General features: G+C 33.7%; 16 protein-coding genes and 5 long non-coding RNA genes across 36 annotated transcripts; 13 read left to right on the top strand and 8 right to left on the bottom strand.

Moving 5' to 3' along the window:
* Positions 1-26559: 26559 nt before the first annotated feature.
* LOC145735512 (cuticle protein 19-like) lies at positions 26560-27207 on the top strand. Its single transcript, XM_081989442.1, has 3 exons — positions 26560-26705; positions 26756-26830; positions 26885-27207. The coding sequence occupies exons 1-3, from the start codon at positions 26691-26693 to the stop codon at positions 27146-27148; spliced, it is 354 nt and encodes a 117-aa protein (XP_081845568.1). The 5' UTR covers positions 26560-26690; the 3' UTR covers positions 27149-27207.
* Positions 27208-30267: 3060 nt separating this feature from the next.
* LOC145736098 (uncharacterized) lies at positions 30268-38009 on the top strand. Its single transcript, XM_081990349.1, has 6 exons — positions 30268-30394; positions 30445-30546; positions 30595-30857; positions 36780-36801; positions 36882-36998; positions 37055-38009. Exons 1-6 carry the CDS (start codon positions 30380-30382, stop codon positions 37946-37948), a joined length of 1413 nt encoding a protein of 470 aa, XP_081846475.1. The 5' UTR covers positions 30268-30379; the 3' UTR covers positions 37949-38009.
* Positions 33626-34292, bottom strand: LOC145735510 (cuticle protein 19-like). The gene is made up of 3 exons (XM_081989440.1): positions 34234-34292; positions 34084-34179; positions 33626-34029 (listed from the first exon to the last, which is right to left on the bottom strand). Exons 1-3 carry the CDS (start codon positions 34246-34248, stop codon positions 33712-33714), a joined length of 429 nt encoding a protein of 142 aa, XP_081845566.1. The 5' UTR covers positions 34249-34292; the 3' UTR covers positions 33626-33711.
* An 812-nt stretch (positions 38010-38821) lies between the features above and the next one.
* LOC145735509 (uncharacterized) lies at positions 38822-41621 on the bottom strand. Its single transcript, XM_081989439.1, has 3 exons — positions 40071-41621; positions 39938-40015; positions 38822-39206 (listed from the first exon to the last, which is right to left on the bottom strand). Exons 1-3 carry the CDS (start codon positions 40230-40232, stop codon positions 38910-38912), a joined length of 537 nt encoding a protein of 178 aa, XP_081845565.1. The 5' UTR covers positions 40233-41621; the 3' UTR covers positions 38822-38909.
* LOC145735511 (protein atonal-like) lies at positions 41180-41569 on the top strand. Its single transcript, XM_081989441.1, has one exon. It carries the CDS (start codon positions 41180-41182, stop codon positions 41567-41569), a length of 390 nt encoding a protein of 129 aa, XP_081845567.1.
* A 1639-nt stretch (positions 41622-43260) lies between the features above and the next one.
* On the top strand, positions 43261-48834 carry IntS10 (integrator complex subunit 10). 2 transcript variants are annotated; one of them, XM_081989425.1, is made up of 11 exons: positions 43261-43498; positions 44892-44959; positions 45008-45257; positions 45312-45640; positions 45695-45894; positions 45950-46135; positions 47477-47664; positions 47721-47891; positions 47945-48094; positions 48151-48245; positions 48298-48834. In XM_081989425.1, exons 1-11 carry the CDS (start codon positions 43352-43354, stop codon positions 48458-48460), a joined length of 1947 nt encoding a protein of 648 aa, XP_081845551.1. In that variant the 5' UTR covers positions 43261-43351; the 3' UTR covers positions 48461-48834. The 2 variants fall into 2 exon arrangements, with proteins under 2 accessions (XP_081845551.1, XP_081845552.1); XM_081989426.1 differs by lacking the exons at positions 45695-45894; positions 45950-46135 and having other exon boundaries at positions 45312-45507.
* Positions 48835-49070: 236 nt separating this feature from the next.
* On the bottom strand, positions 49071-54340 carry LOC145735515 (uncharacterized). The gene is made up of 3 exons (XR_014179696.1): positions 54200-54340; positions 53758-54039; positions 49071-52249 (listed from the first exon to the last, which is right to left on the bottom strand). It is a non-coding gene; the product is annotated as an uncharacterized LOC145735515 (long non-coding RNA).
* Positions 53851-95027, bottom strand: Tsp26A (Tetraspanin 26A). Of its 4 annotated transcripts, none has more exons than XR_014179695.1 (10): positions 94585-95025; positions 92424-92544; positions 92161-92234; positions 92033-92107; positions 91876-91974; positions 91696-91824; positions 91593-91643; positions 91108-91224; positions 54188-54492; positions 53851-54127 (listed from the first exon to the last, which is right to left on the bottom strand). XR_014179695.1 is itself a non-coding variant. In XM_081989437.1 (10 exons), exons 1-10 carry the CDS (start codon positions 94699-94701, stop codon positions 89733-89735), a joined length of 966 nt encoding a protein of 321 aa, XP_081845563.1. In that variant the 5' UTR covers positions 94702-95027; the 3' UTR covers positions 88986-89732. The 4 variants fall into 4 exon arrangements, 3 of the variants coding, with proteins under 3 accessions (XP_081845563.1, XP_081845562.1, XP_081845560.1); XM_081989437.1 differs by lacking the exons at positions 53851-54127; positions 54188-54492 and adding exons at positions 88986-89801; positions 91419-91532 and having other exon boundaries at positions 94585-95027; XM_081989436.1 differs by lacking the exons at positions 53851-54127; positions 54188-54492; positions 91108-91224 and adding exons at positions 88986-89801; positions 91419-91532 and having other exon boundaries at positions 94585-95027.
* LOC145735501 (uncharacterized) lies at positions 56632-75966 on the top strand. Of its 2 annotated transcripts, none has more exons than XM_081989423.1 (13): positions 56632-56915; positions 70628-70685; positions 70739-72225; positions 72278-72507; positions 72564-72750; positions 72800-72967; positions 73024-73263; positions 74610-74747; positions 74806-74934; positions 75110-75253; positions 75306-75387; positions 75440-75579; positions 75638-75966. In XM_081989423.1, the coding sequence occupies exons 2-13, from the start codon at positions 70658-70660 to the stop codon at positions 75689-75691; spliced, it is 3027 nt and encodes a 1008-aa protein (XP_081845549.1). In that variant the 5' UTR covers positions 56632-56915; positions 70628-70657; the 3' UTR covers positions 75692-75966. The 2 variants fall into 2 exon arrangements, with proteins under 2 accessions (XP_081845549.1, XP_081845550.1); XM_081989424.1 differs by lacking the exon at positions 56632-56915 and adding an exon at positions 69366-69489.
* Positions 78953-88729, top strand: NKCC (sodium potassium chloride cotransporter). Of its 3 annotated transcripts, XM_081989422.1 has the most exons (20): positions 78953-79247; positions 79605-79746; positions 81418-81628; positions 81830-82070; positions 83530-83692; positions 84611-84706; positions 85013-85204; positions 85265-85441; positions 85495-85634; positions 85778-85975; positions 86041-86272; positions 86325-86446; positions 86502-86637; positions 86691-86902; positions 86956-87197; positions 87252-87665; positions 87723-87872; positions 87923-88068; positions 88126-88243; positions 88297-88729. In XM_081989422.1, exons 4-20 carry the CDS (start codon positions 81837-81839, stop codon positions 88430-88432), a joined length of 3108 nt encoding a protein of 1035 aa, XP_081845548.1. In that variant the 5' UTR covers positions 78953-79247; positions 79605-79746; positions 81418-81628; positions 81830-81836; the 3' UTR covers positions 88433-88729. The 3 variants fall into 3 exon arrangements, with proteins under 3 accessions (XP_081845548.1, XP_081845547.1, XP_081845546.1); XM_081989421.1 differs by lacking the exon at positions 81418-81628; XM_081989420.1 differs by lacking the exons at positions 79605-79746; positions 81418-81628.
* A 142-nt stretch (positions 95028-95169) lies between the features above and the next one.
* Dop1R2 (dopamine receptor 2) lies at positions 95170-147951 on the top strand. 2 transcript variants are annotated; one of them, XM_081989432.1, is made up of 5 exons: positions 95170-96155; positions 119868-121038; positions 145832-145916; positions 146179-146262; positions 146609-147951. In XM_081989432.1, the coding sequence occupies exons 2-4, from the start codon at positions 119882-119884 to the stop codon at positions 146245-146247; spliced, it is 1311 nt and encodes a 436-aa protein (XP_081845558.1). In that variant the 5' UTR covers positions 95170-96155; positions 119868-119881; the 3' UTR covers positions 146248-146262; positions 146609-147951. The 2 variants fall into 2 exon arrangements, with proteins under 2 accessions (XP_081845558.1, XP_081845557.1); XM_081989431.1 differs by lacking the exon at positions 146179-146262.
* A 152-nt stretch (positions 147952-148103) lies between these two features.
* LOC145735514 (centromere protein S-like) lies at positions 148104-150505 on the bottom strand. The gene is made up of 4 exons (XM_081989443.1): positions 150360-150505; positions 148489-148646; positions 148355-148421; positions 148104-148304 (listed from the first exon to the last, which is right to left on the bottom strand). The coding sequence occupies exons 1-4, from the start codon at positions 150372-150374 to the stop codon at positions 148194-148196; spliced, it is 351 nt and encodes a 116-aa protein (XP_081845569.1). The 5' UTR covers positions 150375-150505; the 3' UTR covers positions 148104-148193.
* Positions 150506-151327: 822 nt separating this feature from the next.
* LOC145735508 (uncharacterized) lies at positions 151328-160557 on the bottom strand. The gene is made up of 6 exons (XM_081989438.1): positions 160438-160557; positions 160171-160380; positions 159949-160119; positions 151778-151904; positions 151558-151727; positions 151328-151475 (listed from the first exon to the last, which is right to left on the bottom strand). The coding sequence occupies exons 1-6, from the start codon at positions 160487-160489 to the stop codon at positions 151372-151374; spliced, it is 834 nt and encodes a 277-aa protein (XP_081845564.1). The 5' UTR covers positions 160490-160557; the 3' UTR covers positions 151328-151371.
* Positions 152249-159920, top strand: oys (lysophospholipid acyltransferase 6). 3 transcript variants are annotated; one of them, XM_081989427.1, is made up of 5 exons: positions 152249-152560; positions 154277-154543; positions 154596-154731; positions 154785-155053; positions 156865-159920. In XM_081989427.1, exons 2-5 carry the CDS (start codon positions 154410-154412, stop codon positions 157802-157804), a joined length of 1479 nt encoding a protein of 492 aa, XP_081845553.1. In that variant the 5' UTR covers positions 152249-152560; positions 154277-154409; the 3' UTR covers positions 157805-159920. The 3 variants fall into 3 exon arrangements, with proteins under 3 accessions (XP_081845553.1, XP_081845554.1, XP_081845555.1); XM_081989428.1 differs by lacking the exon at positions 152249-152560 and adding an exon at positions 152839-153249; XM_081989429.1 differs by lacking the exon at positions 152249-152560 and adding an exon at positions 153643-154121.
* On the top strand, positions 155060-156460 carry LOC145735516 (uncharacterized). The gene is made up of 2 exons (XR_014179697.1): positions 155060-155797; positions 155869-156460. It is a non-coding gene; the product is annotated as an uncharacterized LOC145735516 (long non-coding RNA).
* Positions 160558-165423: 4866 nt separating the features above from the next.
* Positions 165424-169570, top strand: LOC145735506 (uncharacterized). The gene is made up of 5 exons (XM_081989433.1): positions 165424-165657; positions 165715-168116; positions 168181-168344; positions 168400-168645; positions 168704-169570. The coding sequence occupies exons 2-5, from the start codon at positions 167943-167945 to the stop codon at positions 169422-169424; spliced, it is 1305 nt and encodes a 434-aa protein (XP_081845559.1). The 5' UTR covers positions 165424-165657; positions 165715-167942; the 3' UTR covers positions 169425-169570.
* A 2984-nt stretch (positions 169571-172554) lies between these two features.
* On the top strand, positions 172555-173251 carry LOC145735075 (uncharacterized). Its single transcript, XM_081988795.1, has 3 exons — positions 172555-172715; positions 172867-172991; positions 173050-173251. The coding sequence occupies exons 1-3, from the start codon at positions 172677-172679 to the stop codon at positions 173210-173212; spliced, it is 327 nt and encodes a 108-aa protein (XP_081844921.1). The 5' UTR covers positions 172555-172676; the 3' UTR covers positions 173213-173251.
* mRpL16 (mitochondrial ribosomal protein L16) lies at positions 173246-174509 on the bottom strand. Its single transcript, XM_081988794.1, has 5 exons — positions 174189-174509; positions 174074-174139; positions 173851-174008; positions 173602-173800; positions 173246-173547 (listed from the first exon to the last, which is right to left on the bottom strand). Exons 1-5 carry the CDS (start codon positions 174217-174219, stop codon positions 173288-173290), a joined length of 714 nt encoding a protein of 237 aa, XP_081844920.1. The 5' UTR covers positions 174220-174509; the 3' UTR covers positions 173246-173287.
* Positions 174510-178280: 3771 nt separating this feature from the next.
* LOC145735276 (uncharacterized) lies at positions 178281-179070 on the top strand. 2 transcript variants are annotated; one of them, XR_014179632.1, is made up of 3 exons: positions 178281-178587; positions 178650-178871; positions 178934-179070. It is a non-coding gene; the product is annotated as an uncharacterized LOC145735276 (long non-coding RNA). The 2 variants fall into 2 exon arrangements; XR_014179631.1 differs by having other exon boundaries at positions 178281-178591.
* Positions 179071-179461: 391 nt separating this feature from the next.
* On the bottom strand, positions 179462-181041 carry LOC145735275 (uncharacterized). Of its 5 annotated transcripts, none has more exons than XR_014179630.1 (4): positions 181024-181041; positions 180100-180134; positions 179737-180041; positions 179462-179688 (listed from the first exon to the last, which is right to left on the bottom strand). It is a non-coding gene; the product is annotated as an uncharacterized LOC145735275 (long non-coding RNA). The 5 variants fall into 5 exon arrangements; XR_014179629.1 differs by lacking the exon at positions 181024-181041 and adding an exon at positions 180199-181017; XR_014179627.1 differs by lacking the exon at positions 181024-181041 and having other exon boundaries at positions 180100-181017.
* A 38026-nt stretch (positions 181042-219067) lies between these two features.
* On the top strand, positions 219068-220094 carry LOC145735920 (uncharacterized). Its single transcript, XR_014179801.1, has 2 exons — positions 219068-219345; positions 219402-220094. It is a non-coding gene; the product is annotated as an uncharacterized LOC145735920 (long non-coding RNA).
* Positions 220095-243421: the final 23327 nt, after the last annotated feature.

Here is a 243421-nt window from a genome sequence, read left to right as displayed (position 1 = left end):
TTAATATGGAACACTATTGTTTAGCGTGACTAAACCTCTTATGGACTAAATACTGTCTGCCACACAACACCTCATCAAAAATTGAAGATCAAAATCAATCATTTAGCACCCTTTTTTAATTTAATGATTACAATGCCTTGAAGGTGCAATCTTCAACTAATCACTAAAATAGAAAATGGATTATTTATCAATTTTCAATACCCTGAAGCAAGCACGCGATATACTTTTTTTACATATCAAAACTTCAATAATGTAGAGTCAATTCTTTTGTATCCTGCCTTTGTTTATTCAATTACTTTGAAGAACCCTTGGTACAATAGGAAATCCCTTAATTGGTTGATTGTCCCTTGTTTGATGGTTTATTATGATTTTATTTGCAACCACTTGAAGAGAAATCCCCTTTTTTAACGGTTGACATCCTGGACCAATACACCAAACCACTTTCATTTTAGAGATATTTTATTGTGGTATTTTTTTCGATCACGCACTTGCGTGCGGTACAATTCCGCCAAACCGGCCGCAAAAGGACCTTTCAATGCAGCCTCTATTATGCAGTCCCTATATAAAAATGTTCAAAAGCCTTTTAATAACAATTTTTTACAAGGTTGCGGCTTTGGCCCCTGTGGGAACCGGATATCGGTAAAATTGGAAACCGAGCAGTTTGTTTTTTTACCTGGTTATTAAAAATTACCGCCCTTATTGCTGCTGATGGTTACGTTGGGACCGCACTAACGAGATCATAACAACGACGCAGAGATTCAAGTTCATATTTTCGGGTGGTTTTGCGTGACTAACCTTTGATTTACTCGAAATGGGGTTTAAATATTGAATAAGGGATGTTAAGGACCGAGGTGCCTAACCCTTTGAGGCGAGAATTATTAGGCATATTTCAAAGAAAAATTATGCCTATCTTCAGCAATTTTTCACGCCCTGAAATCTAATCAATCAGAGCTTGTTAAAAACTCACCCTTTTCTAATACCTGTAAATTTTAAATCGATTTTTTAGACACACTCAATTTCCATATCCCTGATTATGATTGAATTTTATTTTGTTATTCTGGTAACAAAATGTTGTACACGTTTTTCTTTATGTAGTAGAACTACCACTAAAATTTCTCGAGGAAAATGCTTGGAATTTTTGACTTGGTAACTGTGTTTGGACTAGTTAGAAGGTAAACATATCAAAAGTCCTCTACCGTAGCCCTTAAGTCGGAGGAAAGAAAGGGTTTTGAGTATCATTTACCAGTTTTTTGTTTATATCTCGGAAACTGTGTGTTCTACCGACATGACCACTCTGTAATACTGTCAGTATTATTGATGGTGTGAGTGCCGCTTTACTAGTAAAATCCAGAGACGTACTATAGTTATTTCGTAAACAAACCATACTTTACTAGAACTATGACCATTACCATCAAAAATAAAAGAATGTCAGTTAAAATGCAATGAAACACAATTTCAGTCAGTATTTTCGAAATCTGGGGGTTCTGACAATAAAATTGGCTGTGTAACCAGTAAATTAACTTTAAAATCCAGAGGCGTAGTTTTTCCATAAACAAACCATCATCTTCTGGAACCATTACCATCAAAAATGAAAAATGTCAGTTAAAATGCAATGAAACACAATTTCAGTCAGTATTTTCGAAATCTGTGGGTTACAGCTTTGAAATTTGCTACAAAGGCAGTAAACTAATCTTAAAATCTGAGGACCAGTTGCACTTTTTCCATAAATAACCTTAACTTCACTCAAACTGTGATAAATACCATCAAAAAGTTAGTTAAAACGCAATGAAACACAATTTTAGTCAGTATTTTCCAAATTTTGTGGGTTACGGTCATGAAATTTGCTGTGTAACCAGTATATTGACTATAAAATCCAGGGACGTATAGAATTTTTTTTATGAACAACTAACTTAACTCAAACTGCGATAAATCATTTTGAAAATGAAGGACAGTCAAAAATGCAATAAAACCTCATTTCAATCAATATTTTTTTATGGGAAAATAGTAGGTACAAACAGATTGTCTTAAAACTAATTAAAACTTAAAGCATTTTATTTAGTTTATATAAAAATCCCAGATAAATCTGATTTGAAATTAATTAAAAATTTACTATAATCTAATTAGTAAATTGCAAATAAAATCCAGAAACGTACTGTATTTTTCCCATAAACAAATTTTATTTTACTGAAACTGTAATATTAAAGACATTTTTCCTTGATTGGATAAAGTGGCAAACACTTTGAAAGATTTATAAAACAAATTTAAAGTTAAATTTAGGATCTGAGGAAACAAAAACTAGTTTTTAAAACGTTGACAAGCTATCGTGTCTTAATTCCACAAATTTCCAAAAAAGTTTACATTACTTATTAAACACCTTGAAGAAACTGGATTAGGCTAACTAATATTATTAAGCTTACGCTAATCATGATATTTGCCCTTCTTACGGTAAAATGTAATAAACTTACATCTTAAATAATTTCTAAATTACATGAAGATCATAATTTTACGTTGGAAATCTTCAGATAATAACATAGTGGCGGTCGGAAAGAAAGGAAGTCATTAATATGGACCAAAACGATACTTTCGTGGCCGTTTTTGCCCCGTTTTTTCCCATACAACCCAAAATACTCCCATTAACATAAAAAATAATTAATTCAACAGGAAGGTCCATACGACAACGTGAATAAGACGATGAAATAGATGACGGAGGCTTTCCTAGGACACATATGGCGACGCTGGGCCGTCATACTACAACCCCTTCCGGCCTTTTTTTCTTTTAAGCAATTTATTATTAACAAACCTGAAACTACAAAATGTGGAAGTTTTCTCCACGGATCCCTTTAAAGGTGTAAAAGCAGCCCGCACAATGACAAAAGGCGGTTCCTTTCACCGATCAGGTAAAACATATCGACACGTGTAATCTTTTATCCACTTCGTTGATCTTTTTGTGCAAATGCAAATGATATTGCAGGTGCATTTGTGCAACTTTGCTGTTTTAAGCAGTAGAATATTCTCACACCTACCTGACGTGTTCCATTCGATCAAAAAAGATTTTCAATTCCTTTTAATTACACTAGGAATAACGCCCCTTAATAAGGTAGTTTTGGACCCACCGCATCCAAAAACTAGAAACATTTATAGGAAATAATTTAGATGTTGGTTTTGCCTAGATTGGTTACACCCCTTCGTCAAGGTCGTAAACTTACTGGAAATTACTTTTCTCTTTTAGGGATCCTGATTAATTACTGTCTAGGCTAAACACTTGCGTTTTTTTTAATTGAAGTACATAAACTCACGTGACCGAAACAAACCAGGAGCTAACAAGTTTCTAATGAGTACACTAGGGGAGTTTGAATGGGTCACGTGTCCACGATCCATGAAGCCCAGAATAGTCACGTGCCGTGGTATGCGATACGTATAGACGTAGGGTAAAGTGAGTATTATTTTATGTGGTGGAAACTAAACGGGTGTTTACTTTGAGTGGTTATTATAATGCAATTTTAAATCCACTTGTTACTGTGAACGTAAAAGTTTCACACGGGATTTTATTTAGACGGTTGTTTTTTAAGTGAGAAAATGTCAGGAAGAAATAACTAAAATATGACAAATAGAATAATAACATTAAAGAAAACAATTTTTGAAGATGATGGAAACCTCGGAAACTCTAAAAATATTTTTGAAAATGCTGTGGATGTACGTGGAGATATCCTGTTCAGTATTACAAGTTGAGGTTTGAAATCAAAATTTGACTTTAAACTTAACAGAACTCTTGAAAAACATCGTTTTTCTCATGTCGTGTGTAATAGTTATTTATACAACACGTGACTTAGTTCTTCGAGTGAATAAACAGATTAAATCACGTGTTTTATACAATATTTTATTACATTTTGACGTCTTATATTTAAAAAAAAGTTCTATTAAATTTGACTAGTGAATTCATTGATTAAATCGCTGGTAGTGTTGAATAATTGACTAATACAACGAAATTTAATAAAATAATTTAAAACGTGGGTAATAAGCATATTATTAAAGTTATAGAAAAACAATTGCACTGATCTACTTATACAGGGTGGTCCAGTTTTAAGTGTCAATAATTCACCATTTGATAGCTAATCAAAAAATAAGTTGACTTGCATTATGTCATTTTTCTGAAAAACGTTTCCTAAGGAAGATACAGTCATCCAAATATATCAATTTAAAAAATCGTTTCATAATTTAAAACTGAACATCCAAGACTTGTGAAAGTCCAAATTTGTACTGAATAGTCTAAAAACTTTTTTACTACTAGGAATGGTCTTATGATTCGCTTTCTCAGACTGCCATCCTGGTTGAGTGTCTGAAACTGACATTCAAGAACTAAAAAAAGTCCGGAAATCAAGACAAAGATTGTATTGTGCATGAAACTCATTTTTTACTACTAAAAATAATATAAAAGTTGACTTTTAATGCTAGAACTGACTTTACTAGGACTAAAGAGAGTCCAGAAGCATATTTTCAAGACTTTAATTGGTGTACCACTCAATTTTCTGGACTGGACTACAAGTCTAGAAGTCAATTAAATTTTCGGACATTTTATTTATATAAAAATTACTTATACTTTTATTACTGAAGAAACTTGACTTTTGGAAATAGTCTTAAACTCGATTTTTCAGTCTTAAAAAGCACTAAAAACAGTCTGAATTTCTTAGAGATGCTACAATTTATTGCACCTATGAGTGTAGAAGTCAATTTAATAGTGAAGAAGCTTGAAATAACATTTTCAAGACTATGGTCAGTGGACACACTGGATTTTAGGCCTGATAAGTCAAAAACTTTGTAAAGATAATCTTTAAACTCGATTTGAGGCACTGAAAACAGCCTTAAAACACTAAAAACAGTCTAGTTTATTAAGAAATACCCGAATTTTTAGCACTGAGGTGTCTAGAAGTCGATTTAATAGTGACAAAGGTTGGAATGCCATTTTAAGTCTATGAAGAATGTAAAAGTTGTTTTTTAAGTTTGCTATGTCAATAACTTGGTGAAGATAGTCTTGAAACTCGATTTTCCAAGCTGAAAGCAGTTTTGAAGCACTAAAATTAGTCCAGAATTCGAAGAAAATGAAAAGCAAAGTAAAAAGCACGAAAAGTTAGTTTTCAAGACAATTTTCATGAATCTAATGTCAATGTCCTGCATCTAAGACTATTTTCAAGATTAAAATATTGAAATTTGTCTTCAAATTATGAAAACTTACTTCAAATGCAAATTTTAAGCTTCTGATGTCACTTTTCATTAGTTCAGTCACATTTTGGGGTTCAAGTCAATTTTGAAGGTATAAATGTATGATTTTGTGGTAACAAATTCTTAAAAAAGTAGTTTTTATGTCTACAAGTCAATTTTCAGTATTAAAGTCTGTCGATTTGCATGAAAACTGGTTACAAACACAATTTTTAAGCTTCCGAATTTTTTATCTTTTCTAATTCAATTTTCAAAACTAAAGTTTTTTAGTTTGTCTGGAAACTATGAAAACTGGCTACAATAATATTTTTTAAACTTCTTAAGTGAATTTTCCGTTTCCAAGACAATTTTTAAGTTGGGTTGGGTTAGTTTTGGGTCTTTAACTGTAATAAAGTGCTTGTGCCAAATTTGATCAATATTGCTCCAACGGTCTGACAGTTATGACAAAAAAAAACGATTTTTTAAACAGAAATTTGGCGGACTGTATTTTCCTTAAGAAGCACTTTTCAGGAAAATGACATAATGAATGTCAACTTATTTTTTAATTGGCTATGGATTGGTGAATTATTGACATTTAAAACTGGACCACCCTGTAGAATTCATTTGTAGTTTAACAATTTTATGCTTGGGTACTGTGTCCAGTTATTATAAATTACAGATGATCAAAAATGCCAAAATTAATTCTGTAGAATGTAACATAAACCCGTAATTATTGTACGTACTCTATTTTACAGAAAACTTTTTTAACTGATCGACTGAATACATTTTGCTATCACTTGAAAACAGATAACATCTGATATGAATGTCATTGCCACTAAAATTACCGAAAACTTAAGTAAATCGTAAAAATGCAAAAACGTCATGCAGAATGGTAATTTTGCGGTTTCGTAACCCGAAGTCACAAAAACAAAAGTGACTCGTATCAGTCATTATTAAAAGACATTGACTCCCTGGTACACATGTTGTCCGAGCACGAATGCCTCGCAATTTGTGGTCTAACGCTGTTTCGTTCTAAGAAAGTTTTTGGGCGCTTAATTAAAAACTTACACGTGTTAGAAGCAGGTAATCAATTTTGTCGTTGAATTCCGTCCAACCCCTTTGACCTAAACGAGGCACCCAACAAATTGGCAAGTCAGGGCGACGTCTGCCCCCAGGGGGGCACCCACGATAGGCGTGACGCAAAATTTCGCCAAAAACATAAAGGAATTTCGAATTGATCTAGTGCCAATCAATTATTTTGGTGTTTCAACTGCCAACTATGAGAACATTTTCACTTTTACCTGGGGATGTCTAGTAAAACGAGTTTTGAGATTCTGAACAACAAAAATGATCAGTTTTCGGCACAGGGTCTAACTAGGGCTCAATAATCACAGATGACGACATCAAAGCCTTATATAGCCCGACAAAAGCCATAAAGTGTGGCTATCGAAATTCACGATCGGAAATTAACGTCGATAATTTCGAGAATTCCGATCATTTTCCTGGCAACCTTTTTTTTGCTACCCCAATAGAAGAAGACCGTTAGTGACAAGCCAGTTGCTAATGGACCTCAATCGATTTTTAGATATGTGGGTTATTTGAAGCAGTTTCGAAAATTGGAGTTATCAATCAAATTTTACTAGCCCGTTTATCAATGTATAGTAGCTTTTTTCCAATACGTTTTCAGTAAATCATCCCGGAAGCTGCTAAATGACGTTATCAAACGATCTAGTAACTCTAAAAAAAGGCACTAACCAATTAATAAACCGTCTCGGCAAAATTTAAGACCCGTCAAAATGGATACGTACTTCAGACATACCGGGGATGTTTCTGTGAATAAAAAGAATAACAGCACGATGCCACCGAACGATAAAAAGCATTTTCCAACCAAATATAAATATTTATTTCGGAAGGCCCAAACCGTAAAATTCTGAAAAGAAGGCCCTGGTACCCGTATAGGTGCTCATTAGAACCTTTTCAGTTCGACCTGATCCTCTATCATTACGAGTGCTTCCTATAAAGGCCAAAAGTACTACTTGCATTGTACGGGTTTTTTCAATACTTTTTTATTAATTATAATAATATGGAGTGATGTGTATTTATTGGTCTCGGAATAACCCATTCTTTAGTATTGTATTGTTAATAGTTTATTGATAGATGTTTTGTTGTAATTATATAGACCCTGGAACCTGGAAGGATGGAATGGTTTGTTTGGTTAAACCGCCAAGGTTTTTACCTGTACGTTTTTTTTGCATCTTTTAGCAAGATCATCTTCTAACCATATTTTTGTTATCTCGGTTCACAAAATGATTGACGTTATATTATCATTTAAAATACACACAAAACTGCTGCTGCAAAACAAACCTAGTTAATTCACGTAATCCTTTATTTAAACCCTTAAGGTAGATTAGCGGATTATCAAACGGAAAACATTAACCGACCACCGGATATCGAATTTAATCGTCACAATTAATCCCGGGAGAGGATTCGAATTAAAAAATCAGCGTTTGTTTGTCCATACCAACGATGGAGATCGACATATGTTCGACAACAGATTGTGACTCTGGGCACTCGCTACATAATAATAACAAAAGCCGGAATCAACCCTTTTTGTATTGGAATATTACTGAAGTATCAGTGGTGGCACCATACAAGGAAATTTACTCCATTTTTCAAGTTTAAATTTTGTATGTTTCGCCTACACCACTGAAAGAATTATCTAGCTCTAGCATTACAATTATATTTTTTTCAACGCTAACCCTTCCGATTTATGAATGAACGTAAACTACCTGTGGCTTTGAGTTTTCTCGAACAATTAAAGCTAGATAATACTAACCGTTAGGCGGTACCGTTGCATTAACAGTACCATTTTAATGGTGGTTGTGTTAAAAAAGTAAAAAATTGCACCCCGGTCCCAGCCAAAGGGCGAAATTAGTACCGTGAAAACTGTAATAAACCCCAAAGTACTAAATTAATATCGCCCTCCAGATACACGACTAATGGCTTCAGAAATAACCCTTAAAGCTGGTGAGAAAGTACATTAAGAAATTAGCAACGGTCATTTTAGTCTGGCACCCTCTAAAACTAGACGCATCTAGGTCTACGACAACCCTATCTAGTTTCATCTATCGAAGCTACTGGAGAAGGGTTGAACCAAATAAAGTATCGTATTTTCGACACTTTCTGTCTGATTGTGATGTCACGCCCGAGACATAAACAAAACTCAAAAAGGCATAAAGTGGATTTTTCGGATATTCGTCGAACCTTTAATGTTCGATGATCGGCTTGAATTACGTCGGGCCGATGCCGGCGGTCTGTCCTATCAAGAAATTCGATCGATAGTTACATTTTTTGGTTATACACCAACGTAAAAGTGTATCTTACACGTAGTTTTAGGGAAAAATTTCAAGTTAATTTTGCTTGAAAAGTACAAAAATGTGATTGAAAAAGTGAATTGATTCTTATTCGATAGGCAAATACATAGTTTCCAAAAGAAGACTAGAGTGAGAGTAGACTTATTATAATTTTTTATCAGTTTGTAATACAGGAAAATTTCTCCATGTATTTGGTAGATTCCGAAATATCGTAAACAGCCCAAACCAAAATCAATACTAATAAACCATCAACCAATAAAAATGTCACTAGTGAAGAATAGAAAAACCTAAAAACAGAATTTGAGATTGGGATTATACAGGGTGGTCCAGTTTTAAGTGTCAATAATTCACCATTTGATAGCTAATCAAAAAATAAGTTGACTTGCATTATGTCATTTTTCTGAAAAACGTTTCCTAAGGAAGATACAGTCCTTCAAATTTCAATTTAAAAAATTGTTTTATAGTTTAAAACTGAACATCCAAGACTTGTGAAAGTCCAAATTTGTACTGAATAGTCTAAAAACATTTTTACTACTAGGAATGATTCGCTTTCTCAGACTGCCATCCTGGTTGAGTGTCTGAAACTGGCATTCAAGAACTAAAAAAAGTCCGGAAATCAAGACAAAGATTGTATTGTGCATGAAACTCATTTTTTACTACTAAAAATAATATAAAAGTTGACTTTTAATTCTAGAACGGACCTTACTAGGACTAAAGAGAGTCCAAAAGTATATTTTCAAGACTTTAATTGGTGTACAACTCAATTTTCTTCAACTTTCAACAAGTCAAGAAGTAAATTAAATTTTCGGACTATTTTATTTCTAAAAATTAGTTCTCAAGACTATTATTGTAGCATTTGGTACCAACATTTTTTACTTTCATTACTGAAGAAACTTGACTTTTGAAAATAGTCTTAAACTCGATTTTTCAGTCTTAAAAAGCATTAAAAACACTCTGAATTTCTTAGAGATGCTACAATTTATTGCACCTATGAGTGTAGTCAATTTAATAGTGAAGAAGCTTGAAATAACATTTTCAAGACTATGGTCAGTGGACACACTGGCTTTTAGGCCTGATAAGTCAAAAACTTTGTAAAGATAGTCTTGAAACTCGATTTGAGGCACTGAAAACAGCCTTAAAACACTAAAAACCGTCTAGTTTATTAAGAAATACCCGAATTTTTAGCACTGAGGTGTCTAGAAGTCGATTTAATAGTGACAAAGCTTGGAATGCCATTTTAGGTCTATGAAGAATGTAAAAATTGTTTTTTATGTTTGCTATGTCAATAACTTGGTGAAGATAGTCTTGAAACTCGATTTTCCAAGCTGAAAGCAGTTTTGAAGCACTAAAAATAGTCCAGAATTCGAAGAAAACGAAAAGCAAAGTAGAAAGCATGAAAAGTTCGTTTTCAAGACAATTTTCATGAATCTAATGTTAATGTCCTGCATCTAAGAGTATTTTCAAGACTAAAATATTAAAATTTGTCTTCAAATTATGAAAACTTACTTCAAATGCAAATTTTAAGCTTCTGATGTCACTTTTCATTAGTTCAGTTACATTTTGGGGTTCAAGTCAATTTTTAAGGTTTAAATGTATGAATTTGTAGTAACAAATTCTTGAAAAAGTAGTTTTTATGTCTACAAGTCAATTTTTAGTATTAAAGTCTCTCGATTTGCATGAAAACTGGTTACAAACACAACTTTTAAGCTTCTGAAATTTTTATCTTTTCTAGTTCAATTTTCAAAACTAAAGTCTTTTAGTTTGTCTGGAAACTATGAAAACTGGTTAAAATAATATTTTTTAAACTTCTTAAGTGAATTTTCTCTCTTTCTCTTTGAGGCCGAAACCAAATGGTTTTAAGCCAATTTATGCATGTTTAACTTTACAGGAAAGTTGTACTAACTCACTATTATAAAAACATGTTATGACCAAACTTTTGACATGTTGCTCTGCTAGAAATTGCAACTCGTCACTTTTCTTAGTTTTCTCAAAAAGTTACTACATGTTACTATGTTATCAAAGATATGAGATAATAAAGATATTTTATTAAATTTCGTTCCATTATTAGTCAATTTTTAAACAATAATATTGATTGATAATCTTGATCACAGTAAGAAGACTTAAAGCATCAATTTTAACAATCCCTAGTTTTGCAGTGTTATACCGATTTACCCTTAAAACGTTGGAGTATGCAAAAACTAGAAATAAAGTTCCCTGACTGAGTACATGGGCAAGATTATCAATTTTTTACATGATCCAACGTTGAAAGACTTGGAAGCATTTAAGTGCATATTCAAGTATTGTCCACTTAAGCTTAACTATACTACTACTAATATTTGTTGTTTTATTAAAATAGTAAAAAACGGTGATATTCCCTTTTCTAATTTCAAAATTGCAGATAAAACTACTCGTAACTGATACTAAATACCTATAAACGACAAGGGTCAACATAAAAGGCTTCCTAGGCACTTCCTGTTATATTAATTTGCACATCCTGGACTGACAAATTGTGCAGCATTTTAGTCTCGTTATTATCCATTTATTGATTTTTCGAACACGATTTATGATTGCCGATAAATCAGTTCGACAATAAAGTCATCAGCCCATCGAAAAGCAAATAGAAGCTGATCTAGACGTATCATTATTGCAAATTACCGAAAATTATTCGCTAATATAAATGGTAATGTTTGCCTTTGGGCCATACTCAGCAAAAATTGACTTTAAATCGCTCGGTAATTGAGTTTTGGGACGTTTAATTTTGACGGCTTTATTTACGAGATTTTTTTAAAGTATTTTGCATGATTTTGGCACTGATTAAGGTGTGAAATTTTCCTTGGAGGCTTTATATTTAAAATCACATTTGAGTGGCCTAACCATTTGTGTCAGAAAACTGCACCGGATACGATCTTCACAAGATTCGTCACAGAAGATTTGATTGTCAATGGCTTAAGGGGGGTGCGGTGATTATTTCAAATTAAATGCACCATAACAATGTCAGATTCCGTTTTTCTAATGAATTTTTAAAAATGATGTTTTGTCATTATGTTGTAATCTTGAAAACCGACTTTTTTGTCTGTCTTTCGGGGTCGTTTTCTTAATTGAATTACTGGAATTGTTACGAAATAAAAAATTACTGTTATTTGTAGTAGGTTGGGTTAATTGTTGGCACAGATGTTCTGTAGATCTAGGCCAAACTTACCCAGAATAAGCAGTGAGTGTGACTTAACTTAAGCTCCCCAAAATATACATGATCAACCACCCAAGTAGCAAACACAAGCAAATGCAAGTTTGTAATTTAACACCTTTAAATTTAGCAGCAAACTAAAAAAAAAACATCAATAATAATTTAATCGATGTATCCGGACAGAGTGGTCTTTTAACCTTAAGCGGTTAACTGTAATACTTGACTTATGTCACCCTGTATGTGGTAAAGGCCATTTGTAACTAAACACCGTGGCTTTTTTAACCCGAATAGATTAAATTTCGGTCTTTCGATACAACATTTTGTTTTCGTGGAAGCAACGATTTAACGCCAAATCGACTGAAAACTGCTTTTAACGTCTTAGTCTATGAAGGCGACGAAAATCTAATTTACTACCTGCAATTTTTCTAATTTTATAGCCCCTTTTGAAAGTCGAAAATAGCGAAATTAGGTAATTTAAGTCACCCAGTGCCAACTTTACGACTTGAGAGTACGATAAATCTCAAAAAGGGCCAGAGTAACGCAATTTTGACGCTCACTCAGGCTCCTACTTAACACTTTATGAGATCTGATCTTATCAGAATAAAACAAACGACTGGTTAATAGACGATTAGATGGAGCTTTGACACGAGCTACCGTACCTCTTTAGTCTACCTGCCTGTTTACAGGACACTATTGTTTGAATTTACCAACTGACCAAGTTGATTAGCCTGAAATAGAAAAGATCATAGAATTTCTTGAATAATCCTAAAATAACCACCGACATCAGAAGGGTCGAAACGACTACCTCGGCTAATGACATGTCAAAATACTAATAATTTCTAGACCGATTGTCGGCTTTTTTGTGAAACCGAACATAACTGGGCCAGGGAGTAATTATTTTCGAATTTTCGCATTGTCACTGTCCAGTTATAAAATTATAAGTGATTAGACGCTTGTTAGGGTCTGAGATAGAATGATTAATTTTTGTCTACTACTATCCAAATAAATTAAACAACCTAAAATCTAATCGAGAATTAAAATTTAAAATCGCAACAATGAGGCGGAAACTTCTATCTTATCTGAAAACTAACAGAAAATGAGTTTTCCAGATTTTTTCGTTCTAAAAACCACAGTATTTTTAGTAATATAAATTCAGAAAGCTTTATTTTTAAATAACATGATAACTACTTTGCTTGCAGTAACATCTATAGTATAGTATTACAATCAGATAATACCATAAAGGAAATGCTTTGAAAGATCCATTTTGGATTCATTGAACATTGCAGAAACATTCACATTCAGTTTTAATATGATTCATCATGTCTGACATACAAAATTAACTAGTGATGGGTAAATTACCAGTAAATTACTAGTACAAATACTGTGTTTCTTTCAGTTCAAATTTTGACACCGTTTTTCTCTTTGACCGTACCAAATTGTGTAGTGTTTTTTTAGGTTATTGGATAGGACATTTAACGAGGATTCCAAAAATGTGATTAAAACAGTCATTTTGTCACTCCAAGTCGCTTTTACAGGCAATTTTGTCCCCGACTGTCTTTTCAAACTGTGTTTCTTTCAGTTCAAATTTTGACACCGTCTTTCTCTTTGACTGTACCAAATAGTGTAGTGGTTGTTTTAGGTTATTGGATAGGAAATTTAATGAGGATTCCAAAAATGTGATTAAAACAGTCATTTTGTCACTCCAAGTCGCTTTTACAGGCAATTTTGTCCCCGACTGTCTTTTCAAACTGTGTTTTTTCAGTTCAAATTTTGACACCGTTTTTCTCTTTGACTGTACCAAATAGTGTAGTGGGTTTTTTAGGTTATTGGATAGGAAATTTAATGAGGATTCCAAAAATGTGATTAAAACAGTCATTTTGTCACTCCAAGTCGCTTTTACAGGCGATTTTGTCCCTGGTTGTCTTTTCAAACTGTGTTTCTTTCAGTTCAAATTTTGACAACGTTTTGATCCCTGACTGTACAAAACCATGTAGTGTTTTATCAGGTTGTTGGATAGGAAATTTAACAAGGATTCCAAAAATGTGACTAAAACAGTCATTTGTTACTCCAAGTCGCTTTTACAGGCAATTTTGTCCTCGACTGTCTTTTCAAACTGTGTTTCTTTCAGTTCAAATTTTGACACCGTCTTTCTCTTTGACTGTACCAAATAGTGTAGTGGTTTTTTTAGGTTATTGGATAGGAAATTTAATGAGGATTCCAAAAATGTGATTAAAACAGTCATTTTGTCACTCCAAGTCGCTTTTACAGGCAATTTTGTCCCCGACTGTCTTTTCAAACTGTGTTTTTTTCAGTTCATAATTTGACAACGTTTTTCTCCCTGACTGTACAAAACCATGTAGTGTATTTTCAGGTTGTTGGACAGGAAATTTAATGAGGATTCCAAAAATGTGATTAAAACAGTCATTTTGTAACTCTTAGTCGCTTTTACAGGCGATTTTGTCCCTGACTGTCTTTTCAAACTGTCTTTCTTTCAGTTCAAATTTTGACACCGTTTTTCTCTTTGACTGTACCAAATAGAGTAGTGTTTTTTCTGGTTATTGGATAGGAAATTTAATGAGGATTCCAAAAATGTAATTGAAACAGTAATTTTCTAACTCCAAGTGGATTTGACAAGTAATTTTGTCTCACTGTGCTCAAAAGTGGCAAATATCAGGGTTAAGAAAAGTTTTTTTGCAGTACTCGGTACAGAACCGAGACAGTAATCACGTGACTGTTAATGCAGACACACAACGTGTTATCTGTTACTAATGTCTTAAATATTAATATATGCAGATATGCGTCATTTTTATCATTTCAAAAACATATTATTTGTCATAATTTAATTTTATCTGGTACAAGAAATAAAACACCATATTACTATTATTGAGAACCAATCCTTAGTACTTATTCAGTTATAGGAAACTATAAAATGTGAATTTATATTCTGATTTGATTAGTTGAAAGCTTTTTTGTGCTAAATAAGCTGAAATGACTGAAATACTAGGTCAAAATCTAAATTTGTTTAGCACTCGTTGATTTGACTGACATAATTCTTATATACTTTTGAAACAACAAATTACCAAGAACAGTAAAGAAGTTCTACTGACTGATGACAAAGTTCAGAAGTTGAGTTTCTTCTCTCTTTTAAATTTTTTTTTTAATCTGATGACAAAAATCGTATTGCCTTAATTTTTTAGTGCAGCTTATAACTGTACTGTTTTAGCTAATTCACATCTGTCTTGATATAATACAAATACACCTTTTCCCCCATTATTAAATAATATGAATACCGTCTCTAAAAAAAATTAAGCTAAACTGACTATTATTTTAATCGTTAAATAACAGTAAACAGGTATACAAATCGTTGCGACCCTATAAAATGTAGTTAAAATATCAAGTTACTTAATAAGGGATGTAAAACATGTTTACAGAAATTTGTATTAAAAATGATATTTAACTAAAAGTATGAATTTTTCAATCTAGAAACAAGATAGTCACTACTCTCATCAATTTTTTTGTATTTACTTATGTAATTACCACCGTGTAACCTGCTGATTAACTATTGTCATCATTTGCTTAGGTTTTGGTCACACATTAACACCCCATATAATTGAACTTTCTAATTGGATGCACCTGAAATGCACTAAGCCAGTGCATTTTCAAATTTTTAAGTCGTAAATGAATTACATTATAATTTTGGTTATACGTTGTAAAGAAGGGTGGAAGTCAGTAGTCAATTCCACCTAAAGTTTTTCTCGATACTAAGTTTAGAAAGTTTCAAGTTGATACATAAATTTGTGTTGTAGTGTTGGGATTTTTGGTTGATTTGGATTTAGTGGTTGAGGTTTTTATTACATGGAAGTGTGTTTAGGGGTGGTGGAATGATCAAGACCAGTTGACAGTAAAGGGCCACCCTTCCACCTTCTGTTGGGCTGTCGATGAGCCCGAAAATCTTATTTCAGGTTCCGGTGAACGATTCGCACGCTTGCCAACTGTTTGCGCGGAAGTGTGCCTTCGACACGCGCCCAATTCCCCCATTTCTACCTTTGGTACTTCGTACCTTCAATATCCCATATCAAACTTTAATTTTTGTCTTCTAGAACCTTGCTATAACATTCTAAACCAAGTAGGGGAATTAAAACAAACTCAAAAGCACCGACGTTCAATCTAACCAAACAAGGACAAGTCAAAACCAGCAATTATCAAATTAGCCTTAAACAAGCAAACTTATGACCAGAGAGACATTTAAGTTACTATGATCTAAGCTAATGGCGCCAGATCAGGGGCGGTCACCGGTCAAGTGATCACCTTTTTGTTTCCGACTGTCAGTAGCTTCCGCACGGAAACAATAGACCACAAATCTGGTCGTCCTGGAGGGCGGTGCATTTCAAAGACGGAGCTTGTTTTGTCGGTGATGTTGATGACAAGAGCCCGTGTGAGGTAATTAAGGTTTCGGTAACCAATTTATTAATATCAAAAGTCATTGGGGGTAGGTATGAAGAAGGCCCCCCCATGTCGACCTGATCGACTACCGAAATCAGTAGCTGGAGGCTCTACCATTCTACCTCAACAAAGATTTCCAATATATCACGTGAATGATAGCAATTCGAGCACAATTTTCGGCGAAAAAAAACAATATAAATGGCTAGAATACCACAAAAGTTCGGGACGCAAAATGCGTCCACCCCATGCAGGGTACGGGCAAAAGGTATACAAAAGCCACCCCTAAAAAACTGAATCGGATTCCAATAAAAGAAACTCGATTTGATACCAATTGTTTGCACACAGGGTGATACTTTTATTTTTTAATTCGGTGTTAAAGCCAGAAATGTACAGGATGTTCGCGAATTTCGGTTGATGAGGGTCCAAAATTAATTTCCATTTTTTTCACCTTAATTTTTAGGAATACGTTAATCATTGTCATAAAAATGTGCAAGTGTGTGTTGATATGATAATCATTATTATGATAACAGGAAATTTAAACTTTTTCCAAAACTCCAGTATACCAATTTGAGGCATGTAAATTTAACTTCAGGTAAGTTAGCAAACCCTTAATGTTGTGGTATACAAATTTGGACCGTCGATTTATCTCTGCGGACACCCTTAATAATTCAAGGGTGTTGATTTTTTCCACTTGTCATTTAAAAGAAACACCGGCAAATTTTCAGCAAACCGCAAGAACAAAAACTAAAGGGTAGGCCGCGCCGCTGGTGACCACAGTTTTTAATACACCCCGTAGGTGGCGGGCTCAAATTTGAGGGATAAACGTTTGATATTAGAGAAATTAGTTTTATATTACAACGGGTGGTATTAGAGAGACCACCCTAACGTCTGTCAGGAAAATAGTTTTGTTTAAGTGTTATTGCTTATACAGGGTGAAACTTATAAGATGAGTTGAACTGAAAAAACGACCATCATAAAAGAAAAGAAAGCTATCATTATTTTATTCTGGTCATTTGTCCAAATTTTGGCTAATTTACCTAAATTAAGGCATCATGTTTATCAGTCATTTAATTCAACCGAATTACATTTGGGTGGTCCAAATCACGTTGATTTTGGTAAACTGTAATTTATTATACGTTAGTGATATTTTTTGTTCCCAAGTGCATATTTTCAACTTGTCATCCCGTCATCATCATAGGATTAATAAAAGATACCCTTAAGGCCATCGAAAATTTCAATTTAACAATTTGGTTCTGCAAACGTTGGACTGTATTTACCCAACAAATTACCCCAGCTTTAAGCCCTTGCATACAGTTCACCAAACAATAATTCATATTCAGTTAATCTTTTGTGCTTAGTGGATGCATCCCTTATAATTTGTGTACACACATTCTTTTTCATTAAAACAGTAATACATTTTCAACATCAAAATTTGACATTCTGAAAGATGTAAGAAAACTTAAAGTATGAGTTTTGACAATCTAATGGCACTAGAAAATAACAAAACGATTAACGAAACTAGAGGTAAAATGGAAAAATCACCCCCACAACTGGACAATAATAAACCCCCTCTTCCTCACATATGGCACTAGAAAGTGTGCCAAAGCAGCCATGAAACATCAAGAACAATTATGACAATTATAATATCTGTCGAGACCGTAAGAGAACTTCAGAATTAATTTTTGTTAATCTTGACCACCCTAAAAATACTTATAACACCAATTTTGACAATTTACAAACTGCAAGAATGTGTCAAGGCAGGAAGATATCAAATATTGACAATCTGCTGCAGTAAGAGAGTGTCAAAACAGTAATAAGCTTTCAACATCAAAATTTGACATTCTGAATGATGTAAGAAAGCTTAAAGTATGAATTTTGACTACCTAAAGGCACTAGAAAGTATGTCAAAGCAGCCATAAAACATCAATAACAATTTTGACAATTACAATACTTGTCGAGACTGGAAGAAAACTTCAGGATTAATTTTTGATAATCTTGAACATCCTAAAAAGACTTATAACATTAATTTTGACAACTTACAAACTGCAAGAATGTGTCAAGGCAGGAAGATATCAAATATTGACAATCTGCTGCAGTAAGAGAGTGTCATAACTGTATTAAGCTTTCAACATCAACATGTGATATTCTGAATGATGTAAGAAAACTTAAAGTATGAATTTTGACAATCTAATGGCACTAGAAAATAACAAAACGATTAGCGAAACTAGAGGTAAAATGGAAAAATCACCCCCACAACTGGACAATAATAAATCCCCTCTTCCTCACATATGGCAATAGAAAGTGTGCCAAAGCAGCCATGAAACATCAAGAACAATTTTGACAATTATATCTGTCGAGACCGTAAGAGAATTTCAGGATTAAGTTTAGTTAATCTTCAACACCCTTAAAAGACTTAATATCACATCATCAAGAGAGTGTCAAAACAGTAATAAGCTTTCAACATCAACCAACATTTGACATTCTGAAAGATGTAAGATAGCTTAAAGTATGAATGTATTGTATTTTGCATACAGTTCGCCGGACAATAATTCATATTCAGTTAATCTTTTGTGCTTATTGTGATGTATCCCTTGAAATTTGTATACAAAACTGAAAACTTTAAGAAGGGTGACTTTAAGTGACATTTTTGCTGCTTTTACTGTAACTTGTAGTAAAATAAGTATGTCAAACCGTAAGAATCGCATATGGTCCGATTTCCTTCAACCACCTGTATATCATTACAAAAGTGAGGGCACGCGCTGCACGGAGGGGAGGCGGAGCCCCAACAGTTGGCAAACGACACGACGTTATGCCAACCCCTGTTTTTGTGTATAGGATTGGGAGACACCCTCCTGTATTATTCGTCATGTAATTCAGGTTTTTACTCAAGTTTTTCTGGTGAAGTCCTTCATTGTTGTTTAACAAAAAATACTCGAAAAAATAATGAATGGAGCAGCCTAAAGTTGACTTTTTGGTAGCGGTTTCAACCAGCCCAATTTCAGACCAATTATGAAAATTTTAGTAGAAACACACTCATTTTATATGAAAACTTCAACTATCACCTCTCATCATCTGAATGAGAGCTTTTCAGCTTTCTTTGGGTTTGTTCAAGTTTTTTCAATGACAGATTTGTTCGATCTACAAAAAGGTCATCCACAGATGTTTAGTAGCACATTTGTGACTTCTGCAAGTCTGTTCAGAAGGTTTAAAGGCTCTAAATTTGCTTCCAAAACAAAACCCTGTTTCTCTGTTAAGTACCGTTGTTGCATGACAGAATGAAAAGAACCTACAAATAATCACCCTTTAATAACATTGTGCGCGTGTCTGGCCTCCAAAATGTCAGAGACCTGAAATTTGGGCACCACTTTGCAAGAAAGTCAGACTTAACTATCTCCCACGTACCCATCGAAGCTGATTTTAATTTCACGGCGTAATTATTCACGATTAAAGTAATTTCAGGGTGTTCAATAATTCGGGTAAATCACCGTTTCGACTGCAAAAAAGGCGGATTTTGTAAGGTTACCGTTATTTTTAGCAGTAGAACGTTTAATTACTACCTCCAGTTTGAATGTGATAGATTTGGTTTTTTTTGCTTTAATTGCGGCCCTTCGTCCTAATATGAAGTGTAGTCCACCCATGTTTAGGATAAAACCGCAAGCCCATATATTTTAGTTCTCGTTTTTCTGCTAAAAAGCATCCTTTCGGAAGGATTAGGGTGGTTCTAGGCGTCCGACCCTTGAAACTCTACTCTATCATATCTAGTAAGGGCGCAGTTAATTATAGGGAGCAAAAACGGTTTTGCTAAAAAATTCCAAACTGAACGCTTAATTGATAGTTCTAAATGAAGTTATCAGGGGATTTTTTAACGGATTTGCATTTTGGGGGTGGAATTTGGTTAAAAAACCATCGATTAATTAAAGCCATTATCTCCATGTCAGTCTAGCTGAAATTAAGTGTTCACGTCACTTTTTTGCACCATCACCACCCAAATTCGCATATGCACATCTTCATGTGAGTTCCCACTTATAATGAGAATCTAAACATCCTTCTGTGTGAATGAATGAAGAGTTTTGGCCGAAAATCATCTTAGAAAAGCGTTGTTGTGCTTCGTCCTGTGGGGTGGTGGCCGTGAAGAATAGAAAACGATTAAGTCAAGAGGTTAAGCACAATGGGACGTATTGATGGGGTAGTTTTCTCTAAGGTTGGATAATTAAATTTTATATTCATGGGAAATTGATCTATTTTGTCAATAGCCGGTCCCGTGAAGGGATTAATGGATTTTTTCGAATAAGGGTTATTGCCCAATAATTTAGAACAGAAGGTTTCTCTATACGGGGCGAGCACGAAAACCGTTTATTTTTAATTCATATTGAAGTGTAGTACACACAGGATTACTGGCAAAAATCAGCCATTTTCTAGTTAAAAAAAACAAATTGTCATTGATAGTAAACTAGTAGTATTACGAGTGGTTAAAATCATCCACTTTAAAGCAAAAAAAACACTCAAATTCTACCTTAAAAACAATCCCAACCATCAAATTTACATACATAGGATGCTGTCTTTTCCCATGCCCGAAGCCAATTTTAAGATATTCATCTAGAAATGGATTTATTGCTCAAACGGTGCTCCCCTGGGCAGGTGATGACGATTCCAGTTCACCTGGTATAACGCACCCACAATTCCAACCATGTTGCCAGTTTCCTATAAAAAGAACTACTTGAAATGCAAAGAAATGGGGGTGTGCAGCCCCAAAAAAGCTACGTGGCAACGTTGAAACATTCTACAACCTGCTAACGGTTGCAAAGAATTATTGCCGGGACCAAACTTAAAAGTTACTAATTACACATTGTCATAGTTGTCAACGGAGGCAAAATTACCATAAATGGTACCGTGGTAGATTTTTATCCAAAAGCGGCAGAAATGCAGGTGAACTGGACGGTCGTAAATTTTTCCCGATTTATGACGACGTTTTGGGTGTATTGTTATAGCTTTTAGAAAGTATCAAATTCGGTTTTATAACGTTCACTCCCTCGCGATTTGATTTAGATAGGGTTTCGTTTTTTAAAAGAAAAAACTCGATTCTTAACAGCAGCTGTAGCTAATGTCTTCATTAAAAACCACAAAAGGAAGCGAGCACTTTCATTACTTTGCCAAAGACTTCCACTGATTAAATTATAGAGCAGCGAAATTTATGGGAAATTGGAGACCCATATTGCACGTTGGCTGAGCAAACAACCCATTATGGGCGTGCGAGGGAGTCGGTCGCTTCCTTTTTTTATGGCGCTAAACTTGTTGCTTGCACCTTATAATTTGCATAAAAACCCATTACTCAAAAGATTTGTTTACAATCTTGCCTTTACTTTTATTTTCTGAAGGTGGCGCTGGTAACTTGATAACCCAGCAAAGAGGCAAAACAATCAAAAGTCTGCGAACAAAGTGTCTTCCCAGGCGCCTACTAAAAGCCGTTACAGGTCGGCTCAAAAAAAAAAACAAAACTCTTACCCCGTTATTAGGAAGTGCTTAATTGGTACGTGGAGTATATTGCCAGCGATTTAAGTAAACAATGGGCGGCCGGCCCCTGTTTGGTAATTTCAGATTTATCCCTCCAAAAATTGGAGAATTATCGATTGATTTATCGCTGCTGATTCTTCAATGATTTTCTGCAATCTCTTCAGTCTAATTCAAGGATATTTACTAAAATGGAAAACAACCCACGCCTAATTGTGTATAAACGATTATTGTCTCCCACAAAATGACTTAATTCCTAAATTTGGGGGTTGCTGTTAAACAAATAAAACTGCCCGTGATTTAAGACTCTTAAAGGGGTAGTTTAGATCTTAATCACTTTATAAATGATACAAAGCATTTTTTTATAATCGACCGTTTGCCTAAAATGATAGGGTTGATATCAGATTGTTGAACTGGAAAAAATATAAGTTTAACCACCATATTTTTTTGTACCTTGCTCTAACGATCGAAAAAATCTAATTAATATTCTAATTTTGAACACTCTGTACCTAATTAACATCAAGCAGGATGTTCCTGGCTTACTTGACTGTTGAACTCTCTTGAAGGCGATATAAAACACAATTATTCTATAAATTTAAAAAACTTTATTTTTTTGAATCTTCGTGATTAATAGCCTAAAATTACATGTTCCTTGAATAATATACTATTATCTATGAAATATGTTAACTCAATGATTTTGAATTTTCTTCAGAATCTAAAAAGATGTTCAACAAGTATCAATTTCTGACTATAGTAAAGGAAGAAACTTGTTTATCCCATTAGTATATAGGGTGTTCCAAATTTGAGCAAGAAACCAAACTTATTAATTTCTTAAATGGGATGACCCATTTTTTATTTGATTTTTGGGATCTACCTCAAATCGTAGGCCTACTCCATGTAAAATGTCTGCTTTAGCAGTCTTAATTGACCGCACCTCAAATCGAACAAAAATTCCTAATTTGAGCAAAATTTTACTAAGCTACGAATAACTGGCTTATTTGAACCATACTGTATATACGAGCCATATAACAAAAGAAAGCTAATGAATGGTGCTCTAATGTGACGTTGAGTGAACACGGCTAAGTTTTCCGGTTCAACCGCTAGAGAGTGTCAAACTTAACCTTGCTTTTTTGTAGTTTTTGCTAAATATCTCAGAAACGCTTCAAGTTAAACCTTTGAATTTATTTAGAGAAAAATTTTGAATGTTTAAAATAAACTTCCACTGCCTAAATTCCTTTCAGGTTGATGATATAAAAATGACGTAAAGTGTCATTTGTAAAAATGTCATTTTTTAAGGGTGCCACGCACTGAAAACAGTTAAAATTAACATAATTTACAGGTCATCCCCAAAACCGTGACAGTTGAAGCAAAATGGATGTTAGGGTGGTACAGGGTGTCTCAGATTAGCGGTTGTGTACAAAAAAGTGAAAAACAATTTTTAGTTTCCGAAAAATATCTGAAAAACTGTGTAAAAAGCAAAAATGCTCAAAAAGTTTGACTTTGACGCCCTCTAGCGGTCAAACTATCACACCAATAACCTTTTTTGAATACACCGTTAAAAAGCCTTTGGTCTGGACTATATTTTACCTTCAGTGACCTTTTGTCGCAACTGTTCAAATAACTGAATTATTTTAGGTTAAAGCAAAAGTGGTTAAATCACTTTGAAGGTTTGTGAAGCTTGACTTTGACGTCCTCTAGCGGCCAAACGATGCAACCTGTTGACTTAATTGAGCATATTTTTGGAAAGCTTACCACCTGAGCTATCTTTTCGCTTCAATCACTTTTGGTGGTCTGTCTGTCAAATACTATCAAAAAACAAACTGTCAAATAAGCAAGTTAAGAAAAATTAGTAATAACAAATTAGTAATTTAATGTAATAGTAAAAGAACAAATTAATTTTTACTTTATTTAATTTAATTTATTATTATTGAACACTATTTTCAGTAAAATATGCAACTGAATATCCACATAGGATATGCTACATGAAAAACACCCAGAACTTTACGTAGAAACCATAATTGCAACAAAAAATTCTCATTTGAAAATGTCAACTCGAACGTCATATCTCAATTATGGGACAGCCTGTATATCAAATTTTTTCATGAAAAAATGCGCTTTTAAAATTCCATACCCTATGGACACACTGTATACGATCTTTATTTTCATAGGAAAAAGGTGTGTCCAACAGGGTGGATGCGGTAAAGAAGTATCGGGATTGTCTAGTTGGTCTTGTTAAGCAAAGTGGAGTAATTATAGTCCAGTTGTATGGATTGTTTTGGAGTTGTAGGAGTCATTCGTGGAAGAAACTTATATTTTCCATGTTGCACCATTCAATTAGTATCAAATTAATGCATTTTTTGTCTTAAGTATCACAATAATTAAAACATCCCCTCTTAGCACATTTCAATGCATTTTTGTTAGAATGTTAGTTACGCTTTCTTGGTAAATAATGAAACAATCGTAGTAATAAATATATCCTCGACAACGACAAGCCAGTTTTTACTGTATTACTATTACACCTTCTGGTGTTTTATTGTTAATGGTTACGTTTTTATGACAATTGTTTAAATAACGCGTGTTTCTTTTGTACCAACGTAACGGTTAACAAAAAAAAATTAAATACCATGAATAAACATTTTTTACTTTTTAGGATGTTGATTAAGTAACTTGCGGAAGAAAGACAATAAGCAATTTTTAGGTTTTGTAGTCCAGCTACTTAGGTCTATTATTGAAAGCACAAAATATCAAACACACTCTGCGTTTTAATGATCAGGATTTGATGTCTCAATGAAACCATCCAAAGACACAAAAAATTGACACAACGGAACCGAAACGGAAGCAAAGTTCATTAATTAACTCGATCCGAGACGAATTCGACCAAAACAGATGAAACAAAAGAAATAGATAAATTACAATCAAGTTGACACATCTCTAGTTTTATTATCAGTTTTTTGAGAAATATTTCGCTAAGTGGGCGGGACGGGCGGCCCGTTAGAAAACAAACGAATTCGTAGACCACCCGCCTTGATTAGGTCATTGATAAAAAACGATGATTAAATATTAACCCTTGCCTTTGTGGTTTATGCCATTTTGTAACAGAAACCACCCTTATTTAGTAACTTAATCAGTTTAGAATATCAAAAAGTTATACTGTGATTTTTCCAGTCTCATGATTTTTGTTCTGTCTGGCGTCAAAAGCATCAGTTCAGGGCGTTAGTTCCGGCTTGTTTAAACTTCAAACAAAAAAACACCGAAAACGTGTTAAAAAATAAATAAAAACAAAATTGGAGTCGTCGCCCAAACAAGTGGGCGGAGTGACGATTCGTTTTACCTTATTGATCATAAGCATAACCTTTCAATAAACCAGGAACCAATCGGAAAATTACTTTTTACGATACTCAGGTAAATGTAAACTCACTTGAAACTTGAAACACACAATCATATACACACTTGAAACCTTTCTAGTTGGCAACATATTTGGGTGGTCGCTGACAACTCCATCTTTTTAAAAAAAATGGGCAATTAAGCTTCACACCTAAAATCGCAAAGCACTTTCTCACAATAGAAAGTCTCGTGAGGGTGCAAATAATTCTTTCACAGAAGAAGGGTGTTTAATAATTTTATTAGCTGTGCCTGACAGGGGTATCTTAAGAGCCCTTGTCCTTCGCTGATTACTCATTACTCCCAGTCGAGGTAAACCATAAAGTAGCAATAAAAATTTTGAAAATCAAAAATCGATTAGAGGGTTGTCCTATCAAGCATTAGCGCCCTCTAATTAAAGCTAATCTCCACGTCGTAAAGTAAAAGCGAAAATACGAATCCCACCCTCAGGAGAATTCAATTTCTAGAAGATATTTATAACTTATTTTCGGCAAGGGTGGGCGCGGCACCCGGGGCTTATAAAGGGCCTTTGAATAGGTCACGGTTCATTTTGCAATTTTTATTTTAGGTCCTATATTGTTTAATCGCGTTTTGGCGGTTCTCGAACACAAAATTTCAGATCATTCAAAATGCCAATGAAAATATGTCAAACTGTAAATACAATTTTGAAACTTTGATTCATCACTTAAGTTTATTCATAAACTTGGCTTCTGTAAGATTTTTAAACTGAGTATTTCAGCAGAACGCTGATATTTATGTAGTAAACAAACCTAGTTTTCTTGCCTCAAAATAAAACATTATAAATTTTTATTTTCAAGTATTAATTACACACTTTAGTGACATTACACAGGATAAACTTTGGTAATTAAAAGTGGTTAGAATCTAACGTTTACATAAACTAGCCTATTTTATAAACCAATTGTTTTTCTAACGAACCACTAACCTAAATATTCGCTTGCATTTTGAAAGCCATGTTTAGTTAACAGCCGAAAGAAAAACGTTGTAAAATTCAACCACAGTCCAGCCTGTGGTCATGCGTAAAATTATCAAACAATTACAAACTGATTAGGCAAACATAGTGTTTTATCGAGTGTTATGATGCAGGTCTTGTTTTGCTGTTTGTCATTATAATACGAAAATTTAGTAACGTTGTAAATTTGTAAATTGCATAGCAGCAGCTGAAACGAATGGGATTAGTTTATGCTTCAGAAAACTGCATTAAAAATCGAATTCCAAAAAGGCTCGAACTGATATGTGCTATGAATAACATAATAAATCTAGATTTTTCTATTAAAATAGTGGAGACGAAAAAGTGAATGCTTGGTGAGGCGAATAGTTAAACAGGTGAACCACTATAACCAGAAACCGTGTAATTATTTGGCTAAAGTAACTAATCAGAGAATAATGCAGTTACCGAAATATGGTCCACAAGTATCGGTTTTTTTTTTGCTCAAAATCTTTATTAACGCGTTATTGACCAATTGCACACTACAGTAGTAACACTTTTTTCACTCATTAGTGGAATATAAAAGTTTACAGCTGCTACATGCAAATCACAGTTCACAGCTTCACGTCTTCGAACAAACATTCAATCTACCAATCCTACAATGAACAGCCTTTTGGTAAGAAAACCACCCCTAAACCCTTTAAATCTCTAATTTGTGTAATTTAGGTCTTGGCGTGCCTCGCTGTGGCTATCAGCGCAGTCATGGCAGGTCACCACCATGACCACCACCATCATCATCAGGTAAGTCATACCCTTGACCACCCCCAACCAATAAGTAAAAAAAAATCTAACCAGGTGCCCCACTACCACTTTAAATATGGGGTGCACGACCCCCATACCCACGATCATAAGCATCAAGACGAAGAGCGGCACCACGACCATGTCAAAGGATCCTACTCCCTCCATGAACCTGATGGTACCAAGAGGATTGTGCACTACACTTCCGACAAACATGACGGGTTCAAGGCTGAAGTGCACCGTGAAGGACACGCCAAACATCCTCATGGAGCTCACAGTTATGTTGGAGTCACCCATTGGGGACATGGTTCCGGACGATGAGGTGTTTAATAAGACTGTTTAAAGTGGATTGCAAATATATTATTTTGATTTTTTTGTAACTTTTGTTGTTTTTTTATGGTTTGATTTTTGAGACAATTGATAGATTCCAGACTACAACAATTTTCCAGTAGTACTTGTGTAGATAAAGAAATTATTTACTTGAGCACATGACCGAAAATATGGTTAAATAATATATTTATTATTTTCAGTCTTGTGACCACTCGTGTGAGCATAAAAATTTCATTTAAAAATTGATAAATTAAAAGTCAAAATTTTGATGGTGGTTAAAATGGTCACATGACCTGAGTCAACCAATTCCGACACTAAAAATACCACAAATTAACATTCAATCCAAAAAAAAATGTTTTCGTTCACGTGACTTTGATAGTTTAATTCAAAATTTGACAAAGAAACAACTAATGCCAATTCTTAAAAGTATCTCAGACTAATAGGTACTTATTTAAAATTATCTAAGCAATTTTCTGTTACATGATCTGACATGTTAAAATTCCAGACTTTAGCTAATGTTAAAATGGTCACGTCATCAACCAAACACGATAAAAGCTGCCAATTTGACGTGACAGTTCAACAATAAACAAAATTTATCAATAAAAATTTGACAAATTAAAATTTAAAACTGACATCAGTGGGTTACAATGGTCACGTGATCATCATTCTTAAATCCGAAAAGAGCGGATTAACAGTTAGAATTGAGTATTCAAGTATTCGGTCACGTTACCTTAAATATTTAATTTGAAATTTGACAAGCTAAAATGCAATATTTTGACGGTTGTTAAAATGGTCTCGTGATCTTATTCAACCAATCCCAATTTTAAAATTTACCTTAGAGTGACGTTTAAAACAAATAAATCAAGTTTTTGGTGAAATGACCTCAAATATTTAATTTGAAATTTGCCAAGCTAAAATTCAATATTTTGACAGTTGTTAAATTGGTCACGTGACATTATTCAGCCAATCCCAATTTAGAATTTACCTTACAGTGACGTTTAAAACAGTTCGATAATATCATCAGTTTCGTTTCACTTCTTGGCCAAAAAGGGTTCACAATTTAAATATGACAATGTTTGATAATACATTACCTGATCTATACATTTTTTTGCTAAATTATCGAGACAAACAGAGATATGAACAACTACCTTTTTGCTAGCTTCCTGAGGATAAAAAATGAAACTTTGTTTTGTGATTTCAAATAAGCAGCTGCAACTGCTCCACTGATGAGATTTACTGCTAATTCTCTTGCTGTTCAAATGTGTTATATTCAGCAACCAATTTTTAGGAAAATCCTATGAATTCCTTGAAACTGTTTCAGTAGCACTAGAACTATCTTTCTAGCTACGAAAAATTGTTAACTTACTTTTGATGCAAATTGCGATTTACTTTGTTGAGGAAATAGCACATTGTAATAGATCATTCCTCCCTCAGAAAAGGAAAATATGTACTAAGTTGAGCTTTAACTACTATGATGGGTGTAGACCGTATTTTAGTAAACTTCTAATATTTGGTGTAAAAAAAGTAACGCATTATTATTAATTGTTATTATAACAAACAACTACCAAAGTTCTTACCTGAATATTTCGGTTTTCTAAAAACCTGGTTGGTAAAGACTCACGTTTTGCATTCAGATCTGTTCTATTGTGTATGTTTACGTGTGGTGTGGGGTCTTTTAGCATGCACCAATTGGTTTGAGCTCGAATTTGACCTTTCAGTTGCTTTTTACACGCAATGGAAAGAAGATATCTTACATGATTATTAGTCATAAAAACATTACATACATTTGACAAAATATAAATACTCTTGAAAAATAAGTTTACGCAATCCAGGACATTCTTGTGGCCAACAGAACTCAGAACTAGTTTCGACTGATTCCAAAAATTTTCCTAAACACCCTTTTTTCAGATTTAACTTCAAACAACCTAAGTTACGCGGATGACATCGCCTTGATAACAGAAAGAAGAACTGACAAAATTGCTGGAAGAAAAGGATACGCCAAAACTAAAACCATGACAAACACCGATAAAAATATCACGATCAGAAAAGAGCAAAAAAATAGATTATGAATGATCTGGAACAAAATGATAATATTAAACTCAACAAAGAAAACCAAACAGCAAAAATCAAAAGACGAGTTAGATTGAGTTAGGCAGCATTAGGCAAATTGAGCTACATCTTATCCGCAATACCTCAAAAGCAAAGTATATAACCAATGTGTCCTCACCTATGGACACACAAATATAGACACTTACACAGAAAAACATGGATAAAGTAACAAAAGCACAAATATCAATGGAAAGGCATATGTTACATAAACTGATAGATAGAAGGAGAAACGAATGGATAAGGAATACAACAAAAGTAAGAGATTTTAGAAGTGGTAGCAAAGTCACAATGCCAGACAAAAATGACCGATGGAACAAATGTTGATGACCCTGAGGAAACACACTGGAACTGAATTGATGAACAAAGGGGCAGACAGGGAATAGTGGAAAAGGCTGTGGAAGGTCTATGTCCAAGGACGGACCGAAAAAAACACAAAACAAGTTAATCCAAAAACAGTTTAATAACTAACTTTCTACACTATTACCGGCCAGAAAAAGATGCAAAGTGAAAACGGTAATCATTCAGAAAATTTATATTTTCTTCATTCTGCTAACGTGGAGATATATTATGAGGAATTGTCTTTATGAGACTATTTATTTTATCATTGAAACTCTACTAACCCTAACCCTATTTGAGTAAAAATTGGCTATAAACGTAGAAGAATCACTTTCTTCTTTTGGCTGCAAACATTCAAAATTTGCTCAACCTCATTATAATACCCAGTTTATGCAACGTTTTGGTTTCTTCAAGAGCAGAGAACAATACGCTATTAACAATGGATTTGTGGTTTAAATTCCATTCTAAACTGTTAGTTAATATCTCATCAATAAAAAGATCATTTCGGGGACCGAGTACTGTCTCCGAAAACCGCATTGTTGGTAATTGACTGCTAAACCAATAATAATGCACGTATACTTATGTGCCTAGTTACCGTGCTATTTTTAAAGCCTAATTTATTTCTTTTTGACCGTATTATACCTTGGCGATTTTTTAAGGGCGACTGCCAAACGAGCAGAACATTTCGACTTTTGTATATAAGCTTCGGTTGGCCAACAAGAAGTCACTCAGTTTTCGTTGCTTGCACCATCAACAACCCTTAAAGAAGTTTACAAAATGAACTCCTGCATTGTAAGCATGTCAGTTATCTGAAATAATTTAAATAAAAGTATTGTTTTCAGGTCATCTTGGTCTTTTTGGCAACCTTGATGGTGGCTACCACTGCTTACCCACATGACGATCATCATCATCATCACGATCATCATCATCACGAACATCATCAGGTAAGTATTACAAATTTACTTTCAGCCTTCCTAACCCATTTGCTTTAGGTGCCTCACTACCACTACAAATATGGTGTTCATGACCCTCACACCCACGATCATAAGCACCAAGACGAGGAGCGTCACCACGACCATGTCAAAGGTTCCTATTCTCTGGACGAACCTGACGGTACCAAAAGAATCGTGCACTACACCTCAGACAAACACGAAGGATTCAAAGCTGAAGTGCACCGTGAAGGACACGCCAAACATCCTCATGGCGCTCACAGTTATGTTGGAGTCACCCATTGGGGTCATGGTTCTGGCAAATAAGCGGGTTTAGTGCCATTATAGTTATTACTTTTTGTTAAATAAATCAGTAATTATTGTCATATTGATGTTTTAATTAAAACAACTCAAAATATCGTTATTACGGTCCTGTTTAAAACTTATAAACACATACAATTCTGGCTGGTTCAATGAATGTCCCCTACGGGGACGTATTTCGAGTATTTGAAATTCTTGAACCTTTTTCAGTTCAAATTAGCGGCCATTGGACCGACTGATATACACCTTTTTTGGGCCTTAAAAAAACATTTTCCAGTGAAATTGTCATAATTTAGGTATAATTTAGAGCGGTCGTAATGCCTCGGCATTTGCTATTTAGTCGAATTGCATGTAAATATTTCGTGTTTGCCGAAAAAAAGATATACCCCTGCGGATTGCTTCTTGCTTTTCCTTCAAAAACCTGATCTAGAGGCTGAATGTTAATTATCGCAGAAATTGCGTAAAGCAACCGAAAAATTGACGGCAGCTAATGCTTAGAAGATTCAGTGGGCTTTAGAAGATTGGAAATGAGGGTTGCATGACTGTGCTTTTCAGTAACTTGTTGGAAATAGATCAGCCAAACGGATGTGTGAATTTTTTCACCTACTTTTTTACACTCAAACGGAAGTTTGACAAAAAAAAGCATAGAGCGAATTTGCGACAAGACAGAAAATTGAAACAGTTACCTGCTCCCCAAAAATCGTCCTTTTCGTACCTAAGATTGACAAGCCGTACCCAAAAGGCATAAGTTGCGTGTTAGGTAGCCACTTCAGCAAACTAGAACTACCCTAAAGCCTAAAGGTACACAGACAAATTCTGAACCAGATAATTGCAATCTGATTTTGGCTACCATAGTTACGAAAAGGATTGCCTAGAGGACATTCTTAGGCTTCAATGGAATTGAAGTCAGTCATGCAATAAGTTACGGTCATTCTTGTGTCCGAACAAGTGCATGTTATGACCTTATAGTATGTGACATACGCAATTTTGAGCTTTTAGTATGAATGGGAGTTTTCAATGAATGAAATATTAAGGTTTGATGATTTGCGACATTTGTCTATTATACCTCCATAAACTAAATAAAATTGAAAGTCAGTTATATGAAAGTTTTGCTAAGAGTTTTCATGGTGAATGAAAGGTTGGATAAAGTATGGTTTTAGAGGGGTACCACTATTATATTTCTATGAGTATCTCAGAAACACTTACACTATCTAGAGCTCGAATCAGCTAAGAAAAGGCCACAGGCGTCATCAAACGATGATGTCACGATCTCTGTACGTCTCGCTTTAAATATTGCTGCTCTCGTTACTTTCCAAGTTGTTGCAGCCAGTCAGTGGCGTGCTATTATTTTATCAGTAAAATGAAACATTTTCGTCGTTTTTAATAAAGAAAATAAAAGACAACAAGTTTTTCAAAGGAATGGAAACTCCTTCTGCTTCTTTCTTCATAAATTGTAAGACGTTACTGACGATTTCACGGCCTTGGCTGTATATGATAACACCTTTCTTTCCAACCTTTTTGAAAGACATTTTGACAAAATAACGTTTTTTATTCATAACACTATGTGAACTTCAACTGCGACCATCAACAATACAACCAAAACACCAGACTAAAACGGAACCTAACCTAACCCCCTAAGTCTCCCTGTCCGCCACTACATTTTTTTAAACTTGGCAACACCGTTTAGAGTGCCGGCTAGTAAAAGCATATAAAAAGGTCCAAATGTCCCTGGCCGCTGCCGCATCTGTTTTAATTGTGTCCAAGTAAAAACCGTACTACGTTGCCAAGTGGCTTTTTGACCGCTTAACAATATATTTTCGGGAATATTTTAATAGGACGCCTCTGATTATATCTAATGCGACGGCAACTGTAGAAGGAGAAAGAAATAGTTTTAAAAACTGCGTCATTGATGATGCGGTGGCCTTTTCTCATCTGATTCGAGCTCTACTTTAATAAGCAATAAGCAATAAAAAAGCATTTTGCAGCAATATATTAAAAAAAATTTAATGTGAATTTTTGTTTGTCATAAATTCCACGTTGATTTTCCGTTTAATTTCAATTTTTGAAACAATTTTATGCCACTTTTATAGATAATTGGCCGTTACAATAACCATATTTGCAATCAGGACACAGTTATTAAACAATATAGAACGGTTATTCAATTATTGCCTATTATTTGACACCACTTTATTGAATTTGTATTTTTTCACGCATTGGAGTATTATCAAATTCTTAATTTAGTGAAATGAAAACCATTAAGTTTGGCAAAGGTTAACTGCTGACACTTCTCACTTATTAGCTTGGAATTTTTCCAAAAATATCAAATGTGACTGCCGTCTTGAGTTGGTAATAAAATTATAGCCAAAAGTATAAGGGCGTGCCCCCAAATTACCAAAATCCGAGATTGCAATAAACGCCTTGGCGTGAGAAAAAAACGCCTCAAACCCTTAACGAGCTAAAAATGACACCAAGCTCGTGTTGGACAAGGGGAAGGATTAAACACATCTAAGTAGAAACAAATGACTGTAGAATAGTGATGATGGAAACAACTGTAAACCGAAACAGTGGCGCCATACCCGAAAATAGCCAACTTTTTAGTAGTTAGCTGCAAACCAGCACGACACTGATTGTCGGCAGTAAAATATCACAAAGACTAAAAATTTTTTTATATAAAAATGGGTGTCGCGATTTAATGGCCAGACCATTTGGGTTAATAGTGTGAAAATTAGAGTTAACGGTCTCCGAACTAACCAGGAGGGAAAAAAAGTCAAAATCAAATCCAATGCAATTTTATTTCAAATTATACAAAATCAGACAAAACACAACAAACTTAAACTAAATCTTTGGTATTCTGCTGCTTTATCTTCCGGAACCGTGACCCCAGTGGGTGACTCCCACATAACTGGTACCACCATGACCAGCATGACCACCATGTCCATGATGGTGCCCGTCTTTACCGTAAATAGCAGGATGTTGGGCTTTTCCTTCACGTCTCACCACAGCTTGGAATCCAGTTTTCTTTCCTGCTGTATATTCTACGATCCTCTTGGTACCGTCGGGTTCGTGCACTGTGTAGCTGCCTTTAACGTCGTCGTGGTGTCGGTGCTCCTCTTGGGATTTGTGGTCTTTGGAATGGGGGTCGTGCACTCCGTATTCAAAGTGGTAGTTTGCCGGCGCCTAAATATTATCCAAAGTTCGAAAAAATATTTACGAAACCAAGAAAGTACTTACGAAGGTGTCACCCTCGTGGTGGCCCCCATGCCCATGCCCATGTCCATCTGGGAAGGCCAAAGCAGCAGCGATTGCAAGGGATACATAGAAGAAGACCTAAAAATTATAATTTTTGAAATTTCAAAGGGTTGTTGATAGTTAATTACTCACGGTAAAGGTGTTCATGTTTACTTGATAAAACTGGACTGATTTCTGTAGCGGTATTGACGGCTTTTATATCAAAAAGTTTAATAAGCAGCAAATGTGGTTAAGTAACCAAGTTTGTAGCAAGTAGGCATGAAAAAGTGCATTTGCATCATAAAATTCGGCAGGACTTTGAAATTTTTCTTTTGTTCCGTTTACTCTGTCTAGTGTTCTTAGCCAACCAATTTTACGATTGGTTTTTTTCAATTTTTTAACTCAGATTGTTAAACTTGACATTGGCGTTGCAAGCATTCTTAGCATACTTTCGCAAGTTTCTTATTTTTACATTTCAAAATCTGATTCAGTTCGAGTCGGGTTTTACAAAGGAGACACTGGTAAAACTGTCGCAAGACGGTAATTGCATTAACAATAGCCATTAGTAACAGTCAGGTTCAAGATTATTAATTGTATAAATAGTAGTAATTAATACATTTTTTAGGTAAATTCATTATTTTACAGTTATGATACTTAAAATACTATTACAGATTCTTTATTGTCAAAGAAATCATAAAAATCCGGGTTTTATAATGTTGCACGATAGTATTTTAAAAGAGAGTTCAACAGTCGAGTAAGCCAGCAACGTTTAAGCTGATTTGTTTGGAAAATTGTTTAGTATACTTACTGTACTATTTGATTTTTACATTTTAGAAAAAGTTTTCTAGCCAGATTGAGTACTTTCCATTACCCAAAAAAAATCTTGAGCAAAAATTGTATGAACATTATTTTAAACTACTTGTCAAACGCGATTAATACCGAACCAGTTGTTTCTACATAACTCGAAAAAAGTTACAAAAAAATAAAAGAAACCAAAAATGTTCATAATTAACTCCTTAACCCAACACCGTAAGTGTGCAGGACCGTTTTTGCTTCCAGTATACAAGGTGTGCAAGAAAAGTTTTGTGGTTCACTATTTTTGTCACCCTGTACGCAATTTTTAGGATAGATTTCAAGCAATTTTTTACTATACACCACTGGAAAGAAGAGCTCAAAACGATTCTTTTAAGTGGTTGAACCACCTTGAACTCCCACCCTGTTCAAATTTTAAATCACAATTTTAACTGATTTGAAAATTTGTTGCATCAAACCAGTTTTTGAAAAGGAACTCAAAAACGGTGAAAGTTACGAAAAATTTGAAAGAGACCAAAAATGATCCTAATCATCTCTTTAACTCAACACCGTATGTGTGCAGGACCGTTTTTGTTTCCAGTATACAAGGTGTGCAAGAAAATTTTGTGGTTCACTATTTTTGTCACCCTGTAAAAACTTTTTCAGTTAGATCTTTTTGCTCACCAATATTCGAAAATAGAGCTCAAAATGGTTAATTTGAGTGGTTCAACCTCCCTAAACTCACAAAAATAACCGGGTTACAAGGTGTTCAAATTTTAAACCACAATTTCAACTGATTTGAAAATTTCTTGCATCAAACCAGTTTTTGCTAAATAATTCGGAAACGGTGGAGACTACGAAAAATTTAAAATAGAGCAAAAATGTTCGTAAATACTTGCTAAACTCATCCCTGAAAGTTTCACAGTCCGCCAGTACCGCTACTATACAGGGGGTGTATAAAAAGTGTAATAATTAAGATTTGTGACTTTTCAAATTAATGACAGTCATTACAAGAAAATTATATCTTTCAAGTAAATTTCAATTACACCCATAAAATTTAAATAAAATAAAATAGTGAAGAAAACAGTTTTGCTTGAAAGCTCCTTTACAAAACTGGCAATAGAAATTATGTGACATTAATGTAATGTAATAATAAAACACCCCCTTTGCTAATAAAAAAATAATGGCTGGTAAAAATGTTGACAAGCATCAAGTACAGATTTTACCAATCAAATGTGATCACTTCCTTACAGTTTAATACAATTAACATATTAAACAGATAAAAATCTTTTACCACAAAACTGCAATCTGATTTAAGTCTACGAAATCCAATGCAAGGGTAATTTTTACGGTAATACTACTTTACTACACGGAAGGTCATTTTCTGCAGAAATGATACAGATCAAGGTAACGAGGTTCCGGAAAAGACCTACAAAATTACGTGGGCGTAATAATTACGTTATTCTTATAGATCCGGCAAATATTTGTTTAATAATTTGATTTTAAAAGAAAATGAAGAGAAGAGAACTTTGGAAAGATGTTAATGAACCGATGGTTGAATGAAAACGTCTCAGTGTCACGGGCAATTAGTCGACCTAAAAACCGCAGCAATGTCAACGAATCCCAAGATTTGATAAAGCCGGACTTAATTAAAATAAGGTAAAATTGGGACCCACGCCCAAAATTTAGTGCACGCATTGAAAATACTGAGTCACTTTACGAATTTGTCTTAAATTCTTCATCCGGTTGCCGAAGTTCTGAAGGACTTTACTATCAAATTGGTGGTGATACTTTTTGATTAATTATTGTTCTGACAAAGTCGATATATAAACCGAGAAAGGCTCGGTTTAAGTAACATTTCACCTCTTTGCACAATACCGTGAAAATTACTTTAGTGGTTGAGTTAGTGGTGCAATGTCGATATCGTTGGTTAGTATGTCGTTATGTGGTTGTTTTTTAGTGTTGCAGATATAGTGGGTGTAGTGTTTAATTGTTTATGGTTCTTTTAGGTTATTTGTCTCCTTTTTGGAGCACTCACTCATGGATCAGTGCTAGTACCAGGCTATGAAACCGGTAATCTTTATGCTGGATATAATGGAGAGTATGCTCACAAATATGACGACTATGTAAGTCTTCCCTAACCATTGAATTTAATTTTTACAAATTTTCAATACTATTGCAGAAAAAAGCTTACGCTTTTGAGTATGGTGTATCAGACCCACACACTGGTGATCATAAAAGCCAATGGGAAACCAAAGACAAAGATGGTACAGTACGTGGAAGCTACAGTCTCCTAGAACCTGATGGCTCTACCAGAATTGTAGACTACATCGCTGATGAACATGGTTTTAGAGCTGTAGTTAAAAAAGTTAGTGATCACGGAGTTAGCGTTGAAACTCATGGAGGAGCTGAACATGATATTGGCAAAGTAGCTGTAGCTCCAACTCCTTTAGCTCACGTAGAGCCCACCCATCAAGTTGCTCTTGAAGAACCTTTATCGTACAAAAGCTACGATGGTGGTTATGAAGACTACACTGACTTAAAACCCATCTTACCTAATGTTTACGCTAAACCAGTAGAGTTTTTAGACTCAAAAATTGCACCAGAATTAGTTCTTAACTCTTATCCAGAGCAGGAAAGTTGGGGACCTCAAGAATACTGGAATTCTGAGTACACTGTACCTCTTAAAGTTCAGGAGTATATTTTGGCTCAAAAAACTCCAGAGTACCTCATCCCCCAAAAACCTCAAGAATACATCTTGCCTCAAAAAACTCACGAATACCTCATCCCCCAAAAACCTCAAGAATACGTCTTGCCCCAAAAAACTCACGAATACCTCATCCCACAAAAACCTCAAGAATACGTCTTGCCTCAATCAGTGCCATCAGAATACAAAATACCTCAACTACCAGTTTTTAAAGAGTATTTGCCTGCATTGGAATCTACTGGAGGAGCTCATTCCTACGTTCAAGAACAGCGTTATAACACCCCCAAAGGTAAAGCAGTTCTAGTTGGCAGTCCTTATACTCAGTCATGGGAACCCCAGCTTCAGTACAACCTAAATGTAGCTTATTAAGCTGACTGAATTGTTCTTGTCATTTCTAGTGTTATAATAATAATTTATTTGTTTAACTGCCGCTTGTTGCTTCATTTTTGTTTAAGTGTTAAAAGACTAACTATAATTAAAAATGAAGACTTTAGGTAGATTGTTCGTGGCAGTCACAACTAAAATTACCTTGGCTTTCTTGTCCATTCTATGTTTGTCTTAAATCAGCTCGTTAATAGTGCATAAATTACCGAAATCGGGTCAGAAAGTGTAACCGGCCTAACCAAAAAATTAGACTGGTTATTCTAATAGGAAACATGTAAACGTGACAATTACCAAAATTTGCTTGGCATTGAACGATTTGTAATTTATTATGGTACTCAACTGGAAAATCAGAGAAGGAAAATCTTTCAGTCCAACTAATGCCAGTTAATTGATTATTGTTTACATGCAGTGTAAAAAAATTGAATTGTTTAATTATTATACAGTGACTATTGTTCTTATTTCGTTAAAGGCTGATGAAGTTAGAATGAGTCGACAATCTTTAATATCGAACTGTTTTTGCTATCCAGTCACTGACTTTAACAGTTTTTCTTTATTATTGTAGTTTAATGACATTGAAACAATAATACAAATTCAAAGTGTTTGACCAAATTTGTGTCTCAAGCTGTATAAATTTAGTAGGTCAATAGTCAAATATTGAAAAAAATGCTTACTCATAAATAAACAATAGTCGCAAATTTACTTAATTACAATTAATATTGATCTAGTTAATTTTTTTTGCTAAAACCCGTAAGTTAGTTTATTGAAATGGTGACTAGCACTAGTAACTAGGCTAACTAAAACTTTGTTATTGTATAAAATACACAAAGTAAGTGAAATGGTTGAAATACAACAAAAATATTATAAATTTGAAGTTTGCTTTTATTATACACTTTTCACACAAATTCCACAACAATATACAAAATTAATAAAAATATTATGAAGCTTTCTATCGGCCGGAACCATGACCCCAATGGGTAACTCCTACATAGCTGGTACCACCAATTCCACCATAACCATGTTTACCATAATGGGCTGGATGCTGGGCATGTCCAATCCTCCTCACCACAGCTTGAAATCCTGAATGAGGTCCTGCCACGTATTCTACCACTCTTTGGGTACCATCAGCCTCTTTGAGGGTGTAACCACCTTGGACGTGGTCGTGTTCCCTACCTTCGTGCTGGGCTTTTACGTCATGGGTGTGAGGATCGTGCACTCCGTACTCGAAATGGTAGTGAGGTATTGTCTACGAGCAAAACACTTAGTAGTTTACCTTTAAAACTATTGTTTCTTTGGGTTTTACGTCAATTTAACGCATTTTTTAAAACCCTTATAATATGCAGTAAAAATTTATCTTTGCTTATAATTCTTCAATTCTGTGAGACTTAAAGCAAGCTATTAAAATCGAAAAATTAGTTTTTAATATATCCTACAGTCTAATAATATGATAAACATAATAGAACTGTATAAATAACCTCATGAAAAGGTTGTTAGCCTAACGCAATGTCGTTCTTTAACGGAGATCAACAGTCAAGTAAGCCACAAACCCTTTTTTAGCTTGCATTATTAATTTGCCCTACAATTTAACTTATTAAACAGATATAAAAGCTGTGGATACACAACAAATTATGGGACATTTCACTCCAGGAACTTTTAAACCCCCTTCCCTCTTTGATTCCCTGAGATTAGTAGAAAATGTAAATTTTGAGGATTGGAGATGTTTTGAATGGGTGTTTTCAGTAAAAAAAATGTGTCTACATTATACAGAGTTTGTAGAAATTTAACAGTAAAATATTTCTATAATAAATGTGTTCAATGTTCAAATTATTTATGTAAAGTTTCACAGTTTTACCAGCAAATCAAGCGTAACAACAGTCTCAGTTAAAAGTTACTTTACAATTCCCAGAAAATACTGATATTTTCAACAAACTACATTTACCTGAACACTATGATTGCTTAATTGTTTTCAGTACTTACGTGTTGGTCTTCTCCATGATCATGTCCGTAGTAATGGGCTAGGACTGCATTAGTAGCGATGCAAACCAAGAAGATTGTCTAGAAATTCATTATAAAGTATTTTTTGACTATTTTTGGTTCTTTGAATACTTACGTAAAAAGGGCTCATGTTGCTTTGTGTCAGATTGTATCGATCAACTGATACAAACATACGCAAATCGCCTGACTTTATACCTGAAAATGTCTCTTGCCAAATCTCATGTGTATTTGAGCAAAAAACGTCTAACACAATATCGAATTGGTTACATAAGTACATGTGTACCAACAATTATTATTTCGGGTTTCCAACCTAAAAAGTTTACGCACTGGTGATCCAATCATTAAACCCATAAGCCTAAAATGATCTGTGTTTGACGAATGTCAATCAAACCAGCGTGGTTTGCCTGATTTTCAATTACAAACTTAGCGGAACAATCGGGCTGCTAAAAAAGAAAATTGCATCGGAATGTGTTAGGTTTTTAGACCTGAATGACCGGTACAAACTGTTTACAATGAAAGTGTTTTGTTAGTAATAGGTTTTCTTTAAATAACTTTACAAATTTTGCTACTTAAAAAAATTGTAGTAAGAGTGATTTAGCAGTAATTTTAATAAAAAATAGTAAATTAGCAGTAATACCCTCAACAGTTGGTCCATGTCCGAATATCACTTCCCTGCAAATTATCTTTGCATATGTCAACCCCTTCAGCGCCTAAACAATTAACTCACACATAATCAAGTCAGTGATTCTTATATAAGTCTTGAAAAAATTATAATAAATGCATTAACTTTGTTAATCCAGAAACAATATTAATTCTACTATGTTTGCAAAAAATGGAATTCTTTTGAATACTATCAACAGTTGGCTTATGTACACTTGTCCGAATATCACTTCCCCACAAATTACTATCGCATATGTCAAACCCCTTGAGCGCCGAAACAATCAACTTACACATATTCCGGTCCATCCCCAAAAAATAACCAAGGCATACACCCCAACGTCAATTACCCACGAACGATTGGCTAAGTGCCTCCCAAAAGAGCCTTGCTTTGATTGGTCCACGGGCACGCGCTACCCAGGGCGTAACACCCTGTTTTAGGGGCCCCTATAAAACCCAGACACCGGCCTACGGACCTTTAGACTACAGTTGTACTCCCTTTAGTGCGCATCTTTGCCGTTGTTTTAAGATCGTGTGAATCTTACGTGATTTGAGTGCCCTTTGATCATGGAAAACCCAGAACATTATTCTGCTTACCTGTACTTTCCCGCTGCCACTCCTGATTTGATTCCTCAGGACTGCTGGGGTAATTCACCAACTCCAAGCTACGACAGCCTTAGTGATGAAGGTTTTATCAATCAAGCTGGAAGTCCTTCGGAAAGACCTGGAAGTAGAGGGAAAGTGTCACCTCAAGTGTTGAGAAGACGAAGATTAGCAGCCAATGCTAGAGAACGTAGGAGAATGCAGAACTTGAACCAAGCATTTGATCGTTTGAGGACCTTTTTACCTCAACTTGGACAAGACAGACAGCTGAGTAAGTTTGAGACCCTCCAGATGGCCCAGACCTATATTGCAGCACTTTATGACCTTTTGGACCAAACACCAACCTCCAGATAAGTTTCCCATGCTAAACTATTAGAATTGTTAGAAGCCAAAGAATTTATTCAGTATTTTTTTGTATATGTTCCGTCCTTTTTTCGCGTAATGTAAATAATTTAAAACTTAATTAGTAATTGTTATTGTAAGTAGTTATTTTTCTAGTAGATAAGTGTTACCTATTTTTAACTAAATTTAGAATTAAGCAGTCGAATCTGGGACAGCCTTGTTATTGTAATATTATTACTTGCCATCGATTTACATAATAGCTCAAGCAGTATTACTAAAAAAGTATTACGTACTTAGTATTAATTCTTTAGCTGTAGCTAATTTATATAATTTGTAAATAAGTCGCAGCGTGTAGTGCCAAATTTTTTGTGTCATATCAAAGCGTATTAGTGAGATAAGTTAATTCAATAAAGAATATGAATATTGCTAACTTTTGAGTTTTTTATTTAAAATTTTTAATTAATACTCGGTCAATAGAAAGTACAATAACCGGACAATAATAATAATAATTTTAATCAGCCACTATCAAAAATACAATAGGTTACTACGAAGTTGTTAAATAATCTTACTTTCTTATACATTCAAGTACAATTATTAATTGATAATTTACTTAGTGATTACTTCCATAAAATTGGGAATTATGAATGTGCTGAAGTTTTCGTGGTTAAAAATTTAAAAAATAAGAATAATAAAACTTATTTTTATTAAACAAATAAATCCCAACTTACGTGAGTTTAATAATTTGGAAACCACAATTCCTGTTAAATTATAATTGTGTCTCTTATTGTGTATGTTTTCAAATAATTTAAAGAGTAAATGGTTTGTGTAATAATTATTTACAATACTAGTGTGGTATGAACAATTTTATAGTCAGGAGTGGAAAGTATTGTCATTATCAGCATTATCGCACTAGTTTGATAAAATCGTTCATTACGTAACTCAAAATGAGCTTTGTAATGATTCATTATCATGCTAGAAGTAGATAAAAGTATTAATTTTTTGATTCAGATCAAAGTTGTACTAAATTAAAGTTAAACAGTTTCCCAAGTGTTATTAACTTTATTCAAAAGGAGTATTGAGTTGAGCATAAATTTAGAGCATTATTAACTCGCTAACAGAAAAACAAAGAAAATTTTAATAAGACTATTTTACCATAAGTAACATATCTAATAATGTAAATCAAAACTTTAGGCATATTTTATACCAGTAATCTTAGTATCTCGTAAACTTTCAGAAATAAAAATCAGAGTTATATTTGCTTATACAGCATATAATAAAAAAAAATAACTAATCTAATTCTGCTTGATTTTAATCAACAACTGGATTATTTGCTTATTAGCTCTTGCATTTTTAATTTTTTATGAAAGCGGAATTATTTATTTAATTGTGCGCCTAACTTTGTTACAGATTGCAACCAACCGAACAAGATGTTGTTTTGTGGGTTGCCTACCACCTAAACATATCTAAATACACTTGAATTTGTTTTTACATTTTAGTTGCTTCTTAAAATTGATTTTGATTTCCTCAATTACTAATATGTGTTGTATATAACATTGATTTTCACTATTTACATAAAGCAAAGTCCTATTTTAACTAATAATTACGTAAAAAAAACCTTAGCGCCCTCTACGTGCAGCTATGGTAAACATCAAAATTTAAGAATTATTGACAGTTACCATATGATGTTCGTGTCTAACCTCACAAAATAATACATTTTAAAAAGTCAACAAACCACTTAAAAGTGTTAAAAGTTAGACAAATTCCTACTAGTACTTTTCCAGTTTAAAAATACTGATGATAAACATGGAAATAGACCTGGAACAGTCCGACGAAGAATACGTAATTCAAAGGGCTAAGGAAGCCCTTAAGGACAATCCGTACTCTGCTAAAGCATGGATGCTCACAGCCAAATCACTATATCCTAACAATTTTACTGTTCAAGTAAGTCTGAGATTGTTTTGTTAGTGTTTTTCCCAATTAATAGAGAGTCTGGACATGTATTATGCAAGTTCTAGAATTTGATAACATCCCTATAAACACCCAAGACTGGGGAAAGAGTTTTGTAAATAGACAACAGAGTTGTTAGGAAGCTCATTACTGCTTTAAGGGTGTTTGCAGGGCATTGGGGTAGTCAATAACATTAGCTTTTCTGTATTAATCTTCATATTTTGTGTGAGCCAATAAATGACTAACCATAGTAGTCTAGTAGTAGAATTTAGTCTAGTAAAGTAATTATATGTAAAATTTTCTTGAGTTAAGTGTAAATATACTATGTTAGTTATTTCAGGTTCTGTAAGGGAGTTTACTGATACTTTATTTGTAATTGGTTGCATGGTAAAACATGTTGTCAGTCCTGAAACACATACAACTGAAGAAACTAGTTCTTAGAGTCATTTAGTGGTATTTTATTCTTGTAACTGTTTCTGTGATTTAATAAAATTTGTCCACATTTTTTTAATAACTGTTATTGGTGCTCTTGTTTAATCAAAATAGGTTTGATGTTTGAATTTTTGCTTTACCTAAATACAAGCTTAAGAGAAGTTATTAATAATTATAATATAACATTATAGAAATAATTATAATATAACAGAAAAAACCCTCAGGTAACTATTAACAAGGAAAGACCCAAACAAGGTCTGGAAGGGGCCCAAACATACTGGTTGGACTTACTTTTTTGTAGTGTCTGCAAAATTATTTGATTGTTTTAGAGTCATGCCAAGCTCTATTGTTTAAAATGCTTTTCCAAAGAGTAAAAAAGCGTAAGATGTTATTGGTACAAATTAGGGGGTTCTCTTCAAACAACACTTTCAAATCTCAATGAACTACTTTCATATCTGATGAAAAAATAATATTAAAGTGCAATCTTGGTGCTGGACCTGAGTGCTAAATATATTTGTCAGTTATTAGATTCTTGCACCTTTGGTTTAGTTGAAAATTATTTGCTTTCTACCTAGATGACGTTAGGTAATCTTTCAGTAATTGTTCCAACAAGAGAGCATTTAAAAGGTCAAGAAAAACAAATACTTTATTTGGAAGTAGAAGTCCATAATCTCTCAGTGGGTGTAAAAATAAAAATAAAAAAAATGTATTTTCTACTACAAAACTACTTGTTTAATTCTATTTAAAACATTTTTTCAGCCCAGAACACCTTATTTTTCTCATAATTATTGGCAGTTAATCTTCTTAAAATGTTTGATTTATAATTTCCATACACTATCATCAAACTCCACAGTCTCTTATTTTCTCTTCTATACCAAAAACAATATCAAACTTTTCTTTGACTATTTGGTTTATTCCCTGACATCATTATCTTTTTTTTAAATCTCACTTTCAGTTTGAAGCTTATCTCATAGAAAAAACAGCTGGTAATGTAAAAGAGGCTGCAAAATACTTCAGTGACATGTAAGTCTAAACCTCTCAATAAACCAAACCTAATACTTAACATTGAAGGATTGGAAAGTTTCAACAAACTCCAGAATTGTGGAAGGAAATTGAAAAAGTGACAATGGCTTTACGGTGTGAAACTGACAACGACGATCCAGAGAAACAGTTCCTCTGTGAAATGTTCAAACACATTTCCTCTGAAGTGCAGCATAAGTTGCTTGTATTTACGGCGGATCATTGTGAAGACACCATGGAGCATTGCAGACTTTTGCTTCTACTTTTACAACGTTTTCCTACTGCTATTTCTAGTTATGGTGTAAGTTGAGTGGTTTTTTGTAGTGTGAATTTTCAGCAAAAATTTTAATTGCAGCCAAAATTAGTGGACACCCTTATGTCAGCTGAAAAGCATAGTGTTGATGGGCATTATCCCATTAATCCTTATCGGAAGTTGTTAGTGTGTGAGCTACTTCCTCTACTGGCAAAACAGGAGATTAAACTGGACTTAAACCCTAAATTATTGCTCAAACTACTAAACAAAGCACTAGAGTATTACTTGTGTATTTTAGGCAAGTCTAATAATGTAGTGCAGGATAGTGACTGCAGTATAGAGAACACTTGGTCTAAGATGTTTTCAGTTTTGGAGTTTATAGGAAAACAACTGAGTTGGGAAACTGCTTTACTTAATTTTACAGTTAATTGGTGAGATTTTTAATTGTCAACAAAAAGGGTGTGAAAAAAACATAATGATTTTAGGTCTAAAGAAAGTTATTGGCAAAAAATCATCAGTTACTTTCAGATGAGAAGTAAAAACTTGTCTTACGATGATAAACAATTAACTTTTTGTGTTTCAATATTTTTCTTGTATTGTTTGCACGAATATAGCGCTAGTCTAGCTCCTGATCAGTTTCCAGGTCAGACTCCAACTCAGTATTTGCTTGTTGAAGCTTTTGTAGGTGCGTAACAGTTGTTACAGTACAAAACTCGAATTTTACGTGTTAAAAATTGCAGACTCTTCACTGCCAAATCCTCTTACTGAACCCAAAAGTAAAAAGCGCAAAAACGACTCTGAAATTATCCACTCTACTGCTCCGTACATTTCGGTAGAAAAATCAGAGTTAAAAGTAATGCAAACCAATTTTTTGATTTGTGGAAATTGTTGGGAGTTTATTTATTCCTCTGATGTTCTAAACCGTGGTAACTACTTAATTAAATACACGTGAAATAATTTCTCAAATAGTCTGTTCAGTGACTTCTGACTGTTGCGTCACAATCACCAGCAAAAAAACGTATGTCGGTGATTAAATGTCAAATTGTCAAAATGATTATAGTTTTAGGTTATAACTTGAGGCAGGGGCTACAATAAATTATTACATTAATTAAAATTTATATACCAACAATTCTTAGAAGGTGTAGAACACTTGCAGAGGCTTCTGGCAATTTTTAGAAGGTTTTCAGTAGCATTTAGAGGCCACTGGCACCTTCTTAATGGATATTTTTTGACAATTTAAAACGAGTCTGGGTAGCTGGGAAAGTGTAAGACAGTTGTAAAGGGCTCTGGAACTTTTCAGAAAGTTCTCGGTAGCATTTAAAAGTCTTTAACACTTTTACTAAATTTAAAACAACTCTTATACAAGGTTTACAACACTTGTAGAAGCCTCTGGCATTTTCTAGAAGGTTTGCAGTATTATTTAGAAAGCTCTGGCACTTCCACAATGGTTCTAGAGGCTAAAGTTCTAGGTTTACGACAATTGTAGATTGTAGAGGCCTCTGGTACTGTTTAGAAGATTGTCAGTAGCACTTAGAAGTCTTTGGCACATTCAAAACGGCCCTCTTCTTTTGGTGCCGTATCAGGTCCTCCTGATGTTCGCAATCCCAATGGCGAGTTGTGCTCTGTCTTCGGCACGTCTAAAGAGTTGTTCTGCGTTTCGAATTCCGATCCATTCTCTAAGATTCCTTAACCACGAGGCTTGTCTTCTACCGACTCCTCTACGGCCTTCTATCTTGCCCTCATCTTGCATTTCACTGGTATTTGTAGTTCGCGGACGACGCTTGCTCTATTTAAAACCGCTTCATTTGTCTGCATGGCTACCCATGGGATTCGGAGCATACGTCAATGTAGCCACATTTCAAATGCTTCAAGACGATTAAGGGTTGCTGCTTTTAGGGTCCAAATCTCTACCACAGTATAGACCATATGTACCACTTGATCATTCTCTGGCGGAGTTTTAAATTTAGATTATAAAAACGGTCCTAGAGACCTTTTTTAAAAACAACTCTGGGAAGGTTTAAGACACTTGTAGAGGCCTCTGGTAGTTTTTAGAAGATTCTCAATAGCATTCAGAGGTCTATCGAACTTTCAAAATGATCCTAGACACCTCTGACAATTTAAAACAATTCTGGATAAAGTTTCCAATAGCATCACTTTTGAAATGGCCCTAGAGGTATTCGATCTTTGTCCAATTAAATGAGAAGAGACGTGACGCAACAGTCAGTAGTCATTGAACAAACTTTGGTTGATATAACGTATTTTTGTAGAGTTTCTAAAGATATACGGCCTCTTAAAAGTGGACCCATGGTTATCTTCCTTTACCATTGACTATGCAATTTACAAAGGACGTTACGATGAGGCACTGATTTTTACTCAGAAAGTGACGGACATCAGTTTGGTTTTGCAGAAGTACATTCGAATAGTTAACTTGAATTACATCTTAAAAAATTACAGTGTGAGTAATTTTTATTTTTAAAATGATTTCCATTATAAAATCTGTAACCATTTCAGTTGTGTTTGGACCCAATTGTACTGGCTTTACCATTGCTAAATGCTAGTAACCCTGGAAGTCTGAGTACCAGCTTAATTGTAGGAGGCAATCAACGACACCTTCACTATTTACCACTCAATAAACTAGCTGTCTTACAGTATTTAGTTAAAGTACTTTTAAGGTGTATTAAGGTTGGTTTTGTTAAAGTGCTGAAGCAACTGGGGATGACTTAAGATTTTTGTAGGAAAACATGGGAAAGCACGACTACAGCGAGCTGTCTATTGGGCACATTTTCGTGTTGGCGCAACTGGATTGGCCTCAAGAAGAAGACTGTATTCCTCCCCTTTTGGAGGAAATTAAGCAACATCGATCATTTCAGTATCATCTTTTTCAGGTAGTTTTTCTGAGCATGTTACAGCAAAAAATGTATAATATAATTATTGTTCACAGAACTACATAATCAATGTAGACATCATGGAAGAGTTAACCTACTTATGGACTCCTCAGGGTGGTCAAATTATGCTAGAAATTTTACCAAATCTTGGGTATGTTTCTCTAGTATTTAAGTTAAACAAATACATTTAATGGTACATTTAGGAGTCAAAGACGAATCGGAACTAGAGGAGCAGACAAAGGTGCTAAAGAAGAACTAAAACAAGCAATCCGAAGACAGGTGGCTAGAAGCAACGAAAAACTCGACGATTTATTAATTACTTTTCTACGAAACGAAAGAGCACTGATAGTGCAAGCTCTGGTATGATGGAGGCACGACTTAGTTGTAATGCCCGTCCAACCCTGAGATAAAAGAAGAACCAGGAAATTTCAAAAACCTAGAGGAATAAGGGATTTCGTGGTGTTTCCTGTACAGCCTAGTTTTCGCGTTAATAAGGTCAGGACAGATTTAAAGAAGCCTACTTTGCGTACAAGTGATCTGGAGATATTTCCTGTAAATGTTCAAAGAGTGGATCAAAGTCGTAACAACGAAAAAGTTGGAATTAGTGGCGATTTACAAATAATTCCATTATGAAATAGTGTATGATAATTGTAGTTTTGTTGACAGATATTAAGTAGAAAGAAATATGATTGTGTATAATATGTCTTATGTAAATAGGTATTTTTGTAATGTATCATAAACTTGTATTTTTATTTTTGACCAAAACCTATTATGGACTGAAAATTTAAACTCCCAAACATGTCCTGAAATATAAACCAAACCCATATATATGACACAAAAAAAATTTCAAAAAAGTATCCATGCACTGGGTTGAAATTCCAGAAATCTGCAGCACCTTTTTTTCTACCCTGTATATCGGTGAATAAATCACTGTAAGTATAATAGAATTTCTGGCTCTAATTCTACAAAAATGGTCTTTTAAAACCTTTATTATATATTTCTTATTCATTCAATTCGGCTGAGGCATTTGGTAGATACACTCCGTTAAAAATTGCTAAAAAGTATGCTGTATTGCTCTTTTCCGTGATTAAATTGGAGTTTTATTGCTGAACCTATTTTTGTGTATTGTTCAAAAGGACACTTTGCAATGCTACTTTGTGGTATTGTAAAGAAAGCTAAGAAAGAAAGATATTTAGCTGATCACGCGGTATAAATGGTATGGCACATTTCTCTACAGAGTGTCAGAATCAAATCATAAATTTGTCGCTTATTTTAGCATCTTTTGCAGTTTTTGTGTAACCAAACAGCTTTTTGATAGTGTATAATACACATCAGTGGTCAAAATTTCAAGTGATTTTTTTTTTAGGACTACTCTCTAAGAATAATTCATGTCTGATGGTTTTCAAAATACATATACAGGATGATCAAATAACACTTCCTGGTCCGTTTCGAAGATTCTGAGTTCTTATGAATTTGGAGCTGTTCGGCTCTCCATAAGTGTTGTTCAAAGTTGTATCTAATTCTCCATATATGCCATCCTCCTTTGTTGTACCATATAAAATCTTCCGTAGCATCTTTCTCCTAAAGGTGTTCAGAGTCTTTGCGGTCTTTTGAGATATTGTCCAGGTTTAGCTTTCTATACGATATTATTGGGCGAATTAGTCTTACTTTGGTGTTACTGTTGACATCTTTGGATTTCTCGATTGGTAGCAGCGAATTATAGTAGGCCCGGTTTGCTTCAATTAATTGCTTCTGGACCTCTGTTTCATTGTTGTTCCAACAATGATAATGATGTACTTCTTGTCTGCAGCATAAGGTTGGTTTTACTTTGGTTGACTTGTAGGCCGATTTCTCATGCAGTTGTTTCCAGTTCCACCCATGTTTTGTCGAAACCTTAATATGTTCAAGTCATCTGCATATCTTATAATTTGTCGCGACTTATTTAGGATTGTTGAGTTGGTGTCACATGTGCCTCTGACTACATGCTCAAGAGCTAAATTGAAAAAGCATTCACCGTTGTTTTAGGCGCTGCGTAAAGTTGTCCCTTCACCCTGACCTGACAGAGAATGCTTTGCATATTTAGTTTGGACAGCCTGACTAGTTTCGGTAGAATGTTGAAGTCCAGCATGATCTTGTAGATTTTTTCACGGTTAATACTGTCGGACGCTTGTTTGTTATTACAAACGGCTGGTATACGTCCACGTCATGCTCCCAATAGTTTTCTGGGACCTGGAATATAGTTGGTCTGTCCTGGACCTGTTTAGCCTAAAACTCCCTTGATATTCACCAACGGTGTCATCTGCGTATATGGGGTAGGTTAGGTAGGTATATCCTGCTGTTCTGCCACTCTTTTGGTATAGTTTCAGAGTTTTTGTTTTTAGATAGTCCATTATTTTCGTCCATGAGCACCCTCTGTATACTCCGTAAATAAACGGTTTAGTTTACAGCACAGTTAAATGAATTGTCATTAAGTGTTCTTCTAAAGTACAAAAATCAAGTGCATATCATACATTGATACATTATGACAGTTAATAATAACATTGTATTTCACTGTGAAGAAGTCAAATAAGCATTATGGGGCGGTAAGTCGTGGTGCATCAACCGTTATTAGAACATTTAATGCCAAAGTTTTTAAGAATATAATAAATAATATGAAATTAACAATCATAGACACCACGAGTCTCAATCATTAAACCCCTCTTATAGGCACCATTTTGCGTAAAACCTGGTAGAACATCATTGCTGAGCCAAATATCGGATAACTAGTGGTATTTTTGACAACTTGGCATCACTGCACCCGATGCATGAGCCCGAGCCACTAAACGAACGCTTGCATCGAATATCCTCATGTTGGTCTGTTCTCCTGATAAAAGCAGGGAAGATGGTCGCGAGAACTCGCGGTTTCCCACTTCTTCGCAGCATCCGAGGTCGCTTATATTCCATAGCTCTCCTGGACCGGACTGTTACGTTGCCAAATCTAGTCTAAAAACTGTTTTCTGTCAAATAATCTATGTAGGTGTGATTCCCTAGGAATACGGGGTTTTAGCGCTGCTTGGCAACGTAGCGATCACTTGTCCACTTTAAAAGACCACTGATAAGTGCCAGGAAAATCCCTCCCCCCCGCCAATTTCTCACGAAACCGATAATTGAAGGCTACGACACCTGTCAGCCGTCTATCATCCGTGGCAGCGTTACGTCACAAGATCGCGAAATGTAGCAGGAGCACAGAACACTATCAAAGGTTGGTTGATGTTGGTTTTTGGTGTGAGAGAGATGAATGTTGGCATTGGAAGGAGAAGAAGACACGTGGGAGCGGGGCTCGGGGATCTTCGAGGTGCCTCGTGTGGGAGTGGGGAAACTACGTAGGGTGTCCTTTGGCGCCACTTTTAAACAGGGATGCAGCATCACCGAGGAGATATAAGTGTGTTAAGGCCATTTGTGCCGTCAGATCATTGAAATGTAGTTATGTACTTGAAGTAAGGATGAGGCTAGTCTATATGATCATGATAACTTTTAAGCTGCTTATTATTTTGCTTATTAGCCCTTATGTAATGTAGAATGCTGAATAAAATTATTTGTTTGTGGCCCACTCTGTTACCCTCCTCTGAACCGCATTCTAAATTATATACATATCTAATACTACAAAAAGCTGTAATTAAACGAATGTAATGTAAACGAATCCATCAATTGGATATTTATTTTAATTTCAGTGATCATTAAAACCCATCAAGTACACAAAAGTTGTTCCATTATCTCCACTGACCTTCCATAACTTATCATCAAGTGGCTTCATCTCCATGTTAAAAGACTTTTACAGAACTAATAAGAATCATAATCCGGTATCCTGTTAAGTGCTCATGTTTACAGCTTACCGCAGATAATCTGCACAATACTGCTATTCTCCTGCTACATATTCACGTAATAATTCCGAGGGATTACTTTTAAACGTAATCCGCTTTTATTCTGTTTTTAAGGCGTTAAGCCCAATGGTGTGTTTGACTCTACAGAAAGTACTTATTATCGATAATGTGGCTATTATTAAATAGGCATTTTCCTGAGAGGATATAATAAAAGACGCTACAGCGAATAACATGGTGTGTGTGTATTCACTTGAAACTTCTCAGGCAAACCAATTTGACCGCCAAAATGCTGAAACTGAAAGCATCCGGGTTTTATTTTATATAAATTCAAACAAATTAACATAAAATAAAATAAACAAATCAATTTTGCTAAAACAAATATGGATATATGCAAATTTAGAACAGTTTTGAATAGGACAGCAGAAAGTTCGAGTTACGCCATAAACTCGGTTGCTCACTAGCTTTTTTTTAAATTTCCAATGCCTCTAAAAATGTGGTCCTTTGAGCCGCTTTAAATCAATGTTGACGAGGATTTAAAAATTATTAGTCCGTCTGGTTTAAGTTGGCTTTAATTTGGCCCGCTAACTGGTGTTTACATGATTAATGATTACACTCATTTATTAGTCTTACGTTGTGTATATTAAAATACTACTTAGTCATTACGCGTATTGTTTTTATGTGGGATTTAAATCAGACGTTGCTTGATCGCCGGTTTATCGTAATCGGATTCAAATTTTTTGAATTGAATTTTTAGGGTTTTCTTAACTAAATACACTATTTTCCCACGGGCTAGAGCGGATTATAGATAAAATTCGCTACGTGGTACGTCACGTCCTGGTGTATTCTGTGTTCCTGGTCCGTTATATAAAAATTTTCTCGAAAAAGCCCCAAAACTGAAATGCCGATTTGTGGAAACGAGCTATAGTAATTTTAATAAAATAACTAATAAATTCCGCCCGCCTTTTTTCCCCGAACTAGCTCGCCTTTCATGTTTCGTGACCCCGTATACAAAACAAAAGCTGTATGGAATGTGTATGTTCAATAATCACGTAGAGGGGGATAGAATACGAACGTTGCTCGTTTTGTGACAGAGATAGAAAGAGAAGGAGAATCGTATACAGGTACGGATTGAAAAGATTCAATTTTTGTTTTAAGTCTTAAAAATCTCAGCACCCAAATCTGCCAAAACATAAAAAAAATATAGTGTGTGTTATTTCTGGTATTCCTACACTTCCACTGTGAAATAAACCGGACTTTTTTACATAAAATTAATACAAAATCAGAAGTGTACCAAGACAATAAGATTTTTCCTGCATTTTGGCAACACTCTAAACTGGCTGTGGCAACATTGACCATGCAGCTGTGGATATAATAAGGTAAATGGCACCACGTTGCCATTTTACAATAAGTTAACCTGCTTAAAGTGGCCAGTTGGATAGTGTTTAGCACTAGACGACTCCTGCTCTCCTGCTGCTTGAGCTCGAGTTTTAGCAACCATGTGTAACCGTGATTACGTCATACGTGAAGGATCCACATATGTTTTATCTACCATATATCATTCCAAACTTCTCACTGGAATATTGCTTATAAAAGTAGTTTGCTATCCTCTATGCTGCATTGCTAGGTTATGTTTTACTGTGGTGCTACAATTTTCTGCAGTTGTTTTTAAAAAGTTTCACTTAACAAACCTTTTCATTTTAAGCGAGACTTCTCTGTACTAAAAGTATTTTCAACTCACAATACCTTCACCTCAACTCAATTATGACGACCGGAAGAAAAATTAATATCAATTTTAATAAATACCTTTTGATCTTATGTTCTAGAACCAAATTGGTGTCAAGCGAGCAGAAAAAGCGAAAGCTTCCGTTTGAGCAACGCAGCAACCGAGTGCTGTTCCACCTCCTGCAGTTTCTGCGATCCTGGCGGTAATGGAGTCCCTCTGTGCGCGAAAACTGACAGCTCTCGAGGGCAAGGAGTTCTCGCCTTGATGGGTTGGACTGAGGAGGGCTGAATATGGTGGGCAGGCCTGCATTTGTGTTGGCATTGCCAATATCACAGCCGGATAAGTGGGAGGATTGCACTTATCTGGTGTAGGAGAATGTGCATTTTTGTTTTCAAGCACGAATGTAGTCCAAATTCAATGTGTGCAAAAAATACAACAAGGATAGGTAACCTGAGTGATGCAAGTTTTTTGCACTTTAGTGTAATTTGATTACTATTTTATTCAACCAACTTACATACTTACCAATTTCTTCATTTGTAGTAAATTGACTTGGCATAGTTACTTAATTAGTAAACTGAACAACAACAGTCTGAAAGATGTTGATATCTCGAGCACTAAACAATAGCAATTTCTCAGTGTCGTGACTCACATGGTCTGTTTCTTTCACTTTCAAAGCTCGGATGACGAAAATCTCTGCATAACCCCCAGATTTGTTCTGCAGTCCTAATCGTTTGGAGGCTCTAAAGGCGGTCCTAGGGGGTTGGACGAGGCGTAGCCCCAAATACTGTGTGGGTCGCGACACAGCACTCCTTCGACTGCAAGTTCACAGATAAAGGCGGTGTTTACATTACAAATTCCACTTTCAATTTCATTGTTCAGCAATTATCTATGATACAGTTTAGGGTGCCTGTTGAACGCCCCCAAAGGGGCTTTTTATAACCTAAATTCAGACTCACAATTAGTTCTGTCTGCTTCTCAGTAATTTGAAGATAAAGTAAGTCTATAGTTGCGAACTAACAAGTATCCCCAGTCGACATGTGCAACATTTGCGTACACCACAGCATTGTTTGTAGTTTATGATTGGTCAAGAAAAAGCAACAAGCTGAAAGCTGCTTTTTCGCCAACTATCCACTGTGCTGTGGTATAACTTCTATTTATGCTTTTACTGGTAAGCTCACATGTGCAGCATTTGCGTGAATCACACAGCACAGTAGGGTTGGTCAAAAAAAGCAGCTTTTTTTACCAATCATCTGTGTACATGTGGACTTACCAAAAAAAGCTTAATATGAGGTAAATGAGGATTTAAGCAAACAAACTTTGGACCTGAGTTTGAAGGTATTTTTTGTATCTGAAATAGTGGAATTATCTACAAAATTCATTAACTGACCAGACTCATTAGGACAAGTAGTACCTACTGCGATAACTTTTATTTACCTCTTCTTTCCTTCTTAGAATATTTAATCTTAATGACTGCTTAGGTTGTTTTGAAGCTTTTTGTGTTTGTATTAACAGTAAAGATTTTAAACCAGAACATGACAACTATTAAATATTTACTAGCAAGGATATAATATTTGAAAATAGTTCCATGGACATTATACAGATATCGAAATATATTTAAAAATCTGCTTTATTATGACTAACGTTTCATAAATTCTTTTAATCACACTTTGATATAAAATTAGTGAAATCATCAGTGTAATTTGAGAATCATTTGTAGTTTTTGATATCTACTGGATGATGAATTGGTCACAAAATAACACTCATGCTCAGGCATTTTTTAAGTAATTTCACAGTGATTTTAATGAAATTAATACATACATCTTTCCTAACTGTTGTGGATTATTGATATCTCTGCAATTTTAACCAGTTTTTACTATATCAATCAGAACAGTACACACTCCCACGTATTAAATTTGCTTTACGCCCATATCAATTTTAAATAGTAGCATGATGATGACTCAAATGTCTGTCTCTTGCATCCACTATCATCAAATTTTGTTTTCTGGCTTTAATATTGCAATATAAATTATATCTAAAATCAAATCTAGTTGTTTAAAAAACTTGTCGTTTGATGCGGGTTTGACCTTCTAGACATAGGAAGTATATACAAATAGATTGTAAAAAATAATAAATTAACGCTTATGACCAAGAAAGGTCACATTTAACAAAGAAGTACGTTTATTTTATTATATAATTTTATTAAGGATACATAATTTTTATATTAATAATGAGTACATAAAAACATGATTAAATTAATTGGTTGTTATAATAATTAGTCTAAGAGATTAAATCTAAGCTATTTATACAACAGTATAGTAAATAATTAGTATTTTCTTAAACCTGAAAATTCAGTCAAATTTTGAAACAATATTTAGTTTCCAACCTATTTTTAATCAGAATAAGTAATTACATAACAATGCAATTTATACCCCATAATTAATTTAATTAGTTATTTATTTGACGACTGTTGTAACTTTAAATTCTCGAAACAAGAATCTATTTATTTAGAGTATTGCATCAAAGCTACACTGAATTAATTAAAAGTGCGGTGAATTGGTTTGAGTAATTTAATTGTGTACTTGGTATTGTGCGTGACATTTATCAGTAACTTTATAAATGCTCAGTATAATTTTTTTTAAGTTACTTACACGAATTTAGTTTTGTTGATTTTGATTTTAGTAATTTCTCAGTGCATTCTCTAGCTGTATGAGCAAGTAATTTAATTACTTAGTAAGATTTTGTAGTAATTTTTTTATAGCTTATTATTTCTTGCTCCTGACCTGTATTTTCAAATATCGATAAATCCGTCTCCTAGGCAACGTACAGTTTGGTATGTCAACAATAAGCAACCGATACCTGAGAGTGGTTCGCCTTATTTCCTCGGTATACTGCTAATGTGCTAATCAGTTGCACTGTAGTAGTGGTACCCGAGGTACTGCGGACCACGACACCAGAGTACCGGCTTATAACTTTCCACTCGTGGTACTGTGTGTTGGTATTCGATTGTTTCGTGACGTAGTTTAGCGTTTTAGTACATCCGCGTGCCACATACGTGGTGTTGCAAAATTTTTGGGTTCGATCGCGTATCGATATCGACACATTATTCATTCAGTTCAGTAGAAAATTCAACTTTTTGTTTATCTTGTGGTGTAGTGAATTAAAAGCGGTTTTAGGTTCTGGTTCACCTTCGACAATATTGGGTTGGTTTTGTTTGCTGAACTTGCTGATATAAATAATGGTGAGCTTAATTACTGCTAATTTCTATTAATCTGCTGATTATTAGCTCGTCAAAATGTTGCTTTTTCTCTTAAACGAGCGTAATTGGTGATAATAAACTAAATCAATGTTTTTCCTATCAAAGACGTCATAAATAACAATCAAACCAGGAAAGTTTCACTTTTTCACTATAGAGAATGTGACACTTTTTTCTTTTGGTTAGCTAGGCCGTATTTGGTATAGAGAAAAGGTAAAATAATTTCCGGTACAATGTTCCTGATCATAAAAACGCCAATGCTGATGATGACATGCAACTATAGTCAAAACGTGTTTAAAAAACTATACGGAAGTGATTTGTTTGGTATTTAATGATTAAAAAAAATTATGTACTTTTGCACTGCGGCGATAAAATTCTTGAATATCAACCATCTGTAGAAACTGATAATCTCTATAGTTATATAGAATAATGAGTTTTTAATACAGTTTATCTCTTTTTGATTAAAAAGCGTCAGTTATCTCTGTAATGTAAGAATACTTATAGCAAAATAATGATAATTGCTCTAGTTATTTTCTGTCGACGAATCTCTAAAGAAAAGTGACAATGGTAGTGGAAGTCTCAACCAAAAACACTTTGTTCCTAAAGTGGTAATTCTTTAAGTATTAACAATTCTTGTCAAGTTCGAAAATCATTTAAATGCAAAAGCCCACTGTTTGAAAGTGTTAATCAAGGGCAGACGAGATTTGGTCACCAAATGCTTTCAAAAGTATGATGAATCATAAATCAATGAATAATTTCTTCAAGGCAACTGGAAACGTACATTCACCACGAAAAGACCATGCTCAGCTCAAGAAACATTTTTTTATCATAAAAAGTAAAAAAGTTTATTGCATCTCTAAAACTACATTTTAAGCAGTGTGCTGAAAACTATAATGCTGGTAAAATCAAAATTCAAAATAATTCTTGAAAAAACAAAAACAAACATCATATAGAAGGAATCTGTTTTCTGTTTGAGTTAAACAGGAATAATTCTAAGTTTTCAAACTTTGTAATGTATTTTAATCACAAACTATATTTCAAATACTAAATCCATTAAACGTTTTTTCTAATTATGAAAGGTTTCAAAATAAATAAAAGAAGAAATGTTTTTGGTTAAAAATACTGAACAATACTGATTATTTTCAATATGAAACCACTATTAGACTATATTATAGTGGTACACAAATTGTTTAAAAATGTATGTATATAAAAGTTGTAACACTTGAGTAATTACCTGAAATTACAATGTATACACTTGTTCACATTGTCTTTGTAGTAGTTAAATGGAAATTTTATGCATGGTTTATATCAAATTAAATGGCTCAAAGCAATTTTATTTGATTTGCCCCTACATAACCTCGATAATCCATAGTTGTATAATACCAAACCATAACATTAATAATTTTTTGAAGCATTTTAATTTCTTGAACCAACACTTTTGTGATATTCATCTGTTTCTTGTTTAAGTTAACAATATAAATTAAATGAATAGTAACAAAGGTCTTGTTGAACGTTTCTTTATCAATTTTAAACCACAATAAGACGCACTTTATGAATTTGGGTTTTTCCCTAAATAACCCACTAAATTTACTACGGAATCATTGTTGCGTTTGTGGTTAAATGCAACTTTCAGTTTTCTTGTGATATTTGATGTTATCGTTTTTTGTGGTTTTCCCAAAAAAATCGGATAACTAAATAAATAATTTTATCTTAAAACATTAAGACATTTTTGAAGTATGCATATACAATCGAAACCAAAATGCGGTTAGATAGAACATCAAGTGACCGATTATAATTCAGTGTAACAGGAAAATTTACTAATTTTACCAGTAAATTCCAATTTATGGGTCTAATTGAAATTTGCTTGAAATATATCATTTTCCTGTCATGGCTGTCATTAATTTCATTTTCTGACAAAGTGATTCTTGTTCCAAATGAGTTCTTATAACTTAAACCTTTTTTAAAAATATTTTCTAAAAAAATAGCATTTCCATGTTTAAACTATGACAAATAATATGTTTTTGAGATAAGAAAAATGACGCACATCTTAAGATATTTTTTAAACAATTTGTAATTTACCAGTAATTTACTGACAGTCAAAATAACTGTCAAAAATTTCAGATCCACGTCTTGTTTCGAAAACTGTAAGAAAACTGTGTTAAACTGTAATTCTTACAAATTCTAGGCAAATTTTGACATTAGTCACAGCTATCACGGTATTTAGAGGATAATTTTAGTTAAGCAGTCACGTGATCACTGTCAAAATAACTGTCATAAATCTCAGAAACAAGTTTTGTATCGAATCATACAAGAAAAATTTTCTAAACCCAGATTTTTGCAAAATTTGAGCACAATTTGACATTCAGGGTCAAAATCGCCTGTAAATCCCACTTGGAGTAAGAATATGACAGTTATAAGCACATTTTTGGAATCCTCATTAAATTTCCTGTCCAATAACCTGAAAAAACACTACAAATTTACACCACAGCATTTGTAATTTACCCATCACTACTTTTAGGTGTTTTGGTATTTGCTATTATCAATTTGAAGAAGTTATCTGTCTAAATGTCTATGGCTTTTATAAAAATTTGATGACAACAAAGTTGGAAGACACCTCTAAAAGATTTTTAAACGGCGCTGCTTTCAAATTCAGTTGAAACTGTTCTTCTTTTAAATAATACGTGTTTCTTCTGCAACAAGTTCTTCTTCAATATGATATAAATTTACTTAAAATGCCCTATTTTGGTTTCTGTTCGACGTATCTCTAGGCAAAAAGCGTTTCAGTTTGTATTAAACTTTTGAGTTGTTAAAAACTTGTACCTTACAAGTATTAACGTTTATAGTCAGTGTCAGGTGATAACCGAGCATTTTTATAGAATTATAGAGAAACAGTTAATACTTAAACTTATGTTTTATTTCTTCTTTGGCTCTAATCTGGCAGGAGAACAAAAGCATTTGTCCTTTTAATGTCTTAAAGATTGATGGTTATGGTTGTAAATTCATACATGACCATGATTTCACTAGAAATGTCATGTGGATTAACCTTATCTACAACCATTTTAAAGAGTTAAAAAGTCATTAAGAGTGTATAAGATTAATAATGGTTCTTCTGAACTTCTCGCAATCTTACATATTCAAATAAGCTATTATAATGCAATTTTGCATATGCTATGTCTTGGACAAAGTACTCCAGGATAATTACTTAGACAAACATTGTGCAGACATCTCTCGTTCACATGCTTTGTTGCATAAAATATGGAATTGCGTAACAATCGAGTCTATGAAGTGTTGGAAAATTAATTCCAAAGCCATACACACAATTCAGTTATTACGATGACACAGTAATTATCGTGGGATTTTTGTGTTTTGAATTTAAAGATCGGCATTGTGGTGGTATCAGTTGTTTGTTTGGGAACTTTTTGATGATGAGGTCAAGTTCAATTAAAATTGGGACACCAAAGATAACCTAAGCATCAAAAATTGCGTCTCAGTCTCAGCCAAGTTAATTTAAATACTGAACCCACTTTGATCTCCATATCCGGAGTCAACCGACCCATAAACACCGAAAATTACCCATTTAAAATGCATAATCCAACCTGATTCATTATTTTATATGTCAACAAGTCCATTTTTGATGTCGGGCAATTGTAACATTGCTTCGACCTTTTTTGCTACATAATTTTATTATTGGCTCAATGTTAATGGCGACAATTGCAACGAATACAACTTCTTTTATGTGACAATTGCTTAGTAGATAAAAGTTTTATAAAGTGGCTACTTATGTTGATACGCACTTTATTGTGAATTTGCTTTGACATAAAGACAATTAAAAAAATTGTCCTTAAAACCTGAAAGAATGACTCACGTAGTATCATTAGAACTTTCTCTTCCTATTTTCTGTTCGGTTTGCGTGCGGTTTATAGACGTCCATTATGTATTCATTAGTTTACACATTTCCTGTGATATTTTCACCCGATTTTTACCACAAAAATGATTACACAAAAATTCAATATTTGCCAATTTTTTTCAGTTATAAATTCGCTAACCTCAAAACAATTAACGTAAACGCATCGCAAGATCGTTGCCTAATTCACTAAAAAGGTGTGTCAAGTCGCGGTTAGCCTAAAAGCTTACAGACTTTAATTCGATTGTACAACGAAGCTGTCTAATGTGATATGTGCTAACGTTAAGAGTCGAATTTAAATGAAGTGGAAGCTTGCAAAATTACAGTTTCAAGGTGTACGTATCTCGAAATCGACTTCCTTACTGCAGTGAAACAGAGCAAGAAAGCCAAGTTAATGAGGCATTTAAAGCCTTATTGTTCGCACGAAAGTTTGAGGCATAAACGTTCAATTTGGAATATCAGATCCGTTTTTGTTTCGGTTTTCATTAAAGCACAAAAGCGTAAAATGCGTAAGTTTGAAATAATTTATAAATTGAAAACGATGACTAGTAGGTTAGTTTGAGACAAGCACAATGCAAATCATTTTTGACAATCTGTAGACAGTAAGAAAGCTTGTAGTATTCATTTTGACAACCTCTAAACAGGAAAACAGCTAAAGCATCGAATTGGATTACATAAAAACAGTCAAACAAACAAACTTTGGAAAATCGTTTCATTTCGACAATTAGAAGGTAGTTTATAAAAACTTTTTTAACGATAATTGATGGCAAAGTTCAAACAAAATTTTGACAACTCAAAGTTTGAAATTTTGAAAAAGCCTGTAGTCTTCACTTTGACAATCTCTAGACAGGACCTAAAGCATTGAATTTAATTACATAAAAACAGTCAAACAAACGTAGTTTAAAAAATTGATTTTTTCTACGATTTATCTAGACCGCCGATAATTTTTTGTACACCAAAATGCCTTTTTGCATACAAAATACCTTGAAATGCCTTTAGAACTCACAATGCTCCTATTATTGCTCAAAATGCCTCATAGTTACAGTGCTTCAAAAAAATACATCATTGAAATACATAAAAATGCCTTTAGATACTTTCAAATGTTTACACATTTGTGGTATTCTAAAATTTAGTTGTAAGTCCCCTGGTATTGAGATAATGATACATCTTGATGAAATACACCCTTGAAATTAAATTTTTTATGGTCACGTGACAGTTTTTAGGTTGGCGATTAAGTAGCATGTCTGCTTTTACAATTTGTACATGACTTTTGACCATTGTCAAAATGTTGATAAGGATTAATGATTCAATAAAAATTACTTCCTCAAGTTACGTGACTGTTTTTCCAAATTTTAAACACCCAAAAGCTTCAAATTGGTTTTTTTAAAGGTCTCGTGACAGTTTTTAGGTTAGGTTACGGGTAATTACCGGTTATATTTTGACGTTTGCACGAATCTTCTAACTGTCATAGTAACCAAGTTAGCACGTGTCAAATAAAGACACTTATCATTTAAAAGAAACAGTTGAAAAATTGCTAATTTCAATTTAGACAGTAGTACAATTGTAAGAACTACGTCACGTGACTTGATAATTCCATTTTTGAGCTTGCAACATTGTAAAGGCCAGTTGACATTGTCAAAAACAGTCACGTGAACTTCAAAACGCAGTTTAAACTTTGAAAAATGGTAAATTAAATTTGGACAGTTGTTAAAACTTAAATTGCAAAATACACGTTACGTGACGTTGAAAATGCAATTCTGCATGTTCTAGCAGGCCAGTTGACATCTGTCAAAATTAGTCACGTGACCTTTAAAATATATGTAGTTTAAAATTTAAAAATTTGGTAAATTAAATTTACACTATGTTAGACAGTTGTAAAAGCTGAAATTGCAAGAGACACATCACGTGACTTTGATTATGCCATTTTAGAGCTTGCAACACTGTCAAAGCCAACTGTCAAAACAGTCACGTGACTAAAATGTAATTTAAATGTTGATCATTTGGTAAATTAAATTTAGACAGTTGTAAAAGCTGAAATTGTAAAATACACGTTACGTGACGTTAATAATACAATTTTGAGCTTGCAACACTGTAAAAGACAGTTGACACCTGTCAAAAACAGTCACGTGACCTTAAAAATGTAGTTGAAATGTTGAAAAATTGGTTGAATAATTTGTAATGAATATTGTTTCAACTCAATATCATCTAACAAAGATTTTTACCATAATAATTACATGTGCCTATGCTGTTCTGTTTAATTTTCAGTCAATTTTGTTATATTAATACACTGCATTTTGAAATATACAGACAATGCTTCAAAATACTCTCAAATGCCTTATAAATATCTCAAAATGCCTCATAATGCCTTGTAATACCTCACAATGCTTCGTAATAATGGGAAAGTGATTAGAAAAACGACTATATTTTTACAATTAGAAGGTAGTAAGTGTTTACCCATTATTTCTTATTGTTGAAACCTAAATTGTACATAATGAGCACATATTTTATCACAAGTTTAGTCAAACAAATTAGTCACACGATTAATCCTGCAACTGGCTGACAATTTAAATAAACTTGTTGATCAGTGTGTGTTTTTCTGTCCAAAATCAGAAAACATCTTAATCAACAAAGAAAACTCTTCCATCATACTAGCAAAATATCAATATTTCACGCTCAACTAATCGTTTGCGTTATCTTAAGACACTGTACCGTGAAATTGGTTTTGTTTATTTATTATTTTTTTAAGTAAGTGTACTAATTTCGTAAGACTTACGCCAAAACTCATGTTGGTATATTAAAGAGCTCTGTTGTAATTTTGTTACACTCAATTGGGAACATGTTATGGAATACACAACTCTTCTATTTTTGTCAAAAAAATATTTTTATTGCAACAGCGTTGGTGAAAAAATTGGGCACAAAGGTCGTTCATTGAAACTAAATTGTTATTGTAAAATTAGGCTAGTCAACAAGATGTGAGCTAAAAGTATACCTTGACTGGCCTTTAACCTAGCTCGTTAAGTCAATTTAGTTGTTTGGGTTTGGATAGAGCAGAATCACAGTCTATTAAATAAGCTTTACAGTCATCGAAGCAGAAACTTGCACCACATTATGGTATGCAAATACTTCAAAACCTCATCATATGGCACATAAAGAAGCTTTCACCGGCCTCGCGCATGCAATTACATTGTTACAGCCGTCAAGTGTAATATGATGAGTTTAGTGAGTGAAAACTAAAGGAATTTTCACTTTTTGTCAAACTTTCGTTTTCCGTTTTCTGATCGTAATCTAGTTCGGATGATCAAACTGCAATTATTGTATAATCTAGGTGGGAAGCTGCTTTGTTGTCTGCGGCAACAATACCGCCAACAGAGGTTAGGATAACAAAGTTAATCAGCGAAATTATAATCATTTATAAACCAGAGCAAACACTGTTAGAGGTGCGTTACATCAATAAGTAACGACGAAACTATCGTGGTTGTTTTTTTAATACTAAATTAACTCTTCTTAAAGTGCTTCCTCATCGATTTCGATGCGGTGGTTGGTCATTATCTAATCCGGAACATGGAAGTGCACCCAGATAATGCTAAATTCTTATATTAACATCCTGAATTATATCAGTTTACAGTACTTAATCAGACACCTAAATTGACAAAATTAGTAACGCGAGATTTGTAGATGATCGAAGGTCAGTGACGTCCATTAGACCGTAAGGTAAACTCAGTGTCTGACCTTAAGTTCGGCTATCAACCATTTCGATCAAGGAAATTATAAGTCGTCGAAAAAAACTATGCCAAGGTGCCGTTGAGGAATATTTTTTTCAAGTTTTTACCAGTAATTCAAGGCACTGGTTGATCCGATCAACTGGTGGAAACATGGTTGGATGGTAGTGGTCAAACACATAAAAATTTCAGTTTTAATTTTAAATTAATATTCTAACATACAATTTAGTTTTCATTTCTGTTGAGTTTAAGGGCATCGGTAAAGCAAAACGTCTTATGGGAGATTCAATGCATTTTATGACAATGTTTTAACCCAAATTAAAAAAAAACTAGGCTTGATATTGCTGTTTTTTAAACGGCATATGAAAGAAGACACTTGCTGGAATGTGCGAAAGTCAATATAATTTGGAAACTGAAGAAACCAATCTGGTTCTTCATGAAACTTTTATTTTGTGTCATACACACTATTCGTACATTTTAACAATTTTTAGTAAAAACATATCTGAATCATACACATTATTACTGAAATTTATATACATTTTTTACTATTCGTGGTTTTGTTTTGTATTGAGGCAAACCCACATTAATTGTATACAAATAAAACTAAATGATTTATTAACACACTTTGAATGTATTGGAATTCGTTTAAACGATAATATAAATTCTGACTGAAAGCCAGATAATTGATTAAAATCTGTTTATAATTTTTAATTTAATGCTATAGTTATAGTCAATAAACTGTAATTAAATTAAAACCGCAGCCAACATAAAAAATATGATTCAATAGAGACTAATAACTTCACTCAGAAAGAAATAATTACTAAACATCTCAAAACAATATTTTTATTAACAATCAATAAAAAAATTCAAATCTCAAAGTTTATATTGGGCAACTACGTGACCCGGGTTTCGCGTTCAAAAGGCATCATCAGACGATAACACTAACAAGAAAAGACAGGGACGTCTGTATTGTTTGGGTTACAATAAAAGAAAATTTAAAAAACTTACAAAAACACAGTTTAGTTTCTTTATTTTTTGTTTAATTGTCATTGTAAATTACGCCTTAAAATGGCCGTTTACCGGCAAGGTAAAATAAAATTCAGTGTGACAAGAAAATTTACATTAATTCTTGCAAATTCTCGGTAAATTTTGACAGTTTTGACAATAGTGACAGAGAGATCACGTGGTTTTTGGAGGATATAGTCACGTGACCACTGTCAAAATAACTATCATAAATCTCAGAAATACGTTTTGTATCAAATGCTGCAAGAAAACTTTTCTAAAGCCTGATTTTTGAAAGTTTTGAGCACAGTTTGACAGTCAGGGACAAAAATACTTGTCAAACCCACTTGGAGTGAAAAAATGGCTATTTTAAGCACATTTTTGGAATCCTCATTAAATTTCCTATCTGATAACCTAAAAAACACTACAAAATTTAATACATGTAGTAAGAAAAACGCTGTCAAACTTTGAACTGGCAGAAACACATTTTGAATGGACAGTTAGGGACAAAGTTGCCGGTAAAACCCACTTGGAGTGAGAAAATTACTGTTTTAGGCACATAATTGGAAACCTTATTAAATATTGTGCTGTCTAATAACCTAAAAACACTACAAAACTTGGTACAGTCAGAGAAAAAAGCGGTGTCAAAGTTTGAACTGACAGAAACACAGTTTGAAAGAACAGCCGGAGACAAAATCGCCTATAAAACCCACTTGCAGCGAAAAAATGACTGTTTTAAGTACATTTTTAGAATTATTAAATTTCCTATCCAATAACCTCAAAAACACTACCAAATTTTGTACAGTCAGGGAGAAAAACGCTGTCACCATTTGAACTGACAGAAACACAGTTTGAAAGGACAGTCAGGGACAAAATTGCTGGTAAAACCCACTTGGAGTGAGAAAATGATTGTTTTAAGCACATTGTTGGAATCTCCATTAAATTTCCTATATAATAACCTGAAAAAACACTGCAAAATTTAGTACGGTCAGGAAAAAAAGCGGTGTCAAAGTTTGAACTGACAGAAACACAGTTTGAAAGAACAGCCAGAGACAAAATCGCCTATAAAACCCACTTGCAGTGAAAAAATGACTGTTTTAAGCACATTTTTGGAATTGTTAAATTTCCTATCCAATAACCTCAAAAAAACTACCAAATTTTGTACAGTCAGGGAGAAAAACGCTGTCACCATTTGAACTGACAGAAACACAGTTTGAAAGGACAGTCAGGGACAAAATTGCTGGTAAAATCCACTTAGAGTGAGAAAATGATTGTTTTAAGCACATTTTTGGAATCTCCATTAAATTTCCTATATAATAACCTGAAAAAACACTGTAAAATTTAGTACGGTCAGGGAAAAAAGCGGTGTCAAAGTTTGATCTGACAGAAACACAGTTTGAAAGCACAGTCAGGGACAAAATCGCCTGTTAAACCTATTTGCAATTAAAAAAAATTACTCTTTTAAGCACGTTTTTGGAATTCTTATTAAATTTCCTGTTCAATAACCTGAAAAAAAGTACAAAATTTGGTACAGTCAGAGAAAAAGCGCAGTCAAAATTTGAACTGGCAGAAACACAGGCTGAATTTATCCATCACTAGTTACCGTTCTTCAAGCAAGTGTCAGAAAAAGATTTGATAACTTGAATAATGTATCACTTAAGAAATTATCTGAAACCTTGTCATCTGTCAGAATTAACGTTAAAAATAATTGTCTAGTAATACAAATAGTTTTACATGCATATTGGTATTAGAAAAAAGAAAAAAAGTCGTAGTAAATGAACGGGCAAGGCAAATTCAACCGTTATTTACCCGTTAATGTAAGCAATAAAAAAACTCGTTTTTAACATTAAACGTATACTGCCAATTACCTGGTAATAAAAATAAAACGTTTTACTGACACATGATCAGTAAACTGTTTGAATCCTATTTGTTGATTTAATGATTACCTACATTATACACACCTTGTTCTTTTTTTGTGTTTTTTTCTAGTTGTACCCACACTGATCAAACATTATTAGCACACAATATGTATTTTAATAATTATTATTATTGACAATACAAGTGTAGATGGGATTAATTCACCTGAAAATAACCTTCAAGTTTCGATATTTTGTTTGAAAATCGTGATTCTGGCTTTGATTGTGCCATTACATAATCTACAACCACTAGAAAATTAATAATACAATCAACTAACATGACTGTGCATGACGAAATTTAACGTTTTTTTGTTATGAAAAACATTATTCATTCAGGGAAACGTTTTTGTATAAAACCACAAAAAAGTGATCGTAACAATGTTTCATAGTAGTGTAACAATAATGATAGTTTATTGACAAGTTAGTCTTTTTACAGCACTTTGAAATGCAAATTACTTCCAAGTAAAACTCGCTACATATTGAAAAGGTCAGCATAAATGAGTTCTAAGATAAAAAATACTAGCAAATCTTTAAAATATTTTTTTTTAATAAATGTATGTATTTGTGCTGTTAATATGGTGTATAAATATTGATGTAACCGCTAATGGGTTAATCAACATGCAATCTAGCCAAAAAATTCAATCTATTTTTTGTATTGTCTTTTTCCGATAATCCCCGTTTTTGTCTTTGTTTAATCTAATCAACATTCGCTGATATAATAGCTATTTATGTACCAACAGCGTTTTACAACATTATAGAAATCTTAGAACATTTTCCAGAAGAAGAGAAATGTTGTGAAATTTTCCAGAAGCCTCTAAAACTCATTTAGAACTTTCAGAGGCCTCTACGAGCTTGGTAAACCTTCTAGAAATCTTAGAGAAAGTGCAAGAAACTTCTAACAGCGTTTGAAACATTCTAAAAGAAACTAAAGCCTTTACGAGTCATTTAGAACTGTCAGAGGCCTTTACGAGATTGGTAAACCTTCTAGAAATCTTAGAAAAAGTACCAGAAGCCTATAACAGAGTTCTAAATACTCCAGAAACCTTAGAAAAACTTTCAGAAACCTCTGAGAATCTTTTAGAACTGCCAGAGACTTGTAACAACTTTGTAAACATTTTAGAAATGTTGTAAAATTTGCCAGAAGCCTCTAAAAGTCGTTTAGAACTGCCAGAAAATGTAAAATTTGCCAGAAGCCTTTAAGAATCATTTAGAACTTTAAGAGCCATTTAGAACTGTCAGAGGCCTCTACGAGTTTGGTAAACTTTCTAGTGCAAGAATCCTATAATAGCGTTTGAAACATTCCAGAAATCTTAGAAAAATTTACAGAAGCCTCTGAAAATCTTTTAGAACTGTCAGAGGCCTCAACCAGCTTCACCATTATTTTATACCAGCACCACGTTAACGGAATCATCACAATTTCAGCAATTCTACTTCATTGCATTCTTAAATCAATTCATAAGATTATTAGTGAGGTAAATGTTCTAGAATAATACAGTAGACCTTCATATTTATACTCACATGATATTGAACAGTTGGAGAAGAAGTCTTCATCGATGTTTGTGCAATAATGAGGTATATTGTTGCAAGCCTTTGAAAATAAAGGTCATTTGTGTTAGCGTGTACGTTCCAGTACACTTTAAAAGTGTAGGAAAGAATAGTTGGCAGCATAAATTGTTTATACTATTAATATGTAGTAAAACTCAAAATTGGAATAGTCATCAAAGTGACTAAATACAGATAATATATCGCACACAATATCGATTGTGTGATAAAGTCAAGATAACTGACAAACCTATCATAAATATTTTACTTTCAATATTGTGAATAAACTGGTAAGTACCATTGTCTAAATTGCAATTCATTGAAACTGGAAGAGACTTCAACAACACATTTCTAACCGGATGGCCAGTCATTATAACTCTCATATAAATCTACTTTCTCTCCAATTTTATGATCTATATCAAATGGATGTTTAACTAACAATTTTGCTATTCAGGCAGTGTATATTCAATAATCAGGTATGTAACCAATCTACGCAAATTAGCTACAGTATAATAATAAACCATTGACCTAACCCAAAGTAATATACACTTTGGCGGAAGATTGTCATTAAATTACGACACCTCGTTTTCCGCCATGATATCTAGAGCATTTACTTATACAGTTGCTTTTGTATCTCTTTAGTTTGAAATTGTATAATAATAGAGCAAATAAAGCAACAATAGCGGTATTGTTGTTAATGTCAAATTAATCAGTTGTAGACTAGTTTCATTCTTTAGATGACGATATGTTGCCACTCCTTCAGATTGACATCCGTCCAATTTATTACTGTTGTTACCATTAAAATTAGTGTAATTGTATCAATGTAAGGCGAGTTGCTGAACCGTAGAATAATAAAAATACCACCGCAAAACGTTCACTTAAAAGGCATTGAATTTTCACGGCTCACCTTTCCTGAGACATTTACCTAGAATTACTTTGCAACTTTTTGGGTAGGGTTTTAATAACTTTTGCATTTGAAATTTGTTGTGTAATTTGTAGTTTTAACAAATATTTATTACAGCTAGGATGAAATGCAGTCTAGGCAAGGCTGAGGCTTATCTAGATGGATGTAGTAGTCGGGTAAATAGAATCTCTCCTGCAAACCGGTTAACTAACTGAATAATAAAAATTTTACACGGTCACGGAGAGCCGGAGGCTATATTACCTTTCAGGTTCTTCATAGGCCAGACACGCGTTTTAAAACGACAATACAACCATTGGTTTGTCTTGAGATACTTGCAAAGAATACGTAATCTTCCAACTGACACATTGAATAACAAAAGCCTCTTCCGTTGTTAAGCGCAGAAATGAAACTTTTTTTCTCACACCGCATTGTAATATCCAGAAAACCGCACTTCTAGGCCGATTTTTCTAATATTAGCATTCAATTTCCACCCTTTAATAAGCGAACGTAATCCGATTAGACTTGGAAACTGTAAGCTGTTTGGGGAAAGTGTGTCAGTACGTCGATATACAAATAAAAATTACGAGCGTTGCAAGGACAAATGCTGAAACTGAAAACCGTAAATGCATATTAAATCTCTGTTGCCCTTTTTTAAATTTAAATTGCATCAGCTGTATTTTAAGTATAAAAAAATGTTATTTTTCTTACAGGTAAACGAGTAGCTGCGACCATGCGGCATTATGGGAGTTCCTCTACAAGTCATTTCAGGTACTACAATTCCAGTATTTGGATAATTGATAAATCTAAAACTGTACTTTCAGGTGTCTTGTTGATACTGGTAGCATGTAGTAAAGCAGACGAGCGCCAATGGCGCCAAATTCGAGAGGCTCCACCCCCTAACACAACAGAAATCAACAATCGAGATTTAAACAAAATTTTAAAAGTAGATCCCAAGACTGAATTTTTAGAAACCAAACCACCAAAATCAACTAGCAGCCTTTCTGGTTTGCCTCTAAAACTAGGGAAAAACCATTACAAACTTGAAAGTACTTCAGCATCTTCCCAAAATGATTCTCAGACAAACTGGACACAGAAAAGCACCACTCTGCTTGATTCAGAAGGCTTCCAAGGTACTCGGCATCCTAGCTTTGATAGTAACTCAGAGCTCACCACTCCTAGCACAAAGTTTGATAATAAATTCCATGAAACTGTTAAAAGCGTTAAATTAAAGGTGGACTTTGATAATGAGAGCGGTAACAACGAAGAAGATGATAATGATGATGATGATGATGGGGAAGAAGAAGAAGAGGACGGTGACATGGCAAAGAACAGGCATGGACAAATGGAATTTGAAAAGACCAAAACTATTGTGGACAATGAGACGGTGTCGAAAAACTCCATCCATAAAGACTTAAGCATTGAACAAACTATGAAAATCAATTACAAAAATGTTTACAATGAGTCTGAAGTTTACGATCAAGAGATCATTGAGAAAAACGGTACTACAGAGAGAATTGACAGAAGTTCCTCCAGCACTATTGAACCAACTGTCACAATCCCAACCACTACAACCAAACCGGAAATTCTACCAATTATTGATAACAACATAGCTTCAGAAAGTATGGCTTCGTTAAGTAATGTTTCCAAACCAATTCAAACAACCACAACTGAACCAACATCAACAGCCTCGCTAGAAGACAACGTAATATTACCTTCCTCACCTTCATTGAAGAAATCAGAAATCCCTTTGGTTGCCACACCATCTCCTATTACAACCACTACAATAACAAGTATGACAACCACTGTAATACCTTCCACCACAACTGAAGAAGTCTCCACAACAATTCAAATTGCGACTGAAACTACGACAATACCAGAAGAGCTACCAACTACCACAATTACTAAAGAAGTACCAGCTACTTCATCCGAAAGTTTTACCAGAACATCTAAAAGCTTGGATAACTCAATTGTGGCTGAGCAATCTATTAGAGATAGCTCTGTTAAACAGGTTGAGGTGTCACAAAGAGGTTTTGTGGATGATTTAGTTACTACCACGGCAGCTGTTAGTGAGGAAGAAGTAAAATTTATTAATAACACTATTAGTAAAGTTGATGATGAAGTTGCCACTATAACTACAACAGAAGTCACTACTACCTTTTTGGGTGTTAACACTGAAGAAGCTACGACCATTTTGTCTAGTGTAAGTGAAACCACTACTGACGAAGTCGAAAATTTGACTGAAACTACTACTACTACTTTAATTGATGAAGTGACCACTCAAACTGCTGCAACAGAAGAAATTATAAAGGTATGAATTACTTTTGTTGTGTTCGAATTATGAGTAATTAGGGAAATTCTAGGTTATTGAAACTACTCAAACTCCGACTACTTCTACCACTCAGCCAGTTCAAACCACAACGGAAATTTCTTTTATTCACATTGAAGAAAATGACAGTCAACCTACTACTACTACTACTGTTTTACCTACTACAAATCCTAGTGTGAATTATAGTTCTAGTAGTTCTGTGAGTTCTGTTCCGGTGATTAGGATGGTTGATAGTTCATCTGAGATTGTGGTGCCTGATGTTAGGTAAGAGTTAAAATCTTACTTCAGGAAGTGTTCTTCAATTGTTATGTTTATTTCAGCCCGAGAGAAGCTGAAGCAATAACTGAAGATGCTACCACCAGCATAGAAACTACAACTGAGACTGTTTCCAGTGAGGAAGAATACATCAAAGAAGACAGTCATGATGGTGACACAAAAAAGAAAATTGCAGCTATTGTTATTTCTTCCGTTTGTGCTGTTTGTTTGGTTTTACTGGCTGGATTACTGGTAAAACCTTACTTCGGTTTAAGCAAGCCAATTCAATGTATGTTTGTAGCACATAATGAGAAAACGACAAAAACGCCTCAACTACGGTCCAAGATGTCGACCGGTCAGTTTGGATGACTACAGCATCGATAATCTGTCCGTTTACAACAGTGTGAGACGTAAAGGGGGCGCACGAATATCGAAACGTTCATTTGGTAACCCAGCTTTTGAGGACCCAGTAAGTACTGAAATAACTTTCAACTGTCCTAAGATAACACTGCGATTGTGATTTAGGTAGCTACATCTCATCCCTTAAACTTCCCTGCGTTAGCAAAATTCTCTGCTAATTTGGAAGATATTAAAGCGGAATTCGATGATATACCTCAGATCAGCGCCAGGACTTCTGAGCTTCCCGAAGGTTGCGACACCAAAAACAGATACGCTAATGTGATTCCCTTACCGGAAACTCGAGTGTTTCTGAGCCCTATTGATGGTTATCCCAATAGTGACTATATAAATGCTAATTATGTTACGGTAAGAAGGTTTTTCAGTTTAGTTTACTCAAACTTAGTACATTTTTGTGGTTTGTTACTGTGTTTTACTGTCGTATCATTTTTGCCAACGTTATGTCAGTATATAGTTTATCTATAGAGAATGGTTTTCTACCTTAAGTAATTGGAATACTAGAAATATTCATTTCTATCCAATATCAATTCAGAGAAGAACTTGAATTCCATAGCAAATCTAGTTTAAGCTACCAAATTTATAAAAATTTAGTAATCTGATGCACTCCCAAACAAATTATAACCAGAAGGCTTCTTTCTGTCTTTGAATAGTCAAAATGGCTGCCTGATGAAAGCCTTCCTCAAGCCTCTAAGTTGTCATATTAATACTATAAGCATTTTTAAAGGTGAAATTGTCAAATGTAAGCTAGAAAGCCTTTGACTGAAGGCAGGAAGCTTCTTACTGTTTCCCACTATTTAAATTATAACTAGAAGGCATATTTTTGTCCTTGAATAGTCAAAAGTGCTGCCAGGAAGGCTTCCTCTAGACACTAAGTTGTCATATTAATACTGAAAGGATTTTCAAAGAGAAAATTGTCAAATTGAGGCTAGCAAAACGTTTGATTAAAGACAGAAAGCTTCTTACAGTTTTCCAGAAGTTAAATTATAACCAGAAGGCTTCTTTCTGTATTTGAATAGTCAAAGGAAGCTTCTTTTACTGTTTCTCACTAGTTAAATTATAACCAGCAAATATCTCCCTGCTGAGGCCCTTAAGGACAAAATGTCTTTCTAAGGATTTGGTAGAGAATTAAAATAGTTACAATTTTTCCCTTTAAGACTTTTTCTGAATTTTGTCCATGGAAAAAAATACAGAAGGTTAAAAGTGTTTTTCAACATGCAATTCAAACAATTTGTACACTTATCCATAAAATTACATTCTTGTTATATAAACACACTTCTCAAACCTTGAATTGTTGACTGAAAAATTACACTAACAAACAATTGCTGTAATATGATAAGATAATTATTGTTGTAGTAACAATTGTAAAAAATTACAATCAAATATCTGCTTTTAACATCGAACTGTCGGTAAATAACAGTCTGCAAAAAGCAACCCGTATATAATGTTTGATTAATTGCTTCTTTGTCTAGCTAGTCTTGCAAGATGATTATAACTGTCGAAGCTTATAAAAAATGTCAGATCTTTTAGAATAATTAGAAATGTTTGTAAACTTTACACGAATAACGAAACGTTTTAAATAAGAGCCTATCTAATAACAATCTGCAGCCTGCAGCGCTCATTCATTGGAAATTCTTCAAAATAAATTTACTGTTAAAGGAAATGTAGGTGTTACTAAAAGATTTCTTTTAATTTAGGGTCCAAACAACACTAAAGGTTACTACATAGCGACCCAAGGTCCTATGCAAAACACTGTAGACGATTTTTGGCGAATGATCTGGGAACAACAGGCCAAAGTAATTTTAATGTTGACTCATCTAGTCGAAAACGGTTTGGTAAGTTTACCAACTACCTAATAATAAACTTAAATATGTTGATAAATGTAATTTGTAGGAGAAATGCGTTGATTACTTGCCGGAATCCGAAGTGTTGGAATGCAGCCGAATGTTTGGAGACTTTCAAATCACACTGAAGAAACGTGAAGTTAAGGACAAGTACATTATATCAGGGTTGCAACTAAAGGTTAGCATAAAGTAAACATTAAGTAAAGAGTATAAAACACTCTGTATGATGTAGAAATTAGTTCCTCACCTCCAATCACCATTTTAGTGTCATCTTGAACAATCTTATTAGTTGATATTAGTGCAACCATTACCATAGCATTTCAGCTTGTAGTTTCATTTATACATTGTTGTAGAATATGGTATCAAACAGTTGGAGAGAAATAACCCATTTCTGGTATCTGGGATGGCCAGAAAAAGGAGTCCCAAGTGAAGCCAACTCTCTAATAGCTTTCATTATTGAAGCTAGAAGTTACATGAAAAATGGAACTTTAGACAAGGTTTGTTGGTATATTATCCACTGGTCTATGGGCTAAGCTAATTTTCCTCTAGAAAAACACATCTAACGGACTGGCTGCTCAAAACGACCACAGTCCTGTAGTGGTTCATTGCAGCCCTGGTACTGGCAGAACAGGTAGGTACTCAAACCTAAGAAAAGGTCAAATTAGAGTTATAATACTTTTCAGGAGTTGTAATTGCCTGCGATATAGCGATACGGGAGTTTGAAAAAACAAGGCTAGTCGATATTCCTAAAATAGTGTACAAAATACGAAGGGATAGGGCTAATGCTGTGCAAACTAAGGAGCAATACATTTTCATCTACAAGGTCAACAAAACCCATTTCACTTCAAAATGCGTGTATTTTAAACTAGTTTTTCTTTTAGGTGGTTAACCTGTACGCAACCAAATTAACCGGAGGTGCTTTAGAAAATCTGTAGGTGCTGGGTCACTCAATTCTGAAGCATTTCAACAAACTTTCCATATATTGTCTGCTGTCAGTAGTGTAAGAGGGACAATAGTGTCCAACCAAGCAATTTTCATAAATGTGATACGATTATAATTTTCGTTTATAAAAATTATATGCAATAGGTTTATTTTTGTTGTTTTTTTGTATATTTAGTCAGTTAGTGTCTTCAGATTATAGTAGCAAAAGCTTATAGTATTGTAAAAAATCTCTATTGTACATAAAATAAAGTGTCGATATTTTTATTAATATGTCCATGATTTAAATACCCTGTCCCAGGAGATTAGTTCACAAGATTTTCTTTGATATTTGTGAATTGAAAAGCTTTGTTTTTGTTGAAATAGACTTCCAACGTGCGTTTGTGGTAAAAAATTCAGACCTCTAACTTGAGGCGTTAACTCTGAGATATTCAAGAAAAATGTTGAAGAATTTTGTGAATACTGTTTTGATATAAATGTAATTGAATGTTTATACTAGTGTACGTAATATTGGATTTTCTCTCAATTTTTCTTGAGTTTTGCTGTATTATTATTACAGTGGAGGAAGAGGATTTCACATAATCCATGGAGGTATTACTCTCCGTGTGTCGACACATTGAGGCTCGCTATAGTCACCATTGAATCAACAATAATTCCAGGAAAAAAGGAAAAGCAATTGATTCGTTATAATATTGAGTCGTTAATCAGAGTAGAACTGCAGTCAAATAACAAAAACAATCATTGATCAAGACCACAATTTGATATGATATCGAAAAATGATACTTCAGTTTATTGACCAGCCAATCAACCTGATTAATAGACAATTTTAAAGTTTAACAAACTTGATCCCAGAGAGTATAATTGCATATTTGTTAACATTCAAAAATTAGACCTTGAAAATTACTTACTTACGACCGCACTACATAATTATTATGTAAACAAAAATAATCTTGAAATCAATCAGTCGAATTGCAATAAAGGTGAACCACAAATTGTAATTTGTCCCACGTGTGAGTGTCTATAATGTGCTTGATTACGTTTGCTATCATTTTTCTTATTTCAATACTAACAGATAAAACAAACAATCGTATTTTCAGGAGTAGAAACTGCAAACAAATTAAACATCCATCGTTTATACAGTCCACGCTAACTAATTGTAAGTAAACGTCAAACTGAATCACGGTTATAGTTTGTTCTAATCTGATCAAACTGGATAAAACAGAATTATTGTGCTTTTTTCAGATCAATTTATTTGTTGTTTAATAGCTGGAATTAATTGCTCTGGGCGTGTGTAAATGAGAATTAATAAAACTGGCTGCCTTGTTTGTTGCTAGTAAATCTGAACACATTTGGCAAACCTGCAAAAAGGACTCAGAATGCTGTTTTTTTGGTACTTTTCAGATAGTAAAGGGCATTCAAATTAGCTAGTGAGAACTGCTATGGGTTATTACTCATATGGCAATAAGTGCAGATATTGAATTGTAAATACCCTAGTATGACAAACTGAAAAATCAGACTAGAATATTGGATAAAAGCGGCTGACAAACTAAATTAGAATGGTAAGAATATTTCAAAACACTATTACTCCTAAAATTTTGAGCACTTTTGCAGTTGGCACATAAAAAAGTAGAACAAACTTAAAGATTGCTACGTAAAATATCTGCAATACCAAATTAATCCAAAGGGACGGTCCAGATTCAAACCGTCTAAGAAAATGGAATTTTTAAATCCATTTCAGGATGAGATGCTTCAGGATATTTGTTTCATGAAATTATGAACCGGATTTTGAAAAGTGCCTGACTATGAAAAAAGATTCGGATAGTGGTGATTCTAGATTACTGGATTTAGGATTAATGTAAGGTGCAGAGTACAGGCATTCGTGAATTTAATTTAAAAAATTTGTTTAACGCCTTTTTAAAGTACTTATTTGTTTTATAATTACTACTGTGTGGTATTTGAACTAATGACTCTTCTGATCCACTGATATGCAAATTCATTCTTTAAACCACTAATTTATCAAATAATAGCATTATAGGCAATCAATATTTTTTATTAATAAAATTTATCTTTTACTTGTTTATGCCCTTTGTTTTATTTAGAAATGAAAAATGTTTCTCAAAATCTTTATTTATGCAATATTATGCAGGCAAGGTGACCGTGATTGAGGTAGATTATAGTAGTAAAATAAAAACAAATGTGTGGGACTGTTAATTCTACAATAACATGACGTATCTCAGTTTGTTTTCAATTTTCGGTAGTAAAATAATATGCTTTAATACGACAAATTAAATAATCTGTTAATAATAATTATGTTATATAGTGAGTTTAATTTTTATTAATTTTAATGATCTGACATTATTCAAATTAAATTCCTGCTCATCTCCTGATCATTAAGGCTTTTGTCTAGAAAACGTGGTTTTTTAATTAAGTATTGTCAACTTGACAAATGCAAAGTTCTGCTTCAATGTAACGACGGGTTCAGAATAATTCTGAAGCGAGAACGAATGAAATATACCTACTCTATATAAAAGTGTAAGTAAAGAATCAATTTAGAAACCATTAATTTCTCCAGATTCCTGATCTGGTCATTTCAGATAAACCCTAAAAATGACCACAGCTATAGTAAATATCCTCACAGTCTTCAAATCAATTCACCAAAAAGAAGACAATTTTCTTTTCTTTTCTTCAAAATCATCTATTCAAAACTAGTGAGTAATAGGCATATTATCAACTTATACTTACTAGTATTTTCCTTTTTTTTTAGGTAATACCTATTCAGTTTAGTTTCCGTTTAGAGCTTGCGTAGCTCAATATACTCCATAATTCGTACGTCTGCAATAATTAGAGAAATGCATTTTCCAGAGGAAATTGCATCCTGAAAGCGATAATTGAACTTGGTAGTAGCCGTAAGGTCCAGTTTATAATTTATAGTGCATCCCAGGTTAAAGCAAATATTCAGCTTATTTTGAACAATGGATTATTCAAAATTAGATATTGTATATCTAAAAACAATTTTATATCATATGTTTAGCTTTCAACAACCGAAAGCTGCTCTAATGTGAAATACACTGAATATAAAAGTTAATAGTTAATAAGTTAAAAGTAATAGTAATATAAATGTGATCGTAACTGTGGATGGCATTCAGACGGTTCTAAAAGCAAACTTCCGCATTTGAAAAAACCCTCAAATTATAATGGTTTTGTAGATTAAACTGACAACATCGTATCACCTGTAAACTGCCGCTATATTTGCGTTTTGAACGATTCCAAACAGTTCGAACTGAAATAACAACAAACAGCATAAATTCCCACTTTAAAACCTAACAAATAATTGTTGAATAAGTACATATTATTACCTATACACCGGTTTAAACCGTGAAAATGATGTGAAGTGACAATTGTGTGTTTACTACACCTTCCACAAGCACAAACATATTGACAAAATATTACACAGTGATTGACAATCCGTTTAGTGGAGAAGTTAAGTCTGAATGCTACCGAACATTTGAATTATGTACTTATATGAATGACTAAGTTTAGGCGAACAATCAGGTATGAAAACCACTTTTAAGTACTGCAGGGTCAGGCTATATCTCAGTCAAGGCGTACGAAATGGGTTAAGTTTAAGTGCAGTAAATGCGAAAAAATGCATTTTTCAAAACAAAAGTTTTTTTTGTCAAAATTTTTTAAATGGTGACTTTTTTCTTGCAAAAATAACAGAAACAAAATTAATTAAGATTAAGACAAACGAATAACAAAAGTGCATTCCTCCATCCTTAACATCCTACTAAACTACTAATTCACATTTAATCATTCGCTTATCGTCGAAATTGTTCAGTCAAAGTGTGAATTGTTCTGGCAATCACAATCCACTTGAAGTTGATTAAAACAACGTTTAATTGTTTACAGTGGCAGCTGTGGAAAGAGAAGGTTTTGACCGGAAATTACCAGACTAGTTATTGGTGAATTTTTCTTTTTGTTGAAATTCAACTTGAAGTGTTAGTGTAGTGCGAGGGTGGCTGAAGAAAACACACACACAATACAAATCAAGGTACTTTAGATTTTAGTTTTTGAAATTTGCTTACTTAGACCTGTATAAAAATTAATTTGGAGTTATCTTCTAAAAAAAACTCTCAAAAAAATTGCCCCATTTATTTTAAAGTGACTATAAAACATGACGAGTACTTTTGTCAACATTTTGTTAAAAGATATTGCAGATTCAATTATGTATGACATTCATACTTTATTTACTTACACTTTTGCAAATATGTATTTTTATTATTAGTATATCAAGTTGAAAAAATATAGTTTAATACGAACAAGGTGAGAGAAGATTCCATTCATCCTGCTAAATTTTTAAATACTGACAAGGTGTTTGAAAATTTTAATAAATAATATTCGTATAGGAAAAGAAAACTTCAACTCATTAAAACTGATATTTCAGTATTAGTATGAATGTATGAAAAAGTGCGTTAATTTGGTTGGAGAACATATAATTTTCGTGCAATTAAAAAGTAATTTGCATTAGCTGAAACTTGAACTTGTCCATGTACCAGCTATAATATATCTGTGCTTCATTTTTGTTTTTTCTTTGTGTGTGAGTGTTAAAGCACAGTTCAAAGAAATATTTTTAATAAAAAAATCACAATATTAAAGACCATTTTTTTCTAGTTTATACAATTTGTATTTCCACTTCAGTTAAGTGTAACTAAGACGTCAGCAAGATTAAAATCCATTCTTATCGTGCCTTTCAAGGTTTTAAATTAAAGTTACCACAAAACTCTGGACTGGATTTTGTTTGTATTTTTACCTTTTATCAACAGGATTTTGTGTTAAATATTTTTTTACACTAAATATAGGAATTTAAAATTATCCAACCTTGTATGCCAATTGTTTCACTATTAAAGTTGTTATTAAGCAATCTGATATAATGATGGGAAACACTGAAACTATACATTCTACGTAGTCAATGTATCCTCTTTTCTGTCATAATCTGGAATATAATTAGTTAAAAAAAATCAAATGGCTAATAATAAATTATTTGTGTTGGCACGCACTTTGAATAAATTTGTGATATCATCCTAATTTAGTTTACTATCTTAGTTTTTTTAGAGGTTTAAAATGTATAAATATAATTAACCGGGATTGAACACATACTATAAATTAGATGTTATCACATATTATACTAATCCTATTGATGAGAAGGCTTTTAAGTCAATTTTATAGTCAAATAAACCAGAAATTGACTTTCAGACCTTACAAATCTGAAACCTAGTAAAAATAGTCTTAAAACTCGATTTTTTAGGCTAAAAGTTGTCGTTGAAAAGATATTTAACAAAAAATAAACTAAAGTAAATGAGTAAGTTTTCAAAATTTCCAAGTTTGCTTGCTTTAAAACAAAACAATGTTCACGTTCATTTCATGCATAGATTAGTTTTTTTACCACTATTTGTCATTTAAAATGAACTGACTTCAATCAACATACTACAACTAATATGTAAAAATCCCATTGACAAATCTTGTTTAAACCAGTTTTAACTGTATTCAGTTCATAATTATTACTAAAAATATAAATCATGTGCTAATTACTTTAAGCTCTACTCTAGTTAAAGTAAACTTCTTAGAAAACTGCGCTCTAAACTGATGTTGATATTGCGCACCTCTTAAAAATATTATTATCAGTTGTCGTCAACAACACACCATTAATTTTCCTATTTACTAGACATAAACACGTCAATATTCAATGTCACCATGGAGGACATCTCAACAATGCCTCCTCCCTACCAATTAACAGTGACGTCACTTCTTCGTAACATAACTCGAAACAGATTGGAGTCTGAAACATTTGCTTTACGATTTGCGCGTACTTCGGTTGTAAAAAGTTGCAAAAGTCGAATGGTCTAGTGAGAATTGAAGTTTTCCAGTTCCTTTGTGTAAGTTCATCCAAACAAACTGTCCTCATATCAAACAAAGAGACCGCAAAGTGCCTTTTTGTTTTTAAAAGTGAAACTCCAGCTCTTAAAAGCTAAGAGCTAGACGACGTGTGGCGCCTTCATGTCGCTCCCCTTTTAAGGCTCTAATTATTATTGAGTTTCCGCTCTATCTACTTCTCTATAGTAACCGATGTCTCGTAGGTGGAACATGGAGCACGAAGAACGTTACAAGAGTCCGCATAGTTACGAAAACGGCGGTTTCCAAATGCAGGAAAACGGAACTTACAATCGGCTTAGCTCGGATGTGGAAAAGAAAAGGAGGAAAAGCATTGTCCAGATTACTAAGGAAGTGTTACCCAGGTTAGAAAATTACCGCAACTCCAGAAGAGCTGTAAAGAGGCCTTCTTTAGGGGAACTACATGGCACTGAAGACTACATTAAGGTAATCTAGAGTTTATTCAAATTCTTTTACCTGAACTTAATAGATTTTTAATAGTCAACGATCAGTTGTAATGTCTTTGTCAGTAATACTCATCCGTATAGTGAATATTCTTAGAGGAAATAGTTACTTAAAATGTGTTTTGCAACAATATGAAAACTGTTGATTACATGCTTACCACAGTTATAGTATAGGATGTTGTATTTTAAGTTTGAAAGTCTTTAAAAGTAAAATTTGCAGAGGAAAGTAACCAAAAACTCTGAAGTAGTAAATATGTACATTTCAATTTTCAATTAAAACGTATGTAGTTATGGTTTTGCTAAGTTTCAGGCACCTAAGTACATATACATACATAATTCTTGCTACTTGCAAATTGTAGTTTTTTTTTAAATTCAGAATTTGGTTAAATTTCAACGGGTATTGAAGCAAAATTATGTCTTCAAAAAGTGCGAAATACGGTTCTACACAATCAAACTCACAAGTTCAATACTGATCCATGATTAAGAATACATATTAAGTCTGAAGCTACATTTTTACTAAAATGACAATTATTCGATTACTCTGTGTAAAATTTTATTCTCAGATCAATCCAAGTCCAAAGTTTGTCAAATTGGGAATTGAAGATCAGAATTGGATTCAACTAAAAATAAATTATTAATTAATTATTATTGCTTTAGTCAAAAATTGAAATTTAAGACTACATGCAAAAATTTCATCGCCAAATATTATTTGGTTGCAATCACATTCAATCAAGCAATATTTCGCAAAAAAGCGATTTAAAATCTCTGAATTAAGCAACTTCTAAACTTCAGCATTGCATCTAAATAGATGTTACTATTGAATAAAACCGAATGTAAACAAAACTTATACTCGTACATCACAATGTTTGGTTACTTCTGAGTTGGTAATTTGTCTATTTTCTCACTTCATTTAAATGAGGATGGTATTTATTACTTCGGTCAAAATAGCTTATCTAAACACATGATTTACTGCTGCGACAACTAGTTCAATTCCATATTTTTGCATTTTATGTTTTATTGAGAAAAATTAGTATTTTTAACTCTTTGCAATTTACAAATATATACAAAGATAGATTAAATTCCTCAGAGGAATCAAAATTAAATAGTCAAATTATTTTTTTTAAGAACATTAGTCCATCAACAATCGGGTTTAAAAGGTCAACTTTGCGGTATTTTACTCCCACACATTAGTAATTCAAATTCATCTCCGTACGAGTTTAATGCACACTAAATCAAATTAAAAATTTCAAGCTTAAATCGTGCTTTTTTTAAAAAATTAAAATTAAAAACGTAAAACCAGAAAGTAATTGTTTCTTTTGCATCAAATACAACATAATTCAGCATGAAAGATAGTTGAAACTTTGTAGAAGTCATACATCATACACGTGTGTAGTAAACACAATAATTCAATTAGAAAAGTTTTTCACACATAACATTTACAGGAAAAATTAAGTGAAAATGCCGATCTCAAAGATCAACCAGCCGCCGGCCATGAAGGTATTAAGCTTGGATGGATCCAAGGGGTGCTCATCCCCTGTATGCTCAACATTTTTGGAGTCATGCTGTTTCTCAGATTATCCTGGGTGGTTGCTGAAGCAGGAATAGGTAATTTTTCAGATTTGTATATATTTAGAGATAACAGAATGTCAATTGTAAAAGCTAATAAGCTATATCATAAAATATAGTAAACATATGAAATTTCAAAACCCGAAAGCAGGTTTCATGGTAACAACCCAGTATAATTGGGTTCACGGTGGTATTAACTAGACCAATCCGGTTGAGCACGAACCGTTGGGTTTATACCCATCGCACATATACCTGTATAAAATGACTAGGTAATTGGCACTCAGATACGAGTTTTTTTATGTTTATATCCCAGATTGTGTAGGTATTAAAATAATAAAATATCATAAACTTTGAGTTCATTCCGTGTGTACTACTTATTAAGATTTTTCCAAAAATTACATCATTTAAAACTGCAATTAACTTTTTAAATTTTGGAGTGGAGAGAAGTTTAGTTTTTTTATTAGTCCAGTTGTGTGGAATACTTTATCCGAAATCATAATTATGACAAATACACTTTAATATATCCAATTAGCAGGTCGTAATCTGAAATTATCATTATTAGATTTTCCATAGATTCGACAAACCTCTAAACGTATTTCCGGCTTTCATTAAATACTGTAGATATTAAATTTTATGCATATTTAGCTACTATTTTTCTGACTTTTCCATTACCATCAGTGACGCATCAAAAAAATTGATGATAAAAGAGGCACGACACCAGGAAAAATTACGTTTTATTGATTTTTCCCTATTATTATGTTGGATCTGGTTAACAAGGAGATCCCAAGACAATACTGGGATAAAGCGATTTCGTTTCCTTCATGTCTCTAGGCCTAAAGTCAGTATTTTCAGTAGATAACTTTTTCTAATTAGATAATTAGGCAATTTGTTGTTTGTTAAAGCTTATTGCAGTTTTGATAATGTGAAATGATATTAAAAATGTTCATTTATTTTCAGCACAATCTCTGATCATAATTCTGATGTCAGCAGTAGTATGCGTAATCACAACTCTATCATTATCTGCCATTTGCACCAATGGAGAGGTAAAAGGCGGTAAGTTTACCATACATCTGTAACTTAAAACGCAAAAGAGTCAGACATTAAAATTACAATAAATCGATTTCAGTCTTCTTAAAATAAAACTTTCCTCACTAACTTCATTATACAGCAATTTAATCAATCTTCCTCCAATGTCACTTTTAAAAATGACGAGTCGATAATGCTCTAATTGCTTTTCAACCTTTTTTCCGAGGATAAAGGAATATATAAATACAAGTTTGTATAGGACGGCCTGTAAATATGAGGCTACGTCAATACACAAGCCTTTCTTTAGAAAAAAATATAATTTACAATTTCCAGGAGGGATTTACTACATCATATCCAGGTCACTGGGACCTGAGTTTGGAGCGTCGGTGGGATTGGTGTTTGCTTTCGCCAATGCTGTGTCCGCGTCAATGAACACGATCGGTTTTTGTAACTCTTTGAGTGACCTCCTCAAGTTGTATGATTATCAAATGTTTGATGGCGGTGTTAATGATGCTAGAGTAGTTGGTAATTTAAATAATTTTAACGAGTATACAAGTATTTTCACTGAATTTTGTTAACATATAGGAACTGTAGCAACCATAGTTATGATACTGATTTGTACAGTGGGAATGGAATGGGAAAGTAAAGCCCAAAACTTCCTTATAGCTATCATTGTGGGGGCTATGGTGGATTTTATAGTAGGAACAATTGTAGGTCCTCAAAATGATCTGCAACTTGCACAGGGATTCACGGGTTTTAACGGTTGGTTCTCCAGTCTTTTTGAAGCTTAAAATGTATGGTTTTGTCTTTTGAAGCAACAATCTGGGAGCAAAACTGGCAACCCCAGTACAGAGCCACTGAAGGACAGGAATACAATTTTATGGCGGTGTTTGCGATTTTCTTTCCTTCCGTAACTGGAATACAGGCAGGAGCTAACATATCCGGTGACTTAAAAGTAAGTTTTGATTCTTCTTTCAGAAGTAAGGTAGGAATTGGTTGGTACCGGGATTTAGTAGCCTTCGACAGTAAGAACGACGATGACCAACCAAACAAATCAACGTAGAATCACATACATACTTAACAAATAACTTATTACAGGATCCTGCATCTGCCATACCTAAAGGAACATTGCTTGCCCTCCTGATCACCATGACATCCTACGCTCTGTTCATGTTTTTTTCTGGTGCTGCAACCATGAGAGATGCCAGCGGCAACATTACCGACCTGGTAAGCGGTAATCTTACCAGTTGCGTCAGTGACTTTTCCTGCCAGTATGGTTTGTTCAACAGCTACCAGGTTAGTTCACAACTATCAGCAAATTTCAATTTCTCAAAATGCTTTTTCTTTACTGATTGATGCAGATGATGACATTAATGTCGTATTGGTGGCCTTTTATCTACGCAGGCTGTTGGGCCGCTTGTCTTAGTACAGCTTTGACAAATCTCTTGTCGGTGCCTAGGCTTATTCAGGCTTTGGGTGTAGATCAAATTTATCCAGGTTTGATTTACTTTTCGAAAGGGTATGGTAAACATGGTGAACCTTATCGAGGATACGTGTTGACTTTCTTGGTTTCTGAAGCTTTCCTACTGATTGGTAATTATTAAGTGAGTAAATGTAACAGAAGCTTAAAATCATAAATTTATAGGTGAATTGAATGCCATAGCTCCTTTAATATCCAACTTCTACCTAGCATCATACGCCTTGATTAATTTCTGCACCTTCCACGCAGGATTGATCAAACCTTTAGGATGGAGACCAACATTTAAGGTAGTTTACCATAAATAATTTTTGAATTAATATTTAAAATATTATTACAATATAGTACTACAACACGTGGTTAAGCCTGTTCGGTTTCATAGCCTGCGTTGTCATTATGTTCTTAATCAACTGGAAAACTTCACTGATAACTTTCATCGTAATCCTTGGTCTGTATTTGATTGTAGTTTACAGGAAACCAGGTGAGTTTTAATAAAGTTAAATCACTGTAAACCTATAAAAATCTTCTTTGTAGATGTTAACTGGGGATCTTCAACACAAGCCCAAACATACAAAACAGCTTTGGCTAGCGCTCAAAAATTGAACAACGTAGGAGAACACGTCAAGAATTACAAGCCTCAGGTGCTGGTGCTGGCTGGTTTACCCAGACACCGCCCTTCCTTACTAGATTTTGCTCACCTTATCACCAAAAATCATTCTTTGTTGATTGTGGGTGATATTATTGAGGTACTAATTCGCACCTACTTCAAAACACTTTTTGACTTTGTTATTCCACCTAGGAGAATCTCAGTCATAAAGCCAGATCTCAAAGAAATACAGACGCTTCAGCCTTCCTCAAAAGCAACAAAATCAAAGCCTTTTACACATCAGTGGATGGAGTGGATCTAGAAACAGGAGCTAAAGTGTTGATGCAGTCTGCTGGAATAGGAAAACTGGCCCCCAATGTACTAATGATGGGCTACCAAGACAATTGGACTAATTGTCCTCGGGAAAACTTATTGTCTTACTTCAACATTCTTCAGTATGTCACTACAGTTATTTAGTTAAACATTCAAGATAGAAAAATGTATTTTAGTGCTGCTTTCGATCACCATCTATCAGTAGCCATTCTAAGAGTTAAAGGCGGTCTAGACTACAGCAGCTTGACAGAAACATACGAAAATCCGTCCTACGAAAATTCAATAGTGAGCGGAACAACAGGATTACGTACATCACCATCTAGTGCTCTGGTAATGCACTCAGACTCCAATCTAAGTTTAACCAATGTGGGTGTGGCTGTCACTGAAACTAGTGGACGTGGCATTGATGTTGAAATGGGCTTGGGTCAGCAATTGGGAGACAAAACAGAAAAGAAAGACAGCGACGTAAAAACAGAGTCTAGGAAAAAGAAATCAGCCGCAGTTAAAATGGATTTGGTTTTGAAGATGTCCAATGAAGAGTTAATGCATGTGGAGAGTATTAATAGATTTAGGAAGAAGCAAGGAAAAGGGTATGTCAGTCAAATTGCCTCAAATTTAAGTTTGTATTACCACTTTTTTGATTTTAGATTTATTGATGTTTGGTGGCTTTACGATGACGGAGGTTTAACAATGCTTTTACCCTACATTGTGTCGACAAGACACGATTGGTCCAATTGTAAACTCAGAGTATTCGGATTGGCTAGCACCAAAAACGATTTAGCTTTAGAAGAGAGGAAGTAAGTTTCTTTTGCACATCATTTCCGAGTTACCAGTTAAAATGTTCCAGTATGGCAAACTTACTATCAAAGTTTCGGCTGAACTACACTGTCTTGAAGATGGTGTCTATAAGTGATAAACCGAAGCCAGAAACTATCAGAATGTTTAATGGAATTATAGAAAACTTTAGAAATGCAAACGTTGAAGATTCACAAGGTATAAGTCAAGTGACTATTAAAGTTGTAGTTTCTGGTAAACTACTTTTACTTTTAGACACAGATTGCCAAATCACGGAAAAAGAATTAAGGGCATATCAAGAGAAAACTCATCGACAGTTACGGTTAAGGGAGCTCCTTTTAGAAAACTCTAGTGATGCCAACTTAGTTGTTATGTAAGTGTTTACTTTATATGGTTGTTAACTGTTTTAAATCTGAATTTATTTAGGTCTTTGCCAATGCCAAGGAAAGGGAGTATATCAGCCCCTTTGTATATGTCTTGGATAGAGGTTCTAACCAAAGACATGCCTCCTTTCCTTCTAGTACGAGGAAACCAGCAATCAGTACTCACGTTCTACTCTTAAGAATCTTATGTGATTTATGAAATAAGTGACGCACAATGTACTATCTGTTTGTAAATAATTTTAAAGTTTGTAGAGTTGCTATTTAGTCCAAACACATACGCTTAAAATGCTTATGTATAATATGATGCATAATAGGCATTTTTGTAACTGCTACTATATCCTACAACAAGTATTATTTTTGTTAGTATTGTAGATCATACAGATATTTAGTTTATGTTATTCATAATTATGTAAATGTAATGTCCACACATTTAGGTGAGCTATTTTTTTCTAAATATAACCTAATTCGTGAATAAACTTGGATTAATTTCTTAATTATTGATGAATTAGTGTCCCAAGAAAGAACAAAACAAAGTGTGCCTATAACACAGAGACTTTATAACCACCTGAAAACTGACTAGTAAAATACTCATAAATAATATTAACTTTATTGGGGACATTTACCGGTAATGACGATGATCTAAAAGAAGAGGGACGAACAAATATAGAGAGGAATTAGGAATCGGAAGACGGCAAACCAATTGACTGATAAGTAGGGCAGTAAAAAGCACAATAGTAATTCGGGTCCAAATATAATAAACCTGTATTGTAACAATACAAAATAGCTTCACAAATAAGCAGATTAGATCATAAATATCACATAGGTTAATTAAAATAATATCATCATAGCTGCCGTGTCTAAAATGCGTTTTTTAGTTAATTATAATAATATCGCACAAACGAGTAAAAATTAAACTCTTGTAGGCAGTCAATAAGGTCCAAACATAGTCACAAAAAATCCTGAGACATTACCAATATAATTATGTCATGGCTAATAATGTTACAGTCGACAGAAAAAATGTTTGTTTTGTGCAAAAGGCTTAGTAGTACAGCACTTAGATTCTCGGTGCGAAAATATTTACTGCAACTAGCGATTTATTACACAATTTTAATAATATTATTTAAAAGTGTAAATTATTTATAGTATAGTTACATGATATAATAAAAGTTACTCTGTAAAGACACGTTCCTACCAATACGAGGACTTTAATTCAATTGCTCAAAGGCAAAAAAGGGTTTTCTATAGTTACAAGGTTAAGAAAATGTTATTTCTCCCTCTCCAACAAAGCAATAAGGCTTTCAATACAAAAATCAGCCGCTAAATATAGCGACTAACATGCTGTAAACTGTATTTTAAAGGTGTCACAACATGAAAAAGCTATCACGAGATTCGGAATCCGCTCATTTCGACTAGCTGGCAGGGTTCCCACGCTGTCCTGTACAAAAAATTATACTAGACGGCCGTGGGAATTCTTAAATGTCAGTGCCATTTAGCTTTCTGCGCAAAAATGTCCGCCCTCAAATTCTGGGCGAAGCAAATGCCCAATATCTGGAAAAGTCAATGACTGTATCTATTTTTGATGTTAGGTTAGGGTGGAAGTTGATGGTGTTAGTACCGCCACAACCCAATACAATTCTGAATTTTTGACAATCTAAAAGTGATTGAAATACCTAAAGTATTCTTTAAGAAACAACACTAATCAGGACCGAAGTGAGTACAGAAAAGGGCTTTTTTTACTTTTTTCAACCAACCAAACCACCTATACCAACAATTTAACAATTCTTATACAAGTACTAAAACAGTATACTAAAACAGTTCTGGGAAAGCTTAAAACAGTTGTAGAGGGCTTTGGAACTTTTCAGAAGCATTTAGAGGTCTCTGACAATTTAAAACAAATCTGGCAAGGTTTAAGACACTTGTAGAGACGTCTGGCACTTTTTAAAAGATTCTTAGTAGCATTTAGAGGCCTATGGAACTTTCAAAATGGTCCTAGAGCCCTCTGGCATGTTAAAACAGTTCTGGGAAAGCTTAAAACAGTTGTAGAGGGCTTTGGAACTTTTCAGAAGCATTTAGAGGTCTCTGACAATTTAAAACAAATCTGGGAAGGTTTAAGACACTTGTAGAGACGTCTGGCACTTTTTAGAAGGTTCTTAATAGCATTTAGAGGCCTATGGAACTTTCAAAATGGTCCTAGAGCCCTCTGGCATGTTAAAACAGTTCTGGGAAAGCTTAAAACAGTTGTAGAGGGCTTTGGAACTTTTCAGAAGCATTTAGAGGTCTCTGACAACTTAAAACACATCTGGGAAAGTTTAAGACACTTGTAGAGACGTCTGGCACTTTTTAAAAGATTCTTAGTAGCATTTAGAGGCCTATGGAACTTTCAAAATGGTCCTAGAGCCCTCTGGCATGTTAAAACAGTTCTTGGAAAGTTTAAGACAGTTGTAGAGGGCTTTCCAATTTTTCAGAAGCAATTTAGAGGTTTTTAGCACATTCAAAATGGTTCTAGAGGTTTCTGGCATGTAAAAACTGTTCTTAGAAAGTTTAAGACAGATGTAGAAGGCCTTGGAACTGTTCAGAGGTTTAAGTTACTTGTAGAAGCTTCTGGCACTTTTTATAGTCCTAATAGATTTATTTGCAATTATTAATGATTAGAATATCGCGACTAATATAATCAGGTTGTTCATGAATTGTATTTAGTTATCTTGGTATGCATATACAAAAAGAAGTGTGTAAAGTACCTCTAGCTAGAGAAACGCCACAACCAAATAACTAACATAAACCACAAAACCATGGACAATATAACCAGTGAATGAAAAGCCACACGTAACGTGCAAAACCAAACTGAAACACTTACTTGAAAAAAGAACAACAGAAAAGCATAGGAAGCCACGCTAATCATATTTTTTTCGGTCCAGTCTTCAACCGCTTCCAAACAGCCTTGTTCGTTTATCGTTTTCGACACATCGAAAGCCTATAAAAAAATGTGAAAAGCAACCAAACAAACAACGTGCAAAATCAAAAAAAAATCGCTTGGGTTTGGTGTTTTAATGTCTGAAATTGATTGAAATAGGCTTTTGTGGTGGAAAGTTTTGATGCGCTTGCAAAATTATTTAAGTGCAACAACCGTGCACACAATAAATTTGTCGAACGGTATTTTGTTGGTACCTGTAGGATCATGATTCCTACTTTAACCGCGGCCACAGGCACTAAGTTGCTTTCGATCCATTCTTCACCGGCTCGCAAGCAACCACGTTCAAAAATGTGTTTTTCTTCTCCCGGCTGCATGTTTTTTTCCCCAAACATTTAAACAACCCCAAAAATTATAATCAAAATACTTACAAAACCAGGTTTCCTCACATCATAACCGCACTGCTTATTTTTAATAACCTCCTGAAAAAAACACTTCTAAACACTATTTAGATACTACAAAAGTAAAACATACATTTGATTTTCTTTTACAACAAGAAAAAGGGACTCCACATGCTTCTCGACTCCCTACAACCCTGGAGGAACAATTAAAATAATTGTTTCTGTCCCAGTCTTTAGGTCCTTCAATTCCACAGCATTGCAGCTGAAATTACCTCATCAGTCACTCAAACCCAAGAATGATACAGTTACTCACCCAATCCTCTTGAATCCAGTCAATCAGATTTTGTTGATCAGGATCCTCCCTGTAGTGTATTATAAAAGTCTGGAAGCCTATTGTGGCTTGAGATTTAATCTTAAAAATTTAGTTTTGTTGTAAGTGTGAGAAGAATGTGTTGAAGTAGAGTACCTACCCAATCTTTAAAAATAAACCCTAAAATACCTGCTGTCATTTCAAAAAGCAGGAGCACCGACAAAAATATAGCATACTAAAAAAAAAAATAAAATATTTAAACAGAAGTACTAAAGTAGTAACACTTACAGTAGCGAGAAGACAAGTATTCTCTCTTAAAGCACCGACGCAGCCAGTAAAGCCTATTATAAAAGTTACCGTTCCTGAAATAAAAGTAGACAATTGTAATGAAATAAAAGAAGATTTTACCCCAGAGTGCCTATTACAAAATAGGAGATTTCTCTATAGGGGACCGAATTTATTTTGTTCACACTGCGGGGCATTTTTCTTAATTTACAGTGTCTCGATAGTTGCCAAAAGTGGCGGCAAACAAAGTGGAATTGTAAACGTACCCACACATATCAGGATGAAAGCGGGGTCTAAAGCGATGTTGGCCACTTTACCAATGTTGTTGAATATGTCTTTTTCTGACCATGCCCAGACTCCCACAGTTAGAATGCACAGACCCAAAAGCTGAAAAAGATACGCGACAATGTATTTGGTTGTATCACAAAGGGATAGCAACGTATTTTATGTGTATAGTACATAATAGTAAATTGCTGCTAAATTGTATAAGATGAGAAAGTAGCAGGATTGTCCTTCAAGATGCTACATTGTCAAACTTCAGTTAAGAGGAATGTAACAATAATTATCACTTAAATCTTGTGACAATGAATCATTATCTTAATTTGAAAATTATTACAGAAACCAACATAAAATACAAAGAGCACAAGGAATAATTACTTCCTTATTTTTTTAATGAGTGTTGCCTTGGTTTTACCACAAGGTACATAGACCCAAGTCTTGAATTTAGTTGGTCACTATTATTAAAGTAAAATTGTTTGTAAGTTTGCCTTTTACTTGCAAATTATTTATTAAGGGTTAATCAATCCTCAATAGCTTCATGAGCCCAGTACTAAGAAAACCTGGAGAAACACCTTGACCTTCAGTAATTACTGAACAATATCTAGGAAAGTTTAACACCACTTTATAGAATTCTAGCTTAATTATTTAAATTATTACCTTCAATTAATATTCTAGAATATAATAAATAATTATTGAATGATTTCAAAAAAGCCAATGATCATATGCAGTCTGTAAAATAAGGATCAGACAGTATTATAATAGGGAATGACATACACAAGTCTTATAATATACATATAAGTAAATATTATGCTTGTCTTTGTCATTACCGAATTAAATTAAATGTAAATTGTTTGGAGTGTGTATTATTATCATGGAAAGCAAACTAATTTATAAATCATGGAATTCAGTAAATTTTGTAAGGTGTAGAACAGTTGCAGAGCCTTTTGGCAAGCTTAAACAATCCTTATACAAGGTTGAAAACACTTGTAAGCAAATTCTAGAAGTTTTGCAGTATTATTTAGAGAGCTCTGTCACTTCCAAAATGGTTCTAGAGACATCTAACAATTTAAAACAATGCTCGGAAGGTTTAAAACTCTTTGTAGAGGATTTGCCACTTTTCAGAAGGTTGTCAACAGCACTTAGAGATTTCTAGCAGATTCAAAATGGTCCTAGAGGCCTCTGATAATTTTAAACAAGTCTGGGAAGGTTTAAGACACCTGTAAAGGTCCCTGGCTCTTTTTAAAAGGTTCTCAATAGCATTTAGAAGTTTAGGGAACTTGTAAATGGTGAGAGAGGCCTCTGGCAATTTAAAACAGTTGTAGAGAGCTCTGCAACTTTTCAGTACCATTTAGAGCTCTTTGGCACATTCAGAACAGTTCTAGAGACCTCTGATAATTGAAAACAAGTCGGTTTAGGACACTTGTAGATGCTTTTGACACTATTTAGAAAGGAAAAGAAAACTGATAAAATTGTCTGAGGTTAGTTGAACCATCAAACTGAGAAACTGACAATAGCTGGTAATGTGATGTTATAAAGCCCACATTTTTATAGGATCTTTTTCTAATTAAATAAAATAAAAGCTGTGACAGAACAGTAAGAAGTCACTGAACAGAGTATACATTGATTTGATGAAGTAGAAATGATACAAAAAAATTGCTTTTTAAGTTACAATTTTAAGAGACTTAAATGTATTGTCAACCTATTTTGCTCTGTAAATCATTATCTACCAATATGTTTTTGAAATAAAATTATTCAGGTAAGGTAAGAATTAACCAGCAATTAGGAACTACTTATACTTATGAATTTGACCATTCAATAACCAAACTTAATAATCTCCAATAACCTCTTAGAACCAAAATATTATGAAGGTCAAATTACCCACTAATACAAAATCAGTAATAATTGAATGTAGACTATCTAATAACAAGTATTAGAACAAAGAAACCTTGAAATGTTGATTAATATAGGTACTATAAAAAGTAAGTGGAAATAAATTCATATTTTTGCTGACAATTGAAATATTATAAAATACCTTAACTAAAGCACACTAAACTGTAAAAAACTCTCAAAAGACATATCCACAGGTTGTTAAAAGTATTGTGCTTTCTCTTGAGGTTTTAATTTTTAAATTAACATAGAGGAACTTACCCAAAACAAAACATTGAATCCAAATATCATATACTTCAAGCAGCTGCTAACCTCAGTGGTCTCTCTTCGAACTTTCCTAACTGTGGGCATATTGGACACTGTAACAGCCACAGTCATTCCGTGAAATGATTATCGCTCCGATGCTTTGTGTGTATTCATTTAAATTCGGCGAATCTTTCGTGCTTCATTGATTTCTTCATACTCCGCATATTTTGAATTGGGACTGAACTTGGGGATGCAGTCTCTCAACTTACCAGCTTTGCATTGGAATAGGTGAAATTGAGCTTACTAGAGTAGACTGAAAGGTTAAGTGGTTGTGTTATACTTGTAGGTGAAGAACGCTTGTTGAATATTAAAGAAACCGCAGTGAAATTTGACTAAATTCCATGTTAATATTATTTATTTGGGTAACACAATAAACAGAAAATGCCATAACAAAAATTGGACACGTTTGACGTATTATGACCAATTGACAGTTGAAGTACAGACAGTCAGGCCAGTGTCACCAAAATATAGGTCTTTCTCTTTTTGTTACGTGCATAAAGGGAAGGAACACACATGTTTCCGATTAGTCACGCTAGGGGACTTGCCTTTATCGAGGTATTGACAGTTGACAGTGGGTTTTGCTAGAGATGTGGTATTTTATATAGGGATGTGGTTTGAACATGAAGCCTATTAATTACAGTGCGCTCTTTTATTTTTGATAGCTAAAAAATTATACTTAATTATAGTTAAGAAGTCTATATAAGAACAGTTATGTTTATATCGATTAACATACTAACCACTTTTTTTGTTGCATTTTTATTAGTACAGTATATTTCAAATCCAATGTATATGAAAGCCAGGAATTTCTCAATTAATGTAATGATTGAATAAATTTAATAATGTATAAAAACTGCACAACTATTTGCAGCGATGAAGTGTTTGATAAAGTTGCAAAGACATTGAAAGTTTCACTTTACACTATTAAACTGAATGAAACCAACGGTCTTTGTAACAAAACTTGCAACTTTTTCTATTGTGTAAAACTTAGAACGATTTCCATATCTTCCGCTAAACTAATTCAGAAAGAGAATCGGAATTTCCACTTCCTTTCAGGGCGAAGTTTCCGGTCCCCCCTATACACGTATAAATAGTTTTGGGTCCCCCAAGTTTGGAACGGTCGGAAAATGTGAAATATACGTAATCGATCTGCATGTTTCTGTTGGGGAAACTTATCAACGACAAGAAGTGAAAAAAGATGCAATTTTGGAACTGATCCGTTTTGGAATAGTCTGAAATTCGATGAACGCTTGCGCCTGATTCTTCAAAATTACACGCGCCCCATTGTCGCCGGTTTCAGTGTTTCCCTGCGCCCCATGTTGAGTCGTTACCGCATTGGTTGCAACTTTACCCGTCAATGTGCGCTAAAACTATATGAAACTTTTTTTCTTGGACTTTTTTGAAAAAAAACTGACATAAATTGGATTTTTTCTTGTGATGCTGTTTATTTTAGTAGAGGTTACTTTTTAAAGGTGATTTTGGAAACTTTCTTGTAATTAGAAAAAACTTGTGGAATAACAACATTATGTGTAAGTATAATTTGATTCCTAAATTAAAACTTGTTTAGACCAGCAGTAAATCATGATGAACGCCCAAAAAGCAATTTCCTTGGGGATAACATCACAGTAAATAATTATTATGCGCGCAGCCATGAAGCTGCATTGTTAATATCCTGAATAACAACAGATCATTATAAATGGGCTTTAACTCAATTTGATTGCATGTTAACTTTGTCTTTGACAGAATAATGGTGAGGTGTAGAGGAATCACAGTGCGCGCATCATTGCTAGATAACAAAAACGTCCTTAGGTTACGATTTGTACGAAGGTTAATCCCCCATCATCCCTTTTATAGAGTTTTTATGACGATGAGACCGGAAGTAATAATAATCGCAAGTTTACGACCCGCCTATAATTTTGTGGGTTTTTCTGGAGTGGATTAGGAAAGTCATTTTCTTCACACCTCATTAATCAGTAGGCACTCGATTTTGAGCACAAACATTTTTCTAACCCTCAAAAAAACTGCACTCTACCAAACGATGCAAATGATAATGCCCCAAAGGGCAATTCTGAAGGTCGTTTGAAGGTCCAATTTTCCGTTTTTTTGTCTCCGGGACCGTAAAACAAATCGGAAAAGTAGGAAAAGCTACTCTGTCGGTTCGATTTTCATTATCTGGAGCTAACAGGTTCTCATTTGCACTAAAGGGCCGTATAACGGTTCAAACTCGGACACTTTGGGAGCCGTGGATATCTTTAGCATGTACCCATCCAGTGCAGCTAAAACCATCCAAAATATAATTAGCTTAATCAAGTTTAGAGTGGCTCTACGAGGAGTTTCTCTTGGACTTCCTGGTCCAATGGGTCATTAAATTTTAGAACGTCATTTTGATTTAACACATCCGCTAGTTAGCCAGTTTGGTATTCAGGAAAGTTATTTTCTTTGTCGATCTGGGATTTAGTGAATTAGGTTAACTCTGGTTTAGGTAACCAAAAACAGTTCTACTTAGAGCAACGAGTAAATTCTACTTCTCATAAACAATGTTGGCAATGTCAAAATCTTTAATTTAAACTGCTCTATTTCATTCAAAATTATCTAAGTCATGGTAAATTTGTTGTAGTACAATTAGAACACCTCTTTTGGAGGGTTTAGCCCTCACAATTTACTAATTTAGAATAACTTTTAATTATTTAAAGGAGAAGAATTATTCACAATCTTAATGCAGGGTGTAGAAATGTGACACTGACTCTCTGCTTTCTCAATGTATGCTCCACCTTACGAATTCGAATTAATTGGCCAGGTACACATCGTGTAAAACTTGATCCGATTCTTTGACCGGATTGAAATGGCCTTAATCTCTATATCGTACCGTATCTAGTTGGTTATTCAATCCGATCCAGGAATTCTCTTCCCTCTAAACTAGGTTACAAAAGGATAGGAACTGATCTAAAGAAAGAATTCATACTGCATAGTTTTTGTATACTTTCAAATTTTTGGTTTTGAAATATTATTTAAAAATGAGTAAAACTGTTAAAACTTATCTTGTCGTAGGTTGAACAGAATTGATCTAAACTGCTCGTCAAAAAGAATGGGATAGCAAAATTTTTGGTCTTTTTTGATCGGCTGTTTCTTCAAATTGATTCACTCGATTTTAATAATTTTTTTGAGGAATTAAAGGTGTTTTCTTTCTCTTTCTGATCTAAATAATCTTTTTGAAAGTTGTCACAGATCCGAGTATACAGGGTGTGACTGAGGTGTAGTCAAAAAGGACTCAAAAAACTGGTAAAAACGTCTAGATATATGAATTGGATCATTAAAAAAATGGTGTGCTTGTTTATCCAATATTTTTCCATCAAAATCACTGAACATGCCAAGACTTTTGATAAAAATATGATTATGTTTTCAATTTATTTTTTGGGTTTTGGTTAAATTGGGTAGTTTTATGTGTAACCTTGCTAATCCCTTTCTTTTTCCACTAAAGATTTAAAGAAATGTTAAATTAAAAACAAGAGAAGTAAAAATAACCCCATTTTTGAAATTTTGTAATAACATTTGTAAACGGCCCTTAATCTCCAAACTGGAGAAAACGTCTAGAGATATTGACCCCAAGACTCGATTAAGGTTATTTTGAAACACAATTTTTTTGTAAGAAATGGCGTTAGATCGAATTTTTTGAGTCCACCTCAGTCACACCCTGTATATTCGGATCTGTGGCAAATTTCAAAAAATTATTTAGGTCATCAGAAAGAGAAAGAAAATACCTTTTAATCGTCAAAAAAATTATTAAAATCGAGTGAATCAATTTGAAGAAACAACCGCTCAAAAAAGACTAAAAATTTTGGTGTCCCATTTTTGTTGACGAGCAGTTGATTTACTGAGAATTACGATTTGTACGTAGTTTTGACAAAATCTGTTAATCAACACTTTGCATAATTATTTATAATATTGTATTAACAATATCATCATATATTTTTTACTTTGTCATTGTTCGTGACAATGTAATACACACTCAAACAATGTAATAGAAAAATAAATATTTTTGTGTGTGATAAACAAAAAAGCAAACATTACATTTTGTTTCGATTTTTGCCAACTTACACAGTTTTTACCATTTAACGTACGTATGTTTAAAAAAATAAACTAAACGTTTATAACATTTTGAATTTGTTACACTTACACACTTGATTGTTCTTTTAAAAATATCATGATGATGCTTCTTAATCAATGAAATTACCATCCATAAGTTACCAATTTGGCAAAAAACAGCAGTTAAGGAAATAGAGTTAAAGTTTAATGATATGAAAATGAATACTGCAAAATAGCTTTGATTTAGCAAAGTTTAGAATTTTAAAATTACTGTTCACTTAAAAGCAGTTTAGGTATTAACACCAATGTAAAGAGAACAACGTAAAAACTTCTCTGTAATGCCAAAACTGGAACAAAAATTCAAGTAAACATAAACTTGCAAGTATACAAACTAAATTTGCACTTATTTTGTCTAGAAAGTCAGGCAAAAGGGTCATTAAGCAGCAGTTTTAAGTAGCATTTTGAAGTAAAAATTTGTACCTACTATTTTATTAAAAGATCATTACAATTCTTGCGTTAATGAAGACAAAACTGTAATGAAAACAAATTGTTATGTAATAAACCAGATGAATTAACTGTTATAATTGTTTGCGTTATCAATGAATTTTGTGGCTTAGTCAAAGTTTATCAGAAAGTCCCTGTTTTTCCTGAAAGTGTCCTTATAGAATACTTTTGACAAGTAAAGTGACGGATTTTGAAAACTCTACATAAGGAATGTAAAATTATCAGCTTTCCAGTTATTTACTAGGAAAAAAATCGAATGTTTTTGTGTGCTTTTTTAAAGCTAAAAACTTCTTAAGCTACTACCTGCCTAATATTGAGTCGATAGTGAGAAGTTTCAGCATCATAATAACCTCAACCACCTCATGAATTTTAAGCGTACGTGCAGTGCATTTCAAATTCATGAGGGAAATGAGTTTTTAAATTTTGCGTTTAAAACCTAAACGTTTTCTTACGTATTAGCTCTAGATAATCCATAATAACAAGCAACGTGTATGTGTAGAATTTGCATAACGTGTTTTTGTGCGTTTCAATCTTGAAATCTCGAGCAAAATTAAATCGGTATTAATACGATTTCTCAGCGCAAATCCAGAAGCTTAGAAATGCTGAATTTAATCTAAACCGTAAACCAAAGTTTTATTGCTTGCTCCTTGCCGCGACGTCATCTAATAGTTTTACGTCCCGAAACTTTGCATAGCCCGAATTTACATTATAATATGAATATGTGTTGGAAACTGAGCGGAATAAGCGACTTTAAAGAGGAAATGGGATAATTTTGGGATTCGTGTTTTCGCACCGCAAAACTAGATATAAATTCACTTGAAGACATTTGCGGAGCAATTTTTTCTCGTTCGAAGAAGTTTGCGTGTTATGATGAAACTGAAGCTCCAGGGAACCGTTTCCATTTAAGCCAACCTCAAAAACTTCTAAAACTCTAATTTCGCCTGCAGTGTGATCATCACACACCAAAATCCCAGCAGGACGATTGGTCGATGATATAAAAATTACATGTTGGCGCTCCTTAAACTTTTCCCATTCGACTACGCCTAGTTTTTGAAAGTTTAATGACTGAATAAAACCAAACATTATCCCTCGTCAATTTTCTTCCCTTGGTCTGTCCGAAAGTTGTTGTGCAAATTTACCATAGCGGTGGATTAACTGTATGGATGATTAAGTTTCCGGCTTAATCATTTCATAACCGCTTTGTCGGAAAGCTCGTTTATTTAATGCGACCCTCGAATACTGAAATATAACCGTTTTGAAATGCTTATACTGATTTTTATTAGGCACCATAAGAACTCGAGTAATTGCTGTGGGGAAAGATGAGCGGAAAACGCCGTTTCTTCTTTACGGACATATTAAAATGGAAATTACTCCCTGTTGTGGGAGGAATTCTAAAGGGAGGTTTTGCATTTAAAAATAAAATTTCCATATCACTGTCACAGTATATGTAGTTACGAAAGCTTTTTCTTAAGGATGACTGTCACAAATCTCAGTATCCTCATCACCCCTAAATAAAGAAAACGACAGACAAGACAAATTTCCTGGCTAAATAAGCGAAAGCCTTTGGTTTTTACGTGCCAGTACAATGTCTGGACTAATTAAATAAATTTTGGTAATTACGCTTTAGCTCAGCAAGAATAGAAATCAATTGAATATTGTTTTCTACGCCAAAACTGATCAGTGCCTGATGATGACATCTTAACTTTAGTTTAGTTAAAATGGAGTTATTTTAAAAAAGCAGTGCCACATTTTGCCTTTTCTCCTTAAGGAGGCTCTTAAATGCAAAAATACCAATACAATCTTGTAGAAGATAACATTTCCTGCAACTTACCTTATTTACATTTTTTTGTACTACTGGGCTTAGTCAAAATAAAGTTGGTTTAAAAAAAGCAGTTTAGTGCATCCTGTCAATTTTTGCTGTTTACGTGACTGTTTTAAATCTCAAAATATTAGGTATTTGAAGGGTAACCGTTTTTCTGATATTTTCTGGATTCTGGATTTACTGGATTAGTTTAAGTAGATATTTTCAGGGTCAGTGTCTAAATATAATATAATAATTGTGGGTACATTGTAGAACTACCCTAATTAGTTGATAACATTTTTTATAAATTGCCAGAAATTCCATGTCAATCTTTCATCAGTTTCTACTATTTTTCTACACCTGGCCTTTATTCACTTTTTCAAAAATTTTTTTTTCAAAGCAACTTTTCCAACTGATTTAGAACACTTCAGTCTGCAGAAAGGTTAGTTTTTGCTACTTGGGAACTGGCAAACAAATGATAAATTACGTAAAAAATAAGAGCGAAAAAGAAACATAACTAGGAGCCAATAATTTGTAAGTTAAGGGTGGAAATGTAAAATTTATTCCCGACCTTGGCATCAAGGCGCCATTAGATAATTTTATGTTTCCTACCCTTTGACAAAGACCTTAGATGCATTAGTATAGAACGCTCTTGGATACAGTTTTAACTCTATCCAAGGCTATTCCACGTCTCCATTTGCAATTTATTCGATCTGCGTTTGCATCATGTATATTAAGTGTTTTCTGAGCGTGAAAAAATTACTTCTTCTGAGTTTCAATATTGTTTTCAGGTCACAGTGGGACATTAGGTGCCCTAGTGGGAGTTTTTCATTCAGAAACTGTTTATAATGAAAACTAACGATGGAAACCCTGCAAACTATTCAGATTGCGTGCTAATAATAATAGTTCGGGCAATTTGACATTGTTACGGTTTCCTTTAGTTGCAGCCAGGCTTGAAACGAAACGGTTTGTTTTCATTTATTTATCAGCAAGCACAATAACAGTGGAGATCGAGATAAAGCAAAACTAGTCGGGAGCATTGACTAAAGTGGCTCGTCCACTGTTTGGTTTATCGTTCCGATCTACGACTTACTCTTACCAACATGGAAATAAATCTGGACCCGAAATCGTTCAGATTTATGTGCTTGTTTACTAGAAGCGAAACAAACAGAACCGAGCTATTGCTACAGCTCTGTTATTTTTAGAGGAGGCGATCCTATTTAATGAACAGTTTATACCGTATTAATTTATTAGGGATGTTGTTTGTTGAACGACCGGAAAAGGAAAACTAAATTAACCCTTTAGGACTCTAACTCTATTTATCTTAATCGGGTTCAGCCAATATTAGATTTCTCTTTTCGTTCGTTTACCTAATCCGGACCTACTCCTCCTCATATACAGAATTTCGTGTCTCGTGTAGCCTCTCCGTTTCAATAAAGAAAAACTAGATTGAACGTTAAACTAATCGCAGATTAAATGAACCACTCGAGGAATCGTTCAGAAATTGCTTTAAAAAGTTCCGTCATTAGGAAGCTCGGTGCGGGCAAACTACGGAAATTAGCGCGCGTTGTCGATGATTAAAAGTGGCCGTTCTTCGTCCGAAACAATTTCCTTTCTACGTTCAGTATTTGAAAGTTTAAGACTTTGAATTGTTCCAATTTTCGTAAACCGGTTTGGAATCGCATCGCCCAGGTTTATGGAAATTTGCGCGCGGTCGCTTTATTGTACACAGCGATGAAGGTGCGGAGTTTTTGAATTTGCATAATAAGTTTTTGCAGTTCCTGATATTAATTTTTTAAACAGTTTCAGTATAAGTCGTGTCTTTTACTAACTTTTTGCTTTATCAAACAAACAATATACTCTATTATTGTAGCTGAGTAATTCAGTTTACTATTAGTAATTCAAATAATTTGACTGGAGGCTGCGACCCTGGTTAAACCCTAAACCTAAAGCTGAACCCTTCTTATCTCATCTGAATAGGCTTTACTCTATTAGGTTATCAAACCACGTGAATAAATGTGGATTAATCACTAACCCTCACTTTTATCTGTTTGCTGGCAAGCTTACAGTTTCTATCCCTTAAATACCAATTAAGACAATCTCTGCTTCAAGTTTCAATCCAGTGGTGGAAAGTTGTCTTTCTCAGATTCTCACTTTAGTGCGTTTACATGCATAAATTACAGCGATTAACTTTATGCATGTAAAGTGTCATAAACTAAACAGTGGCAATAAGAAAACAGGTCATGAACAACGAAAACTTTCCACCCAAAATCATAAACTGAAGTCTTATTGCTTATGACGTTGATTCCATTTAATATTTCTACTTCCCCGAAAACTTTTACAGAGATAATTTGCAACAAACTGAGATTACAACTTTGTTGAGGCACTTGACCAGTATACCAAGATTGATGTAAGAAGTGTCCAGTATTCCCGATGGCAATTATGGAGTTTGCCTTGAAAGTTTCATTTTTCCAAAGCCACAACAAAACTTTTGTAATTGACTTTCGATAACAACTATCGTTAACCCTGAGTAACTATCGCAAATAGTGTTATGCTTCAGTTACAAGTTGAGTTTCTAGTTTTGTTAGAGGGAAATAATGCAGAATGGTTCAGTAGTAACTCAGTAATCAACTTTGTTTTATTAGGTTATTAGGAAAGTTTGAGAGAAATAAACTTCCTTAACAAACCTTACTAAGTCTTGAATTGCGGTTTATTTCGTTGCACCAGATGTATGTAAAAAAACAACACTGATTAGATAGATTCAGTAAATTGCGCGAAAAATTAAGAAACTTTTCTATGGTTTTATTGCTTTTACTTGTCATTATTACTATTTTCAAAGTAGTAGTTCATATTGCAGTTGTTCATATATGAAGAGAGGGAACAACGGGATGCTTCAAAACCAATTTTAACTTTTATATGTCCTGTATGCAAAGTTGTGTACTTTGGCGTCGTATCTTGCATTTTCCAACTTATATGATACTAGGAAAATTGTAAAGTTTTCCGGCAATAAACATAGAACTGAAATTAAAATATGAATTCTGGAGTAACCAATACGTAAGTATAAGTTATTTTCTAATAAAATATACAGTGAGGGACAAATGTATTGCATATAATTTAAAAAAATCAGTGTTTTTTTTTTTTGTAAAATTGCTCAGACCCGTCGATTTTTGTTTTCAGTTGCGCATTTTGATAAGGAAAGATATAAGTATTGTATACCAAAATTAAAGAGAAAAAAGTATTTTTTATTACACTATAAAAAAGCAATAAATACTTTGGGAAATAATTATTTTAATTCTGATATTTATGATGCTATTACAGTAAATCTGATGTTATCTTCTTGTCCCTGTATTCTGTTGGAACACGACCATAAACTTTCGTTTAGACTAAAAACTACAATTTCTACAGTTTCTACAATTCAAGACGTCATTCATATAGTTTTGAATAACAAACTGTAAACGGAGCATTATAAATTATAAACTCTAAATTATCTACAAATTGCCCAGGACACTTGTGTTTAATAAACTGCCATACTGTAACGCTTCATTTATAGTTTGCATCGATAATTACAGTTTTAAAATTTCCAAACAACACACCCAGTTCTTGTTTTATTATTTTTTGAATTGGTTTTACATGTATTGGGATCTCGGTAACCGTAAGAGCTACAGAGTCGGCTAAATGGGGAAAGTTTTAGAGAATTGTATGTGAAACTTATTTCCGGTTTACAAATTAAATTATCTTTCTTCGTTTTCCGGAAAATTGGTAAAACGTCAGAGGCTGCATTTTAAACAATTGCTTTTTAACAAAGCCAAAGGGAGACAGACACTGCATAACTGTACAAAATGCTGTACAATATTAATGGTTTCTACCATTGCTACTATCTGAAATGTACAAAAAATTGTAAACTATCTTATAAAACCAAATAGTTGTAATTGCTCAACTAAAAACTAAAACCTTAATGCTACTCTAAGAAGTCTTACAACTAAGTAACCGCGTTGTGAGAAACGGGAATCAATACTGGAGGAGGTGATTGGAAAACGTGCTGATTTGTGATCCAAACTGCAGCCGATAGGAAATGCAGTTAAGTGAATTACAGAGGTAATGCCTTTTAAAATTCTGTTCTCGGCACATCAATTTATGTCCTCATTGTTTGAAGCTAAACGGCTTATTCGGAGCGTTGTTTGAATAATAACAAAAAAATTGAAATCTCTGAATTATTTGAGAAATATTTCAGATGTCAGGGCATATTACAAGAAATTGTATTTATCAGCGTCACCAGATGTCAATAAAAGTTCCCGTAAGGAAAACCATTTGTTTGCGGATACGTCAAATACAGTTAAAACAGTAGCCCAAATTCGTACGGGGTCTAAATCGACCCGGAAAAGGTCCCCGTTAACATATTTATAAAAATTTCCGCATCGTCAGCTTATTTTCGTGTAAATCGACCATGAAAAATATCGGGTACATATATTCCCCCACGATGTTGTCATCATACACATTTTTTTCACTTCCCGTTTAAATAAACGTGAATTACTCGCAGACGAGGCCTTATTACCGCCATTTACGTTTTAAAAGGGTACGTCCGGGTTTTTTTTTCTCTCTATCAGTCACTGAAGATGCAAATCAGCTCTTGGTAATCGTAAATCATTTTTTTTCAGTTCATCCCTAGCAATTACCATTTTGCCAGATGTTTTGAAAATTGGATTTACTATAAAAATGTTCCAACACATTCTAGTCTGATTGAACATTTTATTTAAGGAAAACATGCTACTTGGAAACTAATCGAGGTTAATGGGTTTGTTTCTCTTCTCAGGGGTGATTATCCCCGACCATTGCTATCACCGTTCATCTGAGTAATGAAGAAATATCCGTCCTGGATATTAAAACACGTATTATATAAAAACGGGGCACTTTGGCCCGCCCTAAGATGGCTTTCAGAATATATTTGATTAATGATCGTGTAGTTGTAATCGGCAGGCCTCCAATAAACAAGCCATTTCGGGCAATACCTTACCGCCAAAACGTCTTGCGGGATGTTTTAAAGTGGTTTGAGGTGTCATTAGTTATGGAAGATACATCAGTATCTCATTAGTTTTATTGAGTGGCGGATCGGGGAAACCTTATAAGGTGACTCATCAATTTCTTAGATATCTCGAATTTAAGGGCCTTAATAGATCAGAACAGCAGATTTCTTGATTAACGCTCAAAGTCTCAAGTTTGAATTATTTTAAGCTGTTTAATTTAGTTATTGATATCTTGATTATGATTTGAATAAGTGGTTTAAACACTGACAGTATATAGTTTTTCTTACATACAGTATGGTAAATTCAATTTTCTCTAAGAGATCCAACGTATACGACCCTTACCACATTCATGGAGCACCTGTACATTTTCTCGGACTCTTATGCCATGCTTTCTGGATAAAATATAGTTGGTAAAGCCCGAGTGTCATTTCTAAAGCTGTATCTTTTCATTTATTCCCCATGAGTTTAAAAGTAACCAAAATTAGATTAGTTCTTGTGCAGTTTTGTCAAGTTTCCAAAATCTGCTTTAAGAGATGTAGCCTATTAACTGATTTTTTTTACCACTTACAATCAATAAATTAGAACTATATTGTGTTTATATTAACTTTCCTCGCAAGGATAATAAGTAAAACATATACTACGTGAATACTAGGCATAAATCAAACTTGTAGTGTTTACGAAATCAGTATTAATTAATACTTGATTTACCTCTAACAGTAAGTGGAGTGGCTTCTGGTGATTTTCTTACAACTTGTAGTTTGTAACTCAAATAAAAATAATTCAATTTACTTGATGTTTTAAAACAATTCCACATTCAATCCTAACTAGGGTAGCTCCGCAAACATAAAGTTTAATCTAATATCATGCAATTTTCTTAAATCTAACGACGTCATAACCTAGCGTGTGTAATCCATCATTACACACCATCAAATTACTTGTTAGCGAAAGCAATTGGCAATCAACTAGTGGTTAAATTTAGTTTAGGGAATATGGGGCTAACTTAAGTAAAAGCTCGTTTTCATGGTAATAGTTTTATACAAAAATTATTTTTTGTTACAAGCAAATTATATGGTAAAATTGTTGTCTGTTGACACTCCAAATAAATATTTATATAGACTAGCTACTCACACGAAATTTTAGAAAACATATCATATTCCAAACAACCAAACATTTCTACTCTCCACATTATACTACAAAGCAAAATTTCAACTCTCAGAAACATTCCAACTCTTTGAGGGAGCTGCAACAAATTTATTCAAATATTATTCGGTTTAAGAGTGCATTTTTAAAGTCAAATTTTGTTTTATGGATTTACAGAAACATTCATCCCCATTTTTACACCCAAAACGAGTGTAAAAATTATGATCTTAAAGAAATGTGCAATTGTTGTTAGTTAAGTCTGTAATTTCAAGGAGAAATGTTTAATGCAAAGTTTTTTTAACGTATTTTGTAGCAAAAATATAGCAGAATATTAAATGTATGCTATTTAGCTTGGATATATTGTGTGTAATAGAAAAACTGGGGCATTGATCTTAAAAGTAAAATCGTTTCAAATTGCCTGTCAATTTTATTATGTTTGTATAATGCAAAAATATTTATAGGTTATATCCAACTATGCACTTTTAGAGCTTTATCGGTCATAACGTGCATATGCACCAATTCGATTAGAGAGCAGTTAGTGTTTCCATTTGCCTAAATACATTTTTTAAAGTAAACGTCGAAGTCAACTACTTTTGCTATGTCAACAAGCAATTTTTAAAAGCGATTTTGTGGTAGACTGAAGTTTAAACTGTCATTTTTGCAGTTAAACTTTGATAGTGCTTTCCTCCTTGACTGTACCAAATTTTGTAGTGTTTTTTCAGGCTATTGGAGAGAAAATTTAACGAAGTTTCCAAAAATGTTCTCAAAACATTCACTATCTTACTCCAAGTGGGTTTTATAGGCAATTTTGTCCTTTACAACTGTGTTTCTGTCACTTCAAACTTTAACACCGCTTTTCTGTCTGGCTGTACCAAATTTTGTAGTGTTTTTTTTTAAATATTGGATAGGAAATTACATCAGGAACCCAAAATTGTGCTTAAAAATGTGATCCGGTTACTACAAGTGGGTTTTAGGAGCGATTTTGTCGAAGACTGCCTTTTAAACTGTCATTTTTGCAGTTCAAATTTTGACAGCGCTTTCGTCATTGACTGTACCAAATTTTTTAGTGTTTTTTTATGTTAATGGATAGTAAATTTAATCAGGATTTCCAAAAAATAATTCAAAATGTGATCCGGTAACTTCAAGTGGTATGTAGGAGCGATTTTGTCGAAAACTGTCTTTTAAACCTTCATTTTTGTAGTTAAACTATGACAGCGCATTCCTCCATGACTACTGAATTGTTTAGTATTTTTTTAAGTTATTGGATAGGAAATTAAACCAGGATCCCAAAATTGTGCTTAAAAATGTGATCCGGTTACTACAAGTGGGTTTTAGGAGCAATTTTGTCGAAGACTGCCCTTTAAACTGTCATTTTTGCAGTTGACATTTTTACAGCGCAAATTTTTTAATGTTTTCTGAGATTATTGGCTAGTAAACTTAATAAGGATTCCAAAAATGTGTTTAAAAAGCTGATCCAGTACTTATAAGGGGGTTAAACCAATGATTGTTTTCAACTTTGTTTCAAACACCAAACTGGCAAAACAAGCAAATTTAAGTAAAATTCTGTAATTTCCGGGTTAACTAAAGCCCCCAAAAAATATACTTTCCAAGAACTAATCTGCAAACACTTATTCGATAACGTTTTACATAAAAAAATCGTTTTAACCTCTTGATTACACTTCCGCAATCGATAGGAGAATTTGCAAGTCAAATTGTTTCCTAATGCCATCAATCCGGTTCGTTACAAGTGACAGGTAGCCATTTTTTGTCAGAATAAATGTATTATTTTCAAGTGAATTGGCAAGGTATATCGTGCCAATAGTTGCAACAATATTTTGATGGATTTAGGCCGGTGTCGCCCTTTCTCCCTAACATGGGATCTGTTTCGGAAGAAAAATGAGATTTACCTTGACAAGATAAGTCATGCACACTTTTTGAGCATATCAAGTGGATCGTTGGATCAGTAAATGTTATATACGTACAAAGGTCTTTGACCTCCATTTAAATAAAAAATAGTTTAACACAATTTTTTATCTGAATATAACAAAAAAGTAGTGCTAAAAAGAAATCCAATTAATTCGCTCCTAGAACAATCATTGCTAAAGTTAGCTCATTTATATTCAAGTGAAAAGCAAATCATAACAAACCTGGATAAAGTTTTACTTCATTACAGACCAGAAATGAAAAATTGCTCATTTATTTCAAGAATTAGTAAGCTGCAGATGATAAAACTACTTTCTCATTTAATTCAAAAAATGCCTTTTCTTCTTGAATTTATGTTTTGTGAGTTGGAAAATCCACAAGCATTTATAATGTGAAAAAGGTGATTAAAGGTTGTTTTGCAAAATGATATTTGACAAATAAGCACAATTTGCTTATTGTAAGTTGAAAGAGTAATTAAATAATAAAGCCTGGTTTATAAAACAAAATTAAACTTTAAATTTAACTGTTGTAAAATAACATTAAAGTTAGGTTACTTTTCAGAAAACTGTATGGTTAAATTAGGAGTTTTAGAAACACCCTTCTTTCTTAAGGTTAATACTAAATTTATTGTTAAAGTTACAGCTAAATTTACAATTTATTTTCAGTCAGAAAATTGAATTAACTGGCTTTGTTTAACAAAATTGGTTATAACATATAACATTTTTCTTCTCACATGCAAAGAGTAATAACACAGGACGTAACGTAAAGTTACAACGCAGCTAATTCCATTTACAACGCTATAAATCAGCTGAAACTCTGCCTTATAAACTTTTAAAGGGATTTTGTACTAAACTTTACATATTTTTAATAACATTTGTTAAACCAAGAGCACCGGTACTATTTTAATTAGCCACTCCATCTAGTTAGAGTTCCAGCAATATTTTTAAAATGCCATTAATTTCTCACGTTGAAATTCAAGAGAGGTTGCCAGTATTTTAGGTGCAAACACGTTCAAGCAATGTAATGCAGAAAATTACCTTGCCACTTTATAACTATCAAATTCCTTTTTAGAAGCAGACGAAGCAAAAAGTGTTTATTTTATTCGACACACACAACTTTCAGTATATTCGAACAAGTTTCTATTCAGACAGCGTCGTTGTGACAAGAAAGGAGCTTCCTGAACGTCGCAAAACAAGCCGGAACAGAATTTCAAAGTTGCATAATTTATTTTTGAAAATCATAACTCTTGCATGAACCGTGAAATATTTCACGCGGTTTATTTGCAATAAAACACTTTTTGTTGCCCGTTTTTTCCATGTTGCTGTTGCTCGCCCGAAACTACATAAACAATTATTAGGGAGCATCGAAAGTGCTGATTTAGGGGCTTAACTGATCTATTTTGCAAGGACGTTAACACGTTTGGAAATAAATCGGCGAGGTAGATATGAAAAATAGTAATCCATGCGAAATTCATCCTATTTCTGGTTAATCGAAGGGGCGTCCAATAAGCGTCACATATGGCATGGGACACGATCACAGCTTTGTGGGTTTTTCCACACCAGTGGCTCGTGCATTCCTGTAGGGCCCTTTAAAGGGGGATTGTTTTCAACGTTTTACCGTTAGAATGGTTACGGGGCATATATGAAGAACTGCTGATTCGTTTCAATCGTAAATTATGATAACTAAATCTGGTAGGTACATTCCTAAAAAAACAGACGCATCGTTTGAAGTGTCAAATCAGTTTCTGCTCTAAAACAAATTACAATTCTAACTGAAGAACTAAATTACTTTACAAATCTACTTTACATGAGTAAATGTTTGTTAGATTTAATAAGTAAAGGTAACAGATGTTTGTGAATTATCCGATAGACGTCATCAAATAAAGCACAATTTCCAGTGTGAACAAATTTGTGCAGAATTGCCAACTCGGCTGAATAATCTAAACTTCTGCGATAAAATCGTTAGTGCTCGACCCCTACCACGAATATAATTTACATGTCGTACTGCTGATTTGCATTCGGTAATTAGTGGACTAAAATGTATTGCACTAGTCGTTATAAGCCAGGGATCAATTAATTGTTCTTAATTAGAAAATGTAACACCAACCTTCCCAAAGTTGTTTTAAATTGTCAGAGGACTCTACGACCGCTTTGAATATGCCAAAGACCTCAAAATGCTACTGAAAAGTTTCAGAGATCTCTAGAACTGTCTTAAACTTACCCAGAACTGTTTTACATTGCCAGAGGCCGCTAAGACCATTTTGAAAGTTCCATAGACTTCTAAAGGCTATTGAGAACCTTCTAAACAGTGCCAGAGGCCTCTATAAGTGTCTTAAACCTTCCCAGAATTATTTTCAATTGTCAGAGGCCTCTAGAACCGTTTCGAATGTGCCAAAGTCTTCTAAATGGTACTGAGACCTTTCTGAAAAGTTCCAAAGCTCTCTACAACTGTCTTAAACTTTTCCAGAACCTCTAAATGCTATTGATAACCTTCTGAAAAGTGCCAGAGGCTTCTACAACTGTCTTAACCTTCCTAGACTTGTTTTAAATTGTCAAACGCCTCTAAAACCATTTTAAATGTACCAAACCCCTCTAAATGTTTTAGATCCATCTAAAACTGTCTTAAACTTTTCCAGAACTGTCTTGCATAGGTCTTTGACATGCCAAAGGTCTCTAGGACCATTTTGAAAGTTCCATAACACTCTAAAGGCTATTGAGAACGTTATAAAAAGTGCCAGATGCCTCTACAGGTGTCTTAAATCTCCCCAGACTTGTTTTAAATTGTCAGAGACCTTTAGAACCATTTTGAATGTGTCAAAGACCTCTAAATGCTTCTGAGAACATTCTGAACAGTTTTAGATCCCTCTAAAACTGTCTTAAACTTTACCAGAACTGTTTTAACATACCAAAGGCCTCTTGGACCATTTTGAAAGTTCCATAACACTCTAAAGGCTATTGAGAACGTTATAAAAAGTGCCAGATGCCTCTACAGGTGTCTTAAATCTCCCCAGACTTGTTTTAAATTGTCAGAGACCTTTAGAATCATTTTGAATGTGTCAAAGACCTCTAAATGCTTCTGAGAATATTCTGAACAGTTTTAGATCCCTCTAAAACTGTCTTAAACTTTACCAGAACTGTTTTAACATACCAAAGGCCTCTTGGACCATTTTGAAAGTTCCATAACACTCTAAAGGCTATTGAGAACGTTATAAAAAGTGCCAGATGCCTCTACAGGTGTCTTAAACCTTCCCAGACTTGTTTTAAATTGTCAGAGGCCTCTAGAACCATTTTGAATGTGTCAAAGACCTCTAAATGCTTCTGAGAACATTCTGAACAGTTTTAGATCCCTCTAAAACTGCCTTAAACCTTACCAGAACTGTTTTAACATACCAAAGGCCTCTAGGACCATTTTGAAAGTGCCATAACCCTCTAAGGCTCTTGAGAACTTTCTAAAAAGTGCCCGAGGCCTCTTTAAGTGTTTTATACCTTCTCAGATTTGTTTTAACATGCCAAAGGGCTCTAGGACCTTTTTGAAAGTTCCATAGACCTCTAAATGCTATGGAGAACCTTCTCAGAAAAGCCTGTGTTTTACACACTCTGATTGGTTGGTAATATGGTAATATACTATGTAATTTATTGTAGCTCCTGCCTTAAGATATCATCTAAAAACCATATAATAATTTCGACAATCAATCAATATCACATTTAATCACCAACATACGTTTTTGCTGGTGATTATGCCCCAACAGTCTGAAGTCACTGAACCGAGTATAGTCATTCATTACCAAGGTAGTTGGAAAACCAAGAAATGTTTAGATTTTGTTTGTTATCATCAATTCATTAAACATAAAATCATATGTAGTTAAATCTGTTATTTCTCTTACCAGAAGTTAACTAAACCGGGAGAAACTTTCCAAAATATGCACTCAAACTTCCAAAGTTATAGAAATTTTGCAACTGACAAATTTTGAATAGGACCTTTTTTAATTTTTAAAATGATTATCATAATCATTTTTAAAAGGAAATACGTAAGTTAAGTTATAAACTATTTATGTAATCTAAAACTGAATTGAACTGAATTATGGAGATTTCTTAAAACCTGTAGTAGTGTTAGTTATTCACCCAAAAAGAAAAGAAAACTGGATCACATATCTTGAATCAGTAATATTAACAGAAGAGAGTTTTAAACTATTTATAAAATATTGGAATGTCTCTAATCTTTCTTTATGGTTTTTTTTATAAATATTGGTTTGGTGATTTGCTCTTTCATATGCAATACGATATCGTTTTTTTGGTCCACCTGGAATAAAGCAGATTTCTTATCGCTACTGGTACAATGGCATACACGTGTCTGAAATTAAGAGATAACCTTTTGTGCGGGTTTCGAAATGGTCGTTTACCCAAAAGGACAGATAGGATTTAGATTTATGCGGCGTTATGCCATAATATGGTTTACTGCAGGAAAGTATTTCCAGACTGCAAAAAGCAAAGAAACGACAATCAACAAGTCTAATTTAGTTTTATCCCACTAGTCACATTAGTTTACAGATTATGATGAGTTTACGTTTTATCATAATTCCAGGGATGACAAATTGAAAAGCCAAAGAACACAAAACCATATATTTCAACAAAAAGTCTACATATGAAATAACCAATATGTATTCACAATGTTTGCTAAATACACCTACACTAAACTAAAACCAACACAGATATTTTTAGCGTTGGGTAAATATTTTTGGCGAAGTAATATCTGGATTAACAATAAAACCCAGTGCGCAAAAAAATAAATCATTTTAATTGTAGATATTTTGTACACTCTCATTAAAACTGTTGGAAATATTCATTAATTATTTTCTATTTTCCAGGAATATCTTCACCAGTAATGAAACAATAGGAAAATATAACATTTTCATTATTAAAAATTTATATTCAAAAAAGAAAGTCAATAAAAAGTCATTTAACCTTATTTGGTGTAATCAACCTACATAATCTGTCCCCATTCTTGTTTTGTCCTCTCTTTTTGTTTGATACTAAGTTCCTGAAGGTTCACAATGAATTTCCCGAACTTTGTCGCCCAACAATGAGTTTTCTCCTCCGGCAAATTAAAAACCAAATCTCGTCTGTTTCAATTTAGGCTTTTTTGTGATTTCCATTTAGCACCTTCCGCAAAAGGCACGCAGGATATGACGCAATTAAAATATAAATTATCTTAATTATAGAAAAGTGCGGAAAAGCCGACAAAAGTGCAAAAAGTAACGAACGTTTGCGAGATTTACGGCCGCAATTGCTCACGATATTTGGGCCGAATTTATTACGACAAATGCCACATTATTTATACCTAGATGGCGATGGTGTCATGAAAATTACTCTAATTGTTTTGCTCTCCTTTCCGCTCTTCTTCCTTTACTGTGTGGTTACGAGAACACGAGGGTTTAATCATTTTTAAATCTTCTTTGTATGTGCGTCTAGGCCAATAAAGTTTAATTTATTATTCTTTCACATGAAACAATAAAGAAAAGTCGTTTGATTCAAGAGCATTTTCTGAAACTTACTGTTTATAGTAAAAGCAAAATTTCAACAAATTTCCACTTTTGGTTTAGTCAATAGACTTTCATATAAACGAAAAAAAAAAAGTCTTCTGATTCAAGTGCATTTTCAAGAAATCAGCTTTGCTAGCTAACACTAAGTCATCATAGATAGTAAAGGAATAAAAATAGTTAATGTCGTTCATATTTCATTCGCTCCCATCTGACACCGGCAGAGATCCATTTTCTGGATGCTATCGAAAGTTTTCGGAATTTATTTTTAAAAAAACATTAATAAAACATCCATTTTATGGGTTCCAGCGACGAAACTAAATTAAAAGTTAGGACTAAACAAAGAAGGTCAAATTAAAGTTAAGCAAATTTTGCTGTGCCATATTCTCGCGGTATTTTAGGATTCCATTTTGTTCCGGATCGGTGACTTTACCACCAGGCACACTTTGAAAATGTTTTCCGCACGTGAACCCACTTTTTTGCTACCCTTTCGCATAACTCCCTGTCCTATTGTGGTCTGACCTACGAATTCCCGAAATCCCGAATCGAAATTCGCGAATTTGCGGCACGCCAACCACGGTATTTATACAATTCGGTGATAACTTTATATTCATTTTTCGTCGGTATTATATAGGTTAATATTGCGTCGGGAAGAAGCATATAATGCCAAAATTACGTTTTTCCTCTTGAGTTATGTATGAAAATGGGACATTCCGGAATCTGTCATAGCCCAATCTTGCGGGGTTAGTTTTACTTTTCACCCACGTCTTCTTCTCATATTCACATTTTTTATGTTGTTACTCATTTTAATAAATATTAAACTGTTGAATAAAATGTAAATTTAAAATAAAACTTTGATAAAGGCTTAATAGAAGCTTTGTTAATTAATGAGGTAATTAACATATTTAAAGTCTAAATTAGAAAAGAATTTGATGATCGATTAGATAGCCAACCTTGCAAATTTTTATACAATTAACATTGAATATAATAATCGTACTTAAAAACTTAAACTAGTGCTTTCAGTTAAATTAGTTTGTTTAAATAAAACATTGACATAATTTAAAAAATACACAATAGTAACAATGCTTACAACAGCCTCACCATTCTCAATGCAGCGCTAATTTAGTCGTCGTGGCACGTTGACGATGCTATATCCTGTATAATATGATTGTTATGGTTCTATCGGGTAATTTCAACAACAATTTTGTACATTACACAGAATTACCATTACAAGTCCGGGCTATTAGGCGACTATCTAATTGGTCCATTCCGTGCAATCCATTTGTTATGAGACTGGTTTAGAAATTCAACTATTCCGCGTTTAGCGTCAAGTACAGTTTGTATTCAAATATGATTTAGTTACGTAATTCATGTATAATAGAGTACTATCTAGTTTCGATAGATAATTAAATTTTCTATCTACTTTAGCCATAGAATAGATAGTTCAATTTGACTTTGACAAGTTATTAAGGTTTAAGGGTTGCAATTATTGAGTAAAAATTTTGAGACATTCTGTAAGAGCTAGACTCACTGATTTCTCACCCATGGATCTTAAAACTTGATCATTTAGCAGTTCCCAAGCCAATTTTGATTAATAAAAATCAAACAGAGGTTGAGTGATTAAATTTGTACTGAATTTTTACAAAATTACAAATTTTTGAAAACCTGTAAACTTTAGACGTATCAGATTGTGAAAATCAAATAAAATACTAGGTAATCCATTTGAAAAAATACAACTTGATCTACTGAATACTTTAGTCACAATTTTCTGTGTCGAATAACGTTAATAACCCTGTAATTAATTTTGGATTCACTTAATAATGCTTTATCTGATTTTTTGATATTGAGTTTACGAGTTTTTTTGCTTAATCCTCGCAGCGTAAATTAAAATTAAAGTACGAGTAAAAACTGAATTAAATTTTTTTCTAATAGTATAATTTACCCTTTTATATGTAATTAATTTCAATTAGTTCTTTTGTGAAAAAACCGCTTTTTAACGGAAAGATGAAAAGCGTCCCTAAACAACGATAAGGGTTCTCGAGTTTTCAGGATTCTTGTTCGAAAGTTAACAGCCCTTGAAATTTTGGGCTCCTTTCGTGATTTATTTAGACTGCTCTTTTCAGTTTACCAGTTAGTTTTTAATTGAATAACTCTTTAAAAATTCAACAACAAAACCAAAATCATGATATTCATAATGATCAACTATTATTAAGTTAAGATTCAGTTCTTTTAGGCATTTAAATAAAGCTTATTAAACTTCGTCTAACATAATTAATAAAATTAGCATAGTTTTGATTGTGTTTACCCAACTTCTTAGCGATTGTTTATTCGTCAGTTGCAGACTTTCTAACTTGAAAAGTTAGAAAATGTATAATTTAGAAAGTTTTAACGAAAGAATTTATGTTATTAGAAATGAGTTAAAATTTGAAGAAGTAAATTACTGGATAACTTTGATAAATCGTTTCTATTAGCAAATATGCGTTTATATTTTAATAATTTAGAAAATACAAATCAAAATATAAATTCACAAAACACTAGTTGGAGCAGTTAATTTGGTTTCAAATCAGACAATATATCATTGTACAGGGTGGGACAAATTGGACGTATTTAAATGGGAAGTGCTCTTATTAATAGAGATAGACAAAAACTGATGATTTTATTTGAGTATCTTTTTTCGTCTAGGAATTAAAAGTAAAAAATGGTTTTAGTGGCTCACCTATAAGGTGCTCTAACTCCGCTAAAGGGCAATTTTTGACTACATTTTATATGACACTTTCTACTCTTGAATTATCCTACAATCAATTTGAACCACTCTGTAATGAGCAGTAAACCATAACAGATTCATCAAACATCAAAAGCACATCAGTTTTCAACCATTTAAAGTTTCAGGGTATGTAATTTACTGGTGCAAGTTTAAATTAATACTTTTGCAAGAATTTAGTGCAACAAAACTAATTTTTGCATTTAAAACGGCGCACTTTTTTCCGCAATAAATCTGTTGTGCAGCTTTCAACTGTCTCGAGTTCTTTTCCATCAGAATAAATACAACACATTTATATTGGTTTAGAAGTTTGCTCCATTTCGACCTAATAGCTCGATTTGCTTCTATAAATATTTCATTATAGCGCACTCAAATGGAATCGTTTAAATATTAATTGTGTGTGCTGTCAGACAGAAATACCAGATATAAAAGATTCATGGTTCTTAACTATTATCTAAAAGCGAAAACTTGCGGAATTAATTATGTGGTGCACGTTTCTGGTTGTAATTTTATAGTCTGGACCCCAAAAGGTGCGCTAGCAAATCAGCACTTTGTAAAAATAAATTGTCCCTTTTTGGGGGCAAAAGTAACTTCCATCCATCCTCGGTGTATTTCTGGTTGACTCTCTAAAATATTGCATTTAAATATTAAACGTTTCATTAGGCAAATGTTCACAGTCTAGTGGTATATTAAAATGATCATTCGTTGTGTTTTATTTCACTTATCGCCGCTTTGCAGGACACGTAAAGCTACTTTGCCAACGCTTAAATCACTCACTTTGGTTGCTTGCACTCTATCAATTACTAATAGTTTTTGTTTATTTTTTAAAGTAGTATTGATCCATTTGTTTGGTCATTTAAATTGTCATACTGAATGGTAATTAAATGAAATTTTAAGTGAAGAACAATGTAACAAAATTTACATACTGATATAAATAGATTAGAACTACCTACATTAGGGTTAATTAGGGTTAAGCAAGTCATCGACCGACGTTTTTGGTACAAAACCCTTAATTTGAAAACACGGTTAAAGCCATTTCTTACAGTTCCCCTTGTAATTTGCTACCAGGCCCTAAGAAAATTTCTTGATTACATTTACACAACAGCCACATTAAAGAACATAAAACGATGTGCGATACCTATTGGTGGTTGAGCTACAAAGTATTTTGTGTACAGAAATTAGTTTGGGAATTTTCGGCATAATTTGAGGAGGTACGATACGCCAGTGTTTAAAAGTTTATTTGTCAGCTGCAGAACTTTCAAGTTTCAGCGTTCAACTTTATAAAGCTTTACTTAACTAAGTGTTCTTACTTCTACGTCTTCTTGCTACAGTATTAACTGATTATCCCATATTTTTTATTGGATAGGTAATTTAATAAGGATTTCAAAAATGTGCTTAAAACAATCATTTTCTTACTCCAAGAGGGTTTTACAAGCAATTTTGTCTCTGGCTGTTCTTTCAAACTGTTTCTGGCAGTTCAAATTTTGACACCGCGTTTCTCCCTGACTTTACTAAATCTTGTAGTGTTTTTTAAAGTTATTGGAGAGAAAATTTAATGAGGATTTAAAAAATGTGCTTAAAACAGTCATTTTCTTACTCCAAGAGGGTTTTACAGGCGATTTTGTCCCTGACTCTCCTTTCAAACTGTGTTTCTGGCAGTTCAAACTTTGACACCGCTTTTCTCTTTAACTTTACGAAATTTTGTTGTGTTTTTTTAGATTATTGAATAGAAAATTTAATGAGGATTCTAAAAATGTGCTTAAAACAGTCATTTTCTTACTCCAAGAGGGTTTTACAGGCGATTTTGTCCCTGACTCTCCTTTCAAACTGTGTTTCTAGCAGTTCAAACTTTGACACCGCTTTTCTCCTTGACTTTAAGAAATTTTGTTGTGTTTTTTCAGATTATTAAATAGAAAATTTAATGAGGATTCTAAAAATGTGCTTAAAACAGTCATTTTCTTACTCCAAGAGGGTTTTACAGGCGATTTTGTCCCTGACTCTCCTATCAAACTGTGTTTCTGGCAGTTCAAACTTTGACAACGCTTTTTTCCCTGACTTTAGCAAATTTTGTGGTGTTTTTTCAGGTTATTGAAGAGAAAATTTAATGAGGATTCTAAAAATGTTCTTAAAACAGTCATTTTCTTACTCCAAGAGGGTTTTGCAGGCAATTTTGTCCCTGACTCTCCTTTCAAACTGTGTTTCTGGCAGTTCAAACTTTTTCCCTGACTTGTCACTGTCACGGTAAATTTACGCCTATCATTAGTTAAAAGTAGTCATAAAACTATGATACAGTTTCCGTTCCTTATACACTGAAAAACATGTATAATTTAAGAATTTAGTTACCACTTTTTCTCCACTTTCCTGAACATTCTGTTCTTCAATAAAAAATAGAGTGTATCCTACGGTAACTAAATTCACTAAAACGTTCATGTATTCTTACTAATGAATTAACAAAACATTTTTTTATTTCAGAAATAACAATCATCATGAACTACAGCGACCTCTACCTAGCCTTCGACTGGCAAAACTGGACCTACGACAACCTAACCTTAAATTTCACCGACTCAGAAAGTGAGGCTTGGGAAAAATGGACCGAACTGATCCAGGACCGGGCTGTAGTAGTGTCCTTGTTACTACTTTTCTCCCTCTGTACCGTATTCGGAAACACTTTGGTCATAATGGCTGTAGTGCGTGAAAGATATTTGCACACCCCAACCAATTATTTTATCACTTCCCTGGCCGTTGCCGATTGTTTGGTTGGATTGGTGGTGATGCCCTTCAGCGCCCTTTATGAAGTGTTAGGACATACGTGGTTTTTTGGACCAGACTGGTGCGACATCTGGAGGTCATTGGACGTGCTATTTTCGACGGCCTCCATTTTGAATTTGTGCGTGATTAGCCTGGACCGTTACTGGGCTATTACTGATCCTATTGCCTATCCAATGCGTATGACAAGGTTACGATCTGTAGTGCTTATTGCGGCTGTATGGGTTTGTTCCAGTGCCATATCATTTCCTGCTATAGTATGGTGGAGGGCTGTTCGTACTGAACCAATTCCCAAATACAAATGTCCGTTTACTGAACATTTAGGTTATTTGATATTCTCTTCAACTATTTCGTTCTACCTTCCTCTGTTTGTGATGGTTTTTACTTACTACAGAATATACAGAGCGGCTGTAGCACAAACTAAAAGTTTGAGGCTGGGAACCAAACAGATTTTAATCGGTGCTGGAGAGTTAGAGCTTACACTAAGAATCCACAGAGGGGGTACTTGTAAGACACCTCAAAGTGAAACCAGAAATCTGTACAGTACAGCCGAGGATGAACCCCTAACGGCTTTGGCTAATAACGGCTTTAACAGGATTCCCTCCGCTCGTTTAGGCACTCATAGCAAAAACTTTTCCCTTAGCAGGAAGTTAGCTAAATTTGCCAAAGAAAAAAAGGCTGCTAAGACTTTAGGTATCGTAATGGGAGTGTTTACAGTGTGTTGGTTACCATTTTTCGTAGTGAACTTACTTTCCGGCTTCTGTTTACAGTGCATCTGGCACGAAAAGATCGTCCTCGCTGTAGTCACGTGGCTTGGTTGGATCAACTCGAGCATGAATCCAGTAATTTATGCCTGTTGGAGCAGGGACTTTCGAAGGTGAGTTATTTTTATTTTTTATCAAAACGTAAAGTTGAGAGGGGAAAAGCTGTAATCCACTTTACGTTGCCCCGTAGAGTAAACAAAATATAAAAATCCCATTTCGCACGGCACGTAATAAGCTTTAGAACGGCAAATATTCCATAAGTTTTCGCGCCGTTTTCAATCCACGAAAAATTTTATGCCTCGATTTTCCGCTGTTTTGTAATTCCCTTCTCCTCTATCTTATCGAATAAAATTCCAATTTTAGATGACGGGCGCATATAAAACCGTAATAACACATCATGCATGTTTCGAGATAGTAAAATGCTGCTTAATGTTGCGATTGAGACGTTTACAATTAGTGGAAATCCAATAATATGTTTATTCGATTTACTTCTATGTCGGGGTTAAAGTCGGTCATTTTTGTGTACGCAATTTTTCCTTTAGTGAGGGAAATTTTCTGCTTTGGGAAAGCTCAGTAAAATAGAGAACAGTTTTTTTACTGGAAAGCATATAATGGGGTTTTGAAGATTGTTACCTATTATGTTCTCTTGAATTTACCAAATCAAATGGTAAACAACATTAATGATGTAGCAAAGGATGAAACGCTTTGAAGTGGAATATTTTAAATTTCAATCCCTTTTCGTGATCGTAAAGTAATACTACACAAAAAAAATTATTATACATTAACTAAATCTCTTGCAGTAAGAACTACAAACAAACATCAATCCTCTAGCATAAAAATTACAGCCACTTTTTAAATATTTAAAGATAATCGGATTGCATGACTCTATTCTCGATTAAATTGCATGATATAATTAAGGATGGCCTCCATATAAGCTTGACATTGTTGTGCACTTTACAGTTGGTTAAGAATGCATATCAGAAGATCACAGAGCTTAAAAGTTTCAGAGTGTGTGATTTAAATTATTTTTGAAAAATTCTATAACTTATAACTGATTTATTCAGGCATTTTTCTGAGTAAAATGTGAATAATCCATTGTAACGTTACGCAATGTTCCATTTTACGTGGTGTAAAAGTGCGATTACGTGGAAATTTGAAAATAAAAGTTGAATGTCCATGACGCGTTACAGTGGAAAAATGGGGAGTGTAACCCAGTTTTCTTAAATAATTTTATTTTTATTGTGAAAGTAAGAATTGAAGTAAACTGTTTTTAAGGTAGGTAATTAAAAAACTCATCATACTACAGAATACAGGAAATGCACTAATTAACACTCAGAAGTGTCAGAAGCTTTGCTAAATGAGGATTTTTTCCCATTTTATCTGTCATGGCTGTCATTAATTTGAAAAGTCATAAATCTGAATTACTACATTTTTCATGCACCCCCTGTATAGTAGTGGCACTGACAAAATGTGAAACTTTCAGGAATGAGTATAACAAATGTAAATTTTAAGTGAAAAAATCACTTAACAACTGTCAACTTAGCTGTCAGCAGTTTTTCCGGAAAAAAAATCGGAAAAATGTCACACTCCTCACAACATAAAGAATAGTGTTACCCTTTCTAGCTTGAAAGTTATTGTTCTTATTAATTATTGTTCTTATTGTTTTAATTAAAATAAAATGTTTATTTAACTCAGGAAATAATCTTACCAAATATCCCTCGTGCATCTAATTTTTCCTGTGGAAAAATTGGAATACTCGTTTCTAAGTAATTTGTTTTAACAAATAGCATGAGCGAGATGATTTGTAATTTACTGACAATTGTCAAAATAACTGTCATTGCAAAGCATAAAAAATACTACAAAATTAGTTAAAAATGGCTTCTGTAGCTCTTCATGTTACCGAGATATTAAATTTCAAAAAGTACTTAAAAAACACCTCTAATACTCTCCTATTCTTTCAGTTTTTTTGAAAAGTGAAAAAATTTAAAGTGTTTTTTTGGCCGCTAGAGGGCGTAAATATTGAATGATTTTTAAAACCACTCTCGCTCATGCTATTTGTTAAAACAAATTACTTAGAAACTCGTTTTTTCCGAATTTTTCCGGAAAAATTAAATGCACTAGGGATATTACCCCCGAACATTTTTGCTCTCTTTCAAATTTTTCGTAACTTTATTAGCAGAAACTGCTTTGATGTAACGAATTTTCAAATCAGTTGAAAAAATTTTTGAACTGCCAGAAACACAGAATTTGTAATTTACCAGAAATGTACTGATTAAAGTTTTTTAAGTAAAGTGAAATATTTACTTTGCCGATAATTAAGAGATCTTCAACTAAAATATACACGCCTTTTTTAACATTCTAATACAGCTTATATCATTGCATTGGATTTGTAAATTAAACTTTAATGAATTATTCCAAAAACTGGCGCACAAGCGTTTTTTATCCGATATTCGTGGCATCATACATAATAGATTTAATGTCGCCTTTATAAATTCCTGCCCATAAAATAAAGTAAATTTGTTCTAGGAAGCACGGTATTAGAAAAAGATTACAAATTATGCTAAGTTTTTAATACAAAAATCATAAATCATTTTTCGTGATAAATTACGTTCAGTTCGGTATTATAAATTATTAATATCAAAACTGGGACTGTGCTAAGCTGAAATAATAAGTAATTGTTTAGAAAAATTCCTCTGAAGGAAATTTGAGCTTTAAGGCTAGAAAACCACATACAAACCAGCTTATTTAAACATGTTAATTAACTTTGTTTATATATACGAAGCTTAAATCGATCCGAGACGAAAATGCTATGCAATCAAAATCAAAGAGTTAAGGGTTAATAAACATAATATTTACTCTCTGTCTGTTCCTAAACTTTAAAAAACCGTGTTTTCAATTATTATTTCTTGTAACCAAAAAACAGACGGATTTTATGATTACAAATTTGGTTGTGGTTTTTAACAAATTGTCATAAGTAAATCTTAGAAGATTAGTGAACACTCGTCAGTCTGTCATGTTGCGGCTTGCTGAAAACAAAAGGGGCATAACAGTTGAATCTGCCTTCGTCGACAGTGACAGATTTTGGCATAAGTAAGCGAACAATTGGGCTCATTTTATTACTAAAATGTTGAAGATGGGCGGTCGAGTGTCTTACGCTAATAGCAAAACCCATTAGTCACCTGCAATTGCTCCAGAGTCTGGCACAATTAACGACAGTGTAATTGTAGCACTGTTAGTGTTTCAACCTCAATGATTTGCTTACAACTTGAACTAAAAAAATATATAAAGTTGCTCAAAACGAGATGTCTTTATTACTCTCTAAATTACTCATTGTTACTTACTCACTAGTTCATAAAAGCTTTAAAAATAACTTCTAAACAATCAAGCTTTGCCCAGAAATTTGCAATTGGACTCTAGTCAATTTTCAGGTTTGTGAACACTAACTACATTTTCTAGCTCCACAAATTGACTTAAAAATTCAAAATTACCCTTTAAGGTTAAGTTTTTTGTTGTTTGATTCTATATTTTATATTTCCAGATTAAAAAGTAGCCTGTAAGTTTTCAAATTGACTTTTAAACATTGAACATTTTCTAGCCACAAAAATTGTTTTCATGCAACACATTTTCAAGTCAGTTGAAATTTGAACACCCTGTAACTCAGTTATTTTTGGGAGTTCAGGGTGGTTCAACCACTTAGAAGATTTGCTTTGAGCTCCTCTTTGCAGTGGTGTAGAGTAAAAAATTCTATCTTAATAATTGTGTACAGGGTGGCCAAAAAATCTGAATCACTACAATTTTCATGCACCCAATTTCATGTGAAACTTCCAGTGATGAGTTTAGCACTTCTTTACAAACATTTTAGCAAATTTTTCGTAACTTTCACCGTTTCTGAGTTACTTGCGTACAGGGTGACCAAAAACATTCAATTGTGTTTGTAGAAAATTGAACAATTAAATAAATTTTCAGCATTTCTAGCCACAAAAATAGTTTTTTGACTTATTTCTAGATTTTCAAAGTTGCTGAAAGCTTTAAAATTGTCTTTACCTAAGTAGTCAATTTTCAGAACCCTTTGCTTAAGAACACTCCTTAGGCCTTCAAGTGTATAGAACAGAAAAACGCTTTTCATAGATTAATATTTGTTTTGCTTTTATTTTTATTAATTTTGGTTGATTGGTTTTATATTTGTTAATTTGTCTGACTACTATACTTTCACCTTCTTCAAAAGGCATATTGAAGTTTTAATAAAAATCATAAATAGTATTTTCCAATTGTGTTGGTTTCCGCATTCATTATTAAAAGAGAGAAACATTCTTTTCAATTTGTCCGTTTTCTTTTCTACCTACGCTAGAAAATAGCTAGTTTCATTAAGTAGTTCCATCCAATGTTACAAATCCTCAATTGAGCCATATTTGTATATTCTGAGGCAAATACATTTCTTATTATTTGTAAGGATGCGTTTAGAGGCCTAAAACACAATGAAAATATAATATTTAAATAGAGAAAGTTGATAAAAATCCTCTGACGACTACACACCAAACCAGAAAAAAACGCTAAAGTCGACAATCACAAAATATGAAAGATAATTTTAAGAACTAAGACAAATACAGTTATGTCGTCACTGCCACTTCTCCTGGGACAGAGAGTACTTCCAATTTGAAACCAAATGCTTGATTATAACAGTATAAATATTTATAATTAAAATCTAACACCATGCATATTGTTTTCATTCTGTGAGTAAACATGTGGTTTAAGTGTATTAATATTTGCGTTGACATATTTAATTAACCAGTAGCTAGAAAATTATGTCGTGTATATTTTGTTTGCTGTCCCAAACAGTAATTTTTTAACATTATTTAAATTAAATTTTAGTGAATTGTATGTAAGTTTCAATATTATTATGCAACTCTATAGCAAAGTTTTCGTACATTAGTAAAGATTTAGATGGAGATTGTAATAAATTTAATAATAAATACCCGCAAAACGATAAATTTGATGGCAGAATTTACGAGGCATATCTATTAAATTATAGGTGTGTAATTAATTGTCAGATTGCTAACGGCGGTAATAAAAGCACTAAAATATTTAATTCTAATAGTCTAGACGAGGTTGGTTCTAATCCAGCTAAATATATAAATTCCTATTAAGTTAAGGGACTAAATTAAGGTTCTTGTTACATTAAACTAGACAGCGTATAGCAGATAAACCCAATATACATCTAGTACAAGCAATTTGCGGCGTTCAAATCAGAAGACTTTGTCGATGTTGCCGGAGCACAAATAGTTAAGTTCTCAAAGGGGATAACAGGAACAAAGTGAAAGGGACAGACATTAAAAGGACTTCCAAAGTCCACAATACCGGCCCTCGGGGTTTCCTTCCAGTTGCCGAAAGACAAAATGTCCTATTTGGTGCCAATTTGTCCGGCAAGAAGCGACGCACTTCGTATTGCTTAAAAGCTAACTCCCCCGTATTAGGTTTATATGCCGAACTGGGCTTCCCTTCCGAAAGCCTGGCCGGGTTTAAATTGCCTTCTTGAATAGTGTTTAAGAGAAAAATTGCAGAGTTTCGCAGAGATTTCGGGAGATCCGCGTCGTTCCTATTTTACTCTTCCGTTCCGCTGTGATTGCCTGGTGATCAATGGCTTTTTCAGAAGGATGGAATCTCGAAATGTTTCTAAATTAAAACGGGGTAGCAGAATAGAGAAATTCCTTTGTTTCAATGGTTCCGTTTCAATTCTAGTCCAGGAAAAGAAAAAAGAACAGGTACATGTCGATGAGATCGTAAAATGAGCTTCATAAACAACAGTTTTCTAGGTTTTTTATTGCTGATGTAAAAACGTAACGAGCCCTAGTGGGAAGGGATTCGATCCTAGGTTTATTAACGCCAAATGAAGGAGAGAGAAGGTTTACTGCATCATCCAAAGTTATGTTTGCTGCTAAGCCTCGGATGTTTTATCTTATTGCTGTCAGGTAATTTTTGATGTTTATTGCCTGCAAGATAACCACATCACACTTTTTAGTACTGTTATGACGGAATAAACTTGTTTTCACGAAAATTTAAAATAAAAGTGTACAGTGTCTGTCTAAAAACGACTCTAATACTTTAAGTAACAACCTCAACGATCACGTTACTTTTACTACCAATGTCAGCAACAATATACGGTTTAAGGGATAATTGCGACAAATATGATTGTTTGCTGGTCAAAAACGCTGGAGAAGTTTGTCCAAGTTGTCCAAGTGGATCCATTTACAAAGGAAAACTTTAGACCCATAGACTGTTTTAGATAGATAGAAAACTGAAGGTGTCTACGACGATCAGACTGTTCTAGACAAAACTGTGTTTTGCTTAGGTTCATTTTACTGAACAACTAAATGTGTTCCAGGATACTTCCAATTTTCATTCTCACGAGGTTCTATCTTATCCCAACGATTTTAATTGTCCAGATGTTGATCTGGATAGTATTTTGATCTTTAATGGCGAAGCAGATACGAATTCAACGTTGCAGTGTGAGTATGGCAAAGAAAAACTGAAACTTGGTGAGGGATTCAAGTACGGGAAGAAGACAGAGATATCCAGTTGTATGTTTTGCCTCCTTTGGTTACTTGTAAACAAATTTTGTTGAAATGTATTTGAAGAAATTATACTGCAAATGCTGGAATGAAGCCTTTTTTCTTAATTTTATTGAACTAGTAGTTAGAAATGTAAAATTATCAAAATTTTATTTTTGGAGAAAATGCCAAGAAAATTCCAGGAGAATTTAAGAAAAGGTTGATAAGACCTGAAACTATAAAATTACAAATAGTGGCTCATTTGAGGGAATTAGGCTCAAAGTTGCGTTTATAGCTTCATGGAGCCAAATTTGACAGTTCCGACGTCTTAAGGAAAACTTTTATACTTTTCTCACTTCACGTGAGAGCTGTCATAACTATCGAAACCCGTTCACCAGTGACCTAAAACTATAAAATTACAAACAGTTGCTTATTTGAGGAATTACACTAGAAGTTGCGTTTAAAGCTCCATGGAGCCAAATTGGACAGTTGGTACCTTAAAAAACACTTTGTACGTTGCTTACGTCACGTGACAGCTGTCATAACTGTCAAAACTCACTTGGCACAACACCATTACATATTACTTTAAAATAGATCCAACATTCTATTGATCCTATTGAATCTTTACAATATTTATGAAACTGGAATCTTAATTTTATCGGCACGTTAGCTTAATTATAAACGCAATCAAAATTAAAACTTTGTAAAAGTTGAATGGTGTCTGAAGCTTAAAGCATTTTAATTAAATAGCTTAGAATGTTCCGTAGTGAAATTACTTATTAATGATTTAGAATTTCCGGAAACCAAAAATGTTAAAACTGCAGATTTTATAAATTGACTATGTATTATTGATGAAATCAATTAAACTGAAGACTATTTGATGAAATTTTATATACAGGGTGTCTCAGTTTTAAGTGCCCAAACTTTAATGTCGGATAGTACGTCGAAAAATAACAACACTTTGCTATATAAACCTATATCCAATAGGGCGTCGTTACTGATATACAGGGTGTTAAAGTTTTTTAAAAAAATTGCTTATTTGAGAATTTCTCGAAAACCGTTGGAGATATTGTAATGAAATTTTTGTGTGAATATCTCCTGTTCAAAACGTCTTCAATGAAATAAAAAATTGAACTGTGACGCAACCAGTGTCGTACTTACCGACGTACGCCTAGGTACTTTGGATAAAAAAAATGTTACGCCACTGCCTTTTTGGAAATTAAAATTTGTTTTTGAGATGACTGTTCAATTTGGGAGACAAAAGTCCTCTTGTGTTTTTTCGGATTGACGCACCATTTCAGAGTAAAAAAAGGAAAGGTGACATCATTGCATGTCTTAATTACATGGATTAATTAAATTTTATCGTTTGGATGACTTCCCATTCTGGTTGGTGACAAATGTCGAACTGACAGCACATTATAATAACGTTCAATTTCAACACTTTAAAGTTTGTTTAGTTCTTTTTTTAAAATGCCACACTTATTTACTAATGCCGAGTACGCTGACATACATTTTATTTATGGATACTGCAACGGAAACACTAACGAAGCGTGCCGAGAATATGCTAGACGATTTCCAAATCGAAGGTGTCCAAATAAAAAGGTTTTTATGAAGGTTCATCACTTGTTGAGAGAGTTTGGATTACGCAAAAACCCAGATAGACCTAGAAGACCACATGGAAGATTTGAGGCAAACATTTTAGAAGTGTTCGATAACAACCCCACAGAAAGTTGCAGAAATGCCGCTAAGCAATTACGAGCGCGCAATATTCCAGTCTCAAAGGATGTAGTCCATCGAACCTTACGAAAGAATGGAAGAAGACCTTACCATTTGCAGCCAGTGCAATATTTAATGCAAGAAGATGGACCGAGGCGTAGAGAATATTGCAGTTGGCTGTTGAGATCAATCCAAATTGATCATTTGTTTTTGCGTAAAATTTTATTCACTGACGAAGCCACATTTACCAGAAGAGGTGTTGTGAACTTTCATAACTTGCACGTTTGGGGGAATGTAAATCCTCATCAAGTCAGACCCCGAACTTTTCAACAAGAATTTAGTGTTAACGTTTGGATAGGTGTGATAGGTAACCATTTAATTGGTCCCCATTTTTTACCTCCTCGCCTGAATTCTCACCTCTTTCTTCAATTCTTGGAAAATGACTTGGGTAATTATTTAGAAGACGTTCCACTCAACGTGAGACAGCAAATGTGGTTTCAAATGGACGGCGCACCTGCTCATTACGGAGTAAATGTTCGACGCTGGTGTGATTTGCACTTTCGGGAGCGCTGGATAGGTCGTGTAAATAATGCACATAACCATGATTATGTTCCTGGTACAGGTCCAGCCGCTTGGCCCCCAAGGTCACCCGACCTGACAGTTTTAGATTTTTTTATATGGGGCTTTCTCAAAGACAAGGTGTATTCCACTCCAGTTCACACCGAACTGGAATTAGTAGGTAGGATTGAAGCAGCCTGTGAAATTCTTCGCAATAATCCCCATCAAATATCTGCAGCGGTCAATTCTACACGTCGTAGGTGTCAAATATGCATTGAGTCTGATGGTTTCCATTTTGAACAACTATTGTAAACTTCGTCACAGATTAATTACCATTTGCGCGAACGTTTTAACGGGAACTAGTTAAGAGTTAAGTATTTTGACTGAGACAAAGAGCCATAAGAATTGTCACAGTCAAAACTTAACGTAAGCTTTCCCTAAAGTATCTCTGTCCAAAAGGCACTAAATAACTTTTAATTTGTTAAGTTTTATTTAATTTGTTTCCTAATTTAAGTTATGTGATAATAATAAATTTTTATACCATTATAACCTTTCCTTTTTTTACTCTGAAATGGTGCGTCAATCCGAAAAAACACAAGAGGACTTTTGTCTCCCAAATTAAACAGTCATCTCAAAAACAAATTTTAATTTCCAAAAAGGCAGTGGCGTAACATTTTTTTTATCCAAAGTACCTAGGCGTACGTCGGTAAGTACGACACTGGTTGCGTCACAGTTCAATTTTTTATTTCATTGAAGACGTTTTGAACAGGAGATATTCACACAAAAATTTCATTACAATATCTCCAACGGTTTTCGAGAAATTCTCAAATAAGCAATTTTTTTAAAAAACTTTAACACCCTGTATATCAGTAACGACGCCCTATTGGATATAGGTTTATATAGCAAAGTGTTGTTATTTTTCGACGTACTATCCGACATTAAAGTTTGGGCACTTAAAACTGAGACACCCTGTATAATGCTGGAAATATAGGAGCTTAATTATGTTCTGTGCCAAATAGTGATTTTGAGTGAAAATAAGTTAGAAGAATATAATTAGAAGTACATATAAGTTTACAGTGTTTAATAAACTTAACTATCTTAGAAATACTAATTTAAAACAATTATTTTGATTTCTAAATTTGTCTAAGCAATTAAATGAACATACAGGAGAAAGTTATACAGTTGATGAGCAAAAAGAAAGCTTTTTACTTATAAATACTCATTTGCAAATGTAAAACATTTTATTTCTACAAAGTGCAACATCATAAAGCCAGTTTGTCGTGCATTAACAGAAAACTGAGACATTTTTAACTGAAACACGGCAGTCTAACATAATTTACATTTTTTATGTCGTTTCTGCTTTCGCTCATTTCCTTCAGTCTATTCCAATTTTTTTAAGCATGCGAGCAAATTATTGTTCTAGGGACACAAATCAAATTTAATTCGACTTTACGGTTATGACAGTCGTGAAAAGCAGATAAATATCACCCTTAATGGTTGTAAACGTTAAACGTCCACTCCTTTTTGCCACGTTAATGCAAATTCATATACTTTTTTTTCGGGAATCAGAGCGTGGCAAAGGAAAGAAATTACGCAAAGTGTGAAGTTCTAATTCCTCTACGACCCTAATGCTTTGAAACCTTTTCGTTTAGTCCAAAGGAAATTTGGAGAAAAAGAGGAACCCCATTTTCGCCTGAAGTTTGGCCCAATTCAACCAATTTTGCATTTCCGGGTTTAGGCCCTTATTTTGCAGAGTTTGGTATAATACAAATTGAGAGATTTTAGTTTGTTTTTTCGATAAAGAGACGCTGCCGTATTATTTGAAATCCATAAAATGCTGTTCTTAAGTAGTTAAATTTAAAAACTGTACTATACTATGAGTAATATAAATTTTCCTAAAAATCTGTTGTAAAAACTGATGAATTGAACACAAAATTGACATTATGATCCTCTAAATATTTTTTTTTAAATTTTCTAGATTCGTTGAAGTCCAACATTTGACTTTGCGAATGCTGCCTGATATTAAGACAGTATCATCTGCATATTTCAGGTGGTAATTGTCGTCTATGTTTTACACACGTATTCCAACAAAGTTGTAAATAAAATTAAGAAATTCTAGTTTTTAAGTCTTAAAAATGTTGACTTAAAAACTATTTGAGTGGTTTCAAGTCTTAAATTATTTTATTTAAAATGAGCTTAGGAGAACTAGATACAATTAGTTACAAGAAGTAATTGCAAATTGAACAAATAAATTCAACTATGATTTGAAAAATTACTTGAATTTGAAGATCTCTTCTTCTAAAACGATGTTTTCAGTAGGGAATACAAACTTTAATTTCAGCTTTATTGTAGAATTTTTGGTATCTATCTATCAAATATGTAGTGATTTCTCTTTGAATAAATTAAAACTTTCTTACTTGTCCAGTATCATTTTTCCTGTTTTTACAGCACGGTTCTTTAACTAAATAAATTGAAGTTAATTTCACGTGCCGTTGACGTTGTAATTAATTAAGAACTGCATCCGTAATTTTTGCAAGTAAACGACCGCTTTTGACAAAGTCAAATAATTAATATCCGAAGTAATTTCAAATATGCAAGGATGAATTATAGTCGCTTTGGATACGACTCTAATTGCGGCTTAGAGAATTTCGAACGTCATATTATTAAACGAATGCCTTCAGTTTAAAATTAATTTGACTGATATTTGTAATGAGTTTTCTGGTGTATCAAGTTTTTTTCCAAAGCTTCAGTTTGACTGTTTTAATTAATGTTTCAAAAGAACGGGCTGGAAACAAAGTGGGAAAAGCGCAGCTTAATTGACCATTAAACGGATTATGGACTAATTTACTTCAGTGTCTTTGTGAAGCATTGTAACTAAGGCAACATTTTTAAAATAGCCTAGCGTAAAGATCAGACAGTTTTAGTAAATACATTATGTAAAATTTACAATTCTATTGCGGGCGTTAATTAAGCTTTTGAGACTGTAGGTAAGGTAAGAAACGATGGCTTGTCAAGTGTTAAACATACGTATTTACCTGTGTAAATAAGTCATCTTGAATGTGTAAACAGAAATAGGGTTGAATCTCGGCAAGATGCAACAAAATGGAAATGTAGCCTTATAATTAAATTAACCCCCCTTTAAAGTGAACACTTTGATTATTATTCGTTGCAACAATTTGATTTATTAACGCTGTGGAGAATGGGATTAATCGAATTTTTGTGCAACCTAATCCAATATAAAAGTGCAAAGTTGGGTGGGGTTTTTGGCGCAATTTAATAACCGATTATACCCGGTCCAAGTCAAAATTTGGGCATCTGGCCAACTTTTTTGCCATCAGACTTATAAATTCGAAACTCTCAACGTTTTCGTTCCGCTGGCGCCGACCGCGGCTTTCCAATAAAACATTCCCCCATAAACCCAACCTAGAATAATAGAATAATATTAGTACACTAAACTTATTTACCGCATTAAAAATTAATTTGGTCCATTAAGTTTGATTGCTGTAGTAAAGTGAATCAAGCGCGAAACGCCGTTTTGTTATAGTTTCCCCACATAAAAATGTTATTATTATGTTTTTCAGTCACCGAAAACGTCTCCATTAAGCAGAAAAAAAGTTTATTTGTCTTAAATTACACCAAAGATAAATATCATTTTGTTGATTTTCTTTATAAATAGTTTTATTTTACGTGTGTGACTTAAAAATGTACTTAAAAATCAAAAAAATCTTCTAACTAGTGGATTAGCCTTTTTTGTTTATTGCAAGCTAAAAAGTTTTCCTCTAGAGGGATCCTAATTGAATTTCTTTCCATTTACGGACGCTTGCTATTAGGTGGCTTTTTGCCAACCAAACGTGAAGTGGAGTAAAAGACAGCTCAATGTTCTTATTTGAAAAGTTTGTGAGATATTGAATTTTATTAAATTTTTGTTACGTTATTTTTTTTTTAGTTCAAATGAAAAATATGACTTTCATATCAGCTTTCCGTTAAAATTTAATTCGTAAATCACTTGGGCTACAGCTTGTCATTAGGCAATACTCTTTATTATAGAGCGACATTGAACTATTCTATGAAATCACAGGTCTAAATTACTGCAATTGCTTCAAATGAGTCTTACCAACTACATATTAATCCAAAAACAAGTTGTTTGTTTAGTTATTATTAGAATACTTCAAAATATGTCAAAAAACACGAGAAATAGCTTTACATTTACAAACTGACAATTGCCGAAATAACTCTCGTAAATCTCAGAAACACGTTTCGAAAACTGTGTTAAACTGTAACTCTTGCAAATTCTAGGCTAATTTGTACAGTTTTAACATTAGTGTCAGATATCACGTGGTTTTTTGGAGGATAATTTAGCTAAGTAGTCACGTAACCACTTCCAAAATAACTGTCATAAATCTCAGAAACACGTTTCGAAAACTGTGTTAAACTGTAATTCTTGCAAATTCTATGCTAATTTTTACAGTTTTGACATTAGTGACAGATATCACGTGGTTTTTTGGAGAATAATTTAGCTAAGTAGTCACGTGACCACTTCCAAAATAACTGTCATAAATCTTAGAAACACGTTTTGTATCGAATACTGAAAGAAAACTTTTCTAAACCCTGATTTTTGCAGCTTTTAAGCACAGTTTGACAGTCAGAGATAAAATTGCTTGTCAAACTCACTTGGAGTGAGAAAATGACTATTTTAAGCACATTTTTGGAATCCTCATTAAATTTCATATTCTACAACCTGAAAAAAACACTGCAAGATTTGGTGAAATGAGGGAAAAAAGCGAACTGCCAGAAACACAGTTTAAATGGACAGTCAGGACAAAATCGTCTGTAAAACCCACTTAGAGTGAGAAAATGACTGTTTTAAGGCTATTTTTGGAATCCTCATTAAATTTCCTATCTTATAACCTTAAAAAAACACTACAAAATTCGGTACAGTCAGGGAGAAAAGTGGTGTCAAAATTTGAACTGCCAGAAACATAGTTTGAAAGGGGAGTCAGGGGCAAAATCGCCTTGTAAAACCCACTTAGAGTGAGAAAATGACTATTTTAAGACTATTTTTGGAATCCTCATTAAATTTCCTATCTAATAACCTTAAAAAAATACTACGAAATTCGGTACAGTCAGGGAGGAAAGTGGTGTCAAAATTTGAACTGTCAGAAACACAGTTTGAAAGGACAATCAGTGACACAAACGCCTGTCAAACCCACTTAGAATGAGAAAATGACTGTTTTGAGACTATTTTTGGAATCCTCATTAAATTTCCTATCCAATAAGCTGAAAAACACTTCAAGATTTAGTACAGTCAGGGAGAAAAGTGGTGTCAAAATTTGAACTGCCAGAAACACAGTTTGAAAGGAGAGCCAGAGGCAAAATCGCCTTGTAAAACCCACTTAGAGTGAGAAAATGACTATTTTAAGACTATTTTTGGAATCCTCATTAAATTTCCTATCTTATAACCTTAAAAAAACACTACAAAATTCGGTACAGTCAGGGAGAAAAGTGGTGTCAAAATTTGAACTGCCAGAAACACAGTTTGAAAGGACAGTCAGGGACAAAATCGTCTGTAAAACCCACTTAGAGTGAGAAAATGACTGTTTTAAGACTATTTTTGAAATCCTCATTAAATTTCATATTCAACAACCTAAAAAAACACTGCAAGATTTGGTGAAATCAGGGAAAAAAGCGAACTGCCAGAAACACAGTTTGAAAGGACAAAATCGCCTGTAAAACCCACTTCGAGTAAGAAAATGATTGTTTTAAGCACATTTTTGGAATCCTCATTAAATTTCCTATCAAATAACCTTAAAAAAAACTCTACAAAATTTGGTACAGTCAGGGAAAAAAGCGGCGTCAAAATTTGAACTGTCAGAAACACAGTTTGAAAGGACAATCAGTGACACAAACGCCTGTCAAACCCACTTAGAATGAGAAAATGACTGTTTTGAGACTATTTTTGGAATCGTTATTAAATTTCCTATCCAATAAGCTGAAAAAACACTTCAAGATTTAGTACAGTCAGGGAGAAAAGTGGTGTCAAAATTTGAACTGCCAGAAACACAGTTTGAAAGGAGAGTCAGAGGCAAAATCGCCTTGTAAAATCCACTTAGAGTGAGAAAATTACTGTTTGTTTTAAGACTACTTTTGGAATTGTCATTAAATTTCCTATCTAATAACCTGAAAAAAACTACAAGATTTGGTACAGTCAGTGAGAAAAATTGGTGCTAAAATATGAACTGCCAGATATACTGCCACATATACAGTATTTCTAATTAAAAACTACGTAAAATAAGATGAACATCAAAATTATTACAAAACGCAAACTAACTGAAACACTTTTTTATCACAAATCACATCTTGTAATGTTAGTATTATCCTCTTGAAACGACGAATAAATGCATCTTTCAGATAATTTATATTCAGCAGAAGAAGGTAATATGAGATGATAATATTATGACCAAATTTGTTATTTTTATGGCTACTGAATAACCTTAAGCGGATATGAAATTGGGTACTGAAATTAAATATGACGTGGAATTATTTAAAATGTACAGTTTTATTCCTACAGCAGCTTGAGTCATGGACCATAATAACAAGTAATTAATCCTTTTTTTGCTTTGTATGTTTATTTTCTAAATACAAAACCTGCTCAAGATTTTTACAGTAAATTTATTCCTTAACAGTTGCTACTTTAATAAGAAAATATACCCAAACGGTCCGCTAATATTACTTTTACCAAATTTACTGAAAGGATTCGAACCCACCGTCCTGGAAATAGCCCATTAAATCTTCATTAAATTTCCAAAGTTTATTTGAATATTAATCTTACCGACGACAACCTAATTTTCTTTTGGTAACTTCTTTGCTTACATGTGGGTTTTTTCAAACTAGATGTGGAATTTCAGTCACACTATTATTTTGCAACAAAGTTGAAAACTTTAGAAAGCGAGTTTTTAACTTTCGTAAATCTGAAACTCCAGTCTAAGATATGGATCTAACACTCCACGGTTTCAATGCTTTTCTTTTTGTCCACTGGTTTTACACTTATTTCTGTTTTATATGGGTTGCAAAGTCATTTAATCTGGATTAAATTTCAGCTATCAGCGAGTTTTTAATCCAAACTAATAAGTAAGTAAAGTGATTATCAAACTCCACTACTAAAAGATCCACAAAGTATTCCCCATAAGAGCATTAATTAAGAAAATTTCAAGATAAAGCTTCTCATAATATTTTCCAAACAGGCCGCTCTTTGTGCCAACTTTTAACTTATCACAAACTCTTTTAGTCTCGCGTAAAAACTTTCTTAACCTTAAGTATATTAAATCAGCATGACCCGCGACCCTTCCTAAATTGAGTTTGAACCAACACAAACAAAATTCTACATTATACAATTTGAAGGGTACAATATGCATAAAAAGTTGATGGAGTTAGCCAAAGTACTTTCGGGAGTTTTTTGGAATAGTAATGTTTAATAAAAGTTTTACATTGCGTGTTAAGCTTTCTAGTGTTGAGTTATCTTCATCGTTGCCCTGGTTCTCAGTTGGAATTGATATGTTGGCGCACTAAATCCTCACATAAAAGCGGTATAAGAAGTTTTCGAAGTATTTTCTGGAGAAAAACCCTTGTCTTTCTGACTGAGATTTGTATCTGCAAATATAAAAGTGGAACTCGCGAGGGTGAAATCCCTTTAGGGAATTGCTCCACAACAATATGTATTTAATCAGTGCTGGTTTTCAAATCTCTCTCTATTTCACGAACTACATGGATTTCCATGATTCTAGTTTAGGTATTGTATGTCCCAATTCGTTAGAGTTGATGCTTGTTTAATTCATTTGATAGTTAACCAAGTAAAGTATAGGTTACACTAACAATTTGTGGTTTGTTCAAAACAGTAATTAGTGCTAAAATCCCTAGAGTTGAGAAATACTTACCCTTTACCAGTTTAGCGTTCGGGTTAAAAGTGCATTTTTAAGGTAAAAAACTTTGACTTAAAATCACATTTAACACAAATACCATTCAATATTTTTTCCCCAAACGTATTAAAAATTTCAATAATTATTTATTTTTTAGATTTTGTATTTTTTACAGTTCAGTAGCATGTTAAAAGTTGAATTTGTAATTAAGTATATTAATTTTATTTTTTATGTCTATGTTTATTTTTTTCTGTCGTATTGGGGCAACTAGTTCATCTGTAATTGCATTGACAACTGTCAAAATACTATAAAGCTGTAAAAGCCAATTATTTGAATTCCAATCAAATTAATACAAATCACATAAATTATATTTTAAACGTCTATGGTTGGGATTCCGACAATTGTGACTGTTTTGACGTTTATTCAGCTTGTAGTCTAAACTGACATTACATAGAAACTGCCCAAATACAGCCCAAAAGACGATAAAACTATAAAATACAATTGAAAGGTAACAAAGTATATTAAATGCATTTTCTGTCTCTATGAATAAGATTTTGACACTTTATTGTCGTATTGGCACAGGTAGTTTTATTTGTTATAGACAACTGTCGAAATTGTACCATAAAACTATTAAAGCTGTAAAAGCAAATTTGAGTTCCAATTAAATTAACACAAGCCCCAGAAATTATTTTATATGTGGGGGACTATGGTTGGGATTTTGACGTTTAGGTTGTAGTCTAAACTGACATTACACTGGAAACTATCCAAATACAGTCTAAAAGTTGAAAAGTAACAAACCTTACAAAGTAAAGTAAAGCGGTTTAATTGTCATATTATTTGTCATTCTTCAAGTCAAAATTCAGTCCAAAAGACAATAAAACTATAAAATACAATAAAAGTTAACAATCTTTATGCACAATAGTTATTTATGATACGAGTGTAAAATGCTTTAACTTTTAACACTAGTGCCTTAAAACACTATTTTTAATAATTAGTAGCGTGTTAAAAGTTGATTTTTTCAAACGCATTAGGCGTTTGTAGAAAAATTTAATTTTTGATGCTAAATGGGAAAAACAAGTATTTTTTTATAATTCACTTTTAGTACATTTTTTATAATCTTGCAGATAAGTAAACATTACAACTCTACAATTATCCTATTTTACACGGTATTTAATAATTTGTATATTCTAAACTGTTTGCTGTATTGTATTGCTACGTTAACCTACAAAGCGATGAAGGAGCGGAGTTTTCAAATAATTTTTGATTTGGCTGGAGCTCTAGAAAAAGCTTGCAACTTTTGTTCTTTAATTGATTAGATATCACAGTACAAGTAACTTTACTATCCTACTTTATAAATTGTATTTTTCTTACATTACAGGTGATAAACCATTAATAAAACATGAACTTTTGTCTTAAACTTGCCGAATAAAAACGAGTAAATCAGCTCCTTGGCAAGGCGATAAAGGAACAAAGAAAACATTGTTAGAGACGCTCTTAATACGAGTTAGGATCCTTGTTCAGGTGGTAAGCCTTGAGAGAAAACAATTAATATCTGTAAGGAACTGAGAAGGGGAGATAAATGAACTGCTTTATAGAATTGCGGATCAAGCTACATTTTTCTTAATTACTGTTTAATTGATATTTCCTAGAAAGCCATCTGACAGCTGTAGGTGCATTATATCATTTTGCCATTAAACTTTTAGGTTTTAAGGGTACGGTCGGGCCAAAACTAATCTCAATTTTGCTTTCTCTCTGTAGAGCAATAAAATCTACAGAAACTGCCATTATAGTTAGTATTGATTAAAAACAGCTTTAGCATCAGATACACCAGATCTAAATGGGTATGTAAGGAAACCTTATCTCCTACGTATGCATAGCCATTCGGTTTTTCAATTTCAGCGCAAATAGAATGGAGAGCTCCCAGTGGTATCTTTGTTATCAACCTCTAGAGAAATTCATTGTGATGTTGTCCTTATTTATCTCACGCAAAAAAAGAATAAGACGAAAACGCTCGACTAAAGCGTTTACAAATAACGTTCCACTTTTTGGTTCACTTACCCTAGGAGAGAGTAAATGGCAGGAAGGTTAATACGTTCATTCAGCAAACGTCATTTCTCTTCATTTTGACATTACTCAACCATTATGCGTAACGCGCGTCCCTTTTCAACTAAAGACCACTTTTGTCACGATAAGCTCCAAAAATCCCGGGCTGGCTTAGGAGGTTTGTTCCTCCAATAGTTTTCTTAAGGTCCCTCAATTTGAAATATTAGCTCTAGTGACTTAAATGGTTTAGGTCAATGTAGGTCAAAATATTGTAATTAATCAAGAAAATAATGCCCATTTTTATACTACAAGATAATTGGAAAGACTAGTTGAAAACCTTCCACTTTCAAATACTTGTAAGGTTATGCTAAAAGCTCTACATAAATCCATTACATAACTCTAAAAGAGATTTAAACCCCCCCAATCGCATAAAATAAGGGTCATTAATAACCTTTAAATCTAGGATTAATACTGTAATTAATTTTATTAAATCTTTTAACAAGATTTGTGGGAGTGTAAGATTTTTTATTAAAATCTGCGACGACGTTTTAAGCTTAACATTACAAATTGGAACAAATTCTGTAACAGTAGAAACTTTCGTAATTTCCGTCTTTATTTGAATTTCCTTTCATTCGTGATGAAAATTAAATTTCCGTTATAGAAAAGATTCTCACCCTAGCTGACTTATAGTACCTAGTATTAATATTAATAGACTAAACCTTAAAAAGCCTGTCTTGATAATGATTATGTGTTAATTACAAATATGTTGGTAGTTATGATTAATTATCATTCAAAAATAAGGAAGGGAATTCCCATATTCCGGTAGAATGATTTTTCATTTGCTATTTGGCACCCTGCGGAACAGAACATCCAAAATCGCCGCTTTCCAATTGATTGAAACGGATTGACTGGGATTGAGGAAATCCATTTAAAGGCAATACAAACTCTCCCTAAATCTATATTGTATACCGTTTATGCAGTGTTGCACAATATTAATATTCGCTGAAAGAAAAATAATTAAAGTAGGAAAATTGTTAGTTTGGTGAAATTTTCCCGTTTAACTTAGATTTGCATCATCTCGTGAAAGTTTCCGCTCCTCGGGCGTGAAACAGATAAAGTTTGGGACGTTTAACTCCGGAAAAATTATCTGCACGCTAAATCAGACTGACTGGTAAAATTTCGGAACATTTTATAAAGGAATATTCATAAAATATGATTACTTCTAATTTCAATGAGTTTCTATGAAGTAATAGACATTAGAAGCCACAAAATAAGGATTTAGAGTGATTTCCACGTAAACAAGAGAATTTCGATTATTAGTAAAGTTTTGGGGTAAATCAATCCAACGTTTAGTGATTATGAAGGAATCAAAACAATCTAAAAGTTTTCTCGCTGTTGGCTGTAGAATACCAAAGTGTCAAACAATATGTCAATATTATAACTTTGCTTTTGGTTGTGTGGCAGATGTGAGATAAATTCAAAATGAGGATGGAAAAGAGTGTAAAATAATTAAAAACAAAAAAGTAAATATTTTACTTTAGCAAGAAAATTTGAGCGGTAAATTGCCAGTAAAATAAAGCTTTTCATTCAAAAGAAGAACAAAAGTATAAGATCATTAACAATAGGCAAAGTTACATATTTATACAGGGTTAACCACCAATTAAAAGTTTATCAAGATCAAATATTTATAGAAATTTGAAATTTTAGAAGGTAAATTCGATGCGTGCTATATTTTAAAAATATTTTCATCTTTCTATCACTTTCGGTTTAACCGGAAGTAGATGTCAACTTGCTTATTTTAAATGAAACACCCTGTATATTATCTGCAACGGTTTTCGAAATATTGACGTTTGAAAAATGACATTTTTAGTTTTTGGAGTGCCGTACCTCCTAATTTAAATGAGATAGAGCAAAACGGCTTACAATTTCTTATCTTAACTTATTGAGATCTATTGCGTGATCATATTAAAAAATTTGACAGACATTTTGACACCTGTCAAAATTAAAAATATTACCAAATGATAGAACTCAAAAAGTTAAGATAAGAACATGCAAGCCGTTTTGCTCTCATCTCATTCTGGTTAGGAGTTATGACACTTGAAAAACTGAAAGTAGGTATATTTGAAATCGATAGTACTATTCAAAAATACAATAATATACAGAGTGTTCCATTTAAAATAAGCAAGTTGACATCTACTTCCGGTCAAACCGGAAGTGACAGAAAAATTAAAATATTTTTAAAACATCAAATCTCATCAAATTTCTTTCAATTTTAAGATTTCTATTAACAACGAACAGTTTCGGTGGCTAACCCTGTATAACAAAGATATCAATATGTGCTAATTGTTTGTTTTCTGGCTAACAAGTTGATTAAATTAACGTTGGTTTTCTTTTATCAAAACATTGGAATTTCTAATTATTACACGTGTGGATCCTATCAAAGGCATCCCATATCGCCTCGCAAATGTGGTTGGTTCATGCTTCACGGATTCTCGTACAGGTGTAGATGCTGTTTGCGTTTCAATAATTTATTAGTGGTTAATAGACAAATATACAATGTCAGATAACGTAGCAGAGAATGCATTAGATAGACTAACTGTCACACGCACCGACAAACTTAATCTTAATTAAACACTAAACTTGGCTCACATTCGTGTGACGTTATAGAGGTAAGGAGGATTCGCTGTTTGGGTCGAAATTAACCGTCTCGTTTGTAAAGGATCAATGCTGTGCAATGTGTAGACTGGCTAATTCTACTAGAAATGTCTAACTAAGTTGAAACGTATAGTTAGGAAAAGTTATTCACCAAGAAAAGCACAAAAGAATACTCAAAACGTACTATTCTGTAATATTTACGAGCTAATAGCTGTAGAGCGCAAACTGTACGTCTAAAATATTCGAAATAACAAGGTGCCTCTCGACCATATTTTTAACCCTCGTAAATACGGTCTTTATTATTCACTTTTCTCGTTTTTACAGCATTAAATCCCGTTTCGGAAAGCTACGTTAATAACGAAGTAATTGCCTGGTATTCGATAAGTGTAAACGCGATATGAAATCGAATAATGCCGCGTGATTAACGGATCTAATTCCTCAAAGCTGTGAGGCAACGAGAACCCCTAAATTATGACGTTGTAATTGATCTGCTGCTAATCACCCGAGATGTAGGAAAATAATAGGAGAAGAACATTGGAGTCAGTGATTCGGGAAATAATCCGGTAATCGGTGATAAATTCTTTCCTGTCGCTGATTTAAGCTTGTAACTTACACGCACGGTTTCCTTCGCTCTAAAAACAAACTGAAAAAAACTGACATATCCAGAACTAGGAACTGTAGGAAATTAATGATGGAAATGCAAAAATTTAAGTTTTTAAAAAAGTTTCTGTTAAAATCACCGAAAGAAATATACAGAAACTTCCTGGTGGAAGTCGACCAAATGAAACTCAATACTTTATTGCAACCTCATATTTCGTCAGATTTAACGGACATCTTTATCATAAGAAGGAAGTAAACTGCGACGTATTTGACAGTTTACGCTTCAGAGCCCTGGGTTGCCAACTTTTATGGGCAGTCTCGAGAGGATTGAAACGACGAGAAACGTGAAGGTATAATATAAGTCAAGAATCAAAGTTGGTTTTATTTACAATCTAAGATAGGATTATCAACAGAAGACCCAAAATACAACTTAGACTGATTCGGTAGTTACTTAAAACTTGATTAAAAAACTTCTTTGCCAAAATATTCGTTTAACTTCAAGTCGAAACTCAATATTGTATAACTTTCTATATCGCGTCTCAACTGCCACATGTGCGAAATTTTTTTTAATGGTATTAGGGTTGGCAACTTACAAGGCAAAAAATGAAGAGGATTGGCAAGTGGAGTAACAGAGCAGCAATATTAAAAAATATTAGAAAGGGAGACTTTCTGATATTTCAAGAATGCATGGTTTGGAATGTTTTATTTTAGGAATACAATAACTGAGAGAGATTTATAGATTGTTTTATTATTGTACTATATTGTATATTACTATGCCTTTCAAGAAGATACACACAACAACGTAAGACAAGACAAGAAATGTAAAAGTGAGGCAAATTTAAATGGACCAAAATTATAATCCATACATTATTTGAGGTTGTAATAAGTAAATAAACAGCTCGTCGTTTTGTCGTTTTGAATATGGCAAAGACCTCTAAATGCTAGAATAAACATTCTGGAAAGGTTCCAGAGCCCTCTACAAGTGTCTTAAACCTTCCCAGAGTTGTTTTAAAATGCCAGAGGCATCTAGGACCATTTTGAAAGTTCCATAACACTCTAAAGGCTATTGTTTTAAATTACCAGAAGCCTCTATAAATGTCTTAAACATTCCCAGAATTGATTTAAATGGTCAAAGGCCTCTACGACCGTTTTCAATGTGCCAAAGACCTCTAAATGCTTTTGAGAATCTTCTAAAAAGTGACAGAGTCCTCTAGGACCGTTTTGATTGTGCCTAAAACCTCTAAATGCCTTTGAGAATTTTGTAAAAAGTGCCAGAGCCCTTTAAAATTGTCTTGCACTTTCCCAGAATTGTTTTAAATTTACAGAGGCCTCTATGTATCTTAAACATTCCCAGAGTTGATTTAAATTGCCAAAAGCCTCTACGACCGTTTTGAATGTGCCAAAGACCTCTAAATGCTTTTGAGAATCTTCTAAAAAGTGCCATATCCAGATCCCTCTACAACTGTCTTAAACTTTCCCAAAATTGTTTTAAAGTGCCAGAGTCCTCTAGGACAATTTTGAATGTGCCAAAAACCCTTAAATGCCTTTGAGAATCTTGTAAAAAGTGCCAGAGCCCTTTAAAATTATCTTGCACTTTCCCAGAATTGTTTTAAATTTACAGAGGCCTCTATGTATCTTAAACATTCCCAGAGTTGATTTAAATTGCCAAAAGCCTCTACGACCGTTTTGAATGTGCCAAACACCTCTAAATACTTTTGAGAATCTTCTAAAAAGTGCCATATCCAGATCCCTCTACAACTGTCTTAAACTTTCCCAAAATTGTTTTAAAGTGCCAGAGTCCTCTAGGACCATTTTGAATGTGCCAAAAACCTTTAAATGCCTTTGAGAATCTTGCAATGCCCTTTAAAACTGTCTTTCCCAGAATTGGTTTAAATTGCCAGAGGCCTCTATAAGTGTCTTCAACATTCCCAGAGTTGTTTTAAAATGCCAAGGGCTTTTAAGATTATTTCAAAAGTTTCATAGACATCTAAATGCTATTTAGAATCTTCTAAAACATGGCAGGGTCCCCTACGACCATTTTAAATGTACCAAAACCTCTAAATGCTTTTGGGAATCTTCTAAAAAGTACCAGAGCTCTCTACAACTGTCTTAAACTTTCCCAGAAATGTTTTAAATTGCCAGAGTCCTCTAGGACCATTTTAAAAGTTCCATAGACCTCTAAATGCTTTTGAGAATCTTCTAAAAAGTGCCAGAGCCCTCTACAAGTGTCTTAAACCTTCCCAGAGTTGTTTTAAAATGCCAGAGGCCTCTAAGGCCATTTTGCAAGTTTCCTCTACAAGTGTTCTACACCTTTTAAAAATTGTTTAATTTTTGGTATATAAACAATGACTGGTTACTCATATAATATACCTATACCTATAATTTATTGCCGCCCTTGCCTTAAGTAATCAATCCATATTACTTTTAATCACGGACATACGTCTTTTGCTGGGGATTGTGTCGCAACAGTCAAAAGTCCCTGAACAGACTATAGCTACGTTTTTTTAGAGAGAGACTTATCAAATTTGCAGACGTCGCAGTTGCATCCTTTTACTAAAAGTAATATAAATAAGCACAAAACTCTCATCAGAGTTCATACATGCAAACCCAAGTTTGTTAGGAGTAAACCCGTAAGTAATTTCAGTTCGTAAGGCCTTGAGATAAACTCGGAAACATAAAGTCTTCACCTTATAGCTGCTTCCCTTTTTCTTGTTACCCTGTTGTCCTTTAATTTTAACCTCAAATCCTGCTTGTGTATATTCAAAAGTTAATTCTAGTAGTAAAAAGCAATTTTTACTTCAAATCAGAAAACGACAGCTAACTTAGGTCGTAGCATTATGGGAATCTTAAGCTGATTTAGTTTCTTTAATTTTCAGAGCGTTTCTAAGAATCCTGTGTGTGTGCTGTCCCAGGTCAGTCAGGCGAAAATACCAACCAGCCTTTAGAAGTAAACCTAGTCAGGTGAGAGAATCAGCAATTTATCCTCTTTTCAGCGTATCACGCGGGGCATAACTCATTTAAAGAGCTCTCGCTCTCCGTTTCAGCATTCTTTTTAAATAAAAGCTCTACCAAGAATTATTAAAGTCCGGCGATCCTTTTGTGCCAAAGGGCTATAAAATTCCATGGACGTAATGTCTTTATTTAATTTGACTTACTGTAATACGTTTCGACTTCAATATTTTTAACATTCTTCTCACTCGTGCTTTTGCATTTTTCGTATTAGGTCGATGAAGGTTTCGGCGAGGTAATGTACAACTTTCTAAGCATTTTCAAAGTCCACGCTCGAGTTTAAAGGAGCAGTGGAAAGGTTTGCAACTTTAAATACTTTGCCCTTTTTCCATCTGAGAAAATCCCGTATCTTTCCAAGCATGGCCCAACTTTTTGCACACTATGCTTCGTAAGCACCGACCCAAAATTCGATATTCTTTACCGAAATAACCATCAATATGTATTAGGTACGTTTTACGTTCTCCAATCTTTGTAGCGAGACCCTGTTAGAGTTGACCTTTTTGTTAAAGGTAATAACGTTGTGCATTTTCACCCTCTATTTTCTTTGTTAAAGTCACACGTTGATTAACCACAATACACATATCAAGTACCTCTTTCAACTAGCGTAGACTGGTTTCATGACTGGATAAAATGAATTTTTGCAGCACTTTAACGCCCACAATCAAGTGTTGGAAGCCACTCCCAGCACTTGCACCTATTCCTCAGTAGGACAACAAGAACTGCATCCATTATGACTTCACGGCAAACATCATCAGTCTTCTTCAGGAATGAATACAGCTGGAAGTCCTCCACATAGAGTGGTACATTCGTGTACACCTTCACCTAATTCTATAAGGTTCAAATAAGTGATTATGGTATAGTTACTTTTTTGATACTTACCTTTGTAATTATTGTACATAATTTTTTTGTGTACTCAGTGGGACTTGGTTAGTTGCTATTTGTCAGAGCAGAGGAAATAATGTATTTCTAAGAAAGATATTGTAAATGGTAAAAAGTCCACTAAGCTCCACATAGAGATAAATTATTGTAAAACCTAATGTAAATATCAAATTTATATTATGATTTAGGTATTTTATACAGGGTTGAACTCCACTTAAAAGATCACCAAATAATTTTTTGAGTTTCTATACACTCAACTACTTTCTCTGAACAATCCAAGCTCATTTTGTCTCATCAACTTGAAAAAACTTAACTGTTTGCACAGTAGACTGAATTCAATTAATCTGCTTATGTTTTTGCTTCACCCTGTATACAAATATATAGTCAGTATTTTAAAACTATTTGTAAAGTAGATTTGTTTATGAAATTTTATACGTTCTTAGCCCCACTTGGGACGTTATTTTGTATATAAACTTTTACATAAATAAACAAGTAAACGTCAATTTCCTTAGGATTGGTTAAACATATTTATGTACAGAGTGTTTTAAATTTAAGGGGAAAGACGCAAAGCCCTTATTGAACTGTCTATAGAACTAATTATTATAAGATTAGTTGTAGAAAATCATATAATTAAAACACATTTTCAGTTGCCTTTCATCACTAACAATCTTCTAGCTATAAAAACTTTTGTAAATATGTATCTACTTTTAAACTATTATTTTAATAATAAAAATGTTAATTTAGTAAGAGGTTGTATCAATAGTTGCAAAACCGCAAGGTTTTATTTCAGAAACGAGCTTAATATTCCAAAATACCCCACTTTTAAAGTGTCTAATCTTTTTAGTAATCCAAGAAGTATTTGGAGTTTTCAACTAGAAATTTCATTTTCCCTATCTGCAATCTGCAATACTGAAACTCGGATTCAGCAGTTTTATGGGAAACAGGACGATCGTCGACCGGAGACCAAAACTTTATAGTTAATTCAAAGTAACGATTTTCTGTCTTTTATTATGCTCGGGTAGATACTTTTAAATTTAGAACAATTTGTCGAATTTCCTTACTGCTTCTCGGACTCAATAGTCCAAGGTTTATTGAATATTCCCGATTTCTAGTGCATCGTAAATCAAATATTCCCCTTTTCAGATATCTGAAACTTTTGAAAAATACTTTTTCGTGCGTGTCTTTATCGCGATGGAAATAATTTTCCGCTGATGCTTTCGAAAATTGAGGTCAGGTAACCTTAATTAATCCTCTCCAACGTTCAACTCACAGACCTGTGAAATGGATTTTTTTATTCGACCTAAGTTTAAATCTATAATCACTTTGATGAGTTTCACATTATTTTAGTAATCATAAATCCTTTGTGCTGCTTGTAGATGCAGGTTTACTCTTCTTCTTTGTCTTAACTTCTGGGGATCCATTGGCCAGTATAAACTGCACTTTTTCATTAACAATTTTAACCTGAAAATAATAGTATAGTTAACTATTAAACTTCAAAATTAAATCCGTACCAATGAATCGTTTCTCCGGACCAACAATTTAACATCGTCGGTGGTGATGGTTGATCTTTTAGCGTGCCTGGAACAGAAAGAAATTGTTTGGAACGATTATTTTGACATGTGGTGTTAAATTGGGTTCGACTTACTTTTGGAAAGCTTCCAGATCGGCACCGTACAAACTTAATTTCTTGTAGGTCAATTCGGCTATTAGGTCCAAAGCTTTCGGATCGAATTTCATGCCCAAATGGTCGCCTACCTCGTTTGATATTTTTTTAGAGTAGGTATAAATATGCTGCTTTACGTTCTAGAAAATACTTACTAATTAGTACAGGAGTTAAATCTGTAAGTAGTTTTGACAGTAAAATAAGAGAAGAGTTATTGATGAAGAGTTTCCTAAAACTGGATCTTCAATATAAGGTATAAACAAAAAATTACTTATTTTTTCCTGGATTCCGGTTTTACACTTATCACTTTCCCAGAAACTCTTGGGTACCTTTTATGGAAAGTCACACATCTTCTGAATCATAAAACTGTTTAGCCTTATAAAATCATTAGAGCGTCATTTTAAACTTACCGCTTATCGTAAATAAAATCGTAAATAAAACCATTATAAAACAGACACGTATTGCCATCTCTACGTAGTTTGAGAAACAAGTTAAAATCAATGGGAATATAAGCAATCGCCTGTGGCGACCTCTCTAAGTATAACATTGCACTGTACCTCACATAAAAAAAATCTAAAACAGAATGCTGGCAAAGTTTTGGTGGATTTCTCCTGGGGAGGAAAATTTATCAACGGACAGACTAACTGGGAAAACTACCCACATAACTAATAAAGTATATTCATGTGAAAAATACATGCCAGGCATATGACTAGCGGCATATATGAATTTGAGAATATGCCTGGCATATACCCGGCTTCTGTACAAATTTAACTTTTTAAATATTCCAATAAGTATATGCCAGGGAATATCTGAGAAGTGAAAACTGGTCTCTATAGTATAGTTTGTTATAAATTGAAAACAGTTTCGTAAAATTGTTACAAGATATACCACACTATTTCAAACTGAATGATTAAATGAGAATAATGAAAATATAGTATAAACTATAAATGGATGTAAGAAAAGCAAAATATGAATATGTCTTATTTTAAAACCATACATTTTGTATACATACAAGAAGATTACAACCCGTAAACCAAACAAAAACTAAAAAATTGCTGGAATTACAAAAAAAAATACAAATTTGAAATTTCCGCCTACATCAATGTTATTTTTAGATTCCTGAGAAACATACTTGGCACATGAACTAAAGGGACAAAGTAATATGCCAGGCACGTATTGGAAACATACTTTCATATACTGGGCACATATCTGGCATATATTTGAGAATATACCCCTGTCTGAAAGTAACTGCCAGGCATATTCCAGGCATACAACTTTGCTATGTGGGTACCCCATAAGACACTATACTAAACTTTTGTATTTCAGTATGGATTGCACAACATTGCAAGTTTTTTCCATAAAAACTTTGTTTTGACAAATAAAAATACAACTTTGGGCTACATTTTAGAGTTGGAACGAATCACGCCTAGTTATCACAGGAACCAGAAGTTATGAGCTGCCAAATTGTGACAAAAAGACTATTTAAAGGTCAATAACTGGGTTATTTGTAATTTATTACAAAAAATTGTATTCAGGTAAAAGAAAGTCAAAATTAGGAGCTACATTTTGACGTTTGAACTACCCTCCCAGCTGTCATTGGGTTCAAGTTAAGAGCTGTCAAACTTCACCTTCCACTATTTCTAGTACAGTTACTCTCTTGTATTTCACATCAAATATCTCGGTTATTTGTAATTTTTGAAAGAAAATTGTATTGAGATAAAAGACAGCTGAAATTACGGGTTATATTTGACGTTTGAACGAACCTTCTAGCTGTCATACTAACCAAGTTATCATCACGTGTCAAACAAGAATTTAGACTTTACATATTCAAACAATACGTGAAAATCACTCACCTGTTCTGTATTCATTTTATAATCAAGTATTATTTCTTTCTCGGATTTCAATTTTCTACAGTTTCCTTGTCTTGTTCTGTTCTGTGTTTATTTACAGTCTGTCAAAGATAAGAAAACCCTTGACTTGTTTTTTAATTTTGTCCTACGTCTACTAGAAAACAGCTGATGATGACAGTTTGTTAAAGTCCCCTGTAAACAGATGATCAGATTTATGACGTCATGGTTACTTCGAAATCTCTTAAAATTGGAACTGTCAAGTATCAAAGTTAAATGTTATGTAAACTAGTACTATACTTGATACTTTTAATAATTAATCTTAACTCTAAATAATTATACTATTTTAGGTGAAAATTATTTACAATAACAACAATCTTGACACATGGTGAAAGCGCTTTGTATACTTTCCACGGTTCCGTTTTATTTTACTTTTTTCAAGGAATTTACAGTTAACATGAGATACTATGTATACAACTAACCGATCTGGCATTCAATGCCACATATTTTATCAAAAATAGAGCCCTAATAAGGTTACAGTGACGTCAAAACGATTAACCCTATACTACCCACTGTTTACCTTAGTTATGCAACCAAGTATACAAAACTAGATAGATTTTTCTTTTTGGTTGTAAGGTAAGTATGAATTAGTTATTCTTTACAAACTAATACAATTTCAAAAAGTTTACCATCACATAAAAGAGTGTATAACATATTCTAGCCACCCTTCTAACCCCAGAGTTACACCCCCAATTGAACTCGATTACCTCTCAATTTCCCCAATCGGATGATTTCGGCCTGGGGGGATGTATTCCATGCAATTAGAGCGTTATTAAGTAACTGTTAGAAAATGCAAGTGCCTATTTGGCACCCCTTGTTCGACTTGTCACTGTTTTAATTCCATTTACATCCCCCTTCAGTTCCCCCCTATTTCTGTGCACACCCTAGTCCAGTATTGGCAAGAAAATCTGAGATTCTTAAAAAAGTCTTATATTTCCGTTTTAAATCAAAGCCAAATTTACAAGCACCGAATAGAACTGCTCAAGTATTTAAAAAATAGTAATGAAAGGGTCTGGATGCGTTTGAACCACGAATTGTTGATGCCAGCTCTAGATATCCCAACTGCAAAAAAAAACAGGAATAATGTAACTACAAAACTACCACAAAACTTAAATAAACAGTGTATCATAGGAAAATCACTCACCTGCTTCCTGATAAACAGCTTCTATCCTCGTTGAATAATTAACTGAAGGAATTTGAAGCTCACAGCAAATGGGGAAACCATCCAGTAAACTATCGGCGTTAGCAAAAATTTCCACATCGTATAAGCCGTTGGTTTTTTTATGGTATCTGGTAGTTGCATTTTCTGCCTCACTAAACGGGGAACAACATGATTTTTTAATTTTTTGTATTACCTAGCTTACCTTTGATTAAAATAAAGCTTAATCACCGGTTTAGGGAAGATTTCTTCAACGTAGCAAAGTACTTTCGAATCAGTATCACTGCGGTAAAGAATTGGGGGGTATTTCAGCTCCATTCGTTTTTCTGGAACTTTATCAGTAAATATTAGTTACATTGTTGATGTATTGACTTTTTGTTCTTCATTAAAAATTGCTTTAAAACCGTTTAAGAGCAAAGTTGCATTAAGCGCGTTATTAAAGCGCGCATCTTTGTCCATGCAAAGATTTTTGTAAAATTACAAATTTCCAGTAAAAGCAATGTACAATACAGTGTAAATTAAGAAATATTGCCTAATATTAGCTTAATCAGGTGATTGCATTACGCATAAAGTATTATCGTGTAATTGCTACTAGAAAAGTGAAATTTCTGCCGCAGGCAAGCTCAGTTTTAATTAAACCGCGCTTTCATAAACATCATAAAATTTTTACACCACTCCGTTGGCTTTTACATCTCACGTTTTATCTTTGTTTGTTCAAATATACTAGAAAGAAATAAACACACTCTGCTGGACTTGTTTGGCTAGGCAACACACTTTACACCTTGTCAAAGTTGTCATTTGCAGGTTTGTTGACAGTGAAGCTTGACAGCTAATTAAACTTTTTTAGTTTTTAGCACGAAAATTACCGCTTTTAAAATCTCCTCTAATTAGAAAATTACAGTTTAATTAAAGTGTTTGTAGTGCTAAAAGTGCTCATAAAAGTTGGAAAATTGCGGTCAGTACTTCGTTGCTAACAATTTTCAAAAAGGTAGGTTAACCCAGGCCTAAAAGGTCACTAATTTTAGTACATAACAAAAGGGTTTGTTTACAAACTATAGGGCAAATCATCACATATTTACGTAAAACTGTTTAGTTTTACTGTTTTTTCCTCATTTAAAACCCTTTTGCTTGAAAAGCGACTCAGTAAAGTTTTAAATGTCACCAGCTGTAGTAAATTTTATGGGTATTGTACACAAAGACACTATTTGAGTAAGGTGTTGTATTTATTAATTAGTTCCTTTTACACTGGCACTATAAAAGAACAAAGTCAATCATGTTAGTACTGTTAGTTAATTCTAGCAAAGCCCCTGTTAAATTAGCAGTAATTATCATGATTCAACAGGACCTACTAACTGTCTACTTCCAGTTTGTAGTCACTTGAATATGCATGTGTTTATGTGATTTCAGAATTTTGAATAGCATTGACATCCTCCATGACCTTAACTTCCCATTATTTAAGTTCGTTTAGGTGTTATTTCAAAGGTGAAATTCCAATTCTATACTTTTCCAAGCTGGGTGTAAGTTTCCAGAAAATTGAGTCACTTATGACAAACCCAATTGATAAACTACTTTTAGATTGCCTGACTGTTTTCCAGAGTTATTTTAGGGAGTGAGGTAATTGAAAGAAATCAGGTTGTTTGTTAAATGTTAATTGAGTCAATGTTAAATGAATATCAGGTAAGATAAGACTAGTGAGTCACTATTTGTATTATTTTTAAATGTGTGATACTGTGCAGGTAATTTATTTATAAATATTTGTATTTTATGAATAACCAATATGATTTAAGTTGACTGGTACTTATACATATTTCAATTTTTAAGTAGGTATTTACAGTACTTCTACACAGCAGAGGTAACCACTTTCAATTTAATATACAGTTAACTGAACTCTGACGCTGGTTTAAAGGAGAAAAATTCAATTCTTAGTGAATTTTAGTTTTTAATTTATTTCAGCACTGCATAAACAATCAGAATGTAATTTTAAAATTTTATCAATCAGTTTTTTACCTCAGTTTTTCTTTCTTTAATGTTTACCCTTAGTAGTTAATTAATTTCATTTTGTACTACTTTATAGTCTTTATTTTAGAGTGGTTAACCAAAATAGTCAAATAATTTTTACATATAACATCTTTACATACTAATATTGACTACACTTCACAATCTAGCTAACCACTTTCTCCACAATTTAATTAAAACATACCACAAACAGCAGGAATTTAATTAATGATTCAGGTGAATAATAAAAATTCATTAGCATTACACCAATATTGAATTAATTTCCAGCTAGTTCAAGGTTAAGCAGGACACTGCTTAAATGAGTGAAACATCCTTGAAACTTCACCATGTTGATCTGTGCTGTCCTAGTTTCCATTTTTTCATTTGTGCAATTCAGTTTATTCTATTCAAGTCACTTAAAATAGTGAACTTACATATCCCTGTGATAATTATATTACCGGGTTAGAACTATAAAATTTATTCACATGTAGTATGTTTAAATAACGGTACTGTTGTATGTAATTATATCCTCTGGCTTTTATGAATGGTTTTAGGTGTGTGGTAACATTTTTTTGTATTATTGGCTTGGACTGAATCCAACGTTAATCTGTAATCGCGTTTATTCTGGTGTCACATCCATACCATTGCTCAACATTCACTTAACTTGGAACAAAACACTTTAGCTAATGGTTTTTGGTAATTGTTTTAGACAACATGAGTTGAACCAGTTAGTTGGATAAACTTTCCACCACAACTAGAGCTTCCACACAAAAACAACTTGATCAACATGATCATACTTTTATACCTTATTAAAAACGACTGATTTTACAACCATTACAAACATGACTGACTCTTTAGTGAATTACCGAGGCAGTAGATTGCTGGAAGGTCTCAGTGATTATACAAGTCTCAATGTGGACCAATTAAATTTTGTAGTTTCCCAACTGGTTGCTCTAGGATTAGCTGGTTTATACAGGTAAGTTTTTGCTTAAGTGACTGGTTTAAACTGAATCAAATCAATTTAAAAGGACTTCCCTGCATCCTGAAAAAGTCAATCCCAAAGTGAGACACATCTTTGGTTTACTTTTTGGATTATGGATGTCCTACTTTTGTTTCGGTTATCATGCAATCCATTTGGCAGGTCTTCCAGCTCTGTGTTATGTGGTAATAGTTTTTTTCAAATAAATCAAACTTAAGTTAATACAGTTGTTATGAAGGTTCTACAAACTCAAAGCCCTATGATAATGCATGTAGCTGTACTATTCACGGCTATGATGTATTTATCATTAGTCCATTTGCACAGACAGTTGTATGAAGATAGCTCCTATGGGATGGATATTAGTGGGGCTCTAATGGTCATAACGCAGAAAGTGAGCAGTTTGGCTTTCAGTTTACATGACGGCCTTGTTAAAGACAAGGAAAGCATGACGGAATCTCAAAAACAGTATGCTATCAACAAGATGCCTAGTTTATTGGAATTTTTTGGGTAAGTGGATCACATTTATAGCTTAAGAAGCATCCATCTATTTTTGTTATGTTGTAACTCACTAAAGTGCATCCTAAATTATTTTTAGTCGAGTGGCATTTATCGAACTTATTTTTGTAATGTCGATATTTTAGATGTTTTCAGAAGCGTGTTTTAGTGGGTTAATAATTGCTGGATGTATAAATTGCAACCATTGAGAATTGCATGTTTTCAATTATTTTAAAGTAGTCTCTGTTTAGTGACATTCCTTATTATGTGTGTTTATACACCGCCCTCTGTACAAGAAAGCCAAGAAGGTGCATGCCAAAAATTCCAATATGGCCGAAATATGGGATTGACAGTTTGCATTTGTTTGTATTGTGGAAATTGAGTTTTCGGATGATTAAATTAATTTTTAAAGTTTAAAGTCAAGACTTGGGATTACTTGCCAAAGTAATTTTTGTTTGCTATTATATATTGTTGTTTATATGTTTGTTGTTCTAGTGAAAGTGTAGTTTGTGTTCATTTTATTGTGTTATCACTATTGTTATTGTTCCTTCATTGTTCTATAATTTGTTGTTGGTTTTTTAACTTAAATTCTATTGCCTCTACAATATGCCGTCACACTTGTTGTTTGCCAAATTGTAAAAGCAATTTGGAGAAAGGCCCAAAAGTGTCCTTTCCTTTCCAAAAGACCCTGCTCGAACCCAACAGTGGTTGAAAGCTTTGAACGGGAATGATTTTACTCCAACACAATACTCAGTGGTAAGTACAATATGCTTTCTCATTCAGTAAACTTATTGCCTCTTACATACATAAGTGAGTTAAATTTTGAGGCCGCCTGCATTTTGAGAGCAACAAAGGTTTACTCTGAAGAAACAGGACAGCTTTTAGAAGTTTCATTGGCACATTTACATTTTAAAAGAAAGGTCTTGGTAATAATATAAAACCCATTTACCACTTTTGCTTACCTAGATTCAAGGATTTCCAAATTTTCTTTGAGCAGTTTTTACATTAGTTTGTTGTACTTTCCAAGACAAAGGGTTCTAACCAAACTTGCTTTGGCTGGACTTTATTGGATATAAAAAGCCATATCTATACATATCTGGATCAGGAATGAAGCGTTCTTTGATTTTTCACTCACAACTTCTAATCAACTACACGAAAAAATAAAAAAAAACATATTTTCTACTGCATCTCCATAGGTTTGTGTACAAAAAAAAATCCGATAACGCCGCCATTAAAATGACATTCTAGGCTTTCTTGTAAAGAAGGCGGTGGTTTATAACATCATACTACCAGCTATTGTCACTTTGACGGTTCAACTAATGTCAAGTTATTTTGACGTTTTTGTCAGTTTTGTAAATAAACAAAGCTTTCTGAAAAGTGTCTTACACTTTCCCAGAACTGTTTTAAATTGTCAGAGAACTCTAGTGTCATTTTGAACCTGCGTAGCCCCTACCTCTAGTTATAACCTAAAACTATAATCACTTTGAAAAACAATCAATATCACATTTAATCACCGGCATACGTTTTTTGCTGGTGATTGTGATGCAACAGTCCCGCATGTCACTGAACAGATTATAGAGAGTGTGTGTTTAAAATGGGTGTATATCAAAAATGAAATGGGAACTACAAAGGAATGGCCGCAAAGTAATGTACGTACAACTCCCCACTGAAATTTATGATTTAAATATCACAATTCCTAGGGTCAGTAATCAAAATTTAGCTTAATGGGGACTAGTTTACACAATGGAAACAAGTAGTCTAGTCTAATATTACCTCCATTCCAAGAGAACAAACTCACGAATTTAGATTCTTCTCTATTTCAGTTATAGCCTGATGTTTCCCTCACTAATGGCGGGACCAGTAATTTTCTACAAGGACTATATTGACTTCATCGAAGGTCGTTCACTCCCCCCTCATAAACATTCTCCCCAGTCTTCCAAACAAATCCTAATCCTTGAACCCAGCCCTACGAGGGCCGTATTCAAAAAAGTGATAACGGCCATTTTGTGCGCCCTTGTATTCGTTCTGTTCCTGCCTAAATTTCCAATCTCCAGAATTAAAGACGACGATTTCATCGGCGGCACAACGTTTAGCTACAAATTCTGGTACCTGATAGTTGCCACATCGCTGGTGAGAGCAAAGTATTATTTTGCCTGGACCCTTGCCGATGCCATTTGCAATAACGCTGGTTTAGGATGGGACGGTAGTTCGTGGAACCGGTTTTCGAATGTTAATATTTTCCAGTTTGAATTCGGGACTAATTTGAAAGAAAGTATCGACGGTTGGAATAAGGGAACCAACATGTGGTTGCGTTTTATTGTTTACAAAAGAATGCGGAAAAATTCTACTTTTGCTACGTTTGTTCTTAGCGCAATTTGGCACGGTTTCTATCCAGGATACTACCTCACATTTTTGAGTGGTGCCCTCTTTACTTTTGCCGCTAGAACTATCCGACGTCATCTACGACCGTACTTTTTAGCATCCAGCGAGTCGATGATAGTATACGATTTGATAACTTTCGCTATTACTAGATTCGTACTCGCGTATGTGACATTCCCGTTTGTTTTACTCGAATTTTGGGGCAGCGTTTTGGTTTACAGTAAACTATACTGGGTGTTCCACGTTTTGGCCAGTCTAGCTATTTGGGTTGTCCCTAAGGCGTTTCCAAAACTTAAATCGGGCGAAATGCCCCAGAAAAACGGTATTGCAATGGCGTTGAGCAAGGCGGGGCCTTATTCCGAAGCTGTTGGAAAAATTGACTGATTTTTTGAAATTAAATTTAGTATTCGATTGTTGTAGTTTGTTTTAAAGTGGGAGGAAACCTTCTCAATAAGTGCTTCAGCAGTTGGTAATACTGTCAAATAAGCTTTGTGTCATTATTATTATTTACTTCTGAAAGATAGTCAATCATTGTAGCAAATTCTTTCATTTTTCTTGCAGTTATCTGTTTAGTTAAATATAGTAATAGTTTTAGGGTTTTAATCCTACATTGGGCACTACTAAGCTGTTATAAAGTTGAATGTACAGGGTGGGCTAATAAGCGGTGCAAGCGGCTGTTTCTCAGAAACTATACATATACACCACACACCATACAAAAGAACACTTTTTGTCCTTACAAATTTAGTTTTCGGTCTTGCCGTTAAAAAGCGTTTTTATTCTAGATATCTGGAAAAAATTAAATGCAATGGAATTGCTTTATCATGGTGTAAAAACTGTAGTACTTCGAGATATCTTTGAAAAATCCTTAAAACAGTTCTATTTATTTTACAGGTAAATATTACATTACTGACTGATGTTACTATGTTTTTCAAATTGGGAAGTTCTTATTAAGTCAGAAAAGTAATGTTTACAATTATAGAAAAGTTTTTGACTGATATCTCGTGTTACAGAAGAGATATAATACTGCAGTTTTCACACCACGAGAGATAATCAGAGTCTTGAAAAGATAATAGAAACCCAGTTAGCAAAATTAGTGAGTGAGGTTGGACAGCTATGATAACTGTCTTAAAAATGATAAAGCATTAAAATATTCCTTAACGTGAGAATTGTCAAATTTGTCTCCATGCAGCTGTAAACAGGACTTAAGTGCAATTCTTCAAAGAAACAAATCTATTTGGAATTTTATACTTTTACCTCACTGCTGAGACATTTTTGACAGTATCCACGACAGTATGACCAAAGTATTAAAGTGTTCCTTAACGTCATAACTGTCAAATTTGGAACCATAAAGCTGCAAACACAACTTACAGTGCAATTCTTCAAAGAAACCTATCTATTTGGCTTTTAATACTTTCAGGTCACTAGTGCGTGAGTTTTGATAGCTTCGAAAACTGTCACATGACTCAAGCAAAGTACTAAAATATTCGTTAACGTCAGAACTGTCAAATTTGGCTCAATGGAGCTGTAAACACAATATACAATGCCCTCCACCAAAAAAAAAACGAAATTTCTTTTAAAACACCCTACAGAACAAAGAGTGCTTTTAAAATTCCGCGAAGTTTCTACGATCATCGGTTTTCAAGATATTTTATTACCTCCAAAGCAAACTTTGGACCGTCTTACCACCTTATATGAAGAGAAAGAAAAAAGTCTTCAGAGTTTTTGGACATTTTTTATTATACTTGTATAAAATCGTCCTGTGGTGGTGGATTTAGAAACATGAAAATATTTTCAGCAATTTTTCGTGGCTACATTTACTAAATATTTTTTCCCGAGGTTCTGTTATGTATAGTTTCTGAAGAATAGCCCACCTTGTACAGCGTACGCTAAAATTCAAGAACGTATATAGCAAGTATTAGTAGAGAAAATTAGCAGAAAATTAGAAATTCAAGAATAGTATCGTTGAATTGCCTTTCTCGGAAAACAAGCTCCGTTTTTAATTTTTGAATTTTAACAAGAGGATATGTTTGCCCCTATCTTGTGCTTTTAGCAACACATACATTTAGCACCTTGAAATCTACTAGAGCTTTCTAGAATACAAAAGCAATTCTTGAGAAGGTTTTCTCTTTGTTGACTAATAAAATACCGCTTTCTACTGTTTTATCAACTAATTAAATACTGCTTTTGCGTCAACGCCATCAATTACAATAAACTTGTGGCTTATTAAATATTGAATGAACGTATCAAAAGACATGTTTTTTCTAGTTACTAATCGAATCACAATTATCAACCAAATTCCGAATTTACTCATTTTTTATATACATTTATTCATCTTCTCTACGAGGTTTTTTTTAAGAGAATTCTACATGGACAACTGCCACAACTAGTTTTTGATACAATTGTGAGCTACATATATTTATATTTAGAAGAAAGATATTTATTGAACTAATTATAATGCTCTAAACTTGTTACGACACGGTAATAAAGATGCTTTAGTAAATTTAGTATTTTTTTATTTATCGACTTACCAAATATCAACATCTGCTTGGTTTGGGAGTCCTCATTATAGAGATTGGACAGGTCGCAAGTGTAATTTCCTGCCAATTCGGGACCGAGTTTGGTAATTTTTAAGGCTCGGTGTTTTTTAAGACGATCTGGGGATGCCTCGTAAGTTAAATCTAGCCGTCCTTTTAAAACCCCTGAAAACGTATTAATTTTTAATGAGTAAATAATACAACTGCTAAACTCACCTAGTGCTTGTGGTTGAATATCAATATAGGGAATCCACTGGTAAACTAGTTTTATTGGATCACCAAAAAACCATTTTACAACCAGCTCGTCATCACTGGAACTCTGTAGTGTATAATCACAATCTAATATAACAGGTGCATCCCTCAGTGACACTATTTCTGGCACTACCAACTTGGTAATTTGAACACATTGTATGATTAGTGTTAATGCTGTAAACAATTGAATGTATATTGTTGTTAAAATTGTATTCTAAAAGTTTTACGTACATGACAGCAGTATATAAATAGTTAAGGCAGAATTGGTAGAAGTTAACTTCATTACTAGAAACTACTTGTTGCACTGCAAGAGGACGCTGCACGTTAAGTTGGATAAAGCGTCGCGACGGCACTAAACTTTATAAGCACGCTCAACTGGACTTTCCAGAGATTTAACGCGCATGTTTCTTTGCGATTTGAATTTACAATTGAGATTTATGCCTAATTGGATCATTTTCACTCCAACTATTTCCATTTTACTTTTTTTTTTCATTTCATCAAAGCCGAATTGTTATTCTTTTTATGTTTTTCTCCTTCTAACAAAAACTACCACCTTATCTTCCGTTCATTCCGATGACTCTCTTGACAAACTCTCGTCGCGTCTGCGACCCTAATTACCAATTACCCTTCCTTCCCTTTGATCTAGGATCCTTTTGATCTAGAGCCGCCGATGGTGTTTTGTTTCCCGTTGCAGTCGAGTGATTCGCTTTTGTTTTTCCAGACCGAAGACGTCCTTCTGGATCCCGTTTATGGGTAATTAAAAAATGTCTGCTAAGCGTATTTATCAGGGATGGGTTGAAGTTATTAACCTCAGAATATATACGGAGAATTATACTAATCTGGAAGGACGTTACAACTGGAAAATTTGCATGGTTGCTATAGTTTAGGAAAAGCAACATGTTTCATGCATTTCATAAATTTAATTGCACTTTTAACCGATGAACTTGTATTGAAACAAGTAGTTACATTGTTGTCTAATGAAATGGTATAAGAGTTGTTAGACTGTTGCCTCACATCTCTTATCTCAATTCAGTAGACAAAGATAAAATAAGAATTATGTTTTATAACATGGTAGTACCAGTTATTATCTGTTTGAGGGTTCAGTAATGTCAGATTATTTTGACGTTTTTGTCAATTTCTAAAATAAGCAACCTAAGGGAACTCCGTAACGATGTAGGAAATAGAAAACGCATAGAAATAGACAAGAAAGAAAATTTCTACTCTCTAAGCTCTCTAATGATAGTTGTTGTGTAACATCTGGTGACATCTGTACTCAACTCTATGAGTTAAAAAGTAACTATCATTTCTGGCATCCAGTTGACTATACTGGAATGAAGGTTTTGTTCTTTGGTTATCAAGCCCTATAGCCTCTCTGATGAGCCGCAATACGGCGAAACCGGTCAGAGGATTGGGATTGATAAACAAAAAACAAAACCTCACCATTTTCATGCTACCAATTGTTATGCATTTTGTGAAGGAAGTAGGATGGGACTTTAGGATGTGTTGATGGAACTCATATAGCCATGACACCACCATTCCATCATGAACAGCTTACACCTAAAAAACAACAACTAATAGATGCATTAACACTTTAACTAAAAAGTCAAAAACAAAGAAAGGGGGGTGCAAACACAATCAATTGGTCCCCAACCCAACCTTATTGACACAATGTTGACACTGACGAGCATAAAGGTTAAAAAACGAAACATTTGAATTTTAGAAGACGACGGAAAAGAAAGATTGGTAAATACAAAATTTCATAGCCCCAAGAGAGATAAAATCATAGCAAGACCTCATTTGGTTTTTCTATTTTGCACAACCCGAATAATACGTTGAGTGCCGATCTTCGCCAATCGAAACGTAGAGAGTACCATATATTCCAATAGAGAAGGGTTTTCTATGACAGCAAAGAAATTTCCTTGCTATGCGTTAGAGAGTTCGCCTTCTGAAGAGTTATTAGTGTGAAAAGGAACAAAATACATTGACTTGTCATAGACTATTTTCAGAAGTAAAAAGTGGCTTGATTTAAATTTGCCAGAAACCTCTAGGGCCATTTTGAAAGTGCCAGAGGCCTATAGGATTATTGTCAAAGTTCCATAGGCTTTTAAATGCTACTGAGAACCTTCTTAAAAGTGCCAGAGACCTCTACAAGTGTCTTAAACCTTCCTAGGATTGTTTTAATTTGCCAGAGGTCTCTAGGACCATTTTGAAAGTTTCATAGACCTCTAAATGTTACTGAGAACCTTCTAAAAAGTAGAAGAGATACGTTCTATATGTTTGTTGAGACGCGTTACTCATTTTTTTGTTGCTAGTTGGGTCTTCTGTTTCACCACACAAAAAATGATTTTTTTTGGTGTAATGGAATTTTGCACTATTTTCAAAATTAAAGAAGGTGCGAGAAAGTGATAGAGTAAAATTCCATTTTCTCTACAAATAAGCTTAAACCTTCTTAGAATTGTTTTAATTTGCCAGAGATCTTTAGGGCTATTTTGAAAGTTTCATAGACCTCTAAATGCTATTGAGAAAGCTTGAAACTCTGTTTGTGTCTGAAATTTCTGGATATGTAACATATCTGTAATCGGCAAAATGTGTATACATATGCCTTTTATAACCGGCTTCCTTTGACATTACATCTGAATGGGTAATGGGCGGTATGCATTATAACTAAAAAAGCCACTCACCAGATATTTCTCTGCAAAATCTTTATGGCAAAGGCCTAATTAAGGAAAAATCGTATGCAACACACGAGCGGTCGCTTTTTCTTTTGAGCGCGCTCCCCTTGTCGGTACAGGATCAAAGGATTGGAAAAACAAAAGAAAGTCATTTGGAGAAGTAAAGTGTTGGATGGTAAAAGTATTCGCGAGATGGGCGTGTTTTAGGAATTACGTTGAAGTTTCACACTGAATATGAAATATGAAGTTCACAATTTTCAACCGTAAAAGGTTTATTCCATATATTTTTTAAAAAGAGATTATTGATGGGTTATTTGTGTCAAAGTCACACCCTCCAACAATAACTATATACAAATTTTGGGCTTGAAAAACTACTAACACTACTATCATATTTATTTAATTCTTCTAGAGTTCCCACAACCCAAACCAGAAAATCCATATTTCAGGCGACCAGTTTTTTTTCAGCTTTTTATAAATCCGCCCCCTCAAGCTTAATTATGAAATTCCTTGACTTGCTACCACCTTGAAGTGTATTCGTTTTTGATACACCGCCCAACTAGTGAAACAACACTTTGTAACTGATGTGTATTTGTTATATACCAGTACGTTACTCAAAAGAAATATATTATATTCAAATAACCTAACCTAACACGAAAAAATTTAAAAATTTTTATATAGTTAATTCCAAATCTGTTTCTATACAATTTACCGTCCAACTTCATTTTTTCAGTAATTTATGAGATCAAAATGCACCTGTTCGGGTCCAATGTAGCCTACCCCAAACTACAAGGGCTGCGTCTTTTAATTTTTTTTTGGCCTCAATAGGACCCTTTATTAATCACCCCCTTAAAAAATCTTCAAGGTCAGATTTTCAAGGGATTTTAAATTTAATCAGGCCCGGTAACGGTATATCTTGTAGCCCTTTTTATTAAGCTTCCTTCCTATTCGTGTCACACCTATTTACACTTTAGAGAAGATATTCACCGTTATGTCCGTTATTACTGTACCTTTTTTTCAACCCTTTTATTTAGTTATTTACTAATGTCTGGAAATTTCTTCAATTTCAAGATTCTGCTTAATTACGCACTCTAAATGTTCACAATGATCTTTTTGTGGGTCTGAAGATCAAGGTCGTTCCCACCCTTATCGTTTTTAGGGGTCGGTCACGAGAGAGTGGTCTCGAAGAAGAAATCGAAAATAAAAGTCGGCTAATTACAAAAGGAAAGGGAATATGGTAACTTTACCATGATAAATCTCGAGGGTTGATGGTAAAGGGCTGTCCAGGTACTGGTAGGCCACACGAGTCACACGCTTATTTTCTTCCTTGGCTGAGTCGGGTTTGATATTTGAATGGAAGTTTAAATGGGTTTGATTTAGTGCTTATATGGCCCTTGCTTGCATTGAAGCTTGGAAAAATAAAATAACTACTTATACTATTACTGAGTATAATTTTTCAATTTGGTTTAATGAAACGAAACGTATTGTAATGGAAATCACATTGCTGCACTTTCAATTGTTGTAGAATCAGGTAACCAACACTATATAGTTAATTTGATGTACAACCATTGTGTCTTATATCGGAAGTGGTCTCAGTCAGCTTATATGGATGTGAAGCTTAAAAATATGAAGTATGAACTCAATCTATTTTACTATCAACAAACTTTTTTGAAGATGAAGGATAGTTGAAACATGTAAAACCCTCTTAGAAAATGCATTTACTGTAAACCTTAGAATGAACCAAATCATCTGAAATGTGTAACTGCCGAAGACAGCAAATAATAAAAAAACACAAAATAATTCCCGTAAGAGGATTCCCGGAATTTGGAATTGGAGAACAAAAATACTCTAGTCTGGAGTAAACTTAAGATTGCTTGGGAAACTTGTAAAATCGTTTATTAAGGAAGAAAGGGAAAGTTTCTACTGGTCTTTGAAAGGATGAAAATCCTAAAACATAAGCATATCTTTCTATTCGAAATATCTTCCTTAGGAAAGGTGTACGCTAATACAATCTTGTAGAGAATGAAATTCTGTACAACTTTCCTTCTTTACACTTTGGTGGTTTTAAAACTTGTTTAGGGGCATCTACAGCACTTTTTTGTGACTTGACACAATTTTAAGGGAATATCTCCTTTAGGATACCCCGTAAGGCAAAACAATGTTGTAAAGCATGAAATTTTCTACAACTTTTTCCTGTTGCACTTTTTTCATGTTTTTGCAATTAACCGCCCTAATTGCTTAGGGTTCTTTAATTCACTTTCTTGCGTTTTGACACAGTTTTAAGGAAACATCTCCTTTAGAGCACAAGCACCTTAATGCAGTCTTATAGAGGATGAAAGAAATTCTGTACAACTTTCTCTTTTTACACTTTTTTGATATTTCTTCAAATAACCGAGTTACGCTGGGTTGAACTTGTTTAGAGTCTTAGCATTTTTTGTGCTTTGAGGGAATAAACCTTTAAGGCATAAGCACCCTAATGCAATCTTGTAGAAGATGTAATTCCTTACAATTTTCCTTTTTTACAATTTTTTGATTTCTTCCAGATAACTGAGTTACTTAAAGCAAATACTTGTGTATAGAGCTTCTACATCCTACTAGAGATTTGGGTCAAAATTACTGTCGCCTCCTTGTAGACATATTTTGAAAAATTTGAACTGTCACACGCTTCCTTTTAAACTGTAATAAATCCCCGTAAAATGAGTTCTATGATTACACAAATTTTTACCCAGTTAAGCTTAACCAAACGGGGAAATGAATAAAAGCCTTAAGTCGACAGCATCAGGTAAAAACGTGTGACTTGCCACCCTTCCGCATAATAAAGCATTCCCATATTTATAAGGGTATCGGCGTTTAAATGAAATATGTAGACCGGAAAGAATAACGAAGGGGGCAACAAAATAGATTCCACCTGTATATGGTGGTACTGTATGGGAACTTCCGATTGGGATAGTCGCACGCTGACACGCTTCGACACACGATATGCCCGGTCCATTTTATATGGTCACTATAATGAAATTGCATGTTTTTACACACAAACTGTATATGAGTAAAATGTGATGGAATTAGGGTGAAGTCCGAAGTTTCATCATGGTCACGAAGCGTGTGCATTCCCCCTTTGACGGTTTTGCTATTTTATTTTCCCACGTATACCCTACAGGACCGGTTTTTTTCTTTCTAGTTCGGTTATTAAAGGATTTCTTTCTTAAAACAAATGAGCACTTTATAACAAAAAAAGTATCTCAAATCCAGCACCAGCAATTATTTCCCACAATATCTACAAAAGTGCCCTTACAAAAAAAGCAAACAAACTCTAGTTTATTCAACAATTACAAAGAGGAAGCAAAAAATCAGTTAGCAAATATTGATAGTAACTACTACAAAACAAACACTCGGTGTGGTAAAACCCCGATTGAGTCCCATTAGGAGCCAAATCTGTAAATATATTGAGCAAACTACGCCGGATTGTGTTTTTCAGTCTATTGATAAACCAGTGGCAGAACCATCCTCCGAATATATTGAGCTTGTTTACTAGCATAATCCCTAAAACCTGCGGCAGTATAGTGTGCAAATTCTAGTGCAATTTTAAAATTTGTGATTTAAAAAAAAGACAAATATGTCTACGCCACTGGTACAACGAAGATCTTTTAGGTCTCCCGACCAAAATCTTAGGCGTGTGTCTTAGAGCGGATGTGGCCAAAAAATGAAATAGTTCCCATAATGGCCTTGTTTGCACTCACTTAAGTGGAGGGAGGCAGTGAGAAAAAGTGATAATATAAGGACAAGTCTTTACAAGGAGCAGAAGAAGGCAGGTATCTCTTTAATATATGGGAAAAAGAATGGTCGACGATGATGTACCTGATATCTCAGCGGAAGGAGTGCTTGGTTCTTTGTTTGTTACTGACGAGGATGATACAATGAAAGAGGAAGCGATCATTAATTTTGTTTTTTTTTCACATGTTGATCAAAGGGTGAGAATTTGAACATGAGAAATAATGGTTTTGCATTTGTACCAATACAGTATAAATTATCAAAAATAAAGAGTTAACAGAGCTTTGGTTAAGATTATTTTGGTTTTCTTACTTACAAACCTGACTTTTGTTTCTAAATCTCTCAGATGATGAAGAGAAGAAGAAAATTATTCCTCCTTTTCCTCCGGATGTCCAGAGGAGAAAGAAAAAACAATTAATGCTCAGCCTATTTCTGTGTAGGGACACAAAAAAGAAACTTAATTAATCTCGAAATCGGTAAGAGATAGTAAGTCAACAGTTAACCAAAATAAAAACTTATTTAGATATTCTGTGCGCCACTGATAATTTTCATAAAAACAACACATCAAATTTTATCTGGGTTTCTCAATCAATCGGCAACAAAAAGCGTCTCATTCAGGTCTAATTTACCCTTCGTATATGCATTCAGCGAAGTACAGTTACCATACCTGTTACAACCCTGTACGTGGGAACTGCTCGCACGTCTTGGGTCAATGTATGGGCATTTTTTCTCACGGGGCGCCTTATACCATCATATACCAGGGAGACACCAGATATTACCACTCTAAACTCCTGTTCAAACCATCAAAGTGTTATAATGCGTTATAAGTTGGAAATAATTACTTCACAAAGAATAGCATACTGAACTACTAAGTCGCATGTCAAAGGGAATAGCATGTGTAATAAACTAATCAAAAGGCACATTAATAAGAATTTGTAATGTGTTCCCACTTTTGGTAGTGTCCCGGTATACCTGAGCCAAAAAGGCACTATTTCATTATGTAAGAGAGAGACGAAGAATACCAGCACAGGGGTAGGGGTAGGTTCCCACGCTGTATCGGAATGTATATCGGAAGTTTTCGAAAATGGGACGTCATTTGAACATTTCGGGTCAAGTGACCAATATCAGGATGATGGTGAAGTGAATTAATGTTTCGTGGTTGCGATGGTGTTCTAGTGACAAAATTGTGTTAATTTAAAGTGCGTGTACTAGTTGACAAAGTTTTGGAATACTAAATACATTACCGATCAACATACACAAACATTTTGAGTGAAAAAATCCTGGAAACAATAAGACGTTATGCCTATAAGTGACGAGGAATCGGAAACAATGCAAGAAGCGCAAGTTTCCAACATGTCAAAAGCTGAATTAAGAAAAACCCACAAACCAATAATGGAAAAACGCCGGAGAGCCAGAATCAACAATTGTCTCAACGAAATTAAGAATCTAATTCTGGAGGCTATGAACAAAGACGTGAGTATCATTCTATTATTTTTTTCTTCAAGTTTGCAATTGCTAATTACTGAACTTTGCGTAGCCCGCCCGTCATACTAAACTAGAAAAAGCCGATATCTTGGAAATGGCTGTGAAACACCTTCAAAGCGTTCAGAGACAGCAACTGGCCATAGCTATGGCTACTGATCCTTCAGCTATCCGGAAGTTCAAAAGCGGTTTCAATGACTGCGCTTCTGAAATTGATAGGTTGGTTAACACGATTTTAAGTAACTTTAGCATTTAATATTGTTTTGTTGCGTAGGTTTATCACAAAATCAGATACCCCTTCAGACAGTGCCATCAGAAACCGAGTTTCCAACCATCTGCAGAAGTGTATAAATGGTTTAGAGCAGGTTGCCCATTTTTCAGTACCGTCAGTGCCTTTTATGTCTGGAAGTTCACTCTTCAACTCATCAAATCCTAATGGAAGTGAGTTGTCTGGCACTGGAGACCAAAACAACAACCCTAAAATTCAGTTACCTCAAGGGATTCAACTAATACCCAGCAGGTAGTACAATTCAGTTTTTTAGTTAATAACTTATAATAATTAACAAATCAATTTCCAGACTGCCTACAGGTGAATTGGCCTTGCTAGTTCCTAATTCATCAAGTCTTTCCTCTTATTTCCCCTCTCACAACCCTATTCCACAACGTCCAAGCGCTTTTGCCACAGTAACCTCACATCAAAATAGTAGTGACCCACCAAAAATTTTGAGTCCACCCCTGAGCCCTGTGGAACAATCCCGGGAGTCCCCGAAAGGGTTCCGGCCTTTGCAACCTACCATAGCCAAGCCGAAAGCGTCATACCCTGGTGAAGACCATCAAGTACCACAAATCAGCTCAACAGTGATGGAAGTGAAAACTATGAAGTTTCCAATTCATAGAGTATTGGAATCAAGAAAAGTTGTAGAACACCCCAGCGTAATTAGGAAGTTATCAGAGCCTCTGTGTGTGATAACTAACCAAGGGGAACGTTTCAAACAAGCTCAACAGAAAGAAGAATCCAGTCTTTTGGAAGAAAACCAGCTCTATTCCTCCAGAGGCATTAAGCGGGACTATATGGAGATGCTACAAAGCCAATCTTCAGTCAGTGAAGGCTTTGCTAAACCAAACAAGCTTATTAAAATTGCACATTCTGAATCTTCTTCATCTATGGGAAATTTTAGTGGAATTCCTTTGCTGGCTATAGCAGAACGTCAAGAAGAACCTTCTAGAGTTGAGGGTATTCGTGAAGTTCCTAGGGGAGATAATAACAATCCCCAAGGAGACATGTGGAGACCTTGGTAGTGACAAGTTTTGCTCAATCACCTGAACGAAAGCTTTAAGTAAATTTCCCATTATAGTTAAAATGGTTATAGTTGTTAAGTTCCTAGCAAACTAGTTTTTAGTTTACCACTATTGATTAATCTTGTACGACAAGTTTAATATATTATTTTATTACAAATCTCGCATGATTAAACTCACAAACCACACTGCATATTAAATTAATTCAGAGAAGAGTTGTCTCTGATTTAATAAAAATACGCAAGAATGAGAAATAAAATTGAATAAAAAATGCAACGTTCCTCAATCGAATTAGGACCACCCCATCGGGAAGTTCAAAAACCAATTCCGGAGTTAGTTAGGACTTAATTTGCCGACGTGATAACCACTTCACCACCACTTTGCATTTATTTACAAGGTAATGGGTGCATTTATTGAAGCGAAAAATGCGATTTTTATTAAGAAAGTCTCACCAATCAGATATAAAGAGTTTTAGAGAGTTTCTAATATCCGGTATAAATTCTGTTTTTCAATTTCTGATAAAAAGTTTAACGTAGGTTGAAATTCTTCCTATAATTATTGTTATAGTCAATTTTCAGTATTTGCTATTTATAACTGATAACAACCATAAAATAATGTTTAGTTTTAAATGTGTAAGCATACAAATGTTTTGGAAAATTAGCTTATAAAAGTGAGAATTACCTCCCCATTAAAAGGGGTTTATCTTATAAAAATATGATCTCTCTGACATTCATCAGCATGATGGGTGCCTTTTGAAGACATATTCGTCTTGATCTGCTCAAACTGGTATCATTTTTCTTGCAATATACTTGCACTGCATCACATAACAAAATATTGAGTGTGAGAATATCTAAACTACACTTTCAGATTATCGATAATTGTATTCTAGTTTATAGAGGCTGTTTATTGTCTTCTTTGGTTCCCTTATTGTTAGCTCCTATACCCCCTCAATTTTACCTAATAAACTTTTATCCCTGTAGATATCAATAATAATGAACCTCTAAGTTTGTTATAATATCTGGTCTGTCAGAGATTGGCATTCAGTTTGATTAGAGAACTGATGCTTTACTTTACAGCGAAATATTTCGACATCCTACATGATTGGTGTATTACTAGAACAAGCTCAGGTTTATCATTAAGTTTCAATCATTATTAGTTCTAAATTTTAGAATTACATCTCATCTTTTCGGCATTACTTTAGACAAGAGGTTCCCTAAGATTTTTTCTCATACACCACCTTATACATTTTTCTAGTTTCGGTGGACACCCTAAAGCTACATTTACTTTTCCCAAGACTCAACAAAAAATGGGAAGATTAAATCTTGCAATGTGTTGCGGTTCCAACCACGAATTAATAGTTTTCGAAAAAAAGTTAAAATTAATTGATTAATATGGTTAATTAACTAATTGATTGTTCTGTGAATGGATGTCAAGTAAAGGAGGCCAATCAAAAAAGTGATTCCATCCAACTTTACTTTTTTGACTTCTACTCACAGCACAAGAAACTAATACAATCCCACTTATAATAAAGCTGTTAAAATATAATAGCTATTTATGTAACCAGTTACACAATAAGACATTTTCGAAACGTGTTGCATACATAATTTTTTCTAATTGTGACCAAAAAGCGGTAAAAACCATCTTTTAAAGTGATTTAACACAGATATTCACTTTCATAGCACCTTGTATAAACAGTGACAACGACATGATGTCGCCCATATGTTTCTAAGGAAATGCATAAAAACAGGGAGTGATGAAATGAACTTTTCATAACTAGTTAAAATTATTTAAAGTATCACTTTATGTAACTAGTTACATAAAGTAAAACGTTTTGTCACTCTAATCAGTTTTGAAAAGTGTCACTTTATATGCCAAAATTAGAAAAAATATATTAAAATAAGTTCTCCTCCCAGAAAGGTGAAATTGGATTCCGCAGTAGCTAATGATCCAATTTATCCTTCTAAGCAGTTAAAAATGTATTTTGAAAAGAAAAAAATTTGATCCCAAAAAATTGCTAGGGAATCTTCCTAGTTGTTTGATCATAAAATTCAACTTTTTCCAAAATGCATTTTAACCGCCTAGGATCCTAAAGATAGTTTATTAGCTACTGAAAAACTGAGTTTCAGCTTTTTTGAATAACCAGGAATAGTTTTAGTAGGTATCTTTATCCCTCTGTGTGTTTATATTACTAATACAGAAATTTCGGTACATAGTAAATGCTCTTCTTCTTCTTATTCATATTTAAGATCTCGCTATCTGTTAGTTTTGCAGGTTCCTCTGGATCAGTTCCTGGGAGGTGGACTGCCAGCTGTCCTTCCATCTCTTAGGTGGTTTTCCGGGTGCTCTTTTCCCTATTGGTTTCCCTTCAAAGTGCAATGCGTGGCAGTCTTCCCTCATCCATTCTTCTCACGTGAGCGTACCAATATATTTTTCTTTGTGTCCCCCATCTTTTACGATGTCTTGCACCCCACATTGTTCCATAATGTCAGTGTTCCTAATTCGGTCTATATCTATCTACTATCTATTATAGTCCTGAGCGTTTTTCATTTCGGCTACTCGAAGCATTCTTTTCGTTTTGTTGGTTTCTATTGGCCTGATACAAAGTCTTATAGATCCTGACCTGGCTATCCTTTCGCATGTATTCGTTCGCCCAACGGTGGTAAATGCACTGAATAAAAATGGATCTACTAGATACTGATGTAGAGCAGACAGTTGCTAGTGCAAGTAGACTGCTTATTGACTTTAATGTGCAGAAATGCTTCAGGTAACTGTTCCTATACGGTTCTTCCGTTATCTAGTTAGAAACAGTGTCTAATTTATGATTGTTTCTATAATAATCATTATTGAGTCTCTCCAAGGGCGTGTTTTGAAATATATTTGATGTTCTCTGTATAGTCTATATCCAGATGATTCTACGGCTTTATCAGATTTAGCAGAAACCGTCCATTTCCTGTCGAAGAATTGTTATTTTCTAAGTTTCCTGTATTGTATTTAGTATCCCATTTCTCCATGTAATGTGTTTTAGCTTTAAAGTTACATAAGCTCAAAAAAATACAGTCGTAATAAAATTGGTTTTACAGCAAACTTATTAATGACGTTTTTGTAATATACTGTATATCATGCAAGTGTATTTACCTGCAGATATCTGAGACATTACCAGCAATAAATCCCAAACGTTGTCAAAAACGTTCAACGTTTTTCTGAAGTCTTTAACCATTTTTAGTCTAAATTTCTAGTGCAATTTAATTTTGCTAAATGGCCGACCCTCCGTTTTTTAGAAAGCCTCATGATCCAGTAAGTTTCAACTTTTATGCTTATCTTATAACACAACAGTTTTTTTTTTCTAAAAACCAAGAAGTTTTGCTGTCGATGTGGTGAATAAAAACTGTCCAGGTCCTGAATAAACGTTCAAGCAACCTTATTTAAATTAAGAAGTTAATTTCAGATTTTAGACGATCCCACATACAAAACGTGCGTTCCAGATGCCAGATTTCCGAATTCTAACGTTTCTCAGTGGTGCTTTACCATGTTTGTTGACTACAAGAAGTGTATGAGACTTTTAGGTGAAAAGTACGCTCACTTTTTGTAGTAAAAAATGAGTATGAGAAATTGCATTTTGATTTTGTAGGAATCCTTGTTGTGCCCAGTTTGAAAAAATTTACAAATCAATATGCCCTTATGCCTGGGTTGATAAATGGGAGGAGCAAATTCAAGAAGGCACCTTTTCAGTTGATTTGCCTCCACCCAAATCCAAAAGTAATAATAATAATAATAATCAAAATGCAGCATAACAGTGTTGTAAGCTGTGAAGTAAATCATTTCAATAACAACTGTAGAGTTTTATTACTTTATACAAATTATATTAGCTAAACATATTTACAAAAATATTTTAGATCCCAAGGTGATAACCATTTATGACACCCTCCCATATTATTCTGTATCAAATACTTCATTGTGTAATGATTCTGGTTATTTTCTTCCTGCCATTTCTCTTGTTCCTTTTGTTTATCCAACATTTCTTGTGAAACAGCCATAGCTTTAAAAGGCAGCTTGTTGGCTACATCAGTCAGGAAGGGCTCTACCTCTTTAAATTCACACTTGCCTCCAAACTCTATGATAACTCTCCCTAAAAAAACCCACCATTTCAACACAACTAACATAACAGTGAGAACTAACAAACCTGCTTTAATTGGAGTTACATAATGATCAATAGGACCTTTACCACCACCAAGTCGAGTACCTTCCCCTCTCTTTGTAACTGGTTGCCAAGGGGAGTCTATTCTCCATATAGCAAACATTCTATTAGCATCCATTTTTCTACCTAAAGTAAGTCGCATCATTTCAAAGTGGCCCCATTTCAACCGACCACCTCCTAAAGCCTGTAAAAAGTGGCTAAAAAACTGTCACTGAAACAGTTTAGCAAACATACAACAATAGCATATTGTTTGTGCAGTAAAAAGGTGTGTACATCTTCAGGACCTCTCATATACCTAAGGCGCTTTTGCATCTTGGGTGGACGTACACTGGGTGGAAATGGTGGAACTTTGTCCACAAATCTCAGTTTAGGCCTGTCAGGCAATTCAATATCTATGGAAGATATAGAATGGTGTAAGCAAAAAAAAACTGGTTTGTGTGTAAAGAAAAAGACTTACGATCAAAAGTTGGGGGTGGTTTAAAGTTTTTTATTCCACATACTTGGACAAAAGCCACTGATGGACCTAAAAAAGTTCCCATAACATTGGTTTTCTTAGTTGAGTGACCTCTTACCTCTAACAGATAATAATTTAAGAGAGTTCATGACTCCTTTTTTACTTTTGCAAAGCTTAAAATATTTAATTTTGTATTAAAATTAAAAATGATTGTAAAAACTTCTTTTTAGGTTAGGTGGTTCAAAAGTTAGGTTAAGTTGTCAGGCGAAGCAACGTTGCCAATAACAAGAGAACAAAATAATTTATTTAGAATTCAGAATTTTGCAGCTGTAAGCTGTAAATGTAAATAAGGGCTATTTTTATGTTAGCCTTTTTAGAAAGACGTTTACCGTTTTTCAGACTTAATTATTGTCAAGACAGTCAGAGACAAATTGTGGTAGACTTGAATTAATAGTACGATAAAGTCCAATAAACCAAGTAGAGTTAGCAACGTCGACTAGCTGACTTTGACATTCGTTGAAGTTTCAGTTTGACATTCGACAATCGCCATTTTCTTGCAGAGTTAGGGCTTACGTTATGATCGGAAGGTCACGTGACCACCGTATGATTTTGTAATTAGGGTGTCATGTGATTTTGAACGCTTTTGAATTCAAAAAATTACTCACAAATGCCATTTTATTATTTTATTACTCTATTACAAAAATATATGGAAAACTTTTATCTTCCCATTTACTCGTTATTTAACAACTGGTTGGTTCTTTTTATATTGTTCTCCGATCCTTCGCTCAGCGAGCATATTACATACATATCTATATATCATAGATATTATATACTACTAAAAAAAAAATAATTATGTAATAAAATTTGTTTACAAAAACCGGTTATCTAATTATTAGTGTTGTTCTTAAAATAATTATTTATGGAAACATTACAGTTGTTACGCCATTGAAATTGTTATTCAACCACCCTATATAGTGCCTATATAGTAAACGTGGTCAAATAACCGAGTTATTCAGTGTTAAATTAATTTAGCTCAATTTCACAATTTCAACTTTAACAGTCCATAACTCGGTTACTGTCACAATTACAGGGTGGTTCAATATACCAACTTAAAGCCCTTCAAATGATCAATTAGTAGAGTAGAGTAGAGTTATTCAATGTTAAAAACAAATTAAACTAAATTTGATAATTTCCACTTTAACACTCCATAACTCGGTTAATGTGGCAGTTATAGGGTGGTACAAAATACCAATTTGTAGCCCTTGAAATTCTCTTTCAATCACTTTAAATAGTATACCTCCGTTGAATTATTATTAGTATTTAGAAGTAGTAGTCGTAGTACTTTCAGTATATTGCAGATGATATTCTAGATGAACTGGTATTTACTTAAAACTGTATGTACGATAAATAAATATAATAAATAATATACTCTGATAAAGTAAGAAATGGGAACGAAATCAATTTTCTCCAGGATTAGTGCGTTTTTTTTACAACTGAGCGTAAAAAGCGTCATTACGTGACGGAAAACTATGCGTAATTAGCTATTTACAACGAGGTTGAAGGTAAAATCTTATATGCAGTGTCAATTAACAAACAGTAGTTCAATTAAATCATACAATTAATATATGTCATTAGAATTTAGGTTTCATTGGTTGTTTTACAGAGACGGTAGCTACGAGCCTAAATCTCAAGCAGCCTACTGTGCATTGGGCATAAATCTCATCGAACCTACTGTTCGTTTGATGCAACGTTGCCAATTGTAATAATAAAAAGTCTTTGTGATGGTTATTTTTGTAATAATGTGTAATTAATCTAGTATTAATCTTATATTTAGACTTATATTGACAATAACTATTAATATTATTAATAACTATATTGACTTAAATAAGCCATTCTTTGAATATTATTGACGTATTCACATGCAGGGACTTAAAACCAATAAGGATCATGGGAGAGGCTAACTTGGTTAGCAACTTTACTATGATTATTTGGTAACATAAGTTATGTTTCAAAGTTCTATTTTCATTTTATTTATTTGATAATATGCAATGTATATATTTACTTTCTGAAATGATCGATTAACAAACATTAATGGGTTATTTATTCTCAAGAATCCGAACGATACTTACCCCCATTTGCATCGCCGTATTGTAAGCCGAGCTTAAGTTAAGTGTGGGTCAGACTGTGACAGTTTAGGTGAAAAAAGTCACACTCTGAACCACACTTAACTTAAGCTTAGCTTAAAGTAAGACGGTGCAAATGACGGTTATTGAAGTATCTAACTAAGTAATTAAATAAAATGATTTTATAAGTTATAGGTTAGGTTAGTTACGAGCAATATAGTAGATATTGGTATTAGGCTGTTCGGGTTAAGTCTAAATTTTTTAAAAATGTTAGTGCATTTTCTTGAGTATATCATTTGCACTCTCAAGTTATAGGTACATAGTTGACAAAGTGGCATCGTCGCAAACATCCAAGCGCGATCGATATACATAAAAATTTTCGAAGTACACGTTTAGTCGGGGAGATGGCGCTTGGCCAACAGGGGACCTACGCAATGGGGGCGCCATCTTCAACTTAAGTGATAAACTAAATTTACTATACGCGATCTCAGAGACACGTTTTACTATTAATTTACTACCATTTACTATTATATTACGTTTGGCCATGACCTAGTAGTGGCGGACTCTCGGGTAAAATCAATATTTTATAAAGGCTTCCACAGAAGTTCTTGAACCGACACAGATCAGAATGGTGTAACGCCCTGAAAATAATTTTTTCAGCAAAGAAAATTAGTTTTTACCAAAAAACACACGTCAATTTAGTTATCGAAGGGGATATTTAAAATCAGTGGGCATGGTATTTTAGGTTTTGCCCCCGGTGGTCCCCCCACTTGAAATTTTTAAATGGCACTTCTAGCTTGTAGAACATTATTTTAAAGGTCTTAAAAACCCCGATTCATTACTGTTTAACAAATTTGAAAATCAAAATTGAAAAAACTAACAAAGTTGATTTGATTTTGTGTTTTAGTAAAAATTGTGTCATCTTGACCCTATTTCGAGAACGGATTAACCGATTTCAGTTTTTTAAACGGTGATGAATCGGGGTTTTTAAGGGTTTTAAAATAATGTGCTACAAGCTAGGGATGCCATTTAAAAATTTTATCCACTATAGTTTTAAACTTCCCCCTCGATATCTAAGTTGATGTGTTTTTTTGGTCACAAGTAATTTTGCTTGCTGAAAAAGGTAGTGAGGGTGTTCATGTGATATATACAGAGGGTGTTCCGCGAGGTAAGGGACAAAATTTTACTACGAGTTCTTTAGGTAAATTCTAGTCGAAAATGTCCTATGAACATGGGTCCGCCAATGCTTCCTTACCAAGATATGATTTTTTTAAATTTAATTTTATTTATTTAAGTATTATCCTGTGTTATTGGGAAAGCTATCAGCCACATCATTAAAAGAGCTAGACTATGCTTACAATGTGAAGGTGGACACTTTGAGCAATTATTGTAAACAGTTATTTTCACAGTAATATAAAAAATTTTTTCTTAAATAAAATTATTTTCCGGCATTATTGTAGTTTTTGGCACAATAACACTATTAAAACTAATTTTCGACTCGAATTTACCTAAAGAACTCATAGTAAAATTTTGTCCCTTACCTCGCGGGACACCCTGTATTTACTAAGTAGTTTTATACCCACAATTGTTTACAGAATAAAGTACCTACCTTTTTTGTTATGAGAGGGAATCACTTAAGAGCAAAAAAAAACTTTTTGATCATAATTCTTACAAAATTTTATTACAAACAACAAACAATAAATAATCATGCATTTTTAATTCAAGTATAAAGTAGAAAAATGTATTATATTTATAGACATGCCAATTTATAGTTATTTCGTAATATCATCGATTTTAAAACCTAACCTAACCTAACCTAACCTAACCTAACCTAACCTAACCTAACCTAACCTAACCTAACCTAACCTAACCTAACCTAAGCTAACCTAACCTAACTTAAACTAAACTAACCTAACCTAACCTAACCTAACGTAGATAGAAGTTAAATAAAACAATAAGTTTATTTTTTATTGATATGTATGTTGTATATTATTAGGAGATTAGCGTGGGAAAACGGTTTTGATTTTTTTGCGCCTGTACGGTTCATTTAATTATAAAACTTCCTTAATAAAAGTTGTAGAGTGCAACTTCGGCTATCAACCTGTAATTTTTTCAGTACTGTGGGTTTAGTCGTTTAGTCGCAAAACGCCTCTAAAAATCCGAAAATTTGAATGTCCCGCCGCACGGTAACTATGGCCCGTAAACAAATTTCCGCGCTGCCAACATTTTACAATCATAACAAAGAAATGTCATTTTATCTCTTTGCCAAACTTGTTAATCGAGTTAATTTTTACATACATTTTAACTATTACATGCATAAAGCAAAGAAAATGAAACGGAAAGCCGATAAAGATACTTTATTAGAAGCTAGTGGGAATAAATCTACAAAATGTCGTAAGTAAGTTGCACCATAACCTCAAATCAGTATCCCTTCAATAGGTAAATTTGTTTTGCAGCTCATTCCAGGTTGAATGGTTACGTTTTTCAAACAAACGTGGTTTCTAGTTGTTGATAAAAACCACCAATGAATCATCTTCAGGCCCGCAGGTAAAACTTGAACACATTTGAAGTGTATATAAGTGAAAAATCATGGAACACAGACCATAGTCAAAGTGGATAAAAAAAAATCACCTCCCACATGGATTTTTTTCAGTACAATGAGGAGTCTTCAAAAATGGGTAGATATAAAACATAAACTATTATTAAATCCAGCTGTCTTGCACTCCTTCTATTTTCTCAGGTTTGTAAACAATAATGGACTAGTCAACTAGTGGTCTGTGGTTTGATTAAGAAAGGACAAAATGTGCTTAACTTTTAGTTGTACCCACTTTTCCCCACAACCAATTATTGCAAATAAAAACGATTTTTACACTGAAAGTTTGTTATTATGTTATTATTGATTCACACTTCAACTTGCAGAGTCCCTACATCCAGTTTGGTGAAGAGCTTTGAACAGATGGCAAAAAACAAACAGTGGAAAAAAGTTCTAGAAAGCTCAGAGATAAAATCCTAACTTAGCATAACAGCTAACAGCACCTAGTGACTCATAACACTAAGTGATTAAGCCATCTTCAAGTTTGGCTAAAATCATTCACTAATAAATGTAAGCTGTCTGCTTAGGGTCCCACTCTTACTTAGGGCCCCATTTTTATTCCTGTTATAGGAAGATTTATTGTAATACTTGTTCAAGAGACATCATCACATCATATGTTTAAGACATCTAAGATACCTTAACTTGTAAATCTAGGAAAAATAATCTGATCAGTGATTCCAAAAAATCCCTTTTATTTACATACAACATAGGTACAACAAACAAAACAGTTATGTTGTGTGGAACCTGTGGTTGAACTTAAACACATGAACAAAAGAAAACACAACACAAAAGTCACTAAACCAGATAACTTTGAAAGTGATGATTCCACGAGATTAACCAACCCAATTTTCAATGTTCTGACAGGTTTTGTCCACTACTGTAACTGTGATTCTCCTACAAATCTATTTGAATAGTTATTATAGTTTACTTATGATACTAAAAGTACCTACCTAATTCACCTGTTTAGAAAGTCCAAATTCTGATGTAGGTTGTGGATGTGGCAAGTCCAACAAAGTTTGAACAGTGATATCTACCCATTTATGAAAACATGTCACTCTACTGAAAAAAAAAAGAACAATATAGGAGGTGGTTTTATGTGCTAATTCAACTTGGTTCAACTATGGTCTGTGTTCCATGATTTTTCACTTATCAACACTTCAAATGTGTTCAAGTTTTACTTCCAGGCCTGAAGATGATTGATGGTTTGTATCAACAACTAGAAACCACGTTTGCTTGAAAAACTAGCTGGAATGAGCTGCAAAACAAATTTATCTATTGAAGGGATACTGATTTGAGGTTATGGTGCGACTTACTTTCTTAGGACATTTTGTAGATTTATCCCCACTAGCTAAAATGATAAACTGTAAGACTGGTTTTGTAATAGTGATGTTAGTCTGTGTTTAACAAGTTACCTATTATTATTATAGGTATATACATATGTATATTCTGCACTAATAATTTATCACCTGCTTGCAAATGTTAATAAAACTATATTACATTATAATATTATACATAGGATACAAAAAATTTAAGCTGATTTTTAAAACCACTAGAATAAAAATTAATGAATGGTTGAACTTTCCTGTTTACTTTATAGGGTAAGAAATAGGAATAATAAAAAAAGTTTATTTTAAAAATTATTGTTTTGTCAGTAGTTTTATAAATCCATGACCTTATAAATACCTACTTATAATATATAATTTTGTCTTTGTCAATAATGCATACTAAATAATAAATAACATAATAATTGGAAACCACTTTTTTACAGACATTCTCAAATGAGAGAATCAGATAAAAAATATAATGATTGAAATATGAAAGTTATCCGGGCTTGCTTATAACCCGTGGTCCATTGGCGGCTTATAAGCCCGGATAACTTTCATATTTCAGTTTTGACCGGCCGTGAAAGCCTTCATAGTCTAATATAATGATTTTATGAAAGATATATGAGTAATGAAAATAAAGCCATATAAATCAAGGGCAAATGCTTGAATATAAAGAGAAAAATCAAGTTGAAATTATTACATTGATCTGGTGTAGGTTGGTAAGAAAGACTATAATGTCTCTGGAGAATTTTCTACAATATGTTTTCAACTCTCATGGATGAAGAAATGAAATTCTATGAGTTAGAATGAGCCAAACCACAATTGGAAGTATTCTGTTATTATTTAATTAACGCACTAATCACACCAAATGCACAGCACATGCATATTTCACATTACACATATTCCACATACATTGCCAAAAGTCTGTGACTGTGACAAAACCAAGGCGAAATAGGTTCAAATATTATTGCATACTTGCAAGCCCCATTCTATCAATGAGCTTCACCTCCATTCATTATTTTCGAATCAGATTATGAATGAACGAGTGAATGAACTTCCAATCATTATCAAGTTAGAGTGGAATAATAATAGAAGAAAACTGTAATAGTTTACAGTTTTTTTTTGCTGCAATATTGTCGACAAACAGATCAATTTACAGTTTCCTTCTGTAGCGACTGACGTCACACTCCGGCAGCCATTTTGAGTCGGATGAGATTTAGGTCGCGTGTGGTTGTCCCGTTTTACATTATTCGATGTCAAACGCCCTCTATAGTTTCCTATCTGCTTCACAAAGCTTTATTGATTTTCTAAGATGGATTTTCAAACTTTATAGTCAGACTTCTGTACTGTTAAAGTTAAATTAATCCCACTATACTTTATATTTTCACTCAATCAACCATAGAGGGCTGGATGAAGTTCTGCGATGATGAAAAATAGTTTTACGATAATAAAAACACCCGTTATAAATACAAGATTAACTAAAAAATAGTACAAATAGTGAATTACAACTGAATATATTTCAATGCAGTGTGTAGGGATAAGTAAAGCTGCCACACTACATTAGAATGGATTATGTGATGACTACCCTTTTGGCAAGAAGAACATATTCAGTGAAGCTTCATTCTCAAACTACATCAGTTCAGACAAACCTAATCCCTGTTGCAAAATTCAATTTCTTTGACATGAAAGTACTTTTTAGTGAGATGTACAAATACAAAAGCTCGTTGTGGAGAATGCAACTAAATTGCAATTGAAGGCCGGAAATCTTTGTAAAGAACTAAACGCTTCGGGCTCTCGGTAAATTATTAAGGTCTGTTTGTTTCTGTTTAAATAATATTATTCGGGTTTCTAATAAAACAAGGGGGACACTAAATGCACTCGGGTGAAAGTTTGTAAGTCCTTTTGCCGCAGAATATTCTTTTCTAAAAGTCACCGTATTTACTTTCAGCAAACATTATTTTGTGCATCGCGTATAACGGAGGAATGTTGAATAAAGATTATTTTACTGTTCCTAGGTTTTCTGAATGTTTAAGTCAGAGTGTAAAAGTGTATGAAAACTTCCTTTCTATAGTGAAGTAGAAGTCCATGTTCTCAAAGTGGAGGTGAGTTAGAAAGAAGCTTAACTGGAGAAAAAGACACTAACAAACTAAACTTATAGATATAGCCATAATGGGCAAAATTAGTTATTAATTTGACATTAAATTACTGGGATCAATGTGACCCTTAAAAATAAGTAAAATCTACCACCCCCCCTTTTAACATTTAGCGGTTAATAAATATTTTGTAGAGAAGGCTGTGTGTTCTTTCCTCACTCCCTTTCTATAGTTATTATACGAAACCGATTTTCCGTAAGTAACAAGTGAAAGCGGGGCCCTCTTTCAGAAAGGTTCTTAATCAGACAGTTGCTTGAGGGCAAGTTTGTATTTGGGGGAGACGTTTACACAATATTATAGTAGAGAGAAAGATGAACAGGAACAATTGACGTTCAGTTTTCTTTATCTTCATTTTTGCCACAAACCGAATGTAAATTAGTTCGCAGTGACTTGGGAGTTTCAGTGAATCTTTTTTAATCCCTCCCTCAAGGAGGATTCCCAGGGCTTATGCAAATAAACTGCGGTAAAACTCCCTAATGTTTTACCTGCTTCTTTTTCGGAGTATTTAAAGCGAGAGCGGTTGTTTTGTTAAAACTTCGCCACGCTCTAAAGAAGGATTAGAGAGGTGAAAGCACAAACTTTTCCATTTACAACTTGACTTTTCGATTTGAAGAAATGAACCGGTTTATTAAATTTCTTAATTGCTCCCTATTGTTCTGAATAAGTATGGGAGGGTTTATTGAACAAAGAGTACAAAAAGGACACATTGAATGTGTGCCTGCGGGGTTTGTTTAGATTGGGAATGGCAAGAGCAATTTCATTTCCCCCTTCAAAAAGCATTGTTCTGACGGACAAACATAGAGCTGGAACGTGCACCATTGGGTTTTCCTGCACAAATTTCAATTCTCAAACATTATTTAGGTAACATACTTAAATGAGAAAACAGTGCTTTTACGCTTATTGGCTGAAACCTTAATCCTGAGAAAGTTTAATTAAAATCCTCCTCAGTTTCTGTCCAGATAAACACTGCGTAACATTTCCCACCTGAACGTTCGAGTTAAAACTTTCACTGCCCCTTTATAATCGCTGTACAACAAGAAAGTTCGCTTGAAATAATTATACAGGCAAAGTCGGGGCCAATAAAGTTTAATTAAGAAGTTGTCGCAGGGTTAAGATAAACGACAACTCGGTAATTCGACGACAAAGGGTTAATGCTGTACAAACCAGTAAAAATTAACCCTTTAATCTGTCACTTACTTATTCATCAATGCTTTTATATCTCTAATAAATGCATATTTAAAGAAAATTCATTAATTAAAGCTACTTCAAGCAAAGCAGATTGCGTCGTTACTGAAGGCAACAGTCCATTAAATGTTCATACATTTATTACCTGCTTATTTCAAAAAGGCGAGCTAGAAACTAAAATGTATCCTAATTATAATCCGCCTTAACGTTTCAGTTCTATTTTCTTAAGAGTTATCATATTTCATGGAAAATGCGGGGAACAAAGCGGCATAAAGTACGGAAACTATCATATAATTTTAATGAATATATAATATGTTTTAGTTGTACCATTTCAGACTTGCAACGAATTTCCCTCACAAACTCGTTTAGCGTTTCGCTATAAGGAGTCTAATAAAGTTGAAAAGATAGCTATTTATCTTTTGGAACTTTACCGAAATGTTACAAATGTGTCTTTTCTCGGTGTTAAGATGTGTGAAGGAGTTACATAAAATAATTTGTTTCAATATTTTGAAGCATCAGAACAGACACAGTGCATGAAAATTGGTTAGGAATAATTGGTCAAGTTTGAAGCCATGTATCAGCTAAACTACCAATTGGTTGAATTTTAACCACTCCCTTAACTTCCTTAATTTTGATTGAAAATCGTTCCTAAGTTTGAGTAACAAACCAAATTTTTTGGTAGAATCAAAATTAAGGATGTTAAGGGGTTGGTCAAAATTACCTTGTACAGGGTATTCCAATAATCCAGTGCAGTGACGCGGCTGTTTCTCGAAAACTATACATAGTAGCGCTTCAGGAAACAAATCTGTATAGTAAATGTGGCCACGAGACTGGGCTGGAAATAATTATCATATTTCTAAATCTATCACTAGAGGGCGTTTCAATAAAACTAAAATTAAAAATTTGGAATGGTATAGCAAAAATTCGATGAGTGTAATTGCCTGTTCTCGACGAACAATTTTGCTATATAACTTTTTTTTCTATCTCTTCATATGAAATGGTGGGGATGGTCCAGAGGTTGCTTTGACATAAATGGAATATCTCGAAAACCGTTGATCGCTGAGACTTCGTTTTTGAGCCATTTTAATGAGCATTTTTGTGCTTTAAAATGTCCCGACACACATGCTCAATTTTGATCTTTCCTGTAGAGGATGTTTTTCCAAAATTTACGCTTTTATCTTAGATATCTCGAAAAAATCAAATGCACTGGTATTGCTTTCTATTGTGTATTCCCTAAAGAATCTGATTTTCTATCGTGGTGTGAAAACTGCTCTTCTGTAACACGAGATCATGAAAAACTGCTAAAAAAGACCTTTCTATAGTTATAAACATTGCTTGACTGACTAAATATGATTAATATATGTTTTAAATAGGATGGTTAAAGGGTTTCTCTATAAGATGTTAGTTTATGCAGGATTGCGTTCATAAACTCAAAAAACAAACAAAAATGCTTCTAATGGAAACGGAGTTGCTACCAGCCATTTCATAATCTTATTTAGTTATTAATGTACTATTTACACCTGTAAAAAGGCCTTTTTAACGATTTTTCAAAGCTATCTTGTGTTACAGAAGAGATAGAGTACTGCAGTTGTCACAGCACGCTAGTTAATCGGATTCTTTATAGATTAGGAAAGCATTATCATTGCATTTGATTTTTTCAAGATATCTAGGATAAAAGGGTAATTTTTGGTAAAACGCCCTCTACTGGAAAGTCGATAAACTAACTTGAACATGAGTTTTGAGACGATTTAAAGAGCAGAAAATGATGAAAATATGATTAGCCGTTTTTGAGATATTTAATTTCTTTCAAAGCAAACTTTAGACCATCCTCACCACTTTATATAACAAGATCGAAAAAAAAGTTAAATAGCAAAAATTGTTCGTTCAGAACAGACAAATACGTTTATCCTATTTCTGCTATACCAAATGTCCAAAGTTTTTGGACATTTTTCATTTTAGTCAAATCTTTGGCAATTTCTCAGGTTTGAACGAAACAGTGCATAAAAAACTAGATAGAAAACGTTCGTCAAGTTTGAAACCCTGTAGCAGCCAAACTATCTAACCAGTAAATCAATACTTATGGATAGTTAGAAACCCCATTTCCTTGGCCATCCATCGACATATGACAGTTCATACTTTGTCAGTCAAATTGGCAGTTTCTCAGGTTTAAACAAAACAGTGGAAGTGTGAAAAGTTTAAAGCCCTTTAGCAATCTTGTATGTATTTTGATATCTCTACTAATATATGCCAGGCTTGTACCGTCGTATGTACCAACATATATCAGAATATGCCTGTGCCCAGCCTATATACCTAGTATGTACTCATATTTTTTCTATGTAGGTTTCAGTAAAATTATTCTCTACTGATATTCAGTTCCTTACATACTCCTCTCCTCCACATAATCCACATCCTCCAACTCCACATAGTTTTTATCTTATTATCAGACTGCTCATATCCTTCAATTTTTAGTTTTTCTATGTTTTATATTCAAATTTGATTCAAACACCCACAGAGGATTTATTATAAGTTTCTTGAGTTAAATCAAGTTTTAACGTGAATATTAACTCTGATACATGATATTCCACTCTTAATAATAATGTGGTTAATATCCAAATATACCTAATAAAAATGAGACTTTTTGGTGACATTTCGAGAAATAATCTTCCTAAATACCGTTCGAGTTTTCAATTAACCAGAGAATTTTTATTCTAGTATCTTTTCCTTACAAATTTCCCTCGTCCTAAAGGGCTGAAATTATGGAAAACATGCTATCATGAAAATTATCGGATAGAATTATAAATCTCATCATTAGGTATTATTTTTACTAGATAATAAAAATAATACCAACTTTTAAATCCAGATATCTCAAAACGGCTGACTAACACGTATACCTTTTTTTCTGGTAAAAAATTGTATTTAATTCTTTACTATTCAAACAAGTTAAACTTTAATATCTCGTTTAACACATAACGTTATTATGGGATCGAGATTCATCCAATAAACACGACTGTTTTTGACCATTATCCGACAATAGCATATCGAAGTCTGAATATTTAACCGAAAAAACGCGTGAACACATGCAGATTTAAATATGCAGATCACGCTTTTGGACAACCGATGCAGGAAAATTGACTGTTAAAGATTTATGAGCCGAAATTGAGTCCGAAATTGATGGTTTTTCGGTTTTATTGGCGTATTATGGTTGCACTGTGTAATTCCCTTTGTTACTAGGTATGCATATTGTTTTTTTTTTAATCGAAGCCGTTTGTTTGCATAAAATTCCTTTTTAATTCTTTTAATTGACTGTCAAGTTGTTTGTCAAGTTTACCAATTGTGTTTGTTTTAAAGTCTCTTATTTCGATGACCATCTAAAACAAATACTTTTACTGTCCGCCCGTGTGCCAACACAGTTTCAAGTTTACTTTGAATGCTTCTTGTAGGGTCATTTACCTGTATTAACCAGTAAAGTACTTACGTGACGTTAACCGTAAAACATAGCAAGAAACTTTACTCACTTAAATAGAAAAATATAATATTGTATCATAATAGTAATGGAGGCGCCATACAAGTGCATCTTCCCATGTATTATAGACATCATATCTGATTGCAGTCCAAAACGGAAAAGCGTATTTATATGGTTGGTCAGTCATCCGAATTGCAACTTTTCCCACTATTATCATTCACGTGTGTGGGATTTAAAAACTATCAAGTCATGAAGAAGCTTGATCCAATTTTATCTAGAATAACGGTTGGAATTTCCACTGTTTAAAATGACGGAAAACATTCCTTGTTTTGTGGCATTTTCATTAGGTACAACTGATGTTGGCGGTTATTAGCGCTAGAAAGTAGGGGAGCGGGCGCAATGCCGGTAGTCACCGGCAAAATTGATATTAAGATAAATGTTTGAACTTTATGAGAAAATCTCTTTAGGTCCCGTTTTCATTACGAACAAGCTATAATACTGCCGCTGAAATACGACTGTATTAAAATAAATTTGCATGGAAATATGAAGAGTATTTATTAAACGTTTGAGTAATTGCAATGCTGAGGAAATGAAACCTGCGGAATTCTCGAAATTCAATGTTTCTGGTTGTTTAAATGCAATACAAATTTTGTAATTAGAACACAGTTTTGCATTAATGTAGTTTTTTTTTATAAAGGATATCATCAATTTATTAACTTCAGCAGAAGTTACAAATCTGGAAGCCTCTCTCTTTTCCTACAGTTTAAATGTAATTTCCAGATTTTTCAAAGTTAAAAATGACATTTTCCGAGTCTCATTACTGTTGCAGACAAGTTTCAACTGAACTTTACAGTGTTGCCTGCTGCAAATTTAAATTGTCACGATCACGTGACGTGCTTTTACAATTTTAGCTTTCCCAACTGTTTAAAGGTAATTTACAGGCTTTTCAGGGTTAAAGATGACATTTTTCGGGTCACATGACTGTTGTTGACAGACGTCAATTTAACGTTACAGTTTGTTGTTGCCAAGAGCGAGTTTAAATTGTCACGATCACATCACGTGCTTTTACAATTCCAGCTTTCCCAACTGTTTAAAGGTAATTTACAGACTTTTCAAGGTTAAAGATTTTTCCAGGTCACATGACATATGTTGTTGACAGATGTCAATTTAACTTTACAGTGTTGCCAGTTGCGAATGTGTGTTTTTTGTTATTCTCTGTTTCCATTTTAATGAATATTAGAATTTAAAAAAAGGTTGAGGTTCAATTTACTATCTTCTGTGAAAGTTTCAGGTACGTAACTTTCCAAATATCCAAATTATGGGCCAAATTGTGTTTTCTGCTATTTTCTTTTTGGTTATTCCAGTTTAATAAATACCAGATTTTTGGTAAAAAAATGTCCCAGTACGGTCCTGGTATTGAGGTTCAATTTACTAGCTTTGGTGTAAGTTTTAGGTACGTAACTTTCCAAATATCCAAATTATGGTCCAAGTGTGTTTTCTGCTATTTTCTGTTTGGGTATTCCAGTTAACGAAAACCAGATTTGGTTGGCCCTAATTTTTATTTGCAATTAAAAAATAACTCTGAATAAGCTGGACAAAAGTAAAAAAAATAAAAATATAAATACTGTATACTAATAGCACTTTTTTGTTAGTTACATGCTTGTTTCGTCTTCCATTCTGTTTTTCAATCCTAGGCATTTAACGTTTTATTTTTAGAAGCAAATTTCACTTAATTTTAATTCTCTCATGAAGAAAAAATAAAGATTTTCATGTAGTTTAAGAATGAATTACAATCATAATAAAAGCACAATCCAATCAATTTAATATTATGAAATTACTGACCTAAGTAGAAGGTTTTATTGTAATATTCCTAAGTAATGTACGTAAAAGGACTAGTAATTTTGTTAATGGCGTAATTACGCATAATACTGTATTTAGTTGTAAACGACGCAGTTAAATTAAGTGTCTTTAATACCATATTATTACTTGTTAATCGAACTAATTAGAAAGCTGAATTTGTTTTATAAAAATAGATATAAATCGAGTGAAGTTCATGATTAACACTTAGAAATCTTAATCTTTTCCATTAACAAATTTACTAGTTCAATTTTTAACAAAATTGTCAAAATTTGTGCGTGTAAAAATTAATTTCAGAAACAGTTAAGAAAATGACTATTTACAAAGTTATCTGTTTTTGTTTTGTGTTTTTCAATTATCAAATTGTCACAAACACTCAATGCACAAAAATAAATCGATTACCAATAAAAAAATATTAATCGGACGCCATTTTGCGATTTGTTGATCTGTCATTGTAAGACATTGCAATTATGCTACTATGACATCATCGTAAATCAATTACTAATCGATTTGTTGCAAATTAAGACTGAATACCAGATACCCAATTTTCATGTAAGGTTAAAGAAAAGGTCTTTTCAAAGAAAATAATTTTTCAGTTTACGTTTTGGTTAAAAATACATTTGATTTTTATTTTAATGTTCAAGAGACTACTATACAATACAAGTACAACAAATAAGGTAAGAATTGAGAAAATTGCATTTTATACTAAAATGGAAATTAAATTAGTGGAGAAATTAAGGTCAGTAACAATTTGGTTCTTTAAACTGTCTTTTTAATTTACAAGGTTGTTTCTACTATTTTTCAAAGTACAATAGGTCCTTTATTAAAATTTTGAAATCTGAAGCTTAAATTTTGATGGAAATTTAAGGAACCTTAAGTGAAGAAATGCTAAGAAAAACCTGCTTCAGTATCCTAAGTGAAGCAATTACTACTATTTCGTATTAAAAAAACCTCCAAATTTCTTTAAAAATGTTTAAGGGACACTTTGTGTACAATGCAAGTTAATTAACCAGACCAAAATTCACTTTAAACTAAAATATAAATTAAATTGGAGTGGAGATATCAACAGTCAGTTAGGTGAGTAACACTTTTGAAGCAATGAAGCAATTACTACTATGAAGCAATTACTACTATTTCGTATTAAAAAAACCTCAAAATTTCTTTAAAAATGTTTAAGGGGCACTTTGTGTACAATTCAAGTTAATTAACCAGACCAAAATTCACTTTAAACTAAAATAGAAATTAAATTGGAATGGAGATATCAACAGTCAGTTAGGTGAGTAACACTTTGGTACATAATAGTTTATAAGTTTAATTATATATGAAACTGTGATTTTTTCTGTGACTAATTATTTCTCTATTAAGACTAGTGACACTAAATTCCATTTAATTCACACTGATTTAACGCTTTAGGCTTTCAGATCTGCTCTAGGTACATAGACCTGCACGAAATGACTCATTTAATCATAATCCATTGTGATGGAGCCGCATATGCCCAAACACTGGAGGAGCGTGCTTATAAAAATTTATATGGATGTGCAAACAAACCTAATGTATTCCTTTTTATCTCAGATCCCCAGGCAAGGTCTGAAGTGCAACGTTGCCGAGCTGATTTTTTGCATACATGAATATCCTAGAGCTTATTACGTAATCGGAGCTTTTTAGACTGACGAGTTAAACTCGGTAACGATTTGACCTACAATAGAATATTCAAAGCCTCCACTCCATGGCAACGATATAGTCTAGACGACAAAGTTGCTTGAGATTAATCACCTTCATCCTCACTATGTATTTATAAGGAGTTATATCAACTTTACAGCTACAATACCTTGAAATAAGTTAGTTAGTTATTCAGCAAAGTTCAATCGCATAGGATCTAGTCGAGTCGATCCACTAAATTATTCATGGCAAGAAAATTAGTTAGCCAATCTCTGTGTCGTGTTCCATGACAATTCTCGGTTGAATGATCTGATTGGCCTGATCAAATTGGCCTAATATGTCACATTATCTTCACTCGACCATGAATGTTCTGGATTTAATTTACGTGCCAATGGTATTTGAGTGCTTTTAGAATTACGTACATTTATGTACCTATCCATTTTTTTTTCCAATAATCAACCGATTTATTACGTTCCTGAATCAATTAAAAAAATAACAAAATTATTTCTATAATGTTTTCCAGTACTTATTGAATCGAATTCAAATCGCAAAAATAGTATACCAATATCACGTCATACCGGTAACAGACGCTAAAATTTACCCAATCAAAACATGAAACTCTAAAAAAACAAAGGGCAAGAAAACATACAGTTTGACACAAAAATGGGTTTTACAGCTTTATGTGTGTCACTGTCTGAGTAAATGGTGTTCTCGAATCACATGACAGCTGTCATATACGTCAAAACTGACAAGCTTTGGCCCAGTCTGGGGATAAAGTTCTAAAAATTACAGTATGAAACAGTTTTCTTGCAGTGTTAGACGCTACATGTGTTTTAGAGTTTCATGATACTTAATTTGACAGTTCAGATTTAAATGTCTAAGAAAATGATGCTATAGTATCACGTGACAACTGCCACAAACGTCAAAACTGCTAAACTTTGCACAGTCTGGGCATGAAGCTTTAAAAACCACCGTTTTCATCGAGGTCTTCATGCAACGTTTGATAGAAATTTAGTTTAGAGCTTCAGAATTCCTAATTTGACAGTTACAAGATCACTGTCTAAGTGAATGGTGTTCTAGGATCACTTGACCACTGACATAAACGTCAAAACTGTCAAACTTTGCCCTAGGTGGGCATGAAGCTCTAAAAATCACAGCATGAGTTTTCAGACAGCGTTTGACAGAAATTGAGTTTAGAGTGTTAGAATCCCTAATTTGACAGTTACAAGGGGACCATCTAAGTAAAACGTGTTTTAGCACCGCGTGACAACTGCCATAAACGTCAAAACTGTCAAAACTTTTTCCAGTCTGGGCATAAAGAAGTACAATTTGGATCAGTTTTATTGCAGCGCTAGACAGAAAATGTGTTTATGATACCTATTTTGACAGTTGAACGCAAAGTTGAAGCACTTGATTTTCTAACTAAATGATGTTCTAGTATCTGGTATCAATTGCCAAAAACGTCAAAACTGTCAAACTTTGCCACGTCTGTAAAACAACACATTTTTAAAACAGTTTTTTTACAGTGAATGAGACAAGACGCGTTAGCTGCTTGACTATTATTTTCGCAGTTCTTACGTCACTGTCTAAGTAAATAATGTTCTGGTGTCACGTGACAGCTGTCACAAAAGTTAAACTTTGCTCAAACAAGGCATAAAACTGTAAAAATCAAGTTAAACATCAAACTTTTACAGCTGCATAACCATTATTTTGACAGTTGCCACTTGATTGATGTTCTAGTTCTACTATCACGTGACATTTGTCAAACTTTACTCAAACAAGGCATAAAGTTGTAAAAATCAAAGGTTAACACAGGTTTCTGGTAATCACGTGGTAAAAATTTCAGAGTTTTAAGTTGACCTGTTTTTGAGATATTTACTTTGTACAAAAAACTACAGTCAATTTTGATGCCTCCTGGCGGCCAAATATTAAACTTTTTGACTAGTTCTTGAATCGAATTCCAAACGTACCAACCAAAAGCAGTAGTTCGTAGCTGAGGGAAACCGAATCTCAAAGTTCTAGGTGTACTCCGGCTGCATAAAATTACCTGTTTGCCGGACGAAAACAGATTTGGAGCAGTTTAATTTGGGGACGTCCCGTTAATTAGAGACCCCGTTTAATTGCAAACAACGGCGCACCTCCATTTGTTTTACAATTACTTGTCACTAGGTCCGGATTGTTTTGGGGGTAATTTCCCGCTGAAATCCTACATCCACAGGGTCGTGTTACGGTTAGCATTTTATGCGGGTCCTTGTGGGCTAATAAATCTTCAAGTTGCAGTAAAGAAACCTCCGTTATTAAGATTGTAAACGTAAAACTTTACACGTCAAGAGGATTGTGTGTTTTAGTTATACACACCTATTTTATTGCGTCTAGATTACCATCTCAGAAAAACCTCTAATTATGAAATTTAACATATTAATTGACACACTTGATTGTGGTTAATGGAAGAAAAATGCTAATATGTTTCTGTCCGGTTAGGGTACGTGACCCTTCTAGTATACACACTGTACGTGTTCTCGGTTACTTTAAAAAGCACCCGTCAAAACAATAATTCATCAAATTAATGTAATCTGTAGCAATGCTACGCGAAAAGAATGGTTGCTAAATAAGGTTTTTAAAAAATAAGGGACTAAAAATAAATCATCTATGTAGATATAGATCAAGAAAGCTAATGCGGGGCAATAAAGCTTAGAACCCTGAATTTTCTGGTAAAATACGCCCACTGGCGGCAGTTAAAACATTTTTTAAAATGCCACTTTAAAGAAACTGTGTTCTAAGATAAGGGCCATTAAAGGAACGAGATAAAATTACATCCAAAGCTGGTTTTAAAATGTGTGTTGTATATTGTGTAGCGAAATATTTTGCAAAAAGGGATCAGACTGCTTTTTACATTGAGATTAGTCCAAGTCTGATGAGACCAACCTATCTATCCTTACTATTACAAAAAAAGCATATTTTCATAAAAGTAAGGGTGACATACAGACAGATCAATTGAAATTAGTCTAAGAGACTCATGTATTGAAATCTAAAAAGCAGAGAAACATAAAGTTGATCAAATTGAACCATTTGAATGACTTTCGTAAATTTAGGCTGATTTGCTCCAAAAGGAATTGTTGGAATTTAAATTTACTATTGCCATGTTTTGTCTTTGGAATTACAATGTCTCATCGTAAACATGCATAATTTACATGGTAAAATAGTCAAATTGGTGTAATTGTATCCGACCTTCCTGAACTTGTAAAACGTCGTTAAGATGAGGTACGCTCAGTTGAAAAATCAAATAATTGAAAAAGGGCACTTTCTGCCCTTTAACTCATTGAGAAGACCATTAAGAACGAAATATTTGAATAAAATCTTGTGTAGCATAAAATCCTCCCTCCTCAATTAACGGAATTACGTTTACTTGAAAAATCAAACTTGGGACACGCTGTATATAATTTCTTGACACCCATTTCCAGTATTTTCAGAACTAAATTAACACACAAGTGACATTACAATTAAGCAACTCAACTTAGCAGCTTCGCTTATTTAACATTAAACATTTGTCAATACGTGATCTCTATAGATATACTCGTGAATAACGGATATTGCTGTTAGTAAACTGCACACCGTCTCTATTAATTTTATATCAGCTTAAGTGTGAGAAATTCACATTTGCATATTTTATTCCATGAAAACTAAATTATATGATTCTAGTTGCAGTCAAATATCGCACATACGTTAGACTCAATAAACAGTTCTAAAATACATAATTTACTTCAAAACCATAAACTGCAGACAGCCATTATCGAATTTACCCCTCTATTACCTCATTACCATTAATTTCAACTTGGCAACGTTCCTATCAAAATACCAAAAATATTTAACGGATAATGATATAAATTTTATCAAAATCCCAACTATGGAGATATCAAACTGTTATGCTTCGTTAATTTAACAAATTAATAAATTTCGCCGCATTTAAACGTATTTTGACCATCGTTTACGATTAATAGAAATCCCATGCATTGACGTATTTGAAGAGGTTTTAATTATAATTTAGGATCGGCAACGATGATTAATTGAATCGGCCTCCCCCGTAACTTGATTACATTACGATTCTAGGATTATTGCTTAATTAAAGGGCTTACTAATTATAATGATCTATGCAGTATAATTTTCTCAGGTAACCAATGTGATGACTGTATATTTTGATCTCAAGGTTCTCAGAGTATTTACTATTTTTGTTATTAAAAAAGAACAGGACATTTCATTCATTTCACTAAAGTTGACTTACAGGGTTACAAAAATCGTATTACAAACTTTTGAGAACATTTTTTATAGACAAGTGTTGTCAAAGTTTTAGTTTTCGAGATACTGGGTGTTAAATAAATTACATTTTTCTACAGTTATTTAATCTTTGAATAGGTAATAACACCTGTTACCTATGCGTGATTAATGAATCATTCCAGGGCTGTTGCCAGATATTTTATATCGTAAACTGTATGTTGTTAAAAAAATACTATTTTCCAAAAACTACCACACAACAACCATTCCTTATATGTCTACTTGTTATTACTTAATAAAATATAGTAAACATCCACTTTTAAGTGTAAGCCAAATCATCATACCAACATTTAACTGTAAACTCATTTTTATCAAATTTCATTCATTGTTCAACAGCATTGTATACAATATTCTGGCTTTAGGAAAATAGTAAATTAATAACCACACTGCATTTATAAAGCGTCAAATAAAAGCCTTTTTATTATGCAAAAAATTTTCAACAGTGCCCATTGAAACCTACGTTCAGCTTTATTTGTAAACTCCATTTGATCTTTTATTAAAAAAAAATAGTCCGTTAATAAATAGCAGCAGATCGGTTGGTTGATTGAACAACAAAATTCATAAAAATATTATGTTTTTATGGAATAGAAATTTATTATTTTATATTTTTAGTAGTGAATACATCATAATGTTTTAAGGCATAAACTGTTCTATTCGTTTTTTAACAAAATTATATTAAAATGACACTGAAAGTGCCAGCTTGTAAGTATTGAGCAAGCTGTCCTGGAAAATGAGACAGGAAATTAATATTTTTTTGACTCGCTTATCACTTTTGAAATGGAACATATTTTTAAAATTATTAAATTCACTTGTTAGAACTTTAGCATTGCTGTTAATACAGTTTGTCGAATTACCATTAGCTTTATTCCTGCAGTTATAATTTAACGAACGTATTAAATGAAACCCTTGACTAATAATCATCCGTATTAAAATTTTAGGCTAAACCAGGCCAATTTCATTACCCTCTTCAAAGTGATGGATGGGCATCCGAAAAAATCGGGGCTATTACGGATATCTGTTTAATTGGTAATCGTGTAAATGTAACTAGGCAAAATGCATCAGACAAATTAGGTCCAATTATTCAAAAACCGAATTTCGTGTGTTTCCCACTGCCTGTCCATTTCGAGGCAGCTTTTACTTGACATAAAAAGTTTACATAAAAAAATACACAAGCAGGAAAAGCAAACGAATGTTTACAAGTCAGCACAGGAAGCATTAACATATTTCATAATTACTTGAATATTTTTTGTATTCCAAATGGATATAAATGGTTATTCGTGACCCATAAAATCTAAAAAAAGTGCATTTTTCACCGGTTAAAAATCGGGAAAGTGTAATTTATAACTGGCTGCCTGAAGAATAAATTAAAGTCTTAAAACTCTAACTAATGAAGGTTTCAAAGGATTAGAGTCCGGTTACCTGCACTCATTAATCATTCCCTCTAAACGAGTATTTGCATGAACACAAAGATTGTTCGAAATGATATTGAAACCTATAATTTTTTAATTGTTTGTCACTCAACAAGACCTGAGAAATACTTCAGAATTTAATATGGTCAAGTTTGAGTGACGTGTTTAGGTGATCAAGTAAAAAAAATTCTTTCTTCACGTGAAACTATTTCTCTCGTAAAATCTTGTTGCGTTATAAAACGTTTATCGCCTCTGAAACAGCTTTTATAGTGTAGAGGTCTCGAAAAAAATGTTTTAAAACTTCAAGCTGCCATTCCTTGTATATTATTAACTTTTTAGTCGTCACGTTATAAAATGCCGGACTTTTAAAATGTAAATACCGAGAGTGACATAAACACTTGCATAATCCAGGAACTATTTGGGATATTGTAATAAATTCCTCAACTAAATTAAAGTGCATGTGTTTTGTGCATTTTGTTACCAAAAATAATATCAATTTATTTAATATACACTGTACATACAGGGAGTCTCAAATTCGATAGTTTTACGGGGTTTCTCCAAAACTAGCAAAGATGTAGCTTTCAATATCTAAAGATTCTTAAGATTTAGATGATTTCAACTGATTTCAATAATTTTACAAAAAGACTGCTGATAACCAATTATGTAATTTATAAAATTCATTAAATATTTTTATAATAATAATCTATCGAAATAGAAAAGATTAACTAATTAGTTTGCTAGAATGTTCTAGAGACTTTTGGCAACCTTCCAGATCTTTGTAGAAACTTATGAAATTTGTCAGAATGTTTTAGAACTTTTGGCAGCGTTTCAAAACTTTTCAGTTTTTTTTTTCAGTTAAAAACTGTCAATAGTATTATTATAGTATTCTGCAACGTTCCATCGCAGTCCAGATCTTTGATAAAGCTTCTAGAACTACCCAGAACGTGCTACAGCATTTGGCAACTTTTCAAAACTTTCCATATCTTTGAAGAAGCTTGTCTAAAGCCTTTTGAAACGTTCCAAAATGTTCTATATCTTGACAGATTATTCTAGAGCTTCCTGCAACGTTTCAAAGTTTTCCGGATCTTTGTAGAAACTTATGAAATTTGTCAGAACTTTCCAAAGGCTTCTGCAGCATTGTAAAACCTTCCAGATCTTTGCACAAGTTTCTAAAATTTGTTAAAATGTTTTAGACCTTTTGGCAGCGTTTCAAAACCTTTCAGTTTTTTTATGACGCTTCTAGAACCAGTCAAAACGTTCTAGAGCCCATGGCATTGTTCCAAAATCATCCAGATCTTTGAAAAACCTTTTTAGAGCATTCTACAACGTTCCAAAGCATTCCAGATTTTTGATAAAGCTAGAATGTCAAAATGTTTTAGACCTTTTGGCAACGTTTCAAAACTTTTCAGTTATTTGATGAAGCTTCTAGAACTAGCCAGAAGTCACCTGAAGCGTTCTAGAACTTTCTAAAGTCTTCTAAACAATCCTGGAAACAACAATTTTTCGCATCGTTCTAGCTTTACAAGTTTTAGAGATAAAACCATCGAATATGAGACACTCTGTATACAGTGTCTTTAGGTCAGTCTGATAACTGCATATTCTGTCTGTATAGTAGAAAAAGTTTTTCCTAATGACATTGTTTAGCAATTTGAACCACCCTGTTATGCAGGGGGTAAAAAAGTTGCTGCAAGCCTGTTAAAAATTCTGGCAAACCAAACTATCTAAATTTACTAAGAGAAGGAGGAAACATCAGAAAGGTGTACTGCCTGGAATACGCAAACGATATAACAATGAACTTTTTTAGAAATAATCCATGAAAATAGTAGAGAACTGGTGCAGATGAGGTGCAAGAAACAACAATAGAGGACTGAGAAGAGAAGAAAAGAAAAGACATTTCTTTTACGGAGGAAGCAAAGTATTTATAAGAGTTCTGTTTGATCGGAGGCTTACTTGACAATACTCAAATCACTCTAAAACGAAAAAAATAATTTGTTATTGGTTAAAGCAACAAAGTTCTCTTGTTTGTTATTTCCAACCAAATTGTATGCTTTCTAAAATCATCGAAGCTTTCGACCATCAAACAATATTCCAGGTTAAACCACCGTCTTCCTAATTATCAGCCACCACTGGAAATTAAAACGCAAAACCGTATACACCTGATATCCGAGCGTTTTTGCTGAATGAGACGGCCACACAATTTTCGCCGCTAATTTCCCGATTCCGTGTTTGGAAGAACGGCTTAAATTGCCCCGCATTTTCCCCACTAACACGCTAATTTTTGTCTAGACGCCAGAGCTATTCAGATGAGAAGGCCCCTGTGTTTACTGCTTTTAAAGTGGAGGTTAAAAGTTAGATTGCGTGTGTGTGAGGCTACGAAAGTGGTTAGAAAATATGTGGATCGTCTAATGACCTGATGGAGTAGTTTTGATTAAATTGAGAAAGTTTTCGGTTCTAATGTGACTTATCACCTACAGCCTGAATAAATTATTACACTCGTATGTTTGGTATATTTAAATCATTTTGGTTAAGGTCAAACCTGTATCAGGATTAGGTTAAGTGGCATAATAAAATATGGAAATATTTACGCTAAATGAGTCCTATTAAAAGGGCACTGGACAGGATAAATTAATATTAATTTTCTTACCACATAGGCAAATTTTAATGGACGTTAATATTTTAATTTTTAGCTTGTCACAAGACACTAAACCTTCATAGAGTCAAACATCATAACTTGGGCATTGAGATCATATAATATTATCTCTAAAGGGCAACAATACACAACAGCATGTCAAACCAATTAGGAACAAAGAGCCAAATTATCTTGGCAACAGGATTATCGAGACAACGTTGCAACACCCTTGTCTGGATACAGGATTTCGGTTTGGCAGCAATTGGATAATGGACTGGAGTCCTTGAAAACTTTCGCAATTGCAATCTATCCTTTTCATTGTTGTAATTTTAAAAGCAAAACGTGGCATTCGAGGTTAGTTTTGGGCGTATGGAGCTTCCGTTGCCAGGAGTTTTGGGGTCTCCTGGAACGGTTGTTTACAGTGCATTTAAATTAGTCGCCCTTAATAATTTATTGCCCAAGTTTATTCAATTAGTTCTGGTGCTTTCTGCATATGTACACACTGAAAACAAATAAGCCTAGACCTAGGAGTAATTAAGTGTCATTAGGGTGGTCGAGTTTTGTGAATTTTATCAGTATTGATTAATATGGGTCAAAACTCACCAATGAGTATTCTGCCTTTAGTATAGATAGATTAAACAATGAATCTGGAAAATATTGACGAGTAAATATCTTCAAAATGTATACCACCAATTTTCCAAATAGGTCACAAATAAAATGGTAAAGATTTCAAGTCCTTTGTAGAATTGAATTGAAGTTGAAGAAGAATTACAGTTTTACCGTTTTAAAGTTTCTTCTTCCTTCTATCGCATATTTAGAAGAATATTTTACTTACTAAAGCAAAACAACGATTTCAGTTTTTGAGCAAGCCTTTTAAGAATTCAGCAGGGTTCCTGAATTTGCACGTGACCGTTCAGAAAAATATTGTTTCAGAACCACGTTACCATTGTCACTAGCGGCAAAACTGTCAAACTGTGCTCAAAACTTGCAAAAATCTTGGTTTAAGAATGTTTTCTTTACAAATTTATGAGAGTTGATAGTTCTCACGTGACCGTCTAGCTAAATTATCCTTTAAAATCACGGGACAACTATCATTAACGTCAAACTGTATTGAAAAGTTGCAAAAATCAAGGTTTAAAAAAGTGTTCTCGCAGTATTAGGTATAAAACGTGTTTCTGAGATGTATGCTAGTTATTTTGATAGTTGTCACGTGACCGTCTAGCTAAATGGTGTTTTAGAACCACGTGACAACTGTCTCTAACGTTAATGCTAGCAAACTGTAGTGAAAAGATTCAAAAGTCAGGGTTTAAAAAAGTATTCTCGCAGTATTCGATATTAAACGTGTTCCTGAGATTTTTTACAGTGATTTTAATAGCTGTCACGTGACCGTCTAGCTAAATGGTGTTTTAGAACCACGTGACAACTGTCACTAACGTCAATACTATCAAACTGTACCGAAAAGTTGCCAAAATCAGGGTTTAGCAAAGTTTTCTTGTAGTATTCGATATAAAACGTTTTTCTGAGATTTATGATAGTTATTTTAACACATGTCATGTGACTGTCTAGCTAATCTATCCTTTAAAATCACGTGACAAGTGGCACTAACATCAAAAACTGTCAAACTGTGCTCAAAACTTGCAAAAATCATGGTTTAAGAAAGTTTTCTTGTAGTATTCGATATAAAACCAGGTTCTGAGATTTATGACAGTTGTCACGTGACCGCCTAACTGAATAGTGTTCTAGATCATGTGACAACTGTCACTAACGTGAATACTATCATACTGTCCTAAAATATTCAAATTTGTCTACAAATGTTGAAAACAGTCTAATAATGTCCAAAATTGTTTAAAAAAGGACACATAATTTTCAAACTTATCTAGAAATGTACAAACAAGTCAAAAAATATTGAGCTTACTCTAATAATGTCCAGAATTGTAGCATAATTGTTAACAGAGTCTCAAAATGTTCAAATTTGTATAGAAATGTTGAAAACAGTCTAATAGCATCAAAAGGTGCCTAAAAATGTTTTAAAAGTTTCGAGATATTCAATTTTATCTAGAAATCTTCAAACAAGTCTAATAATGTCATAAATTATCGGAATAATTTCTAACAGTCTCAAAACATTCAAATTTGCCTAAAAATATTGAAAACAGTCTATTAAGATCCCAAATTATTTGAATAATTTTTAAGAGTTTCAAAATATTTAAATGTGTCTAAAAATGTATAAAACTGCCTAATAATGTCCAAAATTGTCTGAATAATTTTTTAAAGAGTCTCGAAATATTCTAATTTGTATAGAAATGTTGAAACCAATCTAATAGCATCAAAAATTTCCTAAAAATGTTTTAAAAGAGTTTCAAGATATTCAACTTTATCTAGAAATGTTCAAACAAGTCTAATAATCAAAGTCAAGACAATTTTCTTGCAGTATTCGATACAAAATGTGTTTATCAGATTTATGACAGTTATTTTGACAGTTTAGCTATATTATCCTCTAACACCACGTGATATCTGTGACTAATTCTAAAACGATCAAAATTTGCCTAGAATCTGCAAGAATTACAGTTTAACATAGTGTTTTGGAAGTGTTTTCATCCAAATTGTTATTCAGGTCTAATTGACAAAGGCAATTCATGTTCCACCGATACTAAAACATATTTTCATAGTTTAAGTTTCTCAGTGTTCTGAAAATAACATTGACTCAGCGTTTTCACATTTTAGAATTTCTGCATCAATGTTGAAAGATTTACAGCCAAACCAGGTTTCTCCATTATCTCTTCAAAGAATTTGTTTTGAGAAAATTAAACTAGCTTTTATGGTTTGTCTGTACAAAGTAAAGCATTTTCTGTAAGTTTCTCCCAAAATATTGCAATTATTTTCATTTCATTTAAGCAACTGTAACTGTGCCAGTTTCCGAGATTCCATCAGTATTTTTCGAACCTGTGTTTAAGATTTGTTGAAAATTATTAATCATAAAACACAAAAGTTCAAAATTCAAACACAAAGTAGTCAAAATTCAAAATTATTGTGACTATAAAACCAGCTTTCATTCAATTTCTGCGACAAAAGAAAAGCCAAGATGTTCTAATATACAACGCTCATAAAGCACAATAAGGACATGTCTATCCCTTTCGACTGTGATAAATACAAATCATTATTCATTGTACTTGGTAACTTAAGCTTACCATCACCAAATTGACAACACTATGAAATAGTGTCTCTAATAGGCTAGTGCTCTTAAATGACACAAAGTGAAGTGAGAAGAATGGCAAATTAGACTAACAATTGTCGAAAAGTCTCAAAAACTTTGATGCTTTCACTTGTGTAGGATTTACTTAAGAACTATAAGAGCACTTTTGCTAGTTTGGGATTGGCTTACACAAATTGTACACATGTGAACTTAACATGACAGTCCAATGGTAATTGACTCCAATAGACAAGTAAAACCATGTTAATTGATGGTCCCATGGTATATCCCATAGAGAAAACAGTTAATAATAAATGTTTTCAATACAGTTAGACACAAGTTTAATAGTATTAATTATAAATAAGCACCTATGCTGAATAAATAATAAATATGTTCTAATCTTGTAACCAGTCTAGATCACACGTAACGTCATTAACACGAAATTAACGTAATCCCATAGGTGCATAGCCACTAATAGATATCCTTCTATTAAGTTAATTTGAAGTAAATTATTTACGTAACTTTAACGGCTCTTATAATTGGATCGATCGAGATAATAGAGCGACACCAAACATCATGAAATTCTATTGAGGTTATCAAAATATCTTCAGCATAAACCATGAATGTTATCTTAATGCAATGTTTGACTTATAGCTAGATTCTATCGTTCCTCAGGGGAGTGAGTAAAATGGAGTTAGTTAATTTTCTCTCTTTTAATGACTCAATAATAGTAATTGTTTACCCAGCTGGATAATGAGTAAGTAAGCTCGTTAAAATGATTATAATAGTGTATGTTTTGTAATTTTGCATTTAAACTGTAAAAATTGAATTAGCTAATTAATTTACCGAAAAATTAAAGTTACCTAATTACTAATCTGACTATGCGCTTCGTTTAGACACCGGTTGTCCAACTTTTGGCTCTTCGTAGATGGCAAATCCAAAGTTAATCCGCTAGCTAATTCGTCCAACGTTTTTCGAGGGTTTATTTCGAAACGGGCGCTTCCGCTTTTAGTTTAACTATTAAAGAGGCGACAAATTTTAAGCCGCGATAATGAAATCCAATTTGTCGTTTATTTTGCTTCAAGTGAAAACACAGTCTAATTAAACTTTTTACAGTTTACAAAACTATTTTAATTAAAGTATAGATTTGAGCCCATCTCTAGTGTCTTATCGACGCACAACGGGTTCGATACGGTTTGCGAACACAAAAACCGTTGCCCCTCTGTTATGTCGAGCGGACAAGTGCTCCCCCTAAGTCAGGTGGAAATCTTTTCAAAACGAGGTTGCATGTATTAACCTTTTGTTTGCCATCCGGGTGTGCAACATTAAAAAAAATCTGCTTTTAATTATGCTGAAAATTTTTGACAGTTGTCACATGACCGTCTAGTTAAATAGTGTTTGAAAACCACGTGACAACTATCACTAACGTCAATAATGTCAAATTGTACTCCAAAGTTGCAAAAATCCAGTTTTTTGCAGTTTTCGGTATAAAACGTGTTTTTGTGATTTGTCACGTGATGGTCTAACTAAATAGTGTTTTAGAACCACGTGAACACTGCCACTAACGTCAATACTGACAAACTGTACTCAAAAGTTGCAAAAATCAATGTTAGAAAAGTTTCTTGGCAGTATTCGGTATAAAACCTATTTCTGAGATTTATAACAGTTACTTTGACAGTTGTTACGGAACTGTCTAGCTAAATAGTATTTTTGAACCATGTGGCAACTGTCACTAACGTCAACACTGTCAAACTGTACTCAAAAGTTGAAAAAATCAACATTAAGGAAAGTTTCTTTGCAGTATTTGAAATAAAACCTATTTCTGAGATTTATAACAGTTACTTTGACAGTTGTTACGGAACTGTCTAGCTAAATAGTGTTTTGGAACCATGTGGCAACTGTCACTAACGTCAACACTGTCAAACTGTACTCAAAAATTGAAAAAATCAATGTTAAGAAAAGTTTCTTGGCAGTATTCGGTATAAAACGTGTTTTTGAGATTTTTATAACAGTTATTTTGACACTTGTTACTTAACCGTCTAGCTAAGTAGTGTTTTAGAACCACGTGACAGCTGCCACTAACGTCAACACTGTCAAACTGTACTCAAAAGTTGCAAAAATCAGGATTAAGAAAAGTTGTTTTGCAGTATTTCATATAAAACGCATTTCTGAGATTTATAACAGTTACTTTGACAGTTGTCACGTGACCGTCTAGCTAAATAGTGTTTTAGAACCACATGACAACTGTCACCAATATAAAAACTGTATTTAAAAGTTGCGTAAATCAGTATTAAGTAAAGTTTTCTTACATTATTCGATATTAAACTTATTTCTGAGATTGATGGCACTTATTTTGACACTTGACACGTGACCGCCTAGCTAAATAGTATTTTAGAACCGCATTACAACTGTCACCAACGTCAAAACTGTCAAACTGGACTCTAAAGTTACAAAAATCAGGGTTAAGACAAGTTTTTTTTGCAGTATTTGGTATAAAACGTGTTTTTAAGATGTATGACAGTTATTTTGAGAGTTGCCACGTCTAGCTAAATAGTGTTGTCAAACCACGTGACAACTGTCACTAACGTTAATATTATCAAACTGTACTGAAAAGGTGCAAAAATCAGGGTTCAGAAAAGTTTTTTTGCAGTAGTCGATGTAAAAAGTACTTTACTGAGATTTATGACAGTAAATTTAACACTTGTCACGTGATTGTCTAGCTAAATTATTCTCTAAGACCACTCTCTAACACTCTAACGCCAGAATTGTCAAAATTTGTCTAGAATCTACAAGAATTACAGTTGAATACAGTTTTCCAGACAAGACGTGTTCCTCAAATTTACGACAGTTATTTTGACAATTGCCATGTGCCCGTCTAGCTAAATAGTGTTTTAGAACCACGTGATAACTGTTTGTCATTCGAGTGTGCAACATTAAAAAAATACATCAATTAATGGACACCAATCTGCTTTTAACTATGCTGCAAATAACAAATCCGCGTTCCAATAAAGAGTCAAATATGATAAGCCCGATTGGAATTAAAAATTGTCCAGAAGGGTGGACGTTTTCAATGATTGATGGGCCATGGCTGTTGGCTTTAGGTTTAATTTAACACGTTTTTACGTTCAATCACAATTCGAGCTGGTTGTTTTGTTTTTCGGTTTAATAGCATCAAGAATTTTTTTGATGACACTGGAAATTATGCTTAATTTCATTCAGGTCTGACAACTAAGTTATGTTCTGCTTAAATTGAAATGCTTGAAATGTTGTATTAAAACAAAATCGTTAAAAAGACGTGCACTTCTAGTTTTAGGTGGAATTAGGGCAACCCTAATGTTAACCAACATAGTAATATTTTATTAAAATTTATAGTAGACACCTTTGCATTTACTTCCCACAAGAAAGCACGTATAAAATATTACACTTTGCAGTTGTAACCTAGTTATGCAAGTAAAATGTACATTTTTGGTTTTAAAATTATTTATTTGTTCTGTCATTCAAGTGTTCATTTATTTACTCGTGTCGCCCTATAGAGTTTATTACTAAAGGGTTAATTACACATCTGGAATCTCGCTGTAATATATCACTCTAAAATAAAACAATAAAAGTGTCGTAGAAGGAGAGATAAAGAACGACAGGAAAGCGAATATTTTTGTACTGAAATTTTAATCCTTTAATCTGCAAAACTTCATTGTAGCTTTCGCAGGATTTGTGCTTTACGAGAAGTGCTTAAAACTTCAAAAAGAGCGCTGAAGTGTGGAGGAGAGTGGAAACTGGAAACGCGCATTTATTGTAAAGTTAGTAAGTTTGCGTAACGGCCAAATTTGAATACATTATTAATACTCAAAAGCACAATGTATTTCTGAGTATTTTTCCATGTGGAGTTTGTTCCATTCTCGCTAGGTTTAAATAAACTCCAGGCGAATGATAAATTATCTTCGTTTCGGAAACTATTGAAGTTTATTTTGTTAGACCTGGGAAGTTATTTCAAAAATGACTAAAATTAGTATTTAACATGCATACAGGGTTTATAAATATAATATAATAATGGTTTAAAGTGAATTATGATTTGCACTAGTCGACTGTTAAATATAAATTTTTAGACTATAATGAGCTGAATTCACTGAAAATTCATAAATCAGTTTTATTGTGTTGCTAATGCCCATTTCGTGGAAACTGAATGTTAAGCTGTCGAAAAAAATCTAATAATAATTACTCAGCAAAGGTGCAATCAATAAATTTAGTAATTATGTCGCTTGTGAATGGGAATGCAGTAATGAAATTCCGTAATAAAACCAAATACAAAGCGTCATAACAAGAACTTTAGGCAATGTTCAATAATTTGCGACGCGAGAATTTAATGTTTTGATACTAGATTCTCTTGGATGTTTACGATTATACCCGGCATAACGCACCCTCTATCCCCTCTATTAGTGTCCGCATTAATATTTAGATTGCCGCAATCTAGAATGTTTAATTTATCGTTGCACATTTGTTACTCGCGACACGCTGATCGATAATGAATAGTTCATATTGATGCATACTGAAATTGTAATGGAGACCCAAGTGCCCATCTATACATAATGGAAACATACATGGAATATTTTATCATCACCATTTTGAAATACTTTGGACTGTCCCAAATTGTCAAATTAATGCGCCAAAATTGTACCAATAAATATTACAAAGAACAAAAGATATAATGTTTTTAAATTATGTTATTAAGTCACATTTACAATACACTCCCGGAATCCTGATTGATCAATTAACCCAAATTGAATAATAGTCAGCATTTTGAGTAATAGTATCAGTCACGCAACACGTTTCTAGTAACACCAACAACCAAAAACCCTAACTTTGTATCACCGTTTGAACAGTTTTAGGCAAGACTTTTAACAAACCACTGAAGAAAGGAAATAAATAAAAACTTTTTAAACTTTCATAATGTAGTAAATAAATAACTGAATTTTTAGCTTTTATAATTTAATCTACCACGTATTTCCATTTGCTGCTCACCTTTAAAATTCAAAACTGAATTGTCATATAAACGGTAATATTAAATTAGCATTCTGCGAGGTAACTTGTTTAACTATTTAAAGCGTTTTATGGATAATTGGAAAACTGTTAATCCAATTAAATTCTTCTTAATTATTTAATTTTTCTCTATTCATACCTGTTTCGAAACCTGTTTAAGCTTTGGTTGCTTTCTGAATCACTCTGTATATTATGTTGTGGATATTTTCTGATTTTGCAAGTTAAACTGTTTTTCTTAACTTATTTTTCTCTGGAATGCGCAGATTAGTTGTATTTATTGGATAAATCGCATTACAAATTGTATTTATAGCTCCATGGAATTGAATTTTACAGTAGTGAACTGAATTTAACTTTTTTTTAGCACTATTTTCCATTTTTTTTCCTCTCTTTCTCTCTTATGTTTTTACGTCTAACGCCCTCTTTTCAAAATATTAAATTTCGGCAAAATCAATAAACATAATTGTTCGTGCAGTAACTCCCTAATTATGGACATGATCGATAGCACTCTAATAGGAGATTTGACGAGGATTTTACGAGCTACAGGGTGGTCAAAACTAGGCCTGCGTAACTGTCAAAATAACCACGCTACTGACGTTTAAACAGTAACTGTTTTAATCGTAAATTACTCGGTTATTTGACATTTTTACTAAAAATACTAAGAGGATGTCAAGGGCTTTAAAATGATATATTGAACCATCTTGTAATTGTCAAAATAACCAAGTTACAGGGTGTTTAATTGGAAACTGTCAAATTGTAACTAAACCGTTTTTAACAGTAAATAACTCTAGTTAACTAAAGACACTGTATAAAGTAGTCGAAAGAACATTTTGGGGATTTTAAACCACCCTGTAACTGTCAAAATAATCGAGTGACAAACTGTCAAAATTGGACAGCAAATAGACGTTCTTCATGCGTCAATTTACTGTAAGAATTTGTTATAATTCTCTAATAGGGGAGTTAAATATATTGAGAGACTTCTGCAACGGTCAAAATGACAGAATCATGAGCTGTCAGAGTTTGACAGGTAAATTTAACTTTCTTCGTTTATCAACCCCCTAATTGTTAGCATTTGCTATAACTCTGCAATAGGCGATTTATAGAGACTGGTCACACAAATCTGTCAAAATGGCGGTATTACAAGCTGTCAAAGTTTTACAGCGAATTTAGCTTCCTTTAAGCGATAAATCCCTACTTGGTAGCATTTACTATATAACTCTCTAATAGAGAATTTGACATTAGCAGACATTTCTATGTTTTTTACCAGTAACAGCTGTCAAAAATCAGCAGAAAAATTACCATCCAAAATTGTCATTGGTTGTGACAGCTGTCACGTGACGTAAGAAATATATTAAAGTGTTTCTTAACGTCAGAACTCTCAAATTTGGCTCCATGTAGCTTTAAACACACTTTACAGTGCAATTCCTCAAATAAACACATCTATTTGGCTTATTATACTTTCAGGTCACTGGTGAGTCAGTTTTGACAGCTGTCACGTGATGGAAGAAAAGTACTAAAGTGTTCCTTAACGTTATATGGTTGCATGCAGAAATATCAAAAAATAATAAAATTTGTTAGTAATTTTCAACCTAAAAATGATTAAACTAGTAAATTAGAGCATACGAATATACTTTAAACTTTTTTCAGGTGCCAAATCAAAGAAAATAATATGTTAGGTAAGTTTTTTTACATGAAATTAGGGTTTTAAGCAGTGTTTTAACTTAGTTAAGGTTTTAAACGCATTATGCCTCTATCAACAACAGAAAAACTAAAATTTCCAAGAGTTACAACCATTGGTTTATCACTGATCATGTAACAGTTTCACTGCCTATCAATTCCTCCCTTTGTAAACACATTCACTGACGTAACTAAGGAACAAACGGTTAAATAGTGTTCATACAAGTAAATCAGTTTGCTATGACCGCATTATTGGAATCACTGTATGCATTGTCATTATTGGTATAGCTTTTAGCTTTGAAATTGATGTTGTTAAGCTACGAGTAGCTTGTTATGTAAATCAGAACAAAAGGGGATAGTGTCAAATCGTTAAACGAAGACCCTAAACTTTTAATCAGCCAAATTAAATCGTGACACGACCCGTCAAATTGCCAGCCATCCCTATTTTCCCCCTTAAGTTCCAATTTTGTTTCGTATGTGACAATCTGATAAAAACTTTCAGTGTATTTGCCAGCGAATAAAAATCTGGCAAATATTTACCCACCAACCAAATAGGAATCCTAGTTAAAACAAGACTTGTTTATTTTTTGTGTTGTTTAATTGTGTTGTCAATGGAAGGTTTCCTATCCCGAAAATACTAGCAAAATCTAGTAATGAATCAACTTTAATGAAACTAATAGAGGTGAATTTTAAAACCTAAAGGCGATTCGGGATTATTAACTTCCACTTCATTAATCCAGCTCGTTTTAGAGATTTTTGTTTACTCCGGACAGTTTTAGCTCTAATCGTTTGCAAAAGCGACCTGGAAACAAATGTTTGGTTTGGAGCACACGTTTTCGCGACAACTTAAACTGTTTAATTCAAGTGCACGTAACGCTAGCGTTATCAGCAATAGCCTGTCTGCATTAGACATGTGAAACAAGCTTCAGCTTTTTTCATACAAATTAAATAAGAGCAGAAAAACGTGAAGTAGTGGAAATGTCAGTTCTCTGGTAGTGATTTAGAGACCATTAAGAGAAACTTGGATTTAATTAATTCGGATTCAAATCGGCTGAATAGCAAATATTTGTAACGAAACACCCCTTTTATATGTTGTCATAAATTCCAGAAATTTCCTGGTATAAAGCAACCCTCGTGCTATAATTCTAGACCTAAATAAAGCATTAAAAAGTGCAGGACAATATAGGACTATCATCTCTCTCGGCGAGTCCCGAAACGGCAATCTCGCCCCATCCTTTTGCCCTTAATTCAGTTTATTTTTGAACGGTGTTGTTGTGCAAGGGATAGTGAACACGCAGCCCTTCATGCACGAGTTTGACGTTTAATCCGGAGGAAATAAAGGTCCCCCGTCGTCACAGCCCTATGGGCGGTAGATTTTTAGTGGTATTTTCATTACGTCGCTGTTGTTTTTCATTTCGTTCTTCCCCGGGAAAATTAAAGATGATACTTTTCTGAAAATGATAACAGCAAACGGCGGAGGTTAATCGGATGCATATTACGTTGACGACCCTTACGTTTTCGTGGATGAAGTTCCGGCGTCATTTTGCGACTAACTACGGCTCATATCCGGTTCCGGTCTCAACGGCTCCTTTTAACAGGTGGCCGCTCTTTAAAATGAGGTTCGTCTAGGGATGTTCTCGTTTTGTGGTTTGTCGATAGTCGAGTAGTTTCATTGAAAATGTTGATGCAACTAGTTGAGTTTACTAGTAAACTTTCTGCATTGAATTTTGCAAATTTCTGCCACCCTGAATATCTTCCAAAATCATTTTCTCTGTTAAAAACAGCTAAGACACGTCAACAAAGATTGCAAGGGGGACATCTTTTTACGTAGGATTTGAATTTCTGCCATCAGCCCCTTTGCCGCCATAGCCACCCCCACTTCGGGGGGTTTTCAAATGGCACCATATCCTGTGTGGCACATCGTTGGAAAGGGCATTTCATAAGAAATTAATTGCACTATTTTATTTGTACATTGGAATTCGAAAAAATGCGATTTTCCAACATAATTGACGTTTTTGACCGTTAATTTGAATTTTTGACCGTTAATTTGAATTTTTTTCTTCAACTGGTAGATTCCCTAGAGTCAGAGGAGTATTCAGTAAAAATTTCAGCTCGAATGAGTGAAAAACAGGGTTGGTATTCGAAAAAATGCGATTTTCCAACAGAATTGACGTTTTTGACCGTTAATTTGAATTTTTGACAGTTAATTTGAATTTTTGACCGTTAATTTGAATTTTTTATTCAACTGGTAGATTTCCTAGAGTCTTCAGTACAAATTTCAGCTCGAATGAGTGAAAAACAGGGTTGGAATTAGAGAGGTGGGTTCACAACACTTCAAAACGTTTTTTCTATTGATCCTTCTCATAATTAATCTCATGCTTTAAGCCAACTTTAGAATGTACCATTAAATAACTGTGTTTAGTGTATCTAACCCTTAATTGGTAACCAAAACTCACAATATAAAATATGATTTCCAAGTTAGACAACTCGAAAAATATTAAGATTGTACTGTAACCAACTCACGTTTTCCAAAGTTTCTCTCCCTTTGACAGGGTCTCCCCAATTTTTTCACCGTTCCTAGGGCAAGATAAATGAATAAACCTTGCACAACGGGGGTGCCGCTCTAAAGCGTCCCATAGGAATGTTTGGGGCAAGAGGGGAACGAAAAGTCACATGCAAAGGGGGTACCGACGATGGAATTGCTTTTGAATTTGATTGCGTAATATTTAACGACAGGAGGTCCTTTAGCGCTGACAGAGATAATACTTCGAAGGGGAAAATGACTGAAATAATTCTATTATTTTTTTAAGGGGAAGTTTGAGTACTAAAAAATTCAAGATTATTAGATATCCTGGACAAAAGCCTCTTCCACTGTTTTCCATTCCGATCTTCCTTGGACGGTTTGAATCCTTGAAGCCTTTTTTTCCGCATGTTTTTGGATGTCGTCTTGCCATTTCAGCTGACACTTCGTTTTTAGTCTCTTAGATTCCATTGCATAAGTGTTTTCGTCCATTTTACGTTGTTCCTAGCAACGTGACTTGCCCAACGCCACTTCAATCTTAATATCCGTCCAACAACGTCACAGACTCTGGTTCTTTTCTTTACTTCCTCGTTTCTGATATTGTCTCTCAGACTTATTGCTTTTTGACGTATGTTGTCACTGGGAGCTTTCCAATTGTTATCCAGGTGAGATTGGTTCTTCAGGTGATCTTTGATGTTTGATTTTCTTTTCCAAGTTGGATGTGATCTCCTAGATACAAGTATATGTGTTCTTTGACAACTTTCAGATCCTGATTCTCGATGGAAAGTTTATTCTGAGGCCTGCAGCTTGGGAAGCATCTTTGAGTTCCTGGATCATTGTGGTCAGTTTATTTATGTCGCTGCTGTGGAGAACGATATCATCAGCAAATGGCTGAGGGATTTCCAGTCCAGATAAACATTTTAAACACATCCTCTAACGCTAAGGTAGGTAATATCTTCTCACGGGAATCTTTCTAGTGATCCAGTCTTCATTAATTTTCACTTGCAGTGGTGCGGTGATCTAATTAGTTTTACCAGGCCGACTGAAAGCCGGCATACAGCATCTTGATTAGAAGTCCTCTGTGCCAAACCCTGTCGAAGGCCTTGGAGACGGCTCTTGTCTTGGACTTGGAGTTCAGTTGATAGTGTCTTCCAGAATCCAAATTGCTCGTCGGGGATGACGTGCAGGTTCTCTTCTTATTTATAAGTTAGTATTACTGCCAACTAAGTAGCAACATTTTGTTATACTTGGAAATTTCAGCCTTCTCTGAAATCCAGGCAAAGGATTTATTAATATGCAAATGAATCCGTAGTAATAAAGCGTATTTGAGTAGAACATTCCTTCTCGCTCTAAACTCCTAAGCTGTAATCCACAACTTTTCCCATTTGCCGCAATGAAATATGATCATATGTCTCATTAAAAATTTCTTGCGGTTGTAATACGGCTTTAATTATCTCCTTGAGCCATCTCCTTCGGCTTTTTTGGGTCGAGCCTCCATGTAATTAACGGAACTTCTCCTTCACCTTTGGGCCCCGCGTAATTCCTTCCAAGATGACTTGTCACGTTCAACTTGTTGCGTTATTTAATTAGTACCTTCAAGACAATATAACGATTTTTTTCGTTTCGTCTAATGGCGGTAAATTGACTTGTTTCTAATATTCTAGGACTGAAAGGAACTACATTCGGGTGTTTTTAAGACCACCCGCCTTCAAAACGGTGAAGTTGACGAACGACGATGACTTTCAACTTAGCTACGTTTATCTTGCACTTAAACACAATAAGCACAGAAAAGACAATGGTCATTGTTTTCTTCCTTCCATGTACTAATTTGTTCCTAACTTAGTAGCTTTGCATACAATATTATACGTGATGTCTTCCATGTGATATTTTTTTTTAAATTTGTGTACAAACTGTTGCAATGACAGGTTGTCGAGTGTTTGAGATTAGCATGTCGGAATAAAACGTTCGGTGGTAATTAGAACTGGTACATTTCGCGATTCATGCATATTCGATTAAGTCGTATGCTCGAGTAAATAATGCCACTATGCCCGATAGGCAGACTAAACCCCGGGTGCAGTAGCAAATTATTGTGCACTAGGATGCAATATTGGAATTCCGTGATCGTATAAACCGATCCGACTAGACTACAAAGCGAGCGCACTAGGGTATCTATTATTATATTAGTTATTACTCCCGCCTAAAGCATCAGCCTGCAGCCGTTTCGTAAACCTATGCCGTAAGAAGAGCAACAGAGAGAGAGAGAGATCCGGGAATTATGATTTATCACTTTTGGCATGGAAAAAAGCTTCACCGTCCCGGAAGGGAGCTGTGGATAAGCAAAGGAAACAGCACAACAAACTAAATAAAAACGCTGTCGAGAATCACTTACTTGCGTCGTCTCTTCGGAAAAATGGCTTTTTTTCGTCCAAACAGAGATTTATTACATTTATTCCGCTTATTATCCATCCGCGTTTTTATTTTTCTATCTGTCCCATTTTTCTTCCGTCCGATATTTCGGGTAATTTCGCCGTCTCTCGCGTCAACCTGATGACAAATAGTCCAGCATCCGACTAAGATGTTACAAAGTGTTTTTGCTCATTTTCAAGATTGATAGTTTTCGAGGCGTTTTGATGGCTAGATATAGAGTAATTCCAAGCGATATTAGGTCTGTCAGGGCCAGCTTCAAAATCCAATTTCATTGGGGCAGTTTAAAATTTATATCTTACTTTTTCGCCCAGACGTGCAACACATTTCCATTACAACAGGACATTCAGTTAAACTGAAATGTTTATATTTATTGTATAAAATCAGAAAATCATTTATTTTTGGATGACAAGACCAGTTTAAATAAGTAAATCGTTCAATAACTTTTGTGCTATACAGGATGCAACAAATTAGATAAAAAATACATAGTTGATTCACGTTGAAATTGTACTGTGGGTATTTTGTTTCTATATGAAAGGGATAGATACAAAGATCTACTATATTTCTATATAAATTTTAACTATTCAGAGTGTCCGTTATCGCTCGTTATCCAGAAAAACGAAAGCCATCACCAAAAGCTGTCAAGCAAATAATTGAACATTTTAAGAATACGGGATCTGTGAAGAGAAAAGTTATTAAAACAAATCCAATCAATAATACAAATGTAGAAATTGCAATTTTGGGCCATTTTGTTTGCAAATCCAACTTCGTCAATAAGATAAGTTTCCGTAGAATCAGGCATATCTAAAAGCTCAATTCAGAGGATCCTGAAGAAACATAAATTTCACCCTTTTTCATTTAAATTAGTGCAACACTTAAAAGAGGTTGACTTTCCAAAGAGAGTGGTTTTTATTGAGTTTTTGCTGACTAGTCACTATGGAGAAGAATTGTTTTTGAATAATATTATTAGAGCGACGAGGCCAAATTCACTAAAAATGGAATGTTCAATAGACATAATTCACACTACTGGTGTGATATAAATCCACACGTAATTAGAGAGAGAAATTTTCAAGAAATCTGGAGATTTAATAATAAAAAATGTTTATTCTCAAATAAAACGAAATGGGTTGGATTTAGGTATAGGCAAATAAATTGTATAGTAATTTTTAATGCTCAAAATGATTCCGTCATAAAAAATGTGGGTTTCTATTTAAAAAACTTGAAATTTTTCATTTTTTTAGTGGCAAGTTTATGATTTTTTTTTGTCGACCCTGTATACAAATTAGTCATTACGCACCCTCAGTTTAATAAAACGATCCTTTATTTATAATATCCCAAAGTTTCATTGCAAAATGAAATACGGTTTTGACAGAGTACAAAAATATGTTGAGCGTTGCAACTGTCACTTTTTTGCAAAAACATCAAATATTTCGAAAACGGCTAGAGAGATAGGCATAGGGCATTGTACACAAAAGTTGGTCAGAATTTTGTGAGGAATCCAAATATGTAATAATATATAGGGTGTTCTATTTAAAATAAGAAAGTTGTGATCGACTTCCGGTATAAACGGAAGTGCAACCATCTTGAAACTATTTTAGTTAGATTGGGCATGGCCACATCAGTATCCTGCCAAATTTTCAAAACTCTCCTATATATACTTTTTCCAATATCAATCGATGTCTTTCGTCGTGGGACACCCTGTATTTCTATATAAATTTTAACTATACAGAGTGTCTTAAAAAATAAAACTTGTACGACATAAATAACGGTTTTTTGGCGTGTTTGATTTCAAAATTAAACTATGCTTACTTGAAAAACAACCAATTTAATGAACTGTTTTGTCCACGGTGTATACTAATAGACTATTTTTAAAAAAGGTGATTGTTTAGCCAATTTTATGACCCTGTATAGATAAAATTTATCCAGAAATATAGTTGACCTTTGTATCTATCACTTTTGTATAGAAAGTTTTAAAAATAAAGCTTGTATTGGGGTGGTCTAAATTTAATCAACACAGCTTATTAGAAAGAAAACAATTCAGAAATCGATACAGAACATATTAGTCAAATAGGCCTAAAATTTATCGTAGAATCCGAATTTGCAATAAAAAATATGACATCGCAAAAAAGGTTTGGTTAGCCACGTCATTTTGAGACACCCTGTATGGTTAAATTTACTTTAACAAAATTAAAACTTTTCAGTCTGCTGATATTACGCAAATTTTGCATTACCAACACGTTCGTAGGTTAAAAGCATCCCAAATTTATGTAAGTACAGAATCGATATTTGGCAGATATTATTTTCATTATCCTGCATTTTCGACATATTGTTGAATAATGGGGTCGATTTGTTGATTTCGCTCCCGGATGCTTTGAGATGTTACGATAATGCGGATGAATTATCAGGTAATAATTATTGGCAAATCACCCACATATTTTCTAGTAATACTGTTTTGAGCCCATTCATGGCATTCATTAAATCCTCCAGTAAATGACAACAAAAAAACAGCATTAACTGAGTTAGTTCCTGTTTATTTATTCAGATATTACACCAAATTACAACAAATCAACTAAATGAAGAATTTTATAACCAAGGTACTTTAATTAGAGTAATTTAGATAATGTCGTAATACACTAAATTATACTAGTAGTTAGTAATTAAGGATTTAAAGTTTGTAGGTATAAAAATTAAATAACATTAAAAGCTAAACAATAAATCGGACCAACTAAAAGATAAGACAACGACGGCGTATGCCGCTCGGCCCTTTGCCCAAATCCCGTCCCTAAAATATTGCCCTTTCGTGTTTTAATTACGCCAAGCTTTTTATCTCCCGTTTTAAGCTCCGTTGATTATTTTTACTGCTCGCATTCGTCATTCTTGATAGGGCCTACGCACTGATTTTACAAAATAAAACGGGGGTGTAACATTACAGCCCCACTTTCCAGGTATAATAAGATCAAAACCCGGGAGGCACTCAAGGTAGCAATTTAGGAGACCATCGATACCGTCGAACTCCCATTTGAGCTGGCAGAGATATTATTGACCTTTGTAATAGCCACTTAACTACTTCATGTCTATGGGAGCACTCAGTTATTACTCAAGCTGACGTATCTATTAACTTACGGTTAGGTCAATCGGAAAGTGGTTTCGGATTGGGGCGCAAAATTGCTACGTTTACTTCAAACCGAAGTTTTTTACTACACTGATTCAACCAAGGGAATTTCAAAAGATTTACAGGAAAGAAGATATTTAAAACACACTTGTCAGTTTGGCAACGTGGTTTTTAACATTTTTAGTATGGTTAGAAATATTTAGATTGTTGCCAAATCAACTAAAATACAACATGTAACTGGCACTAAGAACCAAGCAGTCCATTATTAACTTGTTTGTAAAGATAATAAAAGGTTCACAATTTTTTTGTTTAAGAATGTCCAGGTATTTTTTTTTAGGTTAAGACTTAGTGTCACGTGACAACGGTTAAACATACCCCAACTGTCAAAATGCATTAAACGATGAAGCTGTACACGAATTTTGCTCTGTTGTCAGCAAATCAGAAAAACTATTTTTATACCTCCATGAATGGGATTTTCAATTGTGTCATATTCGTTTAGTGGGAACCTTAGTTAGTGTCACGTGACCCGTCAATTTGGCAGCATCTGTCAAATTTCAGATAGTACAATATATGTACTATCATCATGAGTACTTATAATTATATATGTGATTTTATACGTCAATGAGCAAAAATTTTGATAGTTACTATGTCTGTCTCTACCTATGACATAGTCTCAGGTCACGTGATAGCTGTCAGTTACGTCAACAGTGTCAAAATTCGTTTAAGACTAGACAAAATTGTAAAACACTTTTAAAAGGTGAGAAACCGTTAGACAAGAAGTGTTTTATAGGTTGATGAGCAGGATTTTGACGGTTGTAACGTCAGAGACAATTTATGGACTAGTTTAGGGTCACATGACAACCGTCAAACATGTATGTTTGTGCGCAAAGCTGTCAAACTAACATTTGTCAAATTTCAGCGAGAACAGAAGACTAGAATGTTGTTTTAAAGACTCATGCGCAAAGTTTTGAGAGTTACTATGTCTCTCTCTATCTATGACATTGTCTCAGGTCACGTGATAGCTGTCAGTTACGTCAACAGTGTCAAAATTCGTTTAAGACTAGACAAAATTGTAAAACACTTTTAAAAGGTGAGAAACCGTTAGACAAGAAGTGTTTTATAGGTTGATGAGCAGGATTTTGACGGTTGTAACGTCAGAGACAATTTATGGACTAGTTTAGGGTCACATGATAACCGTCAAACATGTATGTTTGTGCGCAAAGCTGTCAAACTAACATTTGTCAAATTTCAGCGAGAACAGAAGACTAGAATGTTGTTTTAAAGACTCATGCGCAAAGTTTTGAGAGTTACTATGTCTCTCTCTATCTATGACATTGTCTCAGGTCACGTGATAGCTGTCAGTTACGTCAACAGTGTCAAAATTCGTTTAAGACTAGACAAAATTGTAAAACACTTTTAAAAGGTGAGAAACCGTTAGACAAGAAGTGTTTTATAGGTTGATGAGCAGGATTTTGACGGTTGTAACGTCAGAGACAATTTATGGACTAGGTTAGGGTCACATGACTACCGTCAAACATGTATGTTTGTGCGCAAAGCTGTCAATCTAATATTTGTCAAATTTAAGCGAGAACAAGAGACTAAAATTACAGAAATGTGGTTTGAAAGAACCATGCGCAAAGTTTTGACAGTTACTATGTCTCTCTCTATCTATGACATAGTCTAAGGTCACGTAATAACTGTCAGTTACGTCAACACTGTTCAAATTCGGTTAAAACTAGACAAAATTGCAATACACTTTTAGAAAGTGAGATACCGTTATGCAAAAGTGTTTTATGATTTGATGAGCAGGACTTTGACAGTTGTGACGTCAGATATATTTTTTTGGCTAGTTTAGGGTCAATTGACAACTGTGAAATATGTCAAAACTTGTGCATTTGTCTGTAAAGCTGTCAAACCAACATTTATGTTATTTGAGCTAGAACTCAAAGTAGAATGCGCCAAGTTTTGTCAGTTTCGGTATCTCTCTCCATTTATGACGTTGTATAAGCGTTATAATATTCGTTAGCTTCAATTTGATATATAAATGATTAAAATACGTATCTTATGGAATTGAATTTTGTCTAATTAATTCATTATCAATGGGTACGTTCACCCGACGTCAGCGGCTTAGAGGTTAAGTAAGCGGTCCTATTTAGTTTGTTATGACTGCTTACTTAGCTTCTAAGCTGCTGACGTCGGGTGAACGTACACATTGTTAGAATTTAGATTGTTTATAATACAGGATATGTAGGAAATGTCACAACTAAGAATAATTATTCACCTGTCAATCTGTATTTGAATTTACTCAAGCATTTGATTGTTTTGACAAAGCGAATGTGCCAGAGTAATAGAGACAATAATCACAGAACAATTTGTCTAAAATTAACGTTATATATCAACAATCAGTGTAGTTTCTGTAGCGGAATAATCAGATAAAAGAGCCCTATTCGAAAAGGGAGTTTTGCTCCCTCTAGTTATCCATAACTCTAGCAATGCAGTTAACCATGCTTTAATGTCGCTTTGTTTCAGAGAGAGAATGAACGCAGAACTAGATGAATTCCATTGTTTGCCACTAAATTCACTGTTTGTGGCTTTAAGGTAAGTTTGACAAACGCTGTGTTAAGTTAAGTGTGACTGTATTACGATTCCATCAGAAACAATTGATTCGAAACTCGCCGAAACCGAGTTTATTTCACAAAGTGCAGAACTTCAACTAAAGTTGCAAAAGATGGATACAATTCAAATTTACAGATAATGATAAGAAGGCGGCTTATATGTTAGACTTGTTCAGAAAGATGTTGAAGGAAGCGAAAATTTTATTCAGAAATCAAGAATGGAAGAAACGTGCCCATAAGCGAACGTGAGTTTCGCTCAAACTTTAAAGGAACGTTAGAGTTTCGGAAGTAAAAGAATAGATAAGCGGCCGAGTTTCGTAATCCTTTTGTATTATAATTATTATTGCTTTTCCCAATTTGCTGGCGAAAAAGCGCCACTACCAACTTATGCAAAGTTAAATTTTTAATCAAGTCAAAAAACTTTAAATTGGGTTCGGCTGTGCAGCTGCAGCTTGTTTTACTTTCCGCTTTTCAGTTTCTTTCACTTTAATTTTGTTGCAACTCGAAAATTTCTTTTTAATAAACGTTTTGGTGTTTGCAAGACAAGGAATTTGTTCATCCGTGAATTGTTACGGACTTTTTAACTGCTGTTTGGCTGCAATCCAATCGAGTTCTAACTGACCTAGACTAGATAATCCCATCTCTTTTTTTTTTCAAGTTCTTTCTGTTCAGCGATTTATAGATTTTTCTACTAGTTTATTACTAATAAAATGTCCACTTGAATGATGTTTTATAGAAGGATTTTTTATTCTTAAAACTGAGAAAATTTACAGTTTGAAATAATCAAATAATAAAGTGCTAATTTCATGTATGTACAAACATATGAACCTATATTACTCAAATAACATTTAGCATTATTCACAAGTCATACAGTAATTGTCTAGGTTATAATTTACGGTTTATCCCATTAATTTATCAGTTAATTTATTATTCATTTTCTGTGTAAATAGTGTGTGAGAATTATTTTACTCGGTTGCGACATGAACAAATAAAAAGTGATAACTGTTCATTAAATCAAACATATTTCACTACCTTGTTGTACTTAACTACAATATAAAAACGAATTCAGTATTTATTTTTTAAAGAAGTTGAAGAAGAAGTTGAAAAATTTTTAGAAATGAGTTCATATGTTGGATTTTTTGCCAGTTCAGTCCAGCACCTCAGCCATGATTACAAGAACTTCTTCTAACCTCAAAACTCAATTAAATGAACAAATGCCACATGTGCAGCATTTGCGGAAATCACAACACTGATGTTCGTATTAAATGTTGCATGAAATATGGATATGGATGACAATTCCATTTTTGGTCATATCAATTAAGAAATCTCAATAGTTTGTCAAGGATAACTCGTTTAGTTAACTACAATCATACTTGTCTAATAGAAATTAAGTTGTTTTATAGGAGGAAATTTTAACAAAGCTGCATCATTCAAAACAAATCAGGAAACATCCAACCAACCTACAAATTATAATATTTCAGAAAAAGATAAGAAATCTTTACTTTAAACTCAACAGCAGGTTGTAGTGGCAAAACTAAACAAAACATCTTCTTTCATTAATTTTGTTTATCAAACACTTAATGTTTTAATAGGAACAGTAATCTTAAAAGAAAAACACTTGGAGTATTTAATTAGTTTTTCTTCCTTTACTGTGGATCCATGTTCTTTCTGCACTTTTCCCAGGCTTTGCTTAATTTGTTTTGAACGTCTTCAACACTAATCTATTATCAACTCATATAGGTTAAACATGAATGTATGATTTGTGGACCTTCACAGTAGAAGCAACTACTGGTGAGTATTAAAATTAAAATCCGAGTATTTTCTGATTAAACACACATATTCGCCGGATTACTAATGGAAAATATGGAATGATTCGTTCCAGTTCGCATAGGAAGGGCATTATTCAATTGGGACGAGTGAATTTAATTAAAATGCTTTTCAATATGAGATTGAGCGATTGCATAGATCCGAATGCAATCTGAAAAGGGTCTGATCCGTGAAAAGACCAGGCGGTCGCGTGCTGAAAATTAAATCGCGATCTGCTATTAAAAGCTGGGAAAATTAACTAGTTTTCTGATATTTTTTTGCTTGGGTGAGCCAAAATAAAAGGAACTTTACAAATGTAGGGTCTTTCGCCCTTTTCTCAGTCATCATTTAGGTAAATTCAGCGGCTATAAACATACGTCTTCGAGGCGGAATTTAGTGAAACCCTTAAGCCTTAAACTGCGTATGTCTACAAAACGACCTCCCTTAAAAAAGACAAAAAGGGAGTGTTTTAGCATTGTAGTGTAGAAATCACATACAGTTACTAGAAATCGGAATTACTCTCAATCTGGACTTAACAATCATCATTAAGAACACCTCTTGTAATAAACCGCATTTTTTGTTTTTTTTTTTAGTAACCAGTGTCGCAGAGATTGTTAGAATGTCGCCACTTAAGCTTATCCACTTTCGTCTAGGCAAAAACTGGTCATTAGCCACCGATCTGGCATTGTTTTTCACTCAACAAGTCCTCCGATTCGTTCGTCCTGACAGAAAATAAACGATTCCAGTCGAAAACACCACTGATTTATCTTTTCTTTACGTTTATATTGCTGCTACAATACGTTTTAGGTCTTTTGACGAGGTGCGGGATCAGGCATGTTCTATTTTTGTCGCATTAAATTCTACCAAGATTTTTATATGTTTAGTTCACGGAAATATTGTCTGCAATAGAACAAAACTGGCTTTATTCAGTTGAAAAACACATACATTTTCTAGCAGTAAAACTAAATCTTTCAATGATCGTTATGATGACAGTATGTTTCTTTAAAAGTTAAGAAGTTAGAGTACATTTTGTAATTAATAATACTTTTTAGTTGTTTTACCTCTGTAAAAATATCTCAGCACTATTAGACTTTCCATTTTCTCTCTCATACTTAAATCAATATTATTTTTTAATCGATCATTAATATACACTTCTTGGTTAAGCTTCAGATATCTAACTTGTCATAATATTAACGTTATTAATCATCCATGAAAGTTATAATAATAGGTCAGAATGCCTTAGTAATTTATGATAATGCATGAAATTGCCAATGGAATAAGTCAACTGAAATAAATTAGATTTTGCACATCCCAAATCCCTTTCCTTGTAAACTGTGTAAACTACAGTTCGTCTCAGAGCTAGTTGCAGTGACGTAATTATTGTTGTTTCTTTTCTATTACATGGAACTGAGCGAAATGGAAATTTGACGTCATTAACGTATGTTCTTTACAAATTTTTAAATTCGTGAATGTTCGTGCTGGTTTAGCACTGGCGCAGTGTCACGTTCAGAAATAACTTCACGTCCGTAATTTGACAATGTGTCAAAATTATTTACGTTTTGTGTCATTTTGACAACAGAATCATATTCCTAAAGTCAAAATTTACCGTAAATAAATAATACTGTAGTAGTAGAAAATAGCGGCGGTTATCCAGTAATCCACGCAGACAGTCTCAGAAAAACTCTTTTTCAAATCAATTTTTGTGCAATTTTTCAAAAAATTCTCCATAACTCGCTTATTTAAAACATTCTGTATCGACACACCATATGACAAAAGAAAGCTAATGAATAGGGCTATCACGTGACGTTGCACGAGCAGGTCTAAGTTGTTCAGTTTGGCCGCTAGATATCTTCAAAGCTGCCTCTAGTTTTTCGTTGTTTTTTTTGAATATCTCAGGAACGCCTTAAGTTAGAGGTCTGACTTTTTTACTGCGTTGGATGTCTGGTTCAACAAAAACAATACTTTTTAAATTAAAATTATTTATTTTTCTAATTTGAATTTTTTAGAAAACAATGTTAAACTACTCCGCTAACAACACATGCTCAGAGCTCTAGATTAGACATTTAATACAATTAACGCTAACCTAACAAAATAAGTGTTCATCCGAGAGTAAATAGAACATGTAAATTTACGTAAAGGAAGTTGTCTATGTGTCCGTTGACGTGAAACAAAGTTGCATGTAACTTATTCCATTTATAACTTTCGTGAAACTTATTTGCCCAACTGTCAAAAGATTTAACCTGTAAATCTGAAAATAGGAGTTTTAAAGTTGGTTAGTAAAAAATTAATAAATTATAAAAGTCCATAGTCAAGGATGAGAAGAACTTTGAAAGTATTTTAGGAGGAATACTTGAGGCTGTGATTTGTTTCTTGTCAAGCATTTCTGGAAATATTTTGGTTGAAATTAAGAAAAAATGTACTTCAACAGTTTTTGCACAGGAAGACTAAATTGATGTATAGAATGATGATAAAATGGTTAACATGTTTTCTGGACAGTTTGAGTCAACAGCGTTCCTTTATGAAATTTTTAAATTTTCTATAGAAGATAGAAGGTGAAAGTATTTTATATTTGTGGAAGGATATGAAAAGGAATGAGAATCTTCTTTTAGTAACATAAAATCTGCAAGCAACAAGAAATCTATCATTCACATCGAAATTCCCGAATAAAGATGCATGCATGGTTCTTCTTTAATAGATCAGCTTCTTCAGCTGCTATTTAAGTTTATAATAGTAAAACTATCAGTTATATCCTCATTTTTATTTTTATTTAACGATCCTCATAGGAAACTAACTTAAAATCAAACACAAAACACCGACATGAGAATCCTTGTATAGATGATGCTTGTTAAAGCTAGCACGTCCCAAAATGGCACCGATCTGAATTCCAAGACACCATGTGCGATTTACCAGAGGATATCCCAGCTTTTAAGTTTTTTTTCGATGTCGGAAGAGCTTTGATATTCGGAATGAAAACATATTTATTCGAGTGCCTCTCAATTATCTCGCGTTAAAGTGGTTCGGCGGTGTCTGTTCTACAATCTCCAGTATTAAAAGGCTTTTCGTTCTCGTTTTTGCACTTCGCTTAATGGGAGACCGTGTCCTATTTATTAAAATGATTGCCGCGGTTATTTATTGGCAAAGCCGTAAATGGAATGCGAATATTCATAACTCTTTTCTGTTCCCCGCAATATCCACCAAACTACTACAATCATGAAAATTTACTTATTGATTACCCAGCACAAATATTAGATTTAAATTTGCATACGTGATGCACCGATATCCACGTCAATTAGTGCAATTTGAAATTGAACTTTTTTGGGTTGTGACTAACAGTAACTTTCCTGGTAAACATTCCATTAGCGGTCACTCAAATATTGACTAAAACGATTGGCGGTAGAAAAAAGTTTTGGGTTGTTTACCTAGCCCTGTGTACTTATTAGTATGGCTACCTGGTCTTGGAAAACAATAAATGCTCTTATCCGAGGATGTTCAGGATGAATTTCGACTTTGGTCACGTGCGAACCAAGTAGATCTTCTTAATCATAATTGAAAGTACCTACAATCCAAGCGAGTTCAAATTTATTTCGAGAATTTAATAGACAAAAGTTTAGCTTTGCTTGTAATTGATGACTTTATTTTCGTTAATATTGACTGTGTTTTTGTTAATTATTAGTAATTATGAATGTAATTTAATTTTTGTTAGACTGGTAAAAAACAACTTTACAGGGAAGTGTATCCATGTCCTTCTAGATTAATATAAGTTTGAGATAACTTAGAAACTTTCAAAAGGAGAGTTTAATCAAATTTGTTCTCTGGAGCAAATAAATTAATACAATCCAGAAAACTCAATACACTAGCTAGATGATTTTACGGGGTATCTCCAAAAGTATCAAAGATAAGATAATTAATAAGATAATAAGAAATTCCGAAATATCGTTGGAAAGTCCATTTTATTACCTATCCATTGATCTATAAAAGTGTACACATAGTTTACCAAATTGACGAGTTATTTACAATTGAGTAAAATATTGCAACCAAATTGCTAGGAAAATTGGTAAATTGGTAATTTGACGCTCTCTGTTTAACCAAAGTTATCATATTTTCACAAATCCCATTTTATTGGCTATCCATCAAAATATTAATGTGCTTCCCATGTCAGACAAATAAGAAAGTTATTAAGGTTCAAACAAAACAGTGAATAAAAATTGAACAGAAAACATATTGCCAACTGTGATGCTCTTAAACAATTCAACCCGTCAAGCAAAGTAGTTATACCGTTGGAAAGCCCATTTCATTGGCTATCCATCGACATATAAAATATGGTAATTCAGGTCCGTCAGTGTAGTGTGAATGAGTTCAGTTTTGATTGAAAAATATAAAAAAAGTGTAGAACGGGAAAGTTGTAGGGAATTTCACCCTTTACCAGATTGAAATAGGGCACTTTTGCCCTAAATGGACTATTTCCAAAAAACTGTATTAACGTACAAAAAGTGCTTTAAAATTCAAACACGATTATACGGTTATTTAGAAAAATATCAAAAATTTCATCCACAATAAGCTTGCATTATTTGGCCCTAAATGGCCTCCTCAGGGAGATATTTCTTAAAAACTGTGTCAAAGCACCAAAAAGTGCTGAAAAAGAACCTAAACAAGTTCAACCAAGCGTAACTCAGTTATTTGGAGAAATATAAAAAATCTATATCTTTGCTAGTTTTGGAATTACACCTTAAAACATTGAATTTGAGACACCCTGTACAGGGTGTCCGAATTTATAGTGTGTTTTGACAGGAAAACCACATTTTCCGACAAAATAGGAAAAAACTAGTGTACTAAAGCTCAATTTTTTAAAAAATATTAATGGAGAAAAACCGTATTTCGATATCTTGTCAGATTACGGCGTTAGATGGCGTTTTTTAAATTTCGCCCATTTTGAAAACTCTTCACAACTTTTTTGTTTAACACTCTAAATCCGGACACCCTGTACATTGTAATGTTCTTTCTAGCTAAATCCTCCAAGGTTTGCTTCTTGGTAAGATAGTTTAGGTTTCTATGAAACTTCTATTGGATACAGTCCAAGCAAGATAACAAGTTTTAAAAGTTGTATTTTATTCAGTTCTAATGATTAATTTAGTATTTAAACCAAGTTTCAGCAATTACATTATTCCTTCCAGCTGAAAAATTTTAAAGCAGAAAACATTATTTTCTGCTTTAAAAATATTAAGTTTTAACTTTACTTTCATCAATTTTAGCATTTTTGTCTAGTAAGTGATTTCATCAGAACAGATTGATATCAGGAAAAATAAACTCTTAAATTTAATAAAAAAAATTTAAAATTAACAAATTTAAAAATCTTAAATTTCATTTAAGCGCCATTAGAAAGAGGATAAAAAATACTACAAAATGAGCAAAAACTGGCTTTTCTAGCTATTCATGATACTGAGATATTGAATTTCAAAAAGTAGTAAAAAAACACCCCTAATTCTTTCAATTTTTTTGAAAAATAAAAAATTTTAAGTGCTTTTTTTGTACTTATTTCACCTAATTTAAGGTTCTTTGGTATTAATATGCCCTTTGCTGTGCATTGGAACCTTCCTGGAGCAAAAATGGCATTTTTTTCAATTTTTGAATGATTGTAACTTTTTTATTTGAAGTCTTATAAATTTCACTAAAACGCCATTAGAAAGAGGATAAAAAGTACTACAAAATGAGCCAAAACTAAATTTAATAAAAAAAATTATGGATGTATCTTTAGCATTTTTCGTACAAACAATACATAACTTCAGTAATTATTATATTATTATAATTATTAACAAAAAAAAAATTCTCAAACTATTACTGGTTAAATATTTTTTATTTATTGTCTAAAATAAATAATTTTTTAATGATAGTCTGTGGGACGGTCACTAATTAAATTGCCTGAATTTTGTAAATTGGCTAAATGACACATTATGCCCAATTCATGGAAGTTTATTTCATAATGAGGTATTCATCTAACAACGCTTTACATTTGGCTACCAAAGTTTCAACACACGTTCTATACACAATGGGCAATTAACGCTATTTATTCAGTCGAAGTTATTTTATAAAGTTGTTAATGTAAATCCTGGGAGAAGCTGTTTAATAATTTCAGTTTGATTCAATTACCGTACCGATAATTGGGTATTAGTTCTTGATCAGAAGGTTTAAAAGATTAAACTTGGTTTAAACAGCATTTGGTTTGAAACTGTTGAGAGGAAATACTCTATACATCATTCACTAATATAGTCAAACCCCCTTCTGAAAGCCTGACGTCAAAGCCCTTGGGGCCTCCTACATAATAATAGATTTCCCCTCTCTACTGTCTTCGCCAGTGAAAAAAAAAAACGAGGATTTCCACGGCTTGAGAAGCTTTTGAATTCGTTTATGAGCTTTTTCCTTTTATCCCGTTATCGGCTGATGATAATTACGATTTGTTCCCTAGTGAATTCTTGTGTTTATGGTTGTTCTTTTCGCAAAGAACATGTGTGACTGAATGAAAATGTTCAAAGTATTCAAAGGTAATCGCCACGAGTTAAGCTAGTTTTCGTGTTTCTCTTTAGCGAAATGAAACTGGAGAAAATCCAATTTTGTTCACGTAAATTTGATAAATTCCTATTCAAAACGCACGGCTCGCTGCAGAAGAAAAGGATACAATAAGAATTAGTAATGAGGTTACGTAAAAGAAGGTCGTCGGACTGAAAAACAGTCGCAAACAGTAAACAACTTAACGACTTTTAAAAAGTTTTCCCTTCCAGGTTTCGGCACCCTTAGTAACCACATCACCCTTTTAAGACGGGATGTCCAGGCCGTATACTTCATCCCTTGTTAAATAGCAGAAGGGAATAAATTGTAAGTTACAGTGAGCTGTGGAAACACCCCTCTTATGATGTCTATTCAGAATGTTACAGTCAAAATGACTCTGGTTTAGAAGTTATATCTGGTTGTAATGTTACTAAAAGTTTCAAGAACACAACCTTGACGTGAAAATCAATAGAATGACACGTTTTTTTCCTTTCATTATGATCTGATCTGTATCACATTTACATTCCTGCTATAAAGAGTTAAGTGCTGCATTAAAATCATAAACATGATAGCCATATGACTGTTAGACGAAGCTAGAATCACGCGATGTAAAATAACGTGATCAATATTATGTAACAAGGACGAGAGCCCTTTTATATACACAAAAAGCTGTTTGATATGCCACTCGTGCTCTAGAAGCTCTATACCGCGTGTAACATATTATTATAGTCTCAGTTTTGGAACATTGAATCCTGTATATCCCAAATTGTCTCGTATAAGATGAAACTACTTAATTTTAGGTGTTGTTAAGCATTATTGCTTGGTCAAAGTGGATTTTTTTCTTTTATGCCGTTAAATTGTAATTATATGATGATCAAATTTTACAAAACTCTTATAAAGACATTGTTTTTGGTGTTTCAGAAGCCCATAAAACAATATATGGATTAAGAGTTGAGTTTATCCAAGTGTTTGTGCTCCAATTTCGTTAGATGCAGAAAACCACTAACCTTTCACCAGGTAAAACAAACATTATTATCCAACTAAAAATTCCTAGTTGATTGAAGAAAGTAGGTATTCTCCGAATATGTGTGTAACTATAGAATCACAGGAAATACAGACATTTTTGACCCCCTTTTTGAGCTAAAATGGAGTTGAATTTACATTTTGATTGCATAACAAATTCGTTGTAAGGGTTAGATAAGTTGAAACAATAAATTTAGTAATGATGGTGATTGTAGCTGTTTTATTTTCAATTTAACATGTAATTATAACAACACAGTTTTCAGTGTAGTACACAGCCACAGCCCACAGAAAAACAGTGAAATTCGTAATAAGAAAACGTGCTTGAACACTCTTGATTATCCAAACATATTTTAAAGAAGATTTACGCTGTATCAGTGTCAGAAAAGAAGAAAGGAAGAAACTATTCAAATGGTTGAGCTGCCTAATTGCTCAATCTATAAAGAAGAAACACTAATTTAAACGCTTTTCAAGTGATTGTTTTAGTTTAATAGCTTTATGGGTCCGATTTTGTCGAAATTCGGTCCGAAACATACATTTGTATGTCAGAATTGTCCAAATTTGACAGTTTCAAAGTTTATGACAGATTTAACTATGCTCAAAATAAACAGATACACGTCACGACTGGTCATTTTGTTTTATTACCCTGTATACAGGGAATGTCACGTTATTCGACACCAAATATTGTGACTACTTAATTTTAAAACATGCTTGATAAGTATCAAGTTCTATCAGCATTAATAAAGAACGGAAGAATCAAGTTCCATCTACGTCAAAAAATGTGATGATGACACCTGGCAATTTGCCCAGAAATTTTGAAAGTAGAGTGAATGATAGATATTAGAGAGTTAAAAACCAAAATCTTGTAAAGAAGAATAAAGTTCTATCTACGTCAGAAAAGGAGAGAGGAAGAATGTGTTGATACGATTAAGCTGGCTAATTGCCCAGAAATTTTGAAAGTAGACTTTGTGTTCCAAGTTAAAGGGCAGTTGATATGCGATTTTAGGGTAACTGAAAGTGTGCTATGTAATGAATCATTACTATGGCATTTGTAGATTGTAGACTAACTATTTTGTTAATTATAAAGATTAACAAAGGTCAATTTAATCCAATAAAAATAATGTTTTAGATCTACTGCATATAATTATAATGACAGTTTGGTAATAAAATGATTCAGTATACTGAAGGGTTCGGAGGATTTATGTAGCACAATTGTGGGTGTGAAAAAAGAACAATAACAACATAGTCCATTCTGGGTGTTATTACATTTCGGATCCAATAACTTCGTCGCCCCACGTCAACCAACAAATGTGTAGTAAACCTTCAATCAAGCCAAATCCCATTAACTGTCACTTGCCCTTAATTTTCACACGACGGTCACGTGCTTCGATCTTAATTTAATCAATATTAGATGCGAATCGAGTACGCTCCTTTCAGTCTAGGACAGCAAAATTTCGATTACAATTCGGTTTTTGGGGCCTGGCATCGTTACGACCCCTCCGTTTTTTGACACCTCCGCCCCTGGTCGGTCGCGTGCACTTGATAGATCGTCCATTGGAGAATTGGAGAACGACTCATTGTGTCCTTCGTCGTCCCACTTGGGGATTTGAGTCATGGTTTACATGACGCAGCTGGATTTCTCCCACTGCTTGATATCCACAGGAGTGCAAAACTTCGGATGAGAACTCTTCAATAAAACCTGGATCGCAATTTGGCGACGACGTAATTATTTCCGTTCGGAGTGTATACCCTTGTCTCGCTCCAACGACCCTAATCACTTCAGCAACACTGAAATGCTAAATAGCAAAAATAACAGTTAGGGATGAGGTGGGGGCGAATACGAGGGGTGATCTCGGCCCTGTCCGATTCGCGATTGACGATGCTATTTTTGCCTTACGCTAAATGCCATTGTCAGTGAGCGAGGGTTCGAACAAAAGGGTTGCCAGCCCCACCGACAATAGTTGGGAATATAAATTAAAACGAATGAATTCAGTAATTTTAATATTCTCGACGTAATTGTTTTGCTGGCATATTGAAGTTTGCTTTATTAAATATTTACTCAGTCATGCGAGGAGGAAGTGTTATGTGAACTTTCAGACTTGGAGTGTGATGATAGCGTCTCTATTTACACATCATGAAATGTAGAATATTGATGAAACTAATGTTATAACTATCATTAGAAAAATAAGAAATAGGTACATATTATTTAATTTTTCATAAAGTTGTTTGGTGTAATGAATTTCCATAAAGAGGTTAGAAGAAGAACCAGAGTAACGGATATAACAAGAGTCCGGATTAAACAGCACTAAAATCGTGAAAAAAAGCGCTTAAAAAGCTAATTAATTTTTCTCAAAAAAACATAAAAATCTGTAAAAAAGCGCTATTTCAGAGATGCAATTTTTTTTACTTTTTTGAATTCAAGTTCTAGAACCGAAGCTTTTAAACTGCTTTAGAAGCGTACGGAAGATTTTAGACTGTTTTGCAAATTTCTGTTCTCAAAATTTGTTTTAACTACTTGAGGAGCATTTGGAAGGTTTTGGACAGTTTACAGAGCATATTGAAGGTTCTATAATGATTTAGAGGCATTTGGAAACTCTTAGACAGTTCTATAATTTTTTGGAAAATTTTGAAACTTTTTGGAAGCTTCTCTAGACTATAGTTTAAAAGCATTTCGAATCTTATAGATCGTTTTGAAAAGCTTCCGATGGCTTTAGAAGCATTTTGGAGTTTCTGTAGTGTTTTGAAAATCTTTTTAGACTACTTTAGGAGCATTGAAGGTTCTGGACTGCTTTTAAGGCATTTTAAAACCTTGTAGAAGGTTCTAGAATCTTTTGGAACCTTTTAAACTGCTCTAAAAGCATACAGAAACTTTTAGACTGTCTTGAAATGATTTGAGAGCTTCTAGACTAGATGAAGAGTATTTGGAAGCTTTTAGACTGCTCTAAAAGCTTTTGGAAGTTTAAAAAAACAGTGAAAGTTTCTGGTTTCCTTTTAAAGCATTTGAAAACTTATGGTTCTAGAAACTTATGGAAGCTTTTAAACTGCTTTAGAAACATACGGAAGCCGTTAGACTGCCTTGAAATTTTTTGAGAGCGTCTAGACTAGTTGATGATTATTTGGAAGCCTTTAGAGCGTTCTAAAAGCTTTCGGCTGCTTGAGAAACATTTAGGAGTTTCTGCAGTGTTTTTTTTTTGTAAATCTAATCGTGTTTGAGATATTTTCCAAAAACTACTTAGATGAACTTTTTACCGAAAATTAGTTCAAAAATTGAACACCCTGTACCTTGGTTACTTTTGGTTTAATTTTTCATAAAATTGTTTGGTGTAATGAATTTCCATAATTGAAGTCCTTGAATTACTTGAAATTAATTGAATTACATTTTTCAATTTAAGTAATCCAACTATCGACTGTTCTGTATCCAGAATATCAATTCAGGAAACATCAATGATACAAATTGATTATAGTACCTGCCCCGAAATTTCAATGAAAATTAATTAAAAGTCTTTTAGACCATCATCTACTGGCGTTCAAATTACTTATGTATAAACTATTGCATATTGCACGCTTATGCTTTCTCTCGTCTAAAGATCTCGAAACAATTTCCCTTTATAAAGAGCTACTACTCACCCAAACTTTGCAGTTGAAACAACCTTAAGCCACAACAGATTAAACATTAAAGTCCCCCTTCGTAGTAAATCTTAATTCCGCCACTAAAAAGCGTTCATCTCTTTGCGGGAAACAATGCTAAATAATGCAGATGGTCTCGCTAATCTGCATATTAACAGCCATATTGGCGATAGAGGCCTTACGTCTCCCAGATAAAATCACCCCCAATATAAATAGTGTATTAAGGGAGCCATTAGCATATTGGACCGATCCCGTCAAGCTTTAGATACAGATTGACTTGTCCTATATAGGGGAAGAGACTAATGGCAAATAATTGACGTTTATCTAGTATTGGATTGATCAACTTTGGTGTCTCAACAATCAGCAATATTAAAATAAGAGCAAGTTATTAGCGGGAAGACTCTCCAAGCAATACAACACCCCTAACATAATTTTCAACCCTTTGTCTCGCCCCCACTTAGAGACAATGGCTTTTAAGTAAGTGTCCTGCAAACATTTCGAATTAAAATGACTTTATTAGGGTCGTACACGTATGTCTCGGGCATATTGTCTTTTTGCTGCCTCCAGGGTAGGGTTAAACAGACAGTTATTATCTAAAACTTCACTTAAACATCCCATCAAACCACGAAATACATTAGACTTTGTCTCTTGAAAACTTAAGCGCTGAACTCGAACCCCAATTTGCCACTCCGATGGCTTTATTTTTGGTATCGCCCGAATCTCATTTACATAAAATTTACTTTTTTGGCGGCCTTTCTCGTAAACTTAACGCTAAAGTGCCAAAACGTCTCTCTAAGATGCACGAAAAAGTGGCTCATTTTACCGTTGAAGTGCACTTCTAAAATGCAATTTTTGTGTCCCATTCCTAACACAATGTAAGACAATGTTTCTACAACCGTATGCAGTGGGAATTTATATTAAATTAGGTTTTACCAACTCAAAAACTACAATGTAGTTCAGATGATCGTTTTCTAGTTTCAATAAATTTTTTTAAGTGTCTGTTTCTTCTGGATGCTCAAAAGCTTGCTGATTTCAATTAACTCTTATTTGATCCTCCTATTATTCCCGATAAACTTTCCTGGAGTGTAGAAGTGATGATATGCATTAAATTTTCTATAAACCGGTTAAGTAGAAGTTTAATGAAAAGCTTAGCAATATGTCAGTGCAACATTAATTAAGAACATACTTAATGTGCAAAATTGCTTACCGATAATTAACGGTAAACTGCTCAATATTTGATTAGTGTTAATCTCCAAAGTTTATCTGGAAAACCCAACATAGTATAAGCATAGTATAAGTCAAAATATTTGCCAGTAAGTGTTTTTTTATTTTCATTGGCTAAATTACCATTCTTTCAATGATTTCATCATTGATTCCTGGTATAATTTATTATAAAGATATTGAACATTTTGTATGAAACCCATGTTCCAGTTATGTCTGGCAAAATAAAATAATACGTTTCCAGTCCTGTAGTCATAAAAAGTGGAGCAAAAGGCTGTAATTACTACCAATTCTTTGAAGTTATATCCGACAACACTGGATATAACTAAGAGAATTTTTTATCAGTAAATGGAATTACTTTATTATTTATTTTTCCTATACTGCCGTGGATTTTTATTATAACAAAAATCGGTTAATGGTCTGTTGCAATGGCGTTATTTCAAATTGAGTATTTTGTAAACTGCTGCAAACAAAATTCTCAAAGATATTTTTAATGAAAAATTATCAACGATTCTGAAAAATGATTGAAACCTTTAACGAGAGTAATAAATCGGTGTGTTTTTTTTATACGAATCCCATTACGTTCAATTTTTCATAAAGAAAATAACTTAGAAAACTCATGTTTATGTATAGAGGTTAACAGGGGCTTGGGTTGAATTTGGAACAAAATGTGATAAATGCATTTTTATTTTGTTTTCGATTTTTTCAACCCACCGAAATTTACAGACGATAAGTAATATTTCTAAAAAATATTGACAATCATATTCAATTTACTATAAAAATAAGGATGTATTCTCCAATATTAAAATATTTTATCTACTAATAGCACGGTAATGATCCATTACATAGCTTCCTTGGAGGTACGTAATGAAGGATTTTACAGTCACTAGTGCGCTAAAATTGATTTTATTGCACTAGTGACTGTAAAATCCCTCATTACGTAACTCAAAGTTAAAAATTGATAATTTCTGTGTTAATCGTAGATAAAATATTGTACAATACTCGTGTGGTATGGCAAATTAATGATCACCACAACGTGACATTAAAAATGCTTATACCACACTAGTAATGTAAATAACTATTACACTATGCAAACTTCATTAACCAAAGTTTGATCTTATCACACACAGTGGAAAATCCAGTATTAATTGATTAGTTGGTTGATTTTAGTACTTTTTATTAATTGTCATGGACAGTACTTTTTTGAGTTCAAGTTCTAGACATTTTTTGAAGATTGTTTTGAAAACTATTTGCGCGTTTGGAAGGTTTTTGGACAATTCAAAGAGCATATTGAAGGTTCTGGAATGCTTTAGAGGCATTTGGAAATTTATAGACGGTTCTAGAATTTTCTGGAACCTTCTAGACTGTTTTGATATCTTTTGGGAGCTTCTAGACTGTTTTGAAAGGCTTCCTTCCTTCTTTTGCTTTAGAAGCATTTTGGAGTTTCTGTAGTATTTTGAAATATTTTTGGACTAGTATAGAAGCATATGGTAAGTGTTTGGACAGTTTTTAACAGCAGAATTTAACAAAAAGTGCGAAAATAAAAAGTCAAACTTAGCGCCCTCTGGAAGCCTAACCGTCAAATGTAACGCAGTCCTGTCAACGTCACGTGATAGTCTCATTTATTAACTATTTTCAGTTATATAATATGTTTATGCAGAATGTTTCAAATTACCGAGTTATTCACGATTGAATGGCTTGGTGCACTAAATATTGGACTTTACCAAAGCTTTCGACATGTTAGGTTTAGGTTTCTGTCATTTGTTGACAGTTTTCAGAGCGTAGCTTTATTTTAAAGGCCATAATCGCCCTTTAACACATTACGACACATTTCTACTATTGATTCAAAGTAATTTGCCTGGTTAAAACCAATTATAAAATTTTTAAGTATTTTTCTGAACACTGAAAGAAAATCCCTATGAAAATGTCAGTTTTTTAATTTTCAAGACCAAAAGATGTACAGAAAAACTGCATATGTGACAAATGTTTCGTTTCACCCAGATAAAAATTTAAAACTTCTAAGTGAAACTGTTTTCGAGATATTAAACGAAATGTACAAGTTTTACACCCAATTAACAATCACGCAACTTACTTTTCCCAGCTGCCACGTTTGTCATTATTTTTTTGGTAAAATCAACGCTTGATTGACCGAGTTAGTTTTGTAAAACTCCGTTTTGTTGGTTTCTGGTTAAAAACAGCCTAAAATTGTTAAATAACTTGCGTTCGGACGGCTTTCATAGAATTAATCTTTCCAAAAGTTTCTTTCTGGTTAAAGGGGGTTTTTAAGAGGATTTATTTTGTTTAGGGGAGATGTCGGCGTGTTTTATAATGGGGCGAAGTAAATTTATGGTAGATTAAGAACAATTTTTAGCGGTTCACGGGGGTGTAAACTCCGGTTAACGATGAATCAGTCTGAAAAGTCAGTCGTCACTTTCGCAACTTACGACCGTTTTTCCATTAGTAAACTTGGAAGGGCCCCGTACTGATTTATCGAGTTTCGTGCGTATCATATTACCAAAGTCCTGTTCAGTGAGTTTGGCGTAAAAATTTAGCGGAAAATTGTCCGTCGAAAAACCGCTGTAACAAAGAAATTGCAAACGGTCGGACGCTATGAAACTGGCAGTGCAACTCGGTATCTGGAAACTAAAGCCGCTTTGACATATAAAATAACAGCCAGTGAAACAACTGGACCTTTGTATCTGGATTATTTGCGCCACGTGACTTGTTTACCACACGGCCAACGGTAATTAGGTTGTATGAAGCTACTGGTCGAAAACGCTGTACCTGAAACAGTGACGTTGCAAGCGAGAGAATCTTTAATAAGGCCTTTAAACCAGTCGAAATCAGCTAATAAAACTAGGATAGCATCAATTTTTTTTTGTTGGAGCTTTCAGCTTTGAAAAATTCGGTTCAATGTGGAGATTTTTTCCATATAGAAATTGGGAGCTATTTGCCTCCGGCTATGGTACAAAAGAAAATCGCATTAAGGGCAGGCTTTGCAGATGTGTAACTAACTTGGCCATGTTTCCAGACAATGTGGATGGTCGCTTCCGTTCTTTTGTGTCCGAATCGAAAGAGACGCTCTTTGTCGTTAGTGCAGGTTATATTTCATTTTGAGTCCGGTGTCTAATTGGTCGAAAACATTGAATTTTCCGTTCAACTGCCTATAGAAGTCAGTTTTGAAGCGAAAAGCTACAACTATTTACCTACAGTAAATGTTACATAACTTAAGGGAATATGACTCACATTTCTTTTTATAAATGCAGTCAAGTCTGGTTATTGTCTGTTCAGTGACTTGAATAACGTCGGTAATTAAATGCAATATTGATTGATTTTAGAAGGTTCTCAATAGCATTTAGAGATCTACGAAACTTTCAAAATGGTCCTAGAGGCCTCCGGCAATTTAAAACAGTTCTGAGAAAGCTTAAGACAGTTGTAGAGGGCTCTAGCAATTTTTAGAAGGGGGTTTCAGGTTCAAAATGGTCTTAGACGCCTCTGACAGTTTAAAATAAGTCTGAGAAGGTATAAGACACTTCTAGAGGCCACTGGCACTATTTAGAAAGTTCTCTATAGCATTTAGAGGTCTATGGAATTTTCGAAGTAGCCCTAGAGGCCTCTGGCAATTTAAAACAGTTCTGAGAAAGCTTAAGACAGTTGTAGAGGGCTCTAGCAATTTTTAGAAGGAGATTTTAGGTTCAAAATGGTTCTAGACGCCTCTGACAATTTAAAACAAGTTTGGGAAGGTATAAGACACTTCTAGAGGCCTCTGGCACTATTTAGAAGATTTTCTATAGCATTTAGAGGTCTATGGAATTTTCGAAATAGTCCTAGAGGCCTGAGAAAGTTTAAGACCGTTGTAGAAAGATTTGGAACATTTCAAAAAATTCTCAGTAGCATTTAGAGGTCTTTAGAAAATTCAAAATTGTTCTAGAGGCTTCTCTGATAACTTAGAACAAGTCTGGGAAGGTTTAAGACACTTGTAAAGCCCTCTGGCAGTTTTTAGAGCATTTAGTGGTCCATGAAACTTTTAAAATGCTCCTAGAGGTCCTATTACGTAATATGATGTTATACAACACAGTTTTATTCGATGCCTAGACATTGAAGAAACCTACTTTTTTCTACAAATTTTTCGAATTTAACAGGCCTATTCTATTATACAGCTATTACTATTTGTTTCCTTAAACATTGCTTAATTATACTAATATTATTTGCATTTTCCTAATTCATTAAACCAGTAAAAAATAACAAAAATTATCCTTGACCGTAATAGAATTTCCATTTGACGTCATAGACACACTTCTAATTCGTCCCGTCAATCATGCAAGTTAATGTAAAGTTTCTCATTATGAATAAAAATTAAGCGGCATAGACGTCTCCTCAGTGAAACTACATGATAGATTGCGAAAGTTTCTGATCAGCCCTATACAAAAACGACTCTTTTAATAGGAGTCATCAATATCTGACAGTGAGGCCCCCCTTGGGTAACATCCTCCCCTAGGTCTTTAGTTTTATTATAACGCCCGAGGTGGTGTAAGCCAATGTCTGCTACAGTCCTCACCTTGTGTCTTTGTATTCGGTCCCTTTCATGTTTAGACTAAAAGAATATTGCGTTTTAAGCCAGTGGTGGACTCGGTTTAGTTCATTTTTCCTTTTTGGTAATAATGCTGAGGGCGTTACGCCCCTGGTAGAACTATTATCCCACCCCCTCCTTTTAGGTTAGCCAGATGATGGCATCCACTAATAAAACAGAAAAATTCCGGCTTTCATCCAGGGCTTAATGTTGATTAGCTGGATGTTCATTTTGGGGCGATCACTGGTGCATTAAATGGCAGTTTTTGTGGCGGGGAAATCGAGCTAACATGCTTTCTTGACGGCTACTGAATTCGCTCTCTTTGGCTTGGTTCTATAATTGACCTTTCCAGAGCTTATTCATTCAGTTAGGCGCAAAAAAACGTTTTGCATTCAGGGAATTACATTTTCTGCTTTCTAATCTAAGTTTACATTGTAAACCTGTTAGGACTAATCGTTAAAGTGAATAACTCGACTCTAATGGAATCGGCGTAAAGTTAATGCTTACTTTTGCTAGTGCTTTTGAACCAATTTGAATTTGGAATTGTAAACTAATTAAAATTGGTTTGTTCTTTTATGCAAAATAAATAGTTGCTTTTATGCTTTTGCATAATTTGAAAGTATTTCATTTATGCATTTCTTTAAACTATTAAAAAACTACATTTTGCAGTGAAACATTACTTACCATAACTGAGTTTAAATAGGTATATTGTACCAAATACAATACTAAAGTGTCCTCTATTAAAATTTCAACATTTTGAATAAAGTATAATAGATCACGTGCTCGTACTTCTATCAAGATTTTAGCAGAAATATTGCCTACTCGTGACTAAAATATTTTCTGAGTTTTATTTCACACTAGTTTTCCAGTGAATTGCAAAATAAAATGTTAAGTAGAATAATTGGTATGGTATAAAAATATAAAAAACAACTTTTTCTTATCAAATTTGAAAGAGTGAGTGATTCAATCCTCTCAAAAAAGACCTTTTCTTAAAGCTTTAGGCACGTAATTCCTCCTCTTTTCGAAAGCTGACAGGGCATCCAATACAGACACAATAATCTTGTATAAGCAAACGCTCAACGAGCATTTATCTCTCCCTTTTCAATTTTCTGAAAGAAATTTCCATGATTTGATTTTTAATGTCAACGCAAACTAGTCAAAGTTGCTTCATGAAAAAAAAACTAAATTCGTCACCCCAAGATCATATTTTTGGTGGTGGATTGTCAGGGGTGGGCAACAAAAACTCCATTATAGTCAGTATACTATACAAGTGACCATTCTTGTGGTAAATTAGTTTTTTTCTTGGTCCGTTTAAGATTATGTTGCTGTTAGTGAGCTTTATGTGTGGGGGGAGATAACGATCGTTCGCGTTATTATATAAAAATAGGGAGGGTGAATATTGTGCCCTTTTACCAGGGTGTTATCATTTCCGAGCGGACAATACACGATTGGCGAAAAAGCGATTATCCAGAGCCTGTCCTACACAATTCGAATATAAATTACGCAAGGTGATCTACATTCTATGGTAACTTCATAATTCATGAGTGTATGATTGGCTACTTGTAACATGACGTGTAATAAATGCATGGAAGTACAGTTGACAGGGTACAAATCGAACAACTTTGGCGTGAAAATTACGCAGAAAGAACAAAACCCAAATGAAGTGCATTGCGGGCAACAAAATTAATCAAAAATAAGTTTTTTAATTTAATTCTGTAACCTTCTGACATTGAAATTAGGCTTTAGCTAGCTAAAACAGTTCCCCATAAATGAAACACAATTTTTGTAAGGTTTCACCGATCCGATTAATGCGTATATAGAAACAATCAACAATGCAGCACTTAATCCTCCGACACCTTTCAAGTAGGTTATCGGGATATTTAAAATAAAGATTCCATTACAGCGGGAAAATTGGATTAAGATTAACGATGTTCCGGTCAAGAAATCGACTTTCAAGTAATCTATTAAGCTTCATAAAAATTCAGCGAATTGTAAACTCTTTATGCTTCTTTTAATAATCTATTGCTTTCGTCAAAGGGCGACTTTTTTGCTTTTTTACAAAAAAAGGTTGTTTTTAAGGGAACTATGTAAAGGTAATTTGATTTCCATTAGGATGTCCCTAAAAAGGAGCCTTTGAAAGCGGCTGTACCGGAAAATCTAAAAAAGATTTCAAGTTGTGATTCATAAACGAAAGTCATTTAGTCGGTTATGTTATTTGAAATAACGATTAAATTTCTAAATATTCTGACGGGAAATATTATTCATTCAAGAGAAGAATATGTTGAAATTATTGAGCTGGTTAAGTGCCAGTCTTAAAAACTTTATCCCGGCTACATTGTCATTATATTTAACCATTTTGCGGAAATTTTGTGAGAGTCAGAAACCGTATATTAAATATTTACTTTCAGCTTCTTAACCAAGCCAAAAATGTAAAAATAAAACCAAATTAAGATAATTTTAAATATTAATAATTTTTACCACAAACATGTTGGATGTTTCGTTTCACAAAAACAAAGCTCTATAAATCACCGGAAAAAAAACACAAGTGAATTTAAATATGACGTCATTATTAATGTCGTCACTGCCACTTCTCCTGGGAGAGAGTATACATAGAGAGAGCAAATTGAATATGATTTCTTCTCTGCAGATATAAAAAAATTGACTAAACTCACAACCAAAATAATGCAGAGAGTAAAACAATCCGTGCCAAAAGAACGTGAAAAGCATGGAAGCAATAACCAAATATAAATTCGAAATTTCCGCATTACAATTCGCAGTGGTGTGCCGGTTTAATTTGTCCAAAACGTCTCTGGAAGTTTTAACTGATGATCGCAAATAGGAGTGTTCTTGTCGTATCGTTCCCTCTACTCCATGAATGCCGAATTTAGCGCACTGGGTCTTTGTTTGGCCTTAGCCTAGACCATTATTTATCGGTCTGACTGCAGGCGAACTCCCCGAAAAGTGTTTGGTTTGCACCAGAAAGAGACGGGCAAAACGTACACTGAATACGTAATGGAATTTGAGGACGATCGTCCAACGTGAAAGGGTAAGAGAGGGAAATTAATCGGCCTAACGGGCAAATCGCTTTAGGTAACTTAGATATCAGAAAGTTTTGCCTGTTTTCTAACAGGGTTAAGCTGGATTTATAACACAATCACATGAACTTCTTGAAATGTTAACTTCTAAATAGATTTCTTTGGCATAAAGCAAATTCTTGTGTAGAAATGACAGAGTTTAAGGTTTTTTGTTGTTCTCAATACAATAACAAACAAAATAAGAGAAAGAACGAGGTTGGAGTGAATGAAGTGGAGTGGAGGATGATGGTGGAAGAAGGTTAAAGTCGAACAGAAAAGGATGCCTTTTCTAATAGAAAACACTGTCACAATGAAACAGCCCATATATTTACTTACTCCCAAGAAGAGTTTTTACAAGAACACTACAAAAACCAAGTTTATTCAAGCCAGTGGTTCTCGAAGAAACATGGATATAGAGTAAAGGTGTATTTAGCAGAAGCTGACAAGGTGATTTACCTAATACTATAAAAAGGACTCTGGTAGAGGTATTAATGAGCTGCTAATACTAAATAGCTTATGTTTCAGGTACCTTTATTTGCCTAATCTGGAGTTTGCTTATCATGCTTTGAAAGGGTCCAAATTTAAAAAGTCCCATTATCAATTGCTCTAAAAGACTCTAAACAAAAGGTGTTTGAAGCTATGTTTATAATGATGTTGTCAAATTCCATATGCAGAGTGTTGAAAAAACAAGTTTCTAATAAGTTTCAGGTAATATTAGAAAGATACAAGTTACTTAATACATAAATTTGATCAAATGCCATTATTTTGCAGAATTAATTAATTTTGCCGTATCTTCTCTGAATATAAGGCTAGAAACAAATGGTGCTACTGTTAAATACTTTTACATCAGATAGTAGGTTAAATTACTATTTTAATTGTATTATTTACACATTATGAAATATACTAATAAAATCTTTAAAAAGTACACTAAAGTTTCTTTTTTATCTAAGAAATCTAGTTTTCTTCATAAACAATCATAAAATTAGATAATTTCTTTAACTGAGGTACCTACCTGCTCTTACAATAAATTGAACTGAAATTGAAAAAACATGTTAAATAAATCACACAACAAAACCAAATTGATATGTATTTAATGCTGGGTAAATTTACAAAAGGAAATAAATAAACAATCTATATCACAAAACCAATTAGCAAGTTCCTAAAACACCAACATTTCTGTTATAAGTTAAAACACTGCTTTAGGATTTAATAGTCCCCAGGATACACACATTGCCTTTTCTTACAAATTTTATGGAATAATTCTTGAAACGTTGGTATTGGGCTGTTAATGACTCGTTTGAATGCACCTATCTGTGATGTTCTTTCCAGATAATTTAAATTGAATGTGGTTGTTGTTCCCAAGCCAAAGTTTGATTGGAACTTTCCGCCTTTGTTTACCACCAAATGTTGCAAGTTTTTCAGTTTGGTGAAGAAAAATCTTAAATTCTACGTCTCGCAATAACAACACTAATTAATAAACTTAAAAAACCCTATATTAAATTTTTATTTCTTCTGTTTGTAGTTTTTGAACTTTTTAAAATTTCTAACCTCAAAATGTAGTTTAGCCGACTGTCAGTTGGGACTGTGCCATTTTTCATACATAGCATAAGCACAACACAAAAGTTGAAAACTTGACCAACTCTTGTGCTTGTGTTGTGTCGATCTATAAATCCAGCTTTAGTCTTGTAGAAGTCTATCAAAGTCGAAATTCCTGGTTTTGGAATAATAAACAAAAGCGTTAAGGTTTGTTATTCCTGCTTAGTCGATTAAAAGTTATTTAAAACTGGTGAATTAGTCTGCAAAATATCCCAACTGAGTTCGCATATAAACAACCTATCAAAAATGTAATATTTACCTGGTTTCTGCGAAATTTTATGAACTGCCCGCTAGCCGGATATATTTTCAGGTTGCTAGCCTTCATAACCGACAAATTTAGGTCACCTGTCAGATTATCAAAAAGTGTTTACAAAAATTGCAACACAAATTACCGTAAACATTTATACGAGTTTTGTTGATGCAATACTTGATTTATAAACTTTAAAAGCTACGCCTCTGGCCCTTATCTTTGATCTTTCCCCTGACCTTCCACTGACAAACAAAAGGCCCTTTTCCGGGTTTAAACCAGGCGCGTGCCAATACTTCCCCATGTGTTATTTCTAGTCATTTGCCAGATGTGCATTTGCTATTTTCGGAGTTTTATG

This window comes from Ips typographus, linkage group LG11 (genome assembly GCF_016097725.1).
Source record: "Ips typographus isolate SLU linkage group LG11, UJ_Ityp_2.0, whole genome shotgun sequence".
Classification (NCBI taxonomy): domain Eukaryota; kingdom Metazoa; phylum Arthropoda; class Insecta; order Coleoptera; family Curculionidae; genus Ips; species Ips typographus.
The sequence above is the reverse complement of the archived record's forward strand: the minus strand, read 5'-3'. Positions and strand labels throughout refer to the sequence as shown.

Bases quoted from the DNA above. Each gene is read 5' to 3' on its own strand.
- LOC145735512 (XM_081989442.1), top strand. The intron at 26,831-26,884 runs GTAAGTCATACC...AAATCTAACCAG, and splicing joins ACCACCACCATCATCATCAG to GTGCCCCACTACCACTTTAA.
- LOC145736098 (XM_081990349.1), top strand. The intron at 30,547-30,594 runs GTAAGTATTACA...CATTTGCTTTAG, and splicing joins ATCATCACGAACATCATCAG to GTGCCTCACTACCACTACAA. The intron at 30,858-36,779 runs AGCGGGTTTAGT...TGGTTGAGTTAG, and splicing joins GGTCATGGTTCTGGCAAATA to TGGTGCAATGTCGATATCGT.
- LOC145735510 (XM_081989440.1), bottom strand. The intron at 34,030-34,083 runs GTAAGTACTTTC...GATAATATTTAG, and splicing joins ACCACGAGGGTGACACCTTC to GCGCCGGCAAACTACCACTT.
- LOC145735509 (XM_081989439.1), bottom strand. From the start codon at position 40,232: ATGTACTTATGTAACCAATTCGATATTGTGTTAGACGTTTTTTGCTCA. The intron at 40,016-40,070 runs GTAAGTATTCAA...ATGAATTTCTAG, and splicing joins GCAACATGAGCCCTTTTTAC to ACAATCTTCTTGGTTTGCAT. The intron at 39,207-39,937 runs GTAAGTACTGAA...TTTTGCTCGTAG, and splicing joins ATCATGGAGAAGACCAACAC to ACAATACCTCACTACCATTT.
- LOC145735511 (XM_081989441.1), top strand. From the start codon at position 41,180: ATGGAAAACCCAGAACATTATTCTGCTTACCTGTACTTTCCCGCTGCC.
- IntS10 (XM_081989425.1), top strand. From the start codon at position 43,352: ATGATAAACATGGAAATAGACCTGGAACAGTCCGACGAAGAATACGTA. The intron at 48,095-48,150 runs GTAGTTTTTCTG...TATTGTTCACAG, and splicing joins TTCAGTATCATCTTTTTCAG to AACTACATAATCAATGTAGA. The intron at 48,246-48,297 runs GTATGTTTCTCT...TGGTACATTTAG, and splicing joins GAAATTTTACCAAATCTTGG to GAGTCAAAGACGAATCGGAA.
- LOC145735501 (XM_081989423.1), top strand. From the start codon at position 70,658: ATGGGAGTTCCTCTACAAGTCATTTCAG. The intron at 74,748-74,805 runs GTAAGTTTACCA...TGTAATTTGTAG, and splicing joins ATCTAGTCGAAAACGGTTTG to GAGAAATGCGTTGATTACTT. The intron at 75,388-75,439 runs GTAGGTACTCAA...AATACTTTTCAG, and splicing joins CCCTGGTACTGGCAGAACAG to GAGTTGTAATTGCCTGCGAT.
- NKCC (XM_081989420.1), top strand. From the start codon at position 79,222: ATGACTAAGTTTAGGCGAACAATCAG. The intron at 85,442-85,494 runs GTTGGTTCTCCA...TGTCTTTTGAAG, and splicing joins GGGATTCACGGGTTTTAACG to CAACAATCTGGGAGCAAAAC. The intron at 88,244-88,296 runs GTAAGTGTTTAC...GAATTTATTTAG, and splicing joins GATGCCAACTTAGTTGTTAT to GTCTTTGCCAATGCCAAGGA.
- Tsp26A (XM_081989437.1), bottom strand. From the start codon at position 94,701: ATGACTGTGGCTGTTACAGTGTCCAATATGCCCACAGTTAGGAAAGTT. The intron at 92,545-94,584 runs GTAAGTTCCTCT...TATCTTTTTCAG, and splicing joins GATTCAATGTTTTGTTTTGG to CTTTTGGGTCTGTGCATTCT. The intron at 91,644-91,695 runs GTATGTTTTACT...TGTTTTTTTCAG, and splicing joins GTTGTAAAAGAAAATCAAAT to GAGGTTATTAAAAATAAGCA.
- Dop1R2 (XM_081989431.1), top strand. From the start codon at position 119,882: ATGAACTACAGCGACCTCTACCTAGCCTTCGACTGGCAAAACTGGACC. The intron at 121,039-145,831 runs GTGAGTTATTTT...TTTAATTTTCAG, and splicing joins TGGAGCAGGGACTTTCGAAG to AGCGTTTCTAAGAATCCTGT. The intron at 145,917-146,608 runs GTGAGAGAATCA...GAATTTTTGCAG, and splicing joins TTAGAAGTAAACCTAGTCAG to CACTTTAACGCCCACAATCA.
- LOC145735514 (XM_081989443.1), bottom strand. The intron at 148,422-148,488 runs GTAAGTCGAACC...TTTCTGTTCCAG, and splicing joins GATCTGGAAGCTTTCCAAAA to GCACGCTAAAAGATCAACCA. The intron at 148,305-148,354 runs GTACGGATTTAA...TATTATTTTCAG, and splicing joins TCCGGAGAAACGATTCATTG to GTTAAAATTGTTAATGAAAA.
- oys (XM_081989427.1), top strand. From the start codon at position 154,410: ATGACTGACTCTTTAGTGAATTACCGAGGCAGTAGATTGCTGGAAGGT. The intron at 154,544-154,595 runs GTAAGTTTTTGC...TCAATTTAAAAG, and splicing joins GGATTAGCTGGTTTATACAG to GACTTCCCTGCATCCTGAAA. The intron at 155,054-156,864 runs GTAAGTGGATCA...TCTCTATTTCAG, and splicing joins AGTTTATTGGAATTTTTTGG to TTATAGCCTGATGTTTCCCT.
- LOC145735508 (XM_081989438.1), bottom strand. From the start codon at position 160,489: ATGAAGTTAACTTCTACCAATTCTGCCTTAACTATTTATATACTGCTG. The intron at 151,905-159,948 runs GTAAGTCGATAA...TTACTGATAAAG, and splicing joins CAAGCAGATGTTGATATTTG to TTCCAGAAAAACGAATGGAG. The intron at 151,728-151,777 runs GTAAGCTAGGTA...TTCCCCGTTTAG, and splicing joins AAGCTTTATTTTAATCAAAG to TGAGGCAGAAAATGCAACTA.
- LOC145735506 (XM_081989433.1), top strand. From the start codon at position 167,943: ATGCCTATAAGTGACGAGGAATCGGAAACAATGCAAGAAGCGCAAGTT. The intron at 168,117-168,180 runs GTGAGTATCATT...AACTTTGCGTAG, and splicing joins TGGAGGCTATGAACAAAGAC to CCCGCCCGTCATACTAAACT. The intron at 168,646-168,703 runs GTAGTACAATTC...ATCAATTTCCAG, and splicing joins ATTCAACTAATACCCAGCAG to ACTGCCTACAGGTGAATTGG.
- LOC145735075 (XM_081988795.1), top strand. From the start codon at position 172,677: ATGGCCGACCCTCCGTTTTTTAGAAAGCCTCATGATCCA. The intron at 172,716-172,866 runs GTAAGTTTCAAC...AGTTAATTTCAG, and splicing joins TTAGAAAGCCTCATGATCCA to ATTTTAGACGATCCCACATA. The intron at 172,992-173,049 runs GTACGCTCACTT...TTGATTTTGTAG, and splicing joins ATGAGACTTTTAGGTGAAAA to GAATCCTTGTTGTGCCCAGT.
- mRpL16 (XM_081988794.1), bottom strand. From the start codon at position 174,219: ATGAACTCTCTTAAATTATTATCTGTTAGAG. The intron at 173,801-173,850 runs GTATGTTTGCTA...CACTTTTTACAG, and splicing joins ACAAACAATATGCTATTGTT to GCTTTAGGAGGTGGTCGGTT. The intron at 173,548-173,601 runs GTTTGTTAGTTC...GGGTTTTTTTAG, and splicing joins TGTAACTCCAATTAAAGCAG to GGAGAGTTATCATAGAGTTT.